General features: G+C 38.2%; 4 protein-coding genes across 15 annotated transcripts; 3 read left to right on the forward strand and 1 right to left on the reverse strand.

Moving 5' to 3' along the window:
• Nucleotides 1-16037: 16037 nt before the first annotated feature.
• Nucleotides 16038-61608, reverse strand: ATG2B (autophagy related 2B). 3 transcript variants are annotated; one of them, XM_041403227.1, is made up of 42 exons: nt 61437-61608; nt 57837-57999; nt 55927-56079; nt 54863-54965; nt 53816-53978; nt 53147-53326; nt 52146-52242; nt 50956-51138; nt 50141-50295; nt 49358-49469; nt 48957-49218; nt 47937-48087; nt 47315-47407; nt 46958-47146; nt 45452-45725; nt 44227-44332; nt 42978-43170; nt 42663-42805; nt 41418-41575; nt 40990-41162; nt 40550-40697; nt 39478-39677; nt 38599-38679; nt 36862-36968; nt 36511-36603; nt 35640-35710; nt 34584-34660; nt 34184-34354; nt 33576-33717; nt 32624-32826; nt 31497-31723; nt 30747-30855; nt 28829-29023; nt 28201-28302; nt 26523-26601; nt 25483-25687; nt 24473-24542; nt 23434-23516; nt 22830-22951; nt 22488-22642; nt 21321-21470; nt 16038-20518 (listed from the first exon to the last, which is right to left on the reverse strand). In XM_041403227.1, the coding sequence occupies exons 1-42, from the start codon at nt 61596-61598 to the stop codon at nt 20288-20290; spliced, it is 6234 nt and encodes a 2077-aa protein (XP_041259161.1). In that variant the 5' UTR covers nt 61599-61608; the 3' UTR covers nt 16038-20287. The 3 variants fall into 3 exon arrangements, with proteins under 3 accessions (XP_041259161.1, XP_041259153.1, XP_041259142.1); XM_041403219.1 differs by having other exon boundaries at nt 30747-30852; nt 40550-40700; XM_041403208.1 differs by having other exon boundaries at nt 40550-40700.
• Nucleotides 61609-62090: 482 nt separating this feature from the next.
• Nucleotides 62091-65983, forward strand: LOC121335289 (GSK3B interacting protein). Of its 3 annotated transcripts, none has more exons than XM_041403251.1 (3): nt 62091-62265; nt 63211-63469; nt 64092-65983. In XM_041403251.1, the coding sequence occupies exons 2-3, from the start codon at nt 63212-63214 to the stop codon at nt 64251-64253; spliced, it is 420 nt and encodes a 139-aa protein (XP_041259185.1). In that variant the 5' UTR covers nt 62091-62265; nt 63211; the 3' UTR covers nt 64254-65983. The 3 variants fall into 3 exon arrangements, with proteins under 3 accessions (XP_041259185.1, XP_041259175.1, XP_041259195.1); XM_041403241.1 differs by having other exon boundaries at nt 62185-62538; XM_041403261.1 differs by having other exon boundaries at nt 62185-62327.
• Nucleotides 65984-66839: 856 nt separating this feature from the next.
• AK7 (adenylate kinase 7) lies at nt 66840-94609 on the forward strand. Its single transcript, XM_041417978.1, has 18 exons — nt 66840-66914; nt 67462-67638; nt 68757-68865; nt 69840-69934; nt 70668-70778; nt 75473-75556; nt 76121-76209; nt 76719-76809; nt 79109-79186; nt 79929-80078; nt 81506-81634; nt 81932-82091; nt 84242-84370; nt 85405-85482; nt 86247-86444; nt 90401-90621; nt 92712-92870; nt 94559-94609. Exons 1-18 carry the CDS (start codon nt 66840-66842, stop codon nt 94607-94609), a joined length of 2184 nt encoding a protein of 727 aa, XP_041273912.1.
• A 1621-nt stretch (nt 94610-96230) lies between these two features.
• Nucleotides 96231-139909, forward strand: PAPOLA (poly(A) polymerase alpha). Of its 8 annotated transcripts, none has more exons than XM_041402144.1 (22): nt 96231-96536; nt 104825-104995; nt 105607-105673; nt 107016-107097; nt 107557-107666; nt 109589-109642; nt 112836-112947; nt 114199-114288; nt 114379-114517; nt 115984-116056; nt 117518-117638; nt 118551-118635; nt 123013-123066; nt 123843-123962; nt 125429-125538; nt 128277-128398; nt 129399-129541; nt 130860-130957; nt 133433-133653; nt 134027-134092; nt 135701-135775; nt 137729-139909. In XM_041402144.1, the coding sequence occupies exons 1-22, from the start codon at nt 96529-96531 to the stop codon at nt 137822-137824; spliced, it is 2217 nt and encodes a 738-aa protein (XP_041258078.1). In that variant the 5' UTR covers nt 96231-96528; the 3' UTR covers nt 137825-139909. The 8 variants fall into 8 exon arrangements, with proteins under 8 accessions (XP_041258078.1, XP_041258164.1, XP_041258248.1 ...); XM_041402230.1 differs by having other exon boundaries at nt 134030-134092; XM_041401974.1 differs by having other exon boundaries at nt 96232-96536; nt 130857-130957.
• Nucleotides 139910-221801: the final 81892 nt, after the last annotated feature.

The raw sequence follows: 221801 nt of genomic DNA on the forward strand, positions 1-221801 counted from the left end.
AGAATAAAATTAGATGTGTGATGTTAGACATGCATTGTTCTTCCTGCCCCTGCTCTGCTTCACTTCCAGGCATTCTACACAACCCATCCTGTTTACTCAGACGAGGTGTGAAGGGTCTGGAAGAGTTATTTTGGGATACTGTCCCAGACTTTTGGAATACTGATGTAAAATACAATTCCCTTTGGGCACTGGATTCTTTCACTGCTTTTTTGCCAAATTCTAACTACTCAGACTAATACCAGTGGAGTTGTCTTGTGTCCTGATTTTAGTCAGTAAACCCTTCCCTTTTCAGTGCAGTATGTTGTTTTCTGATGCACTGGGCAATGTCGTATCCACTCGTGTTGCGGAAGCCTTGCCTGGAGTCCCTGGCCACCAGTGGAAATCAGTAGATAATGGCAGATGTCCTCCAGCAGGGCCACACAGCCTCTCTCCATGAACCAGTTGTACCCAGAACAGGCTGGCCCAGAGCAGGAAAGCCCCTGCAACTCAGGGACAGAGTAAGGGACTACTCTGAGGGCAGAGAACCCCAGGAGCCAACAGCAGGAGACACAAGTGATGGACTAGTCAAGCCATCTTCCTTTTAGGAATCACCAGCAGCATCTTCCTAGATGTCCAAAATAATTTTTTTTCACACATGCTAATAGGGAAATTCCTTTGTTTTTCCAAGGCTGTTGCTGCGTGAAGTGATGCTTTCTGTACACCTTTCAGGAGTAAACAAAACAGCAAGGACACTCTCAGTTCTCTGAACTGAGACACATACAGTTCTGTGAATATTCTCCCAAGGTGTGAGGACAAAGACTGAACAGCTCTGATGGTATTACCTCAAATTAGAGTCATGAATATCAGTGCTAACCTCATTGCAAAGACAGTAAGACAGTTCATTGTTTGGGAAAAAATATGTGTGTCATGGAAGGGAAAGTTAAATGTCTCATAATTTGACTGTGAGAGCAGGGATGTTGTGGGAAGGCAAATGGGCTACTGCATCTGATATTGGATTTACAACTGTGTTTCCTTGTTGAAAGAAGCTAAAGAATAAACAGCAAGAGCCAGAAAACTAGAGGATTTGCCCCTTCTTATCAGTCCAAGCCGAGAGTGACAGCAGGAAATAGACTGTGTGGCAATAATTATTTAGTCATGTGAGCAGAGATTGTCTCACAGCACGAGAAGGTAAATGAAAGTCTGGGAGACAGTGGAGGCTGTTGCATTTGGTTGCTTTCTGCCATTTGTCTTGTCAGTGTTATTTGCATTATTTTGCTATGAATAGTTTCTGTATTTTTGTATACATATGGAACTAGGACTAAAATACCTTTCAGTGTTCAATAATCTATTTCTACTTCTACAGGAAAATAGGGAGAAGCTACAGTTCTCTATAAGGCAAATATTTTCTAATTCATGAGGTTTAAAACCCATCAATTTACCATTTGCAATATTCTAGGGCATTAGCTCTTCCTTCCTCCACATATGCACTACAATAAATACTCTAAATTTCCCTTTCAGCAAATTTGTTTTTAGTGTCTGCTAACATAACTGACTGTAATTACTGTCTGACACTGAGTTATATGAAGATAGATGGGTTTGATTAGAATTGGTGAACTGTTTCTAGACAAGCATTTTATTTGAAAAATACAGCCACTTTTTTCCTTACCAAATATCTAGAGAATGAACATGCTGTATTTTGTTTCAAATGCTCATTATTTGGAATTATGCAGTACATGGTATATATTGCAGCATACTGAAGAATGATTAACTCTTTAATCTTGCTGCTGGCAGTTTCACACTCTGATTTTTGGTGTGGACAGCCATCCAAAGCACCTACTTTCCTTTCTCTTCCATCAGCCAGGATTCTTTCAGACCCACTAAGCAGAGACTCTTTTGGCAGGAGCACCCTTCCACAGGAATAATCAAGTCACTTTATTCAGATTGGCACGTGACAGAAATGTTGGGGAAGTGGGGGGAGGAATTTGTGAATATGGGAAAGAAGAAAAGGGTGACTCTTTTGCTTTGCTGGATTAGTAGTAGCCCCCAAAACTGCTCTGCCTCCGTGGTTCAGCTTGGCACTCCTGCTGGAACCTATCTGGGTTTCTTCCACCCAACCTCTTTGAAGCAATTTCCATGTCTCCACTCAGTCTGCATACATGGAAATTAATTCAGAGTTTAGGTCTGTTTTTTGCAGCAGCACTTATCAAGCTGGAGGAGACCTTCCCAACAGACCAGCATAAACAGTGGCAAGCTGCACACACAGCACTGTGCTGTGTCCTAAAGGACCTTCAGCACAGTTTTACCAGCAGCTGTTAGCCTGAGCTATTGAAATATTCACAGGTATTAGGGGCTTTTGGTGAAATGCATCTCTTCAGTCTCAAGGAAAGGCCATGTTGTACATTCTGCTTGCTGCTCTATGCAGCTTACTGTGCTGCCTGCCAAGTTTGTCTCTGAAAGACTAATGATATTTACAGTGCTTCCTCCACATTTGAACACAATATTTTCATTGTAATCTCATCTAGAATTCAGACCACCCCATAAGATGGCCTTCTCAGAGAAAATTTTAAAAAAAAATCCTAGTGAATATGATTGGTAAAGCAATAGAGAGCTTCATGAATGCCTAATTTCTCTAAACCTTTTAAAATTGCAGTTGTAAGTTATGCAAATTTACAACTGCAATTTATAACACACAGACAGAATTTCAAAAGCTATCACAGCAGGTCTCTTGTGTTACAGCCTAGACCACTGCTGCAGAACTCTGTGCAAGGAGCATTGATCCACATCAGTGTTTGCCCCATGTGAACAGACAAGCCTGAAAGCACTGTGGGCATGCTCTTACTGGAAGTGTCTGTGAGCTCTGCTGTGCCTCCCACTCCTGCCCAGTGCTCCCAAGCACCAGCACTGCCCAGCATAGCCTGTGTCACCAAATCAAAGGGTGCAGCAATGCTGACATGGCCTCCTTATTCAATCCCAATTCTTCTGCACACTTCACATAAATCACAGAGCACACAGGCTGTCACTGCAGCAGCTCTGACAGCTTAGATTAGGTGCTACCAGTATGAGACATGACAATGCCACAGGGCAAGCTAGGTCCCCGCTATGTCCTCACTGATGGAACCATGACCTATGGTTCACTGCCTGTTTCAGCAGTGAAATCACCAACAGATTTTATATGGAACATACCATTAGAGTTAATACACCAGAAAGAAAAATGAAGGGTAATTGCACTTAAACAGCAAAGTAGAGGGACCAGAAATGTGATTCAGGAGCAGACAGATGAAGCTGGATCTCCCTGATCCATTCCAACACTTAAATTGCTTTGCTCACCTTGGTGGCCTGTATTAGAGGAAAACACTGGAGCATCAGGCAGCTCCCAGTGTCCCCTGCTTTGTTAGCTAGTCCTTGTGTTAGAGGTCCTCTGGCCTGCTTGCTCACCCATCTCTTTTTGCCTCAGAGGAGCATTGGAGGACAAGGTAAAGGAATTTTCCTGAAGGTGAGCAGAAGTGCAGAGGCAGTTGCTGAGGATGGGTATAGGTGTGTTGGGGAAGTACAACATTCATATTTTTCTTTAAGATTAGATGAAAACTCCTACTTCTCTTCTTCTCAGCTGTTGTAAATCCTTTTCTAATTACAATCTGTTTTGGGCTGATGTGACTGTTCTGAGGGATTTGACCTAGTAGTCAGGCAGCAGCCAAGCAGCCTGAGAAACTTCTGGCATTATTACTTAGGGCTGCAAATGGAGAGCAGAGCTCTGTTAACACACAAAAAATAAATTGAAAACAGAAGCTTATGATTCAAAGCAAGGTGTGCTCACGGAACAGGTACTCACTGAACAACCCCTGCTCTTGTCAAAGGCATGAGAAAGACCTACCCATCACATACTGTCTGTAGACAACCTCCTAAGACCTGTGAATTTTAGGAGATCCTCAGGGTGCCCATCTCTTTCCACCAATGCAGCTGTCAATGATATTGCTCTGTGCCAGTGAATTCTTGTGCCACATGGCCCTGAAATTCAAATAACTGGTGCAAGATGATTTGAGTGGATGCCAAGTAAATGAAGATATTATTGCCTTCCCAGGGGTGAAGTGACAATGTTGTCGCTCCTCAGAAAATAGGAACACATGTCACTCATCAGCCACATTTGAGCTGCTTCAGGGCCCACATCAGTGTACCACAGTGGAAACCTTGTCTCTTACAGGAGATGTGCATTTGAGTCCTCAAGAAATGGGACAGAGGGAAGCAGAAAGACTATATTCATGAGCATGCATGAGAGAGGAGCTGGGGGATTGAAAATTTCTAAGGATATGTGCTTAGCTCTCATGGTAACAGGTAACAGTTAATGTCCTTCCTGCAGAAACACAGTCAGAAATGCTGTTGCCAAGAAAAAGAGATGGGAAGGCCTCCAAACCACTAAAGAAGCCCAAAGAAGCTCCTAAGGATACTTATGCAGAATTTCATGGTAGCCTAAATTGTTTTGCATTACTTTGCTAAGTGCGTATTTTGTATTAAGCAAATCCTTAAAATTGTTTAGTTTAAATATTTTAAAGTATTTTCTCCCTGTTCACAGATTAAAGATGAAGAAAGAATACTGCCAAATGTAATGTTAGTAATCTCCTGAGATTTCAGCATCCTGCTTTACTCTGAAACCATAGACAGATTGTTCCAAGAAATGTGTACCTAGGACTAAAGTTCACATTATCAAGTCACAGAATTATTTATGTTAGAAGGGACCTCCTGACATCACCTAGTTTAGGTTTCCAGTCTGTCTTAGCTGAAGGAGAAAACATGAACCTGTGCCTAACCCAAGAGCTAGCAGGAAGAGCCCTTTCCGTGGGCTCTGAACACATGCCACACTGGGCAGGCTCCTGACCTCCTGCATGGGTTGGAAACTCCTGTCCTAAGGCTTCCAGCAGAATTTAGGATCAAGATATCCACCCAGAAGTTAGTCTCTGCCAAGGGTTGTGTTACTCTCTGAGTTCACTAACAAGAGTGACCAATTCCCGTGGGATTTTTAAGAGCAGAAGTTGAAAAACCTGTACAATTAGTCAGCAAAGCAATATCAGTGACAGTGGTGAATGTACATTGATGTAATGAACCTAAAGGCCAAATTATCCCTGTGGATGGTCTGGTTTCTCACCAATACAATCGCTTTATTCTTGTTTGCCTTTCCCTCTCAGCTGTAAATAATGCACAGCCAATTTAAGAATACTGAAACAGACCTAATGTGATGGCAAACATCTTGCTTAAGTCACTTTACTGGAATTTGGTTTGCACCCTCGCTCAGCTCTAGAAGACCCTGGGGCAGAATGCCATGGATTTTTAAAGTTCTTTTGGCAGAAACACAGGTTCCCCAGGCAACAGTGAAGTCTTGCAAAATCACTTCTTCCAAAGCACTGCTGCCCCTTAATTGCCTTCTCCAAGGGATGATCTCTTACAGACTCCTCTCTAACTAAAGGCAGTGCTAGGTGTGAGCACAGAAAATTTGAAGGCTACAGAAGGAGCCTCCAACAGCACAGATCCTTTGTCTGCAACAAGGCCAGTCTGGTTTACACCTCTGTGAGGACACAGAGAATCAATCATGTAACTTAGATGTTAGTAGAAGAACTCTTGCTGCCTTGTCCTTTTGAGTACTACATTTTTAATTCATATTACCTGTGTTGCTTAGTTACTTTCAAACATTCCAACGCAGTTTTAAAAAATACATTTATTGCCTTGCCATGCACTCTCTACTCAAAAAGAAGCACTCAGGGAAGCAGTTCTTGGCAACACAGAGCTGGACACTGATGGTTTCTAACACCATGCGGAACTCACTGACCTGCTTCCCAAGCCTTAGCTGCTGCGTCTCCTATGGAAGAACAGCAGTAGAGACTACCCTGTCCTGCCTGAACTGCCCCAAAATCATTCCAGAGCATATCTGGTGAGAAAAGAGAACTAAGAATTATGAACTCAGAATTGCCAGCGTCTACACCAGCGGACAAATAAGCTGTGAAGCAGGAGCTCTGGAATCAAACACTATGAAACGTTATCAGAACACTAATGACTGCATTTCCCTTCCCATTTTCACTCTTGCCAACAAGTCCTCCTTATGTAAATGGATATGCAAATACATGCAAAGGATTCTAAAATAACCGGTGCAAAACTCAGAACTGCAAATGGGCACTAAATGTGAGTTTGCATGGTGTGGAGCAGCCTGTGGAGAGCACAGCTCTGTGAGGTGAAGGATGATGGTAGCTATTTGACTGCTTTTCACCTGAATCAAGAGTGCTCAGGAGATGTTTCTGGACCAGCATCCAGGCTGATTTTCATATCCCCACAACATTGTATGGATTGCAAACCCTGAACTGAGCACTGACCCAGACTCTTGGATGGATGGTAACTGAGCACTAGATACGCATTTAAAGAGAGCTGGAAGCTTTTACAGGAGGCTTGGAGTTTAAGGCACCATTTGGAGTTGAAAAAAAAAAAGCTGTCATGTACACACAACTTTCACCTCACTTCTGCAGCTGAAGGGTAATAAAAGAGGTCTTGGAAAGGTGAAGATGGTCATCTTTATCACACTTACAAAGTGTGAATTTAAGACCAAAGCATTGGTTTTCTGTGAGAAACATCTGAGAATAAAAAATTGAAGCTTAGACTTCTGTATCCTGTGCTTAGTCTTGACTCAAGTGGAAGTGATCATGGAGGGCACTAAACTGAAGTCTTCCAGATGAAAAGCAAGGTGTCCTGAAAAGAAAAGGTCCCTGAGGCCCAAAAAAACCCCCCAAAACAACAAAACCCAAACATAAGTGGAACTGTAGCTCAAAAAGGGAATAAAAAAGGATGAAAGCTACATCATTTTTCTATGCCAGAGAGTAACGCACACTTTGTGCTCTGAAGTTTTGAAGCCAGTCAGGCCCAGATCCCTGGTGACACCAAGAGAATTCTTTTCACTACTGTGTTCCAGTTTGCATTCATTAAAGACAATGGATGAATGAACAGAACTCTTTATAACTCATGACGTGTGGACACACAAGACTGCTCTACCTTATATGTTTTGACAGTGTAAATCAAAATCATCTCCTCTCAAGAGCACATTCATAAATTGGCCAGTGGCCAGTCAAATTCCTTCCTGCTGTGTGTGGACAAACTGCAACCACTAAACCTGCACATACAAAGAGCTTTGGGGTGTTACAACCACCCTTTTTTCTAATGCTTTAGCACCTCTAGCTTTGCCAAGCAGGAACCAAAGCCCTGCTCAGTCACAAATCTTGTCTACAGATTTGGCAAGATGGTAATCCTCAAAGCTGGCTGTCATCACTGCCTCTGGCCCAGTCTGCTCACAGAGGGATCCCTCCTGTCCCCTCCTCCAGAGTCTAGGCACAGACACTTCCCACGGGCTCCTGTCACTGACACTTGATGAAGGTCTCCCCTGAGTGAACCTATGGCCCCAGGACAGACCCACAGACCTGAGAGTCCTCCAAGAATGCAGCAGAGGAAAGTGTGAGTGAGGTGTGGCTTGTGTTGGGTACAGCTGCACAGGGTAGGACAAAGTGCAGAGAGCTACTGCTCCCCTCTGTGCCACAAGCGAGAACACAGGTCACCAGGTGACACGGGCTGTGTTCAGCAGGTGCCAAATTCACCACTGACCTCCATCCCTTCCTGCCTGGCTCTCATACAAAAGCTCACCATCTCTGTCTTCCATTTGCCCCCTCTAATCCTTGATTAGAGAACAGATACCCATGGCCTGCAGAGGCACAACTTTGCCAGTCTGCATTCACCTCCAGAAGGCGGCTGCCTTTCTCCAGCTGACCAGACACACCACAGGGAGTCACCCTGGCTGCCCAGGGCCATACACCAAAGACAAGAAGCCACCATCCAAGGCAATTGTGCAAGAATAACAAATGTATTCTGTCTTGAAGAGGAGCACAGCTAGAAATCCTTTACCAAAGAAATTCTGGGACAGAGATGTCCACCCATACGTGAGGACATGTGCTCCTGGATGCTGAGGAAATGTGCCTGCCTTGCCAGGAGCTGGCTGCAGTCATGATCAACAACTTTGAAGGGCAAGTTGCCATGCAGGGAGCTTGGCTGGTCCAGGCTGGCAGATGAGGAGGCTCAAGTTGCTTTGGAGCACAACCAAAAATATCAGAGCAAACTTTGTGAACAAATCTAACAAAGTCAAGAAGACTGACAACATTTCAAAGACCACTTTTATGGATGTCTAAGGCAGCTTTTCCTTCAGTGTTTCCAGAGTAAGATTAACTCTGGTACATGGGTAGGGCAATGTGAAGCAAAAACTGCTGGGATTTTTTGGAAGTATTTCAATTATTTGAATTCTCACTTCCTCTTCTCTGCCAAAACTGTAAATTATTCAGTTAGTGTAATAAGAAAAGCCATAATGGTATGAAAGGGGGTTTTTAAAAATACTATTTTATTTATTATTATAATAATACTTCAAAAGATTAGTTAATTATTGTACTTTATTATTATTTAGATTAATGACAGCTGAGGCACAGAGGCATGAAGACCCAAATCAGAGCCATTGCTATTATTGAGAGAAAGACTCCACCCCATGACTGAAGTTTCAGAGCATCATACGAGGCTTGATGAGTGTATGTACATGCACACACACAGGTAAGGAACCTTTCCTATAAGCTGCCTGAAATTTGGGAGGCACATCTGTGAACATCATGTGTGAACATCTGACACACACGGATCTGGAGCACAGCCAGGCTTTTTTTCTTGGACTCGTTTTGCAATCAAGGAACAGTTGCTGAGCAGCCCCTCCTGGTAGAAATGAATTACTGCTTCTCCAGAAGAATTGGAATTCAAGGTGTTTAATTCCAGCTACAGTCACTGCAATTAAGTTGTTCTCTAACACTTTCCCATGCTGTCAGTGAAAATCTGAAGGGATTTAAAAACACACTCTAGAAAATAATCTGTTTAGCTGAATTTTGGTGAAGATCCAAAAGTGCTACTTCATAAAATCAGGTATCTGAGAAAATGAATCATCCATTGCTTTAAACAGTTCATGACCTTCAATGTGTCACACCCCACACACTGCTGTGAATTTCAGTTATTTGTGTAGAAACTGAAATCTGTTTTCAAGCAAACACTTAAGGACATTTTCCTTTATTACAAAAACCACTTAGATGTATTGCTAACTTCGACTGACTTCTGTTAACTGTTCTGGTAAATCTAAACATTACACAAGGTTACTCACAGTCAGGCTTTGTGGACACTTAAACATTTAGGGGTGTAACCACATGGAAAAAAATAATAAAACTTTATAAGTTACCTGTGGTGTAGACAAAGCAAGTTACATATTTTAATATTGATGAGTCTTTACCAGTCTCCACACTACCCTCTGAACTACTGGCAGAATCTGAGATTTTGACCAATTAGACTACTATCACAACTGGCATAAAAACTGCATTGGTGTCATCTCACTGAGATAGTAGAGTATTATTTATCCAAGCACAAAGGGAGATGCAGGCAGAATAAAAAGTATTATTGCAAGATGCTAAATATTAAGGCTTTTTCTACTAAATTAATGTAGCAAAATAAATACAAAGAAAAGAGATAATATCATGCAGATTTTTATCAAGGCCAATTCACATACTTAAATACAAATAAACACATGCATCTCAGTGTTGACTAGTGAACCTCACAATCAGAGAACAGCAAGATAATGAAAGCTCTTACATTTCATAAAAAGGGAAGAAAAGGAGGAAAAGTGAATTTTTCATTGTTCCTTGGTTAACTGAGAGAATGAATTTGATAAACAAGTGTCAGGCTATATTACCAAAAGCAGTAAAAAGTCATATCCTGCTGTGACAGAAAACAACAGATCCAAGTGCTCATAGGCAGTGTGCTTACAAGTTGGTAAATTCTCTTTCATTTCTCCCAGAGAGCAAATTAAGACATAAAGGTAACTGATCTTTGCTGAGGCCACAGTTTCCCATATATTTTTTCAAGGACTCTGTTGGTTTATCCTACCCCAGATTAACTTTTTCTCCACTCATTTGATCTTTCTTCTTTAGCTGAGGCAGGACAGAGGGATCTGTAGATGTGTGATGAACTGAATCAGGAAAGCGATCTGGATTAAAATCCATTAATTATCCAGTTCCAGTTCTAATGCACCAGGTAAGCACAAAACCAGGTATCCAGGCACAGCTCAGGAGGAAAAGCAGGACATGGATGGAGTAGCTACTGGAAAGAAGGGTGAAGGACAGCTTTAGCCACTCTGTGACCTAAATGTAATGCATAAAAAAACCCCACAGTACAATGCCACAGGAATTACATAGATATAACTTATTCTTCTTCTCAGGTAAAATCAGGGCTCCTGCCTCTTTCTTAAAGATGGTGTTTTTCTGGAAATAACTGTTTTATCATCAATTCAAGGTATTTCTGTGCATCATTATTAACACATTTTTGCCAATTATAGATGTGGACAATAACATTTATTTCTAGTAGAAAGCATCTCAACAAAAACTTCACATTTGTAAAACAACACCCCATTTCCTCAGTTGCTGGGTAAAAGTGAACTGCAATATTTTTCAAATTAAGAACTGAAAAGTATCCAGAGAAAGCACAAACTTGCTGTAATATTGTCTTTTCAGGGTAGGAACTTCAGTGCAGAACTCAACTTTGACATGCAGACCACAAAACAAGGTGGTTCTTTGAATAGACCAAAAGCTGGTGAGCAGGAAAAATATTTTCCCATATTTCCTCATATTTCTCCTGCTCACCCTCTTCTCCCTTTGACTGAGTTTCCTCTGGTGGAAAATACATTTACCAAGGGAAACCATGTCCTGAACTGTCCAAATGGCACACAAGCTTTTTAGCAGCAGCACACCATATGAGTGTGAGTCAGGGCACTAAACTGCATCATGAGGATGTGTTCCATTACTGGAAAGAATAACATCTCGCAAAGTTAATGTGGCACTGCACCATCATGATTTAAGTTATTTGACTGTAATAGAATTTTCAGTTCTCAAATATTCTTAGTGTAGTTTGCAGTCTCTTCATTCTAAAAACAATGCATTTAACTTTTTTAACATTGCAATACAAAGCAATTACCACTGTTCCTTGAGAGGCCATGCAGATACATATATATATTCTAAATAAGCCTTTAATCATTTTCTCTGTTGAAAGAGAAGCTAATTTATTGTCGGTAATTAATGCAGCTTTGGTTATATTAAGATACATCACTTAGTTGTGAATGGCTTGGGAGACCTCACTACTTAATTTGCTGTGACTTTCCCTGGTCTCTGTGAATGACTATGACTAAGACACTTAATTTTCTTCTGTAGCAGCCGCTTCCTTGTTAGTATTTTCTGTCACTGTGATCAGTTTCTTCTGAAGTCAACCTCAGCATTTCATTATGAGCAACTAAAAACTTCCCCTCTGAAAATGAGAAAATTTGGGGAAATTATTGATAAGCCTTATAAAACATTTCCTTTGTCATTGCATAAACTGTAATGTCTATTGCTTTTTCACACATATCTTGAATTCCTGGAATATTATTATCATAATCACAATTATAATCCATATAAGGATGTAAATTTTCCCAGCTAGATGTATACATAATACACCTAAAATTGACCTTAACATCTGCCATAGATCTCAGTGGTAATTATCCTGTACTTTGTGTCCAGAATGATTAGAGGTCGTGTTGTCCTCTACACAAGCAGTTTCTGTTCCACAGTAGATATATGGGATGAAGCTTAATTTATAAAAGACATTATTTGCCGATTCTGATGTAAACAAGAACTATTCTGAAAATACATTTCCCTTTTTTTTTCACCATAGAGAAAGCTGTTATTTATGGCAACATTCTGTAGACAAATTCAGGATTTTTATGTGTTGGAGGAATGTAAATTCTTGCTGCTTGGAACCTAACACCGTGGACTTGGTCTTAAGCAGAAAAGTGATGTGAAGAAGGAAACAGCTTTCAGCAAAGCAGACTCAGTCATGTGGAAGTTACCCTGGAGATTAACCAAACTCTATCAAAAAGCTCCCAGTTCTTTGCTTTACTCTAAGCAGGTCCTTCAATTTTCAAGCAGTAAAGAATTTGAAAGAGTCTTCTCTTTCTGTTCTCCTCAAGTTCTCATTTTAGCCTTGCTAAAAATAGGTAGGGACAGAGTTTCAGTTTTTCAGTTTTGCTGTGGGTTTCTAAAAGATTTTTCAGCACCTGAGAACACAGGAGGAGGTAGGAGCAGCCTGACACCTGCCTCCATGGACACTGGTGTAAACTCAGAGTCCCAGCATCACATTTATTTACTTGTGCAATGCAAGATCAAGACAGATATTTTTTTTTTTTTAACAAAAATAGGACGAAAAACAATTTGGATTTTGCAGTAAAAACAAGATGTACTGAGAAGCTGGTTTTGCTTAGCATTCTCTGACAGCTAAGACTTCCCCTGACACACACCACAAACTGGCTGAAACAGAAACTCCTTGGGAAAAGGGGGTGTTATCAGTATGTTACAGAGAGGAAGGAGAAAGCTGTGTGCCTCTCACTCCCTGCACTTGATGGCCCTGTCCCAGGTGCACTGCAGAGCACTCAGGGTAGGTTCCCTAAAACACAAGGAGCTCAGAAAGGCTCTGTTTTCCTACCAACAGGAACGGACACTGGCTGTGCTTTGGAAACCAGCACCTCTGTCCTTGCTCAGGATGGCTGGATGCTTACACCCAGCTTCCTCCTCAGCTAGCAGGCTCTGTTCAGCCAGCTGAACTCACCTCACTGTCCTTCTCCACATTAACTTTGCTGCAGCGATGAGTTTTGCAAAAGCAACAAGTATCAAGAGCTGTTACTCAGCAACACAAAGAGGACTTCAGTGAATGTGTTTGAATAGCTACCCCTAAAATATGTAGTGAGAAAAAAAAAAAACAAACAAACCCCAAATATTTTTCAGATATTCAATATTACTCAGAAAAATCTGTTGTGTTTCTTTATCCTGTCTGCGTGACAAGCTTAACTCCAAGTGATTGCCCCTGGAGTAGCTGGATTGATCAAGAAATTCAAACACAAGAGCACTTACCAGCAAATCTCAGGGGTGGCAGAAATAACAACATTGCTCAACTTTATTCATCAACCTTCCTTGCTTTTTCTGCATCTTCACAAATATCTGTTAAAACTATTCTTGGGGCTTCATGCTTAATAGGAAGCAGCATCAGTAAAAATTCAGGTCGAGGACAACAAGGCAGGATGGTTATGATGAAAATTGCATCTGAAAACCTTCTCTCTTAATGTCAGTGTGGATCTTCGCATTAAATTATACGAGAGGCTCAGGGCAACGATGCAGAGGCATTAATGGTTAATGCAGTGGGACATGCTCCCTTGTAATTGCCTCCTGTCATTGCTGCAGTGCCTGTGAGATACTGTGAAGAGACAGAGCCCAGTTTACAATCCCACGTCAATGGATCGTCTCAAACTCAGAGGTAATTTTTCTTTTTGGATGAATTGTCAAACTCCATTGTATTAACAAGTTTACCTGGAGGGGCATCACCTCTGGTTGGGAAAAGGAAAAAGGGCCTTCTTGCCAAAAAGTTATAATTCTCAGGAAAGAACAGTAGCAAAAACAAAAAGCCATGATCTGGGACAGTACTTTTGCCTGGTGTAAACAGAATTCAGCTATCAAGTAAGAGAGTTTTCCTCTAATGGAATCTATATAATTGCTCCCCTTCATTTACATTTGTTGCATTTGGCCTGTCAGCAGTTCTGAGGAAAATAAGCACTCAGATACAGAAAGGACACAGAAAGGAAGAAAAGGAGCAAACACTATTACAACAAAGTAATTGAAAGGCCAAGAGAGAATGGAACTTGAGCAACAATGGAAGCCTCATATCTAAAATACAGACATATTTTAAAATAAAATAAATACTTTTAGGGCTCTAAAAGACAGTTCTGGCACAGAGTACACAGAGACAGGCCCTAATGAAGGTGAAGCATTTTATTTTATTGAATAATTCCAGGAAATCTTTCAGATCTGTTAAATATTACTAAAGAGATAGATGATATCAGGAATTATAACTTAAAAACTTATATTGATATAAATAACCTGCTTATAAAACTAAGCACTACTTTTGCCATCCTCTCATGGCATACTCTGCTTTTCTATCACTTTTCCATCCACAGTAGTGTTATGCACATGTCTCTATTGATCACTGCAGGTCTCTGTGCTATCTTTCCATCAGCTGCAATGAACCCAGATCTGTACAGTACTCAGCATAGCAAAGATATACCCATGCTGTGGTCTTACCAGCACTCTCAGAGCACACCCTGTGCCATTTCACCTTCTGGTGTTCAGCTCTCCGTGCCTGCACCTGCCATTTGGCCAAGGATTGCCAGTGTTGCGATGACAGAGCAGAACTGTCAAACATCCTCAAACTCACAACCTGAAGTCTCCCTGAGACTGTTGTACACACAGTAGGAAGCACTTCAAACTCATCAGGGAGAAGAAGGGAAAAAAAGAAAGTCATCCTGGGAGATTCATGGAGTTGTTGGGGCCACCAACACATCTTCAGTACCAAACAACAACCAGGTGTTGAAGTCTAAAGGTGCAAGTTAAAGGTTTCAGTGGAAAAAGCTCCTACTTATTTTATCTTTGTGCTCATGAGCTACAGTGGACCAAGCTTCATCTTACTGAGTTCTGTGCCCTATCTCCAAAACTGAAGTAACCTTCCTCCTGCTCTAATGGTTTCACATCTCTTTTCCTCCTTGGAGGCTTCGTTCCTCAAACTTCAACCTGCAAGAGCCAAATACAATACTCGTGCACTTAACGAAAAAAGAAATCAACAAATGAGCAAGTAATTAGATACACAAATAAAAGCCTGGAAATAGAACTATACTACAGATAGCTCTCAAATCCTCATGACAAACACCTAAGAAGCTTGAACTGCTTACTTGCCTGTGGGGCTATGAATATTCACTGTTGCCCTTCAATAAGTTCTTCTTCCATCTAATCACTCTGTTGGATGAAATAGCTCTGAAACCTCAGTTATCTGTCACAAAAAGGTAGCTTTATTACTTTTATAATCTCTGTTAATAGAGATGGTTTTAAATACTATTTCCTACAAATACTAATTGGCAGAAAATACCTCACTATTTAATATCATGTTTCAAATGTTGCCAACAAAATTCACTAATGGGAAAATAAAAGAACACTTGAGCCTGGGTCATCCTCAACTAGGAATAGAGATCAAGGATACCAGCTCATGTTGCTGGGTTGGAATGACTTCCTGGTGGCTTTCCATAAATTCTCAGGTAGCTGGAGTGTCATTAGTCTCCTCTGCTCATCTGGGGGCTAACCTGAAAACATCAGGATTCTCCCTGGTATTCCCTAGTATTGCAAAGAGATAAAGAACTCAGATAATTTCCTTTGATCCACCATGAGGTCTTGTTTAAAAAAAAATGGTTGGGGGAAGAGAAGCTACACAGGCTGGGAGTCGGCTCCGCTCTTAAATGAAGGCTCACTGCCAGAATAGTGATCCAGCCTTATACAGTGACCACCCCTCACCCCGCCTAATTAAAACATCATGACAAAACACAGCAGCAAATTGTTTCCACCTGTCACATGGCTCATGGATCTCGCACTGGCACCAAAATTCAGTATTTGCGTATTCAGTACGCAGAATTCTATGATCTCTTTTCAGATGCTTGTAACTAAACACACGTGAAGTGGGCACGAGAGAAGGCTCCTGAAAGGAATTAATTATTTTGCATTCTTCACAGGGTTTGGAAGCTGATGAAGCTTTAAGAGCCTCCACTAAATGCAGAGATAAAAACTATATTCTTAAATACCTAAATGCAGCAACAGGCCTGTAGGGGACATAAAATCTGATTGTTCAGGTAAAGAGCTTTGTTGATGTAAAACAGAAGTGGTTTCAGGTTATATCAGCCAGCTTAATTAATTTCCTACCTTTTGACCTCTGTGTAGTTTTAAAACTTTCTCTTTTTGAATCAGTAATTTATTTTTTTTTTTTAGGTACAAGTCTTAGCTTTAACAGTTAATTCTGGTACTTTGAGAGACTGTTTTCTGTGTCAGTTATACTCAAAGGTAGAGAAAACCAACTCAAGGAACAAATTAAGATATTTATTTTTGCATTGTTACAAATTTGGGAGGGGATTTTCCATTAAATGTATTTAACAGACAACCTATTTGCACTCAGGCCTTTCAGCATTTTAATACGCTAAAATATATACTTTTGGTGCCATACAAATTATGGTTAAAAATAATTCTTAAGGACATACTGAGGGGACAAGAACTTTAAGCAAAATAACTCAAGTTGAAATAGTCAATTCCCTTCAACAGTGGTTTCTATTTCATGAGATTATATTCTTTACACTAGCAAACTATATACAAACAATACCACAAAACTACCATAAGTGCAAAAATGTAAAAAATATACACAAACATATACACAAATTGCCGTGTTTCTGTCTGAACTACCTTATAGTTAAGAAATCCAGTACAAATGCATGATTTGTATTTATGTATTTGACTTGTAAGTATCTAATATTTAATTGTAAACAAGATTCAGCATGTAGAGCAACTTAAAACAGTTGTCAGAAGCATAAATCATGAGGCCTGGAGACTGAAGAACTGTGCACACTAGGATCCAAATTGACATACATACCCACACATTTTCTGACTTACCCTGCAGGGGCATTTAGAGTACTTTAAAGATTTGGATGTATTCATATACTCCAAACAAATTCTTGGATTTCATTGTTTTACAAAATGCATATATTTCAATATTCAAAGAAAAATCAGTATAACATTTGCAGGTGTAGGTTTTCACGTTTGGTAAGAGTATCTTGTTCGTCACTGTTGAATAGCTTTTTGGTTTATTAAGAACCTTTTCTTGGCAACTCAATTAAGGAACAGTAAAAGAAAGCAAGCAATGGATGTTCACAATCAACCACTCAGTGAGCAAACAGAAGCAGACATGTCCCTTAAGCACAGATGAAGTCACAGGGGATTATCCAGTGAGTCACTGACAATGCTGTTCATTAGGCAAGTACACATTGGGCACACTGCACTGCTAAAAACCTGCAGGACTTAGGAGAGATAGTGGAAAGAAAATGGAAGCTGCCTTTGCATCGATGTGATGATTTGCTGCTCTCAGTCATTGCTAAGATTCTTAGCAAGAACGGTTTGTTTGTTTTAGAAAAGATGGCTGGCTGTCTTTCAGGTACTTCCAGGCCACTCATCGATGTATTATTTGAAACACCTGGATATTTAATAAAACCCAGGATGACAGTTCTGTCTATTAGGATGGTGCTGGGCTAAGTAACAATAGCAGTAGTAGAGTGTTTGGAGGGAATTAAAATATTGTCTATGCCAGTTTAAAGCCTCTACAAATATGAAAACTGCCCATAGCTATAGCAACTGATTTCACTGGAAAATTCAAGTACAAGAATATTCTTTACAATCTCCTTGTGCTAATGGAAAACACAGTAATGTTGTCCATAAGCTTCCATTTCTGAGGAATATGTCCAGAGTCAAATCTCATTTTGTGTACTTTTTAAGTGCTGAAAACTCTTACAGTATTGAGCAGAGCATTTGATGAATCCCTTCTCATACATGATATTTTTTGATTTAAAATACAAGCTGAGCCCTGTAAGACACATTCTGTAAACTAGTCTTAATGTAAAGACTAGTTTGATAAGTTTTGTGATTTTTTAGGTTTTTTTAAACATTTCAAACACTGCAACAATGCAGAATATACACCCAAAAATTAGAAAACCATTTCCAAAATAAAATGTTGGGAAAAAATTTAAAATCAATTTCACTGAAAAGCCTGAATAAAGTGCAAGCAGCAAATGAGAGGGTTTACATAGTGAAAAGTGAAGTTTAATAAATTGTACAATCTGTATTGCTGACAATGAAAGACACACTATAAAAATGTTTTACCTTGACATCATGCCCTCATATAAAAATATATTCTAGTTACCTTGCAGTACAATTAGATCTTGACAGAATTGAAAAAGAAAAGAACACTGAAATGCCACTTTTCAGCAGCGTCTGAAAGGCAGAAAATATGTAGATTTATGCTACAGCAGTGTATTTTAATTAAGTGGATGAACTGGATTAGCTATTTACTAGTACTAGCTACTTACTAGTACACTAATTCCCAATGAAAAAGGTGCATTGCTACTTACTTGCATTGATTCACCACCACTTCTCGAGAAGGCATTCAGGAGGTGCCACATTGCAAACATGGAACTCATTCCTGTGCAAAATGCTCATGCTTTGAGCTCTCACTAAAGCAGAGCTCTCTAATTACTGAACAGAAGTATGCACTACAGCAAGTATTTTTACATCAGAAAATATTTTAGGTTATTAAATCTGCAGATATTTTTCCTCTCAAAAGCACTTCCTCCTGCTCGCAGCAAGTCATTTAGCTGAAATAACCAGGTTTTCAATGCACCACAACTTCAATGATTCCAGTGAATTGAAACACAACTTTATAATATCACCTGTCACCTTATGCAGGAATTTGTTTTTACCTGGAGCTTTGTTTTATGAAAAATAAAGCAGACTGCAGAAGTCTTCCCAACAGAGGGGAGACTTTCAAATAATTTACTGTCCAGCCAGATTCTTTGGTATTCAGGAATACCTAGTATAGTATCGGTGTGAACAAGCAGCAAATTTTTTTCCTTCATATACTCCTGCTTGTCCATTAAGGCCCATCAGCAAAGTTTCTACTGGAGGCAGGTTAACTGAACAAAGAGTGAAAATGCTTCCTCATCACCCTTTGAGACTGAAGTCTGATCAATAGCATCTGATGTTCCCCTTTCAGTGGGGATTTTCCACATAGCATATGGGCAGGACTTCCACTTATGACTAGCACAGAACAATGAAAAACTTACATACTGGCTAGTAATTTAAAGTTTAATCTACTGAAATTCCAAATGAGTACTTTTCTATTCAAAAGAATCTTTACTTCTTATTCTCCAGTTTTTGCCAATAGAAGACAAAAAATAGTTCATTATTGCACATCTACCGCCAAGACTTTCAACTGCCCCAAAATGGTGCAATGTCAGGTGCTTAGTAAAGCTCTGTGGAGACACATGTCACCTACTGTGGTAAATGGTGAATGGTAAAATGGTAAATAATGTCAGTACCAACTTGGATTTTTGAAGTTTTGCTGTCCTTTTTAAAAACCTCTCACCAGTTCCCAGTTTCAGTTAAAGGACCCCAAATACTCACTATCAAATAACTGATGACACACAATCTAAATTAAGAATACCTTGTAAGAGCAGCAACTTTGCAACAATATGAACTTTAAACAGAAGCAGATTACTAAAATAAAGTCTGTATAGCCTTCTAACTATGAAATTATGAAATAATTTGTTTTACTTATGATTTTTCATTCTTACAAAGAACTGTTGGTGACAATTAGAATTAACTGTTTTCCTGAAGAGTAGGTATTTTTAGCATTGTAATTAGTGTAACAGCAGACGAAAAAAGTTTTTCCATATAATGAGTTTAAATAAATTTAAGACACTTTTCTGTAGGATCATCATCAAATGATGCTCTTTTCAATAATTTGTGTAAGCTTCTAAACCACGTAAAGATAATGCACATTACATTTTATTCACACTATAAAAAAAGCACAATATACAGGCCATATCCTTTAAAGTGCAACACAACAGAACATTTCTGCAACATTCAGGTTCTTCAAAAACCCACAAAAGTAGGTATTTAATATTTAGGAACAAATTCTGTTCATAGGTGTATTGACACTGAATCTAATCTCTGAATGGTTATCAAGCTTGTCCTTGCTGTAAGTGCCACGCTAAAAGCGATGCTTATGACCAATAAACAGTATTATCTTATCTGCTTCCATATTAGACAGCCTCATGTCTCATGTCCACAATGAAAGTTTTTATCCTTTAGTCAGTGAAGAGCATCTGCAGAGCCCTTCATTGAAGGCAGTTCTTTGACTATGCTCAGAAAACCTCTTTAAAGTCCCTTGGCTTCGCCACACAGGCTACTGCTTCAGATGACAAATCTACCAAGAAAAATATGGTAAATGAATAGAGCAAGCATGTCTCTGAGTTGGCAGCACATGCTTCACTATGTTTGGCACTATCTACCAAATGTATTGGTAACACACAGTATAAGCACGTACCAATTCGCTTTTCACTTCATAAATATTTTTGGTTGGATGTTTTGCTAGTAACAGTTGGAAAACCTCATTTGTTCCTGAGATGAGCATGACAAAACAAAGTGAGCTCCATCTAAAGCTGCCAACAGGACATTCTTCTGCATTTCCAGCCTTGCTACCTGCCTGCTGAGCCAGATTTAGAATCTCAATCCTCCCCAAGGCGCCACTTCTGAGATTCTTCTTGACGCACATCTGGCCTGATCTGGTTTCTCATTCCACCCAGAACATTTGAGGTTGCCTCTGTTGCAACAATGAAAGGTTTCACCACAGTTGGTGGGATTTGGCGGAGGACTCCGCCTACTGCTCCAGTGACTCCTCTGTTCTCATGCTCACGAGCAGCAGTCTCATAGATGGTTTGGGCTGTGTCCGTAATGCCCTTTAAGAAAATAAAGGGAATCAGTTACACTAAAAAAGAAAAAGCAACCTCTCCTAGTTTTAAGGGAAATTTTAAACTGCTCAGCATGTTTCTTCTTGGTGATTTGTATTATAACTGCAGTAAAACAATAATGATATAAATATGATTTAGTTCTTCTAATGAGGCTTAAAATAACACTCCTATGGACTGAAGAGACGTAAATATTTCATTTCATATGATGGCACATCTTGTGCATAGGGGAAGAAGCTTTGGAGTACTGTGAACTACTGAAAAAAATGACAAAATTCTCTGGAAACTCAGTTGACACCTTACTTCATAGACAGTACATAAGGTGCAACTAACAAAGTATAATATGAAATACAATAAAAACAGATCAGCATTCTTATGTATAATACACTGTCATAGTAGAAAAAGGTTTCACTTTTTCTAAATCCTGAATTAAGCTTAAACTCTACCTCCCTCAGAATTAACAGTAACTGTGAAGGAGGTTGAACAGAAAGGGAAGGAAAGGGAAGGATGGATGACACAGCACAGGAAATCAAGTTTACATGGCTCAGAATAACCGTAAACCATCCCAACCACAGAGCACTCAAATCTTATTCACACTCATCTGCCTGACATCTTAGGTTTTTTCCTTTTTCCATTCAAGATTTCCGTTGGTTTAAGATAATTGATGAAGACAGTCTTGTTCAAAGCTGAAATCTCCTTCTCATTCAGTCAGCCTAAACTAACATCTGTTATTTTATAATGCCATTTTAGGAAATAATTAACTTTGGTTCACAAAAATTGCTTCTGCACTCACCTCTTTCACAACACTGTAGGCTTTGGCTACACCCTCCCGCAGGTCGACCGGCTGAGGAGCCAAGCGATGGCGAGGGAACCGTTTGATCTTTTTTGCTTCAATGAAGGTAGGCCCTGGTGACACCATGTCATAAGCAGTTTCTGCAGCTGCCTGCACATCAGGTGCAAATGCAAAACACGTAAGTGTTACAGTACCTGATCCCAAATTTTAACTACTAATAGGGTGATGTCATTGAAAAGAATTCTTATTCCTCAAATAATATTCATTTGCATTTGATTACAGTTTGGTACAAGAACTTATGGAATGTGCAGCTCTAACTACACATGAATTCCATAATGAAAGAATGAATGTTGTAGGTTTGGGTGGGGTTTTCTCCCCTCCCCTCCTTATGCATCCTCTAAACTGCATAAAATGCTCAGGATAGAAACTGAACATTTGATCAATGGTGTTTCTTACAAACACACAAGCACACAAATAATCCCGTTTGTGATTAATAGCAATGTTTTTCTGACTATATATGTTCAAGCTAAGGCACATATATTATTTTTGCAAGATTAGGTGGTAAAAGTGTATTTTCATTGTATTTTTGATATTACAAAACATAAATTTATTAACACTTTAATCCAAGATTCCCTTAGTGTTAAATCCAGGAAGCTTTATAGACTTTCTGTAGATCTACAGAAATAGTACTGGTTTGGGGTTTTTTTTGTTTTTTTGGCTGGTTTGTGGGCTAGTTTTTTTTTTTTTTTAATAAGCACAGAGAAGCCAATCTTTTATAAAAAGGTAAGAATCTACTACTGGATAACACACATGCAATGAAGAACTCATCTTTCTCAGCATCAGTGATTTTTTTAGTGAAGCTGAACATTTTCATATTAAACTACACATTGTAATGCATTAAAGACATTAAGAAATAAGCAGCAGCTTGGGTGCTCAGCAGTATTTTAACACAGTTTTCTAACCATTGCATTTGATGCCACAGTTCTCACCTCACAGACTACTGCCAACTTTGCCCAGTCTCTGCTCTCCTATTTATACAGCTGCCTTTTCTTTATTAACAGATGCTCTCTACCTTAAATCTATAGCATTAAGACATTAGCTTAATACAGAGCACTTTCTAGCCACACCTCTCATTTTACATCTAACTTCAGGAGTAATACACTCTACCTGTATAGTCTGAACCATTCTGTTTGTTAGCTCCAGTGCTGCCATGGCAGTGGAAGTACCAAAAGAAGCTGCTCCTCTCTGAAAGCCTCTGACAATACGACCGTCCTTGCGGTACTGCTCTATTGGCAACCACACCAGGTCTTTCAGACCTTGCACTGAAAATGAAGACACAACACCAAAATCAGACACTTCTCTTAGATATGCAGAATGCCTTGAAAGGAAGTGAAAACAAAGAGTCAGCATTGTTTGTGTTGGTTTTTTTGAGCGGGGAGAGGTGTTGTCTGGTTTTTAAAGAAACAAACACACTCATATGTAGCTGAACAGAAGTAAGAATTAACTTACCTAACTGCACTAGCGAATGCATAGGCCCTACTCCTCCCAAAATTCCTGGTAGCTGGTTTTTCTTTATATCGTTAAGCCATTCACTGATAGCGTACGAGAACAATTTGTCCACACCTAATAAACTAAAGTAAATACAATTATTAATTGTATAATTAATACATTAACTACAATTAATTGTATTAATTGTATAATTTTTTAAAACAAACAATTCCTAATAAGATAAATGCATTTGTTATTCACTGATATAAAAGACGTCATTTAAACAACAGGAAAGCTTCTTCAAATGTCTTTGCTGCTGTTGGCTGAGCCAAGAATTTCAATTGTATATGCATCATAAAACAAACTCAAAACCATATAATTACATACAGTTCCATAGGAAGTGAACATGAGACTAAAAGAGTTTATCATTAAAAATAGCAGATATATTAAATTCTGTTCTGAGTTACAAGTTCTTGAATTACATACCTTTGAAAAAAAATCTAGAATCAAGAAATATTTGTAAAGTCAGAAATTTTGGAATTTAGAAGGGCATCTTAAGATAAAATTTGCTTTGCATTCGCAAATTTTGCAGTAGCTGTGTTGATCTAGATTTTGAGAAACTTACCCGTGTCTATAACAAAGCCTCTTCAGCTTTAATTCTGAGCAGTTCAACTGAGCAAGCCCAATAAGAATCCCAGCTAATGTTCCCTGTAAGTGAAATATTTTGTTATCACATACATTTACTCAACCCACACAACCTGTGAGAAATAATTTCATTATCTCAACTCTTACTTACAAGTATTCTGTCTAAACATTCTCTCCCAGTCCCCCAAATGTGACTCGTTACAGTGCTATGCATCATGTTACATGGAAAATTGCAAAAAGGAAACTTGGCTTAACCTGCTACTCAAAGAAAAACACCTGGATACAGGAGGGCTTCTTCAGAAATAATAACCTATAATAAATTATGCAAACACAGTTCTGGTTTTAGTGTGTTCCAGGCACTCTAAAGCTACCATATTTCATGTTTCATTTCTGATATCCAGGCAAATTCAAGAATTTGTTGCTTTCCATATTTTCTTACTGATTTGCCATGATAAAGTACAAGTCTTGTTGTGCAAATAGGATTTTTTTATGTCAGCTTCTAAACTCAGTGTGATAAAGAATGCCTATTTTAACAAGAACCATAGGCATTTTTTTCATCTGTAATAGATTCTGCCATTTCCACTGAGGCCCATATGCTACTAGACTGCAAGGAAAGAAAACAAGAAGAACAAACAACAGTATTTTGTTCTGGTATCCATGAGGAAAAAATAAAATGTACAATTTTGGCATCAGACAGTGAGGGGTATCATACTTTGAGGGGTACTGCAGCTATACAGTATGATTTCAAGCCAATCATGGAGCTCACAAATGTGACATTCAAGTTCAATCCTGGATTAATCACACTGCGGGATCCACTCCTAGTTTTCCAATTAAGAGTGAAACCAGGTTAAACTTTACTAAAACTAAGGGGGGGAAAAAGTGTTCTATATTTGTCATAATCACATGATTAATGAGTAGGGAAAATAAAAATATACCTCCCATTCATAGGGAGCAGGGAGGGGAGAGCAAAACAAACAACATCAAATTTTTATTCTATAGCATCAGCATTATACACAAACCTGGTCCATTGATACATGCTTCCCGTGGTAATCGAGCCGTATTGGAACTTCTGATGTAAAGCGAAATTCTCTGCGAATACACAAAGGAAATATTACAGTGAGAAACATGAAAAGGAAATAAAATTATCCTTCTGAAAAGAAACTCATGGTTTTCCATTCTCCTGGAATAGGATATCATACCCTTCTCTGTAAACCATAAATCCTTTTGTTACTGTGTTAGTACTTCAGAACAAATGTACAAAATACAATGGCAAACTCAGCTTTTCTTGGTTTATTTACATCTGTTTCAGGTTAGCATTTGTAATAAATTTAAAAGTCAGGCAAATGTGCTACTAGTCCTGCAAGTGACTATATGAAAAAAAAGAAACATGCAAACACTCACAAAGGATTCTGTTGGCAAAATTTAGTCCTGCAAGTCGAACTTGATTAAAAAATTCTGTTGATAATTGGTGAAATTGATTTGTTGGTAATTGGTATGTGGTAAAATAGAACCACAGTCATGCTATTACAATTTAACTCTGCACTGCTTACCACAGCACACATCTTTTGTTAGAGGCACTTATGATCTGAATGCACACGAAAAAACTTCTGCGTAACAAGCTACAATTTTAATATTCACTTCCCAGTCAGGGCTACATTAGAGTTTCTCTTGTGATATCTTAATTTCATACCTCTCATCCATTATATCCTTATATCCTCTTCCTTTATATACTCTCATCTTTGATCATATTAGATAATTTATAGTTAGGCATAAGAGTACAAACACTGCTCTTTTTATGTATTTGTAAAACATTACTGGTTCTCTATGGGGCAGAGATTTAATTTTTATCTCCTTTTGTACAGTGGTGTGCAAAAGTTATTAAAAATCATTGGTGACCTTCCAGTGATAGAAACAAACGTATTTGCTTTCTACAAGCAACCAATAAACAAACAAAAAAATGCACCTTGCCTGAAGTTCTGGAATAGTTTATCACCACACTTTCTTAAAACATTTTGAAACAAAAATTTACCTGAAAAACACTGGCTGATCGCTGTATGATGTCGTTTCTTGTGAGAACTGATCATCATCTCCATTAACCACATCCATGGAATCAATGCTGTCATTTTCATTTGCTTGCTTGTGTGATGCAAAAGAAATGACTGGACTTGGTTCCTTAAGGCTGCTGACATGCCTGGGCAAACTACATGTAACTTCAGCACCAGGAGACTTTTTTACTACAGAAAGAAGTTACACACAATAAAGTGAGTCATATTTTTCACAGTGATTACAGAGAAACTGTATTTACACAATTACTGCGTCCTTAGTAAGTTCTAATGCTTATTAGTAGGAATTACTAGCAGGGCAATATTTAGATTCTCTCAGTTTTTGATAAAAGTTATTACATGCAGCTGAAGTTGAGGTTAATGCACCGGTATAAATAATGTATCTGGTTCTGATGGCAGTACTGCAGAGTGCTTCATCAGCTATGCATTTCAGCACGACACCTCAACAGAAATAGGTAAAGAAAGTACAGTTGCTAAGAAATATCCAAATATACTTAATGATGGAAATGTGCTTTTCAATATGCACTGCTTTTGCATCAGATAATGTAATTGATAAGAAGTACTGCTTCAACAGCATATATATTTAATACCTCTTGCATAAAGTATTATGTTTGTCTAATATCCTGAAGTTGGCTAACATAGAATTCAATTTTATAAATATGCAGGACAATGCATTAGTTTTATCTAATATTAATTCCCAATAGCATATGCACAGCCTCAATTTTTTGAGAAGCTCTTATTAAATATGCTCCAATTTTGGTTAAACCTCCTTTTATACAATTAAGATTCCACGTGTTGAAGACCTTTGTTCATATATCTAAAATAAAAAGCTTAAATACCAAGGGCTTTTGAGTTTTAAAAAAATCAGTCATTAATGTTAGTGCTCAAACCCCAACACAAGTTTTTATACACACAAGCTTCACATGTGAATTTATAAACATGTACACAAATTAAAGAACAAAGAAGCAGCACTTTTACGTTAGTTTTTTTTTTTTTAGAAATATACCTTCAGGATCTGGAGTAACTAAGAGTTCTACTTCTGTAGAAAGGCTAGTGAAAAAGTCCTTCAGGAAAAACAAGGCATCCTAATGGCAAAAAGTAAGATACAATCAGGTTAAAAAAAAACACAAAGACCTAATTGTCTAAAAACACTACCTACTATTCCACATCTATTTCTATGCAGATATGAAACAATTTTTTTCCTTTTTGATCCTTTAACATATGCACAAACCACATAGAAATCTAGGACAGAAATGAGGAAGACCCTCTTAGCCACTGCCCCCTGCTCTGTAGAACAGGATTTCATGATCTATCTAGCCCGGTCTTAAAAATTCAGGGTTATTTTCATCATTTCCACTCTCATTTTGGAGACTGTTCCAGAACCCAGGTGTTTTAATGGCTATAAACTTTTCTCTGATTTGCAGGAGAAGGTACTTAAATATATGTTTATATTCTTCTCTAGCACTGTCAAAGTTAATCCAACCATTACGAATCAGGGCTCATCACTGCTCCATTAAAAGTCATTAATAGCTATGGTATTCATGCCTTAATAATATCATAAATCTATTATATCCCAGCTTTCTTTTCAGACAGATGCATTACACTGGTGCCTCATTCATCCTATCACTGATGACAACTGGACTCTCTTTTCCATTTTTACTTCCAGCTGGTAAGAATGACAGCTTCAGCAGTAATAACAAGTATTTCTAATGACTGCATGCAGCCCTGTGCTTCCAAAAAAGCTGTGGTTAATTTCAAAGAGGCTGTGAAGGTGAATTTTGTTCATGGTACAAAATATAAAAGACTTAAAAAGTAACCAAGAAGAACGTATTTCCTCCCTAGGTGGCAGTATTTACAGGCCATTTTTTCCTAGATTAAATTATTGCACACTAGACAGAGCTCAGTTTTGCTAAGAGTGAAATGAAAACCTGGTCTCTAATGTGCGTTGAAAGAAAAAAGGTATGGAAATCCTAATTATGCTACGAAAAACCCAAACCTCACGTAGCTCTCTGAAGATGACAAAGGAAGAAATGCCTCAACAGAGTAATAACTGCACTTCACATTTGCCAGCACAAACATATAGAGATCTTACTGCTTTAGAAAAACCCCAATGTTCCTTGAATATGTGAAAAATACCTTGCACAAAACCCTACTAAAGAAAGTAAAACAATTTCTGCTCTTCCTGCCACTGCAGTTGACAGCAAGACAAAGCCTTCAGGTTATAGAAGAATTTCTCGAGTGTCAAGTGCCCTTGACCAACATGTTGTGAACCACTTTGATTAATGATTAATCTTATTCAATTAAAAACAATGAAGTCACTTCATGAACAAACAAAACCAGATCATTCAAGAATAAGCAGTTATTTTAAAAAGCTATGATTCCAAATGCTTTGAGATTATCAGAAGTTCCAGGAGGAAAACTTACTGAGAAAATACTTTTGCCTGAAGATATCCTTAGGTTTTAAATAAAACATATTGTCTTTGTAATGGCTGGAGCAGAAGGCAAGTTCTAGCATGGATATAAATGAAACAACAGAGATCCAAAGATTAAATAAAATGGTATCACACCAAGAAAATGTAAAACGTAAAATATACATGATGGCCAAAAGTATCTCGTTAAAAGAAACCCAAGGTATCATTCAATAAAGAAAAAATGATTTTATTTTTCTCACTGGCACAACCAACCTGGTCAATGTTGAGGCGAAGTGGCATTAGTGAAACACGTAAACAACATTCCTGTGGGGATCTGCCAGACTCTGGACGGACATGTAAAGCTTTAACTGTTAACTGAAAAAAACCAACAAGATAAATAAAAGCACTAACATTCACAATTATTAAATCTCAGAACACCAGCTAGGAAAAACATTTACTGATAAATCTCTGTACTAGTACAATTCCACTTAGCAATTAAAATATTGAATAAAAACTTCCTCTGAATGTTATAAAAAAATGAAGTTAAAAGAAACCCCCCCAAAAAATTACTAAATCTTTTATAGAACCAGTAAGACTACTGTATACCATAAAAATACAAATCCGCATGTGAAATTGTGAAAGCTACCAAAGTAGTCCTGCACATCTGTTTTTGACTAAACATCTCAAACCCAATAATACCTGGCATCCTGACATTCAAACTGCCTCTTGAATTAGTCTCAATATCCACAAAGAGTCAAGCAAATAACTATCAACAAATTATATTACTTCAATGTTGCACGAGCCCATGTTTCTGCTTCTGCAAGATTAAGAAGTGCACATAGCCCCCACAATGATAATACTACCACTGTAAATGGAAGAAATTAACATTTCATAGCTATACCATGTTTGAATGTGCTTTTCTGGGCATCTCCTTACTGCAGTAGAGATAGAGAAATTTATTCATTTGTGATGTAGCTAAGCGATCTCTGATCTCCAGGTCTTGAACAATAAAAACTTGTCGTGACACTGGCTGCTCCAACAGACAGGAATCACCTTCTGCACCACCTGGAGGATACACCTCATGCTGGAATTTCACCTTTTAAAAAGGAAAGAAAACCAGCCTAATCAGCTTCATTGAAAAAAAAAAAAAAAAACCAACAACAGAATAGTTCTTTAAAAAAATAAAAATCAGGGAAGTATATCACATATAAGAACTTTTAAAGCTGTTTACTATTTTAAATGTACAGAAATACTATTAAGATTTCTGAACACTATTCAGGCAACAGATAACTTGCAATTTCTAGCTGCGTAAATGTTCGTATTTTAGCATGCAAATTCAAACCAAAACAAAGAATACTGACTCTTTGATAAGGAAATCTTACTGACATAAGATAAGGAATGAATTTCACTTTTTTAAACATTGACTCAGCTTTTTTCTCAAATCCTGACATCTTTCTTACTTCATGGTGAAGCCTGTACCAGACAATCTTGAAGTTCTTGAATCTTGCACCCTCTAATACTTAAAAAAATGTTTCTTCCCTACCACCTGACTTCTCAAGTGGCTTCTTGAGGTCTTGTTTCCTTTTTCTTACTCGCTTAACTTAGAATTGAAGAAAAATGCTGAATTAGATTTATATGGAGTAATCTCCGTTTGGCCATCCCTTGATGTAGCTCTCATTTCCAGCTGTGATGATCTACAAACCATTCCCTGCTCCCCAAACCCCGGCGCAATCCGGGCCGGCCGCGGAACGCGGCTGGGCGCGCACGGCGAGGGCAGCAGCGGCCCCTGCCGGCCCCGCGCTGAGCTCCAAGGCAACACCGCTTGGGACACCTTTTACTCTCCTGCGCTTCTTTAACGTACCAAGTTAGGAGTCCAAGCAGGGGAAAAAAACCTTTATACTGCTTCAGTGCTAACACCAACTCCCATTAAATGTCTGCAAATTGAGAAATGGCTATCATTCTACATATGAAGCTTTCCAGGTGGAATATTAAATGCTTTCGTTTTTCCTCTTGTTTATTGCAATGTCATGTTTTTTCTGGAAAAGGCTATCCTAAGTATCACATATTTCTGGCAAGCCTGAGGTGTGAATGAGACAAATTTTAAGTTTCAGAAATGCACATAAGACTATAAAAAGGCCTTTATTTTTACGTAGTGCCTTTCATGTTTATGGAAACGTTTGAAAACATCTTTTAAAAGGATTCTGTTATTGATCCATTTAACAAGAAATATGTTTAACTCCTTGCCAGTATTATTCACAGCACCAGAAAAAAGCATCTAGTTCCTATGTTAGAGCTAAGCACAGCCTAAAAACAATTGTAAGATATTTATGCCTGAAGGGTTCTAAATATGTTAGGGGAAATACAGAAACAATACTCTGATATAACTAGACGTTATTTCATATCCAGTTATCAAATTGACACACTGAATATTCTCAAAAGATCTGTGTCTTGCTTGTTTTCTTAGAACACCTAATTTCATAACAGGGGTACCTATTCAGAGTGGAACTAAAGAGAGGGAAGCAGAACAGCAGTTGTGAAACTTAGTTATAATAAACAACAACTTTTAAGAATATCGTGATAGATATCCTCCATCTTTAGAAACAAGCTTATTCATAGCAAGCATAGCAACAAAATACTATGCTAATTCTAACAGTTTTTGTTGAACAAATTTTGCATTCATCACCATCAAAGTGATTGCTTAGATGTAGATACTGTTGAAAGAAATAGTACTGAACTCTAATGGAAAGGTGTTATCAAAGGAGTATAACATGTAAAGATATCCACACAGAGACATGGCTGAAGCGGTTTCTGTTACTCACCTTGCTTAACTGTATTTCCATTAGGAAGTCTGGATTTCTTCCTCTTCCTCCACATGCTGTATTCCGTCCATGTCTTGTTGGTGTATGAGAAGGAGAACTATGGGGACTTCTGGGGAAATTAAAAGGAAAAATACACTTTTGCAGATTAAAGTTATCTCCCTGCTAATCTAAAACTAAATGCACCAGATGTAACTTCTTACTATTTTAATTATATTCAAAAAACCCATTGAAATTATTATGTTACTGTTAACCAAGTAATTTCTTTTTGTTCAAGTAACACACATCTAAGCAGAATGCCAGGTGCATGTATCCCACCAAATTAACATTCATAAAGCATTCCCTCAGTTTTGGCTGTAACAATTTTATTCTCTAGCTAACATGGGCATCCTGTAAGTCTGACATTTATGCTTCTTAAGTCCTGATCTCTTTAGGAAAATTTGACTACCAATATTAACTGAAGTAAAACCCATCCCTCCACTCCCCCCCAAAAATGAGCAAAATCAAACCCCTCTTGTCCAAGTTAAGACACAGGAAAAATACACTCTGACATGTGGAGTTGAACTGCGTGAGAATCTAGATGATTTTTAAGATTCCTTCCAACCCAAACCATTCTATGATTGACTCCTTGTGAGAATGGAGCCAAGAAGCAAGCAAAGGAGACTTGAGATTGAACAATAAGATTACTCCAAATCAAAAGAAAATAAAGTATTTCTAAATGTTCTAATCCACACAATTAGCTCAAACACTTACATGAAACTTTTAGCTGGAGAAGTTGGTGGTGCAGTCCCAAAATCCCTTCCACCATAAAGATGCCAAATAAGAGATATTTCCTTTACAACATAGCGTACCAGAGGAACAGGGAAATGAAGCGGAGCTTTGCTTGTATCCGTTTTTTTTATAGGTTGACTGAAATGATTTTCCTTTATGATAATTGCATCATCAACCATTATTTTTATAACTGGCTCTTCCTCTTTTTCCTAATTAAAAAAAAAAAAAAAACACATATCATTGAGAAGGTGAGATCTGTTTTCTTTATTGAGATGTCTAATTCCTTCCTACGAAAAAGAAAACTTTTCTGTATTGTCTTCTAAAGCTTACACAACATGTGATCAGTTTAGAAATGTTTCTTATAAAGTACAGACAAAAGCATATGAAAAAAGTAAAACCTGCAAAGTAGTTAAAAACAGCAATAAAAAACCCAAACCAAAACAAAAACCTTCCCCACCCAAACTATAAACAAAACTAAGTACTAGTTGAAAGCAAGCAGAAAACCACAGAAGAGCCCAGGCCACCCTATCAGCACTTCTGAAAACAAACAAGCTAAACTATAACTGGGAAAATGCAGCTTCTAATCAGGGACCCAAGAACTTATTCTGTCTACTAAGAAGAATACCACCACACAACATGCAGAGGACAGACATTGGTGTAAAGTGACACACAAGTTTTTCTCTGAGGTTTGGCAAGAATCTGAGGCCCCTAAAACACTGAGAGCTTAGAGTAAGAGAGAAATGCACAAAAGATTAGAAGACATGCGAAGGTGCTGTTTTGATAAATGCTGGTTTTTGCTTAACACATTTTCTTCCTAACTGTGCCATTATTTTAAAGCAATATCACAATGATTAAACATGACTACAATGTAGGAAAACTGCCAATGTTTAATGTAACACTCAGATGAGAGAACAATTACATAGTGCTGAGAAGCAGAAAAATCATATTTATTTGAAAATACTTGCACTCATTCCTAACAGCAACAATGCATGAATTCCTTCCAAACAGAAAAGCATCACTAAGCAATCTCAGAAATCTATGATATCTTATTTCTCTGATTCAGTTTATATATGGATTTTTTTTTTTTAGTAATTTTCAAAGGATCTTACAGCAACAGCAACTTTAGGAGCAAAAAGTATGCAGAAATCATCACTTTCTGCTGGAACATCTCCCATGGCCTCACTTAGCAGGTGATGAGTAAATGAAGGGTAAGTGGGACTTGGCTCTTGTGAGACATTTCCACTTTCATCTGGAAACAGGAAGAGGTCTGAGCAAGATGGTTCCTGAGTTTGAGATTTGTCATCTAAAACTCCTGGGAGTTGAAGAAGGGTGGAGAAAAAACATGTTTCAGTGGCAAAATCCTCGCAAAATATGAAAATTAAGTAAACTCATGTTTGTTACTTCAATTGTATCAAGGAAATTAGCTTATTATATCTTGAATCAATTCGTACTATAAATAATATACAATTCTCAAGTTTCTTATTATGGCAGTAAGACCACAGCATCAAAACCTTTCAGTACCACAGTAGTCACTGTGCTCACCCTCCACCACAGAAAAGAAGACCAGACATGATGGAAATAGTAATTGAAGAGAAATCTACTTGCAGTACAAAATCCTTATCAAATTTAAACTTGAATTACACTCTAGCCATGATACAGAAGCCATAATCATGTGATAAAATCAACTATCTTGTTCTATCTGCTAATTGAAAAAATTCTTTATAGCTAAAAAGTTCTTCCTGGACCTCTCTCACATAAAGAAGAGAGGTCTTTATTCCTTCATACTAACTTATACTCCTACAGAATTTGGTGTCTTGACAGAGTCTCAGAGACAGATTTCTTCCCTGCTACTTTCAGTAACTCAGTAATGTGTTTTTTACTAGAATCTCAAAGTTCTTCTGCATTACTATTATTAAAAGCAGGAATCTGTTCCATAGTTTGAAGACTTCAGACATCCTAAGTACCTGCTCCCATTCTTATTGCAGCATCTCCACATATACAAAATTTTCAATCCCACTTTCTTTCCAGAAAAGCTATACTTTATGTGTAGGGGATTCTCACCATTAGACTCTTGCTTGATGGCAGAAGCAGTCTGTTGAATCTCAATTTCTTCCATAGCATCACTCATCAAATCCCGTAAAATCTGCTGCTCAGATTCAGCAAGGCCTGCTCCGTGCGAAGATGGTTGGCTAAAGGTCTCTACCTGTAGGAGAGGAACTATACATAGTTACATCTCAAAAACAACTGTCAAAAAAGATTTTGCTAGAACAGCTTGCTTCACAGCTCTTAAACTGTGAGAAAAAACACCTTAACTTGTTATATAGTCAAGTGATCTGAAACATCAAGCTGGATGATTCATAAAGTAGGTTAGAATATTATGGTTCAGGGTATTTAGACCAGAATACCTGGACAGCTCATGTATGTCCTGGAATTTTCTTCTTTAGAGAAGAATAAACTACAAGAGATAAAAAGTGTAATGTTTTGAAATATTTAGTGACCAAAGCAGGAAAAAAAATACTATTTTAACTCTGAAATATATTTTAAATTACATACATTTTGTTAATTTCTTTGCAGAAAAGCTCATTATTTATAAATAGAATGGGGATTAAAATTAAAATATATTACTGACAAGCAGAAAATTAAGCTGCTATCATTTTGCCATTCTGTACCTTCATTTTTGGCTTGCTAACTCCACGTTTAACCTCTGTCTTAGCAGGTGGATGTAAATCACCATAACTTGCAATATATTGTATGAGATTCATTAGTGCAGCACATGAATCAGAGCAGGTACGAATATGGATTACATCACTGGAACAGTGCAGCTCAAAACGTGGTTTAGTCTAGATAGCAATAACGAAAAAACAAGAATAAAGTTGAAATTATCCCGAAGTTTCATAAAAATGGCATATACACAGCTGGTTTTAGATTATTTTACTTAACTAGTCAGAAAATGAGTGAAAAAATACAAGTAAAATGAAAAACCTGCTTTTATTTTAAGTACAATAATTTTCAAATCACAATTGCTCATGAAGATTTTACATTTTCTTTTGTTTGTAATTAGATACTTACTCTTTCTCCCTCAGAATCAGATTTTACTGCTGTAATGGTTAGCTCCAGCAGTCCCATATCCATAACACGAACATAATCTGAAATATGATAATCAAAAAAACTACTAAGAAAAAAACAAAACCCTATATACCTACAGTTATAAACCCATTAAAACCAGCATGAGCTGTAAAGGAATCAAAGCTTTTTATATCTCTGCATTTCCTTCTTTTACGAGGATTACTTTCAGAGTTCAAGTTTCAGCTACTCAAATGAAGAACCTCAACCTTTTCAGTTCCATGCATCACTCCCACTATCACCATCTGTGTGCAGTGTAATCTTTCAAGATATTTACCTCTATCCCATCTGTGTGAGTTAGAGAAACCAAGGCACACAGAAGCTGAATGACTAAACATTCTATCAATTTTTAGCAGAAGTGAGAGAGAACACATGTTCATACTGTACTAATCTTTCAGTGCCATGAATAACTTATTTGTCCTCTTTTGTTGCTTAAACAAAAGAGGCATAGCTTTACTGTGCCCCCTACTAGAGATCTCTCACCTAAGCTAAATACACATTTGTGAGCACAAGGTTTCATTATTTCTCCAGCTCATTTAGTAAACATTGATTCAAATTCCTCAGTCCTTAAAGGTTCTTACTATTTCAATGAGAGCAACCCAGCCGGTATGATTGTTTTCAGAACCAACAACTCTGTACCATATAGCACCTTTCAAGTTCAACTATTTAAAATATGTATCTCATGGGATCTCTTTTCCAAGAAAAATTTCTTTCTGTGAAACTCCAGATTTTTAAAAATATGCTTTCTCAAATACCCATTACTAAACTGTAACAAGATACTAGAGGAATTGCAAGATGTTTTTCTCTGACATACTTCTGGATTCACAAATCCAAGCTAGAGCACTCAGATTTTTATCAATATTGCACTATTCTCTCATACTCTACTTGCTGCTTCTTATCTCAGAAGTACTCTTCTTCAATAACCTTCATATATGCTGAATATGTTTGAATTTTGTTCCTTTAGGCTCTGCAATTGATTAGTCACATCTAAACCATCCTTACCTCTATGGAGGTTCACCATGACAGTGTTGCACTTGTCAGACAAATGCAAAGCAGCTTCATCTAAAATTATCCTAAGAAACAAAACCAAGATGAAATAAAAATGCTTACAAAAATGCTGCACAATTATTAAGTCAGAAAAAATCAGTATATAAAAATACTTTAAAACACAAATATACCAAGCATATCTTAAATTCAAACTCTTCACTTTAACCTTTCATAATTTTCAAATCTATTGACAATTAACCACTCTAAGATATTTTTCCTATTGCTAATTATATATTTTTTACATTTAAATTTATATATTTGATCCTTCCTAGAATAAGAAATAATGCCTTAATCCTTAACATTTATTTCTATTTTTGTCTTTTTTCTCTAAATAAAGTTAATAGAACATTTGTTTCAAAGATCACTTAAAAGGTTTTATCAATAAAAATAATCAACTCAGTAGATATTTCACAACAGAACAGGTAAAACAGTCAAATGAAGTTGCAAGAGAATTATTAGAAGTTACAGATATTTTCATTAGTCATTAAATATTCAATTAGTTAAAAAACTGTTGCCAAGTAGCAAATTATAAGAAATCTTAAGGTCTTACTAATTCATAAAATAGATGTAACTTCATTTCACGACATTGCAATCTTATTAAAAATGCAGAACTGCTTGTTATTAAAGGAAACAATCCAACTAAAAAGTATAAATAAAACTATTTAACCTAATAAAACAGAAGGATTACATGTGAGCAAAGTCTATTTCAAAAGATAGAAACCAGTGTGATCATTTATACAACATGAAAGCTTCTGAGGTCAAAAAAGCAGACGGGCATTACCAGTTTTACAGGAGCTTGCATGATTCATAATAATTTAAATCATACCTGAGAGTAGAAGAGGATTTATCTACTGCAACACTGCTGGAAATGCTGAAAGTTTCAACAGTAAGTAGAGATCTGACTGGCAAAAACAAGGGCCTAAAAACAAATTGGAAAAACAAATTAGTGCTCTGTACCTATTTGGAAGTTCACTCAAAGCCTTATAGATTACCTAACTCCATCTTCCCAGACCTAAACAAGTCATACCCTACTTTAAATTCCTTCTAGTTAAGGGATCGCTGTTAAGGATTTTTTCCAAAGTACCTAAATAACTATTATTTATAGTATGGAAACTTGAACATTCTTGAAGACTAAGTATACAGCTGCAGAGTCAAGTGACACTTCCATTTTACTTACCTGTAATCAAGAGCACAACTCCACAGATGTACATGAAAAGTTGTAATTGTAGCTGGAGGACTATATCCCAGAACAGGCTCATCAGAAATATTCAGAAAATACAAAATCTAAAAATCACAAACATATTAAACTTCAATATTGTTAAATTAACAAACAACTACACAGCACAAAAGAGCAAAAAAGAAAATCTGTAACAGGTATGACAATAAAATGTTAGATTAGTAGAAGGAAAAGGTGTGAACAGCCACAAATATTTAAAGATGCTTGCACAATATCTTATTAGAGAGAAGCATGGAATGTAAGCAACACAAAAAAAGCCCATAAAAACTGCAGCTTCAAAGGTATGGAAAAGACCAATTCACATATGCTCCAGTGGCTCCTTGTAACAAAGCTTCACAATGCATTTTTAAGACACTGCCCAAATACAGTCTTATTCATCCCTCTTTATAGCTGTTATTAGCGTTTGCATTTTCCTTGCTCTCTCTCTGAATAGTTAACTATTACTTAACTCTACATTGCTCAAGTTATCTTCAAGTCTTTCTTAAGGGTTGGATATGGGAAATACACTCAGAACCATGTGCACATCCATTGTATAAACAGCTTTTTCATGTACTACCACATAAACCTAGCTGCTATCCTCCTCCGTAAGATCCGTCATAGTTCCCTCTCACATATATTATACTATACAAGTTCTTAAAATATTCCAGGCCTGGGGCATACCATCACTGCTAGTCTTTTAATTTTTTCTTCTAACTACCTCTTTGGACAATTTTTTATTTGATCCCTCCCTCTCCAAAAAAGATTGCCTGTGATGCACTTGGAAATGCTACTTGAGAAACATTTCACAGAGCAAAAACAGCAACATGGTTAAAAGCAGGCTACACAAACCATGGGAATATTATGCTGAGGAGAAAATACTGGCACAGCAGAGTCTGAAGCCCAAAGTTCAGCTCCTCACAGTTATACAGTAACAATGCATGTAAAAATCAGCATATTATACAGATTGGAGGATGAACAGGATCAGACTGAGCGTCAAGGGTTACTGTCTGTAATCCAGCATGGGACATGCAATGACACTGCTCCTGTGATAATGGCATGTTTTACCTCATGCACACAAACACAGGTCAAGGGTTTCCAGCACTGTCTGCATGCTCTGCCTCTGCATCCACACCTATGACTACAGCCCTTCTCATTCAGAAGCATTTATGTAAACTGCTGCTCACTGCCTCTCCAAAGTCCTCCAGTATTGCTTTTCCAGCAATACAAAACAGGAAATAATCAACTGAGAAATGAGACTTGAGGGATAAAGTGAGCAGAAGGGAAAAATACAGAAATACTTTCAGTACTGCAAATAACACATTTGCTTGTTTTGAGGGTATTTTTAACTTAAGGATTATTTACGTACTTGAATAATATTGCACTACTGAGATTTTTTTATCTGAATTTTAAACCAACCCCAAAACCCAAACCCCAACAGAATGAAGTAAACCCCGCCAAGAACCTCCTTGACATGTTATAGGCAGAAAGTCAGGATGATGAGAGGAACACTACCAAGTGAATAGACAAGAAATAATTTAAAAGTAAGATTATCATCTGTCAATGGTCTCAAAGAGAAAGAGCAGAGTTTGATAATATGGCACAGCCTAACATCGAGATTTTCAATCATGATTTAGTTTGACAGTTAAGGCAATGAGACAGAAATTGAAGATGTAGTCAAGAAAATGGTAGCAACCTGACCTGTTCGTGCCAGCTTAAACCTGAAGGCAACACACGGTGCTGAAGGGTGGCTCCTCGTAGTCCAACAGCCACCAGAAATTCCTGCACAACAAAGTTGCATGACTTGGCTTACATGAAACATGTAACTATTTCACATCCAGATTATGAAACTGTGTCACCATTCTGCTCCCAAAAATCTCCTGCTGTCTAGAAAAATCCTGCTTTCCAATACAGAAACTCTAGATAACACAGGATCAAACTTTTTGCAAGAGAACAGCGCAGAAATGGCGGCTTGGTGGTGGTGGTAGGAAGGAAGGCTGCCTGCACATTCACTCTGGAATTCAGCAGAAATTATCAGGAGTACCAACCCAAAGTAGTTCACATGTGAGACAACTGAACCCCCAAAACATTTTGCTGGTCTGCAGAACCTTTCTTTAGATAACTCAACCAACCTGTTTGTCACCACTATGCCAGCTAAGAGGTCCTCTTTCAGCCGCACTAATGAATGCTACGGTCATTTACGAGTCCCATTCCAAATAGGTAAGCAAAGGCTGCCTATTAGATGACAACTGCTAGTTAACTCCAGTGTAATTCTATATTTGTTCTTGCCTGTTTTAACAGCACAGAAACTCAATAAAAACAAAAAATTTTCAAAACTTTTCAAAAAATGCATTTAGTAAAGAAATAGCATGATCGGCAAAGTGAAGCATTGGAAGAATTAGTAAATTAGACTGCTGCTTCCAATCCACCCAAGATTCCAACAGAAAATTGCCATTTGAAAATGAATGTCTGAGAACTATATGGCTTCTTCATCTATAACCCTTCTAACTTCATGTCTAGATGCTTCCATATAACTGAGATAACTCAATTTATAAAAGTTATATAACAAATAACACAAACCTTTGTATTGCTCTCTATTTTATCTGATTGGATTTTGACTGCAACAGTCAGCATACTTGGACTATCCACTCCTACACCATCTGAAGTAGTCCTACTAAGACCATCCTCTTCAGAAAAACAAATAGTAGGCTCTAACCAATGGGGACGTATTGTGCTGGGCAGTCGTACTTCAGAGGAAGGGACGACTCCATCTACCAAACCTGCAAAGAGATTTTGGAATTAATTACCAAAGCTGTTACTGATGAAGTGTGAAGGAAAATCCTTTTTATGCTTAATGCCTACAAAATTATTTTAATTACTAAAGCTAGTAATGCACAACCAAGAACTGTAAAGGGAAGGTTATGGATGATTCAATATTTAAAACCACTGTTCTAGCTATAATCTTCAACATGTCTATTAGGGATTGAGTTTTTTATTTGCCCAACAAAACAGCAAAGTTGAAATAAAGGACAGAAATCTCCTACAGGTTACATGGAAGAACATGTATTTCCTCTTCATTTTATGAGATAGTGCCATGCTAATGTCTAAACATACAATAACTAAGCCTTGCACTGAAACATGAGTACCACTGATTCATGGACATCTGATAGGGAAACCTTCAAAGGTTTCACTACATGGGGGTTACCAGACATAGACAAACGACACAGCCAAAATTCTTCACCTGCGGACAACAACTGAGGAAAAACGCAGCAGCCACTGGTAACCTGTAGCTTTTTCAGTTAAACAACCAGTAACATGAAGGAAGAGTACATTTTCATAATAAAGAATAGGCTGTACAGCTGATTTGCCAGAGGATCACAATATCTCTTAAGACCAGCAGTTATATGGAAAGTCGGAGCTAAACTGTAACTAAATACAGTTATAATGAAGTTGCTTACTAGTTAATTACTGTAGTTAGTTACTGAAGTTAATTACTGCAGCATTTAGAAACATTATTCATATATTCTATTCATTGTGCCCAAACGACACACTATGAGAGAAAAGAGAAAAAAAATACAGCCTTTTCCCTAAAAGGATTCAAGCTTAGTTAACTTAAAATTTGGCCCCAAAGCCACCTCAATCCCACCCCTACCTTGATGATATAAATTGAGGCTGCTAGAATGGAGACAAACATAGTGTCTGTCCTCAAAGCCTTCATATTTAGTCACACTGAAAAGGGAACCACCGTTGAACTCAAACCAAAATTCACCGTATTTTCCTTCCAGTGTACTTCCATCATCCTGCTGAAGGAAGAAGAGAAATGATAAAATTATTGTTTGCTGACAGTTTGCTGCATTTAGGCAGTCTAAACTAACACAACACTTGCTGCCAATACATGTCTTCCTGCTTGCATTTCAGTTATTCTCACACGAAGCAAAGTACATAGAATTTGCAAAATACAGTGTTGCATTACTGCCTAGTTATAGTAGCATAAAGATTACAGAATTACTGTTAAAACAGGTAAGTACATACAGCATGAAGGGGACCCATGGTCAAAAAAACACAAAACTTGCTCCAGCCCCAGTGCCTTACCTTTACATCTGTGAATATTGACACTAATCCATGTGTCACATTTAGTAGAACAGACAGAAAGCTTTGTGAGTTCTTATTCTGTGAGTCAAGCTTTTTCCTTCTGCGTGAACGATAGTTTGGATCAACAGTGGAATAATACTGTAGTGTTTCTTCCTCAGATCCACTTTCATCATCTAATAGATAAAATGAAGTACAACTCATTCTCTAGCTAGTACACATATTATGCCAATAACTCACTGTTTCTCCATTGGTAATGCAATTCAATTTCACACTTATTTTACCCAATTCAACAGTAATCTACTTTTTTTTTTTTTTTTGGTTTATGTTTTCCCCTAAGTTTACAAAATCTTTCCACTAACACCTTAATCACTTCAGCCAATTACACTTCTAAAGTACTATAGTTCTAGGTAATTTATTAAGTGTATTACCGTAATGAACTGCAGATTTAAACTGACTAAAGCTGTCTTTACTGAAAGTGTTGATGAGCTGGCTGGCCACAGATAGTCCAACACCATATGAAAGGTTTTCAAATGTTTCTACAGGAGATGGAGCTGTGGGTTCCCACAACAATAAATCATTGCTGATCCTGGAAAGAAATACATTATCATTACAAAAAATATATTACTATATTCCCATTTTGTATTAAGTCAGTCGAGCATAATTCCTTTGCAGATTTTATATAAGATTCCAGATTCCATGAGAAAATAGAGAAAAAGCTCACAAGCACAAGAAACAATAATATATTCATGAGTATAAGCAATAAAAAATGAAAGTAACTTTCATTCTGTAATTATGGTATGCACATAAAGTCTAACGTGATAGTGACACAAAATCCTCTATAAGTAGCTATCTATTAGCTCAGTAGGCTGGAGGGGGAGTTGAGAAACCCCTATTTTGATCTCATCAATTTTCAACTAAGTTGCAGGAGACATTCATTCTTTTGATTTCAAGTGAGTGTGTTTGTCAGGGTAAAGACATATGTGACATTCAGTACAGAAGTATTCCAACAGCATATTCAGTGGAAGGTTCTGCTTTGTCACTTTGGAAGTGAAAATACTCGAAGTACTATCTATCAGAGACTAAAATAGATCAGCATCTCTCTTGCATATTTTCACAGTACAGTAACAATCTAGTAGTATTTTGCTGGTTTTCAGACAGCAAACTAGCAGAAATAAATGAACACCCACCCATAAATTGGGCTCACTTTGTCTATATTTTCATAAACCTTTGTGAACCTTACAAAACTGGATTAGGGGTTTTTTTCTGACTGCCTTGAAAGCTCTAGATTTTTAGATTAAAAGAATAAAATTGAGCACAAGTTTCTGAAATATAATAATCTGTTTAAAGAAACAATCAGAAATATTAGAACAAAATGAAACATTGCACAGAGATCTGAACAAAGTGCTCACTGAGAGCCAGAGACTATTTAGCTTCACCCTTTGTTCACAAAATCTGCCAAACACTTTTTAGCAGTCAGCTGCCATAGCACTGATCAGGTGCATGACACAATGCTGTCATGTTAACTTGGAAAAATATTTACATAGCAATTTGTGTTTTTAAATAAACTATACAAATGAGTTCCTACTGTACCTGCTTAGACAATTGCTTTTATCAAAAGTGACACAGAACTGAGAGCACAGGTCATGATAACCAAGGAAAACAATTACACTTGCCTGTTGTAAAGTTTTTCATAAAAGCTTTTGTTTGGTAGTGTTAAGTGAATGTTTGGTAAAGTGAGTTCCAGTACATAATGAGAATTGCTAATTGTTTTATCCTGAAACTCAGTCATTTCAACTACATCTCCTGGCATCACCATCTGAAAGAAAAAAGAAAAAAATTCTTAAGGAAAAAAAAAAAAAAAAAACACAACCAAAAAAAAAACCCCAAAACAAAAAGAAGAGTGAAAGCCAGAAGCTGCATGTAAAGTAGTGAGACTGCATTCATTTTTTCTATTATAACCACAAAGCAGTAACAAAATTTCATAGTACCTCTTCATTTTCAAACATGACCCTACGAGAAGAAAATGGAGAAGGCTCTGGTCTTCTAATATCACAGACATCCTTCAAAGAATGAGAACCTCCTTCTTCTTCCTCTTGAAAGTTATTATCACCTTCTTCCTCCTCAGCTGCTATCCTTTCCAGAATAGAGTGCACAGCCAGAGGGTTTATTTTCAATACAATCCTGACATGGGAGAAGTTAAGCAGAATAAGCCATTAAGAGGTGCTTAAAATGTTTATATTTATGCTCTGTCACATGTCCACTAGTTCTACTGGCTTGCCATTAAATACACATAGACTAAATAACTCAAAATTCCAGGGACTTTTTTATTAGATAATAACATATTTTATTAACCAAAACAACACTACTAAGAAAAAAAACTAACTTACACACACAAAGGGACATGGGTGAAACATCGGGTGAAAGAAAATATTAAGTGTCTGCTTTTTTCAACTCCATCAGGTGATGATACGAGTGACCTAAGAAAAGTCTCTCCCAAAATAAAAAAAAAAAAAACACTCTCCCAAAATAGAACTTGTTTCACTAGACCATTAACAGCTATTAAAAATGCTCTACTGCATGGTGTAGCGTCTTACATGTAAACACTGTTATAGAAAATTTTATTTGTGGCATTATAAAAGGAAAAATGTCCACATAAACTTACTGTCAGAAAGCCACTGAATTTTGTGGCAAACAATGTACACAGCAAATTCTACAGCAAATCTAAAATTGCCTCTTTAAACATGTTATTACATGCTTCAGCTGCCAGGTCCTTCTCTTCAGTAAGTCTGAAGCACTGTATTGTCTTGCATGTGATATAAGATGCAGTCACAATATAATTATTCTTACCATTCTTATGGCTTATATTATTTTGAGGCAAAATTCAACTAGGATGGGTGGTTTGGTATTCAGTCATGAATGCAGGAGAAAAGGTAAAGTAAAAAAAAAAAAAGGGAAAATGTTTCAAGTCTCTAATCATTTACCTAACTTTCAGCAAAATTTACTCAAGTCCATGCAGAAGTCATCATACATTAAAAACCATATTGCATTATTATAAATGTAGAAGTTACAGGGGTTTTTTATAAATTCTTGGGAGTGTTTTTAATAGTTACATGCTCTTTCTTTGCAAATTATTTTCAATCATTTACCACACAGGTATTCTGGATTAAAATTAGAAAAACAACAGTGCTTAATAAAAATTTAATCAATCCACATTAAACACATGAAAATTTATTTTACCGAGGCCAGTCAAAATTGTCTGATGATGATGTTATATCTCCATCTGTGCCACCTGACACCTGAAAAAATTTCACTGGTGTTTCTGAATTATCTTCTTCAAATGAACCTGAATAGAAAGAGATTTTTTAGAAATTAATAGATGAATGACAACTGCTAACTTCAGGTTAGCCACTCCTCAGGCTGGAGTCAAACAAGACTAACTAGCCAATGCTACTTACTAAGCTACTTCGGCAAATTTTGTCATCCTTTCTTCCAAAAAAATTAATATTAACTTTTAGAAAGAAAAATTATTTCACATTATTTTTATCTAGCAGTAGTTAGAAAATCAGACACTTCTAATGCATAGATACCAGCATTTACATTTATAGCATCACTATATTTTGTCACAACCTTGATTAAGTACACAAAATGAGACAGCAGAGAAGATTGCAAAAATAAACCAGTCTCACAGATTTGTTACTTTGAAAGATACTAGAGGCATGAAATTATTAAACTTTTTCAATGATAGTAATTTAGGGAATCAATTTTGGCATCACAGCACTTTTAGGGTTGAAAAGGACCTCTGGATATTATCTAGCCCAACCCCTCTGCCAAGCAGGGTCACCTAGAGCAGGTTACACAGGAACTCATCCAAGGTGGATTCCCAATGTCTCCAGACAGGGAGAATCCACAACCCTCCTGGGCACCTGTTCCAGTGCTCAGCCACCCTCAATACACAGAAGTTCTTCCTCATGTTAATGTGAAACCTCTTGTGTTTCATTTTATGGCCATTGTTCCTCATCCTGCCTCTGGGCACCACTGAAGAGAGTCTGGCATCATCCTCCTGGCAGCTGTCTTTCAGGTATTTACATACTTATGAGATTTCCCTCTCAGTTTTCTCCAGACTGATCAGGCCCAGCTGCTGCAGCCTCTCATCATATTAAAGATGCTCCAGACCCCTCACTAGCTTCGTGGTCTCCACTGGACCCTCTGCAGGAGCTCCTTGTCTTTCTTTTAGTGAAGATCCCAGAACTGGACACACAGCCTCTCCTCCTAATAGTATTGTTTGGACTTACATTGGTATTTAGTACAGAACACAAAATTACAGTAGAGATATCGTATCTACTCCAAAATTCAGGAGGAAAGACACTCCCTGGGTTACTCGGTATCAGAGGACATTTCTCTCAACTACACAGTACCTAGAAAAATAAAAAAGGACTTCTGAATATAATATTAACATTCTTACCAGTTAGCTCTTTAAAGGTAAGCTCTAATTTAACTTGTTCTGGAGTCGACCCTCCTATAAATTCAGTTTTAAATTCCATATCTGTAAATTCAAGATGAAGAATCTCCTTCTGAAGTGATTTCTTAAACCATGGTCCTCTTTCCTGATCTGACCGTAGATCAGGTATTGGGAAGCGAACAGAGAGTTTTAATGCTGGGGCAGTGACTTGAACTGAAACTCTACAGTTTGCAGGAGTATGTGAATCATCCAGAAAAACTTCAGTAAATGCTTTATGCTAAAAGAACCAAAAAAACAAAAGACAAACCAGAGTGAATTAAAAAAAACTCTGAATTAGAGAAAATAGCATTAAAAGTGACTATGGGAAAAGCTTTTGATTATGTATTATCTGAAAACGAAAAATATTATTTATATATCACAGAAAAAACACATCAAGACCGACTGCAACTGTTCTTACAATATTTTTCTATTATTGCTGTCAAAGATGCTACTTAGAAGTCAAGTTTTTGCAGAGACAGCAATCTTTTAAAAAACCTGTTATTTTTGCAATTTTTTTCCTCTTAAATTAGATAGTGAGAGTACCAAACAATACTCAGCTGCAGTTACGAAATACCATGTCTCAGACACTTGTTTAAAAACTGCTGCTGTTGAAGAAGTAGCAATTACTATCATGTGTATTTGTCACTTCCAGGCAGTCAGGGTGTCCACCTCCTGTCACTGTCATGCCCTTCATACCCTCCCCCTTTTACTGATTATTGAAAGGAATCAAACTTGCAAGACAATTACATTTACAGAAATAACTGATGTCTTACAACTTTAGCAGTCTCTTAAATAGTTTTGAAAGCTGATTTTTCCGTAATCAGTAAATGCAGCAATAAAATTATATGAAGATTTTTGTTGCTGTGCAGAAAATCAGTTAAATGCATTAATCATTCCTCAAGTATTTTAAGAAAAGCCTTTAAGTTTAATGCTATTGTGATAACCCAAACCAAGACAAATAAGCTTCAATTTCTTTCTGCTGGTCCCAGATCACTAGAATGCAATGCATATACCCCCTATTCTGTCACCTACCCAAAAGCAGGAAATACACAGCAGAGGCAACCAGGCTGATTGTGACAACTAAAGATTTCAACACAGAAGTGGAATTGTTAGCAACTCTTTATATCAGCTGCTGGAGAGCATGATGGGACAGATTAGGGATGAGAAGTCAGTCAAGATTACTCTTTTTTGCCCAGTTCTCCTTGCTTCAAGAAGCTGAGAGCTTATGCAGCTTCTGAAGCGTCTACCACTGTCTTTTGGTCTGTTTTCAAGCACACAATCACAGAATGCAAAATGAAACTGTCAGAAGTTGGAAAAACCAAACAAACCCCAGTCAACCAACCAAATCAACCTCTCACACTAAAAAAAAGCACCTCAGCCACCAAAAATCAATCAGAACTAGCAGTCACCATGATTTCCATCTGCAAAAATCCCCAGCAAGTTTATTAATCAATTTCACTTTAAACTTACCAGACTTATGTGCTTATTGTAAGAAGCATACATGTGAGATGCCATCATCTCCACTGTAGTTAGTTTCTGGGGTTGAAGTAAGGAATTTAATCTGTCTACAATACTAATATCCAGCTCACAAAACACTGGACTTAACTTTATTTGTAACTCTGCTTTCTGTGGAACAGAGCTGAGTCTCCCTTGACTACCCTGAAAAGAAAGAGAAAAAGCACTAAAATCTTCAACACAACACAGTGAAACAAATTATATTAAGTAGGAGTTAAGAACTCTGTTTTACAGTCAATTTTCTGTTCCAATGAACCAAATTAGACAAAGGTTATTGCACAGAAACTCAGTCATTTTAATCTCCCACCTTACCTGAGGTCCTCTATTATCTAAATGCTTATAATGCAGCTGAAGGCATGGCATAGAAGGAGAATCATTTCTTTCTTCAGAATGAAATGTCAGCAGCTTCAGGAAAAAAGTAGTTCAAAATGTTTAATAAATAGGAAGGAGTTGCTACAGGAAAATGTATTTATGACATTTTACCTAGAACAGACAGGTAACCCCACACTGAAGTCAGTGAAGTCAGCCCCAGCTCAACTGTTTACTCAATCCACATGTTCAGCTACCTACTGGATATCTCTGACCATTAAAAGAGCTGCAAGAATAATCACCACCACAAGAAACATTTGCATTGCTCAACTCCATTGCTTAGAGTAAATGTTTTCCAAAAACTAATGCCCAAACCACGTTAAGCATGTTTAAGAAGTAACTAACCAAGTGTGGCTACTTGGTGCTGTTCCTGTCAGGTATGACAGAAGTTGGGTTCACTATGTGAGCTCAGAATTAAAACTAAGTTTTATCTTAAAACTGTACCATATTTAAAAAACTGAAAAACATTAAAAAACATTTAAATTACAACAATCTTAAAATCTAGCATTCTCAGTTATACAACTAACACCTCTTTTTTATGGAACTCCCTTTATTTTTAACATACCTCTGTATAGTGAGGCTGCATGGAATGAGAGTCAGTAGAAAAAAGGCATTCCAGGAACTCCATGTCACCAATGGATAAGTCAGTACTAAAACTTCGTGAGGCAGTCCTTTGTCTTTGCTCATAAGACACTTTGATGCCAGTACCTATAAACCTAGATTATTAAAATTAATAATTATTAAAAGTAGCATAAATCAATAAAAATTATAAAAAGTCAAGACTTAAGTAGGCAAAAAAGAATCACTATAATAACTTTAAAATCATTAAAACACCATAATTTCTCCAAATACATGAAAATATCTAATTATAACAGATTTAGCAACACAGAAAATGAGGCTCATGTTACATAATCAACAATGGTCAGCAGAGAGAAATTTGTAAATAACATTTTAGGCATCTAACTTGAGGTGCAGTTCATAAAAAAACTAACATCCTTAGGCAGACAATGAAGAAGTCAAATGTCTCACAAAGTCTAAATTGCATATATAAGGTAAGAAAAGATATATACCCTTAAATATTTTACTTCATACACTGTACTGGGATGGTAAAAGTTTCTGCAAAAGAAGACTGTCACCTGACTTTAGTATCTTGTTCTCACTTAGGTTTTATCCCTACTGATATCACATTTTGCACTAAGTAAAACCCTAAGCTCCTTCAAGCAGTAATCACTACATTGGAATAACAATAGTTCTGTAAAACACAGTTATTTCTAAAGAAGATATTTACTTAATTATTCTTGACTCTCTAGGCTTATGTCACAGAAACTGTACCTAATTTAATTAGTCTAATAAAAAGCTAGGTGATTTTAATATTTATTCTTGTTTCTTCTTCTGTTTCACCTTTTTTAAAAAAGACGTCTTGGACAACAGATGTCAAAATTCAAGACTATTTTGAAATTAATAAAGAAGTCTAAAGCAATTCAAATATCAAGTGACACAATTCCTATGGAAATAAACTTACTTTATTCAAATTTACTTAAAATATAATTTTGTTACTTATATTTATTAATAAGCAAAGTTATACCTAAGGTGATCATGAGAACAAGCTTCTGCAAATACTTCTCGGAAGGACAGAAAATCTTCTGTTGAAAACTTAACTGGCTCAATCTTTTCTATTCGGGCAAAGAAATCCCGAGCCATTGGTGTCAATGGGTTAAGGTTCAGTGAACTTTCAGGTGGGGGTAAAGGGTCAATATGAAGTACAGACACTGAGAAAGTTCCAACTGCCAGTCTAAAAAGTAGCTCAGGTCTGGATTCATCCACAGAAACAGATCTGGATGGAATAGCTGAAATACAAAATTAAGTTCACGTAATTTTTCAGCAATAACACAGTTATAAAATCATCTTACTTTTGATTTTCATTTCTTTTTACCAAGTTGCTGCATAACAATTCATTTTCATAATTATCTATCTGTTGTTACTTACATGTCCTTCTTAAGGAAGTCTGGTGAAGCATATTGGCTGTTAGCGAGGAACCTCTTGGAGGCTGTAATTCTTGTTTGTTACGATCAAGAAAATCACCCCAAGTTGGCTGTAGCTAAAACAAAAAATATATATAATCTTAAATTTGCAAAGAGTTGTTACACATTAGATCAAACATAAATAATGAGGTAAATCACCAAAAAACTCCAACACGCATAAACAAACAACAGCATGCCATTTCATGGAGAACTAGTGCTCAACTTTCAATGCAGGTATGCTTTATGTCGAGATATGCTTTTTAATTCCACAGGTTTTTAAGGCTAAAGTTGCACTCCTCATGAACATATATTTTCTAGTTCTACTCTCCACAGTTTTCATCAAGGGAAACATTAGGTACACCACAGATTTCGGAAAGATGGTGATAGCAACAGCATAGTTTTTGTACTGTTTGAGGAAAAATTTAGTACTATAATTTCATACAACGCTGCTTGTGTAGTCTATTTTAAAAGAAAACCAAGTGGCACACATGCAGTAATTAAAAAGAAAATAAATCATGAAGCATCCTATATAAGCTTCAAGGCATTTGAAAACACATTTCCTAGCTTAGCAAAATAAATAATTCCAATACCATTTCCATAGCAGAAAAGGAATACTATCAGCTCTAAACATTTCAACTGTTCTAGAATTTTGCAAGTTCCTGACATTGTAAAGAATGCAGCAATTATGCAACAGTTTCAGCCAGAATTATTAATTTCTACAAGATTCCAAATGCAATTAATACTATACCACTGTAGTGCTCAGTGGAGAGCCTGCTGGTGTAGTTGTGTATGTACTGGTTAAAGACAAGTCTAGATCCATGGTTGGAGGATCTCCAAGAGGTGGAAGGGAAGAAAGGCTGTGGGACATGTCCATTTCAGCCATTGAGAAGAAAACTTCTTCCTCTAGTAGAGAACCACAGATAATAAAGAGCTATTTACTAATTTTAAAAAACCCCTTTCTTTCTAACAGAAATGTATTCTTAAGTCTAGAAGTCATAACTGTTAGACAGAATAACCAGCTAAACACATCATTTACAGAAGTTCCAAGTTTTCTTGACATTAAACTAGTAGGGTCTATGGAGAGATATTTAAATAAAAATCAAGAGAGAAAAAACCTCATAAATATTAGAACAGTTAAATCTCTTATTTTGATATTCAAGCTGGTATAACTTCTATAAATTGATACATTCTTCTTTTGACAAATCAAAGTATTTCACATTAAAAATAATTAGCAAAAAAGTATTCACATAAAATCACATAAATACAACTATTATTCTAGATGTAACTTCCTCAACCACACATTTGAAAAGATGTCATGCTGTATGTGTTTTCAGCATGTTTCACACTAACATAAACAGAACAATTTTAAGGAAATACTGAATCAAGTCCAGCCTGATACCTAAACTACTTAATTTTTTACTGAACATTACAATTAATGGCATATAATTACTTCAGCTCAAACTTACTTTAATACATAAATTGCTAAGATGAAAAGATGAACAATCAATTTAAACAATCTTAACAACAGGTTATTTGCTATTTTGCATCATCTTTTATACTTGCCACGACTAGAAGGCGTTCTGGCACTCTCTGTCTCATAGAAGCTTTGTTCAGATGATGCTCCTGCAGACAAAGACTCTTTCCTTAAATATCGTTTTAACTCCATCTGAATCCGATACTCGTCCTCCTGCTGCATTGGCCGGTTCTTCCTATCTTTATTTGACAATTCTATCCTGCTCAGACTCTCTGAATTCAAAAAAAAGGACAGAAATCCTACTGTAATTTCCTTAACTGTAACCCTAACAAAATTCAAAAAGTAATCTGAAAATGAATCACTGGTGTATACATTTACATGTATAGTTATATACATGTCTACTATATATGAGATGTGTGTATTTGTGCATTTTGTTGGTTTGAAGGTTTTATTTGTTCAGATACAGATTACTCTCTCCTAGCATTTATTAGCTTCATACATGATGAAAACATTTCAAGTTTATATATGCAGTGTGTTGGCATATAATATGCATACATTTCTCTTCTCAGTCAGCTTTAGGGACTAAGGCCACAACTTCTTAAAGGTTTTATTATTAAGGAATTATTAAAGTTTCAGTTCTGAAGAAAACCTGGGAAATTGTATGTAATACTTCCCCAGTTGTCCAAAAACAATGAACATGTCCAATAACACAAGTATATCAATATTAGAAGAATATTAAGCACCCACCCAGGATATGACATATCTTTCAAACAGATTATTTACCCTAACAAGTGTTGTTACATAAAATAGTGAGGGGAACAAACAAAAACACCCTCATACTTCTACCGCAGTAATTGAAACACTGCTTTTACTTCTTCACAAACAGAGACAAACAAACTCAATTACGGTCTGTTCTATATTTTCTGTGCCTGTCACTATAATATAAGACAGAGAAGTGAAGTTCCTCTTGTGAAACAGAAGCTGCAAGAACCAGAATTTGCTTGGTCTCCTAGTTTTCTCCACCTAGAATTTCCTCATTTCTTGTATTATTATACAGTCACGTGTCAAGCCTTATTTGTTGGTTTTTTTTCCATTACTGGATGTACAATTTGCTACTGAAAACCAAAAATTAATCATAGTCCTAACTCACAGCACCTAAAAAGTATTTTACTAATATCGGATAAAAACTCATAATAATGCACCACCACAATTTTTTTTTTCAACTGAGGAAACATTTGTATCTTGCAAAAATTATTTTTTTGTTTCTTGTAATACTTACCTGGTCCAGCAATAGCTGCTACCATGTCCAATAGAAGATGAACCTGCCTTGGTGACAGAAACAGATGTACAGAATCTATTTGTCCATCTATATCCAACTAAAAAGAAAAGGAAATAAAACTGTCAAGAACACTCAAGGAATTTTTCTTTACATCACTTGAATAAGTTATTTGGATAATAGATTTTTATGGTGGAAAGAATACAGTCATTACACCAGTATCTTCTATAAAACAACCAGAAACATAATTTTGTGTTTCTTCCAACCTGTAGCTTGGCAGGGTAAATGCAGATGTGTCACTATCAGCTTAAAATAAATACACGATCTCATAACAGAAAAAAAAAATCAGTAATTCCACTAATCTGTTTTTTTTCCTTTAATAATTCCTGAAGTAATAAAAAATAAAGTCAGTTTTACTTATTAATTATGAGATATCCAAGTAAGCACCTTTTGAAATAGACCTTAAAACAATAAAAGGTCTTCTGTTTCGCATATTAGTACTTTTGAAATTGGAAGAATTTCTCTATTTCACACCAAGGAAATGTTATTTTACTTTTCAAGGTCTCTTAACTGAATAAACAAGAACAATTAAAGATTGACTAGAAATTGCTGGACATAAAAAAAAATCCTTCTCTACTGCAGTCGAAACTTTATGCTTGCTATAAAATATGGTATGCTATACAAAACAGATCAACAGCCAATTTAAAAACTGTAGAGAAGGGGAATGTATTATACAGCTTTACTTACATACACACTACCATGTCTACTTGTTACACTTAAATTCAGTCTAACACAGGAATTCTCATTTAACAGATTTCAGTGTGCCCTGACTCATCTCACTGCCATAAAGAGGTCTTTTTATATATATTTATTAGGTAAGAACACAAAGAATCAACATGAAAACTACTGCAATTCTGAGAATATTACACCTTTTTCACATGTACTTAAAAAAATAATTCTACAGAACTACTCATTTAGTTAGACACCAGGAAAGCATGACTAACCTTAGCTCCAGGAAGTACTTCATTTTGTTTTAATGTTAGGCTTAACTCCATTCTACCAATCAGCTTACAGATCTGTACAGGGTCAGAAGGAGTAATTTCTGGCAAGTTTCTTGTTAATTGTGGATGTGGCTCATAAATGATTTTTGGATTCCAGCTAGGTGAAAGCTTTGGTTCCATTGCCTTAAAAAGTTACAGATAAAGGAATAAGAATGTATGCCATTTCTTAGGGGAAAATAATGCAAAACAAGCATTTAAAATAAGCCTATCACACAAATAATCACTTCATAAATTTGATAAAGGCTTTAAAAACACGTATAGATAACTGTGAAAAAACAAGACACATAGAATGTGAAGCATTAGACCTTTGAAAAAAGAAGAGCAAGTTTCCACAGAACAGTGAATTGCAGGGTCCTTAAATTTCTAGTTCTTAAAGTTGCAACCAGATTCCAACACAGTATATCCTAATTTCTAGTCAGTCCTCAAGTCCATTTCCTCCATTTCCATTTTGAGGAGTGGCGACTCCTCAAAATCAATAGGAACTGATTATAAAACTTCCCAAACACAGATTTAAGTACAAGTTCAACTCCTGTATCCTTCAGAATTAATCTATTAGCATAACAATCTATTCTTTCATCAATTTACATCCTTATATAATGTATTTATTTTTACCAGCTGTGTAGCTGAACACACTGGGGAGGACTTTGCAGATGCAGGAAACTCATCCCAGAAGAAAGAGACACCTGAGAGCTGCAGTAATTTGTGAGCAAAAGCTGTGGGCTGATGAACATTAATTCCAGAGCACTCATCTGCAGTTTCATCACAGTACATAGTTCTGGGAGGCAAAAGAAAGGAATTTAAGACAGTGGGAGCATACAAATTGTTACGTCTCTTGTGCCTTTTAACCTTTAAGTTTGTACATGGTCTCTCTCTTCATACTTTTACAGTGCTGTTCACTGTCATGAAATGAAAATCCACCACTCTCTGGGAATGGGTGGAAATCTCAACTTCTCTTTCTGGACACCACCAGAAAACCAAGACATGCTTCCAATGTGAACATACCCCAGCGAACACAATAACCTGAAGCTTATAAACGTTTAAAACTAAATATATTTCATTAGCAATTCTCAGTAAGCATCAGTTTTATTTGATACTGATTTCAACACTTTGCAAGAAAGTATGATTACATTCTCCCATAGGTTGAAAAAAATCTACATTAAGAACATGTACAGTATTCATGTTCAAAGTAATTACAGAATTCACATGGGCTCTTTTGAAAGCTCACACAGAACCTAAATTCTTTCAGGGCTTTGGGGTTTTTTCAGGACTATTTTTTTTTCTAAAAATATTTAAAGTATCTTACTCAAAAGGGTCACTTCCCTTTCTAATTGTACACATGGCCTGACTGGCCAACAATATACACTGACTGCTGAATGTCTGAGAAATGTTATTCACTAACTGCAGAAGTTGATGAAAATGTATATTGGGAAAAAACAGAACTCTTTTAATTTGATGGTTAAATAATTTTAGCATAAACATGCTAAGTGGAATCTGAGTGCAGACAATGCTCACAAACATTATAAAAGAGGTGCTCAGGGGCAAATGTCTAACTATATAAGAAGAGCTTGTGTGTATGAGTAAAATGTACTTTACATGAAATGGCAAGAAGTCCCTTAGGGAAAAAAAATCCACAGATTTAGAAAAAAAAATAAAAATTACCTTTCAACTCTGATTTCAAGTGCAGTTCCACTTTTAGAGTTTTCCGGCACATGTTCTATTCGTAACACAGTATCCAAAAAGGTAACTTTCACTCTTCTTAGAACTTAAAAGGGAAAATGAAAAAAAAATACAGTGTAGACTATTAAGTCAAGTCACCAAATGACTATTTTTGCAACCATATTAAATGGTCTCTGATTTTAAGCTATCAATATTTATTTCAGTGGAAATTATCAATTGAGTTTAATAAGGTAACAAGAGTTCAACAGACAATATAAACTCCTATTAATATGTATATCCACAGCATACAACTGCTCTCTAAGGCTTAGACATTTGAGCAAGGGGCAGTTCAAATCAAGTTCTCCTGTAGCTCAGTGTGGATGATCCTCAAGGAAAGTAACATCTTCATTGTGCACCATAGCTGAACTATTAAGCATTGCAGCAGCAGCATGCTACCTGGACTGAGTAATTCCATCTCCAGATGGGACTTGAAACATTTCCCTTAGCTCAGACATTTCTGCACAAGGTTCTCCACCACATAATGCAGTCATAAGCCCCTAGTTTTGTGCACTTAGAAAAACCACCTCCAACAAAAAACAGTTTCTGAAGTGCTTCTATCAACATGGACATTCATACAACATAACAGGTCAGCTTTGCACAAACACAGCTGAAGAAACGTTTTCCATTTCTCCTTCAACAGTATCACTACTAGCAATTGATGAATTACACAGCCATCTCCAAAACTAAGACATGTCATCAATCCCTCAGACACAGATTTAGCTGGATTTATTCTGGTGAAAACAAACACCAACTTGCCCTGAAACAGAACTCAATCTGTCCACTGAGGGAAGTATACAAATACCTTAGGAAGTAAATGGGGCTTTTTTTCCCCACTTCAAAATCAAGATCGCTTGTCCTACTTTCCTCTTTAGATTTTACAAGCAATGCTAACAAGTGAAAATTAGTCATATAAGTTACGGCAGTTGAGATATTGTTTTGCAAAACTGACACAACATAAATCAATTAAATTTCAGATGTTAATTCAAATCTCAATAATTGATTCATACCTGTTTCAATAGTTTCTGCAAATTTCTCAAGTCCTTCAAAAGGCTGGGACCCTTCTCCTTGCTCATCTGTCAATTTTTGGCTAAGACACTCTTTTGCCAGCTGCATACTACTGGTCATAAAACTTGACCAATACATAGGCTCAGAACCAGATGCTGTGGAGTAAAGTAAATCTTAATAAATTAAACATGGACTTCATGAAACTATAAAGACAAAACACAGCAATATATTTGGCCCATCCACAAAAGAGTTTCAACAACTTAGTAAGAAGTTACACTTAAAAACAAATTTAGTTATAATCTCTTACTATAGACTTTACTACTTAATTAACATAATCTGTTTAGACTGCACTGGTAAGATTCTGGTATTTGAAAACAAGAAGAAATCAGGTAATACTATATTGGCATGTTTTTGCAGGTATAATTGGCAAAATGAACTAAGTCTAATTGTTAAGAATTATTTCAAAGTTTCTTATTCCTCTTGAAACATATCCTGCACGGAAATACACTAAGCAAGGTTTAAAATGTTATCACAGCACATTAAAATATGTTTTAAATGCCTAACACAGACTTGACATAGTAAGTAAAGCATAATAAAATCCAAGAGCACAGCAGGTATTAAGCTGAACAAGTTTTTCATCAGCCAGATTAACTTATTTGACAATGCATTCCTATCAGCTAATGCCAAGGCCATTGTAGCAAATGCTATAAAACTAAGGATTAGAAAAGTTAATCAAATTCAACTATCACATTCTAGTATAGACAAAAAGAAAACTAGCTCAAATACAAGTGTGTTAAACAGGCAAAACATTTCAGTTAAGCATTCAGGTCTGGAAACGTCCACGTGGCTATAGATGTGTGATAAAACTAGCACCATGGGGTTTTGTCTACACTATTTGGTCTATTATAAAGCACTGTACATCAAGGAGAACTAACTGGATGCAGGTGAAGAAATAAAAGTTTCTTCCTAATACTACCATTCCTTCAAAGCAATAATCTTACATCAGAAAGTAATATAGCTCAAAATGTAATTCCAGTTAAACAACTACAGATGAAGTGTAGAGTATGTGTAAGCAAGTAATTCATTTAAGGTAACTAGCAAAAGACGAGAAATAGGTTTTACGCATTCTTTTTTCTTCTTATGTTTAAAAAAAAATGTTTTCTTCCACTTTCTTTACACTACAAGAAGGAAGCCAAATTAAAATCCTTCAGACATTCAAACAATTTTCACAACTAAAAATTAACTAAGTGTTCCACAGAATTTATGGAAGCTTGATGACCAGTAAAAATTTATCACCATGACAATCTAAACTAGAGCAGTAACAAGCATCTGGATACAGACAAGCTAGAGGAACTCAGGCAACCCTCAGCATTATAACCAAAATTAGTATGTATTTAGAGTACTTAAAAGTCACTATTTCACACTGCAATAGCAATTAAATTGCATTTGTTGTTCTCTAAATATACAAGAAGATGCACCTTTTAGCCTGAAGTACGCAAAGACAGAATCTCCCACAACACCCCCCCAGTCTTACACCATGATGTCCTGCTGCCATCCAATAGCCAGCTACTAACACTGCCTCACAGAACTGCACAAACACCACCCAAAAACTGCACAAACTCCTTCCCACACTTCCATTTCTATAGGTCTGAAAGAAGCTTGGAAGACATACAACAGTAGAACTGTTATAAGCATTTTAAATTATTTAACAGAGCAACAACTAATTGAGCTGTCAACCAGCTGACAAACACCTCACAGTTTCTTTTTTTATTAATTCTCAATCATTAATGTATGGAAGCTAAATGACATTTTAAATAAGGCTAATAATTGACTAAAGCAAGGGCAGACTTTTGACTCTGACAAACTGTAAAATAATCTCCTTTTCTTAAGTTAAAAAAAAAAATAAGCCTACCAAGCCTTGGTCTTGGCCTGAAGACCATCTCTAATCCTTTTACTTCTAATGCACAGTTATCCTGCAGCAACGACCCCCACGGGACAGATAAAGAAATTGATTGGATAAATCCATCTGTGACTTCCAGAGGTGCATCAGCAGACTCCAGGATCTCATTAAGACACTACAAAACAATAAAATAAAAATTAAAAATCATAACTGTGTTTTTAATCACATCCATAATTTTCCATCTAACATATAAACATCTAACAAATAAAAACACTTTGATGCTACTAGAAAATTAATTATACTCACACAAAAAAATAGACACTTTTAACTATATCAATTCCATTGCAATATCACACTACCCAGCTTTCAGAATTGCTCTGTGGTGGCTGTATAATCTGTATTTTTGCACTATACAAAAAAAATGGCTGCTAACTTACTCTTATAGACATCAGAATACTAAATAAAGTTAATCTGTTCTTTCTTTGGCAGTACTTGAAGAAAACTGAAAACAGGCTGCCAGTAAAAGCACAGAAAGTACCTTGTTTCTATAATAGGAGTATTTCATAGCATGTAATTTCAATGTAAAGTTCATTTTTGATTTCTCTGTGACAGTGGAACAATGAACCCAAACAATCCCCTCTTGCTGTGTAACAAACTTGCCATTTGTAAATCATATTTTTATAGTGGCATTATAAACACTGCTACCATCAAGTTGCCCAAAGTATCATACCAGCTCTAACACAGTAATTTAGGATTTTCAAGTTTCCCACAATCCTCAGAAGACTCCCCTATTGCTCTATAGAGGTTTCATTACAACCATACACATTAAACATATTCTTCACACTTAGGCTAATAAAAAAATGAATTCCTGCCTGTGCTTTGATTTTAGAATGCAGTTAAAACTTAAGTTCTAAGACAAGAAGTGGTCAGGCTCTAATGAAGCAAATCCCACTCTTATTCACATACCAAATCCAGAGAGTGCAACTTTCTAATGTAAACGAGACTGCAGTTGTAATAATAGGACATAATCTTCAACAGGCAAGCGAAAGTGTGCTTTTGACCTTGCTGAGTTTCGAACACAGCCACTGATTTTACCTAAGAAAATGCTTAAATTCAACATCGTAAGTTTTGAAAAAAATAAGGATTTAAAAGTTGCTTGCCATTTTAATTGTATTTACTATTATATTCCAAGTATACAGAATCATCTTAAAAATTTAATTTTCTGAAAACATATTTCCTTTATTTTTATTCCTGTATCTCCAGATGCAACTTTCCCATCATATTAACTTGTTGCTCTCAATAACCTTGCTTTTAGAATTTTGTTTGCCTTGCATGTTCAGCTTGTCTTGTTTCTGTTCCAAAGTCCACTCAGGCAGCAGAAAAGTACATAAACTTTAAAGAAACAGAACCTGAACAGTCCTATTGGGAAATTATTTAGGAATCAAATAATCAATTAAAATTCAGTGACATTAAAATTTTATAAAATAAATAATATAAAAGCTCAAACATATTTGAACTTATATTTAAGAATTATACATTGGGCAATAGCATAAGATAAAAATAATTATTAGAGATGAAAACTGTATTTTAAAATACCACATGTTCATTTAAATTACTTGAATGAATTTACAAATAATTTGCTATAGCAGGAAATAAGCTAGCTACCACATTTTGAACAAACCTGACTTAGATGCCTTTTTGCTACCCTTGCCCATGGTAATAAAAAGTAAGTGTATTTTGGTGTACTGCTTATTATTTTAAAATAGAAATGTACTATCTAAAAGCAAAAAAACCTGAAGCATTCTTGAGCTAAATTGCTTCATAAAGAGGCCAGCTGTTCCTAGAAGGAAATAATTAGAGGATTCCAAATGAAATTTTAAAAATGAAGCACAGCCTTCACATCAGGACTTGTTTCCACATTATTGACCAACAGTCTGCAAAAGTAGTATTTGATGTATACTAAAATTCAACCACAAACATCATCCATTACACCTTAATTCTTCTGAACACCCCACACCCCAAAAGGCATAGGCATTACATTAATAGTCCTGGGAATTCCTACATATCTCTACAACCTATAAACACATACAATGGTGGCTAAAGTATCTACAGTGCTGAGATGAACAGAAGTGTCTGCAAAAATGGATGCCATGTAAAAATACAGTCATCCTGGTGATTCACTGAGAACAAGGTTACAATGACTAGGGGGAAAAAAGAGCTGTAGTACTTCCGTGACATCTGCTTTTGCAATCTGTCATACATGAGAGTCACGTGCAGAGAGCCTCAATCATGTAATTGTTTACAAGTGGAACAGAAAAATGCTGATCCACAAATGGGGAAGATCACCTAAGCATTACAGCATATTCATTTAATCACTGTGTATAGGTTATGCACACTTCATTCAGCACTGACCCGCAACTGCTTTGTTACTAAGTATTTTACATTTTAAATAATATAACTCTGACTCGCAAGGAGTGCTCGATACCCACTAGAGGGCATAATAATTCAATTAAAGCGAGGCAGCCTCACTGCAAGCCTGCCACAGAAAACAAGCTGCAGACACAGCCAGAAAAGAAAAGGAAACAAACAAGCAAACAACAAAAATAAAGTCCACACTCAAACACTGGCAATATTGAGCATTTCTGCAAGCGTCTGTCCCTTACCACTTTCAAACATATTTTCACACTAATAACATTAAAAACCATTTCCTGAAAATATCATATATTCTCAAGTATTTTAAAATGTATTCTGTGTGGCCTAATACTGCAATAAAAATGTTGTTTGGAAAACATTAACACAAAGGACCTAGCTCATCATCTACGCTGCCCTGGAAGTCAGTGACTGATTCACTGCAGTGCCTAAGTCTCCTCATGACAGACACTCGACTGACACGTCGAATTCAGTAACGTTGGCAATTAAACCAAGAACCTTCACAAAATATTACAAACACAATAATCCAAAGGTCTGTCTCTAGAGTGGGCTGGAAATATACGTATCTGTTTAGAGACAAACACATATAAAAAAACCATACAAGCCAGGACTGGAGTGTGACAGGCCACCTGCTGAGCAAACTCCAGCTAAAATCAGATTTCTTTTGTCAACAAGTTCTCTCACCACTACAGGACGAGGGGACAATCTTTAGAGAACTACACAGACTAAGTTCAGCATAACACTATCATTAAGAACCAAGATGTCTCCAAGACAAAGACAAAGCACAGATAACCCAGAGATTACTTTGTTTTCACCATCTCTAGCAGTCAGTAACATACTCCTCATTAACTACAGGGATTTCGAGAAGTTTGGGGTACACTAGCTCCTCCCTGAAATATCAGCATCTATTGCCTTCTTTCACTTTGTTTCCTTTCTCATAATTAAAAATTACACAATCGAAGTGTGGCTAGAAAAATGTATCTGTAACAAATGCCGAGATTTTTTTTTTCTTTAGTATTATCAGACAACAGTTCCCTAGATTAAATGCTAATTATGGCTCTAAGTTTTTGCACAGAAGAGGCTGGGTATTGAAAATAAAGTGGGTGGCAGCCGGGGGCAGAGAATCAGCTGGTCCCTCAGACGCCGCAGGAGCCGAGGGGGTGAAGCGCCAGCATCTCTTACCCACTTATCCAGAGGGACCTGCGTCAAGGAGCCGGTGCCCTGGTAGAGATCCAGGCTGAGCTGTTCCAGGCTGAGCTTCTCCTGCAAGAAGTGGCCCAGGTACCTCTGCAGCAGGTACCTGCAGGCTCTCTTCTTGATGGACTCCGAGAAAGGCCACGGCATGGCGGCTGCACGCCGGGGGCCGCGAGGCCGGGCGGCGGGACGGGGCCGGGCGGAGAGCGGAGGAGAGAAGCAGCTGAGTGGGGGCCGCCAGGCCAAGCCTCGCCCCTCGGCGCGGGCTGCGGCGGGGGCTCCCCGCTGCCGGGCGACACCGCCGCCGCCCCTCACGCCCCGGCGGGGCGGCACTGCCCGCCCTAGGGCGAAGAGGCGCTGACAGGCAGCTCCATCCTTACTCGGACACCGCCGCCATCTTCTCGGGCGCGGAGGGGCCGCCGCAGCCGCGCCGCGCGGGGAAGGGGCCGGGGTCCGGCGGGAGGGCAGCCCCTCCCCGTCAGCTCCGCGCCGCCGGCGAGGGCGGCCAGGCCGATCGCGGCAGCTCGTCCCCTTCCTCCCGGCACCCCCCCGCCGACCACCGGCACCGTGACGTGCGGGAAGTGGCGTCGCCGCGCGGAGGAGGCGGGGGCGGAAGCGGCCGCGGGAGGGGGCGGCGCGGCCGGAAAACGTCGTGCAGCCGGTGGCGCCGGGGCCGCCTCTCCGGGGAGCGGCCCGGGAAGCAGCCCGGGAAGCAGCGGGGTTTTTTTGTTCCGCCGAGCGGGGCGGGGCGGCGCGGCGGGCGCGTCCGGAGCCGTGCGGGGTCGGGCGGCGGGGCCTGGGCCGCCCATCTGTGCTGGTGGGTGCGCTCCGGGACGCGGCGGGGGCGCGGTCCCTGGGAGCGGGAGGCTGCGCAGCTCGGTATCCAGCTCCCCTGTTGCCTTCAGCGTGTTTTGAATTTGTTTGTATGTCGACGGTGGGATTTGGTAGGAGGCGGCGGATCCCGTGAAGTGAATGTCCCGCGTGTTGCGGATCGGTGATACGGAGCCCCCATTCCATCCCTGCAGCAGTGCTCGGCTACCGGAGCTCTCGGGGCAGTGTCCCGGGCGAGGGGCTTTTCCTGCTGCCCCAGGCAGGTTCCACAGGTGTCAGCTGAGGCCTCCTGGCCACACTGGGACCCGCGGGGCCACTGCCGGAGCCGCGGGGATAACCCCGCTGGGGCTGTCCGGTTTGGTACCAGTTGCTCGCAAAGACCAGCAGCCTGTGTCTCTGAAATGTGTCGATAGTTGTGCGTAAAAGATGAACAGGAGCTTTATTCTTTAGTATTGTAACAAACAGCTGCCTTTAATTCCTAAGGTTTCTGATAACCCATTTAGTTCACAGACTTTTCTAAGTCTTCGTTAAATGCATCAACAGTAGGTTTTTGTTTTCTGCAGCTATTGATTTTGCTTTTTCCGGACATGACTTGTCTTCCTCCTGCATTCTGGATCGGCAAAGGGCAGAACTAATGGCTGCTGAATCTTAACAGAGTCCTGTACCTCAGAATGCAAGTTAACTTGCCTGAGAAAAATTAGCCTCAGTGATACTGATAGCACTTCTAAATGTTCATGTTTCAGCACTTGTTTTGAATATCTTGTGTTTGGGTACTCTAGACCGTCATGAGTTATGGAAGTCACTGGGTCTCATAGTTTTCTTTTTTTGGACAATGTTAAATACGTCTGTTTAAAATATAACTTGTGTTTTATGGTGTTATATATTGAGTGCAGTGGTATAATAAGTCTAAAATAAATGTTTTTATATGCAGAATGGAGACTGATTGCAATCCTATGGAGTTGCCCAATAATACAGGGTTTGAAGAGGATTCTGATTATAGAGACTTCGAAGGAACGGATGTGAAAGATATGAGACTAGAAGCTGAAGCTGTTGTGAATGATGTTTTGTTTGCTGTCAGCAACATGTTTGTGTCAAAAACCCTTCCGTGTGCAGAGGATGTGGCATATATCAATGTGGAAACCAGGGAAAGGAACAGATACTGTCTGGAGCTCACTGAAGCAGGACTCAGGGTAAACTAATTTGTTTGTAATTTCTTAAACTTCTTTGTTTTGCACAATGACCATATTCAAAAGGTGCCTAGAAAAATACTTCACTGACAACCACACATATTCCTCTTGTACTTTTATGAAAGTCTGACCTACATGTTTTCTCCTAGAAGAGGGAACTTTAGCTAGTTACTTCCAACAAAGCAAGAAGGGAAGCTAATAAAAAAACAGGAATTTATTTAAGACAGAAAATGGTGAAGATAGAATCAGTAATTTGTTACAGGTATGTCAATCTTTGGGTTTCTCAGGTACCCAAAGAAGTCAGTAATACAACATCTATACAGTTTGGGTGTTTTTTTGCACCATTTGTAATTTTTACAAAGACTTGTAGATGTGAGACTTCTTTTCAAAGAATGTATTTTACTAACATTCTGGGTTTTGGACAAAAGGTATTTGAAATTGTCTTAAATACTGTATAACCAGTAAGCTCCATAGTAGAAAGCAGAGACTGCAATTTAAATTCAGTATTTTTTGTTATTCTAAAACATTGTTCTGTACTACCCTGATTGGTGAAGTTAAATGTTGTGCTACATGTACCAAGGTGATCATCACCACAGAAATTTAACCACCCAATTCTTTGTTGCAGGTAGTAGCTTATGATTTTGATCAGACTGATGATAGACTGCAAACTCCGTATCATGAAACTGTCTACTCCTTGTTGGACTCTCTCAGCCCTGCATATCGAGAGGTGTTTGGAAATGCATTACTACAAAGACTAGAAGCTTTGAAGAAAGAAAGTCAGTCATGATTTACCCAGATATGAGGAAGATTAGTGCCTGAAGGAATTCTTAGTATGAAGCACTGAGATCTTCCTTACAAACATCTTAAGCTTCATTTCTTGGATTAAAGTCTACTTCATGCTACTACATTATTATATAACATTTATATGTTATAACAAGTATATTATATAACATTTTGCTATCATGGTTTTGCATATATCACAATGTTATTAAAAGCCACTTTGATAAATAGCAGAAAAAAAATCTTAATTTTACTTTCTGTTGTAAAAGAGCATGTAAGTTGCTCCATACAATATTCAAAAACCTTGGTCTCTTTTCCAAGTCTTAGTATTCAAAACTAAAAAACTAGAGATTGAATGTTAGAGATATAAGTAGTAATTCTTTGTGTGTGTGCTTACTGATAATTTTCATGCCTTCTTTTTAAAATAGAAGGTAACTACTTGCTCTAGCCAATTAATGAAAAAATAACTGGAAAACTTCTGCAAAGAGTTCCTGCTTGATTTGCTATACATAAATCTGAAAGTTTTCAGCTTTGTAGCTAGAAAGGTGGTTCTTCAACAGTTGAGTATTGCTTATATAGTGGCAGTATCTGAGTTAAATGCACAGCTCAGCATTAATTGATCTGTCCTTGTCTATGGCAACCAGCAAGCTCCAAATAATACACAAGATGAACTGCTTATATATGAATGTATTGTCTGAAACACAAATGATTAAGCACAGAAATAATGGGCTACACATTTCCTAAAAATGATGTTATCTATGCTGTAAATATGTACGCTGTACTGCAACTGTTTGGGAGGCCTGGAAGGCCTGTTTACTATTTTGAATGTGTATTTACATGATGTACAGGATATACTCAAGAGTATTTTTGCTTCAGTCTTTACTTTCTATAATACAGTACTTTGGTACTCACAATTTTCTTGTTTTCTCCCTCAGTTGTACAGTGTCCTCTCCTAATGAATACTAAAGTAAGCACTGTAATGTTAATTGCATTGTACTGGTTTGAAACCAAAGGCTGTGTGAAATTTGCTAAGACTAATACAAGCTGGAAGATATAACTTGTATTTTCTACTTAAAAACTGGTACAACTCTCTTTATAAATCTATTGTTCTGTTATAACTTTTTAAGTATGTACTGAATAGTAAACTTTTTAAAAATTAGAGTTGGGTGGAAATGCTTGTACAGTTGAACTGACGCTCTGTGACATTCACACTTTTTTTATTCTTCTATTATTCCTGTATTTGTGTGTCTTTATTTAAACAATCCTGCCATTATTCTTCTATGCTTTTGTGACAAGTACATACAGTAGCTTTTTTGGAGCCACATTTAGGGATTTATTGGTTCTCACAGATTCCAGTGACTTCAATGGAGCTATGTTGGCTTCTACCTGCTGTGGTTAGTCATATGGATCAGACAAGCCTAGTAGAGCTTTTGTAATGGCTTTGAGTTAGCAATGTGCAACTATGACAGGACAACTGTAATTAGTGCTTCTGTTTTCAAGAGCCTAATTTCATGGTTATTATCTTTTTGGGTTGAAACTTCTGAAACTAGTCCACTGCCCTAGGGTATGCTTCCATGCTCCAAAAATTGTTCATAGGCTCTCTTTTGCACACAGGTCTGTGGCACGTGGTTAGTCCTCTGTGAGGAGAATGTACTTCAGCAAATTTATATTTGAATATTTTTCCTTGCAACTGATTTACTTGTTCAATTTCAATGACTAAAGAATTAAATAAGTGGACCAGTGTGTCGAAGTCTTCTTGTGGGGGTGGAGCTATTGCAAAGTGGGGAGTGAACAACTGAAATCGTCATGCCCTTAGACAAATATTAAATAGCTGTGGACTGTTTGGAAAATTGTTTGCAAATTTGTATCAGCTGAAACTTTGTCGTGAAACGGCAAGCTAAGGCATGATATGTGATTGTAAAGGACTTGGAGTGTTAGAAATCCAAGTGGAAAAATGCCAAAGTAATGTTTCATTACTAAGTTTTGGGGTTTGTTGTTTTTGTTTGTTTGGGTTTTTTTGTCTTAGAGGTCTTTAAGCCATCATTTATAGTGCTTATTATAAGCATACTTTCAAAACAGGTATTTTGTAGGTGTTAACAGAAGAAACTTGTGCTATTTCTCAAACTGTATTACAGTGTTAACCCAAAAGTGGGACAACAATATCATTCCACCACTTCTGGGTTACTGAGGATGAGCAAAATGCTGTCCCATGCCTGCCCTGCAATGCTGCCCCAATGGAGGGAACGTCTGCAGCACTGAGGAGCGAGAATTTCAGGTCTCCTTCAGCTGCCAGTTGTTTCCATTGTCCGGAGCTCTGAATAAGCGCTGCTAATGCAGCTGTTAGTCTCCGAATCGCCTAAGCAGCTCCACAGCCTACCTGCTGTCGGGAAGGACGGCGGATAACCTAGTTAACATCTATTTTTGTCTCGGCGGTACCCCACACGCGTTGTGCCGTTCCGAGCACAGTCCCAGACTGACGGCCTGCTGTCCCGGGCCGGGCCGGGCGCGCACGGCGGCTGCGCGCAGCGCGCGACCGGCCGGAAGTGCGGGCGGCGGCGGTCGCGCGGCAACGGGCCGCGTCCCGGGCTGGGCCATGGAGGAGGCGCCGCCGGGCCGCCGCGTCTTCATCAACCACCTCGACTCCTACTGCGGCCGCAGCATCGGCGAGGTGACCGCGGGGCGGGCCCGCAGCTGCTTCCTGCCGCGGCTTCCTCCTGCCCCAGGCACCTCCGCCCGCTGGGGAGCCGCGGCTGGACCCCAGGGGAGCTCGGCCGGGCGGACCGGAGAGTCAGCTGAAATAGCTGCTGAGGAGGGGCACCGGAGCAATTAAAGGGACAAGATGGGGTGGAAATGAGGAGTAAAAGTAAAGAGTTAGGAGCAGGAAGGGGGTGTAAAGCTGGTCGGGAAGGTTCAGGCAGCAGCTGCTCGCTGTGGATGTTCCCTGCGAGGTGCCCCCGGCCCGGGAGGAGTCAGGTGCGCCGCAGAGGCATCCAGGGACTCGCCGGCACCTTCGGCTGGGAGGCGTGCGACACAAGTCGAGCCAAAACATTCCAGCTGAGCCTGAGCAGTCCCTGCGGTTTTCCCTTCAATGGGAAGCATTGCCAACGACAGGAGCAGGGCTGGTCAGACGGTTCTGGTGCCTTCTGGAGATTATGACAAGTTGTGTAGGGCTCAATAGATATTTGTATGCAAATGCTGTGTCTTGTATATCGCAGTATTTATCCACCTGTGTTGTTGGGGCGACGCTTGAAAGCCGGGAAGAAGAAGAGGAGGGAGATGAAAATGATTCAGCTGTTGGTGTTCCCACAACCACAGGGGAAATCTACGAAGTAGTGGGTACTCTTTCTACACCAGAGAGTGCTAATCCACCTTTTGCAAAGGAAACGTATGCAGTAAGTATGAGTCTGAATTCAGATTGCCTCTAGACTACATTAGAAATATCACAGGTCATGTAAAATGACCTGCACTAATGAAATTTTGTTCCTGCTGGAAGCTGTATATATCTGTTTTACTCCTTCTGCTTCCTGCATGTGCTCTGCCTTCCTCTCTTCTAGGTCTGACACAGCAAATAGTAAAAGGAAGGAACTCAGACAGAAAATAGGTGATGTCCTCTTCATAACCTTTCTTAAAAAAATCAACCTTGATGATCTGCAGCTCTGCTTTCTTTTTCTCTCAAAGCTTACACTTCAAGTATCTCTCATCTTCTTTTTGTCTTTTATCACCATTTTGAAGGCAGTGATGCTGAACTTTAGTGTCCCTCTTAACTGTTCAGTGAAATCACAGCTTTCACTAGCAGCTAATTGTTCTGAATACCTCCATCTTTGGATAAAGATATGTATGTCTGGAGTTCAATTAACTAAAGGATGCTTTCTCTTGTGAAAGTCGTTGCTTATTGCTTAATTTAGTTTTCTGAAACTAGAAATTGCCTCTGTCTCAAACTGCTTGTTATAAACTGTTTATTATTCTTATTTTGAAGAATTTCTTCCAGCATTTGAAAATTTTGATTCAGTTTTCTATGCAGCTGGACTGTTCAATCAGGAAATTATGGCTGGTAGTGTTTAGTTTTAACCCCTGCTTCTGCCCAAAGTGTTTGCTGGATTTGCTCAAGTAATACAGATAATCTGCACTTGTTAAAAATTACAGGATGATATCTTGCAAGGAAACTTACATTTTTTTATGTCTTCTCCATTCTGCCAATGGATTGTTGTTTAAAATACCTGGATAAGTGGTAGATTTTTTTCAATACTCACAAATGGACTAAAAATATGGATCCTAAAATACCATTGAAAGTCTGTATTTTTGATCTATGTTAATGTGTACTCTAAATTAGAAATTCCAGCATTTAATTTCCATTCTATCAGCTTTCTTGAATCTGACAGATAAAAGTTTGATGACTATCTTATGACCAATTCCAACATCCTCATGTTAGGAAATCACATTCTATCCAGAAATTTAACTAGAAGAGGATTGTTTTTTCTCTAGTGACAAAATCTAACTGTTTTTCCCTCAGGTCTCTTCTCGAGAAGCACTCTTAAGCCACTTGCTTGAGTGTGAAATTGTTTTATATAATATCACTGAGGATGCAAGCCAAATTGAGGAAGCAACGTGGGCTGCTTCTGGTTAGTATAGCTTTACCTGAACAGAAATTTGTCTTCTATTTAGCCATCAAAAGTTGCCATAAATGTGTAATGAAATTATCATGGATTCACTTTAATATAAAATTGGGTTCCTTGATGGAGAAATGCTGCACACATTGTTTGGATAAATAGCAAAGAACCATTGAATGCACTGTCACATTCAGAAGGGAGAGAAGCTGACATGGAATGGTCCAACTCTTTAAATAGCACATCTGTGTAGGCAATAATTTCCCTAAATACCTGTCAACCATCATCTCATCTCTTTGCATTGGGAGGTGGGTAAAAAATTTGCTCCTATGAATTCAAAGAATGTTTCAATATTTTATATAATTAAGTTTATTTTTCTTTAAAGTCCAATAAAAGATATTGCTAACAGTCTTTTGAAAACTTTCTCCTTATTGTTACACCCAAATTCTAATAGGCAGCTGGAATCCTTTCAAGGTGAGTGTGCAATATGATTCTTTATATGACAGCTAAACTGAATTATCCTTTCCTCTTTATAATATGAACACTCAGACAACAGAATAATTTGTATAACAAAAAAATAATTGTTTAAAACAATTATCTTGTTTTATATTAAAATAAACTTTGTTTGCATTCAGTACCTTTTTTTTTCCTACCATGAAAACCCCACACTTTTTATTTTCTTTCAGTATTTCAGCAATCAGTGAAGATGAATAGTTTAGTATAGATTGTTTGGGGATTTTTTCTCCATAATATGTAGCTCTGTGGCAATTATGTCAATTCCTAATAATTTAATTCTTTATTACCGTTATTTCTCTATTTGTTCTCTTTCCTGATTTTTTTATCTTTAATTTATATTAACTCAAAGACCATTTGCTTAAAAAGACATCACATAGAACATTGCTATGACTGTCTATGGGATCTTTATATAAAAGCAAAAATATAATTTGAATAATACAGTTTAACATAAAATCCTTGCTTTCATTTAACAGCCCTACATAAGGAAATAGAGACTTTTGCAAAACAAAAGTTATTCATCCTCATTTCAACAATAATGACCTGGGCAAATACCAAACCCGCTGACCCTGTAAGTAATATCAAAACATTAATTTTTTTTAAACAGATGTTGCCATTTAATGAAAATGTTCATTACATTAAATTATACAATATATTTTGGATGTGTCCTTCAATGATGGCTGGTAAAGTGAGCGGGTCTTTAGGATTCTTTCACCCTTACCCACTACTTGCTACCAAAATTGCTGGATGAAATTCACTGAGAGGAAAGTTTAGGCATTGGGCTATAATGATACAGAAAGACATAAATAGTTGCTTGGTCAAGAGGCAAGAAAAATGCTAACCACAATATGCGTTGTGTTTCAGTCACTAAAAAAATCCCATGTTCACTGCATATTTGATGAAATACATAATTAAAATGGATACATCTTGATATCAATATATTTAAAGTATTTCCAGGAGCTATGTTGAGTGCTTTGTAGTATGCTATTGCAATTCTCAAATTCAGTGTTACAGAAATAGATCTTTTTCAACCTTGTGTCATGCTATATATAATAAAAATGAATGTTTTTTAAAATATAAAAAGAAGTTAAAAATCTTTTACTGTGAAATTTGAAATTGAACCAATGACATTTTCAAAATGTTGAACCTTAGGCATCAAATTCAGAACCCTGAAGAATTTCAAATGAAGACAAAGGTTAAAACAGATTTTAAAAGACTTTTAAAGAACTTCCTTTAACTATCTAGACCTTTAAAATTGTTCTGTTTTAGGAAATGTATATCAGTCACATTTTTTTTCTTCATAGGAAGAGCCTGAGGCTCCTTTTAATGAAGACGATTTTCGCAAAAGAAGGTCTCATCCTGGCTTTGTGGATCACATAGATGCTGAAAAACACATTGCAAAACTTGGGAAAACTGTACGTATATAACTTTTTTATAAAAATAAGCTGGTTTGTCTTCTTACTTAGAGCTTTATCATAGTAATGGAATTTATAAACTCTTTGAATATGTTTTAAGAATATAATATTGTTCTTATAAATATGGATGATACAAATTATTAATAAAATATAGTAGCATGGAGAATACTGTAATGTTCTTTGAAACCCAAGTGTATGCATAATATAAATCCCAATTTCTTTTTTTTGTCTTAGGTAGGGAGTAAATCATGCTCATCTTAAAAAAGTACTGTTTCTTTGGTTGTACCAGAGACAATCAAAGCTGGGATCTTTGCGGAAAGATTTGAGGAAGAAAGATTGTAGAGGAATGAGATATTAGTACAGCTCTAAAGAAAAGCAGCTTCTTTAAATATCAGCAAGCTATGTTAGTATAACAACTCATTTAAATTCTTAGATGTTCTGGCCACACCTAGCATGTCCCTGGATAGTTTGCGCTCTTGCAGCAGAGGCCTTATTGACTTCTGTTCCACCCTATAATTCACTTTAAAATCACACCCATAGAGCTGACACAGAATAGCTAAAATATATTATCAGTTTATATGTTTTTAAATCCCCTCCTTCAGCATTGCTTGCTTTGGTCTGGTTAGACCATTAATCTTACTAGAGAACAGACTATGTCTCTATTTGTATTTAAGAACTATCATTAAATAAATACCAATAGTGGCTCAGCTTTCAATTCAGGAAAATGGAAGATGTTGTCGTTAGTGGAGGAGTAGTGAGAAAGTTCAAAGACAACAAAAAATACCCTAATGATGTATGATGTACAATGCACACTGAAGGTGTCATTTGGTCATTCTTTTTCTGTGTTAGGAGTCTCCCATAATCAGTATAGTTCAATGTCCATTTCGGAAATTTATCCAGCTAATAACAGAATTTATTATGAAAAAAACTTTTCGCTGGTTTGAGCGCATATTTGCTGTCTTATGTACTGCTGAGAAAATAGCACTAGAAATTATATTCTGTTCTACTGTGGATCTCATAGTACAGAATACAAGTAAAAATTTGGTTTGCATCTTGAAAAAGCAGTGGTAAATTGGTTTTTCTTTTACTGTGCTAACATGGATTTGTAAGACCATGGGATGAGTGTCACACCTACAGTGTTAAAAACATGAAAATTTTAAACTACATCCATCAAACCTTGTGTTAACTTCTGCCACCACTTAATACCCAGATGAATTATTGACTGTTTTTCTGGCTAGTCCAAAGCACTGAGTCACTGCATACCAAAAGTATTTATATAATTAGCTTTTAAGTGTTTGCCAGCCTGAACATCTGTTGAGAAGACAGATATGTAGTACATGATAAAGTAGCTTGAATATTTTCAATACTTACCTGCTGTAACCCTTTCAAAAGGAGCCCCTTTCCTCCAGAGCTCCAGTGTCAGCACCAATGGGTATCACTGCCCCTGCATGGTTTCTGTCAGCATTTTGGAACAGGATGGCTCCAAAGCATCTGTTCTTCCCATGAAATCAGCTTTGGCTTCCTGTGATGGCTGGGGGCTTCTGTATTACAGTCTTTACTCATTCCTAAATTCAGTAGTATCTAGAGAATATGCCATCAGTGAAAGAAATTACAGTGTTATTGTTCCCTGCAAAGACCTCAGACACTAGGATTCATCAGTCTTGTCAGCCAGGTAAAAAACCTCTTGCACCAAGAATAGAAGCTTTCTAAGCCTTATTGCCTGTTTAGAGTGCAATTTAATGGAAGTTGTTTCTTAAAGCAAGATTTAACCTCTCTGCATTAGTGTACCTCTCACCTATTTTTTTATTAAAATTCAGTAACAGTCTGAGAGTTTAAAAGTCTTTGCTTTTTATCACTAGCAATTTTTTACCTTTACCTTTGTGGCATTCAGGGCATTCAGCTTGTGTCACTTTTCTTAGAAGTTGCAATCTCTGGGGTCCTGTCACATTCAGAATCCTTGGAGAAATATCTGCCTGCCAAAGGCAGAAAAGCTCTTCATCCCCCATCTCTGTTCTCAGTGACATCACAGTTCCCGAATCCATTTAGACCTGTTTCTCACTTCAAGCAATTTTTAAGAAAGCAAACAAGCATAAAGCAATCACAGCCCGGAACCGACGATCCCAGCTAGAAAGTGACACCTAGTGGTTTTAATGAACAACACACGGGAACGTGACATTCCTTACCCGGGACTAAACATGCCGCGAGGAACAGCAGCTTGCTTAATTAAGCATTGCCCTGTTTTTAAAATTACCTATAGCCAAGTAACGTCAAGTAGTACCTTCTCAATGGGTGGCTTGTGACACTAGGTATCTATAGTTAGAGGAATTGAACCTGTTTTAGAGGTATGCATTTCAGTGAAATACAGCACTCAGTGCAAAATTATGTTTTGTCTTCCCACAAGGCAGGAGTTAGCACAAGGTACATGGAAGAAAATCCTGTGTTACAATATTTTTAAGAGAATGAGAAATAGCACCTCCTGTGCATTCAGAAGAGGCAGGTTTTCCTGCTAGGAGACAGAAATTACTATGTGTCTTCTGGGACATGTCTGCAGTCTGTCCAAAGCAGCCCTGGGAGCTGCTGCTCTTAGGTGCAAATGCTGTCTGTCATGGAATTACCCAAGCAAACTCAGTGTGTTTTAAGATCTGAGTAGTAAGAGATACCTCTGCCCATATTAAGATGCAAACGAGACCACAAAATGAAGTAAATTATACAGATTTTATTTATTTGGTCACCATCCAAGGATCCAGTGGCATCATGTTGGTCCTTCTTCATACCAGGCTTCTCAGTGATGGGGGTCCCAAGATAGTTCAAAACTTTTTATATTTATACATTTTAGCAAACAAAGAAATTAATGTTCATTGGCAACAGAGTTCTCTTAATCTATTGGTTAAATTATTCCCTCACTTCTAATGCTAATTAGTTCCATGCTCAGTCTTTCTCCTCTTCGGAGCTGATGGGTTTCTTGAGTTGGAAGGCCATGAGTTAGTGGTCATGACCTCACCCTGCCAGGATTACGTTTTACTTAGTTGGAGCTGATTTCAGCACACTTGCTGAGCTGGCTTTCCTTATGGCCTGTAAATTCTGTGTTTTGGGATCATTATCAGCAAAACGTTCTTCTCCTGAAGTCTTGTTAATGTAAGCTTTGTAGTGTTTTGTAATGCATTGTCTCATCTCAAGTTGCCGCTGTGGTGGTTTATCTTACAGTCCAAGTTCCAGGTACCCACACAGGCATATTCAGGGGGGTTTCAGTGATAGCTTGTGGTTCCATCTGACCCATAACTAGGGGTGATCTTTGTTTGACCACTGATACACATATGAGCAGTTGCTTTATGATGCTGTTGGCCACAGTGGGAATTTCTATCCAGATGCATTAACCAGAACCAGATCACCTCCTGCCATGCCTGGGGTTAGTGATATTCTGCTGTAGTCCCCTTCTGTGCTTAACCCATGGCAAAGCCTTCTGTGGCCCTAGCAGTGTTTGAAAAAGGCAGCTGTCCTTACAGCTATGTGTAATGTCTTCTAATTTTAGTGTTTCTAGTTTGAAAAAGGCAGCTGTCCTTACAGTGTGGAAGCTCTTCTGCTATGTGTAATGTCTTCTAATTTTAGTGTTTCTCGTGATTAATAACAAGCTGTTAAATTCAGGTGAGTTGAGGTAATTTTTATAACAAAGTTTCACTTTCTAAGTATATGGATAAAGCTACATAGATACAACACACTGACTTTGCAACTTGTCATCCAGTTACATGGCGCTTTGCTTATATAATCAAAGATTGGCTAAGACATACCTTATTTTTCTGTTTCTAAAATATGATAAAGATGATAGCAAAAGGTCCTTTCCCCCTCCCCACCCCCCAAAAAATAATAGATCCCAAATCTGCACATGTACTCCCACTGTGATAAAGGCAGGTTCTTTTACATTTTATGATGAAGATATATAATGACTAGGATATTTATAACATGAAAATTATTTAATAATTTTGTTTCATCTTAAAAATTTAAAAGTTACTAATTCAAAAACTTTTTCAAAAGCTTTTTTCATTTACGATTTAAAAATATTTTTTCATTTTTTTAACCATCCTCACCATTGATACAAACAGTAACATGTATGTCCAAGCAGACAGGCAATTTTATGACATTACACAGATCAGCCAAAAATATGTGGGTTAATTATGATGTGTGGTTAGCAAACCATTTATATAGTTCAAAGATTTTTTGTAATAGTGCATCAAAATGAAAGTAAAGAAATTGTAAAATCATTAATCCAGCATTTTCTGCTCCTTTAGACAGCCAAATGCAAATAGAATACAGTGAGAAAATAGCTTCAATGAATTTCAGAGTTATTTCTTCGTGAAAATAGGAAGTAGAAGCATGAGTTATCCTGTTCACTCAATTGATTTACATAACTTCCAAATGTTACCTCTTAATTTTATTTTAATCTTATAATTTTTGTTCAAATGTAGACAGAGCATTTTTTTTTGAAGACCGCTGTTGACAGCTTTTTTGAAGGAAGTAATAATAATGTGACTCAGGAAGCTACGGGATATGCAACAATTGGTCTAGTTACAACTTGGAAAGGATACAGTTTGCACACTTTGTGTACTTAGTGTACATGTATTCAAGAGTCAGTGTAAACCTGCATCCCAATTGCAGTACCAGATTTTAATAAAAACTTTCTTGCTGCTTTCACTTTACAGAACAAAAAAAAGTTTTCAACATACGTTGTTGCCTCAGGACATCAATATGGAGCTGAGGAAGGACTCTTTCACTACTTTTTTAAGGTAGACATCCAACTACATTTGGAGGATCATTTAATTTCTAGGGGCAAACTGCACTGGAATTGAATCAATTTTTGGCAGCCTTGGCATCATAACCTCAATGCTTTCATGAGCAGAACTGTTTATTTGATCCTTTTGAAATATTTTAGCTACAGTGGAAGTGTTTTTCTCTTTTTTGGCTCTATTTTTTCTAAGATATTTCTCTAGTTTTTGAACAGTACTTTCCAGTGAGAACGTGTCTGTCAATGTAAATGGAATCCAGGGAAATGTCTTTTCAACATTTCAACAGTCTCTTTTTTTTTTTTTTTTTCCCCTTAGGGTGATAAAGGTGATAAATTGTAATATTTGCCAAGATTAAAGAATAGTCTTTAAAAAAAACCCTCTTGCTTTTAGTAGTCTGGCAATCAGTACTTCCCAAGAATGGTCTCCTTTACTGCAGTTCTAGTAATTATTCAATAAACTGAAATTTAAATCTTGAATATACAGATATGCCTAGTAATCAAGTGTTCCTTTTTTAGCTCTAGTTAAAACTAACCTTTTTTCTCACTTTATTATCTGTATTTTCAGATGTGTTGGCTTGGTGAGACTCCTGCAATACCTGTTTTTGGAGATGGCAAGAATATTGTTCCAACCATTCATATTCGTGATTTGGCAATGTAAGTAGAAAAAAAAAATTCTCTGAGCAATAATTGATACCTAGCTAGATAACAAATCACTAGTGAGTACTGAGGCTTTTAAATTGGGTGGATTGGTTTAAGGTCACTTTTGGGCCCTTTTAACTGAGTCAAACAAAGCCTTCAGTTTCTTTAGAAGTAGATGTACTTTCTGGAATCCTTATCTGACTGTTGCACTGGTGCTTTGCTTTTAATAAGTGACGAGTCATGCTCAGTCTGGAGAGTGATACCAGTTAACTGGCACAGAGCTGGAAATGGATTGTGGACTCTACAGCAGACTAAGATATAGCTTTTTATTCTTTTAACTACCTTCCAAATAAAATATGTAGCTGTGCTTCTTTATTAAGTGAAATATGTATGAAAATGTCATGCTCGGAAATGTTCTGCAAGAGTTTGCAGACTCTTGGTACTGTTTCATGAACTGCATTTAACAAGGTAAGCCCTGGATGCTTCTCCAAGTGCCAGTCAGGGCTGTACTTGCTATGTTTCAGAGTGTTGCAAAATGTAGCAGAACACAGGCCCGCCTTTCAGTATGTAATTGCAGTAGATGCCTCGATGCACACACTTGGACAATTAGTAAAGGTAAGAGAGTCAATAAAAGCATTATATTTGAATTTCTTTTTTTTTTTTTCTTTTTTTTTTTTTTTTAGTATATCTGTATGTAAGGTTTTAAAACTATGCATTTTACCAAGGTCTTCCTGAATTATCCTGAGTAGTAAATTACATGGAAGATTACTTTGAAATCCTCTAAAACTTCTGTCCTTTAAACAAAGTAGTTTACTTGATCTTACAGACTAATTTTTACATTATTGTCATTAACTTAAATAAAAATTTTACCTAAGAAAGTTATGGAGAATTGTTACGGGATTCACAGAACTGTGATTAGATACTGACTCTTTACCATGTGTTTCCCTTCATGTTGTGGAAGATACCTTGTTTTTCCAAGAGTTTTGAAATTAAGTATAGAAGTAGTCTGAATGACACTGGTAAACTATACACTGTGATAGTGAGAGTCAACTCATAGGACACTTGCTCATGTAGATTGAGCAAATGTTACATAAGGCCCTTTTTTTTTTCTTTGGTTGTTACAAAGAGAGTTTAATGAAACAGGGACCTCACTAGAAGATGAAACCTGTGCTTTGGTTCAGGTAGGCATCCCAAAGAGAGTGGCTGGTGTCCTTTCATAGGTATGAAGTTATTTAGAAATGAGAACTAGAGGACAGGAGTAAGTGGACAGTTCTTGGGGACAGGAAGTTGCCAGTGGAGAGAGTTCTACAGAGACTTGTCTTGGCAGGGAGCTGTACCAGCCATGGGGAAGACTGGAAAGGTGCATGGGAAAGAAACACCTTAAGAGTTCTAGTTGAAAATAGCTGAAGATTAGAAGAGAGTTTGGAATGAATATTACATATGCCTTTTCCATGCTTACCTTCAACTGGGTGTCCACTAAGTGACATCACTGAAGCCAGAATGCTTGATTATTTGATCTAATGTTGTTATGGTCCAGTTTAAACCCAGAAGAGCAAAGAAAAGTAAGTCTCTGTGTGTAAAATGGAAAGAGCTTTGAAGGTTGAAAATATACCCCAAAAACGTGATTAAAAGCAAATGAGGTTAGATGTTGGTGCCAAAAATAAGGAAGGAAATGACATGACAAGAGTTAGGTGGAAACATATCACCCATCCGAGGGTCGCAATGACATCTTGTTACTCCCCTCCATCTGGACTTCTGGTGGTGAGGGGCCGCCAGAAGAGTATAGAATCGGAAGAGTATACAATCCTGCGGGTTAATGCACGCTTTGGGCAGGTGGGAACGCCCACGTGTCTCCCTTGCCGGGGCCAGTTTGACACTGTCCCTTGCAACACTGTGGATCAGTTGCATCATGCTGCAGTGCTCTGCCGCAGGGTCTGGGGACCCCTTTGGGGGGCCTTTTCTGGGCCATGACACCCCTTCTGCTGTGGATAAGTTTTTCCCCGGGTGAAGGGCCCTTCAGCTGAGCTGCTGTGCAGAGCGGAGGATGGGCGGTCACTGCCGCTCTCCTCCCCCCCAGCACCTTTAGGTGCGAGGGTCTGTGAGCAGCCCGCCAGCTGATAGTCCTGGGGCTGGGTCTCCGCTCACAAGGTGTTAGGCTTGTGCTTTGTGAATGCATCCTTTCCCCGCAGCCCTCAATTGTTACTTTATCTTATCTTCATCAGCGAACAGCCCAGAGCCTCAGTGGGAGCCCCGTTCAGGGTGTGGTGGTCTTCTCCGCAGCCTTTGTAATACAGTTTTTGCTACAACAGGCAAAAGTCCTTCATGAAAATGTTTAAGTCATAAACTGCAGTATTTCAATCTCCGACAATGGTCTATATAAATGCTTATGATTTTATGGAATGTAGTGGGATTTAAATCTATTTTAAAGGGCTGTAGGAGTAACTAACAATTTCTGTCTAACGATGAAATGCAAATGATATGTGGAGAGTTATCAGTGGCGTTGATCTGAAAACCCTTCCCAATTGTTAATCGAATTGAATACCTTAGGAACCTAAAGTGAAAATGCTGGGAAAATAAATATCTCCAAATAGATCTGAAGCACTAGGAATTTATTCATATATTTAAGAGCTTTATAAAATTTTCTGTGGTTTTGGGTTGTTTTATTTTTTTTTTTTCAGGTACTAAGGTTACTTAGCAATCAAAAGCTATTCAATACTAACATTAAAGTTAATATATTGTTCTCAGATCTATTTCAAATCAGTATCCTGATTTTCCAGGCACGGTGTAACATAAAATTTAAAGCACATATTTTATCCACAGAAATCCTGTTCAATTTTTTCCTGAGAATCTGATTTGTTAAGTGGTTTTAGAGTGACATTTTGTTTATTTGTTTCTTTGTTTGTTTTTCTGATAGTGTATCAGTAAAAATATTGGACCAGGAAAAATTGAGAAGGTTCCTAAAGAAAATGCATTCCTGAGCAAAGAGCTAACAGTCAGTACTTTTCTTTCTTTTATTTCTTCAAGGAAGTATTTAAACTTAAAAGTATAACATAATGAAATATATAATTTATTTTTTCTTTATTTCTCCAGGAAAAATAGCCCCAAAATATTCCTAAAAATACTTAAGATGAGTTTAAATTTGGAAAATAAATAAAGTAAAATCTAGCCATCATAAAACACAGAATTTTAAAGAGTTACAGCCTCATTTAAAAGAATAAAACACTGAAGCTCTAATGTCATTCTTCCCCTTAGCATATGGAAGCACTCTAACAAAATTCTAACAAAATGATAAAAATTTTTAAAAAGTTAATAACGAAGTGCTACTATGGCTGATGAGCACATAATACAAAAATTACATTGCATTCATCTATTTATCTGGAATAAGTTCTTCATAGGAGAAATAAACAAAATACAACCCAGATAGTTTTAATATGGTACTTGATAAATGTATAAAAGATGGGATTCCTTGCAATTACATGAAAACTTTTCATTGTACAGAAAAATTGTTTAGTGTTGCGTGTTCTAATAGATCATGAGAACACTCAAATACAAATATACATTGAAAATTAATATTTTTAAAAAGCTTAAAATATCTGTTTTGTTTTGTATGCAAACCTTCTTCCTTAATGCTTTAATTCTTTCTATGCTCCCCATCCATTCCAGTGTCTTGCTCCAGCTGTACTGTTAACATGCATAGGTTAAGGCTGTAAATAAATGTAGCTTTGTTCCCTCAGCAAATGCAGTTGGATATGTTGTTTGTGAACCTGCGAATGGAACCTATTTATCTGAGAGAGAATTTCAACATTAACTGGTTTGCTGAGACAGGATTGATAGAGAACATTGCTCAAGTTATCATGGAATACAAGAAAGCTCGAGGATTACTGGTAATGTTTTGGTATATACTATTTTAAACTGCTCTTCTCTCTTTATCCCCAATAGAAATTATTATATAAACACAAGTCTTAAATTAATTCAGTAAAAATACATAGAAGATGGATACAGATGCAAAATAAGTGAACATAAAAACTTAAAATAAAATTGAATACATTAAATAAGAGGCAAAAAAAAAAAAAAAAGACTGAGTTTTATTTTCTTTATGCCTAAAACTGAAATTCTGTAAATGCAAATACGCTTAATGATGGAAAGCTGCTATCTGAAGCTAGTTTCTTTATGCAGTACATGGCAATCTTGGTATATTTTGCCTCAGGAATACTTTTTTTGTAATAGTTAATAGTTAGGTGAGTATTTTGTGCCCTTTATATATTCAGTGAATGTGGATATTCCAGTGCAATATAGCCTTCCTTTTACCCTGCTCTGTAGTGTAATTTACTGGCCAACTTCACTATTTCCTATGTTAGCTTGATATTTAGAACTTCTGTATTCAGGTGTATAGGTCACTGAAAGGTGCAGAAAAATGCTTGTTTACATCCAAGTATCAATAAAGCTGTTTAGCATGTCTATATCTGGTTCAAACTTTGAATAAGAGTTCAGGGTATGTAAAACAAGTTGAAGATATTATTGTTCAAAGTTATTTATTGAATGTTCCTTCATAGCTCTGAAGGGATTATCAAATCTGTGTTTAGGTTAAACTATTGCATGTAAGAACATATGCATCTAACTAAAAAATACCAGTACATACCAGGTAGCTAGGAGAAGGAAGGCTAGCTAGACTGTCTGTCACTACTCTGTTGCAGAGTTTGTACTGTCAGATTTGCTAAATTAAGATAGGCACTTAATTATGTATGATTTTGAGTTTATTGCATAACATATTTAATAAGTGTATACTGGGATCCTAATTGCACTTACTCATCCTCAGGCTAGGTAGGCTGAAATGAGACATCACTTAAGATTGTTATGGATCTGGAATTTTTGAGGTCAAAATAATAATTTTGATGACAGCAACTTTATCTCAATTGGAAAGTAGAACTATTGCATGCTTATAGTAGAATACCTGCTACCACATTCCAAAATTCACTGCATCCTATCTGTGGCATTGTGTTTCATCTCTTTGGATTATTCGAACATTAACTAGCCACCACAAATTGGTCTGTAAGTCTACTGAATAGAAGCATGCTTTTTCTCCAACAGTAAATTTCATCATTTAAGTAACTATGTTACTTGAGACCTGTGGGTGATAAAGAAGATATTCAACAAGAAATAAATAAAAAAAAATTAAATAAATAAAAAAAACCCAAAAGTATAATTTTAAGTACAATTGCTATTTCCTATTAGTAATATAAACATATTGTTGCTTTTACATAAAACCATCTCTGCTGTTTGAATAATGTCATATCTTTATTCTTTTTTCCAGCCTCTCAAAATTTGCATTCATGGTCCTCCCGGGTCTGGCAAATCTACCATTGCTAAGGAACTCTGCAAACACTACAAGCTACATTATGTCAGGATAAATGATGTGATTTCTGAAAAAATTGCACATCTGGTGTGTTGCTGTTTTCTAATATTCCTGTTATTTTAATTCTCAGATTTTAAGATGTGTGGCAGCATTTAAAAATTACTTATAATCCCATTATTTGTGAATAGAAATATCTTTCAACATTGTGGTCATCTCTGGCGGTTGCACTCAAATCTTTTTAGGGACTGGAAGTTGCTCAGTATCTCACTGTTCATGAGCACACATGAAAGTAATTACTAATTTTTTCTTTTATTACATCCGTGTATAAAGTAAATTTGGTTATGGAATTTCTGAGCCAACTTATATTTCTGTTCTTGTCATCAGGAGCAAATTGTGGCTAAAGAACCTGACAGGATGGAAAGAGAAGTAGGAGAAGGAGAAGACCTTGTAGAGGAGGAGGAGGAGGAGGAGGAGGAGGGTGAAAATGTAGAAGCAGCAAAGGAATTATTAGATGCAATAAAAGAAAACATGCAGCAGAATAAAGGTAGGAAATACAAAGTATGATGATGGGATTCAGGTAGCTAGTGCAACCCTAAATGGAAATCAGATAAACACAAATAAATTTGTGTTCTAGACTTTTAGTTCCTATTAAAATGAAGAATCAACTGGACAAGGGAGAGGAATTACAATGAAGGGTTTATGAGTTGAGATAAAGACAGGGAGAGTTCACAAACAGTGTACTGTCATGGGCAAAACAGACCTGACATGGGGAAATTACTTAAATGTATTGCCAATCAAAACCAGAGAATCCACCCCTCCCTTCTCTCCTGAATTTAACTTTATTAACAATTCTCTGCTTCCTCCCACCAGCAGCACATGGAGAATAGGGTTTATGGCCAGTTAATCACATCTTGTTTCTGCTGCTGCTTCCTCCTCAGTGAGAGAAGTCTTTTCCCTGTTCCAGTGTGGGGTCCTCACACAGGAGACAGTCCTCCACGAACTTCTCCAGTGTGAGTCCTTCCCATGGACTACAGTTTTTTATGCTCCATTGTGGGTCCATTCACAGGATCCGTCCTTCAGGCCCAGGCTGCTCCAGCATGGGTCCCCCCACGTGCTCACAAGTCCAGGCAGCAAACCTGCTCTAGAGTGGGCTCCTCTCTCCATGGCTCTGCAGGTCCTGCAAGGAGCCTGCTCCAGTGTGGGCTTCCCATGGGGTCACAGCCTTCGTTTGGACATCCACCTACTCCCGAGTGGGCCTCTCCATGGGCTGTACATGGATCTCAGCCTCCCCTGGACCTCCGTGGGCTGCATGGTGACAGCCTGCTCACCATGGGCTGCACCACAGCCTGCAGGTGGATCTTTGCTTTGGCACCTGCAGCACCTCCTTCCCTGCTTCTTTGCTGACCTGGGTGTCTGCAGAGATGTTTCTCTCACAGATTCTCACTTCTGTCTTCCCTGGCCACATTTTACTTCTGCACAATGACTTTTTCCCAACATAGACATTTGTTACAGAGGTATTACTACCATCCCTGATTGGCTTAAATTTGGTCAGCAGCAGATCCATCTTTCATCTTTCTACTTCAGAATTTTTTAATAATGTCATGTTTTCTTCTCAGAGCAGAGAGCATAAATTCCTATAACATAAAGTAAAAAGCTGGTGAAATATACCTTTGTCAAACTTGCAAAAATTAAAGTATTTTAGAAAAAACAAGTGCATGCTAATATGAATTAGTTGGGGTTATTTAAGAACCTCATATATTATTAGAAAATAAATACTGCTTGCGGAAGCCTGAAAGAATTTTTAAAAGATTGAAAAATGGTTCCTTGCTGAAAAGTATTAGTTACCATCTGTATATTAATAATGCCATATAATTTTCGTACTAGTGTTTAACATTTTCCATGTGGTATAAAGTCATCCCCCTTAAAAATGTGATCTGTTCCTAAGGGTGTAGCTGATTTAGATCTTGTGTATCTGCAAAGAAATAAATTTCTTACACACCTAGAAGCTTCAGTAATAAGATCTGTGGCAGCATCTCTTCTGCATGCTTTGATGTGTTTTTTAAAATAACAATGTCTTTTAAAATAGTTACATACTTTTATGATTAGAATGGTTTATAAATACCTAAGGCTTTTAATAGCCAAAGTAAAATAAAGTCTTGGAAACTTGAGTTAATGTTTGCAAAAGGACAAAATATCAGGTCAAACCTTTTTCCTCCTACATATTTTCTCAGCAATGTAGGACAGGTAAATAAACTAATTCTTATCAGAACCTGTCTGAAAATGAAACTTGTACAACCTATCTCATGTCTTTTTTGGAAGACTACCTTTAAGTCTTACTGTAGAATGAAAATAGAAAATTGTTGCTTTCTCGTGACTTTTTTTCTCTAAGTATTTCTTTGCTGCTTCTATTAAAATCTGATTGCAGCATTCAAAATAAAACTGACTTCCTGTTTATATCATTAAAGTACTAATGTTTATATCCTTGTAAACACAAAGGTAATTTTATTTTATATCTGCACTTTAATATTCCATAGATTGCTGACAATGCATAATATATAAATAGTAACGCAAAATATTTAACTTTTTAGGGTCTAAGTAGAAGAAAAATGTATTAAAATGTATTAAATGTTAGTAAAATAATTTGAGATCTCTTGTTTCTATAAACTAGCCAACTATTAACCTTCTTTGTCTTAGGCCATCTAGGTGAAGAGTATCTTATTAAACTTATGAAGGACAAGCTCATGTCTATGCCCTGTAGGAATCAGGGATATGTTTTAGATGGGTTCCCAGAGACCTATGAACAGGCAGTGGATCTTTTTAAAGGTGTGTACTTGCTTGGTTTGGCTTTGTTGCTGCTTTTGTTTTGATCGCTGCTGGTGTTGTCATTATCGTTCTCAGAGCCACACTACTTGAGTGCATCAGTGCTGTAATGACTGCAGTGCAAGATACAAACCCAACTTTTATGATGTGTGATTATTAGAATGTAAGAAGGACTGTAATGCAGCTTATTTAATTTATGCACAAGATAATTTTTAGACTATCTTTCCTGGTAATGTAAAAAGTAAATGCAGAAACACGGAGGATGCTCTCTTGTCCAGTGTTGGTCTACTCCACTTAAGCAAGCTCTACAGCAGAATTTCTTCATAATGTTTAAGAGCTACTGAATGAGGGGATCCAGCCAGTGCACCAGTACATATTTTGTGAGACAAATTATAGTGTATTTATTAGGTAAGCTACTGTAGATATTACTTCAGAGAAGCTCTGCAACACACATTTCAAATTGTGAGCAAGCACTGTCCATACATTAAGACCAAGAATCGTATTCATGTTTAAATTACAACTGAGGTTTGTAAGTACAGAAAAACAGTCTTGTTCAGCTTATTATGCTGTTCTGCAAATAGTCATGCTCAGCTGGTACTCTACAGGCAGTTTTACTGACTATTCATAACAGCAGACCCTTAGTGGCAAAAACCATTTTAACCATAGAATTGTAAAATATTTCTACTCACTGTTCTGAGCCTTGTCTCTATTTTTTTGCAGAATAATTTATTGGGCAGGAGGAGAGACCAAAGATAAGACAGCAGTTTTAAAACTGGACATATTTAAAAATTGTGTGTGCATGTAGATACATCTGTGGTATAGGCAAACAACTACTAGTGTCCCAAAATACAATTCTGTGGTGCCTGGCAACATGATTTACTGAATTCTCTAAACTGGTGTAAAGGTTAGAATAATTTCCAATTATGAGTATAATTTGGATATTGGCAAACCTGTGTTTTACTCAGCTCATTTTTAGCAAATAAAATGATATTGTTGCATCAAATGAAAATGTCAATAATTTCTTAATTTTGTTTTAGTAGAAGTTGATGAAGCAGAAGAAGAGGAGGAAGGAACAACGGGCAAAATGCCTAAATTTAATCAAATAATCATACCTGGTAAGTTTGATAGATTTCTTTTTAAATAAATTGGGGAGTTTTATTTTCTAATTAAATAAACTGAGGAAAAATTGCTGCCACCAACAAGAAGTCTAAAATATCACTCCATCTGCCCCTATTTAATTTCACTTTTTAAAAAACCAATTTCATGTAATGCTGCTGCCCACATATTTAAAAGTGAGCAATTAATTATAGAATCATTTAGGTTGGAAAAGACCACTAAAAGCATCAAGTCAAACCCTTAACCCAGTACTTCCAAGTCCACCACTAAACCAAGTCCTTAAGTGCCACATCTCCATATCTCTCAAATACCTCTGGGGATGGTGACTCAATCACTTCTCCAGACAGGTTGTTCCAATGTTTGGCCAACTTTTTGTTGAAGTTTTTTTTAATTAAAAGGAAGGGTTTGGTTCAGTTCCTGGGTTGTTTGTTTCTCCAGACAGGTTGTTCCAATGCTTGGCCAACTTTTTGTTGAAGAAGTTTTTTTTTAATTAAAAGGAAGGGTTTGGTTCAGTTCCTGGGTTGTTTGTTTGTTTGTTTGCGTTTTTTTTTGAAAATGCCATCAACTGTTGGCTGATAACAACAGTAGTGGCTGTCTTGATGTGATTACAGCACCTTAACGGAATAAAAATGTAATGCATTGGTTATGCTGAGAGTTAAAGTAGAGTGGATTTCATCTATGTAGAAATTGCTTTATCCTACTGTTTTTGCTTGATTCCTTTGGAAATTCTGTATATATTCAAAAAATATGTTCTTCTTCACAGAATTTGTTTTTTCTTTGATTGCATCTGATGAATTCCTTATAAACAGAATAATAAAACTGCCAGAGAGTGAAGTTTCTGGAACTGATTATTCTGAGAACCAGTTCGTGCACATTCTGAAACACTTCCGCAAGATAAATGCCGATGATGTGACGGTTCTCAACTATTTTGATGAACTTGAAATACATCCTCAGTTTATTGGTATGGAATAATAAAATTAGTAGATATAACATGACTAAAAAAACTTTGTTGTTACAAATTTAACACTTGCAAAAATCAAATAGCAAGTATTCATATACAAATAATATTTTTATTAACATTGCAAAATACTTATACAACAAGCATTTAACTATATGCCTGCAAAAATGTTCTTTTACAGTTAACCTGTTTGTAAAATGTGGGGTGTTAGTTGTTAATTTTTGTCATCTTAATTATTAAAATAATTTTATGACTTAGGTTACAGATCTCTGCACTGGCATCCTTTCAGATAGGTGTAAGAGTACATTTTCATGGACAAAAACATTATGGTTCCTTCTATTTTTTTTCTTTAGACTTATCCTCCAATGCTATTGTTGTCCACAAAAATTGGATTCCTTACCTGGTGGGCAACAAGCTGACAGTTACACCCTGAAGAGAGGCATTGATTGTTTATTTCAGAGTTGTGCTAACCTCTGTGCTTGGTGGTACTCCACAAATCAAACACCCCTACTATCAAACCATTTCACTATTTATACATTTTACCAAACAAAGGGTTTACTGTTTATTGGCTAAATATTACATAGTTCTCTTATTAATTAGTATTCAATCTTCTATTGGATAATTATTCTCTTCCTTCCCCATGCTCAGTGTTTCTCTTCTTTCGGGTCAGTGGATTTTTTTGTGTTGGTGGTCCTTGAATATGTGGTTGTGATTTCCTCACTGCTGGCATTAACTTTTACCCAGCTGGAGCTGATTTCTGCACAGTTTCTAAGTTTATTAGTTTCTTCCTTGGGCTTCTGCCAGATGTCCTTATGGCCTGTAAATGTTGCAGCCTTTGTGTCCACTATCAGTGGTACATCCTTCTTCCTGAGCTTTGCTAATGGCCCATTGGTCTGAGATCATTGAGTCTTGTTCAGGCCTACACCTTAACAAGGTAATTCTACCAACAAGTAATTTGTTTTTCTAACCCCTGGACATCATTTAGAGCTTGCTGTCTGTTTCATGGGTTAAATCTTCCTTCTTGTTGATCAAGCTTGAAAGTATACAAAAATGACACAACAAAGTACATAATTTCTTAAGAAAATTTTTACATTTTCCACATTTTGCAACATCATGACAATATGTGGGTAATCTGTAAACTAGGAAGCACTAAAAAAATTACTAGAAATCAAAAGTGGAAGGCTGAGACTGAATCTGTTTTGCACTACCCCTGTATGCGAGAAAATTTGTCTTCCCTACATACTATCTAGAAAATTGTGATTATCTTGAGAAGATAACTATAATTTGATTATTCATGCCAGTGAGATCAGAGTGACAACATTCTAAAGAAAAGGTGGGTTTTGGAGGGGAGAGGAGAGAAAACAAAGAAGAAGGGCAAGACCTCTGCAGCTAAAATCAAACCGCTGATATTTGGAATGTCTATTTGAGATGAATTATGAAAAGTTAATTGTTCAACCCCCTTAGCCACAACTGATTTTCCAAGATTTTTATTTATTGTCAGTCATGGAGATTATTTTGAAAATAATAAAATGTAAGTGTTGTTAGGAAGTATAGTAGTGGGAAATAATAGTGTAATTATTTAGAGTTAGTGTAATTATTTTAGAATTGAAGAAATTCTACTGTGGAAAGTAAATGTATGAAATGGTAAATATTAAGGTCTGGTGTCACCAATTGGTCATATTCTTAGTTTATACACTTCTAGATATGCAAATAGAGGCATTGTCAAACAACTATGCCTAAATATTATTCTTCAACTGTAGCCCATTCCAAATACAGAAACACATTTGCCTACTGATTTTAGTTATTGCAGAATCACAACTGTGATGTTCCAGATTATTTTCACATTGAGTGTATAGCATTGATTCTCATGTTCCAATGAGCATCATATTTAGGTCCTGTTTGTCTCAGAACTGTCTCCTTACCCATGTTCACATTCCTGGTGGTTACCCACAGAAGCATGCAGGTGTGTTGCTTCTGCTGTAAAATGGCAGGAGCAGATTACCAAGATAAACACTGAGGATCCTTCAGCTCACCCAATACCCCTCCATTCTAGTCAATGTTCCTGCTGGATTTTCAGATACATTGAATTAAGTAGCAATGGATTTTATCAGAGACCCAACTGCTTGCTCAGTTATATTCCAAAGAAGGGGTTAAAACTTGTGCCTGTGATTTGTTAAATATTGTTTCAAAATAATAAAAGTTTTCTTTCACCTTAAATTAAAAAAAATGTAACATATGGTTTTATGTATCATTTTTATGATTATTATTTTTCTGAGTCTGAAATATGATTAGTACAAAGGAGTGGGCTTCAAGATTCTGGAAACTCAACTTTGCTTTGATGACTCACTTCATGAAGACTGCAAGTTGGTTATCTTGTGTCTTGTTTTTCTCATTTGCAAACTGGGAATGGTGACAGGCATGTTAGATCTTATACAAAAAGCCATGTTAAAGTTACAACAACAATCCTTTTGAAGACCTTAATTTATGAACTCCTTTTCCAGATCTTTCCTCTCAGCTAGCATCAGTGCTAATTTCATTTCTCATTTAACAGGCATTAGTTTTTGTGGATAAATGTAGTTAATTCTGGTTGCTTTAAAATGAACACCATACTCTTCTGTGGCTATCTAAGAAAAAAATGCAGTCCTTGAGACCTCGAATTCAACATTGAAACTATTCTTAGCAATACTTTAAATGACAACAAAAGTGATTTTCATTGTAATTTGTATATCCATGTGCAGCTAAAATTGTAGGAATGATGGGCTGCTTGCCATAGCAAATGTATTGCTTTAATTTGGAATTCTTCAGGAATGTAATTCCTGATTTTGTGAAAGAAGAAACTATAAAATAAGTTTTATCACCTATAATTATGTTAGTTCCCTACTCAATTCATGATCAGAGTTTGGATTTGAGGTCCAAATCACAAATATTTTAACTCTTGGGAAAATGGTATCAGTATTTGAGAGTCTGATTGTGCCTGAATCTGTGATTAGAAAGAACTGGGAAAAATGCTTTGCCAATGACTTTCAAAATAACTTCCTAAAGAACTGTGGAGCAGGGGCTACTGGATTCTCATCTAAATCCTGTATTCTGATTCTTCTTTTTCCCTTCATCTGCATGCTCTCCTTACCCATTTCTGTGCTTTTATACCTTCCATTTCATGCCCCTGAACAAACCTTTTGCCTCAGTATTCTCTACTGCAAACACCCACTTTTCCTCTTTTCCATGTACATTCCTGTACTGTTTCTTCCTCCCCACATTAAATGCATACAGAAACTAGAGAGTCCTGGAGAAAGTCTTCATTCTTCTGTATTTTTTCTTTTTCTTCTCTCTTGTCAAGTTTATTGTGCAAGTAACTTCCAGCAATTAAAAAGAGAGAACGAATAAAATTTAAGAGAAGGTCTTGTTCAGTCCTTATGTTCCTACGTAAAGCTACAAATTTATTTTGTAAATATAACACAGTGAGAGATTGATTAGAGAAAGGTCTGTGTATTTGTAAATCTGCATGAGTAGAAACATTGGAGTTTGTGCCATGTCCTCACAACTATTGTGTAGCATTCAGTGGGAAGAGAAGGACCAAACTGATGGTTTTGTGCATCTGGATAAGTTGACATAAGATTGGTGCCAGGAACATCTCAGAGAAATGGTAGTTGACCTCTTTTTTGGGTTTCAAAACCTGGGCAAGCTGCAATTATTAAACAATAGTTGTAAAATTTATTTTAGCATGTTTCTTCCTTAGATCAGCTTAAAAGGCAAACTATTTTAGCTGAAACTGGTAAAGAAAATCAGATTTAGAAAACTTCATTCTATGTAACAAAAATTGACATTTATAAGCAATTGAAAACAACATATTTTACTTGAAAATTCAAACAACATGAACATCATATATTTTTAGGTCTTGCATAATACTTGAGGATAGTTGACAAAAGCTTGAAAAGGTTCTCTCTTGTATTTGTTAAAAGATATAGCTGTATATGAAGATTCTGAAAACAGACTTACTGTATCAAAGATCATCAAGGAAATTGGAGAACCTCGGAATTATGGTATGACAGATGAAGAAAAGGAGGCTCTGGAACGCCAGGCAGCTGAGGAACGCCTTGCCAAAGAAGCTAAAGAAAAAGCTGAAGAAAAGCGTAAAGAAGATAAGGAAAGGGAAGAAAGAAAGGCGAGATTGGAAGAGTGGGTAGGTTAATGCATATTTTTGGGAAAACATTATTATTTATGTGTTTTAGATTACTTCAAGTAATCTGTTATGTAAATAGACTTGGGAAACGTAGCAAAAATACTCTTGTTCTTATATTCTACTTTGGTCTGGGTTAGGCTATCTCCACAGTGCATTTTAAAGCCCATCTTACAGAATATAATGCCTTTTTTATTACAGACATAGCATTGTTTTGCATTTTGGTATCATCATGTCTTTAAAATACTTTTATCGTACTCTTGTTGCTGCTGTGCTGTAGCTCTTCTATTTTACCATTTATAAATATCTACTACAACCAATGGAGATTTTCCTTACCAAGTTGAACAGGACTTTTGCATTTTGCTCAGTTGACTTCTAAGCGCCTGAGTCTTAATTATCAAACTAGATTTTTAGCTCTACACTGACCCAATCTTCCAGCCTACACTGCAGAAAGGTTTCTGAGCCTGCAAGAGCGTGTGTAAGAGCCAAGTACTCTGCTCGGTAAGGATTACCTGATGCAGACTGAAGGATGGTTTTTGTTTGCTAATAATCTAGTAAGTATTAGGTATTTAGGTTAGCTGACCCCAGAAGATTTGCATGTGATGCTTTTTCCTTATTTACTTTCCCACACCCAAGGACAATTTAGTTAAATGACCTGAAATTCGTACTGTAAGAATGTTCCTGTTCACACCCAAAGTCAGGCTGATTCACCAAAAGGCAAGTCTATTGTCTTCTTTTAGAGCTATTTAAAAACAAACTGATCCTTCCACAGAGAAGTCCTTTTCTATTATTTGAATGCCTATACACATCTATGGGGTAATAATATGCTGAAATTACTGGCATTTAAAGAAGCACTTACATTCCTCTGATGTTGGCTTATATATAAGGGTTTTCTAATCTCTGATTATTTACAGCTTCATTCAACATTAAACAGTATTTTGTACCCTGTAAAATTCGTAAGAATAGCTAACACATTTTAGCTAGATTCAATCCAAAACATCTACCTTTAAAAATGCAAACTGCATTAATCAAAGCTGAAGTGGGTGTTAAATAAAACGTGTGTTTAAGGTTATCCTTTGAAATAGGCAGATGATGAGACCTAAGCAACTGTTCATTTGCCCTTGACACTGTACATTAGCTGCTGTAGCCAAAGACCACTTGCAAGATTTATTCAATAGCACTCCTGGATTGAATGAATAAGGTAAAAATTGGTGCATCTGTTTTATCTGAATATTGCTTTTGTGTTATGCCTTGAGTATAGAAAAGCAGTCTTCAGAGTATCATCTGTTTGCTGTATCTCTACATGACTCAGGCTACTGATGAATAAAACGAGTGAAGAGAGGACAATGAAAATGAGTTGGAGTAGTCTTCTGGCTAAAGCTGCTGCAAGTATGCATGCTACTAAGTGCTATTGAATGGAAGGAAGAAAAGCTTGCAGCAGTTTTATTTCCTCACCCCTCTTACTTTTTGAATGTAAAAATATAATTTGATTTAACTTGAATTCAGAAACAAATACAGCTGGTGGAAACAGATGTATTTCACTTGGTTTTAGTGTATCAACCCCCTCAAAAACATCAATGAAATATGAATAAAACAAATCAAGGGAACCAAAGAGAAATAAACCCAACACAAGTAACAAATTAAAAATTTAGAAAGCCAGGGTTCTCTACTGAGTAAAAATATTCTCCTTCCCTCCAGTTAAAATAAGCCTCAAGAAACCACCTTTGTTTTGCAATAGCACTAATTTTTGAAGTGTTACAGTGCATTTCAACCATTTTGCCAAATATCTTATAGAAAGAGGACCACTGGAAGACTTGAGAATAAACCTCCTTTTAGGTGCTAAAGAAAAAAAATCATTTTAGTAAGGAGATTATGTCAGTCCTTATTATGTTCAATTCTTTGTCCTCAGTATGTTGTGTGCTCTAAATTTAATAAGCACTTAATTTTTACTGTCAACTTGTTCTTTAAAGTTCTGTCCACAGTTTCTAACACTATTTTTCCCCTCTAGGCCAGCACTATTTAGCCAAATGTTATTTGATGGATTTTATAAACATAATTATTTATTATTTTATTTTTTTCTTTATTGATTGTAGAATAAACAGCAGGAGGAAGTGAAAAAACAGGAACAAGAGTTATTGGAGGCCCAGTCTGTTCCACTACGAAACTATTTAATGAAGAATGTCATGCCAACACTTATGCAAGGGATAAATGAATGTTGTAGGATCAGGCCAGATGATCCAGTCAATTTTCTGGTAAGGTGATTATGTTTTGTTTCTTAAATAATTTTGAATACTCATATAGATCCAAAGAATCTCTATTAATGCAAGGACTTAAATTTCCTCCCCACTTTCAGGATAGTAACTAATTAATTATTAGAATTTGCAGTTCTGGTGAACAGCAATTATAGTGAAAATTAAAACCCAGAAACTACTTATGGGATCAGTTGATACTGTGTATCAAGGGAAGGATCCAGTGTAGTTAAACAGTAATAGGACAAAAATCACTACCAGAATCTGTTTCCCCTTGGTATGTGCACTCTGCACATCTTATGTACACTGACAATTCTGCTGTGCCATAGAGGACTACAAGTTAAAGAACTTTTTTACATTAGGCTTTCATTTCCACTAGATTGATTTGTGCCAATGAACCTATTATGATATCTGATAGCTGCAGTTAGGTGCCTCAAAAGAGGGTCCCCAAGCAAAGAAATCCCTGGGCAATTACACCCTTACAATCTAGACCTCCCATCCCTCACAGGACATCCCTCATGGGACCAAGAGCTCTGTGAGCGTCTGAGACCTGGTTGCCCTTTATTAGTTTGCTGAAGGGTCACCTCCACACCCTCTTAGGTCGGTTTCAGTGGACTTTTGGTTGGTTCTGGTTGTTACAATAATGTGGTTGTTACGGTTCATATACCAAGATCTATGGGCTGGCTACCCCAGCTATTAATTTTTAAGTAATGTTTAAGCTGCAGCTTTGTCTATTCTATTATTAATGTTCCGATTGTTAGTGCCAGGTTTCACTGTAATCCATCTTTGACTTAAAAACATAACCATATGGTTCAGATAAAGTTCAACCTGCAGCCTAAAAACTCTAGCTACTTATGTCTACTTTCAAATGATTTTAAATTTTTAACTCTTCAGAAAGCAGGACATCACTCTCCCCCCGCTACCCCCACTCCCCTGGCACAACTGAACACACTGTCATAATGATAAATGCAAGCTCTTTGGTAATTCCCTTCACAATACACGCATAAATAAAGGAGAAAATCCTTTTTTTGTGAATGTCCTAGGACATTCACAGACTAATTCCAGGTGCAAATGACCTCAGGACTGTATCCAGCTCAACTTAGGGCTGCAAGCAGGGTCAGCATTGCATTCAGACAGGAATCCAGGTGCTCTAATGTTATTGCTGTGCTGCTGTGCCGCCTGCACATCCTAACCAAGCTGTTTACAAGCTGAAACTGAATATTTTATTAATCAAACAAAAGCTTGAAATGAAAGCAATGGTGTTACAATCCAGCTTCAGGCACTAAGGAATCTTTTCTTTTTGCCTACTGGTGAGTGACAGCTACCTGTAGCTGTAGGACTATGAGATCTTCCCTCATAACTTTTAAAGACCAGTATCAGTGGGTCCAGAAACCAGGTTGTAGGGTACTCCCTAGATGTTTCCTTGGAGTGACAAAAACTTATAAATGGCTACTTCCTTCTCTTGCCCATGATAGAAACAGTGACTGCTATGAACAGCATGAGTGAGGTTGATAGCATTTTGGGTAGTACGTGGGGGAAAGATTTCTCTGACATTTTCTGCCGTAAGTTACATTTAATACATTCTGCAGTTTTGTTTAAAGCAATGTTATCCAGTATATCTGTTATTTTGCATATAGTTTGAAGTTGGAGATGTGAAAATAATTGTAATTTTGAAACTCTTCTGTTTATAGGCAGAATATCTCTTCAAGAACAGTCCTGATATTGACTGGAATAAACGTTAAATCCTAGCAGCAACAGGAATTGTGAAACAAAAAGGGAGAAAATTGCTAATACATTTTAGATAAAAAATACTTAGTTTGTGATGTTATTTTTGTTTAGGCTTACTATGCAATCTTCATTTTTAATTATTATACTTTATTACTATTTTGTACTGGGCTTTTAATCCTCTTCTACAACACTTCAATTTGCTGCACATATTGATTGATACATTTACACATCTGTATATTATTGTCCTAGTCCTTAATGAATGTAGGCAGCTAGCCAGAGAAAAACTTTTATCAAAAAAAAAAAAAAAAAAAAAAAAAAAAAAGGAAAAGTATTTTTGTTGAAAAAGAAAATAAATAGAAGCAGAAAACTCTTATTTCCCTTCCCAACTACCAAGAGGCAAAAAGTCACACAATACAGTCTTCTTGTGCTGCACTGAAGACTGACTGGTAAACAGTTTCCCAGCACAGATATGTCATAAAACCTGTGTTTTACTTTGGTACCAAACACATGGCTGTAGAACTCATTTAAATCCTAAGCATTCAACACTAGATACATATTTTTTAGAGATTCTTGAAGAATGGCTGTGCTTCTCAATGTTGCTGACTTCATCCAGCTGTCCCAGGAACCGTATCTGTGCTGACTGAGCTGGAAGTGATTGCATACTTGGTGTAAAACAAATACATTGTCAAAACAGAAGGCAAGGGCCCTTTGTGCAAAAGGAGGGGGGAAAAGTGGAAGAGCAGGATGAATAGTGATACACTGAATAGTGAAACATTTGACAGCTATTTTGTCTATAACTTTTGAGTATCAGAATTTTAGAAATGTTAATGCCCGATGTTTCTATTCAGATATATTAGCGTTTTTGTAGAGTATCTTATTTCATCTGTTTTCATAGTTACACAGACAAGTTGGGAATAGAATTCGTCATCTCCTACTCTAAACAAACACAAATTTTTTGTGATCGATATGTCAGCCAAAGTCATCATTTGTCCTGTGAGGCAGTTGAAGATGAAATAATCGATAGCTTTTGACACTTTTTTAGTTTGAAAGTACTATTGTTCAGAATAAAGATGAAACCTGGACACTTAAAAAGAAGGGTAAACAAGGTTTTCTCTAGAGTTAGTGTAATGCTTTGATTTTTCTAAGAATAAAGTTTTGAGCTAATCTATAAAGAGTATGACTTATTTTATAATATTATGAAAGTTTATGCAGACTACTCCAGGCAGGTGTTTCAAGAACAACTCTTAGAGGAGGATCCGTTCGCTTTGCGCAGGGCACGAGTGCCCAGTGCGCCCGACGCGGGCAGCCAAAGCCACGCACGGGGCTGCCTTTGAGCGAGTCCCGCCGAGCCCAGAGCGCCGGAGCGGCTCCCGGAGACTCTGGGGCGCCGGCCGGGCCGGGCCGGGCCGAGCCGAGCCGAGCCGAGCCGGGCCGAGCCGAGCCCTTCCCGCCCGGCCCCGCGCACGCGCCGCCCCGCGGCCGTTGGCGCTTTGTTTTCAAACCTCGGCCGGCCCCGCTGCCGCCGCCGCCGCGACTACATTCCCCAGCGTGCCCGGCGGCCCCGCCTCCCTCTGCGCACGCGCGGCCGGACGAGCGTGCGCGCTGTGCGGGGGTGTCCGCCGCGCTGCGTCAGGCCCCCCCCGCCCCGGGACGTTGCTGTGGTAGCGTCCGGGCGCCATGTTAGAAGGCCGGAGGGGAAGAGGCGAGTGAAGCGGCGGCGGCGGCCGGGCCCGGCACAGCCGCTCCCTCCGCTCCCGGGGCCTGGCCCCGGCCTGTGCCATGGTCGCGGCTCCCGCCGCTCCGCGGGACGAGTGACCGGTCCTCAGGCGGCAGCGGTGGGGGAGGAGGAAGAAGAGGAGGAAGAAGGGGACGACGCGGCGGCGGCGGTGGTGGCGGCGGCGGCGGAGGAGGAGGAGGAGGGGCCGGAGAGACGATGCCGTTGTAAGTCCGGGAGCTCGCGGGGCGCGCTCGGGGCTCGCGTTTTGCCGGCCCCGGCCCGGCGCTCCCCACATGCCCGGGCCCTTCCTGCCGGGGCTCGGGCCCTTCCCCCTCGCGGTCCCCTCGGCCCGGGCGCTTCCGCTGCCGCAGTGTGCGGCCCTGGCGCTGCTGCCCGCGCCGCCCGGAGCTCCACGCTTTCTCGGCCCCTATCGTGTGAGCCCCGGAGGTGATCGTGATATGGTCTTTGCCTTGTTGTCGCCGCCTTTGCGATCTCGCGGCGGCAGCGTGCGGGACGGGGGGGGGACGCGTGCGGCGGCCTCCCCTCCCGCTGCTGGGTCAGGGCGCACGAAGGGGCGAGACCCGCGTGTTTGTCCCTTGCTCGCCCTGCCCGCTCAGGGTGCAGCGCTTTTCCCCCCAAGAGCCCCGGCGAAGTCTCTCCCGCTGTGACCACGCGGGCAGGTTTTTCCCGTTCCGGGGCAGGAGATCCTGGGCCGCTGGTTCCAGCGGGCTCCCCGAGCCCGGCGTGCTGCCCTTGGCACCCCCCGCTCCCGGCGGCCCCGGGCAGCGCCCCCGGCCGGCGGACGGGCCCGTACGTCCCGCCCGCCGCCGGCAGCCTTATGCACTGGACGTGCCGTGACCCTGCTGGCAGTCAGGAATAACGAAGTGTGACCTTACTCATTCCAGTTTGTTCGCTGATTTTTTTTCACCCCACCTCTGGCATTTTTTTTTTTCTCCGCTTCCTTTTTTTTTTTTTTTCCTTCATCGCTGATGTTTTTATGAATTCTGATTGAGACGACAAAACTTGCAGCTCCTCAGATCTGAAGTTTATAATATTAGTATTTTATTATATTATAGACATCGAGGGAAACAGTGGTGTGTAGGTAATCAAGTGATTTTTCAGAATAAGGCATGTTTATATATTTTGTTCAGTTGGTCTGTTTGTTTTTTTTGTTTGTGTGGTGGGGTTTCTTTTTCGTTGAAGGAGAAATAGAAATAATTTGTGATTCTACACCCTTGCTCTCACTGTTATAATTTGGGATTATTCACTGTGGTTAAAAATATGTCAACTTTTAAGTGGCGAATAGCCAGCGTTGTCTGTTGTGGTTGTTAATTCAGTCTGAAGTACTGCAAAGTTAGTCATGGGGTAGATGACTTGATAGACATTTATCTGAGAGGGTTTATGGCGGGGAAAGGACCGGTGGGTGAATGCAGGAAGGAAAATGGTTATGCTGAGTAGGTTCTAATGCTTGTATAACGAAGCGCTAATGTCTTTATAGATAAGTTTTGCATATGTTAATTATGGCAATGAAAAGTTACCAGAAGTCAGCTTTTGAAGTTAGTTAGGCTTTTCAGCCTCAGGAAAATGGGAGGGTGTTTATTCTGCTTGCTTTCATTCTTAGCTTATTGTGTTGTGACAACATGAATTCCAAAGGCGTTTAACAACACTTAAAAGTTTGGGCTACTTTTATGTGTCGTAATAGTAGCGATCTTTAACTTTGAAAAGTTTGGAATGATAATTTCTCTTGATGTAGGTGTCTGTGATACTTTAGCTAGAAATACTTTAATAGCAGTACATAGTTACAATGGCACCAAGTTATTGCTATTTTCATTATAAACATTACTTGGCAACTTAACTAGTATAGGAGATCTATTGTAGTTAGCAAAAATGAAGCTTTCTCAGTTTATGCATTTGTATGTTTGACATTGTTGACTTGGTATCATCCAGTCAAGACTTTAAAGTGAGTATTATAATGCCAGTAAGTAGAAATGCTGGAAATGCTAATTCTTGAGTTTACCTCAGAAGTGATACCTCTGACTTTAGAGAAAATAAAGAGGCAGCTTGGGAAGATTTTTCCTCTATAATTCTTTCCAGACAGTTGATTCTGTCTTCTGGACTATAATCTTTTTGAGTGAAAGTGGAACAACCCTATGTTGCTGCCAAACTTGCATGGTGACAAAATGTTCTGCTTGACCTTTCTATATGTTCAAATTTCGTTTTCAGCCCTGGTGTTTACAGTTGACAGGCCTTTTCAAAACTGATTTCTCATACAACCAGAGATTGTCATTATTCTTGACTTTGAGTTCCGGGTTCTCCAGAGTTCACCAGTACACCAGTGTTCCTATTGCCCTTATTAACAGTATGATACAAAATATGAAACCAATCAAATTCTTCCTGTTCATGGTACAGCATGCTGATGCTGATATCTGGCATTTACAGAAGCCTTTAGTATTTTTTTAAATATTAAAATTTATCCTAGAAACGTATGTGACTTTTTGTTAAAATTCTCATGTGTGAAGCGCTAGCAGCTGTATAAGGAAGAAGTCCTTAACAAAAAAGCTGATTAGAAACAAAGATGACTATGTCCCCTGTCATAAAGATATATTTTAGTGCATGGTTAGGTGTAGAAAGGTCCTGTGCGTTATCTGAAACATAAGGTGCCAGGGAAGAGTGAGCTCACTAAACTGTTCATGTATTTTGGTTGGATCTGGGGCTTATACAGAAAGGCTTCTGACTCAGTGGAGCTGGAGCTGTGTTTATAAGTGATGATTTAGTCTTGTCATGTAACCTGGGGCTTTCTAACTCTCCAAATAGAGAAAACATGAATCTGTTTCTTGGTATGCTGAACAAGGACACTGAATGTCTGTGTCTGCTGAATTCATGTCAAAACACTTTTGAAATATTTTGGTTTTTTCTGTAACCAGAAGTGGAAAAGTACTTTGAGTCATATACATGAACATTTAAAAGTGCCATAAGATTTATAAATTTTAAGTATTGTTAGTATTGGTAACTTCTATATTAGAGTTTTGTAATGTCATTAAGAGTTATTCTCTTCAGTGGACAGTCAAGCTGATTCTCACTTCTGAAGTAAGACTTCATTTTTTTTTTAACTGAACTTTGCTGTAGACATAGGCAAAGTCATTGTTTTCTTCACTTTTCATAAGAGACTGTCAGCTTACATGCCAGAAATATAGCACTGTATTTAAAATGGCTTGTGCTGACTGGGAATGGATAAGTAGTGTGTTTCTGAACAGAGGGAGTTGTTAATTCTACAGGCTGTTAGAGAAGGAATTAAATTATTCTTAACTTTGCAGAGCAATGGACTGACTTTTGAGGAATAGTTGCCATAACATAAAGTGATAGCTTTCTTAATTGAGAAGCAATTAATATAAAAATCTGTGCTGAGGATTACATGGCAAGGATATATAGTTTTGCAACAGCTTTCAGTCTTCCAGTATCACTCTAAAAACGGACTGAGTTTATACCTGTTAATGTAAAGGTACTTCACAGAACTTGGAAACCCAGTTACTTTGGGCTCAGCAGATTTCACCACTGAGACAAATTAATCTCTTAACAGTGAAATGCTTTGTGGGATTCCTAGTTCTTAGTTTATAGTCCCTGTTATCTTTTGATTCAGCCTTAGTGAATTTCTTAAATTGCTCTTGAGTTTTTTGTCTCCTGTATAGCAATAAAAATAGTTTTTGGTTGAACTGCTGTCTGTGCAGTTCATTAGCACTTTCTTTTCTTTAAACTTGGGAAACTTCTTCAATTGTGTTAATAAGACTAATGTGGATGGGTTTTTGTTTGCACATGCTGCCTTTCCTATTCTGCATGAGCAGAAGAGCCATAGAGCTCAGGAGAGTGTCCAAGGTTAGAGTGTGTGTGAATGACCTTCCTTTGGCCATAGGTGAGCCTCTTTTGTACCCCTGTTATGTGCAATTGCTCCGATGCCTGTGTTCAAATCGGTGTTTGTTTTGAACACCTCATACTGACAGTTGAAGAGTTCATTCATGGCCTGAATGCCAGTGATATTCTGCTAGGTATTGAAACTTTTATTCAGGAGGGACAGCTGTATTGTCTTAACCATTTGAAACATGTGTTCCCCAGTAACTGATTTGCACAGGCTTCACTGATGTTTCCTGCCTAGATTTTTGGAACTTCCTGTGGAGTGATGGTGTTAGCGTTAAGCTGGAATCTTCACTCTGAATCGCCAGTCACTCCTTGCAGAAGGGAACATGAAAAGAAGCAAAACCCCTCAACGGAGTTTCTCTGAATCTGGACACAGTGGAGCTTGAGCTCCATGGATTTAGCTCCACCTGGTTAACCAGATGGTGTGATGACCAGTATTGTTTCAGGAATCTGACTTGGGTGTCTTACATCAGCAAATAAAAAGGAATGCATTTTGCTGAGCTAATCAGTAGAGGCAAATAGAGAAGTGAAGGTATCATTGAGAATCCTTAAGTTGTGTGTTTTGTCTTAGTATCTGGATGAGTTTGAAACTTAGGGGGATTTAAATTGTTATGATTTGTGCAGTATTATATGCTATGTATTTTTAATATTTCAGGTATTTGTATTGTCTTTTATTTTTGTGAAGTTGCCCAAATTTCAGGAGCATGATATTTAGTTAGTGTGGTGCTGACAGCAACTGTATTTGTTTATGATAAGAAACGTAAAATCTTAACAGAAATAGCGCTAAAAATAGTACAGTTGAATGGATGTGGGATACAGGGAGAGAAGAACAAGTGTTAAGAAAGACAGGTTTTCTTTTTGGGGTAGAAGTTGGTTTAAATACAAAGCACATCTGAAAAAGTTCATGACAGGATTGTTCATTTTTCTGAGGATGGAGAAAGGTTCTAGTGTTGTAAAAGCGAACAATAGTACAGAACTTGGAATTACTATCCAAGTCTTAGTTATATACGGGACAGTGTTACATAGGTATAGCTGTATTTGTACTATGTTCAGTTTAAATGGATGTGTTGAGGCTGTCACCTGATCTTCAAAAGATGCATTGTAATCCCTCCTCTACCTTAGAACAACTTTTAGTCACTTCCATATAAAGGTGTTTAGAGGTGTATGCTGTGGAAACTGTAAAGCTTCTTACAAGCTTTATTTGGTTTTTTTTTTTCTTCCACTCCATTTAAAATGGATTTTAGCACTGACCATATAGGCAAAGTCTGTTCTTTTAGTTTGGTAGTTACTGGCAGCAGTATAAAAAGACACTGCCTACCAAAACTTGAAATTCTGAGGGAAAAGTTGTTTGGCTGCACTGCCTTCAGCTGAGCACAGACTAGAGCTTTGTGTCTGTGTTTTTATATGGGGGGGAAAAGGGTATGTATGTTTCTTGCTGATTAAATTAATATTTGAATATGAAATACCAAATTGTAACACTCTAGAATAAATCCACTGTAGCTCTTGCCCAATTTGCGCATGGTAAATTGTTAGTATATGTTCTTCAAAAATTCAGGTTAAACCAGAGGTGCAGCAATAGCATGTTAAATTTAACTGCATCTTTTTCTGTAACATTATTTTATATTTGTGCAATTGATAGTTAGCTCATGGTCTTCTCAGAGTGATAGGATGATCTTCATGTTTATATGTGGTTGACAAGAAACAAACACAAAAGCCTCAAACTGTATCTTAATTTTCTTTGTGACCTTAAAAAGAAAAGCTTAGCTTTTTTTTTTTTTTTTTTAATTAAAAACAAAAACAAACACAAAAAACCCAAAACAAATCAAAAAAATCCCACAATTCAATAAGCCCTAAACATGCTTTCAGTTGTGTCAGACCCAGAGATGATCTGCCAAATCTGTCTCTGCGGTAGTCAAGTGTGAGTAGCTGAGATAGAACTTCAGTTTCTGTTTAATACTCTGCTTTTTGTTAATGTGTAACTTTAGTGAGTACCAGAAGTGACGTACCATGAAGGTATTGACTCCCCAACAGTCTAATCTCTAATCTGTTTGGGTAGAAGGTTAGCATTGATACTTCCCTGGCTTTTCACCTTCTCTTTGAATAAAATTGGTAGTTTAAGCTCTTCTCTGGATATGTCACAAGTAAAAGGTAGAATGTCCATATGCCCATATGTGACTGAGGGAAGATACTGGAGTGTGAGTATGATCTCCATGGAAGGTAGGAGGCAGGGAGAGGATATACCTTTACTTGTTTGTTTATATTAACTTCACTAAAGCTGCCTTTTAAATGAATACATTAACAGAATAAGTTACTTTATTCTGTCCTTCATTAAGTTTAACAAAATTTCTAGCCATACAATCTTTTTTTTAATTTTCCAAAGGAATTTTTTTCATATTCTTTATTGTGCTACAGGAACCTTAGACTAGGGTTAACTTGGAAGGTATAAACAGCAAAGCTTCAATTTAAATGTTTTTATCTGGAAATTACCTATGTTCTCTCAGTGTTAATACAGGTTAACTGTCTTCTGCATCTCTAAAGTCTTGAAGGCAGTTGTGCTGAGAATTGTTACACACTAACTCACTGAAAGGGTACTTACTAACTCCTCAATGCTCAAAAATAGGTGAAGCACTTGTGTGGGGGAAGTCCAGTGCTGTTGATAACATCGTTATTTCATTATTACAAAAATAAATGTAAGAACTGTAGCTGGCTTTATGTAGCAGTTCCCAGAGATGTATATCTGGTGATGGATGTAATTGGTTGTTTGAAGCTGTTGTTTTAGTGAGCAGTTTCAAAGCTTGTTTGTGCCCTGTGGCCATGCTCTGGTGGTCCTGTAGGGGTTGGAGGAGCGCTGGTTTAGATCATTGCAGTGTGGTGGTTTGAAGGCAGAGCTGCACATTGCACTGCCTGGGCTGTGTGTAAGCCAGACTGGGGAAGAGAGATGATGTTTGGCTGGGGTTTATGGACTGTAATTTTATAGACAATATAAAGGATTATGTTTAAGTTGTTAGTTCTGGAATTTTTGAATCATGATCCTTACAAGTAGAGGGAATATAGAGGCCTCTGTCAGCATTGCTGATTTCAGAAATTAGTTCAGCAGAGTCTGGTTTTGAGTGGCATTGAGTCTTTTTTGAAGTCTAGTAACGGCATCTGTCAGACTGTGTTTTGCCAGCCCTTTTAATGAAGTCTAATATTTGCTGAATTGGATTCAGTTTCTTGCTATGAATGGGTGAAAATTAGAGTTAGACCATCAGGAAATTGTTACACAAAGCTAAAATATTGATTGTTTTGTATTACTGCTTTAAAAAAAGCTACAAAATTAAACTGAAAAATCTTAAATTAAAAAGCATATATTTTTTGTTTCAAATTAACAGTTGGCAAAAGGGGAGAAAATGTAGTTCAAACAACTTGCTTTGTGATATAAGTTAAAATATTCAAGGGATGTTTATATATTGACACTTTTTGTTTTCTGGCTGCTTTTTTTAGAGGCAGTTAAGTGGCTGAAGCTACTATTTGTGTTGACATTCCTAAAGTTTTTTTTTTTGAAGAGGAGAAAGTTTTAGAAGGAGCAAAAAGTTTTAGTGGCTTCCTTTGTCCTTAATTTGAATTACTGTTTTATGTAGAAAAGCTTTTCAAAAAAAGTGTTTTCATTGTCACCTGAAGTCCTAGGATGTATATGATTTATTCAAATCCTACCAGATTCTTTATTAGTTGATTGAAACCTCAGAGCTAAAGGATAAAGTATAAAATAATTTTCCCAGACAGTGCCCACTGCCCCAGTTCCCACAATTACTTGATGGTAAATTTTTTTAAATGTACACTTTTTAATGTATTTTTCCTGATGTGTTTTTTTTTTTTTGCTGATGAGCAAAGGGACAGATGTACTTAAACTTGCATTGTGACTAAATTCTTGGTTGCAAACAAATTATAGTACTTGGAATTGTTATTAAATGGGTTTAACTAGTGGAAAACTATATATTTTTTTTGTGGATTCTTGTCAGTTTTTAATTTGGGTTTTTTTTGTAATAGTCTTTATGGAAATGAGAAATGAAATCTTGAGATGATGATGACAAATAATGGAAGTAAAATTGAAGTATTGCTTTAGTTTTTCCACATGTATTAGGTAGTTAGCCTTGTGAAAATTTTTCTCATTTTGTATGATAGAAATAATATATAATAGGTGTAAACATGCAGGCCTGATATGCAGCAATATACCAAGGAACGTTACGCCTGCCTAGAGTGGGATTTTCACTTTTGCTATCAGCTTGACTTTTTATCAGCTTGACCCTTTTTGAAGGCTTCTCTTTTCTTTAGGCTTTACGAAAGTGAAGGAACCCAAACTGATGCAGCTTTTGCCCTAGTAGAATGAAAAGAAAAATACAAGGGAAAAAAATGAATGCATATTAAGAGTAGGTGAAAGGTAATTCTGTTGGCGTCCTGCTTAGCAGGACAGATTTAACACAGTGATTTGGGATGAAAATGTTCACACTAGGCTTAACTTTCTTTTTTTCTTAATATGTATCTCTTGTCTACTCTGATGAGAAAAAATAAATACTTTTTTTTTGTTTTGCTCCTGTCAGTAACTTTATCTAATTGCCTTTATTAGTCCCGTTACAACCCAGGGATCACAAACACAGCAACTACAGAAGCATTATGGCATTACCTCACCCATCAGTTTAGCTGCCCCCAAGGAGTTTGACTGCATGCTTACCCAGAAATTAATCGAAACCCTAAAACCTTACGGCGTATTTGAGGAAGAAGAAGAGCTGCAACGCAGGTGAGTGAACACTGTATTTTGTGTCCTGTCATGAGGTTCATGTGTGACTGTTGAAGACCAAGTGTGTGTATGTGTGTTCTTTCAAATGGTTTCTTAAAAGCCTAGTGGAATTGTAAGCTTAATTTTTCTCAATTAAGAGTAATACCTCAAACACAGAGAGGAATTAAAATGGCCTTTAAATTTAAGAGGCTGGTTTACATTTTCCCCCCTTCATCACTATTTCATTGTAATGGACCTTATACTTTTTTTCCTTATTAAGCTTTCTAGAGATTTTTTTTCCCCTCAGTACTGATTATCACTGTTCTTTTAGATGCATCTGTTATACAAATTAAAGTTTTATTTTGAAAATGAGTTGAATTCATGTGCATATGCCTTGCATGCTTTCATTTTTTTGGAGCTTAAATCTCTTGAATGATTCTAAGGGGTGAAAAATAGTGGGAATGTTGTAGGAGTAACTTTCAGTATATATATATGTGTATATAACAAGATTTTTAATTAGATCTGTAATGTTATTCAAGTTGACTTACTGTGTAATGATGATCACAGTCTTTAAAAAATTCTACTAGTTTTCTTTAAGTTTGTAACCTGTCATTCTGCTGTTTGATTAATAGGATTCTAATTTTGGGAAAATTAAATAACTTGGTAAAGGAATGGATACGGGAAATCAGTGAAAGCAAGGTATGGATGTATTTTACATGGGGTTGCCAATATTGTGTTTCTAAGATTGCTGTAGGAAGATTATTCCAAAACACATTCCTGTACTAAATGGGATGAACCTTAGATTTGAGTGTTAAGACAGGTACCATCCTTGTGTAATGTCTTGTTTACAAGCATCATTGCCCCTTCATAGTAGAACCTTGTTAAAGAAAGAAACTGATAGATGTAACTTGACTTTTTCTCAAAATTCATGCATATGGTACTGTACTAATCACAGGCTTAGAGTATTTGCCTTTGTGAAACAGTGCTTGATCTTAAAATGAACTTCCTGCATGTTTGTGCCTGTGATCTTTTTCTTTAGTGTTGTACCTGTAATGTTACTTTTGTAGACTGATAGTGCTGATACTGTTTTTGCCAGGTTATAGGAATCACTGCTCTCACACATTTTTTTGAATGGTTATTGACTTGTGTGATTATAGATTTTATTTTTTTTTTGTCTAGAGGAAACGCCTGATTTTTCAAGCTGTTTTGCTTTGTGTGTGTTTGGGTTCGTGTGTTTTCTGTATGCTTTCCTTATGCAATGAGAATTTATATATGAACAAGATTATGGGTAGGGACAGCCCTGCAATATGTGTCTTGATCCTTGAGAACAAAATAGTGAGAATATTGTGACCCATGTAAGATTAAAAGCTGCTTAAGTTAATATCATGTACATTGCAAAACAGAAGTTTTGATTTATTTTGTCTTCTTCTGTGTAAACAAACATTCATGTATGGTTTCAGATTATAGCGTAGCATCCTGTTATGAAAGGATAGTCCTCTTTGTCCACAGTACTGTGGATTCAACAGTTTTTAAAGACTATGAACTTTAGTAGATGTACCTAAACAATTTAAACATAAAATAATTACCTTTCCCAACCCCAAATTTTTATTTAAAGGCTGTGGTACAAATGTGTCTGAAAGTAATGTAATAAACACTGATACAGTAGGCTGTGTTTTGAGTTGCTCTAAATTGGAATCCATCTATTTCTGTGTCTGTCTAAAATGCTTGAATGGTAAGCAAAATGTTTGATCTCTGTAATATTATAAAGCTATTGCACCTGAAGTGTAGAATTGGTGCAACAATTACCAGGTTTGAGGTGGTAATGTGTAATGTAGTTGAAATACTATGAATGTTCCAAGTGGCAAAGGTATCTCAGTCTTTTCTGTAAATACTGAGATTATTTTAGTAGTTCAACAGCATAATCTTTGTGCAGTAGTTTTCCTCTTGTTTGAAAAGAAATGGTTTGTGTTGATTGTTAGTTGTTAAGGTAAAATAACCTTTTTTTTTTTTTTTTTTTTTTTTTTTTTTTTTCCCCGTTTAGAATCTTCCGCAATCGGTAATAGAAAATGTTGGAGGAAAAATTTTTACATTTGGATCCTATAGATTAGGGGTTCATACAAAAGGTAACATTTCCTTTTGTGATAAAAATCCATGTGTTTGAGCTAATGATTGATCTTATATTTTGAGGTGGTGTTAGATTTCTTAATTTTTTTGGTTAACCATCTCTAGTCTTCATTCTAAATAAAATAAATATATTCCTATGTTTTCATCATAGATTGGGAAACAGACAAAAAAGTTGAAAATTATTTAAAGACAGAGGAAGTTGTATACTTAAATTTTCATGTTTTGTTCTTTGAAAATGACAAGTGTTCCACAATTGAAGCAAGAGTGTATGTATGTCTTCTGTATGTTTAATGGCTATGAATTGTTTTTCATTTGGTTTGACTTAATGTGTCAAAAAAACACTATTCCACATGATAACTAAATTTTACTGCTTAATTATTAATAAAAGTGTACCTATTGCTGGCATTCTGTCCATGTGAAGTATTGAGTAATATAATTCTGCTGATTAACAATTTCAGGTGCTGATATTGATGCCCTGTGTGTTGCACCAAGACATGTTGAAAGAAGTGATTTTTTCACATCGTTTTATGAAAAGTTAAAACAACAAGAAGAAGTGAAAGATCTGAGGGTATGTGAAACACCTGATACAGCTTGCTGACCTGAGGATTAGGAGAATTCTGTAGTGAAAGATTTTACATTAAATAAGTAAATACAACTTTACTGTTAAGACTTTTTTAAAGACCTGCAGCAAAGCCTGTCATAAGAGTTGAAATAAATACAGGTTCTTCAGAATTTTCTCTCGTCTCACTTAATAGGTACACTCAAAAATTTGAATGGCAGAATGATCTCTTAGCATGTGTGTTAGTATGGCAAAACTTCTGCTTACTCTCTAGAAGCAGGCAGACACAAATGTAAATGTTAGTTTGACAGGGTTCAGGACCAAACTTGTTTGGTTTTAGTGAAGGTTTATGCTGCATTTTTATAACTTTGTACTTACATAAACAGTAATGGTGGTTGATGGTAACTAAACTTTTTATATTGGCTGTCAACTGTGCATTTGAAAAGGGAAGCTCTGTTTTTAATGTATCTTGTTACTAAATGCTTGTGCATGATTTTTAGCTTCTAAAGATGAAGATTTGCCTTATAGTAGTTTAAGACCGTACTGATGCAGTATTTTGTTTCTGTTATACCTCAGTGACACACCTCCCTGAGTCAGATGGTGGGAGCTTTAATCTTGATATTGGCTCAGAGTAAATTTTCTCTCCTCCAGGTTTTTTTTTTTTTTTTTAGATGGAGATAGCTGCTGGCAAATCTTTGGTTTAGTCCTACTTTCATAAAATAAATGGAACTGACTCTGTAGCATTCTTCCAATCTATGCACCCTGTAGCTGGTAACTACCAGGGTAGTGCAAACATCTAGTGGTGACACTATGTGCACTGAAATAACTGTTTTCAACACTTTATCTGAACATATTCAGTAGTCTTTAAATTGACATGCTATATTTGAGAGGATTCAGATTTTCAGTTTTTAATTCAACTTTACTGTAAACTCTTAACTCCAGGTAATGTAGTTGATTTAGCAGCAAGGTATGTATGGTATCCGTTGTAGCACTGTAGTGATGCAAATAACCTTTACGTCAGGGTGGCATAATACTTTTAAATCATTCCAGCTAGTATTCAAAGTTTGTAATCTCCATGTTTAGAGGAACATAAACTTAGTGATTGCTGTAGTGAGTATGAGACACTTTTAAATTTGATTTTTGCTTAGGATCAATCCATCCTGCCAACCAGTAATGTTAAGATAACCTTAACTAAGGTTTGAGCACAGACAGTAGTGTTGTCTCTTCCTTTTGGTAAGAACTGAAGTACTTTTGGAAGTTTATCCTCCAACAGTTCAGAGTATTTCTTATTTAGAGGTAGGCAGTGTTCTTTGCTTTTACTAAAACAATGTGCTGCAGATGTGCATTTAGTTCAGATGCTCAGTTCAGGAAAATTATACTCATAGCTGATTCCAGAATTGATGTGAAGTTCCATTGTGATATTGTTCATCAAAACACCATATTATTGACCACGTTTTAAAAACATGCTCAACCTCTGGAGACTGGTGACTTGCAACTGCTTTAGGTGATGTCAGGCTGCACAGTTACACAGTCTTCTCATTTCTTGTACCAGCTGTAGAAGCAGAAATAATAGGCCTTTTAGAGCAAGAATCTCCATAGTTTGGACTTGGAATACTTAAGAGATATTTGTGGAGAGTGAAAGATCATGTCTTGTGTGTAGGGAGAAAAGGGTTGAACATTGAGATAACACCATCAGAACTGGTTGGTACAAGTTTGGATCATTATTAATATCTAGAGAGCTGCAGCACATAGTAGGTAGTGCTTACTGTGTAAGTTCTCAGTGGTGGAGAATGATTTTTTTCAGCAATGTCTATCTGAAAGTAGAAAAGTATTGATATCAATAGCATTTCATTGTGATTGTCTAGACCTGGTAGCTATTGTTTATAAATGTTCTCTAGACTGAAAATAAAATGCACCTTTTTTTCCCCCAGGCTGTTGAAGAAGCTTTTGTCCCAGTTATTAAACTTTGTTTTGATGGAATAGAGGTAAAGATCCTATTTTAATTTGTTTTGGTAGAACGTGGTTAAAACAAAGTTTTTAAGATCTTAATAAATCATTATTCAATAATAGAAATGCTATTAGAGTGACTCTCCGAAGTTCATACCTAAGATTTAGTTAACAGTCCTCAGTTGTGTAATTTAAAGTGGAGATTTAAGACTGAAATAAGTTTTTCTTGATGGACTTAAAGCTGTGTGCAGAACATCTCCCTGTTCTTTTTTTTTTTTTTTTTGGCTCTTCTACCCACTTGTATTGATTAGTTTACTGACATGTAGAGTACCAGTACAGGCATTATTTATGCTTAACATTTAATAAATTTATATTTCTAAATAATGTGGCTTCAGAATTTTTTTGATTGCTAATGATTAACTGTCCAAACATGAAAGATTTGCTTGATTATCCTACATTATAGAAAGTTGTGGTCTTTAAGTAGCTACCAGAAGTGGGCTGCTGAAGGCAGGCTGGGTATTCTTTTTCTCCTGATCTCTTGGCATATCTGTAAACACGTGACCAGAACAATGCTTTTGGTGGCTGTAGCCTGATGGATCAGCTATCTTGGAGTACTGAATTTTGTTAATTTGATTTTTGCTAGGGAAATAGGAATGGTGATTTCAAAAGATACTCTGTTTATTCTTGTCAGACTGTTACATAGTCAAATGGTCATCTTTTGGTGACAAGACAAAAACATAGGAACTGTTTATACACATAGTTAATGAGACTTGTAGTTGGATTATCTCAACCAGTAACTGGTGGATACAAGAAGGTTAGTTTACAGAGGGGAAAGAATTCCCATGCTAATCTTCTGGCAAATTATATGGTGTAGTATTGTACACAAAATTGACAATTTCTTCTCTCCCAGTCTGTGAATTTGTATCTGTTAGCTATTTTATACTGTCCATAAGCAGTTGGGTGTTAAGGAACATTTTTCTGGACAATCTCTTTGCTGTTTACATAGCTTAGGTATTCATTCTAGATGTTGAAACTTGCCATTGCGGTCCTCTGGTCTGTTTGGTTTTTGTACGTTGGGTTTTTTTTCCCCTCCAGTCATTGAAACTGGAGTTGTCTCTCCTTTCTAAAAAATGAAATTTGAAATACAAGACCAAAGAGGGAGAAAAAAAGGAGGACTGTTTCCTCTTAAAGAAATAACATCTTGTTCCAATATAGTAATTTATTATGGGCTTTCATGGGCTTAGGTTTATTACTGAGGCAACTCATGTTGCTGACAGTGCACGAGAATTCTTCTTCTTATATCATAAGCACACTCTTTGTATATACCAGTGTTGTTGGGCCACAGTTTCTGATATGCCCAGCTGTGTCAGTATCAAAAGATTTTAATTTAATTTTCTTCTTGCTAACCCAGGCAAAACATGCCAGAAGGTATAACTGAAGAAAAGGACTTTAGTTTTATGGTGATCCTGTTATTAAAACTTAGAAAAATTCTGACAATAAGTTTTTTTGCAGGCCCATTTTATGTTCTTGTTTAAAATAAACAATTTTCTTAATTTTTTTGTTGTTCCTGTAGAGTACTTTGTATTTGATTGCCAGTACCTCTCCCCCAGTTACATAAGACACACTGTTAATTTCTTTATTTGAAAATAAATGTCAATGAGCTTTGAATCTTTAGAGGTGCTAGATCTTGTAGAGATCAGAGCAGAATTTCAAGCTGAAGTTAATTTTGAACTTGTTTTACACTGAGAAGTAGTACTTTTGACTCAAGTAGGAACTTCAGTGTGTAATACAGACTTGTTAAGATCAGCTATTAAGGGCTTTGAGATACAAAATGCACTGAATACTTTGGAAATACTTTTCTGTGGAGAAGGGCTTCATAGTTTAAAACAGATGGATGCAAAGTTTTAAGTACCTACAAAAAGTCTTTAAGGTGTCTTCAGCTTCACTTTATCTGGAATAATTTTAATGTAACTAAACCAGCTTAGTTCTTGGTGCAGTAGTACTCAGTATTTCATGGTCTTGTAGGTCAAGTGATAACCACTTTGGTTAAAAGCCTCATTTGGTGAAGTGCCTTTGTTGCTTTGCAGACAGTCTGCTGATAGGCACTTGACGTTCTCATCAACTGACTGATGGAAAGGGAAACTGACTTCTGCACTCTGCAGTGTCCTTGTGTGCAGGGCAATGTAAAACTAACTCAGTGCTGAATACTATTTTAGATGTTCTTGGCCTAGAAAAACTGTTATGTTTAAGTATTACAGAAGAAATAGCAAAGAAATTGAACGTACTTTGAAAATCTGTAAGCTTGCTAAGCATTTTGCTGAATTTTCAAAACTTTGTGTAATCAGGTATGTAGACTCTTCATAGATACTGGTCTTTATATATTGAGTCAACTAGTTGCACGTGTGCTTTACAGGGGATGGGGAAGTTATCCTACTCTTTCTGTAATTCCATGGTAATTTTCATGGACTCATAGAATATGTTGGATTGGAAGGAGCCCATCAGGATCATCAAAGTTCAACTCCTTGCCCTGTGTAAGACATCCCAAGAGTCACACCCTGAGCCTGAGAGGGTTTTCCAAATGTTTCCTGAACTCTGTCAGGCTTGGGGCTGTGATCACTGACCTGGGGAGCCTGTTTGAGCTCCCAACCACCTTCTGGGTGAAAAAACTTTCCCTGTTATGTCATCTAAGCCTCCTTTGGCTCAGCTTTATGCTGTATCCTTGAGTCCTGTCACTGGTTATGAGGGTGAAGAGATCCATACCTGCCACTTTTGTCATGCTCAACATCCTGATGAGGGGATGCAATGGGGACTCCCCTCAGTCTTCTCTAGAATTCTTCTATAGAATATTTGAGACTATGTAGTTTAAAACCAGGATTTATGTTTTCATGGCATGTTCTGATGTTGGTAGGATTTTGTATTCGTGACCTAGAAGTGATGCTTGTTCTCAAGTGATTTTATTTACATTGGCAGTCAGCATAGTTTTTTTGTGTGCTGGTTGCATATTAATCTAAATGGGTATTGTATCCTCTTGGAAAAGGAGCTGTAAGAGAGATTAAGCATATGAAAGTGTTTCTTTAAGAGTCTTTGAAGGATGTTAGTATGTATTTTTTAAAGGGATTCTTTGTATACTAGCAAGACTGCTATTAGTAAACTTGATGAAAATTATTTACAGAATCCTACAGAAGAAAGAACAGTTTTCTAATGTCTTACCTCTTTTTTTTTGTTCTTAAGATTGATATTTTGTTTGCAAGATTAGCACTGCAAACTATTCCTGAAGACTTAGATCTACGAGACGACAGCCTACTTAAAAATTTAGACATTAGATGCATACGAAGTCTTAATGGTATGTATGTACTGATTTGTATGTCAGCTTGTCTAATCTTTAAATAACGGTCCTAGGTTCTTTGATGTAGTAGTTGTGGATTTGACTGAAAATACAGCAACTTCGTATCTGAAAATAAAGTTATTGTCAGTTTTGTACACCTTTCTGGAGAGGATTGTTGCTTGTTGGCCAGACTGTTTATGATTTTTTTCTCTTGTTTGGTTGGTATATGGCTCTAGAAATTAATGAGACTTGTAAGACTTTTGTGTGGAGCATTACCTATTTTTATCAGTAAAGATGTGTGCTTGTTTTTTAATTTGTGTTTGCATAAACATACATGAAATTGATTCAGTGATAAATTGGAGATAACAAAACTGTGTCATTTTGAGGTCAGTTCTTTAGTAGCTTACTAGCTGGTGTAACCCTTCTCTGTAATACCTTTGTTTAAAAAATGGTTATCTTTGTACAGGATGGTAGGGGCTTCAGCCTGGCTGCAGCTTGATGGGGAAGAGGAGCATTTTTGCATGAGGAGCACTGATTTGTTGTTACAAGCTAAAAACTTCATAATTTGAGATCATCACATCCTCTTAATCTGTTTTGTGAAATTCCCATCTTGTGTAATCTCTAGAATTTGTAGTTGCCTCTTACTTTAAAAGTAGTCTTAGATAATACTATTTTCTTCCAAACAGCTCTCTGCAACTACTTAGCAACAATGAATTACTACTTTATTATAAACCCCCTAAAATCAATCAGTTGATATTGCTATCTATAATGTTACAGTCTGAAAATATGCCATCAAAGTAGCACTACAACTAGTATATTTAAAAAATATCCTTTTTAGCCTGATCTTTAAAATTGAAAGCTTTGACCTATGGCTGGCAGGTTTTCTGTAGGTTCACAAAGATTTACACCTTTTATAGTTTGCCTGCACATTCCATAATAGACTGCATCTATTCATATAACAGCAGAACTTGTTTGTTCCTTCAACAGCTTATATAGCTCATTAATAACAAAAAAATGAAGTAGCAGTCCAAATCTGTCCGTAGTCACGCACTCATGAATTGGCTACCTGAGTGTTGCCATAAAACACTAAAAATGAAAAAGGCACTTGAAAGTTACGTGAAGCTTTCTAATCCAAAACAAAAGTGATCAGAATATGAAATGAGTATCCAGCATGCTTGTCTAAACAGTTTGGTAGTGTTGACAGTGGGGGAGGATAAGCAAGCAAAAAACTTTGGAAACAGCAACTGTAATTAATTCTTTCTTTTGCAGGTTGCCGAGTAACCGATGAAATTCTGCATCTAGTACCAAACATTGACAACTTCAGGTTAACACTGAGAGCTATCAAATTGTGGGCAAAACGTAAGCAGTTATATTCCAAAATTTGTGAAGTTTTCACTATCTCTTCTGGTTGCTGACATCTCTTTTTGTCTTTTTCTTCTTGGTTCGCAGGCCACAACATCTATTCCAATATACTAGGTTTCCTTGGCGGTGTTTCCTGGGCTATGCTAGTAGCAAGAACTTGCCAGCTTTATCCAAATGCAATAGCATCAACTCTTGTACATAAATTTTTCTTGGTATTTTCTAAATGGTATGTTTTTTTTGGTTTTTTTTTTTGGTTTGTTTTTAATTTAGATTAAACTAAAATAAAATTGTTTGTAGACACTAAATTTTAGTCCTGTTTTTATGGTACCATTTTCAGCTGTTACCAAATTACGTTAGAAGCATTGTTCTTGCCACCAGAAATTGTCAGCTTAGTTTTTCAGTAAGTCATCCAACATATCCTGTTTTTAGAGCATCCAAACCAAAGCCACCCAGTTCTTAAATTTTCTCAAGTATTTTTTGTAATTCAACAGTACTCTTCAGATAAAATACTTATATAGTACAAAGTAATAGCATATGCCCCAAAATTTCAAGTCTTTTGACATTCAGGTACTGGGATAATGGGTAAAGGAGGTATACCAGTATCTGGTTTAGGCACATAGCTTAAGTGCAATTTAAGAGAGCCATTGGCAAAAATGTGGGGTTTAATCTTTTCAGTGTGGAGTGGTAGGTGTTTCAGAATTACATGCCATTTCATACTCTAGAGTTAGTTAGCTCAGAAACATGGTTTGAATAACTGATGGGAACATTCCAAGTAAATTTAGAACAAATGGGACAAAAGTCAACTTTGCAGATTACAAATGAATATGGTTTTTCTTGAAAGTCCATATTTGGATACCTGTATTCTTCACGAGACACTGACAGTCTAAGAATCACTTACCAAGGTATTGCTTTTCCTCCAAGTATAGTGTCTTTTCTTAATGTGAAGGTAATTTGCACACTTTCACTGTCTTGTATTCATAGGCTTTATAGCCTCCTTGAGGTACGTACTGTTTAGTAATATTGTGCCACACTAAGGTAATAGAGGGGAATTGGTTGCAATCTCTGTTTAATGTGTTTCTTGGAGTTCGCTCCAGTTTGTACATGCCTAGCATAGGAGCATAATGTACAAATTCCAAGAGATTAACTGACTTCTGCTCTTTATAGGAAGGTAATTGTTATTCATGGGGTAAGATGACTTGGAGAACAAGTGTTATGTTGTAGTGTTTAGTTCAACAAGGTTTCTTTCTCTCTTGATTATCAAGTTCTTTTAATACATATGGTTTGTAATAATGCTTTATGCCTGTAACTGTGCTGGCTGATTGTTCTGTAGTTTGTCCATGAAACAGCTGGCTTGAAGATGGACCCAATGTCAATCTTCACAGAGGACTTTATCTTTGATTAGTATATGTAGAAGAATATAGATATAGATAAATTATCTAAACCAATGGTTATAAACCTTCAGGACTACAGAAAATGCCTTGTTCTGATGCCCTGGAGAAGCTAATTGCAGTTGTGTTGCAGTTCAGCAATACAGCTTATTTAAACAGCCCCAATTACACCAGCCTAGTCATGAGGAAATGGTGCTTTATTTTGAGAGCAGATTTAAGATGGATCACATTCAAAAGTGTTGTTTGTGTATCATACATGGTTGTATCCAGTAGTCTTATTCAGTCCTACAATCTTTTTGAACAGGGAATGGCCAAATCCAGTGCTATTGAAACAGCCAGAAGAATGCAATCTTAATTTGCCTGTATGGGACCCAAGGGTTAGTGTGTTATTTTTTCCCCTCTAAGTCACACTGTACAATAAATTCGGTTGCTTAAAAAATTCTAGGTGAACTTTATTTTGGGTTTATTGAGCTTAATGTTGTGGTGTTATATCTTCATGAGTAACCTCTAATTCTCAGTATAGAACAAAGTTACCCTAATATTCTGAATTGACTGCTTGAAGCACACTTGCTAAACAATGTACTTTTTCTCCCAATTTTTGCAATAAGTGATCTTAATAAAAATTCAGCATAAATAGTTATATGTCTTAAAGTGATGCATTTTTGGAAAATTGCTTATCTTAAAATAGTTTGCTTATTATTTAAAGCCTGTTACTTTTCAAGTATCTTGAATTCACTTCAGTGAAAGTTACAGCTAGATAGGCTTGGTTCCATATAGTTGTAGTAAAGTGTCTTTTCATCTTGCACCAAAGAAGATCATAACTTGAAGTCTTTTAGTTTTTTTGTGTATTGTTTGTAATACTTGATCTCCATCTTTGTAGCATTTACATTAAGGATGTTGGACATGTTTGTCGTTCAGGTAGTCAGTGAAACAGCTTGCAGCAGATGCATGGCTCCCATTGTGAGCTTTCAGTAGGACATAATATGAGTGTGCTCAATGCTGTTTTGTCAGTCATAGTGTTGAGCTAATCTTTATTTTGATGAGTAGTGTAAGCATCAGAGGTTGAGTTGTATTCCCTGTTGTACTTCAAATCTGTTTTTTCTGATTGACAAAAGTTCACATTTAAATATGTGAAGCGGTTGAAAACATGTTCTTGAGTCTGTTATTCCTGAACAGGAGGTTTGAGGTCAGTGTGTGACAGGAACTGCTGTAGTAACTAATCAAAGTGGGCTAAGGTAATGGCAGGGGTTTATCTTTTATTTACCCTCTACAAGATTGTTACCCTAATAATATTTTAATGTACTTTGGTGTGTATGTTGTGTCCTTTCTTTTTTTGTTACTCTGTCTGCTGTTAAATAAAAGTATGTTAATGCAAGTGATGCTTCTGTCAGGTTCCATAGAGCCTCTTTTCTTAAAATGGCTCTTAGTTTTCAGTAGTGTTACAAAAATAAAGTATAAAATACCTTTCACAAGGTCCGAAGACAGTCATTCTGCAGAAGGTGCTCATATGGTGATGAGGTGTCCTTGGTTTCGTGTGATCACAAAATAATTCCTATTAAAGAGGCAAATTGTTCTGTTTGGTTGGCATTTCTGGATTTAGAAATGCCTGCAACTTGATCTTGATGTGCTGACAGGTTACAGCCCTCCCACATCACTGTTGCTCAGAAAGATGTCCTTTGTCAAAGCACTATTCTTGTTTTCTAAACTTTCTCTGTACTCTTGGTCTGCAAACGAAGGTCTCTTAGAACTTAAGACTTGGTTGTAGTAAAGGGAGAAATCCAAATTGGTTAACTGATGTGTATGCTTGAAGAAAACTGATTGGCTGTTGTTATATGTAGGTAAACCCCAGTGATAGGTACCATCTTATGCCTATAATTACACCAGCATACCCACAGCAGAACTCTACGTACAATGTGTCCGTTTCCACACGGATGGTCATGGTTGAGGAGTTTAAGCAAGGTAAGTATTATTTCATGCTCTCTATATAGATGTTTTCAGACAGATTTAAAATAGTTTCATTGTGGGTATGCTTTGAAAGGGGGAGGTGGGTGGGTGTTAAAAAGCTTATTGAGAGACTGAGGGAGGTTGAACTTGCCCTGTTACACTTAATGGTGCTTAACACGGCAAACTTAGTGGATCCTTCTGCAGGTCTGTCCATCACTCTTAGAAACTGAGGGTAATGAACGAGGATGCCTTGTGCTCTGAAAATTAGAACTAATGGTATAATAACTTCATTTTAGTGGCTTAGATTGTGTCATGTTGCATGAAGGATTAGCAATAGTTCCACTTGATGCCTGCTTCTAGACGCCTAATATGTCAGACTCTCTTGAAGATGAGTCCTCTGGATTCATCCAAGTAATGAATAATTATAGCAGAAAAGGGAAGATGTTATCAAAGCAAGAAGTAGATTTGGTGCAGGGAGCAACTACAACTAGCTTTCTCAGACAGAGCACTACCTTATTGACTGTTCTTTGCCTTGTAAAATGCCTTGCACAAGAGGTGATTCAATACTGTAAGGGAAAGATCTGTTGTCTTTGAACTGAATAGTTAGTGTGGCATATGCAAAAAAAACCGAAATGGAGCTGTGCTACACCACAGAGCAAAAATATGTGAAATAAGCAATCAAATCAATTAACATATGTTTCTACACAGATTGAGTTTTTTTAGTAATATGGTTTGTCTAACTAATGACCAATGAAAGTATGACTGAATTATAAATCTTGTTGGTAAATTGCTGTGAATTTGAAGGGAGGAAGTAATTCTTAGTAGATTTTGCTTAGTTAACAAACTGTCTTTACTCTGGATACTAAACTGTATTTTTTTTAAAAAAAAAGTTTCAATTTTTATTTTTTTTTTTTTTTTATAATTTAGGTCTTGCTATCACAGATGAAATTTTGCTGAGTAAGGCAGAGTGGTCCAAACTTTTTGAAGCTCCAAACTTCTTTCAGAAGTACAAGTATGTATTTTATGGCATGGCAGAATATTTTAAGTTTATCAGTTGAACTACCTCATAATGCTCTGTAGCACAGGATCATAAATATACATACATTAGATGTCCAAAAAGTTTTTGTTAGGATTTTTTTCTAGTGTGGGAGAGAGAATACACTACTGTCCTTTCTCTTGGAAGGTATATAGTATCCTCAGGTACTTTTTTGAGTCTTAAACCTGTATTTCAGAAACCAGTTAGTCCCTGAGCAGATATTTAGAATGTCACCAGTTAACTCTAGAATTGGCATGCCACCTACCAATAACATTGAAGAAGTGTCATCTGGTTTGACTAATAGAAATGTTCTTTAGTCCTGTCAGTAAGCATTCTAAAAATGGGTCTTCCCAAGAAAAAAGATGATAAAAGAACTTATTCAGAAGGTCAGTCCTTAAATGAATAAGTGCTTGAAACTGTGTGTTTTCTTCTGACAATATAGTCAACAGTTTACTCTGATAATAAAAGATATTTTGCAGTTGTGTTGACTAACTACCAGTTGTACTAGTTATTAATAGATTTTTTTCATTAAAGCTTAAGGCTCCTGGATGTTATATTAACTCACACCTAGCTTTTCTAATTTTGTAATGTCTCTGAGGGAAATATGGAAATTCTCACTTTACATTTTTAGGGTTTCTAGTAATATTCTTGTGGGGCAGAAGCTTGTTAAATGTATACGGACTTGCTGAAAGTTGTATTTTTATAATAAATATGGATTATTACAATATGGACTACATCTTCTTTGCCCTCAGTTGAAATTGGCGACCCATTTTTCTTGAATCAAGATCAAATATATTTTACACTTGTTTGTGTTGGGTGGTTGGTCGGTTTTGTACTAATCTAAACAAGATTGAAATATACAGTTCCCCCATTAAAAGAGACTGATGACCTTCATAATGTGTCTGTGTTTTGTTTCTATACCTTTTGCATGATAAAAGCTTTAAGACATTTGGATGGCTTTTATGTTGTTCCTTGGAACTTAAGATTGAAAACATTTAAAAAAACACTGTTATATTATTTATTGAAGTAAAAAATGGGCTGCAGACAAATCAGTTTCTGTTCAAGAGGTTGCTAATAAGTTCCCTAGCACATTTTCTTTGTTTCTTTCAAAAGTAGAAAAAAATAGGAAGCTTTTATTGTCATTTCAAATAATCTCCATTTTAATACAGGTTTTTTTTTGTGTACCAGCTTAAGCCATTTTACCAAGTGTTGCAATAAAATCTTCTCTTGCTCAACATTATATATCCAGGTTTTCTGTTTTGCACAAGATATCTTTGCTCTAATTTTTTTTAAAGTATGGAATGGTATTATGGAGCCTCCTTTAATTCAAATCACCCAGGATTTTCTCTGTTTTCCCTTAGGTTAATTTTATGATTTTGGTTAGTAAGATTTAAAAAGTAAATAATTGGATGCAGTCATCTGTATGCAGTGAAGTCAGATCTCTTGGTCAGTTCTGCATCTAAAAGATCTCTTGAATTTTTTTTCCCTCTTCACACTCTTCTCCTGTTTAAATCATAGATTGGCATTTTCTGCTGAAATTCATAGCAGTGTGTAATGCTCTGCCAGATAAGAGAACATCTGATCCTTGCTCTGAGACAAACGTTTCTTTTAATCTCTGAAAGCATAGCTTCTGAATAGCTCTAAATGGCAATTAGTTGCTGAATATCTGTTGTTCATAATAACTTTTGACTTGCTGTCTGTGTTTAAAATAAACCTCAGTGATGTGTGACTAAGGAAATCTATAGGCTACTGCATACTTGCATAGTAGGAGCAGATTAGAAATTAGGAAAATGAGGAAATCTGCTTTTAGTTGCTTACTTTTTTTCTTACTTTTTAAATGTCGGCAATTACTTGGAGTTAGGGAGTTGAAACATGTATTATCTGCCCCTTGTGTAGATTTAAATTTTTAGAAGGGGAAGGCAATGACAAAGAACGTTTAGATAGGGTGTTGTACAGGGAAGGGACAAGAATTTCAAATGGATATGAGTTTGAAGCGTTGCATGAGAAATGAAATCATTATAGCTTAAGACCAAGAGAGTAGGGTTTTGAGAGAAATAGCACTCACTTAATGAGCTCTAGCATATTCTATGTCATTAAGAGATAATTCTGCTAAATAAGTGGAATATAAATATATCTTTTAAAAAGGTGGTTTAAATTCTTGGCTTTATAGGACTGTAAAGTGCTTAATAAAAGTCTTATTTCCCAGACAAGTAGTAAAGAAAAACTGAAATTAACATGTTCAGGTGTTCTCAGTTGGTGTTTTTTGGGGTTTTTTTTTTTTAGTATTTTTTTTCCCCTCCAGAAAGTAGTATGACTCTAATTTGGGTATTTTTTTAGAAATACTTGTGTTAATGTGTTATAATTCCATACTATCGGCATTAGGTTATTTTTATGAAAATAATTATGAATGGAAGACAGTGAGAAAACATCCCAGCCCCCAAACAACACCCCAAGCTGATACAGTTCAGAATAGTACCCAAGTCTAAAAGTTACCATTGAGAGGCAGAAGCTTAAGCTAAGATCATTTTTTCTTTATAATGAAGTGATAGATACTTTGAATTATACATGAGCTTTGTGCTTAAACTGTGAATGAGGCACTGATAAAAAAATCTTGCCTTAGCAAAATTTAGCAGTGAGACCGTGGACTCTTAAAACTAAGGGTATCTTAATTGTTAACACAAATTATTTAATTTTATTGAAAATGGTACTAGGAAATTTCTAGAGAATAATTCCATCTCAGCACTAACAGCTGGTAGGTCAGTGAGGAGAAATTGTATCTTTTTTCTTTTTCAGCAAACACTACCTGAGCAAAAATAGTTAATCATCACTTACTTTTCATAAATAAGGCTTAGGGTTTTTTCCTAGGTGCTTACCAGCTAGTTTGAGTCTTTTAGAAATAGCCAAATTACTTTATTTTTATGTCCTTCTTCAGAAGCTTGTTTCACAGGGATGCTTTTAATAAGTAACTGGAAAATCGGTTTCTTCAAATATTTCCAGGTTTGAAATTTGTCTTTTTTCAGACATGGTTAAAAATATCAAAAATACTGAATGAAACATTCTGCAAGTGTGCAATGTGTGTGTAGGAATATTACTGAAAGTGTAGTGCTCCTTAGAATAAACCAATATTAATAATCAGTAGCTTCTCATACAGAATTAAAGGTCTCTTTTTCCGTAACATTTTCCCGTGAAGCAGTTAATACTGCCAAAATGCAAAATGAATAGGTTATTTTATCTCTACATTGTTCAGAACAGGGAAGAAATTTCTCCAAATTTCTCTCTTGCAGTTCTGTTGTTTCATTGGCTTCCTCTGACTGAAATCAGAGGATTGTAGCGTGTGGCAGGATTTTGGCTCTTGCCACCTAAAGATAACTAGAGAAACATGCAGCTGCGAATTTGATCTGTTGATTTGAAGGCCTGTGGCACCAGAGAACTCTGTACCAACATAGTTTTCCAGTGTCATTGACCTTGCTTTCCTCTCCATGAGCTATATGCTAGGGACTGGTCTCTTGTGTTACTACTGTTCTTTAAATCCTGCTTGAAGGTACCTAAACATGCCATATCTCTATAGAGTAGCGCAGCACTGCATGACTTAGGATGTTAAAGACTTCCCAGCTAAGCTTCTGAAAAACCTGTCTGTAAGAATGTGGGATTGCCTCAGTGCCCTCATTAGGAACTCAAGCTAAAAGTAATCCTTTCCATTCTGCTGTCCTTGGATTTCTTTGTTTAAAATACTGTTCTTGTTTTGTGTATTGTCTCTTTGAAATCTGCTTACAGTGGGTATACACTGAATATCCTGGAAAATAATTGAGAGTTTAAGAATTATCATCAGAGGAAACATTCCTTATGAAGTTTCAGATAAGTGTCTTCAGAGAACTCCAAAATGCAGATACAAATTTTTTAAACCACATTTCACAGTGTTATTTTGCATTTTGAGCAAATGTGTATGTGCTAACCACTCTTCTCACTATTCAGAAATAATGTTGCAACTAAGACAGCTGACATGTAAAGGTAGTTGTGAACAACTTTTCTCTTGATTTGTAGTCAGTTAAATCCCTGATCTCATAAGGTGTTGAAATATTTCAACTAGTGCTACATTCCTAACCTTTTGTTAAGGTATTACAGTGGAATTGCAAAAAATTCCTAAATGCCAAAATATTTTGAAGTCTGTTAGTCATACACTTGCGACATAGCCTCTTTTTCTACTTAACAAAGCTTAATTTAATGTAAGGTGTATACTTAAGTGAATAACCTGTATTTTACAATGTAGAGTTTACTGCAAACTTTTAATATTAAGGTTTGAATGTCTAGTTTTAGAAATATCTATAGAATAGCATATTGTCTTTATCTCCAAAGGCATTATATTGTACTTCTAGCAAGCGCACCGACAGAAAAACAGCGACTAGAATGGTGAGTACTCCTTGAGATTTAAACAAAAAATAAAAACACCACCCCCACCCCCCCCAAAACAAAAGCAGCACCTCCCTTCCCCTCCACGGTCAACCTTGGACAGGGAGTATCTAGTGTATCAGGTGTCTTCTTAATGAATGAAAGTGGAGCTTCAGTGTTTCAAAATTAAATGGATAAAGATTGTAGAGTTCTAAAAAAAAAAAAACCAGTAAAAATAAAAAACTGGGGAGTGAAGGCTGTTGCTTGAATTTTTCCTTAACAGGAGTGTCAGGCTTACTTTAAAATGCCATGTGCATTTTTTTTTTCAAAAGCATTGTCAGGAGGTATGGTTTCAGGCACTTGAAATGCTGTTTCTCAAAACAAAAATTCCCCTTTCCCATGTTTCTGCTCTTTTATTAGTGAAATTTTAAGACTGGCAAGTATTGGGAATTATTTAACCTCTTAAATTTATCATCTGAAGCCAAAAGAATATTGGATAAATATGTGGCAGCTCTTCCTAACTGCCTTTTACTTGATGTGTAATGTCTTGTATTTAATTCCATTTGTAAAATCAGGCTGCAGAGAGAGCTGCAGGGCATTCTTAAGCTTCCCTTGTCAGCTTTTGTAATGCCTTAACTGAAATTATTGATCTGAATTAATCTGACATGCACTAATTCATTAGTAGTCTCAAGTATTAGTATAAGGAGAATGTTGAGGATTTTATCCTGATACGTGATGTTAGAGACTTCTATTATTTTCTGTTAATGAGATCTTGTTAATAAATGACATTTATACAGGGTGGGCTTGGTGGAATCAAAAATCCGTATTCTAGTTGGAAACCTGGAGAAGAATGAATTCATTACACTGGCTCATGTGAATCCACAGTCATTCCCAGCACCCAAGGAGAATCCTGACAAGTAAGCAAACCCATTATCTTCAATTAGTATGGAGAAACTAACTTAACTAAAACACAATTTCATTAATAAATAAATGGACATTTTTATAGAATCTTAAAAGGATTAATTTTTAATGACAGCACCTAAAGGCAAACAAATGATGCTCAACTCTTCTTAAGTAATATTTAAAATAGTTACTATTGAAATTAGATACTCTTTAAATCTGTGTAAGAATGTCTCTAAATCAGAAAATGAAGGGAAATATATTTTTTGTTAATAACTGTATTAATTGCATAATTTCCTGCCAACCTGTAAACTTTACTGCTATTTCATTGATGCTGTTTTAATTGTGAGGAAGCACGGCGAATCTGAGAGAACATCAGGCACTGTAGAATAGACCTCTTGAGTAACTAAGTTCATTTCATGTTATAAAACTTAGCAATTGGGATGAATATCATTGAAATCACAATGGTTGTGGTTAAAATTTGTCAGGTTGTGGAAAGATTGGAGAGAGTATCAAGTGCTTCGGATTGTTGAGGATTTTAAATGTTTTTTTGACTCCTTCCTCCCCCACTCTAAACAGCTATTGCAGGTGTGTGGGGGCTGAAAACTCTTTTCAGACTTTATTTCAAGACAGCATTGTAATTAGTATGTTAGGAATCATATTTTTGTGTGAAGTACGAGAATGGGGGAGCAATTTGTTTTTACTGGGATACATGAATAGCGTTGTTACCCTTGCACAGGGCCTTTTCCACACGTGAACTGCTTCAAGTACAGTATGGGGCTACATTTTTTAAAAGAGGTTATAGAATTGTTACACGTGTGTTCCAAGTAAAATTGGACAAAAGCAGGCAGTGCTTCCTCAGCACCAGTTTAGTGGGTGGATATAGCTACAACTGCCTGCATAATCCGAGGCTCCAATTAGCTGTTATTTCAGGGGACTTGATTCAGGAAATACTTCCAGCAAAGGTTGTCTTCCCAGTGCATACAAAGGACATTCTTTCACCATCCCATGTGAAGGGGAGCTGTCAAAGGGAGGGTTTTAACTGAAACCTGCAGTTTATGTTCAGTTACAGCTAAGAAATTTGAGCATTGAAGACACGTTCAGGTTGCAAAATGGAAGTTGCTTAATTGTATAATAGGTTCTAATTACTTTCAATGCATTTATAGTTGCTATGTCTAGTTGAGAGTTGGTTATTCTCATGCTAGGAGCTACATGAGAGTATGTATATGGGAACAGAGTTGAATGGAGTAATCTGCTGATAATCTTAGTTCATTTGCTGGAGGTAGATGTGTAGTGCTTAATGACTTTTATATTGTGAATGAAAAAGGAGTATTGTTAGTCAACTTGGTTTTTGCCTTTCTATGTCCAGTTTCTTATTGCTGCTAGAGCTAGAAAGTACAACTGTTGTCTGTTGCAGCAAATAACTTATTAAGCTATTTAATTCTGTCAGTATTACATGGCTGTTTTGTATAAAATTTTCCAGGGAAGAGTACCGTACAATGTGGGTGATTGGATTGGTGTTTAAGAAAACTGAAAACTCTGAAAATCTAAGTGTTGATCTTACTTACGACATTCAGTCTTTTACGGACACAGGTGAGTTTTGCGTTCTAGGTGTTCTGGTATTAATAAACTTTTTGAAGTTACTGACTTTGCTCAAAATGTAGTCTGTATTCATAATGCTCATAGTAGTAGTAGAATTGTATCTACACAGAGGGTTTCAGCTGGGGAGGTAGGGGTTTTGTTTCATGAAACACATTTTCAATGAGTTTCAATGTTCCTAAATCTAGTTAGGATTTAGACTAATCACTTTAGACTAATCTCATTAAAAGTGAGAAAAATTATACATAAATCTGCAGATCTCACTAAAAGTGTGGTACACTATTTTGTAATCTTTATTAAATAGTTGAATTGGTTATCGTATACAAGCTAGCCCGCTTAACCTCAAAAATTTTGAGTATAGTTTAAATATTTTTGCTACTTGGTGAAACTAAATTTATCAGTGGAGTAACAACATATCTTTTATTCCATGGTGTTTCATACTAGATAATGGATTCAGTAATCTTTACTTTCATGTCTGACACTCAGTGGAAGAGAGCTTTTTGACTTTCTGATGTTTACTTTTTGATACACAGAAATAACTTAGTACACACAGGCAATTTTGTAAGCAAAGAATTGGTAGCAGCTGCAGAGTGTGACGCCAGAGTGTCAGGAACAGTAGCTTTGACAAATTTATCTAATAGATTTACAGGGTTTTTTTTTTTTGTTTTTTTTGGTTTTTTTGGGTTTTTTTTTTTTTTTTTTTTTTTTTTTTTTTTTTTTTTTTTTTTTTTTTAATTTTAAACAAGCAACAGTTGAGGCTCAAATATTCTGTGTTTACAGTGCTGAAGGAGTAGGTTCAAGTGTTACCTAATGCAGCCTTGGTCTCTGGATTTCTAAGACTCAGTCTGAGGAAGCAAGGGAATTGAACACCTTGGCCCTCCTTCCACCTCACACCCTTGAATGCAGTAAACATATAGGCATATTTATAAATCATGACAAGGTTTCAAAGTTGTTTATTGTCATATATATATATAGCTGCAGAGGGGCATCTCTTTCTTAAGAGCTGAAATATTTATTGTAATTATTAGTGATGAAGGTGAAATTGTAGCAACTGTAGGAACATCATTCTAATTTTTGAGAAGATAATACATTGGCTGCTGCTTTGAAAGAGGGAAGGAATTCAGAAGTTAGTTTCTCATGTCTTTCATTGTTTATAAACAGATATTTAAGTAGTATACTGGTCAGATTTTTGGTGTGAAAAGACTAAAACTTGCACTTACAATTTTTGATGTGCTTTATTTGCACTATATTCCTGAAGTTTGTCTAAATAGATGCACTTATAAGTGGAGTAGCATTTCGTCAAGATCCTTACAAACTGTGATGCACAGTTTTCGATTTGTGAACATCCTTCAGAAGTAACAATCTAGTAAACTATTTATGTTTGTGTGTTGTGGGTTTTTTGGTAATCTGAAACTAGTGTGAGCATGTCTTCATTGTTTGTAATTCAGCCTAAAGACTTCTTTGCCCTGTCTTTTGGAATAGATCCTAAGATTTTATTAAAAGTAACTAACTATTTTCCAGGATAAAGAACAGCTTGCTTTTTAGTGGGAGCAAGGGGAGGAAGAGAGACATGTAGAGTGATCTAGGTTTTCAGTGTATGGAAACCTTGATAAGTTCTAATGTCAGGAATATGGAATGCTTCAACAGTGTCTGGTTTCATTGAGCATGCTTCTACCTTAGCTGTAGCCAATATAGCTTTTTACAGAGAGGCCTTATGAGCTTCTTCAATACCAAGTAGTAGTGCAGTATTTGCTTTAATACTCAGTATTCATTGAGCTCTTTGTGTGCCTCTCTCTTAACACCTTTTTAATTACCTGTTCACAGCCTATTCAATGAGATTGCTTAATGTTTGTAGAATAGACAGTGAATCAGAGAGATACCTCTTGAGTTTTTGTATTTAAGAGCTACAGAACAATTTTTTTATTCATACATTTGTCCCAGCTTTTGTTCAGTGTTGAGGAGATAGTGTGAAAGAACAACCTTCTCATTTTTACCTGGCTTTACTTGAACCCAGCATGCTGGGCTCCAGCGCAGTTCTTGTACTAGCACTTGCCATGGTGACTTTCCAGAAGCAGGTGTTCCAAGGTGAAGAGAAATATCTTCTCATACTAGACAAAACTAAAAGAAGCAAATACCAACCAAACAAAACCACCAAGATGACCATACAAAATTAAAAAAACGCTAAAAAACAGAGCAACAAAAAAGCTCAAGAAAACAGAAAAAATCTAAACATAAATTACTTCTGTATAAAAATTCAGTGATGCGTTGAGTTGCCAGAGTAATTTTAATACATTAGGTGGCAAATGAGCACTTAACTCCTGAATTAAAACCCACTTGGTGAAGGAGCTGCATAAATAAAATCACCTGCAAAGAAAATAATTGTATGAAAATGCTGTAATTCTTATGAGGAAATTTTATTTCCATCTTTAGTCCTTTTGAGATGAAGTTTGCTTCAGAGCTCTTACAGTTAAAACTTGTTGAAAATACAGAGAACCGTGTGCTTGCAAGACATGTTTCTTGAAAACCAGGTCACCTGTTTCCAAACTATGTTCGTGTTTGTACTATCAGTGCTGGCATGGTAGGCAGTTCCCTTTCTTCCTCCAGAACAAGGAAACATTATTCTTGTTCTTGAGGATAATAAGTGCTCTGAAATGCAAATTCTTTCTGCCTGGGCAAGTAAGTGGACTTTGCAAAATGCTTCAGTATGTCTTAATGTTATTCTAATTGTGTAGTTTATAGGCAAGCAATAAACAGCAAGATGTTTGAGATGGATATGAAGATTGCTGCAAGGCATGTGAAACGTAAGCAACTTCACCAACTGCTACCAAATCATGTGCTTCAGAAAAAGAAAAAGGTAAACTTCTCTAATATATGAGAGCAATGAAAATGCTATTGCTCTCAAATTTTTGATTTTTTGGTTTACTGATTTAGGTTTACTTAGATTTTTAGGTTTACAAATCAAGGAATTAAAATCACATTTTGAGATCCTAATTTTACCTGCAAATGATCTCATTTGAGTGTAGCAGTATTACTAGATGCACTGAATATAATACTAGATTTCTCAGAGTATCAGCAGTGTGGGTGGTGTCGTCTTGTCTGGCTGGATAGTTTACCTGTGGTCATATATGAGAATGATAGCATTAGTTTTTAATTAAGATGTTGTGCTGAATTGTTGTTTAATTTTAGTCAAGTCAGTAAGAAGGGGTGAAACTTTGAATTGAACAATTCAGTCTGTTTCACAATCCCTACTGCTTTGTATTAGCATAATCTGAAGGTTTGCTTGGATTTTTTAATAGCTAAACCACTGCTACATATTCTAAGTATAGCTGAATAACATGCCTTATTTCTATGGCTGTTTTATATTGAATGCTGTTTTAAGGACTAGGAAGTCTTTATTGACACCAAGTGTAGATCTGTTTCAGAGAACAATGTAAGTATGAAGTAATATGTCACTTAAAGTAGTAGTACTATATCAGGAAAGGGTTTTTCTTTTCCACAGACTAAGTTCAAATCCTCTTTAAATTCTTTTTGTGTACATTAGTTTGTTTTGATGTACATCACTTACTTTGAAGTATTTCTAAGTCCACAAAACCAAAGAAATTTGAAATAAAGCTGAAAATATAATCATTAAGTACAGTAACTGTTTTTGAATGTGGTTGGTTCAGACAAATCTGTACCAGAGCTGTGAACATGAAAATGTCAGTGCTTGTAGTGAGAGGATAGTGGATTATTTACATGTAAAAGGATTTGAAAACTGTCCATTTAAGTTTGCATTTTTAAATAACTTGAATTTCTGATGATTTTCAAACTTGTATTTAGACTAACAGAATTTTCCTTTGCCTTGTGGGTTGCAGCACTCGACAGAAGGGATCAGGTTGACAGCTCTGAATGACAGCAGCCTAGACTTGTCTATGGACAGTGATAACAGCACGTCTGTGCCTTCGCCTACCAGTGCTATGAAGACAAGTCCGTTGAACAGTTCTGGAAGTTCTCAGGGGTAATGGAGACTTTGAGTCTTGTTGCTGCTCTGTCTTCCTGAATTACTTGTGTTAAACACATGGCAAATACTGCACACATGTGATACCACCGTTACCGTGGTGGGAATGTTCCAAATTGGATGGAGATTGTGAACACTCTTATTCCAGTTCGAGTACTGTAGCAAAATTTGGGGGATAGGGAGCATGGTGCTGGACTTGAGATGAGGAATTATAAAGTTGGGTAAAAATGCTTAGAAGAACATGATGATAGAAAAACTTGGGCCCTGCAGTAGGAGGCAGTGAGAAGTAGTGAGCAGATAGTTGTGAGGGTGAGGGAGTATTTTGTGAGTTTTGGATCCAAGTGTAAGACAGTAGAGAGGTTTAGATTTTCTGTCTGGGAAATCAGTAGTGCTCTTGCTGTTAGTGATGGTACCTATGCAAATTAAGCATAGGAACATAATTTCCCACTAGTTTCAAATTGTACATGTTAAAGTTTACTTAATACTAACTTTCTTTAAGTCTTTTCCTACCTTAACTCCAGTTTACTGTACTTAAGCGAGTGTACTCTCTTTTTTCAAGGGTCTCATGTTCATCTCTTTAATACACATAAGTTATCATCAATCTCCCACAGTTCAGCAGTATTGCACATCTGTTGTGGGATGTGTGTAGGATGAAATACTTAGTCCTTTTGACAAGAGTTCTTTTAGTTAGTCTTCCTTCGTAAATGGTTAACAGTAGTTGATACCACTATCTGCGCTATTGAAATATATCTGTCTTACCTAGGATGTCACAAGTGAAGTGGAAATTGCCCTTGGCTGATTTTAGACACACACTGCTTCCCAGTATCTTGATGATGGAAAAGGGATCATTTTTGTGATTGGTCACTTGAAGCCCCGGGCCGTTTTTCTGATGATTTTAGTCTGAAATTGTCATTGTAACAGTGTGTGTAAATTAAAACCAAACTTTTTATTCTGGTCCTGCTACAGTGATTTATTTTTCATCCTTCAGTAAACAGTTGCTGTGTTTTCCCATACTCATTATTTGGGTGGGCACTGCCTGAATTTTTGCCTGTCTTTTAAATACAGCCTTTTTCTGGTCTCAAAACTGTTATTGAGTGATTTAAATTCAATATTTGAAATAGCTTCCATTGCTTTTGTTCGATAGTAGATTGCCAATGCTCACTTTTACCTTTTTACTGGCATAAGTTCTGCTCTGTAATGTAGGTAAAATACCAGCTGTGTTTACTGGTCACACATACGATGTGATGAAAGGCAGATCATGTAACATCATAGCTTTACTAATGTCTTCAGCATTTCATAATTTTTCTCTTTTTAGCAGAAGCAGTCCTGCGCCAGCTGTAACAGCAGCATCTGTGACCAACACACAGGCTTCTGAAGTCACTGTGCCACAAATAAATTCCAGTGAAAGCTCAGGGGGTAAGGAAAATGGCGTAGCATATTGTTTCTGTTGAATTTTTGGTAATGTTTATAAGGCAGTTTTTCTTCCAGCTTGAGTCTTCTAGTCTTTGCATAACACATGCTCTAATGTGTTCTTCATACACATAGTTCAGTAATTTCTTAAAGATTCAGAAGATCACAGAGGAATATTTGCTGTGATATTTACTTGTTTTATTCTTAGAGGTTTATATTTGCCATTCACAATAGCAGTAGTGTTCCAATGACCTAATGCAGATCTGTAGTTTGGTTAGCTAAATGAGGAAAACATTATCTAAAGCTGGAAGAACAATTTTTATATTTATTTTTAATTCATTTTGTAGTTAAACTCAAGGTGGTTCTGTACTGTTTGTATGTAGTCTGTCCTCCCATGTTCCCGCTCCTTGTGCTTCATGAAATTGATTCTAGGAATGCAGAAGACTCAGATGTAAGCAGCAACACATGTTCCTTACTGATGTCTGTTCAGATATGTCCCACTGTATGTGCTGACTTTATCCTCCGTTTTCTGCAAGAAAAAGTACACTTTACTTAAAAATAATTTCAAAATTTCATTCTTAAGTCAAAGAATAAAAGCATCTGGTGAAAATACTTCCTTAGAATCAGCTACTCTTCTTTTTTGATGGAGCTTTAGTGTACAAGGAGCAAGTCAGAAATAGATGGAAAAGGGGAGTGACTGGTTAGTCTTTCAGAATGAAATCTCTCATTCACTCTTGACGTGTGGCATGGTTTAGTCTTACTTCTCTCTGATTTTTATCGTGTCACAGGTGCTTCACTGTGAGTAAGTTTGTCCATGAGCAGTAAATGGAGCTTAAATGGCGTGACTGGTTTTTGGATTTGGAAGCATATCAGAAGTTGTTCATTCTTATATTTTGGTTAATCAAAATGTTAATCACCTGATAGTTGTTAATGAAAAATTTCCTCAATGTATTTTTTCTCATCCTGGAGCATCTCCCTATGTGCGCTTATTGGTTTGAGGTAGGCAATTGATGAGATAGAGCTTTGTCATATGGAGCATTTTTCAAAAGGATGTATATAATATCAATTCTTTATCTGATGCTCTGTGATGACTTCATATTTGTCACTGGATAAGCTAAGGCTGAGAAATGATAAACTTAATTCCGGAGTGAAAAAGGGAGTATCAGATTGCTCTTGGATTTGATTTAATGCAGTCTTGGCAATGCATATATATAGCTGAGTACAGAAGCAGTAGAATTTCCTTAGGTACACAAATACTACAGCTGTATTATACAGAGCTCTGTCTGGGCTCATATAGCCTGCCTTAAGCAGGGTTAATTAGGCTAAGCAGAGTGTCATTGCCATGGCTACCCTATGTCTGGTACAGGAATTCTTTCTCAGAATCATGTGTTAAGGGCTTGGAATGGACCTAAAAGACGATCTAATCCCAACCCCTTCTGCAATGGGCAGGGACACTTCCCACTGGACCAGCTTGTTCAAGGTCTGAACTGACCTGGCTTTGAACACTCTCAGGGTCAGGGCATCCAAAACCTCCTTGGACAACCTGTTCCAGTGTCGCAGTACCTCACACTAAAGAATTTCTTCAAATACCTAACCCAGATTTCCCTTCCTTCAGTTTGTGCCCATTGCTCTTTGTCCTGTCACTACAGTTCCTGACAAAGAACCCCTCTTTGGCTTCACTGTAGGCCCCTTCTGGTGCTGGAAGGTTGCTGTGAGTTTTCCATGCAGCCTTCTCTTCTTCAGGCTGACCAGCCCAGTTTTCTCAGCCTGTCTTTGGAGGGGAGGTGCTCCAGTCCTCTTATCAACTTCATGGCCTCCTCTGGACTTGCTCCAACAGTTCCATGTCCTTCTTATGTTGGGGACACCAGAACTGTACACAGCACTCCAGGTGGGGTCTCACAAGAGCAGGGTAGAAGGGAAAAGTCCCCTCCCTCAACCTGCTGCCCACACTCCTTTGGCTGCAGCCCAGGGCACGTTTGGCTTTCTGGGCTGTGAGCACATTTGCCAGCTCACGTTGAGTTTTTCATCAACCACTGCCCCCAAGTCTTTGTCCTCAGGGCTGCTCTCAGTCACTTCTCTGCCCAGCCTGTGGGTGTGCCTGGGTTTGCCACAACCCAGCCATAGGACCTTGCACTTGCCCTATTGAACTTCAAGAGGTTTGCATTGACCCACCTGTCCAGCCTGTCCAGGTCCCTCTGGATGGCATCCTGTCCCTCCAGTGTGTCAGCTGCACCACACAGCCTGGTGTCACCAGTGAACTTGCTGAGGGTGCACTCAAGCTCAAGAATGAGCTTGAAATTAAACTGTGCATTGTATGCACGCTTGTTGTTCCAAACATGATGCTACACCATTAACTGTACCACTTCCTTGATGGCTGCTTGATGTCAGGGGTTTTGATTACAGACCAAAAATACCAGTGATTGAGCTAAAATGATTGTGTCGATTCATCTTGTTCAAGGTCTTTAAATTATTTGTCCATAGGTACTTCAAATGAAAGCATTCCTCAAACTGCCACACAACCAGCCATTTCTCCACCACCAAAGCCTACCATCTCTAGAATTGTTCCCTCAGCGTATCTATTAAATCCATCACCAAGAAGTTCAGGAAATGTTGCAACAAAAATGCCTAGCCCTGTCGCAGCAGTGAAAAGGACATCTTCTCCCCATAAAGAAGAATCTCCTAAGAAAATTAAAATTGAAGAGGTATTTGAGATTTTGAGATCATACCATAGCAATGTTCAAAACTTTGAATATTCATTTCACCCAGAGTGCTGATTCGCACATTCCAAGTTTCAGATATTTCCTACTCTGACTGCATTGCTGCTTGATGTTTTCAGCTTGCCAAGGTGTTAGTATTTTTATTTTGTTGATATTCATTATGTGACACATGTACTGCATTAGCACAAGTGCTTAGAATCTGGATTCTTATCTTAAAAATAATTATTTTGGTAAGCCTATAATATGCTAAGTCTTCCAACTAATTCTGTCCTTTTAAACACTTTGACCTTATTTTCTTGTTGATTTTTTTAAAAACATGATTTTATGATTTGTAATAGTTTCTGTGTTTGCTTTTCAGCAGGATGAAATAAGTGAAGATACTAGCTGTATAGATTTGAATGAACATGAAAAAATGGAAACTAAGGTATGTATCCCTAGACTGTATAATTTTGTATATATTATTTGGGAAAATTACTGTGCTTCTCTCTAGGAATGACTAAAAGTGTGTCTATATATAGATTCTCCAGTAAGGATATCAAAAGTATATCTTATTGTTTTAATGTTTGTCAGTATTGATGGAGTCAATGGCCTGCTGCCATGATAAGTTGAGCCCAAATCCATACTCTCATAGCACTGTCATTTCTTTGCTGGTCATTCATGTGGGATTAAGCATGGTAAAAAAAAATTAGTCATGATATTTATATTTCAGTTTGTTAAATTAGATTAAGGATGTGTCAATATGCCATGTTTTTCCTGCATCCCAAACCTGATGTATGTTAATTAGTGGAAGAACAATTGTCCTCAGTATTCCATTTGGACTTTGCATGTTGGGCTGAGCATCCTAAAGCAAGCCACCTTGTTCAGTTTTTAGATAGACCTTTCAAGTGATAGTAAGTACATCTTCTGTGCAAGTGAAATTATTGTGTGAAGTTACAGCATACTGTTTGGGGACTTAGGAGATTCATTGTGCCTCTCCAGTATCTTGTAATTAGCAGACAATTTTTCTGCCTTAGTAGTGAACAGAAAGGGTGACAGACTCTTTTGAGCCTTATGATAGCAGCTCTCCAGTTGGAGTTTTGCAGATTTTATGGGGCACATTCTGTTGTCTCTGGAATACTCTGGAAGTTATGCTTATGCATAAATGTAAGTTCTTTGGTTTATAGCTTCAATGGCCATAAGCAAGAAGTTGTATCTTGTTAGGCAGTCACCTTGCAATGTCTCTGAACTTAAGATAGGTGAAGGCAGAAATACATGTAAGCACTTAATCCTCACTTCAAAAATAGATCCACTGAATACAGATAATTATAAAAGACATAGGTAAGCCTGTTAGTTTTTATTGGCAGTCTCCTGTAAGTCTTTTTCCTTAATATTTAGGGAAGGAAATGGTGGAATTAAATTTCTTAAATTATCATAAACACAGGTTTTCATCTATTGGAATGCATTCCTTTTTTTAGGGTGTGTTGATGATACAATTTGAGCTAGCAGACAGTTTTTATTAAAATGAGAATGTGCCATTGTCCTGCTTTAGTCCTGTAGTCCCACTGTTTCACCTGCAAATCAGTCTCTGACACTCATCTATTCATTCAGAAAGCTGATTCAACCCGCTAAAGCAGCAGGAAAACTTTACTGGCAGAATGGCAAATGCTGTGGAAAAGCTGTTGAATTTTTAAACAAATTCTGTAGCTTTTCACATGATCTTCCTTGATAATACACTTTTTGTCTTTAGTGAGTTGAATGACATGCAATGTTTTGCCATAGGAGTCTGTATAAAAGGTGTTAATTGGTTAAACAAGTGACAGCTGATACGTTACATAGCTTGTGTTGATGTCAAATCCCTAATAAGTGAAACATTCTCCAGTGTGGTGATTCCTTCCTAAAAGGAAGAGTGTCAACGCAGCAAGCATCAATGCTTGCATTTTTCTTTTGCTATATATGCACAGTGGAAATAATTCTGGAGTGCTGGGTGTTCTATATAAGTAGCTCATTGGAAGTGTTGTAACTGTGGTTATGCTTTTCTTTTGTTTTTTTTCAGGAGCAAATTGAGACAGAAGTGAATGTTAATTCTCAAACAGAAACTCTTCAGACAACTTCTCTGCAAGCTCCTCAGGTACTGTTTTTAAAAGCAATACTGCCATGTAATGTGTTTATGTGCTAATCTGTGGTGAAAGAATTGAAACTGAAATGAGTCCAGATGTTAAAAATAAATGTATAATTTTAAATATAAATCAATTTTATGGTAAGCTACCTGTTGTTACTGTCAATTTTTGTGGTTTAGATGGTCATTGATCTTACTGAATGTGCATTGTAGCCAAACATGTATGGCTTGCCATATTAACTGACCGAAGCTGGATTCGCTCTTCTGAATTGTGCCTTCAAAGTAAAGGGCTCAGTTTATTCCTTTGTGCTTTGCACATCCCAGAATAATCCTTTCTAACAAGGAAACAAATGCTTTAAATAGCTGCTGCTCAAAGATATCCAGGTAGAGGTTGAGGATGTTTGAAATGTAACTTCAGATTCTAATATTTGGTACAAGAGACAAGTTGTAAGTTTGTCACTCCTTAGCCAGCTGGTGTTAGCAGTGTTAACACTGTTTTCAAAACAGTAAGAATTCTCTACCTTGCACTTAAGTTTTTGTTTCTAGTATTGTAACAACTTTCAGAGAGCACCTTTGTTTTTTACTAGCATTTTTAAACTTCTCTTAGTGCTCTTCTGATCAAAGTATCACTATCAAGCACTTTATGCACACTTGAATTATTAAAGTATGTGTAGTGAACGTGTTGTTTGAAAATAGAGATTGTTGCAATAGTAATAATGGTATTTCTTACTGGACATTTTGAACTGTATGAGCAGTACTGAATAAAGATAGCAAATTGTTGGCAAAAACTGTAGACGCTACATGGACTTCCTAAACTGCTTCGGGGAAGTTTTTAGATCATTTAGTAAGTACACCAATTTTATTTTGTCTGTTGTTGTGGGGGATTATGTAAAGCTTTGTAGCCTTTTTACAGATTGTATGGTTGTTACTTTAGCAAAAGTAATCCGGAAACTACAAAGGATGGTGAGCCTCCTCTGTCATTTTTCAGTGTTCTTGTTGGCTTTGTTTAAAACAGTGCCCATGTTGCAGAAAATAGAAACATGGCAAACTGCAGATGAGTACCAACTAGGGGGTTGGTTACTTGGGGCAGGGGTGATGCAAAGCCCAGAGCTATTTTGTCCTGGGTCCCTGCTACTTTGTGCAGTAACACATCAGTCAATGTTAACTTGACTGATTTATTTTTAATAAAGCAGCAATTAAGAGCAGTCATTTTAATGCAGTTTTCCCTGTGGATCAAAGATACCTTATATAAATTTTGAACATTTATAATGTAAGAAAACATTTTATGATAAATGGTGTGAAGTATTGCATAATAACTGGGTTATTGGGATGGCAAATAATGTGCCACAGTGGAAATGAAAATACTTAAAAAAAAAAAACCCACCCCAAATTTAGAGGCCTGTACAGCAAGTGAGAAATTCATGAACTTCATTGGATCTTGGGTGTTTGTAACTTTTTTTTCATGTAAATCTCAACCAATATGAAAAATTGGAAATTTGATTGTAGAGTTTTTTAACAGTCTGGAATGTATGAAGACACACACTTCGGGTTGGGAACTGTTTTTCATCACTCATCTGTAAGGAGAGAGACTTAACACTGAATTGTTAAGAGGTGTTTTTAAATACTGAACATGTAGACCAGATAGTTGATGTTACTGGTCAAGCATCCTTATTATATGGATGTTTTACTATAATACAGGTTATTAGTAGGTCCAGCTTTATCTGCAGCACTAGCTAATTTCTTGGCAGTTCTCAAAAAAAGAAAAGGACACAAACATTCTTCTAGAAATTTTCCTTATTAAGGACTCTGTAGGCAAAGGAAATACCTGCATCTCTCTTTATAATCTTCATGTATTCCTTAGAAGTCTTCTAAAGATGTTTGTTTTGAAAGTTAATGCCAATTACTACAATATTTTCTTCTTGTATTTACAAAGTTAAAATACAACCAAACTTCTTTTCTTTTCAGAAAACACCCAGTACAGACCTTTCAGATATCCCTGCTCTTCCTGCAAATCCTATTCCTGTTATCAAGAATTCAATAAAATTGAGATTGAACCGGTAAAAACCACCTCAGGGGTCCATAAACAGTATCTGCCAACTCAACCTGTTGTCTTCTAATGCTAGAAAAAAAAAGAGAACGGAGGGTGCAAGACTAGAAAATAATCGCAAATGGATTTAGGTATATGTTGTGCACTTCCCTTTCTGGACTAAAGTCGCCACTTGATTGGAAGTCCAGGTTAGTATGTGAAGCCAGGAGTACAATTAATGTGTTAGCAACAGTTACATTAAATATTTCGAAGGATTACTGCCTTTAAAAACATGAACACTATTTGTAGCCATATTTGACATTCTGATTGAATTTGTTTGATGCATTGTTTCAAAATTGAGATAAAACTGGCATAAGAATCCCTTAAATGCACTTTTATGTACTTTTCTATTGGAGTATGACTAATTTTAGATCTTTAGCTGATAAAATTTCATTTTATTGAAGAGTCTCTTCAATAGTAGTAATTTGCAAATTGGATGACATTCTATGATATACTATACATTGAAAACAAAGTGTATAGTATATTTAGTTCAACTGCCATCAAGCAGCAGTAAGTCTTTAAAATGTAATGTCAAATCTTGGGGTCATAAGACGTAAGTTGAGGAAGTAATTGGGAAGTTTTGGTATTGGTGGGACATGATTAAGGTGTGGTCTACTTTTATTTATAGGATTCTTTTAAGGTGCATACAGATCAGCAATCAAATAGTAAATAAACTTTCTTTTGAGCTAACTGAACTCCTTATTCCCTTTTTTTAATCCCTTTATTTCTTGGGAAAATATTTTGCATTTACTTTTGGGTTTTTTTTTTTTTTCCCCCCCCGAATTATTTTTTCCGCTTGTATGCACCATATAGAACAATAGTTATTTATACAAAATAAAAAGAAGCCATGTACTCATTTGGGTTCCCCCCCTGCCCCTTACCTAGTTGTAATACCTTGTGGGCCTCTAGGCACAAATTCAGAATTTGTCCCATGACTAAACTCTTAAGTAAATATTGTGTGCCTGTGAAATACACCACCTGTCTTGATGGCCTTTGAATCACTAAATATGATTTTTGTACACTCCATAAAGGTCCCGTATGCATTAAAAAGCTTAAAATTTTAAATAAAGGCAAAAAGATTTTTCCCTAAGAATTTTAACCTTTTTATTTTTAGATAGTTAATCACAAGTAGTTTTACATACTGAACAACACCAAATTTTTAAAAATCATATTTCTAGTAAGCACTTGACATCTAGTAAGCTCTCTTGCTCCTATTTTTTGTTCTTGTAGTCCTATCAAAAAAGTAACAGCTTTTTCTTTTGAAAGAACTGAAGCTCTCATGGCAAAGAACAGTATTTGAGGAACATGAGGGATACCAACAGTAATACCAGATGTAGATAACAAACTTCATGTTACTATTACTTAAGTCTGAAATATGTGGGATGTCAAATCATACTTCCCATACTTTGATTAGCATGTTTTATGAACTCCCTTCTCCCATTGTGCTCCATCCTATTACACATGCATCTTTCATGTTACAACTTAAATTACTTACACTCTTCCCCTTATCCTTCTAAATTAATTCTCCAAAGTCAGAGTGTAGCTTATCTTTTACTTAGGCTGTGCAGTAACTGAAGGTTTTTTTTTTTTTGCCATTTGTCTAAGATGTCTAGTATACAATATTTCTCTTTTCCTTGCCCTGTGCAGCCTGCTGTCGTCCACCCCCCAAAGAAGGTTATATCTTAACAGTTGAAGTGTACAAGCTGTCTGTGTATTTTGTGTAGCTATGGAGTTTAGATCGAAATTGCCAGGCACAAATTTAGTCTTGTCATTTTGTTTACACATCGGAAAATCTTTTTTGTTTTATTAAACGTTTCATGTAACTGCACCCAAGTTTTGCCAAGCTGGAAACTTGGAACCTTTCTGTATAGTGACTTTTTAATTCTAGTTTTCATAACCTGGAGATCAGACTGTTGCTTTCGCATGATGTACGTAGTGTCTCATGACTGGAGTTTGCTTTGTTTTATAGTATCTGTACTCCTTGTATTTTTCAAGAGCTATTTTGTAAACAGATGATGTATTTCTCCATTGAAAACACAATAAAAAACAGCACAATCCCATGGTTGTCTAATTTTTCTGACTGTACTAAATTGGTTTTACTTTTCTTAATTCTTACTTAGCTCTTAAATTTTCTGCTAAGGCAGAATATGGTATGGCCTAAAGGAAATAGAGTAGATAATGCTTATTTAGAGAGCATTCATTTATGTGTGCTATAAGAAGTGGAAATAACACTCAGAAGGATGTTGGGTTCTAGCTATTCAAGGGAAAGATTGTGAATTGTGCAGTGTTTTGGTGGGGGCAGAGTCAACAAAAACACACAAAACATTTAAGGGCATCCGTTCCATCTCTTCATCCTAAATTCTTAAAAGTGGACAAAACTAGAAGAAACACGTGCCTAAACAATTTGGGGCTACACTATTTTTGGCAATTGTTTGAGCTTCATTTTTTAAAAACATTGGCTGTAAGAGTTTTGGCACCTCAGGCTTTTCTTGCAAGTGCCTATTCCTTATGTCAGCAGATGGCACTATTTCTCTTCCTCTTAAGTAGTTTAAGCATGTCCTGAAATAAAAGTAAAAATTGCAGGTAGCTGTGCATCACTTGATTGATCTTTGTATCAGCATGAGCCTAATCCTCCAAATGCTTGATGTAACTTTAATAAGTAGTCTACTTTTGACTAAAATTTCTTTAACTGCTAAAACCACTGATGATTATGGTCTTCATATTATAATTGCCCTGCCTAAAACAATAAACCTTTCTGTTGTAGATATTTTTCACAGCATGAAATTGTCTTGTTTAAAACAGATTAATAATTTTTATATCCTGCCCACCACATCTCCCTTTCATCACAGCTGATAATGTTATTTATGGCTTTAATTCATTTTTATTTTCTCTGACCAATAAAAATCTGCTAGTAAATACACAAATTGCTGTTCAGTGTTTTTAGGCTACTAGCAATAGGTTTCAATAGCTTGTTTTTCTGAGTTACCCATCATCAACCTCCTGAATTAAGTTCACTGACTCATAAGGATCTGCAAACAAGAAGCTGAAAATTACTGTTGTAGCCAAAATAATTAACATTAATAAGCCATGGTTTAACAGATGGCTTTAGACATACTGATTGGAATCAGACATTCGAGTTGATGAGTTCTAGCTAAAGTTGTGCTTCCTTGTAGATATTATGTGTGCATGCCACTTCTTATTAAATGCACTTCTTAGTGCATTTCTTAGCTTTGGGGGGGATTTCTTTGTTTTGGGTTTTTCTTAAATGGCAAATTTTTTAAACTTGTAGCTACAAGTATATGGTAACTGAGTGGTAATGAATATCAATTGTTAGTAAATATACCTTAATGGGAGAATTAATTTTGTCAGCAGTAAAAGATGAAACAGTTCTTCAGCATCTAGAATGACCAAAAGTAATTCAGCATAGCAAGAACATACAATATTGACTCTGAGCCAGAACCTATGCTTAAATGCACTAAAAACTACTGCAATAGTTACTGAGGAAGGATATTATTTAGAAGTTGGGTGTATTTCTAGAAAAGGTATTTTGCATGTTGTAGTCATGCTGGCATCATTTATGTAAGTTCATGAAAATACTAGTCAAGTACTTTTGCTATGGTTAATCTCTCTGGCTGAATCATTGTGGCTGAGCAATACCAGATTTCATCACTTGTTATTCAGGTCTTGATGGTACAGTCAGAAATGCACATGTATTAGCTGAATATTTTGTGGGTTCACTTTCTTTTACAGATCCAGTATTCATATTGGAAAAATGTCAGTAATACAAATCAGGAAACTGATTTTAAATCAGTTAAGTGTCTGTTCAGTAGAAGCAAACCATCTTGGTTTTGTTGATAGAGGCAGATGCAGTTTGCTACATCTACAAAGTTCAAATTAAAATTTGAAATACCTACAAACATCACCTAATGCTGGCACCAAAAGAATGCAAACTTTAATATGAAACTTCAGAGGGCATGTTTTATGAAAAAGATAATATGGTGAACCAGTGTTGCATATTCCATCTGTGTTTTGGATATTTAAACAGGATTTTTAAAAATAAAGTTTAGGTATATTTTTATTTTTCTTAATTCTGGAATGCTGTCTTTAAGAAACTTTTTTTCTGCCTTCTACACTTAATTATTAATTACATTAATAAATTAACCAGATCACAGGTCCTATCAGCAAGTCTGGTTATCTTAATTACCTCAGTATTTTTATCATCTGTATTCTACTGCAATGTTCAAAATAAACTAAGAATGACAAATGTCCTATACACACTATATTAAAGTCAAATTTAAGGGTATAGTAATTGTTTGGAAAGAATATTTTGTGGTATATGTAGATATTATTAAGCTTTGGTTTTGTATTAAGTTACTGTCTCTAAATAAGAGCTAGAATCCATGAAAGTAATAGGAAAGGATAAAGAGTAAAATTCTTGTTGATGTAAGGTGATAAAAGCCCCAGCTTATTAGGTAAGAAAAGCTGCATTTATTTATTTAAGGAACTAGCCAATCATTTAAACTGCCCCACGATGGCTGTGGCCCACAGATTCTGGACAGCTTACAGGTGCAAATGCACCTTTTGCTCTGTCTACAGTCTAGCATTCCTATTTTCTGTTTGTATTTGTAGAAGCCAATCACCTGAATAAGGTTACTGAAGTAAATTTTTTGCATGCCTAAATTCTACACATGTAAAACTTTTCAGTTCATCTGAGGTTATTTCTGTGGCACTTGCTTCAGTTAGGGTAAAACACTGACCTAAAGCAGATAGAATTACTCAAGTCGAATGGAATGTTGGGTCAAGTACCCTCTATTGATTGGGCACTTCAAATGGCATGAAGATAAAACTGGAGGCAAGGTGTGCAATCCTTGATGTTTGAGAAACAACTTCCCCATCTCCCCATCTCTCCCCAAACAGAATTTTGATTCTAAGTAAACATAATAAATGTGATACTTCTTGAAAGAGCATGGAAGAGTTGTGCTACGTCATCTGCTCCAGCATTCCCCGCCGTGCGCCCTGAGCAGTGTCTCGTGCCGCGTGCTTCCAGAAATCTGGCATGCGCGCTGTCCTTGTTTGCGTTCTGAGTCTGCAGTGGAGCTGTTAATAAAGAGATTGATGATAAAGTTGTCGGAAAGAGACAGTTGGACAGGACTGCTCGCCATGAGTGACAGAGGGCACGCTCTGCCTTCACAGCCGAGAACGCTGCCCCCAGCAGAGAGCCGGCCGTGCCTGGACGCTGTGCCAAGCCTGTTCAGCGCGTGGGGAGAGGAGCTGCAGCTTGTACCAAGGATTTCAATTAGATTTTGAGCTTGTGCTCTTAAAGTGAGATTTCTCTTATTTAGAATCAGCATGCCATTTTTTAAAAACTTCATGTCCTCTTGAGAATAAACACAGTTTCAACAGCAATATAAAGGCAGGAATTTTTGAGAATAATCTAAGCCTTTTAAAATATTTCATTGTGATCTGGTTCAATTAAGTGAAATGAAGATTCTTCCAATTAACATATTTTGCTTTTATGGGGAATAAAGGAATTCTACATGTACTCAGTCTAGATACTAGCTTCTGTAGGAATCTCCTGCCAAGATATCATAAACTTGGTTTGACTCAGTCGCATGGTTGGAATAAGAGAAGCCCAGGATGATGGATGGAAGCATTCATTGTCTCAGCCACAGTTTATCATCTGTAAGTTTTATCCCTTAAAATATAAAAAACCAGTGAGACTGATAAAACGTTTGATAGTTTAGGCCATCTGCTCACACAGTATATTAGAGTTATTAGTGATTGTTCCTACTGTTTCTTACCATCACCCAGAACTGTGGATTTTCTGTTCACTATTGATTACTAAATGCGGCATCTCATCTGGGAGTATTTTTTTTTCTTGTAGCATCTAGTCCTTGTAGGTAGTGAGATAAAAAGATCCTCACAACCTGAGTCAAGAAAAATGCCTTAAAAAGCAGTTTCACTCTTTTGCTTTTCAGTGTCTTTATGGGAGGAAGATCAATATTTTCAGTCTGATTGCAGTTTAAGGGGTGGTAGATCATCTTTTGTGGACAGATTTTACAAATACTAGTACTTTTACCAGGATATTTCCCACAGGACATAATTTCATTTTTTTTTAATATAGTTTACTATTTAATAAATTCATTGTTTGTGTATTCTTTCTCAAACAACAAAACACTAAGAAAAGAGCTGCTTCTGTTCAATGAGCCTTTGACTTCAATAGGGATGAAATCATACATACAGTAATTGCTATGAATAAAAAGAGTTCAATTAATTTAGAAACATTTTTCTTGTAGTTGGTGTAGGCACAAAGCATTTTTTCCCACTTATAAGATTTTTTGACATTTCAACTTAGGCTATTTTCTAAAAAGGGGAAAATTTTGTTCCATGAAAATGCAGGCTTAATACTGGAGAATCTCAAGTCTGTAAGTTAATTTACCTAAGAAGACTCCTTTTTTTTTTTTTTCCCCTTTTTCCTAATGTAGGCATCTAAGCTAACACACTTGCATTTATGTTTGTTCGGAGACACAGAAATTGCTTGATAGCCTCAACAGTGGTTTCTCTGAATAGGAGCTGTCTAGCCAGAAGCACACCAGATGTTGTGTCTTTGCAGATAAAGTCAAAATGCAAGTTTGATCTAGCACTGTTAGGATTTTTTTTTTTTTTAAAGCTTAAAGAATGCTTCTATGTTTGGTTTACAATAAACTATGTTTTTAAAAATGCATGGAAGCCACACTTTCAGTTGTTACGATCACCATAGTGTGTTGATTTTTCCTTTCTGGCCTGTTAGATTTTCAAGGGTAATCTGAGCATTCATTAGGGAAATATGCTTCTAGGTCTGTTTAAAATAGATGTATTTAGCTTTTCTTACTATTTAGTGTTTCAGTATCGCAAACTTTTTTTTTTCAGCACCCACTGTTATGTGTCAAATTGAATGAAACATGCCTTACCTGACAACATCAAAATGTAACAAAGAATTGTGGGAATGAATTGTCCATTCTTGTGCATTTCATCAACATCATGTGTCATCAGTGTGTTTGTTCTTCTGCTGTAACACTTCATTTTGATGCTTCCACTTATAAAATAATATGTCGTTTATTTCCTTCAAAATTAAAAGGGACATGTGTATTATTTTAAAGGTGAAACAATTTTTACTGTGTAAGAGGTATTATATAATGTATCAGCAAACACACAAATCCCAACAATAACTCATCACTACGATAGTTCAAAACACTTTGTTTGAAAGGTTGGCTCACAGCAAAGCCAAACCTAAATTCTCATCCTGACTTGGGTATGTGTGACCTTGGCAGGGCTAGTGACTCCTTGCTTCAAACTTTTTATGTAAGAAATGAGATTAGAGGTTATCAGACATTTCACAAAGACTGACTTAGCATTTGACAATGTCTTGGGATTTTCATATAGTAGATACTTTGTTCCATTGGATTCTCCTGTAGGCATGAATCACACACAACTCATACACTAGTTTTCCAATCTTTGTTGTGTAATGGGTATATCATCTTTATATCCTACTGTAAATTAGTTCTAAGGAACATGAAGGAGGAGAGGTTCCTGTGCATGGTATTAGAGCAGTCTTCCAATAGAGGAAAACAACAAAATTGGGCAACTGGGTGCTGTTTTTATTTGATGACACACTGCATCCTATTTTGCCTTTCAAATAAATGTATTTTAATATAAACACACCTACATTTGATTTTTTTTCCCCACGAAAAATTGAGGTTTAGATCCTAAAAGCTCTATGTTTTCCATTCTGATCATCAGCTAGTTAATTCTGTCCTCTTCTTTCCGTTTGCTTGTACATAGTCTGAAGACTCTGGCTCACTGATACATTGGTGTGATGCATATTGAGTATATCTTATTTGAAAATAAATTTTAGCTACTCCCTTTTTCAGCTTCTGACAATACAAACTAAAGATGTTGCTAGGATATGATGTTAAAGTCCTCTGCCCAAATTAAGGTGCAAATGAGACCAAATACCAGCTTGACAATACCCACTTTATTTGTAATGGTAAGCATGTAGAGAAAAGAGAGAGAGAGCAAGCAGAAGATGGTCAGCTCTGTGGTCAGCAGTGTCCTGTTGGTCCTTCAGTGCCCTGGTCCCCTTTGTGCTGCTGGGTCCAGCCCGCTTCACTCCCCAGGTCGCTTTTCTACACTCCCTCATCAGCACAAGCTGAAGGTAAGATGGGGTTTCATCATGTCACATGTTCTGGTTTGTTGGTCATTGGGGTTCTGTCCTGGGGGTCATACAAGGCAAATAGCCTGAAGTCAAGTGCTCAGTTTGTGACACAGCTGGTGCAATTTGCACTTGTCCGATGACACAGCGCCGTGGAAGGTTGCTGCAAGAAGTATGAAGGCCAAAACTGAAACTTTGCTTCTTTGTTTTTGCAACAAGTTTCACCACAGAGGTCAATGTTTTCTGCAACAACTTTTCACCGCAGAGCGGGTGTTTTAAGGCACCTACTCCAGATGTTATTACCTCTTTCCGTACAGATTCAGATCTGTGATCTATTTCACCTTGTAAACCGAACCAGTGAGGTTGTTGTCTTTGGAAGACTGGCTTCTCGTGTTCAACTTTTGAATTTGTCTAGTTGTCCAAGCTCTGGTTTTTTTTCATATGGAAGTATATGTCTGAAATTTGGAGAAGGCATTATTGCATGAGTCTGTTCACTGTTTGCACTTAGGTACCTCACAATGGTAATGTAAGGTGTGGGTTGTTTGTTTTTTTGTTTTGTTTTGGTTTTGGTTTTTTGGGGTTTTTTTTGGGTTTTTTTTTGGGTTTTTTTTTTTTTTTTTTTTGAAGGAGCACTTAATTTTGAAATGTAGTTTACATAGGTAATAAAAAAAGAACCTACTATTTATATTTTCCTGTTGATTAAAAACAAGAGAAAGAAAACCCAAATCAGGTGTTTTCAGAGCAGCAGAAGGCAGTGCTGTGCTCCACCACTGCGCAGCAGCACTGCCTTAGTTCATATAGATGTTAGCCTAAGCAACTATTGGAAGTTCAAATCCACCACATTTTGAGGGTTAGCCTGTGCAACAACACGGAAGAAAATCTTGAAGTAACACAGGGATTCCTCTGTCATTTTGACAACTCGGTGTAGGCTGGCTGACTTGATCCAGAAACAAGTCAGTATAGGAGTCACTAGCAAACAGGGTGTGCCCTATGGTGATACCATTTTCCCTCAGATCTTCTGAACACCTTCCAATTTTTTGTTGTTTGCTTTCAGCACTTTTCTAAGTAGTCCTGGTATTTTGAAATAACTCCTCCTCCTTTATTCTACCTGGGGGACTGAACTGAGGCTGCAAAGACTAAACTTAATGGGAGCTCATGTTAATGTGTGCTATGCTGAACGATTGCCTGTAAGAGCAAGTCCATCTTCAGCTGGCCTGGTCCTGCCTGGAATATGACACTGTTGCAATATCTTGTATCTCTTCTGTGAGCAATTCTAAGCTAAAACTGCTTATCACCAGGTTAGGAGAAAAATTATGAAAACAGTGTAGTCTGATGGGAATGCAGTCAGCTGAGGAATAGAGTTTACTTGGGATCTTGGATTTATTCTAAATCCTTAGGGAAGAGGTTAATAGCAGTGACCTAGATGCTATAGCATTAGGATCCTTGGGGAAAGGGGAGTTTCTTATTTATTTAAGCACTGATTATATGCCTGCAGTTATTAAATTCAAGCTCTTCTTCATAAAACAGTCAAGCGATGATGCTTCTCAGTGTCCATTGATCAAAAAATTACAGTATATAAAAATATGAAATCAAACTCCATGTATGTGCTGCTAACTGCCACTGGGAATTTTTCTACAGAGTACAGAAACACTCTGGAGAAAGGACTTCTTTTGTGTTGGAGTGGAAATATAATATATGTCTTCCCAAGTGTTCTTTTACAGCTTTCTAACTGTTTTCAGATATCCAAACTGTGGTGGCTGGTTCTGTACATAGTGGAACATGTGTGAGACTTTATTTAAACAGGCGTGTATATTCCACTGATAAACTGGAAACTGAAATATGGACAATACTGATAGGAGAAGCCGTTTGTCCAATTGACTCTCTTGGCACCTATCCATTTTTTTCTCATTGACTTTAAAATATTTTGGACCTTTCATCTGATGATCTCAAAGCTTTTTGCAAACATTAATTAAGCCTGTTGATGCCCCTGTGAGCTAAATAAATACAATAGGTGTGGTTTAGATGGGTAAATGAAGATACAGAGTCGTTGTTTTGTGCAAGGTCGCCTGCTAATTCAGCAGTGGAACTGAGGGGTGGGAAGCTGTCTGCTTGACTCCCCTTTCCAATTGCTAGGGTTTAATCAGATTCTCCCAGATAAATGCAAACAACAACCAGACTTCCACACGGAGAAAGACAGATACACAACCCTAATGGCAATTCGTATTCTGACAATGACCAGAACTTTTCTACAATACTAAATTGTTCCTAATCTTTGCAAAAGCAATTATCTGCCTCGTGCAACTAGCCCAGTGAAAGAAATAGTAATAAAAAAAAAAGGTCATGACTCAAAACTGTAGTTCTCTGTGTTTAATATTTCCTGGTTTTACGTAATATCTCTTAAGGCATGTAAAATATGTCTCTTCATGACTTGCTCCTCTGCATCCGAGAGGCTATCCAATCCTTTAAAAACATTGCATATCAAGAATGGGACTAGCAGGAATATGAGAGAGGGATGAAGAAGTAAACAAAAATGGAGATAGATCTCAGAGGACCTTAAGCTTAGTACTTGCAATGAGTTTGTTTCTCATCAGAACTTTTTTTGGAACTACATTGTCACCTGAATACAGAAAACATGTACATACTTTTGCTGCTAGTTCAAAAAAGGCAGAAATATGATTTGCAGTTTACAGTATGTGCAAACACTGTATGTTCAAAATGGTACAGCACACGAGAGCATTGCCTTCACACAGGACGCTGCTCTTGCCTTGAGCAGGGTGACTTTATTTCTCGTAGTTCTTTTAGTGCATGAAATGTCCTTTTGGGATGTCTCAGACTTGTAGCCTCTGGTTTGATTCTTCTTCCTATTAGAAGAATAGTTAATACTGCTAGTTAATTCAGTGATAACTTAATTCATCAAAAATTTTTTTGCTTTCTGCATCAATAAGAACTAATGAAGAGTGTCCTACCTCTGCTGCTATTTCTGAAGAGATCATTGTAGATGCTGTGCTGCTAAACTCGCACCTTGCAGTGCAGACTGCAGAGGGAGATCTCCAAGCAGTTACAAATTAGCTGCTGCGGAAGGATTCATACTTTGTATGCAGTGTACTGGTTCTGGAATAAACACCTCCAATTGTTCTGATACTTGCTGAAAATGGCAAAACATTTGGCAACAAGCATTTTGTAGGCTGCTGCAGGGACTTGGGAGACAAAGGTAAATGTGTGAACACAGCCCAATTTAACAAGTTTTGTTCTCCAGTCAGTGATTCTCTTGCTTTTTGGTTCTGCCTATTCCTGGTGCAGGAATAGGGACATAGCTAAGTCTGGAGTTGGGAAGTGGAAGAAAAACTATTACTTCTTGAAGAACTGATCACAGATCTAGATCTGTCTTCATATAATTTTCTTGAATGTTTGATTAGAAAATTTGATATAATATTATGCATATTCTTGTTTTATTATAGCTGCATTGTGTCTGTTGTTACTTTTTAGTTTCTTCAAACACTTGGCAAAGTACATCGATTGGTATGTGGCGAAACACAGCTATTTCTGGTGTGGCAATCAAACAGTATATCAAGTGCAGTGCAGAAATGATGGAAAGCTATTAGGTCAATAACATCCTGTGCAAACTCAGGCTGATTTGACCTTGCAGTACCTTGCTTAACTCAGAAGTGCACATGAAAATTATTGGGGTGGCCTTGTTTAGTCAGGAGAAGGAATTAATCCTAATCAGACCCAGAAAGCACATGGTAGCAATAATCTTGCAGAGTGTAATAAAAGGAATAAAGATTTTAATATATTTTTACCAACTCTAGTTTGTAAGCTAGAATTTAATATCTGACTATTTTTTAACATGACCATATGAGTATACATCAGTCTAATTTTAAAAATTCTGATTTGAAGTTCTAATTATCTGCACAAATATCTGTGAAATTTGTCTAATGTTTGTTGTCAATATCTCATTTGAGAACATTTTTTTTCTTAAGTGCATGTTTAATCAACTGTACATTAAAAATCTCTGTCAAGCTGTCTCATGTATGTTATTCTGATTTGGGGGCAAAATCCTGAGAGATGAGTTTTGCATCTGAAGTTCAGAGCACACAGATTCTGTCAGATTTGGATGGCAGACAAAGCAGCTTCTTAAGATGAGGGGTAGTTTCAACAGGCTTCCTTCTAAGCCACTGAGACATGATGCATTTATGTGAAAAGAAAGGAATGCCAACACCTCCTACTGGCCAGGGTACATTGTATTAGTTTGCCGAATGCTCTGGCACTCACTGAGCTCTGAGAACCACCGGAATGGGAAGGTGTTTGCCTGCCGCGTCTGCAGCCCTGCTGCAAGGACTGGATGGTGCACATAAGATACTGGACCAGGATGCAGCACATGTGAGAGCTCATGGGCTTGTTTGTGAGAGCTCCCTGCGCAGCCAGGGCTGCTCCCTCCTTCAGTCCGTTGCATCTCATTAGCAGTCTCTTTCCGTGGAGTGTAAGGAACTCCTTTTGACCGGGGCATGTTGTTTACTTCCAAACCTGTGTACAGCTGGCATAAATCCCTCCAGGCTGTGGTCAGAGCTGGAAGCTGGCCATTTATACAGGCTGCTTCTTTGTCATGATATAGACTTAAAGAAAAGAAAGCAGGTGCCCTCCTGGCATTTTATAAAGAGTCATTCATGAATATAAGATACTGCATTTTGCATATTAGTGTGAGTGCCAATATAAACCCAGCTGTGTGCAAAATAAAGTGAAATATGTATTTCCAAAACTAGGCCACAGCTTTTCTATGGCGCAATCTGAAAGCATTTGAATCAACTTTGCATATGCATAGCCTTTTCTTTTAAAATTATATTTTTCCTTGGTTTTTTCCCCCTGTTTTTTTTCACCTCTTTCTTTCCTTCTTTCTTTCTTTCTTTCTTTCTTTCTTTCTTTCTTTCTTTCTTTCTTTCTTTCTTTCTTTCTTTCTTTCTTTCTTTCTTTCTTTCTCTTTCTTTTCTTTCTTTCTTTCTTCTTTTTCTTCTTCTCTTTTTTTTTTTCTTTTAAGATGTGGTGATTTTGTAACACTTCTCCCAAGGTAATAGGACAATAACATGAACAAAAGTGGAGGAAAACGTAGGCAGATGCCACAAAATGCATACTGAGTGTGCACCTCTGTGACAACTTTCCATCCATTTCTCTAATTCCAACCCAGAACTCTCCTCTTGTGCTGATGTGGAATTCTGTTCTTGCAGATCAGTCTCGTTCTGTTGCACCTGGAAAGGTGCAACTTTTTCAGGCAATGATTTTGCGTAGCATTTTGTTGTACTTTGGACCAAACTCTGCAAACCTTGAAGTTCTTGTGCTCCTTTTCAGTCCTAAAGGTTGAAAAAGTGGATTTTTAAGGTCTCTTGTATAGAGCTGGTACTGGGCACTCTTCATGCTGAGGGAAGGAGAAATAAGAGGGGTTGAGGTAGTGCAGGGAATGTAGAAGAGAACCCTGTGAACTGTCATGGAGTTACCCACCACAGCATATAACATCCAATAGGCAGAAAACATCAGGAGTCATCTCTTTTGTGGGCCTGAGTGTAACTTGCCCCTTCTTGCTTCTGGGGTAGTTTCTTGCTTTTGTTGCCTTCACAGTTAGTGAGCTATTTTAAGAAACCTTGTGTGGAATAAAATAGATTTGTCCAGGTTTTTTTTGGGGTCAGAAAATCATTAAATTAGGGGCGTCAGGGACATCAGAACTATAAATGGGCATTCTTCCCTCTTGTCCCAAGCATGCCCTGCCTTCCCCTCTGCCCAGTCCAGGGGCAGGAGGGGTTATTGCTGAGGAGTTGATGGGCCAAGCTGGAGTGTCTGGCTGTGAAGGTGAAAATGCTGCAGTTTCATCAATGAAGGTATCCAGGTGCTGTATCAACCTGTGTCCCACGGTCACATAGGGAATTGGTGTTGCAATGCTTCCAGGTGCTGTAATACAGCCAGCAGATGACACTTTTTTTTTTTTTTTTTTTTTTTTTTTTTTTTTTTGTGCTCTTCTCTTAAATCCCATAATGGATCCATCTGCATTCATATGCAGTTAAAAAGTCTGATCTGATGACAACTCATTTCTGTGCAGCAAATTGTGACTGACAGAGTGTGGTGGTAACAAAATGGGAGGCATTAAAAACTGGGTGTATGCACTTGTGAAATGAAGATGTGGGGGTTCAAGATGCCCTGATAGGAGAAATTAATCTATATCTGATTGATTTTGATCTATGGTTAGCCATGTTTTGTTTCAGGAGGATTTTTTTGGTTTTTGCTAACAGGCACTTGGCTTTGACAATATTCTTTCCCTCTTTGGTTCTGGTAGATTTAATAGCATAGTTGCTAAATTGAGTTTAGATAGCTTATCCTGTATATATTTAGAGATAAGAAGTTCATTTAGGGATTAGGGAATGCTTCTTGTATATGCACCATTAAACATAGCACATCTGGTACTGAACTAGCAATCAGCAGAATATTGACAAAAGTTATAAAGAAATCTTTTTTTTCAAGTGAACACATGTTTATATCTGAGGTCTAAAAGCTTACATGACAAAAGAAGTATCTCCAAGAGCTGTAAATTAAAACCAAATTCATATTGTGCTTGTATGAAATACCAGTACTGATCTTGGTTAAAAACTGTTGTAGTGGGTCAAAAGATTTGGTGATACAAAAAATCATCTTACAGCAAAGAAGGCCTTATAGTTGTATTTTCTGCTTTTAAGAGAGAAAGATGAGCTTGTTTCCTAGTATATTGAAGGAAGCTGAAGAAGCAGTAAATTGTGAGAATAGTGGAAATGAAAAAAAATGAAATATAGAACTTTATATATTATTTGTTTTAACTGGAGAGTCAGACCTCTCAAAGTAGCATTCAGAGTAGCAGTAAAAGTACAACATTGCTTCTCTTAAAGCAAACAAACAAACAGAACAAAACAAAAAGTGCTTTAAATAATGGTGAAACTGTGAAAGCTCATGGGTTGTCTGAGAGTGAAGGGAGACAGAATGACCATTTTACAGATGCTCACCAGCTGGTAACCAAAACCAAGGAGGGAGAAGTGGCGGTGAAGGGGATTCACCCAAAGTTCCGGGTTATCTGGTCTTTATTCATATAAAATGTAAAGTTTTATATTGCAATTAACAGAGAAGTGATTAAATCTTTGCAACATGGAGGTGAGCCTTTCAGACATACAGGTGGTTCTCCTGAAACACCTGCTTGTGGAGGAGATCTGTGTGTGTGTGTGTGTGTGTGTATATTCATGGGCAGCTCTACTCCCACCAAGCAGCTCAAGGAAGATTTTGTGGGCTATTTATATCCTTTATGGCAGGCTGCTTGTTTCGCAATGGAAAAGCTGATTCATGCTGGTGTGGAAGCTGATTGTGCTGCCAGTGGGAGAGGCAGATTTGAGGTACAGGAGGATAATTAAGCCGGGCTGGAAAGCAGGCTGTGTTTCTCTAAGGGAGGTGTTTGTGTCAGTGTGCGGGGCTCAGCTGCAGGTGTCACTGTTAGATCTCAAATAATGGGCTGCTCGGCGGCTGCGGCTGCAGCCACAATAGGCTGGCTTTTCTCACCGAAGTCACACTTGTGACAGCAATGTAAAAGCTAGGAAATGTGCACTGAGGTGTGCTGGGCTCCGGCTCCGTGCGAGTGTCGGTGCGAGCGGCCCTGGACGCGGCAGCGGGAGCGCATCGCTGCCCGGACAGCCCGGCAGCAGCGAGCTCAAACACCTCCACAAATCACACTCACTGCTCCCAATGCTTTCAATTCCTTCCGTGCTTTAGGATGGGCATTTAAGTGCTCTGTCCCTTTGCAAAGTGATGATGAAATCTTTAACACAGCTAGCAGCTGAAATTGTTTACTGTAATTTGCAGTAGCTCAGTAATTCCGTTCTCTGCAAATGAGTTTGCTTGGACTTCTTTGTGATTTTTTGGTCTGTTTATTTCTTTTTCTTTTTCTTTTTCTTTTTCTTTTTCTTTTTCTTTTTCTTTTTCTTTTTCTTTTTCTTTTTCTTTTTCTTTTTCTTTTCTTTTTTTTTTTTCTTTTTTTTGTTTTTGAGCGAATAGGCCTGATTCTTCCAGCATTTTCATTCAGATGATGAAAAAAAGTGCTACAAGTTTACTCTCTCTTTTTTAAATTAGTTTTCCTTTTTTTCCTTTGCTCTTCTCTGAAGAAAAAAACAGTGAGAAAGAACTGAAGAAAGGGAGTTGCAAACTCTTAGCAAAGTCTTCTTTGGTGCCTAATTTGAAGCTACTGTATTGTTTAGAAAGCAGCAAAAAACCCACAACAATTCTGAGTGTGTTTTGGAGCAGCTCCTCAATAGATTTTTAAACGAAATTTTAAGAGAAATGCAATATTCTCATTAAGTACCAATCTCCACAGCCTGTTCTTCCCCTCCTGGATGCCATGCCTTCAACCCTGGCAGCCTGGTGCATGACGTTGATTGCTCCCTGTATTAACATTTACGATGCTTTGTTGTTTCTTCCTTGGTGGTAGCTTTCCTGAAGTATTTATGCAATTTAGGAAGTATATCTCTTGTCTAGATCACTTTATTTCTATTACCTTATTCCCAATTTTCACTTTTTAAAATGTGTGTTACGCCCCTTTTTTTTTTTTTTTTTTGTTTCTTCTTGAATCCTGGCAAAATCTGTTGCTAAAGCAAACGTATTTGTGAGACTGAAAAATACTCCTTCCTCAAAGCAGACAATGGAGTTTTTCAGTTGCACAAATAAATGTATATATCACTGAGTAAGCTGACTCTAATTGAATCCTGACCATTCTGGAGGGATTTAGCCCTCCCTTTTTAATTTTTCTCTAAACAAAACCTAGAAATGAAAAAATATTTTGAGGTGGGCAGGAAAGGGAGGGGGAATAGAAAAATAAAGCAAATAAATTTTTGAATAAGAATGACCCATGTACTGTGACCAGAGGGCAAATGCAAATGTCTGTTTTCAAACACAGACTCGTGCATTCTTATTAGGGGTTCGTGACTGTGCCTCCAAGCACATCATTACATATTCATAAGTGTGAGGAAAATAGACTCCTTCCACATTCAGGTGTGTTCAACTAAATGGTACCCCTTTAATCTTAAAGAACAGCTCATTTGGTCTATTTTCTTCAGTTCACAAAGTGTTAAGGGAATATGAGATAAAAGATGCACACACACAAAAAGAAAAAGAAGCAGCAATATTCCACAAAGATCTTTTTAGTGTCAACTTAAATGCACACAAATAGCAGATGATGATCTCTTTTATTGGACTAACATTTATCCACTAATATCCACACACTTTTAAAACCATTGAGACCTCCTCTTCAGGTGTTCATTTGAATAGAAATAGCTGAATGAGTGTTTTTATAATTGATCCCCTGAGTACTGAATGTCTAGTGCTGCATAACCAACATTTTCCCATTGCTGATTTTTTTTTCCAAATTACTACTCTGCAAAATTAGGATTTTGTATAGTTTTGATAAGAAAATTAACCTTCCAAATGCCAGATCCCCTTAATGTTACTTAGGAGCTGGTGCTAAGGTACACTTGGAATGCTTGTTCTCAAATGGATTTTTTTATGTATGTGAAGAAAAAAAAATAGGTTTTTTTCCATGAAATTACACAGAAACTAGAGGTTCCCCCCCCCGCCCCCCCAAATAGTTTGAAAGTTGTTTGTTTGGGTTTGGCTTCTTATCACTGTCCCCTAGATTAGCAGTTGTCATCTTTACACTGTGCTTAATTAAATTCTTTTCTTTCAACAGCAATGCAGAAACTTCGGTGTTGCTATTGTTTCACTTTGAATGAAAAGTCCAATTTATTTTTAACTTTTTATTTTTAAAGTAACTTTAGATTTTTCTTGTAACATATATTGGGTGTCCTAATAACTAAATTTTCCAAAGAAAGTGTAATTTTTTTCTTTTTGCAAGGAAAAATACTCTGCTAATGCTTGCAGTTTGGAACACGGATTTTAAAAACACTGATCTTGATGTAAGGAAAGAGAGCACCTGAAGTCTAACAGCATGCATTACAGGTGGCTGTTCCTTCAGTAGCCCCTTGAAGGAAATGGAATTCCTAATTGATATGAAATCATTTTGTAGCAGCAACACCTGAAGAGTAGAGAGAAAGGGAAGAAGATATGATAATGACTGTGTGATAAAACCGGTTAGCATTTGTGTGCCATAGTAAACACTCGTGAATATAAAGAAAATACTAGCTAGCCACTAGAGATATCCACTTATGTTCATGATACAACCACTACAAACTCTAGTTCTATCAAACTAGCATCAAGCACAAGATCCATCTTTAATTAATTTAATCCTATAGAGCTGTGACTCATTTTATTTGTGACTGTGCAGAGAGAAATTACTTTCTATACTTGCCTTGAACTTCAACCTTATCCTTCTCTATCAGTCATATTGAATAACACAAAAGCACATGCTCTGAAATTCATGTCCTGGGGTTTTTTTTCCCTCCAAAGATTATTCAGATCTTTTTACATGTGGCTTACTCAATAAAAAGCATAGAAAATGCCTCCCCCCACTCCTCCTTCTTTAGGAGAAAGATTTCTGTCGCAGGGCAAAAGAGTTTATTAAATGAAAAGTCATTCTCATAATGAGTAAGAAACATGGAAATTCTAGAATAAGGCAGAAAGATTTCTTTGCCATCCTTGGTTCAGGAATAGAAAAACCATGTCCCGTAGAGGGCCAAAGCACACAGGACAGTGTATTTTTCCTTTTTTTCTCCCCCCTTTAAAAGCAGGCTTTGTGGAAATTACATATTCTGCGAGTTGTACAGCTCCTTGCTGTAGCAGAAACCTATTCCAGCTGCTCTGCAGGTGTCGTGGCACAGCAAGGCTGCCACTGTGCACGCTGCCGGCATCGGCCCTGTAGTGAGGGTGCCAAAGCGTTCCTAATGACAAATTCACTTCCACACCCTGGCTCTTGCAAGGGAAAACACAAACCTTCTTTAAAGCATTTTTATCTTTCAAAGAAACAAGGGCAGAACAATGACACCCCCGGGGGGAGCAGGCAGTGGTGAGAGTTCCATGAACCTTTAAAACAGCACAATTTCGAGGGCAGGAGTGCTGCTTCTCACCCTGGGTGACCAGGCTCGGTGTGAAGTTGTGATATTGCTGCGTAAGTCACATGTCAAGGTTTATAACATCTCTGACACAGCCATGAAAACACGTGGATTGAAAACACACTGTGGGCATCCTGGTGGCACACCTTGGAGGTGCAGAAGGCTCCAGCTTTCATGGAGCCTCTAATCGCTGGCCCCAGCTGGGATTCTTCTCCTGCACAGGGAACACTTCAAAACAAAACAGTATCTCCCTTTTTCCTTCATTAAAAAAAAAACCAAAAAAACCAAAAAAAACCACAAACAAACAAACAAACAAACAAAAAAAAACCCCAATAGAGTGCAAGAGCTACATTCTAACATCTAAAGGAAAAAATCTCTGGGTTTGCCTTTTCCAGCAGGCTGCTGCAAGGCCGTGTGTTATATGTGCCTCTGGTCCAAACCAGGCCTTTTGCTTTAGGATGTGTTTGCTTTCTAAAAATTCTTAGGTGGACCCTGTGTGCATGGAGTAGAGTGGCAAGAAATAAGTTTTGCATGTCAATTAAATATGCCTAAGATTTTCTCTGGAGAAAAAAAGTGCAAATTTTTTTTCTCTTTTTTGTTAACCACATTTTCAAAAAAAACAAATATAAGGCTTCAGCTAAGTTTAAAATGGAAAACCTATAAAAAGGATGTGGAAAAATCCAGTCCTGATGCCAATGTGAAGGAGAACCTACAGTGTCCCAGTCTCTTCCCTAGCTATCTCCATAAATAATTGTGGAATTCCTCATCACAGCCACACTCTTTTCCTGCTTTGATGGAAAACCTTAAGGAAGCACACAGTTTGTTTTGACCTACAGACTAAATACTGCCAAGCTTTGTAGAGAGCTGCCATTATCTCATTAGATTTCCTCTTAACATTACGGTAATTTGTTAGACTTCAGGCTCTCTGGTTTGTTCCTAACAGAAATCCTGGCCTCAGCAAATACCCATTTGCCAGTCAGAGAATCTCTGTGCTTTACAATAATATGACTGGTAATTTGTAGGCACACAGGAACACGGTAGTAACACATCAGGTTAAACTTCAAGTTGGATTTGGATCTATATCCGTTCTACTGACAAGAAAAGTGCAGAGGAATAATAGGAAGGACCCGTTCAAATTGGTCAAACAATTTAGCAATTTTTTCTTCTTTTGTTTTTTTTTTAACTGCCAAAATTGGGCAGATCTCAAGCAAAATTTCCATGCAATGCACATTTTTTGTTACTTCCGACTGTATCTGTGCTTGCTCTGACTTCTGAAATACAAGGCCCTCAACACACAAAAACCAGACAAGTCTCAAACAATTTGATCCAGGTCTCTTCCTATCTTCCCCACAAGCTCCTGCCTTCTTTGGAAGATTACTGTTAGGCCTTTTTCCTATTTTTTTCCTTCAATATTTCTATTTTCTCTCACACAGAAGAGGAGAGAATAAGAATTAAATGTCAAGAATTATCTCATTTTAATATGTGGGACTTCTGTGATGGGAGCCTGCTGCCAGCCTGCCATTCAGCACAGCCAAGTTCCTGTGTTTTATCACTAGCTTTATCAACAAGGCCTTTGCTAATTCTTCAGCGTCTACCAACACAGTCCTTGTTATTATTTTTCCTCCTCAAATACAGTCCAATAGCTCAGTTCCAGCATGAAATAGCACTGCTTTGGTGTTAGGTTTCAAGGTTTCTTGTTGCCTTTTGCCATTCTTAGCTTGCATTAACTCATTCTGCTGCCTTTGGACTCACCTTACTTTCCCCTTATGAATTTTACTTCACTGATTGAGTTCCTGCCTCATCTTTTGTGCCTTTTACTCTGGTGTGGAATAAAAGATGGATCTCCTATATGAATATTTCTTGTGCCAGGCCATCTTTGTCTGGTAATGGAATTGCCCCTTGCTGTGACTGAGCAAGGGAGTTATTTTCCACCCTCCCCCCCTTACAAAGTCACTTCTAGCTCTTAATTCCACTTTCCTCTGCTTCTGTTGTGGATTTATCTTTCTTATGGTCTAATAATAATAATACTTACCTGCCTCTCAGGGGTGTTGTGAAGATTAATTAGTTAATGAGCTCTAAAGATGAAAAGTGCTGCATCATTGCTAAATATTATTGTTGTTCTTATCCTGTGCAGATTGAACTCATCAATATCAGTATTTCAATTATAAATCTCACCCTACCATTTTTCAATTAATTTGACTAGATCATTTTATCCATCACTCACTCTACCCTCTTGTTCCTCTGGCTTATTTCTACCTTCCTGCTTTTGAGAATAGACACATAAACGCCATATATTCCCATAAATAAAGCATTCACTTTTTATTTCAGAATGCTTCCATCTTTTTCAATACTAAAATTTAGAGTACACAGCAGTCTCTGAGCAAGGTGATAGTTCCTGATACTTTAGCTGAAGTAAAGTCTTCTTTAAAGTCTGTGGCATTGCCTACTGAACACAGCAGAAGGCTCAGCAGAAGTCACTTGACCACTTGGCCTCCAATACCTCTCTCCTGCTGGATCACCATCATGAACTATATTTTTTGCCTTCTTTTAGCAGTTATTTCAATTCCATGAAACCTTCCTTTGCCTCTATGGACGGCAGTGGATTTGCTGAGTGAAACAAGAAGTAGGAATTCCCCAGAACATTTCAGCTCACCCAGAAACTCTTCCTGCAGTGCTGCTACTGTGAAAGTCAGGAAGTACCATGCCTTGTTATTCTTTTAAACTGAACTGATGATCTGTCTGACTGTACTCTTGGAGCAGTCTCCAGTCAGCCCCACTGCTTTTTTTCTTGTTTATCTTTTCCCCTTTCAGCCATGGTTCTCATTCTGGTTTTGGGTGCTGCTCAGTCTCATATGCTCTAAAATATACTGGGAGCATGTCTTGGATTTGTCTGTGACTCTGTGTCAGCCAGTTCATCATTTCACCTGTTCCTGACTCTTAATCTACACCATCCTGTGGCGGAAAACATGATGAGTGCTGAATAAAAACTGATCCTTAATCCTAACTCCTACAAGTTCCCTGGGTACATGTAGCAGAATCCTTAAAATGAGGGCTGCTGTGCCATAAGCATGACAGGGAGGCCAGCAAGGCTCTGGTCTGGGCTCGGGATTTCCATTTGCTGTGGTGGGTAGCTTCTGGTGCAGCAGGAAAGGATTGCTTGGGACCAACTCCAATATTTTAATTTCAGTGATGAGGCAAGTCTGCGACTCCCTTGAAAAAGCAAAATGATGCCCTGAAAACCCATGTGGGAGTGGACAAAAACGTGGAGCGGAGGCAAACTGCCCATTTACAACCCAGGCAGTGCCCTCGGCCCCAGACTAAAGTCAGGCTTTTCCGCCCTCTTGCTCTCCTCAGAGCTGTTCCACTTTGTACAAATAATTAAATAGTCATTGGGCCTGGGAGTGGGAGGGATCTACAGCCCTGCTTACAGGAAGGGAAGGACATGATCAGCCCAAACTGCTGGCAAAAGAGCTTCTAAGCTCATCAAACTCTGTCAGACATCTTAACTCTGCTGTCTCAAGGCTAGACCATGGGAAGCGTAATCTTCCTTTGGAGAGGCATTGTCAGATCAAGTAGAAATAACGCTGGCTGGGCTTAAACAACAACCATATTTGGTATTTTCTGCTGATTGAGCTGTCCAGTTGACTGGAAAGGGCTGACAGCAGAGAGAGCCCTGGTCTGAGCAGAGCAGCTCCCAGGCCAGCTGGCGAGGGAATGGGTCTGCGCCAGGTAATTATTGCCTAGTGCAGAGGTCGAAAGCCTCAGAGAGGCTGGTGTACTAATGAAACACAAATGGGACATCTGTGTTCAGGAGTTCAGCAAAGCACAGAAAATGCAGCTTTGCCAGGGATATCTGTACTACTGAAAGCAAACTCACTTTTTGGAGCTAAGGGAAACCCACTGAAGAGTAAAGACATCAGAAAGCTTTTGCATTGGACTCCTCTTTGTTTGCTCAACAGCTCAAAGGTTTCTAATGATTGCTCTGGACACTACAGCATTGCAGAGGGGAAATGGAGGCACTGAACAGCGTGGTGCCAGATCACTTGTGGACATGAAGAGGGGATGAGAGGAGTAGTAAAATAAATGTTGAGGTAAATGAGGTTACTGGGAGCCTTTGGTGACATGAAAGAACAGCATGGTATTTTGTGTGTGTGTTGTTACTTCTGACTGGCTGTAGTTACAGGTACAAAATGACAGGATATGAATTCAGGGTCTGTCTTTTAGGCCTCACATAGCCATGTTGTTAGAGCTGAGTTTCAATAGTTTCTCTTTTTAGCACTTCGAAAGAGTGGACATATTAGGAAATATACACACATATATACATTTATAAAAACATGAGAGTATTTTCTTCAAAATAACCACCAGAAGGCTCAGGGCACTGGCATTACTGAAGTAACACTCTCATAGTCACATTTAAGTGGAGATTTGGGTCAGGTATCAGGAAAAAGGATTTTGTCTTAAAGCCTGAACATCAAGAACAGCCTCTCAGACCAGCCAGGACTAATTTGAGCAGTTCCTGAGGGCCTCCCTTTCAATTTAATAGGGGATGTTTTTTGCCCATTCTGGAGGTGCAGGACAATTGAGTGAAGCAGAGAGACTGTGAGGTATGGAGCTGAAATTCACCTGCTCTGACTGAGAATCAAAATGTAATTATGATATCCTTCATGTCTCTGCAGGCTTCACCAAAGCTGGGTGTGGTGAAAGGAGACGTGCTGAGGTCTGTGCAGGCACATCTGTGGCCTTGGTGCAGCCAGAGGCATGCAGCAACTTATCCTGCTACTCCCAGCTGTGCACAGACTGGGTGGGAAGCAGCAGGGCCAAGGGCAGGTCTGTGCTGGACACCTTGAAACTTGAGAGACAAAAAGCCCCAGGGGCTGCTCAGCTCCAGGGAAGAGAACCAGCTGGGCATCAGAACTAGCCCAGAACTATGAGCAGCTGGTCAGCAGGGAGGGAAAGCCAGGCTGTCCTTGTCCTTTCCCAGTATTGTCCTCTTCCACTACGTTAACAGTAGGAAGGCAGAAGTTCGGCTTAGCTGGAGCTGCTGCACCCAGATCTCTCCCAGCCACAGAGGGCCCTGCTGTGCCCCCTTCCCAAAGTTATTGAGGTGCTCTCAGAGCAGCAGGACTTGGAGTTAGGTGTCCCTCTCTGCAGGGAAAAACACATTGTTTCTGATTTTTGGGAGAGGTTTAGTAAGGCTGCAGGTTGTGCCTGGGAAGGTAAAGTGCAGAATATTTCTAATATTTCACTGCAGTGTCAGTGCTAGGTCTGATACAAATCAACTCCTGGCTTGGAGGTGAGCATGTGAATGCCTGCACAGAGATCCTGACTATGAAATGTCATGAATGAACTTTGCTTAAAAGTGATCTCTAAAGATAAATAACAGCTAGAGTAGGATAGGGATTTCTTTTACACCTGTGTTACTGGCTCTAACATTTTTATTTTGGCCATAAACTATTTGATGACTCATTTTAGAATTAATGTCTCCAAATATGAAAAATATATGCATATTTCTGCCATTATATAAAGATGGTAATCAACAATGGCAGGGTTAGAGCATTTGTGGCACAGAAAATCTGAGCTGGAACTGACTGGTGCTGTGACAGCTCAGGTTGTGACCTGATCAAATCCCTGTGGCAAGACAAAAGAAGGCTCCCAGGGCAATATACACTGGCTTTGGTGCTTAACAAGGGCACTCTTCCCATTCAGAAGCTTCTAATTCTCCCTCATGTCAGAAAGGACTCGGTGTCTGGTGTCTGTGTGAGGCACAGCCAGGGTCTTTGGCACTGACAGCTTATGGCATTACTTGTAAGAGCAGGGACTTTTGCTGCATCCTCCTCCTGGCCACTGACTGAGAGAACCGTGTTGAGCATATATAAAACACACTCCTGTTTTCCTACCTGCATGCAGTATTTATATCCCTGCGTTCCATGGCACATTGCTGTGTCGTGGTGCTTTGCCCTGTTTGGACGTTGATCTTCATTGGCACTAACGACTTCATTTCAGTGATGGATGAATTGCAAGTGTTCAAAACTGAACTTCAGTTTACTGAGCATGGTTTGGCTAAAGATGAAATTTTTACGTCATCTGTTATTGTAAGAAAATCTAGCAACCTACACTTGAACAATGTAATGGGGTGCGTAACACGACACTGTGTTGTTCTGCCACCACTTTTAAGGCCTTTTTGGATACTTTTCCCCATGATTTTCATATTGGTAATTGTTATTCAAGACTTCAGCACCTGATCACTTACGCTTAGTGATGTGCTTTGATCAGCTGCCCTAGCCATGCTGTGTGTGCTGGCTGCTGCAGTGAGCTCTTGGTTACTTTATTTATGTCTCTTTGCAGAAAGGTCTGACTTCTTTGAGGAGGCAGCTGGATAGCAATGAGCCAGTGGGTACTGGATCTACTGGGACCTTATCCTAGTGAACACCAGATTAATTCCTAAATCTGAGAAAAAACATTTAGGGAGGTGAAAACTTATTTTTTGCTTAAGAGAAGCAGCCTTTTGTTGCTTCTGGCTCTAGAGTGAACTTGCAGGGGTAAATGCTTGAAATATACTTGGCTATTCCTGTGATTAAATCTTAACCCACTTGTTTGAACAGCCTGTGTAGAAAAGAAACAGTCTTGTGGGATTCACATTCTCTGAACCTGAGAAAAGCAGTGAGAGAAGCAGAGAAGAGAATGATCAAAACAATTCTTATCTCATTGGCTGTGGCTGTGTTGTGCCAAAGTAGAATGCAATATGGAGATTGTTTACCCAAAGCGATGGTGTTTTGTTTCCTTGGCCTGTCAGGGCCAAGCACGTGTCCAGACTGTTGGTCAGGAGACAGACACAAGATTTTGTTCAGTGGAGTTGAGTGCTTGTGCAAGTTCAGTTTAGATGCAGTGTAATATAGTATAGCATAATATAGTATAATAAAGTAATTAATTAGCCTTCTCATATCAGTGGAGTCCTCATAATTCTTCCCTTCGACAGGGGTTGCCTGCTTTTAAAATAGAGTGTCTTTTTAGACTTTTCCTAGTTTTGCCAAAGCATGCCTGCCCTTTGTGGTAGTAGAAAAGAAATTTAGGAGAGCCCTGAGTGATAAAACCCCAGGAGGAGGGAGGAACAATGGAGCAGCATTATGCATCAGAGCTCTGGAACCAGACATCACTGGAAATAAAAGCAAATTGATCTAGATAAACATGAAATAGTCATCATAGCTAGGAAAGAAGCCCAATGGCCTTTTGTTTCCCTGCTTTATTAATAGATTGAAAGGTGGGAAGCTGGAAATGAGCTGGGTTCAGCTTCCTTAGCGATATGTAGAAGTGCTGTCCTGTATCATGAGGAATGATATTGGATCATTTTGTTCATTCAGACAGTGTTCTCTTGTCCTGCCTTCTCACTGGTGAAGTTGGCTTCTGGTTGCTTGACTTTAGACCAAATTCCAGACACAGCCAGTGCAGTCTGTGCCAACACACATACAAACAGTTACTGTCTAGGTGTTAATTGCTCCCTGTTAGGATTTTTGGGGTTTAGTGGACACAAGTGAAAGGAGAGCAAGGTGTGCCCTGTAGTGAGGGACTGTGCTGGTCTTTTGTGTAGACTGTGCTGCCCAGATGTGTAGACCTGGGATGCGTACTGCAGCCCTGGAAAATGTGACTGCAGGTCTCACACAGGTATAATGAGAGACCTGCTGCTCAGGGATTGCTTGTGAGGTTTTTTCACACTGCTTCTGACCATTTCAAATGTGGGAATTGGAAATCTGCTACTTACCAAGCACTGTGGAGTGTATTGCCCTCTTAGCCAAGGTTTATGCTGCTAACTGTTCTCTCAGCTGAGTCTACATCTTGTGTGGAGACCAGTAGGCAGATGCTGAAATAGTAATTTTACCTGCCCTATCTGTTGCCTTTCTTCCTGTGTACTGTATCTAGAATTGTAGTTTTCATAACACTTTCTTTTTAACACTCTTTTTTTTGCCTTATACCTGAAAAGGAAACATCCCATAGAGCCCTTGGGAGCCAGAATTATCTTAATTCAGTGAGTCCAGATCTCAGTCCAAATCCTTTTGAATTATTTTTCCAGAAGAAATGGTTAGCCTGAAAAATCTGGAGTACTGCACCATATCTCCAGCTGGGTGGCTTTGTTTAATCTACTCAGTGAGTCTACAGTACACAAATTAGTTCATTTAATATGAGGCAATGTAGAGGAAGCTGGAATCATTTGTCCTAACAGCTTTGGGGAGATTATCAAAAAGAACTAGAAATGGAGCCTAGAGGGAAGAGAAGGAAAATCTGTCCAAATTCTCCAGACTATCACTGTCAGTGGAAATTACTGACTATGGTAACCACACAGGAGGTTTCCCTTTAGAAAAAAAAGGAAGTGGTGTCCCTTCTTTGGATGACTTTTCTAAGAACAGTTTCTGCTGTGCCAGAAAAATGAAGATCTGTTCAAGATGAAAATTTATTGCCTGGACAAAAAAAGATGCCTCTAATGCTACATGAAAAGGGCAGTTTGGAAGTGTAAGACATCAGCTTGAGGGAGGGGATGACTTTCCACAGGCTTTCAGGCAGCAGTTGCCCACTGGGTGAGGAGGATTCAGCCTAAGCTTGTCCTATCCTCATGACCCAAATCTTGAGATTTCCACAGAAAATCTCAATCTGCATTCCTTATAAATGAAGGAACACAGCTGAGTTTTCAAAGCCATCAAAGCCTACTTGTGCTCATGTCCTTAAAACCATTCTTGAAATGCCTTCTGTCATGGACTTACAGTCAGCTTGTCAAAGGCTTTCCTTTGTCTTCATTGTGCTATGGTGGAACTGCGGTCCATACCTCAGAAGACAAAATGCAGAGGACAACCGTGTTTTAAGGTCTGCTGCAAATTTTCAGAATGATTTTCTAGTGGGCCTCTTCCTCCATTATCTCCACATGTCTATTGGATGAGTAATTGCCCAGCTGTCTCTGCAAAGAGGCAGATCCTCACTATGAAGAGGTTCTTGCCCTCATTTGGTGACCATTTACCTCCCCTGTGTTTGCTTCTCTGAGCTTCTTCAGTCCTCCACCACTCACTAGCTCTACAATCTGACTGGGGTCCTTTGAACATGGTCTGAGCAGTACTAAATTAAATATTGTGCTGGTTTTGGCTGGAGTAATTTTCTTCACAGTGGCTGGTACAGGGCTGTGTTTCAGATTTATGCTGAACACAGGGTTGATAACAAAGAGATGTTTTTGTTGCTGCTGAGCAGGGCTTACACAGAGCCAAGACCTATTTTGCTTTTTGTACTGTGATGCTGGGGAGGAGGGTGCCTGCGAGGCTGGGAGGAGACACAGCCAGGACAGGTGACCCAAAGTGACTAAAGAGATTTTCCAAATGACAACATGCTCAATATAGAAAGTGGGGGAAGAAGGATGAAGGGAAGGACATTTGGAGTGATGGTTATTGTCTTCATCATTACACGTGATGGGGCTCTGCTCTCAGGGAGATGGCTGAACACCTGCCCAATGCCTTGTTTTGCTCTACTGTGTGCATGGCTTTTTCTGTCCTTATTAAACTGCCTTTGTCTCAACCCATGAGTTTCCTACCTTTTACCCTTCTGATTCTCTGCCCAGTGCCACTGGTGGGGCAATGAGCGAGTGGCTGTGTGGAGCTTGGCTGCTGGCTGGGCTTAAACCACGAAAAACAGCTGCACTGTTACCATCTTTGCAGGTACATAGGCACCCCTACTTCCCACTCTTGCCTGCAGGACTGTGGTCCCTGCTCTTAAGGACAGTCATCACGGGGGCAGGGACTGGCCTGTTCAGACCCTGAGTGACCTTGGGGTGTGCAATGAAAGAATGGGGTGTTCAATGGAAGTACCAGAAATGTTAACAACCACAGACCTGTTTCATATATGCCTGCAGATTTAGGCAGGAGTGGATCATTCAAAGTGTTCCACTAGCTTCAAGTCATCAAGGTAAAGTTCTCATTTTGGCAATAAGATGGGAGATGCTGAGCTCCTTTGAAATTCTGGCTGCAAATGTGGCTGTGGGAAGAGCAGGACTTCTGGAGCTCTCAAGAAACCTAAGTCTGAAATGTACGAATAGGACCCGAGTGCTGCTGGGAGAAAGTCTGGGATATGGCATTGGGTGCTGAGAAGTAGAAAATGTGACTCAGAGCTGTGAAAATGGGTATCAAAGGACACAGTTGTGTCTGAGCTGTCGTTCACATGCTCATCACGCTGGCACAAGTGATCATTTAATATGGAGCACAGCAGAGAGGTGGGTGATACCACGTGAAGACAGCCAGGGGCCAGGGTGAGAGCTGACAGAGATACTGAGAGTGCTGAGGATAAAGGGAATGCTGCCTGAGCCCAGTTTTGTGCTCTGAGTAGATAGTACTATACAGAAGAGGCAAAAAAAATTATGCTTGAGTCTTCTAATAAATTTTATACTTTTACTTAAAAGCAGAAAAACTAACCAACCAAACAAAAATCCCCAAATAGACTTTTAATCTTCATAAGTGCAGATGATCTGTACATTCTACAAAAGAGAGCTGTAGAAAACACACACACACACCTTTTAACTAGTGAGCAATTTAAAGACTAATAGGATTCATCCATAATTACATAGTTAAGTAAAATTTATGTATGAAGGAATTAACTGATTTCCCTGAGGGCAATATAAACCATAGAGACAGCGCTCTCATTTAAAAGTACCATCTCAATGTTAAAATACTTTGTCATTCTTCTGTAGCAATGGTTAGGTGCTGTGAGAGCCACATGGAAGTTTATTTACTGATCCACAGACAACTGATAACAGATCTCTGCTTTGTTTGGAATAGAAAACTTGAACAGCTTGTCTGCACCTCTCCACTCGGACATTAAATCAACATGGCTCTATTAGTGGCCCTAGGATGCCAGCTGAGCCATCTCTAAGCCTGTCACCGTGATGTCTTCATCTGTAACCAGAGCAGACGTGAGCTCCTGGCAGCTTTGGGAGGTGACAACAAATCCAATTAGCTCCTCTCCATGGCGCCACAATACTACTGTGAAACGGCCTGACAGGGAGGGTGGCTGCAATACCCTGCACAGTGGGCCATATCCTTCGTATTAAAAAAAAAAAATCTACCAACACTTAATTGCTGGAGTGACTTTCCAGGCGGTTGCTGGAACCTTGTGCACAATCTGGTCAGAAATGTGAGCTGTCCTGGAGGGTTGGATCATGAACAGCTTGGGGAGGACTTTGTGAAAGGATAAAATGCTCCAAGAGGATAACTGTGCCAGCACTGTCATCCCCCTCCCTCACAAGGAAATTTTGGTCTGGAAATCATGCAAAAGCCAACCCCTTTCTGCTCCAGTCCCATGTCACATAAAGAAGGGGACTTTTGGTGCCTGGAGGTGGTGTGTGCTCTGTACTCTCTCTTTTGGCTACTGTGTAAGCCAAATGACAGCAGCAAACTCCCCAGTCCAGACTTTGTCTGCTGGAAGGAAAGTGGGGACTGTTTGGAGGATGTAGGATTTGGAAGCAGCCAATTCAGCAAAACTCCTTGAGCATTGACTGGGAGGGGTTGGTAACACTGCTCAGAAGTTAAGGCTGGGCAGGCTGAACTTGGGCAGTTGTATTTAAATCCAGCTTCCTTCCTCCCAGCTAGTTAGCAAGTGCAAAGAAATATCTCACATGCTGATTAAAAGTTGCTGATGTCTCATGAGGCATAACGCATTAAGTAATTTCTTTTATGCTCTCACTAATGCAATATTCTTGCTTTTCCTGACCAATACTTCCATCTAAAAGTGCAAGGTGAAGGAGGCTAGGGAAAAATAGAGACTGAATTTAGTGTCCTCTTGAGCGAGAAACTAAATCTCATTTCCTCTATTTTGTTCTCAAGGTCAGAAAGGCGATGAGTAAAGCCTGTGCATCTCTGCTGCTGAAACATAGTGCACTTGAGATGCAAGGATGCTGCCCAGTGTTTGTGTTCTGGCATTCTTCAACGCTTTTCAGGTGGGTAGATTCTGTTTGTTTCAACGCTGGAGGCTATTAGGAATCATTGTAACCATAAGCTCCTTCTAGAGAAACAACTCAAATTAGTAACTAGCTTGGATTTCTCTATATCCAGTTGAGTGGTGAGCTTGCAGCTACATCAGGGTGTCTGTGCTACCCACAGCCTAATGAATGTGGTGACTAGACTAAATCAGACATCTCTAACACCATTAATTCCATGTTCCAAGTTAGAGAGGATGTGCCTGCTTGCACATCTTGGGTCTGTGTGGATGTGTAATGCTAACAGAACTGATTTACAGGTGACTGAACTTATGCGCAGGAGGCATCCAGCAAAGCAACAGTAAAAAGGTTGCATTGCCACATATCTGCAAGCTTGTTTGAGTGGAGGATCTTTATTCCTCCAAGGAGAGTATGTTTTAAATCCAAGCAGGAGACAGCGTTCACCTGGATTTATCTGTGCAGTTTCTGGTGATGGGGGATTCAATGCAGAGAAAAATAACTCAAAACCTGCAGAAATGCTGTTGGGAGGAAGCACAGTATAACTGTTTCCAACAACTGAAATGCACACGTTTTATCTGGTTCTTCTGGTGCTCAACTTCCATGCATTAAAAGCATAGTGAGATCTCTGAATATTTCAGCAAAAAGTCATGATTTTTGAGGATGGATTTCTCCAGGGAGAGCATATTGCAGCAGAGTTTGCCTCCCAGAGCCAAGCACACACTCCAGTCAATGGGTAGCAGTTGGCAAGCCACCTCTCCCTTGTCAAGAAGCCAGTTGTTCTGTTGTCTCCTGCCACATCCCTGAGGAATACCTGTGGGCACTGGCAGCCACACAGCTGAGAGAAAGGGAAAAAGGTGTAACTGGGATAAAACAAAGGATTTTTTTTTTTAACAGAAGCAGCTTGTTGCAAATACACATTGTTAAATCAAACTCATTCCAGATGAATTGGGCACAATATCTAGGCATGTGGCTGGTTTACAGAGCAACCAAACACTCAGTGAGCTTTGGAACTAATGGACTGGTTTTGGAAAACAATTAAGTGCTGCCAGGCCCAATTACTTTCAGCAACATCTTTCTGTTACCAAAATGTGTCAGTGTGGACTTTGGCCTGCTTGGTAAGAAATACACTGTGAGCTCACTGAGGAGCACAATCCAGACTGCAGGCCTTGAAACAGGCCTGCACAGCATGGATGGAGAGCAGGATACTTTCCCTGGTCATCACACAGGGCTCTGTCTTAGCAATTAGCAGTGGTAGCGGTGAAGCTCAAGTTTTATTTTAAGCAAATCCCACATATGCTGCGTGGAACTGCAGTAAGAAGTTGAAGGAAAGCCTTGCATTCTTCAGGATGAGGCTACGAACAGGTGATAGCATTTAAGGTCTTAGTTATCTCAGTTTTGGATGTACATGGATTTCCATTACAGCAACATGCACATGGATTTCCAACACAGCAAAGAGAAAATTTCATTGAGAAATAGTTCTGGAGATCTAAAGAAGGTTGTGAGACCATAGAGCTGATTTGTTGGGGAAATATTCCCAGCACAGTTCACATCACAGGATGCTCAGCTGGTCTTACTTAACCACAAACATCACAGTCAGGCCAGCCCTGCCAAGACAGTGGTGGCTGATGAGGATACTTTGCAGTAAGTCTCATTGATGCAGTTTGTGAGTCAGAATTTACACCATTGTGTTTTAAGGCAAGAATTTGTGTGGTTTTGATGGTGGCAGCTGAGTTTTGCTTTGTCAGTGTAGGGAAACTGAAAAGATGTCTATAAAATGGAACTTGATGATTTCGACTTCTCTACTGGGCATCACAAGAAGCACAGAAGCCTTTAATGAGCCTCTGTCCCCTACCCCTCTCAAAGTTACACACCCATAATGTGCTTACAGACAACAGTGCCCCAAGAATGATGACCTGGTGCACAGCACAAAAGGAGAGCCTGCTGTGACACCTTGGCAATGAGAAATAGAATGTGCTTTTCTGTTTGTTTTATTGTCTCCTAAAGTCCAGCTTTTATGAAGACTGAAAAGAAAAAAAAAAAGGCTGGGCATAAAATACTGAGTCTCACAAAGCATCTGGACACTGAAAATGAACAGTGAGATTGCAGACACTTGGAACAGAGAAACAAGAGTAAGTCCAGATATATTCTATGTGTGAAATCAGAGGGAAGAAGAGAAGATATTGGTAGAGTGACAGCAGAAAGATCTAAAGAGCAGGGAAGAAGTGGAGAAGTTATTTAAATGGGCTGTGAATGGAGGGGATATCTCATTTGACAGCTGAAGGTGATAAAAGCATGAGAGAAGGAGATTAAGGAGGAAGCATGAGACCATCATCTTCAAAGACAGGTGCATCAGAGAAGCACAAAGGTGCATTTTTTTAAAAACAGAAAGTTATTATTGGATGGGGCCCTGAGCCACGTGGTCTGTGGAAGGTGTCCTTGCCTGTGGAAGTGGGATTTGAACTGGATGATCTTTCAAGTCCCTTCCTACCCAAACCATTCTGTGATTCTGTAATTCTTCCTCCTGGAGTTTTTGCACCAGCAAATGGCATTGGCTACACAGAGCACTCCAACCTGCTAGTCCAGCAGCCCAATACACACTTGAATGCACGTACTAAAATCTCTTTCAGCTGTTCTCTAGTTAACAGTAAATATTGGTTATAATTTTGTTTCTTAAGAAATCTTTTCATTTGCTAGAACTTGCATCAAAGCAAAACATATGGCTTCAGTTATTGAGAAGTCTGAGAAAAATTAGTTGCCTGGATTATCAGAGGAGCTGATAAACAATTCTTGAAACACTCTTTAAAAGGAAATTTTAAGAAGAAACTATGTCCTTTGAGGACTGAAGGTCTTCCCTCCTCTAGAGGTCTCTGAGATACTGCTTTACAAAGATTTAACAGCAAAACTGTAGGTTTTTCTTGGAAAACCCTCATCAGCTCTCATCTATCCAAGATAATATTTGCTCTGTCCTGAAGAAAGAGTTCCTAAATACAGTCATTCTCTTCTTCTTTGTGGGCTATGGCCAGCTGTGACTGGGACTTTCTTACTGAAATCACTGAGACACACACTGTGGATGATGGCTTTGGCATAGTCAGTTGTAATTTCAAAGCTACTAATCAGAACAGTGTGTTTGTGAGCATTCCCAACCCATTTAAAGGTTGGAGAGGCATCTCACAAGAGCTGGCATTAGTCAAGCAGCTCCCTCCCCTCAGTAGACAGAGGGTCTGTTCTCATAGCCTCAGGGAGCCTATAGTTTAAATCAAATGGATTTTGTTGACTCGTTTTCTTTGCATGAAGTTTCTAAATATGTCAGAAGTATCTGCCTCTGCTGGAAGCAGGGGGTGGTTTACACAGTTGTGTCACCAGACCTACATCCCACTCTGTGATTTCCTATCTTTAACTTGAAGAGAAGTCAACAGTTTTAGAAGCTACAGTTTTACAGTCTCCTGGGCTCTCTTGCAACTTTGGCTCCTGCTAACTGTGGAATCCAAGCTTTTAAAAAAACCTGTTCTGAAATGGGAGTCTTGGAAAAGTATAGCGCTGTTATGGAGCAAAGAGTTAGCAAAGATGGTGGCACATCCAAGACAATTTGCCCTTGGTTTTTGGCCAAACCCTCTGGTACTTATGTAGATGCCATCTGCATCTTTTCTCTATGGTATTGCAACTCCTCCTAGGCTTTAGGTTCTTTGAGGCAAAGAAACATAATTGCACAAAAATCATTACTTGAATCACAGCCCTAAGTTTCATTCAGGACAACAACTTCAAGGAATACTCATTTTTCCTGTTCTCTTCTTCCCAGGCTTGTTTCCATCTACTTAAATGTGACCTTCCCCTGGCTTGTAACATTGTTGTGCTGAGGGTTTGTGTGGCTCTTGTGCCCAGGAGTCCCATTGACATTGACTTAACTGCTTTAGGGGCCACAACACTGATGCTGGTTTTCTTTGGTTAGCTAGCAAATAGAGCAAGGAGAATATTGTCCAGTAATCCCTTTCCTAGTTGGACTCAATGATCTTGGAGCTCTTTTACAACCTTAATGGTTCTATGTGTCTCGTTCAAACTGATGTTGAAGTGTTTCTTGCTCTGAAAACCATTTCCATGGTTTGCCTGGTGATGGAGTTAGGATACTCACATAAGATTATTTAAGATGCATGAGTGGAGCAATGGAGAGAATTTAATCTCCAGTTGAGCCCCTTGGCACTGGTTTAGGTGGCTCATTCTTGCTTCCTTCCTAGCTTTCGTTCAAAAATCCACTTTGATCCATGGCACAGCTTCTTCAGAAGAGGGGGAAATGCCCCTGCCTGGTGTCCAATTGCTCTGTTGCGCTTCCCAAAATAATTTACTGATGAAGCATGGTGCAAATATCCCTCCAAGGGGCCAGGTGCTACAAGGCAATGCAGTTCAGCACTGTGTGGTGATACCAGCTCCCAGTGCCCAAACAAGAAGCATCATGTTCATGTTGCAACATTGCATGTGAGGGAAAAAGCCCTGTACCTTTTCCAGAGTAATGGGACCTGCTGCATCTCCCAAAACATGGGGTACTTACAGTCATTGCTGGGGATGAGTGCTCATCTTGCCTTTACATGTTTCCAGGAAGAAGCTGAGTATCAAAACTCGGTTAGTTGGGTTTGGAGAGCCTTTCTTCCCACCCTGGAGGCTTCATAGCTTCTGGCAGCTTTGGAAACAAGCTCAATCAGGATTCAGTCTCAGGCCTCTCACCTGGGGCTATGCAACATTGCTTCCAGACCACTGAGCAATTTTGTAGGTGACTTCTAAACATGCAAAGAAAATTAAACGATTCCTTCAAATATCCTTAGCCAGAAGAATGGCTCAGAGGGTTATTGAATTTTTTTTCTTTTTGAATGCACAGTTCTTGTTTATTTGAATGCTGCATCTAAGCTGAGAGAAAAGGCCATTGTGCCTTTGATTGGATTGGAATTTTCTGCACCAGCATTGGCCAAAGGCGGTCTGTTCTCTTGCAGGCTCTCGCACATGACGCAACGGGGAATGGGGGAGGGGGAAAACCTGACAGACAAGCAGACAGATCAAACACAACACTTCAAAGAGAAGAAAAAATGCAAGAATGAAGCAATCCGGCACTACGGTCCCTCAATGCTATGAAACAAAGCAGACAACCCTCTACACATGGCCATTCCTGCCATCCAGAGACTGAGGCTGTATACATGAAATCTTACCAAAAGCACTAGGGAGTGGTCTCTAGTGACTACATGACCAGTTATTGCACTATCCGTGCTCAGACACTCTGAGGGGCTAATTAGTGCTTTTAATATGTAAATCAGAGCCTGAACAGATTAAATCTAGGGAAAAAATAACCCAGCTGCTGAATATGTTGTTTTAATTATTGCTCTAAAGAAAATATGGACATGGCTGAAGATGATGACGGAGAAGAATCTCTAATACCGCCTTGTAGAAGTTGTCCCTGAACATTGAAAACTAGTAGGAGAAGCTTGGTGCTGAGCTGGAGCAGAGGAGGAGCACATGCAGCAGGAGCACATGCAAGGCTAGCAGAGCCCTGCTGGCTGCATGCTCTGTCCCAACCCTGGGTCCATCAATATGCCCAAAGATTCAGTCGGGATTTCATCTTGCGGGGTGTTGTTGAACCATGGGGAAATAGCTATTCCCTGCCCCATAGAGATATTTAGGGGGAGGGAACAGAAGGATTAATACCAAATGTTACAATGCAGAGATGAAACTTTGTGGTCTGTTCACCTCCAGATGTATTGCATCCTTTACGTTACAAGGGGACATGTCTTGGAAAGGAAATATTTGATTTTCTCAGGCTGAGTTTGTGTGAAGGCAGAGTAGAGAAGGAGAATTTAGTTAGCATGGCCAGGAAACAGAGATTAAGAAGAATGGAAGGGGAGAAGGGGCAGGTTGGATGATTATTTGTGTTTGATATAAAAATTTCTAAGCAGGAAAGAGCTATTAACTTTTGTTGAGCTGTGTCCACCGATACTGGAAGGAAAGAATGTGCACAGCAAGTCTGGCCTGCAATCTTCTCTGCCAAGTCTGAGTTGAGAGGAGGAAGTTTGCTTTCCAAGAAAAACTTTTCAGAAAGGAGGGCATCTGTATGCCTCAAAGGCCTCTTGCGTTATTCAAGTCAGAGCTGCCTTCCAACCTGCCTGAAGGAATTCAGAACAACTTTCCTCTGTGTCAGTTGCTAAGGCTCTTTTTCAGCCTCTAGTGAAGTGAACATTTTTCTGTGGATCAATTTTTAGCTTCTGTCAGTATTGAAACACTGAACTTTTTTCCAGAGAGCAAGGGAATAGCAGGTAATTATGTTTCCTTTGAACATACATGGCCTTTTATCTGTGCCCTTCTGCCTGCTCGTCTGCCTGTCTCCTTATTTACCTGTGTATTGTAATTAAAGATTGGGAGTTGAGGGAGATAAAAATTTCTTTTCCCATTCTTTTCTTCTCTCGCTATTCATTTTGCTAGTGTCTAATACAGACACATTGCTTGAAACAGATGTTTAAAAATGTCTTTTATTATTCTCTCAGTAGAGATACATGCACACATATATCTCTAAATATTTAGATATAAGATTGTACATAACCAGATCTGTTAAATCATATAATAGACTTTTCAGTAGAATATTTCATCAAGTGATCCTGATCAGCTATATGAACTAAGTTGATTGCTCTGTTACCTGGAATATAGATATACCTTCCTGATAATTTTTGTAATGCTGTTTTAGTAGAGCACAATATACCTGTTTCTTAGTTTCTTAGTCATTCCTCCTGTTCCTTCTATCCTCTGTCCCTTTTATGCTGCCTTGTGGATGCCCTAGAAGGCAAGTGTGCATCTTCAGAACCATTTTTGCTTTAACCCATATAACACAGTGACTGTGGGATGTGATTTTCTCAGTGTCAACTCCTCCTTCGTAAATCAAGATTGTCTTCAATGGAGCAAATCTGCCCACATATCACCCCACAATAACCTGTCCAGTTAAATTCTCAAACTCCTCGAAGGGACAGAGGAATTAAACACAGGACCAGAATTTATGAAATCTGTGTTTCCCATCGTGGCTTTGTCACTTTTCTCCCCCATGACCTCTGATGAATCCTTTGAGTCAGGCTGATGCTGTGCAGTGGCACATGGTGCTGGTATCTCCAGGCGTGCTCCTGTATCCACCCTGTGAAGGGCAGCTCTTTGCAAAGGTTCCAGCTCTGTTAGCACTCTATCACTGAGAGCTAATTCGTTCAGGTGCTGGTGCCACTGAAGTGGATCTTCTGATCACTGAGTGCACAAGAGTCACAACTGGTGCAGGCACATCTGCAGTGTTAGTGTTGTCACTAACAACAAAGGTAAATGTACCTTTGGTTTCTGTGTGATATCTGTGGCTAAAAAGCCAGTCACTTTTGTTGATTTTAAGACCTGATGTCTTACTACACAGACACTTTCAGTTAGTGTGGGTAATTTTCCTCTTCTAGGAATAAAACGTGAGTACTATTTCAATTTAGTGTGTTAGTTTGGTAGTGCTGTCACTCTCCTTTTAACCCTGACACAGAGCTCTTCATGTGTGCCCAGTACTTCCTAGAGAGGCAAAAGACAGCCTGACTGTCTTAAGGAGCTTTTGCTCCAGGTGTCATACAGCTGACAAACTTAGTGACAAAACACCAGGAAAGCCAGGGATGTAAAACAAAGGCGGCTCCTTGTTTCCTCAATGAGTTTGCCATATTTTTTCATTATAAACATTTACTTTGTCATAAATACAGGTGCACTGCTGTGGGAGGAGGACCAAAGAATGGATATATCAGCCTTGAAAGAGGATTTTCTTTCTGATGCAGAAAGTGTGAATGCCAAGGAACTTGTCTTGAGCTGAAAGTTACCAAGGGAACTCAATGTCCATCTATATGTTTCACCAGCAGTGAAGTGTTATCCATAAAACCCATCCCTTCTTTGAGGAGATCTAGAAATAGTGGTGAAAATGTCTCCTTGTTTGGGGCTGAACTTGCTGGGACTTTGTGGTGAGATCTGCCAGGTCATGAGGCCAAAATGTAACTTTTGGGAGATCACTTGTTTTAAGCTCTCTGGCCAAAGCTGCAGCCTTGTAAATCACATCTCTTTGGTGCTGCTATTAGTAATAGTGATTGATTATCTCCACATGAGCCGGCTTTGAACTTTGGACAGTATGTTCCTTCTAGCAAAGTCAACATCTCTATTTGATCCTGCAGTTTTCCTTGCTAGGTCTTGCAGACTAGACAGTTCCTAATTATTAATTATTATATTAATTATTATAATTATAATCTAACTATTAAGTAAGACACAGATTTCCCATGAACTTGTTATTGTTCTGTATGTCCTTGCAATGGCACACCAGACCAGAATGCTGCAGAAGCATCCATTGCAGTGGATTTTTTGTCAGGTTTCTCAGGGACTACATCCAAGTGGAGAATTACTGACTAATTCTGCAGGATACTGTCCTGAGATTCACCATGCCATAAAAGAAATCTCAATTGTTTTAGTCATTTTTATGCATTATTGTAATTAATAAACAGATACAAGCTGCTGAAGCAGCCAGTCCTCTATCATTTACCTGTAGTTAAAAATAATTGCTAGAAATGATATTTTGCTGATATTTCAAATCCACAAATGCAAAAGAATTAATTTGCACTAGACATTTCCCATTTTAGTGTCTGTACACATATATATAAAATATAACCACATCCATATTTATAAGTATGAAAATGAATATATTTTGTACCTAGAAATATTCCCACGTACCTTTTGACTTGTCATTGAGAAATGCACACAGTACTCAACAGTAAGTAGTAAAAGCAGCAGAGGTGATATCCCAGGGTTTGCTCTCCCCACAGATCTGTTATGTGCTGAAGGGGAGCCCTGACAGGGTGAATGTCCTTGAACGAGTGTCCTGAACCTGCAGCTCAGGTTTTGGCTATGCTGAGAGGCAATCCTGCTACATCTCCTGAACTAATTCCCACCTGAGCACATGAGAATGATGTTCCCATCCCAAACGACAGAGGTGACCCACACGTAAGACCAGGCTGAGGGATCTGATAAGCTGTTCAGCTCTCAGGATCTGATGCCATAAAAATAATTAAGCACATGCTTAATTTTAAGCATGAAAGTCTAGTGTCTCAATACCCACATTACCTGCTCAGTTTCTGACCAAGCAGCCTATGCATGTTTGTCCCCTCAGCTCTTTATGGTGTCCATCCTTTTCTCCTTTAGGGGAAGGGTTCACTTCTCTGCTTGCCAGCCAGAATTATGCCCCAAATAATTAAGTATAAAAAAGTGTAGCCTGCTGAAAGCTATGACAAATAATACTACCATAGAAAAATTATGTATAAGCATTTACTTCCTTCCTCAAAATATTTTCTCTACAAAGCTAGTAATTTCATTATATAGAACCATAATTTTAATGAATGACCAAATGCATTCAGCTCTCTGGGGCAGTGTGATGTGTATCTATATGTTAGGATAAATCTATGCGCACACACACTCACTGATAAGATGTGTCTTTTCTCTTACACTGAGGGATGTATAATACTTCCTGGGAATTTTTTTCCCCCTGTATTACAAAAGTATAGAAAGCATTACTGTATCTCTGACTGAGAACTATTTCATGCTTTAGCATGGCCAAGTGTCTGCAGGCAGAGATAAGCTATGATTTCCCATTTTTCTCTACAAAATTAGTGATCTAAAAGCACAATAAAACCATCACCTCGTGTCACCAGCGGGAATAGTGGAAAGAATTAAGTTAAAAAAAAATATTAATATAACAAGTATTAATGGGGAAAAAAATTGAATAATATATGTGTGTGGGTCCTCCATGGTTTGTGGTTTTTTTTTTTAACTTGAAAATAGTTTTGAGAGAAAGATAAATTTCTGAGCTTGTGGAGAAGGATTCACAGAAAATTAATTCAGTAAAAAAAGGGATGGCCAGTAGCCAGCAAGAATTTGAAGCTTATATTTATGAAAAAAATGAGGAAAAAAAAAAGTAGTTTAGGGGATTCTCTCTGATCCTTTTAATTTCATATTTTTAGATTGCTCTTTACTGTCTGGAAAATGCCCCTGGTAACACATCTCGCAGGTAATAATTTACAGGGGTTATCTTGGTGCTATGTTTCTGTTAAACTGTTTTTAAGGCAAAATACTCAGTTAAATAGTTGTAGGGTTGTTTTATCGGATTTTTTTTTTCTTGTGAAATTTTAATACCTGTTTTTTAAAGATCAGAATCAAACTGGTTTTCTCCCCTGCTAGTGAGTTTTGTAGAATAAGTAAGGAAAAAAATACCTTCCACCAACACAGAACATTGGCTCTTAGGGGGTAAATGTGGGACTCTCCCCACTCCTGAGCTTTTGAGAGGCTGAATATGCTCCTAACTCTGCACAAAGCCCGGCCTGAGGAACAAAGCCTGTGGACCACCACTGGGAAGTGGTATTAGTCCTCTCCACAGCCTTCCCACTGTGGATGCATGCTCAATTCCCGGATAAATGCACCTTTTAAACTATATTAATGTAAAAGTTTTATTTGAAAGATGCCAGCTGTGGTCCTAGCCCAGGTTTATTCATGTGGGACATTTACTGGGTCAACTTAATACTTGACTACTGCTTATTATCCCATCAGTCTTCGGGGACAACCCATGATCTAATTGCCCGGCATTTATGTTGCCCTGGCAACTATAAATACAGAGTAATAATCCTTAAAGGGGCAGTGTAGAATTTCATGCCCCTGCAGTGAACTACACTTCATTTCCCAGAGCACCCTGTGTTTTTTAATTCAGTGAATAAAAATGTGTAATGAATAATTAATTATGTGCTTGGAGGCACAATAGCTGCCTACTTTTGAATATTCATCAGTGACATTATTAATTCACTAGAAATCCCAAGGAGCAGTGGGATAGGCTTTTAGCCTAGCTGGAGGACTTACAGATAATACTCTGCAACATGAACAAACTTTTTCAAGCAGACTTTTCTTTCTCAGAGTTTTTTAGATTTAATTTACATCTTAATAAAATGATAATAAAAAAGTGCTGTACTGGATGCAACCAGGCAGCAGTGAGTAATAGCTGAGTGCAGTATGAAAACCAGCAGTCTGTACCTCCTTCCACCCTGACCCATTGCCATGCCTGACCTCTGCTTTAGGTCCTGGCATGCACCAAAGCAGAGAAGACAAACCTTGGGAGCATTATGAGTGAAGAGAACAAGCAGATGGCCAATCATAATTCCTAATAATGTGTCAGGTTCTCTGATGAAAAACCATCTTATTTGCTTGTCAAGAAAGTAAACATTGAAAAACCTGCCTGCAGAACGTAACTTGTTTTCAGCCTACAAAGAGGATTTTTCTACTGTTGAATAAACCTGCAAGTCTTTTCTGGAGACAGGAGTGCAACTTTTCATATCATCACGTTAGTTTAATGATGTTATTCCATTTAAAGCAGTAATTTATGCCAGGTGAAAAGTGATCCTGAAGTGCAGAGACAAACCAAATAATTTTTATTTTTTTTTAGCAGAGAAGAAATGGATTAATTAGAAAGAAATCTGAGGTCTTTCTGTGAATTTTCCTTCTTCTCCATCTGATTTGCAATGCCAATGCAGTTGCAATGCAGTCTCTTTTTACTGCTTGTACCTAAGGCCAGATTCTGTGCTGACACAATTTCTTTGACTTGAGAGGGAATTTGATCTTCAGCGCTTTGGGCCAAACCTTGCAGAACCCTCTTTGCACAAATAGCCCACCTTAGGGTCTTGCTGGGAATTTTTCTTTTGAGGAATTTTCAGATGAATATCTTGTTTCTACAAGATCAAAATTCATGGTTATAGTCCCAAACTCCTGTAAAGCAATGTACTATCAGAACAAAATGTAGTTTAATTCTTCAGCCAGTCCAACAAACCTAGAATATCTATTAAAAAAAATCTTTATTTTTTTTTCTAGGGCTTGATAATCAATGGTAATTCCTATTGGAATATTTACAGGTCTGATTCTTCATTCATAAAGTAATAAAACTTTTAAATCCTTCAAAAAGCAATTGGATTGCAAAACCTCAGACACATTTTTAAAAATGAGACGTGTAATCCACTGAGGATCTTAATGGAAAGAAGTCATTATACCTAATTAAATTGAAAGTAGCAGGAAAATGGAGCTTACTTGGAGCATATGCTTGTAATAATTTATACCTGTTCTGTGACAGAATCTTCTCTATACAGGAGTGAAACCCAACACTTGGTTGGTTTTGGAGTCTCATTCTCCCTTTCCTTGACTTTGACCTTCTCTTGACATGAGAAGAGCTGTGCCTGCTCTGCTGCCCTGACCTTTGCTGATTCCCCCATCTCTCTGTCCTTTATCCCCACAGAGAACTCCAGCACCAGCACTCACGTTTGATCAGTTTTGATTCAGTGCTGCAGAATTTGTTAACCACAGAGTGATGGAAAACAGCAATTGCATACATCAGCTAATGCAATAGAAAACCAACCAGCAATTCACTTATTTTTATTTTTTTTATTTACCAGAAAACCCATTTGGCAACAACTTTGGATATCTGAAATATTTGGGTTTATTTCCTGTACAGTCACGGTGTGTACACCTTTAACAACAGAACTGATACCATCCAGCTTGGTCACAGGTTAAACAACAGTCATTTTGCTCAGCAATTCAAACTTTCATTACAATTTGTAATGCAGCAGAACACTTGGGCTATGTAGTCATTTATTGCAGTGATTTGCATTAAAGAGTGTCATTGTATTACCTCTTAGCTTTGGTTGAGATTAGAAGAAATATCTACATTTATCTTTCACTCCTAGGAGTATAAAATTGTGCTAATAATAACAATAATAAAGCTAGTTCCTAAAAGCAAGTGAACTCTACACAGCTTTTTTCCCCCTTTTTTTCCCTCTTTTTTATCTGCTCAAGTAGGGGAGTAGAAGAATCATGAATAATAAATATGGAGATAAGAGAACTGAAACTGGGAAATCAATTTACTGCAAAATATTTGCATATTTTATTAAAAGAAACTGTGCATAAACCCCACAACAGGGTGGAATGATTTATATTTTGATTTGATTTGTATACGTTATACCTCTGGGAGAAGTAATGCAACTTAGTCATCCCTGCAGGACTTTTTTTGGGTTGGGTTTTGTTGTTGTTGATGTTGTTGTTTAGTTATGGATATCTTAGACAAGGGAGCAGTAGGTTCCCAATGGAAATTTTAAGTCAGTTTGATGCTCTGTGATATTTTGGAACCACACAGTCAAGTGTCCAGGACTGTTCTAAGCAAACACCCAAGTGCTCTGGGGCTCTGCCTTATCCAAACTAATTCCAGAGCTGTGGTGCTGGAGTTCTGTTCAGTTCAGTTCTGTCAGAGCTGAAGGTTTTCAGTTTGAGTTTTGTTTAAAAGCTACATCAATACAGCCAGGCAGTACTCACTGTCTGTTATTAGAAATGCAAACTTTGAACATAAGGGAGAGGTGTTCACTCTCCTCTACATATTAGGAAATATATCCTGTACATACATTAGCAAAATCCTGTCTAATATCACATCTACCCTCTGAGCACATGTGCAGTGTCCTGCTAAGAGTGAGTTGGGTGAAAAAGGAAGCCATGGGTATCAGAGCAGCTGTGCAGCTCGGGGTGCTGTGGCTTCTGCTGTGCAGGAGGACAGGTGTCCTATCAATGACTTCAGGACCTAAAGTTGGCAAGCTCACAACTCATGAACAATTATAGCCTTTTTTACAACAATATAACTTTTTAACAATTTTGTTACAGTTCACAAAAGGGAATTGTGAAATTCAGGCTGCTTTTAGTGATGGTTTTGGCTGGGGTAGAGTTAATTTTCTTCACAGATGCTGGCACGGGGCTGTGCTATGGATTTGTGCTGGAAACTGTTGATAATATAGGGATGTTTTAGTTCTCACTGAGCAGAGCTTGCACAGGGCCAAGGACTTCTCTTCCTGTCATGCCCCCAGCAAGTGGGCTGAGGGTGCACAGGGATTTGGGAGGGGACACAGTCTGGGCATCAGCCTGTTGGTGATGACCAATTGTTTTCATTTGCATCACTTGTCTCTTTTCGGTTTTATTTCTCTCTGTCTTATTTTCCTTTTCATTACTATTGTTTTATTATTCATGATATTATTATTTTATTATATTGTATAATTAAATTTTATTATTATCGTTAATATTGTTATTATTGCTATTATAATAATTTATTTCTATTCTTTAATTGCTCTTATTTCAATCCCTGAGTTTTGTCACTTTTACTCTTCCTCCCAGCAGGATGAGGGTAGGTGAGCAAGCAGCTGTGTGATGCTTTTTTTTTTGCCAGGTGGGGTTAAACCACAACACTTTTCTAGGAATAAAGTATTGTCCAAATTATTTTACATATCACGTACATGCTACGTACATGCTTCGTACACACTAGTGCTCATCTGGTTATTTGGATCTTGAGGTCTTAAACTTTTGAAATTAGAGAACAGAAAACTTTTCCACTAAACATGGAAATCCTGTTACAGCTGTCTTTCCACCAACAATGCTGTCAGCACAGCACTCTTGGGGGATGAAATTTGACCTGAGGAGTAGCAAAGACTAGGCATGGCTGCTCTTCCACCCCATTTTCTGCCCAGGTAAAACACCTGCATAATGTCTTGGGAATGCCACATCCTGGCATAAACAGATGTATTTTATGTGGACATTTTAGCATTTGATAAAGGAGGCAGAAAAGTCTCACCATGCTGAACTTTGCCAAATGACAAATTTTTTCCATTACTAATTGAGATACATACCTGTATGTACATATGTGGATGTACTGTTTTCCAGACGTGTCTCGCACTTAGAAATGTTAAATGCAACTTAAACACACATGACCAAATTCCATTGCTGTCTGTGAAGTCAGGCAGTTCACATCAGGAAATCAGTAGTAATATTTCAAGAGCAGCTTGAGGTCTTCTCATGTTTCAGTACTGCCAGTGACAATATTTCTAGCAGCTTCCAGGGGGTCAGAATTGAGACCAGTGAGGACATGAAAATAATTCCAGGCTAATTTTTACTCTTTATTGCTCAGGCTTTGCTTTTTATGGAGCTGCCTAAAGTTTATATATGTGCTCTTAGAAGTTTCTGAACTGCTTATTGGACGTTTCACTCTCAGAGATCAGAGCAGATTCCATGTGCTTATTATATCTATGAAATGTGATGCATTCATTGTGAAATATCAAAAAATGCTTTGTCAGGCACCTTATGGGTGTGTGAGCAGTGCAATCCAGAACAGCTCTGTAACCAATCCTTGCCATATATCCAGTTTGCTCAGCTTACTTCAGCTGGCTCCTAAATGTGACTGGTATTGTCCGAAGGCTGTGAGGCACCTCTGCAAATAGGCATGGATGGTTTGGTGAGGGCCATTCCATAAGTGCCTAATGTAATTATCACCATCAGTGATTGCAAAATAAGTTACATGTATGTGTGTGTGCTAAAATATGCAATTCATAACTTTCTACATCCATGGAGCATTCTATAGGACCCCATGTTTCTGCAGGACTTTTAAGGGTTAATATATCCTTTCTGGGCTTATATGCAATAAGTATATAATATATACTTTTTGGACTTTTAAAGGTTAATATATCCTTTTCCCCTGTTTGGTAACAGGATCTCTACTTTCAGATCTTGATGTCTTTGCCTGCTTCATCCTGATCCCATGTATAAATTACAGGGAATTACCTAGAGCCCTGGGCAGTAGCAGGGGTCTGCTAAATGTGATAACGACCTAACCTGAGAATGGAGAGTGTTAGAGATTCCCACATGGCACCACAGCATAACCCAAACCAGCGAGGGGAGCCCACCCACTCATGGCAGTAGAAAACGTCTGTCCTTTGGTGGGAGGACTATCCTGTTATGTCCTTTGGGAATATGCAAGAGTGTTCCCCCCTCTGATCAACTGTTTCCACAGAACTCATTGAGAGTTAGTATAGTTGATTGTATCTTTTAAGTAATTTTTCTTGAAACTGACCACTAAGTTGCCATGTCATAAAGAGGAATGAGCCCACAAACACAAATTTGTAGAATATCTTAACTCAAATTTCCTGGGCAAATCAGACTAATATAAATCCTCCAATGCCATGACCTCAAAGCTGATGCTAAACTGGGATTCAATAACAGAACTTAGCACGTCAACAAGATAATTAAATAAATGTAGCCTTATCAGGCCTTTCCTGTGATTTCTAATACTTCCTACTCAGGCATTTGAGGCAGTCTTATGAGTTCCTTAAACTACATCAGCATTTCTATATCAAATTTGAAAGCAAATAGCACCTAAAGTCAGTAGGACCTACAAGTAAGGTACTGAACAGGTTTTTTCTTCTGGGTTGATTCATTTAAGAGCATCTGAAGGTTGGAAGGCAAAATTCTTTAATCCTGTTACCTCTGTTTTCAATGTAATACAGGCGAGGAAGCAGAACAGAAGAGAATTCACAACTTTAAATTAAGTAGGATCCACATCTACATAGACAAGATTTCCTTTACATTCTCAGCTGTATGAATGGAAGAAATTAGGTTTGGATACTAAGGATCAGTTGAGTTTGAATTTTCTTCCTATTAGGACAAAAATTTAATGGGACTGTGGATATTTGGAGAACTCTTACAGTCTTAACATGGGAATGGTCATTTCAGTCCTCACTACCCACAGATATTTAATGCAAAATTGCTTTTCCTTTGTGCCTATGCAGCTACTCTCTCCTGCAGAGAGTGTCAGGCCCTGCTCTGCTGGTTAAAGAACATTTTGCTGCCTCTGCTATTTGCTCCTTTCAGCAGCTATTGTGGACTGAACTCTCAGCTCCTTTCACAGAGAAGTCGTGCTGCCAGAGTACATGTCTCCCAGGATGGCATGGATGAGAGCAGCAGGTTTCTTTCTTGTGGCCTAAATTTGGCCAACATGCCCTTATTCCAGTAACAGTTATTTTTGATGCATCCAGCAAAATGTAGAATGTGAGTAACATGAGAAATCATAGTGAAATTGAGAGAAATTAGAGTCAGGAAACCGATCCTGAAAAGTCAGCTCTGAAAAATCAGTTCTGTTGCCAAAAAAGATTTGAACCCAATAGCTGTACCCATGAACACCTTAATCTACCCCAAAGACCAACAATTTTGGGTATAAGGGGTCTGAGTTTCAGCTTTAAGAATGAAGTTAGGGAAGTGGTAACAGCAGCTTGAAAGTATTCTAACATACATAATTTGTTCTTGAAATCACAGAAGTAAGTTCCGTATATTTACTTCTGATTTGGTGCCTTGCAGCAGCATGTCCATTTTCTGCTATAAATGACTTGATGGTTGGAGAACTTACTCTCAGTTGCAGTGCAGTCTTTGATTTCACAAAATTCCTCCAAATGCCTTCAGGTAATTGTGTTTTCAATAATAAATGGTTGAAGAAATCTTGGCTTAGCTGCATTTACTTCAATATGATTTAATTAATGTGTTTAAAAAACAGTATCCTGAGCAGCTTGGACTACTGGATTGCTTATGTTATTTGCAGGCCTCTACAGAGAGCAGTGACCCAGAATTTACAGCCTCCTTTCACACCCTCTATTACATTGCAATGCCATCATTTAAAATAATGGCATCCTCTCGCCTTCACACAAAATAATTTTTGCAGCTGTGGAGACTCTGACTAATAGGGACTTTTTTATTATATAGAAAGCAGAACTGAACATCAGTGACTTGTTTGCAAGCTTGACTGATGTACAGAGACCAGACTCTATTACAGAGAGGTGAATTACAAAGCTCCAGAGCCAGCTCCCCTTTTCCAGTTACAAGAATTTTGAGGGGATTTGTACCAATATTACTTATTCATTCTATTCACATGTTCTGCTTTGACTCATGTTTAGACTGCTGGAATTTATCCACTCTCCCTTTTATTACTGGAAAACCTGATGCCATCACAGACAATCTCTTCTCCCTTTCCCAACCTACTTACCCAGCCCTTCCACACCAAGTAATTCTGGTAAGATCTAAAATAGAAATTCAGTTTTTATGAACAGTGGTGTTTGGACTGTAATTCTCCACCAGAGCTGCAAGGCACAGAGATGTCATAACATGGAATTCACAGATTAGCATTACCCGATAATGGATGTGATCTGCTGGACAACGTGACATCACACTTTAGAGACAGCAAATTTACTTGCTAGGAGTAAAAAAGCCTTTGGTCTGGGGCAGGGAGCTGTTATTTATAGCTTATTTTAAACAGGGAAACACTGTTGTCAGTTTTCTGAATTACCAATAGTTGCAGAAATCTCAGCAAAACAGTTTTTCTAAGACTATATAGATGTTAGATATTAAATAAACATCTGTTTTGAATAGAAGGTATTTCACTCCCCTCTACACCTCCTTTTTAATATACCAGAGAATGCCTGGAAAGAACTGTCACAGCTATAGTTTTATTTAGTTCTCTGAACACTGCTGTCCATGGTGTCAAAACCACAACAAAAATAACCCTTGGAAAGGTTAATAGTGGCCTTTCCAGTGTCATATTCTGCACTTTATACATTGCAGTAATTATTATCATTATAGCTGTAAGGATGTCTAGTTATCTTTCTTAATCACATATTATAAAAAGTGCTTCTGAACACATATCTATTATTTAATCAAAATTTCACAGTTATTGGCATTTATGCTCTGGAAGGGCTGTGTTTATTTTCTGTTTGCAAAGAGGAACAGTGCCTCCCAGAAGAAAGGGAGATCTTCATCCATGCCCACTTTAATCACTGTCATATCATGTGACAATCTGTACTATTAATATCAGAGACTGCTAATACATGTTATTATGTCCTGTTGCCTTGTACTTTTTTGCACCCTAGGAAAGCACTTTCATTAACAGACTAAAAAAAAAAAAATGGTGTGAGAACTGAACTGTCTTCCCAAGGCAGAGCCAAGTACAAGAGTTCTCCTGCCTGGAGAGATGGTTTCAGGAGTGCCTGACAAGGCAGGGTCAGCTGTACACCTCAGATAACATTTATTCTCCCACCACAGCATTTTTATATTGATATTAGTGCCCTCTGTACTAGAGCACTGAACCAGCTCTCCAGTCCTTGTGTCAGGGCCCAACACCAAATCTGCTCAGAGAACTCAGATGCTGCTGGTGCTTCTATACTTCTCTGTTAGATCACTCCCAGTGATGGGCTTTTGCAAGACCATCCACAGTTTGGCCTGCACAAAAACGATCTGGAAAGCCGCCATTCTCCTACATCATTCATTCTACCACAAACCTCATCTCAGATTTCAGAACACTGTGTCCTGTTACACCCACTGTGCTTCAGTGGGGCATGGCTTCACAAGATGTTCCCCTACAGGAGCTTCCTGGTCTTCAGCCTGATTGCATGGGTCACCATGAACTTGCTCTCCTTTGTCACTCTCCATGATCTTGACACTCATGTCAGCCATGATAGATGTGTATGCATGAGACTTCTGTCTTCTGCAATGTCTCTTGAGATATTTTAACATCCTCTCAATGTTCCTTGAGATATGTTGACATCCTCCTCCCCCATGATATGACACTGACACCCACAGGCCAGACAAATTGCCAGCAGAACTTGCTTCCTGATGAATCCTGTATATCCAGCATTATCTCAGTAACCACAGTGCACAAAACTCCACAAGGAGTTGCATTCTCAACTCCCTTCCTATGTTCTTTTGAATGCTCTCAGTTCAAGGTCTTCTTGTGACACCTGGATCAGCTTGGCATCACTCACTACAGTAGAAAAAGTCATAGTAGTCATCATACGAGGCTGACAAGCAGAGTCTTTCTAGATGGAATGCCTTGAGGCTCTCAGGATGTGGTCCCTGAAATGGAAATGGTGCAAGTGACAACACTGTGCATGAACCTCAGCTCAAGGATCAACATGTCCTTGAGTTACATGTCCACAGACCTGGGATCATGGCCTGTGAGGTGAGATCTCATTGTGCTAGATGCTGTAAAAACACCAAAGAAAGACAACTATAATCTGCACAAGTAGGAAACACCTACAGAGAGTCCTGGAAGGGGTGTTCTTATGGGTTTTAGAGGTCCCATGAATAGCACTAATATAGATATCACATTATATCCTCCCCCCCACCCCAAAAAGACCCATCCCACATCCTACTACTTTGCTGCTGCTTTCCTGTTGTCACTTGCAAGCTGCAAAAGAGAGAGGTTGCTGTCAGAGAGTAGATTCTGAAGTCTAATCCACACTTCCTCAAAGTGAGGAAGAACTACTGTCTTGCAACAAAACTGGAGAATGAGGAATCTGATGTGTAGACCATCGATTGTTATTTGCATGCCTTCAGACACAGGTCTGACACACATCACAAAGTCATTGCTTACTAAGCTCAGTGAGAAACCTCCTGCCTATTCATGTGAAAATGTATCTGGGAGTTCTAGGATACTTCCTTGTCTTAGCTGCTGGAAGGGACCAGAAAGGACAAGTTCTTGTCTGGCCACCAAGGCAACTTTGACACCACTGTGAGGCTGTTAAATGGATCCATGGATCCTGGGACTGAGGTCTAGAGCTCTGCCTTGCCAGGGGTCCATGGGGTGAGGTAAGGCTGTATGCCTGTGCAGAGGGCTCAGCACAGCCAGCTGAAGGTCCACCTTCCACTGGCCTTTGGATATGACTGTTGGGAACCATGCTTAGGACAGTGCTGGCATGTGAGTCACAGTATCCAATTCCTGGACACAAGAGGCTTGGAAAGCTCACAGAAGGATGCTGTGCATAGCCAAGGGGGTTGCTGGAATGGGACAAGAGACACACTGGTGTGGCCATTCTTTATAAGCACTTCCTTGCAAGAGACTGGTAGAGTTTTTAAGCAGAATCTGATGAGAAACACATCTTCATTCAGTGTGTTACACTTCCATGGTAAACATTAGTCATTATTAACAGCAAACAATTGACAGGATTGTTTTATTCCTTAGCCTTTAATCTGAACAATTTCAATTAAGCCCTCAATTATTAAAGTGAACTTGCACATTTGTGCATATGGTAGAATATGTTGACTTAGTCACAATACATGTTTGTCTGTCAGGAATAGCACAAAATTCCTGATTTTCTGATTTAGTTGTGTATAGTTTATTTGCAAACACCCAAAGTCAAGAATTACATTGACTAGTAAAAATAAATTTTATCATTTATTAGGACTAGAAATTTATTAGGATTAGAAATGCATATGCTTGCCAGCCAATTTAGTGTGTTTAAAAAAATCTTAACCAACAGCAAAGAAATATACTTTCTAATGGAAAACCCAATATCAGTGTATGTGACACATTAGTGCCAATATCAATTCCATTCTGCTTAATATATCTCACCATGTGATTATTCTTAATTTGAAAATAGCCATCCAGTACATTTTTATATAATGAAAGTTCACTTGCACCTTGTAGATATGCTAATAAATTTAACACAGAGGTGCAGCCATTGATTATTCAACAACAAGATGAGCATAGCTGCTGTAAAATATATTTTAAAGGTAATCTCTAATAGCCATTTCATAGCAGCTAGGCTTTGCACTAATATGCTTGTCTAATGTCCCATTTGGATTCTGGTATCACAAATTAGTGATAAATCAAGGGTGGAAATCTATATTTTATAATCCTTAAGCATCAAAATAAAGTGTGACTTCAGCTGTGTGAATGACTACAAATGACTAGTGGTGGTTACAGGAAACACTTGTGCAGGTATCTCAGGGTAGGGTCTGTCTTTCACCATAAATCTTTAGCAGAAGTGCTCAGTTTTATGGGAGTTGGTAAAGGAATGTGAGCACTGTTTTGCTCAAGCCAAGACAAAAGTATGCTTAAAATTGGTTTACCTTAATGGACTAGAGTCAGCTCTGAGCAAGGCTGGCAGAGTGCTGAAACCCTCCTGAAGGCACTTAGAGAGCTTTGCCCCTGCTGTGAGCTGGGGACACGGCATGGGAGTTTGATATCTGCACCTAAAACAGCTGTTCTTGACAACAGGGCACTTCATTCTCTGACACAGAAGGTAATGTTATTTCAGGAGGCTTCATGGATGACATTTTGTTGATACATTTTGAGTACTAATTTTTTTTTTTTTTTTTTGTAGCTGGTACAGCTGTGAAGCCTGGGATTTTTGAAGCTGTTGATGTTGCTGTCCCTTGTCATGTGGAACGTTTTAATGGGAGGTGAGAGGTTCCTACTCACCAGCACAGACAGACACTTGGAACACAGATTGAAAAAAGAGATGCAGAAATTAAAAAAAAAAAAAAAAGAAAGAAAGAAAGAAAGAAAGAAAGAAAGAAAGAAAGAAAGAAAGAAAGAATGAAAGTCCATTCTGTATTACATGCCCCAAAAAACTATGAGAGCTGTTCATACTCCATCCATAAATTGTGTTTGGAACTTGGACATTCCTTCACATGTTTATTATAACATTCAAATATAATCACAGTCATGTTTGCCAAATAACTTCAGAATGAAAATATGAAACTTTCCTGCTGTACTTGACCTCTTTCAGGGTTTTCCTGGACAAACACTTAAGCTCCAGTATACTTTTCTAAAGTCAGTCTGTTACTAACAGCTATTTAGTTCTATAGGAAAAAAAAAAGCCAGGAAGGACAGGATATAGTAAAGGTATAACAGTGCAACACCATCTCCTCATTCAGCTCCTCTGGCTCTCATCCTGGCATTCCCCTATTTTCACCACAAAACCACTGGGAAAAGCAGAGTTTTGGAATGAGGGATCTAATGGGGATATATCTGAAAAGAAATCAGTAATTCTTTGGATCTGCTCACTTACAGTTTAGATGGAATGTATTTCTGAAAGCTGAGTTGCCTGTGTGAATTAGTGGCTGAGGAGAGATTTGATGGAGAGATGGCTTATTATAAATGACAGCTGGATATTCCTGACACTTATTAGCCCATATTATGCTGTGGCAAAGGGAATGGTGTAAATGGTCTGGTTAAAGGAGAGTTTAATGCATTAGTGGTCAGAATGAACACAACAACACCACTGCAAACATTCTGTGATTCAGAATAACCAAGTTCTAAAACACAAAACCATGTCCAGAGAAGCCAGACCTGGTTCCCCTGATGTGCATGTACATGTACATGTACAGCCAAGACACACATGTACTTCTAGCTTGTCTAAAATACAAACTAAGATAATCAGAAACCAGTTTCCAATGGACTTGTTGCCTTTCTTTTTTTTTTCTTTTTTTTTTTTTTAACTAAAAGTAAAGAGGAATAAGAAATATGGAAAACAGATTTTCCCCCTCTGTTTCAATGATCTGGGAAGAAACAGAAAAGACACTTGATATATCCATTCCATTGGTTTCCTCCATTGTTCCCTGTCCAGGTTTGGCACAACAGAAAGCACTCATGCCCCTGATTGCTTTGTACACTTCTGTCAAACCTGCCTCTTTCCTGTTCTTCTCCCAGTGTTTCAAGCTATGCTTCCCAACTGTCAACATTTAAAATTCTTAGTGATGCAACCTGAGGTTACTATGGCAACTAATGTCATTGCCTAGGTGGCAGTGATCATATAATGTGCATTGCCATTGAAATTTGAAATTATTTTCCATAGACCTATGAAGGCCATGCAGAGGTTTGCACTCTACCTCGTTCAATCCCCTGAAAAAACCCACCATCCCAGCAGGAATTGAAGAAGTCATGACAGTCTTTTGGAACAGAGATTTGTACCTCATTAATGCATGAAATTAAAATTTTGGCTCTGAAAAAGGCAGTATTTTAGATATTTGGTTAGTATGATCAATATACCTCTGAGCAGCATAATTTTTTTCTGTCTGATGTGACCACAAACTCGAACTACTTTCAGTGCAGGTCAGGCATATTTACTTTTGAAAGCAAACGATGCTCTACTCACATAAAAATAAAGTTTTTCTACATTAATCAGTAGGAGACATACCAAATTTGAATGACCTCGCCCAGGTTTTCCTCAGAAAATATCCTAATAAACTGCTGGCATCTTTTGGAGTGACAAGTCAAAGTCAGCATTTTTCATGATGATTTCTGTCTTGCAACTCAGTTACCAAAGTGTGCAGATACCTTGTGATGGGCACAGCATTTAAAGGTGGATACACAGGGATTAAAATAATTATGCTTCTAAAACTTCAATCCAATACATAATCTAATAAATCTGTGCATTTCAATAAAGAATATTCTAGGAGCAGTTTTCGCCCACAGACACAGTAGGTAAAAGAGAAGTAAAAGCACAGTGGCCTTTTTCTTTTTCCTAAGGGGACTTCTTTCTGGCTCACATCTCAGTAACAACAAAAATTCTGCAACTGCTGTTTGATAAAGGAAAGCAGATCTGAACCAGCCAACTTTTCAAGCCCTGGGTTGGCTCTGCTATCTGAGCAGAAACAAACCTAGTTGCAAATTAGGATACAGCACCAGAAGGGACCCTCCAGGTCATCCACAGGCCCCCAGTTACAAGCAGTGAAGCTGTATAATCCTGTTCTTGTATGTATCAAGCTTCATTAGAAAACTAATTGCCTGGAGGTTTTGTACATGATTCTTATACTGGAAAGTTATTCTAGAGCTGGCAGCTAGAAGTCACTATAAGCAACTTTTTTCGCATTCTCTATATATCCATTTGGGTATTTTAATCACTGCCAGTTGTAAATGTAGCTTTTTCTTGATGTAGTGGGGAGGGTGACCTTACATACAAAGCCAGAATGGGTATTTCTCTTACATCTAATACCGGTGTTATTTTCAGTCTTTTTCTCTCAACATCTGGTTTATATGGAAGCTAAAATATGGGAATGGTTATAATAGAAACTCAGCCATTATAGGAAGAGAGAGCTACAATGGCTGGTGAAAGAAACAGGTTCAAGGATTTTGTGTCACTCTGTATAAATATCTGATTTCTCCATAGCTGGAAAGTGATTCTATTTTAATGTACAGGTTATTTATTAAATATCCTGTAAAATTTTTCTGGTTGCTGGAAATAATGCAAACTCTCTTTCTAGGGCTTTTATGTCATTGTTCTCCCATAGATCTGTCTCATTTGCAAACAGTGCAGTACAAAAAAGGCTCTTACAGGCTTCATCAAGTCTCTGGCTGCAGTTGTGTGAATATATGCAAGTTTCAATGCTAGGAAAAAGTTCTTTCACCAAGAAAAGTTTTCAGACCTTTGTGGAAGGTGATGTGGCTATGTATTTGTCCGTTCTTTATTTTATTTCCTAGTTAGACACTCATGGTTACAAGCATTCTTTCTTCTGCTACCAGAGATTTTGTTTAGAGCTAAAGACACTGTATTCACAGATTAAAATTTGGTATTTAATGTATCTTGCAGTTTGATCCACTATTGTGTCATTTCTGTGGTGTGACTTCTGCTTATTTGTCTCTCTGCTCTGGTACTAGATGCCAAAATTCTAAATTACTGTTATATTTCAAATGTTTTTTGCAGGCTGTCTTGCCTAGCTTGAGACAGCAACTACCAAAAAATCATATGAGAGTGTAGTACAAGATGAGTAATCAGAGGGTTTCCTCTGCATGAGTGGATAATTAAACATCCACCCTGTACCTAAGAAGCTTTTGAAGTTCAGCACTGCTACCTCCATAATTCTTTGCCTCTCCTTCTTTTACTGAAGGACTGGTGAAGAAAAATAAGCTCTGAAAGTCTCAGTTTATGGGTTTTTTTTCCTTTCCCTTTCTGCCTTTTCAGTCCCAAAGCCCAAGATGATGTATCAAACATTCCTTGAGGTAGCAAATGAGCTTAAATAGAAAGAGAATGTATATCCATTCATTTTGAGTGTGAGCTCTCCAGTTCTTTCATATTAGGTTTCCATAATGCCTGCAGACAATAAACACAATTGCAGGAGTCTATGTAGTATCAAAGCGAGAGGCAAAGTTATTTACAGCATGTCAAGGTCTTTCTGTGACAGTGTAAGAACACTTCGATAATAATAATATAGCACTTAGAAGTAATGATGTACTCATAAGTATAGATGAAGCACCTTTAATTTATTTGATAAAGTGAAAACTGAAGAGGGCAGTTTCATAGAAGCATACACCTCTGGTCCTCACTTGCACTGAGTGTTTACACTAGAGTGTGTGAGCCCCTGCTAAAGCTTTTACATTAACAAAAGAACTGTATAAATTCAGAAAATACTGAGATAGATTTTTTTCCAAATAGGGAAAACCTGCTCATGGACAAATACAATATGAATGTTATTTGTGGTTGAAGTTTCTAGCATCCAAAGGTCAACTTTCACCTTCTGGCACAAAGGGTGAATCTTGTCTTAGAAAAATGTCTCATCATTTTCTCTTCTTTAAGAGACAACCAGCATACCATGATATCACATATAGAATAGACTCATAGAATCTTTTAGATTGGAAAAGAACTTTTTAGGACCATCAAGTGCAACGATTAACCCAGCACTGCCAAGTCCAGCACTAAACCATGTCTCTAAGCACCTTGTCCCTAAGACTCATGCATCTTTCAAACACTACTAGGGATGGGGATTCCACCATTTCCCTGGGCAGCCTGCTCTAATGTTTGACAACCCTTTCAGTTAAGATTTTTTCTTAATATGCAATTTAAACCTCCCCTGGTGCAATCTGAGGACATTTCCTCTTGTCCTATTGCTTGTTACTTGGGGGATGAGACTGATCCCCTCTGGCTACAGCCTCCTTTCAGGGGGTTGAGGACAGTGATAAGGTCCCCCCTGGGCCTCCTTTTCTCCCAGAAACACCCCCAGCTCCCTCAGCTGCTCCTCATAAGGAACTCCAGACCCTTCACCAGCTCCACTGCCCTTCTCTGGACACATTCCACTGCCCAGGGGGGACAGTAGAATGTGCCCAGAGGTTCAAGGTGTGGCCTCACCAGTACTGAGTACAGGGGCATAATCCCTGCCCTGGTCCTGCTGGCCACACTATGGCTGATCCAGGCCAGGGTGGCACTGGCCTGTTTGGCCACATGGGCACACACTGGCTCACGTTCAGCTGCTGCTGCCCAGCACCCCCAGACTCAAACCACACACAAATGTCTCATTAGATTGCTGTCATGCCAAAATCTATTTGGTTTACATGACAAGGTTTTGATAGCAGAGAGACAAGAGGGATGGCTTCTGTGCCAGAGAAGATGGACCTTGCCATTGGTCAAGTCTGAGCCTCTCAGTGACATCAGTAGTGTCTCTGGGATCATTTAGTTAAAAAGGAGGAAAAAACATTGCACAGCTGCAGCAGACGCAAGGAGTGAGAATCTGTTAGAGAAACATGCACACTCAGATCAGTGGAGAAGAAGAAGAAGCTCCTCCAGGCACTAGAGATGAGATTCCCCTGCAGCCCATGCTGCAGACCATGGTGAGACAGCTGTGCTTCTGCAGCCCATGGAGATCCACAGGATGCAGAGATCCACCTGCAGACTATGCAGGACCCCACACCAGAGCAGGTGGATATCTAGAGGAGGCTGTGGCCTCATGGGAAGCCCCACTGGAGCAGGCTCTTGGCAGAAGATGAAGAGAGGAGCCCACTCTAGAGCAGGTTTGCTGCCTGGACTTGTGAGCATGTGGGGGACCCGTGCTGGAGCAGCCTGGGTCTGAAGGATTGATCCTGTGGATGGACCCACAATGGAGCAGCCTGGGCCTGAAGGATGGATCCTGTGGATGGACCCACAATGGAGCAGGCTGGGCCTGAAGGACTGCATCCTATGGATGGACCCACAATGGAGCCGGCTGGGCCTGAAGGACTGATCCTGTGGAAGCAACCCATGCTTTTTTTGTGGAGGATTGTCTCCTGTAGGAGGGGTCCCATGCTGGAGCAGGACTGTCCCATTTAAGAGGAAGGAGCAGCACACAGAGCATGTGATGAACTGACCACAGCCCCCAGTCCTGGCTCCCCTGAGCCACTGGTGAAGAGGAAGGAGTGGATTTGGGAGGGAAGTTAAGCACAGGAAGAAGGAAGGGGTGGAAATAAGTTTTTATTCCTCCTTTTTAAAATTTGGTTTTCTCATTACCTTATCTAGATTTGATTGTTGATAAATTAGACTGATTTCCCTGAGTTGAGTCTGCTTTGCCTGTGACAGTAAGTGGTGAATGATCTCTCCCTGTTTTTATCTCGGCCATAATAATTTCCTTATATTTTCTCTTCCCTACCCAAATAAATAAGAAGCTTTCTAGCTGACAGAGTTGCTTTGGTGGGCATCTGGCATGCAGCCAGGGCCAATTCACCACAGAAATACACAAGGGCAGATGTGGTGGAAGGCACCTGTGGTGCAAGGTTCCTGTTAATAGAAACAGACCACATGTATTTCCAGAGACAATGAAGATATATCCAAGAATAATGATATTGAAAGTGGAATGAGAGAGAATGAACCCTCTGGTGAATTGAATGCCTTGTTGAGATCTGTAGAGGATGGGACTTGGCAAGGTCTGAGCTCTCAGCCATATGCTAAACCAGTTCATTTAGTCCTGCAGGCCCCTGTTGATAGTTCTTGGTTTCTCTGTCTAAGAATTTGCCATTGCAACAACAAAAAAAAAAAAAAAAAAAAAAAAAAAGGAAAATAAATTGTTTGGCCACTCAACACAGAGGGGCAAATGGCTGGAAGGACCACAGGACACATAAAAGTCTGAAATAGATGTATATAGTAATAATCCATTTTATACAAGGATGTAGAATAGGGAGGGGTATGACTGTCACAGAATACTAGGTCAGCCTTAAATGCATTGTTTTACATTCAGAGAATAAAAACAATAGCCTGAGCCTCTGACAGCCCAATTTAGAATTTAGAGTTGCAGATATCAAATGCTTCCTAACAGAGTGATCTCAGTGAAGTAAAATCAAGATTGAAATAGATTTGGAAAAAAGGAAAGCTTAACAAAAAATGGTATGAAGAGAAATGGCTTTCTGTGGGTTACTAATCCACAAAACTAAAGGATACATCTAATCAAGAATGATTTACTCAGAATGAACATTTAGTTCAACTTGTGCATTGTACAGTGTTTTTTCAAAGGGAGACCATTCAAAGATGCAACTTGTTTTTCCAGAGTGATTATTCCAAACCAATCTAATCTGCTGCACGTGAGTCAACCTCACAAAAGAGGCAAACTGCAGAGAAACCTTTAAATCACTTTTTTTTTATGCACCTAACTTATTCAGACCAAATCAAAGCATGCAATCTGCTGATAACTGTATTCCACTAGCTGCACTTCCTTAGAAGCCTAGTAATTTTCACAGTGTTTCTCTTCTCCTTATCAAAAAAAGAAAAAAAAAAGAAAAAAAAAAGAAAAAGAAACATCTGATCCTGGTAGCAGCAATGAAATCTTACAAACAGAACTCAGAACACACCCCTCTATCTCTCTATGTTTTCACATGTGCCAGCCAAACTAAGGATTGAATGTAAGCACAGCTAACAATAGTCCAACTTTGGTGAAAGGTACATTTCTCCCTTACCTGAATAATTTTTGTATTTAATTCAAATTTGTTCCCTTTAAACTATGCTAATAAAGTCATACTGATGTTTTCCTCCTCCTTTCCCACAAATCCTCCATCCTTCCGCACATATTCGCAGTGGACAAGGAGACCGGCATGTATATACTGTGCATGCTTCTACGGACAATGTCCTCAAGGCAAGCTAGGAAGTTTTCAGAAGACAGGTGCAATTAGAAATTCTCTCTTCTGGCTAACACTGCCCTGTGCAATGCCTCAGGATTTCAGTGCTCACCCCAAGTGTGCACAGGCACAGCAGGACTTGGCATTATCTTGCTCATGAAGTGAGGAGGTGGGCTGCTCAAAGGCAATGGAGGACAGGTCTCAGTGTGGCAGCACTCAGGAGGGCTGGATTGCCCAGCTCTCTGCGTGCCTCCAGCTATGGCCCAGCCCTCCTGCTCAGCACAGCCAGGCCTGCAGAGGAGCAAAGCCTCTCACAGCTGGAGATGGATGGAAACTCACAGCTGTTACTGTGCTCCCCCCTCCTGCCTTTTGCCCCCTCTCCCAGAACATCAAACAGGCCTGTATGGGGTGGTGGCTGAGCACCCCTCTGCCAGTAGTACAGGGTATGGCCATGCCAACCCACACTTGCTTTGGGACACTTGGGAAGTGCCATTTCCATCTTTTTTTCCCAATCCAATTTAGGTTTGTTGCTGTGCACTGGACTGTGGGTTTCTCTAGACTATTGGGTATTGCTCTGCTGGGAAGGAAATTGATATCAGAAGGTTAATTGATTACTTAATTATACTTTATTATTCTAGACTATATTACACTATATTACATTACATCTAAACTGAATCTGCCAAGCACTCTGCACCAACTGCACTGCACTGCACTCATCTCATGACTGTCAGCCGACAGTCCCGACTCACACACACACCCTGACAGGCCAAGGAAACAAAACACCATCACTTTGGGTGAACAATCTCCATATTGCACTCTACTTTGGTACAACACAATACAGCAAATGAGATAAGCATTGCTTTTCCTTTCTCTGAGGTTCAGATTTTCTCTGTGAAGAGAAATGTGGCTACAGTCGGGGACAGATGAATGTCTGGTTTCACAGAACAGAGTAAACTCCCTTCTTTGCCTCTCTCTGTGCCTCCTGCTAAGGTCAGACCAACACAGCACTGTAATAGAAGAAGGACTGAGAGAGACAGGGACAAAATCAGAATGCTGAAGGAGGCAGGATAGGAAGACTATTCCAAAACCAATAGTCTCCTGCTGCTTTGTTTCACCATGTTTTCAAACTGATGGAGGGTTTTTCCTATACCATGTGCTTGCATGTTGTCTTTTGTCACTAACACATCCCTTCTTAACAGTCCCAGCATCTCAGATGTTCCCCAACTTTTTTTTTTTTTTCTGCTGTTAATAGGTGTGGAGAAAAGGTATGCATTGCCCCCTACTTTCTGCTAAAGTTTAAGGCAACTGAAGAACCTAATCCTTAGTAAAAAATTTCAAACGTTGAGCCATTCTAAAATTGTGAGTTCTAACCACTTTTTGTCTAGTTCTAACCAGTATTCTATTTTTTTAAAATTAGAAATACTAAACAGTATGCATACTTATTCTACAAATCTCTCTTGAATCCCTCTTTCACATCCTGCTTCTACATTTATTTCCTTCCTTTTCCAGCCCCATGTGCCCAAGATTTTTGTGGACACTTTAAATAACGCTTGAAATCCCAAAGTTGTTAGTACCACTTTATTCCAAATTTTTTGATTGAGTCAACTAGGTCAGTACGGGTCACGCAGACTATCACCCACATGTACAAGAACGTGCTGAGTCGGTGACAGAAGGTTGCACCTCACAACATGACTCCATTGTTATTTTAATTTTCTCTTTCCACAAGTGGTCTCCCACAATTTCCCTCCCACTGCAAGAAGCTTTGCTACAAAATGAGCACAACTGACAGTGCCCAGGGCTGCCACAGAAAGGAAAAGAAAAGCTAGGGGAAATTGCTACAACCTCTCATGTCTGAGGCAACTTTATTATGGCACTTGACACAGCTTGAAGAAAAACTAGAGATTTCACAAAAGGCAACATTTAAAAATAACTTCTTTTTGTCAGTTAAATCTAAGTGTTTTGAAATCCTCAGTACTGATAAGGTTTATTTTTCCTCCCCCTTTCATTAAAGGGAACACTGAACAACATGCTTTCTTCTAAATCATGTACATTTCATGTGCTCTTGTATAGAAACACAAACCAGAAAATTACTTTGTCCAACTGCGTCCAAAATTGTCTGATTACTCTGAAAAGCATTCAGCTATAGCAGTACAAACCACTTGTGAGTGGGGAAATCCGAGGGACTAGAATAGGACTGGATAGAGTTCCAGAAGTTCCTTCCATCTGAGTAACTCAAGTGCAATTGATGCCCTACACCAAATAACTCTCCTTGGTTTGACTTTCTGTTCCTTTGTCCCTGCTCCTTCCAAGATGACATAGCGCTGCTCAGCCAAATGTCACCTAAAGTGAACTTAATCATTCAAGCCTCTTCAAAAGCAATGCCCTGAACAAGCACAACAATATTAAACCTGCAAATACAAGGACTGAACTTCAGGGATTGCCTAATCATGAACCAGCATGATTTTTTCCCACTTATTCCAAATAACCATCATCCAGAACACAGACCCACAGAACTCTCCTGCTTCATCTCATACAAGGACCATGAAAGTGTGTTCATATTTTAGTTGTTGTTGTGGCTTAAGCTGCTACTAGGAATTAACTTTTTATCCTTCAGAATGTCACTGGATGCAGCTACAGTGTGCACAGATATCTCAGCAGGTAATTTGGAAACTTGAAGCCTATCACTTCAAGATCCAGAATGGTCTAGAAAGCCCAATTAACACATATAGAAGAGGATAGAAAACTCCAGGTCAGTACAGGGTCTCTTTCTAGAAGAGGAGACTCAGGACCTGAGTACCAAATAAGCTTGCTCACAAATGGCATTTCCATTTCTTTTCTAAAGAAAGTTGTAAAGTCCTTCTCCAAATACTTTGGAAGAGGATATGGTAACAAAATGGCTTTCCATGCCCCAAGCAGTTCAAGGCATCCTCCTGCTGGGATTGTAAGAATATCAGGTAACATGAAACAAGCAGGCAGGTACTAGGAATCAAGTTCATGTGTGATTGTGATACTCTGGATTTGCAAAGTCAAGGTGTGGCCTCTGTCAACAGTGAGCTAAATGGCTGGTGGAGATCAGTGCCAGGTAGGAAGGCACTCGTTGATTGCAGAACCTAAAGAATGCACTACTTGACTTTCTAATATTAAAAATTTGAATTGGGCATTATCAGGGAATTTCCATGTATGACAGTGCTTTCTTTTTAGAACCAGAGCCAGGTTTGCTCTTTAGTTTAATTGTGATGCATGCATGAACTTAACTTTGCTTTTACAAAGCTTTTTTTCTGAGGATGTGATATCATTATTGCTGCCATTACATACTGTGTAAATAATCTGATATGTCTATGGTTGTATGTCATTCAGCATATTCAAAACACCCAAATTTTTATGGCACGCTGCAGGCTTGAATAAACTTAGATTTTTCATCTCTTTTTGCAATAGAACATGTTCAGAGTATTTTTTGTGCAATATATTATTCCTTTTAAATAAGAAACCAAGACAGAGTTGTTAGTTTATACAAAGCTTTACTCTAGTGATGACCTTTTCTGACCTTTTGTGAAAGTTAAGCATTCACTAGCAACCAATACAGATGATACCTAAAAATAAACATCTACATACAGAGAATTTTAACCCTGGGTACACATTTGGGTAAAAAAAAAAAGGCATTTTCAAGCGACACTTCATGACAGCCCAAGAGGAATCCACTACAGAGGAAAATGACAGATTTGTATTGCTTTAATGCTCCATTCATTGTATACAATAAATCGGTTATTCATCACAAATGGCAATGAGGTCATTTGCTTTATTTGAGAAGGTGGGAATTTTAGCATCAGAAAGACTTGAATTGTTATTCCCAGCTCTGCTGCTGGCCTTGAGGGTGAATTGGGACAAGTCATCTTGCCCTGAGATACCTTTGTTTCACCATCTAAAAAGCTGTGAGATGGATACTGCTCCTTGTAAAGCATTCAGAGATCTAATGTCCTAGGAGCCAGGTACTATTGCTAACACTGAAAGGATTTAAATTTGTGTATACAAGCGGTGCATGTGTTTAGCTGTAGGATTATTGTGGTTCTGTGTGCTAACTGGGTCATTGGGGAAGAGGTTTAGTCTGTCATTTCAAACTGCTTGGTTACCTGGAAAAACATGAGGACTGCTACTAGAAACGTGCATGTGCTAAGTCCTCCATATTTACATCAAGGATTTCTTGGGAATGAAATATGCCCATGCCACATCATTAGGTGCAGTGTTTCTAAGAGGTGTTGCACTTTTTCAGTGAACACACAACAACTATGCCTCTGCTGGCCCATGGGAATTCTTGAATAGGTGGAAAAAATCCTCAAACTCAAGATAAAAAAATCTCCCACATATCTGAAAATCCTTATTGACAAAGATGAAGAATTTGGGGTTTGTTTTTCCTGTGCCCTACATAGGAATGGAGTGACTTCATCACTGGACAAAGGAAGGGCTACTGATGTCATCTAATTGGGCTTCAGCAGGGCCTTTGATATGGTTCTCCACATTCTTGCCTCTAAATTACAGAGATACAGATTTGATGATGACTATCAGAAGGCTGGAACATCTTGTCTGTGGAGAAAAGGCTGAGAGAGCTGAGGTCTTCAATGCCTGGTGAAGTCCTGTGGAGCACTTATTGTGACCTTTCAAGGCTCAAAGAAGGCTTACAGGATTGATGGAGAGGGATTTTATACTACTGCCTGTAGGGCACCATGGACAGCAGTTTAAAAATGAGACTAGATTTACACTGGATTTAAGGAAGAAATTTTTTACAATGAGGATAGTTGGACACTGAAACAGGTCACCCAGAGAGTCTGTGGATGCCCCATAGCTGGAAATGTTCAAGGTCAGATTGGATGGGACTTTGAGAGACATGGTCTAGTTAAAGGTGTCCCAGCCCATATCAGGGGAGTTGGACAAGATGACCTTTGAAGGTTCCTTCCAGTCCAAACCATCCAGTGACTCTTTACAGGAGTTCTGCTGGGAACAGAGACCACATGCTTAATGCTTGTCCCTGTGTCTCTGTAACCCAGCAAAGACCCTCCTGCACACACATGACCAATTTACATGTGTTTGACTCCAGCTGCTTTCTCCCACCTCAGTGAACCATCTCCCCAGCTGTATGTGATTGAAAAATGAGTGTTTTCAACTCAAACCAGTTTACTGAGTTGCTGAAAGGGATAGATGGTGTAAACTCCAACACTATTATCTAGGAGGAGGTCCCGTAATATTGGATGTCTGTGTCAAAACATAAGATTATTAGTGAGGACTAAGAGTAAAAAGCCTCTTTTTATCTCCATGTGAGCTATCCAGATCATGATGTAAGGGAAATGTTTTGGAGGAGCCTTCCAGCTTTGGTAGAAAAAGTGTTTTGGAAAAGGTGTTTTCTGAGTGTGTGGTGTCACTTTCAACAAAGTTTTGCACCTAAGCTAATGTTTTCAATTTTTTTTTTCTCTCATAGGACTTAGTTTTATGGAAAAAAAAACCCACTAAAATTTATTGTCACTTTGTTAAGTCATAGTTGTTCCTTGCTAATTCTGATACAATATTAACTTGAAGATAGCTGAAACATTCTGCCGCTTTACATTATATTTTGCTCTATTTTATATTTAAAATAATTTAAGGGAACTTAAATTAAATAATACCTATATAAATATTTCTTTCCTACATCAAGTTTTGTGTTAAAAAAAACATTTTGCATTAACTTATTCTCCAAACTATTTAACTTCATTTAACTTCAATGTAAACAGAACACATCCAAAACAAAATATAAGCAAAGAGTTAGGCAATGTTATTGCCATCCAATAAGGCACATCTTCATCTGCAAATGACAGCATTTCAAACTGTACTATGCAGTAGTTAGACTTAATTATTCTTACAGTAAGCTAAAACCAAAAAACTATAAAGTAAACTATGTTAACATTTTAACAATTGTATCATGTCAGGACAGAATACAGCATAACAGCTTTGAACTGTATAAATCATATTATGCATTTCTACTTCTGGCATGTCCTAAAGTAATGCAAAAATAATCTTAAAATGAAACAAAATGTTACAGTAGTCTGAGCAGGTATGTTTCAGAACTTTTAGAAACATAAATGAACTCAAAATACTTTTATATAAAATAAGAACAAGTTAAAAACACAGAAAAGGAAAAGGAAAACTAAAAGGAAAAGGAAGGTTTCAGATAGGTCTGCAGTTGATCCCGCTTTTCTTCTGCACATGGTGGGGATGGGAAAAATAAAAGCCTGAGATCTGCTTCCCAACCTGCAGGGCAGCACAGATGAGGTGGCCAGGAAGCCACTGCTGTCCTGCCCATCCTTCCCTCAGCCACCACGGCAGAGGAGCAGAAGAAAGCCCCCACGGGCCTGCTGGGTGCTCGGATTTAAAGGCGCAAGCAGTGAAAGGGATGGGAATGAAGAATTTGTCTCTTAACTGGAATGTACCTCATCAAGATTTATGTTGATTGGAAGGTGTCTCAGGTAACTCATTTATGCCAGTGACAGTGAATGGTGATGATTTATTAATGTAAATTTGGCTTAACGGGGAGGCATTCAGCAGGTGCCAAGTAACTGCATGGTCAGTTGACTCTGTCAGGTCAAATTTGACTCAAATTATAGCTTTCATTAAAAAAAAAAGTATTTTCTGGTGCTAAGGCCAGGAGAAAACACTTTTAAAATATCAAAAATAAATAAACATAGAAACAATAAGCTTAAAACAGCCTTTGAAATAACAACATCGGCTTTGCTAAGATTAAGGTAATTTTGATTTACACTTGAAAAAGTCACCACGGTGGTGAGAATGCCATTGCCACACAATACCATGGCACAAATGTATTTCCTACAATGCCTACAGATAATGTGATATCACAACTTTCACTGCTGTTCCAGCTACCATGAATGGCTCCAGCAGGGACTGAAAGTCAAGCACCAGGCAAACAAATTACGCTGCCTGGTCTCAGTTGTTTTGGATCAGTTGCAAACCATGAAGCTAGAGCAGCCCAGAAATGCTGCACATCTTGAGCTCTCGCAGTGGTCTTTAGGAGCAGGCAGCAGGAGTGGCACACATAGCCATGGCCCCACCTCAGCCCCTTGGCTTCCTTCCAGCCTGGCTTTACCCCAGTGCACATGCAAGAGCACAACGAGAAATGGCTCTTCTGGTTATGAAAACCAGGTTTGACCATGTCCCAGGTGCTGCAATTCTGCGCCCACCTGAGTGTTGCTTGGACATGAGAAGGACACTGTCTATCCTCAGGTTGTCATGTCCACTGTCAGGCACTTTTAAACCAACGAGGAGGCTATTTAGTGGCTCAACTAAATAGGTAGCTCAATTTTCCTTATAAGAGGGTTTTTTTTTTTTGGTAGCTGAAGAGTACTTAATATTTTGCAACAGCTATTGCTTCATAGCAGACACACTGTTTGGAAGACATAGAATTTTTCCCCTAACTGGTTCACATAAAGGGATTCTCTTCATGCTCGTGTGAAATTGCTGACCCTTCCCAAACAATTCCAAGGCAGATGTGATGCAACCCAAAGCTGGCAGCAGCACTGTCATCACTGCTGGTGTTTCAGCAGCAAGGTAGGCACTGACAGAGCACAAGAGGGTCTCTGGCTTTAGTAACTCAGCAATTAGAATTGAAGTAGATTATAGCTGAGAGAGTCTCTTGTCAAGGGTATGAATGTTATCCTTGACCAGTATTGCAAACATGTAAGCTATTTCTGCTCATAGATGATAATCTAAAAAACAGAGTGAAGCTAATAGAGTGTGTTTGAAAATTAGAGCAGGGGAGAATTTAAGAGGAAGGAAAGGAAAGATGAAGTAACAGAAGAAGAAAATGAAACACAAAAAGGATAAATACTTTTTAATTCATTAGTTTTGTGTAAGAAAATAAGCCTTTCCAGCCACAGAATAGTTTTAACACTTATTTGCCTTTGTATACTTCATCAAAGAGTGGAGGAACTTCAATTTAATCTCTTTCAGTATAAAGTGAAACACTTATTAGTAAAGGTACCAGCATAAATAGCTGTTTTAAAGTAGTTCTAAAATCTGTGGACCATATTTTATGCTTACCTACCCTACATAGATTGAGTCCACCTGCTGAGATAAATTCTTCATGAAAAGATACTTGAAGGATAATAAATCCTCTTTCTTCTTCAGTGATACATTAGGTCTAAGATGACTATAATTTCTCTGTGTAAGGATTCTTGCTCAAAGAATTCCTTCTTCCAGAAGAGTATAAACAAAAGTGTAGGAAAAATTAGACCAAGGCAGGAAAAAAAGATGTAATCATAACAACATTGTATATTTTTCTATTATTCTGATTGTTCTTGGGAGAGAGAGAGTGAGAGAGCAACAAAGAAGCAAACACAACTACTAGCTTCCAAAACTTACAGGAAATTAATAACAGCATCTGTGGGGTTTTTCTATAATAGTGAAATTTTCCCTGCTGTTCTGAAAATAAGAAGAACATAAAGCAACAGAACATCAGTTGGTGTAAATCATCATAGCCCCAATAAAAGGCTGTTATTTTCCCAATAATTTTAATAGGGAAAAATATACTTACATTGATCCAGTGCCGGACAATATTTGGAATGCATGTGCAATACACGTTTTTATTTTTAATACAATTTTTGCAGCATCAATCACTGGGATATTTGAGGGGCTCAGAAATCTTGTCTCCTTCCCTTTCTGACAAAATCTGGCAGAAATGGGAGCAAAACTGGTGATGATGAAAAGAGGTACAGAGAAAAGGGCTGGGCAAACAGACAATTTAATGGGCATTGAGATTTGGGAGGCATCTAGGGGACTTGGGTGAAGCTGAAGGTGCCACATGCTGCCTGGATATTGTCATGCTGTACACAGCAAGACCTCTGGCAAACAAGCCAAGAAGGTGGCCTAAACTCCTGGTGGGTCCTTCAAGCTCCCAGCTCAGGGCAGGATGATGTGCAGGAAAGCAGAACCCTGCCTGATGCAGGTCTCCAGGCAGGTAAGGAGGCAGAGGGGGCACATCCAGGCCTCTCAGAGCAGTGCTTGCTGCTTGCTGCCCCTCTGAGCCAGAGGAATTCCTCTTGCTGATGACTGCCAGGGCTCCTGCCAGAAAGAAAACACTACAGAGAAACAGATTTGGCACAAATATATCTGCAAGAACTAGTTTTTCAACCTGCCTCATACAAATGACAGGGCAAGAAATAGCACTCTGTATCTCTGCCTCACTTCTCATTATTGGGATAATTGCCACTTGTGGTAGTGGGGACATCCCCACCTCTGACATGCTGAGCTGCTTTATCCATCTCTCCTCTCACACAGCAGATGCTTCCACCCACTGCCTTTGCACCTGGCTTTCCAACCTGTGGTCTTACGAGAGGCCGTCTAGCATTGCCCCAGATTTTAATTTCCCCAGCCTTTTTCTGCCATTGAGATAAATCCAGACTGAAAGATGCAAAGAAAGAATGAGCAACCATTGCTAAAGGCTTGTTAGAAAAATCATAGCTAGAAAGGCCATAAATTCCATATTTACAATGCCAGCTATTCACAGCATGGCTCTATTGAATCACTGCACGTGTGCTTTTAAAGTCCATAGACTTCTAGAAGGATGCTATTTGCATGAATCACAGGTTTCAGTGTGAGCTGGTTGGTACCTCTTGTTCACTTGTAATTGTTTTCACAGTATAGTGGGGGGGAATTGCTGGAAATATCATCAGCAAACCTTCAATTGTCCACCTGACCTAAAGAAAGCAGAGGGTGTGCTTTTGGAGGGCGTTTTTTTTTTTTTTTTTTTTTTTAATGCTGAGATAAGGGAGGGAGAGTATGTCCAGTTACAGTAGTTGGACAGGAACTTCATGCTAGGGATGAAGTCAGGATGGTGCTGGACTGGAGTGACTGTGGATGTGGATTTGCTGAGAAGTAAGATGGAAAATAAGGGGCCTTTTGTGGGAATGCAAGGACCTACAGAGAGAGGTGAGCCAAAGGAAAATGATCTTACCTTTCTGCTTCCATATCATCTGTTTGGGTGTGAGTGGATTATTTTCATGTGTAAAAACTTTTGTGCAATGTTCCTGAATTGAAAAGTATCTTAAGAAAAGGAGGAGAAAAAGGCTGATGTGCTCCTTGCAATAGCTGTTCTTGTCAGAATGTTGTATTTAAAAAAAAATATTTGGATGCAAATTTTTGCATTCACAGGGACATATGGAAACCTCTGAAGTTAACTGTATAATTTCTTACTTCTTGACTCTTGCCTTGAATCTCTACCCTGTTTTATGATCTTTCTTTTACCAGTGGTAGTGTTATTTCATTTCATATCCAAAATATTTTTGAGAGGATTTTTAAAAAAATCATAATTTTCCTGAATCCATTGTATGAGTGATGGCTCTGTGTATGTGTGTGTAATTTCAACATACAAGAGCTATACTTGAGAAGCTGTTCTCTATCTGATAACATAAATCCAGGAAATTTTGAAGCACAGAGAGGGAATAGGACTTGCTGGGCTTCACAGTGCCCCCAATATTACAAACAGCAGTGCACAGGAAAATTCTTCATTTGAAAACTGGTCTTCAGTGAGCTTTCATGAAGATTAAGGAGCCTGCCTAAGTGGTTGCAGGATTGTGGTTACAACTTGGAAGGAGGGTGACCTGGCATAAGTCACGAAAGACACTGCACCAAATGGTTCCCTCAGCCACTCCTCTAAGTGAATTCAATAGGGTCTGAATCTGTGGCTTACAGCTTATAGTCAAGGAAATCAGTATTGCAAACATAATTGAGAAAGATGACTGTCAGCACAGCACAAAATTATTTTCTTCTTAGACTGCAGCTCCAAAAATTAAAGTAAAATAACCTCAATTTACTTACAGTAATAGATGGAGAGATTAAGAATGTTTTATTTGATTTTTAAAGACTTCATTGTTTATTTGTCCAGGACAGCTTAGTTATTTCAAATTTATTTAGGATTAGAAATAAATAGAACATTTCTGTTAAGAAAGAAGAGGCAATAGAAAGTGTACAAGACCAGGAATTGTACTGAGCAGAGTGAGCTGTCACTGAGGGCGATGAATCAAGAGTGATAATGCTCCATGAGAGGAGGAAATGCTGAGGAGAGAGATATAACCAGAAAATGGTGTCACAGGGTCAGGGTTAGGCAACAAAATCAGAAAGCTTCTGTATGCCATAATAGCACAAATATGTAAATATTTCTATATATTCACACAGTTTTAAACTTCCTGGAATTGTAACTTAAGTGCCCAGTAAAACCTTATTATACTATGATTGCCCAAATGAAAATTCTGGCAATACAGTGACAAAACAGTTCAAGTAAATCTCATTTGCATACATTAACCTTCTTCCCTAAGGCACAAAGCCTTGAGCTGGTCCCTACATTTACACATCTGAGTTACAGAAAGAGCCTAATTGCCAAAGGCACCCTAAGTAACCAAGTGGAAACAGACACACACTTCTATAGAGCACCTGAGATCTCAAGGGATAAATTACTTTTGGGAGGGTTTCTCTCCTCCCTCGACAACCCAGAGTGAGCCAGGAGTAGGCTCTAGTCTTATTTCAGGCTTCTGCCTAATCCTCCCTGGAATCTCTCCTTCAGGATATTGGAAGCCACAATGCACATGGCTGGTCACAGCACCTCAAAAAGAGTTGCAAGTGCAAATAGAGTCTCACCTCAGAGGAAACTTGTTGGACTGATAGAAAAACATGCACATTAAAAATAAACTTCATTTTGTTTTTTTCCAATCTTGGATTAATGCCTACTCAGAAAAACTATTTAAGATGGAGCTTAGAGAAAGTGGGCAGAATTGGATAATTCTCATTCAGACAGGAACTCCTTAAATTTATACAATTTTCTATCTCTGAATTCTGACCTTATTAACACTGTTATTAACCTGACTGGGAAAAGGTGGTGGTGGTGCTTCTGAGTCCAAATCAGCATCAGCTGCTTCCTTTGCCTCATGGTATGGCTTCATGGCATTGTCCCAATAAGAACTGAGACTTCAGCCAGTCCTGATTATTGTTGCATTATTTTAAAAGATAGTAAGGCTTGCATAGGGTAGGATAAGTTGTCAGGTTTTTGGGGAGGCCTATGCTCGAGACAGGAGACAAGTCTAATCCTGAAATATTCATGTTTGTCTCTGCTGCCTTGGCTAAACTGTAAGTGGTAAACAGTCTACAGGAGACATCCCAAATTCAAATGTCCACCACATAAGAAACCTTTGCCTGTAGAAAACAAAGAAACAGTCCTCTTACAAAGAGCAGTCACCATCTGGACTATTAGTGGGAAAACAAGAAACTGGTTGCAATGTGTGAAGAAAACGTTACTGAATATTTTTGGTAAATGGTGGCACCAATCTCATAGCTCTCAGATGGACAGGACAGAGATGCAGACTTTTTACCAAACAAGCTCTTTTAGAAATGAGTGAACAGAGGCAAATATCTGACTTCTCCCACAATGTCTAAGAGGTGGTGTGGACAGGGCTAAATTAATTTCAGAGAGGAAGTGCCATTGCTTTTTTAGGGGAATGCTGATGAGCCAAAGGCTTAGTTTCATCTCCTGACCTCGTTGCATTACTCTGTTCAGCAGTATCTAATCCCTTAATGATTTATCTCCTTATCCCAGTCCTACAGAATTTTGCTTTTAAATTTGCAATAATTAAATGTTTGTTCTTTTCTAACTCAGTGAATAATGTGCTGCAACTTAATACTTTTGCCTAGAAGACATTCCCATAGTGTCTGGGGTTTATACTATCAAATTCAACCATTCAACTGGCAGGTGGAGTTTTGAATGGATTTCTCTGAGGATTGTATTTCTCAGGCCAGAGATGCAGATACACTCCCATGCCTTGTGAAAGAATTCCAGGACCACTTTTTTAGGTAAAGCAACTTGTCATTCCCCTACAGAACACATTTTCAGAAGGCTGTAAAACCTCATTAGAGTTTAATGAAATTTCATTGTTCTAAACCAAGGATTATTGTTATATGGTTTTCTGTGTTTTGTGGAAAACATTAAATGGACTACCATAAATGTCTTTTACTAAGTAATGTGGGCCAGCAGAAGACTAATCTGCTAAGATGCCTCTTTCACTGCATGCCAGTACATTTAGTAAAACTGCTAAAATCCACTTTTTTCCTGGCAAAAGATTTTCTCCTTGGCAAAATGCAGAAGAGATGGGTGATCACCCAGGCTCTAGATGGCACTTTTAGGGCTAGAAGGCACTAGAAGGCTGTTAGAAGTGAGAAAGGTTCTACTTTAACCAGAAAGCTGATTCCAGGTGTTGGTGTTTTGCCTGTTGCATTTATTTCTGCAGTGAAGTCAGCATCCATGTGAATGGAAGATCAGACACTGTACTGCCTGCTTTGGAAGCACGCTCCATGGTCAGCAAAGGACATCTCAAACCTGGGTAAACATTCTCTTTGGAATGATGTCCAGTTTAATGTAGACCCTGAATTAAATAAGCTCTCAAGATAAGTCATCACAACTCTAGCTGCATGTGTTGTGACCTCAGTATTCCCTGGTTTCCATTTTACTGGAATTGTCAGAGGTTTGTATCTGGAATGTTAGCATGAATATTCATTGCTTTTTTTTTTTTTTTCTCCCTAACTAATAATGTGTTCCACAGCAAGAGCTTATAATAGGGCATGATAACCAGAGAGCTTCGTATTGAGAATAAATGAATTATCCATACAGAAAAGCATTCTGCCTAGCCATATATAGACCTTATGTTTGCTATTTTGTGGTTTTGGTGTTAAATCTTATTTGTGGGCTTGAAGCAACTTTTCTTTTTATATGTCTTTAGGTTTCTGCTATTTAAGCCTTGAGTGATTGCTCCTAACTGATTCTCTCCCTTCCCCCTCCTTTTTCCTTTATACAACAAAAACAAGGTCTTTGCATTAAGAATAAGATTGACCACAGGCTATTTTAACATGCCTCAGCAGCCACTGTCTCTCCCCTTTACTTCCTGTCACGTATCCATTTCTACTCATGTGAATCAATCATACTCCTCATTTATAAAATATGGCAGCAATAGATACAAAATTAATATAATAATTAAAGGAAATATTATTGAAATGTCTAAAGAAAAATAATTCTTAAAAATCAAATGTTCAGTCCAGTTAAAGCATTGTGCATGCTCCTTGGAGAGGGTCTTCAGTACTATGTATCTCATGGGTGTCATTGGATGTAATTGTTGCCATGCTAAATATTCATGTATGAATAGTCTGGAATAAATTCTCTTGTAAATTGACAGAGGGCAAGTTAGAACTGTCCTTGAGTCTCTCATCTGCATCCTCATTTTTGAAAAACTGTCTCGTTTGCATGTGTGTGTGTGTACTTGGTTAAATTAAACAGGGAAAGCTGCTTTCTTTCTGAAACACTCTGCTGCTTCTATCACCTGTTACTAGCACTGGTTATTTATATCAGCTCAGTTCTGTAGGGTAGAAATTGGTATAAAACAATTTATGACTGGCAATAGTTCTTTGAGTTGTTGTGCTTGCTGGCTCCACCTGAGAGCAGAGTGAGCTCTGCCAGGAGGACTGTGAACACATGCAGCAAGGCAACCTCTGTGGTGTGGTACTCAGCACCCGAGCCAGAGAGAGAATGTGGCCAGGCTCACACAGGAAGGTTGCAGGAGACTGAAGCTGAACCCATATCTTCTACCCAGGGGTTTCATCACGAGTCATCCAGTTCTCTTTCCATCTAATACTCTGGCACAAATACTTTGAATATGAATGTTGATAGTCATGGCAGAGTATTATCCTTTCTGGTGTCCAACCCTCTCTACCAGGTGTTGTCAGTCTTTGTCTATGGGTTATGGGCTCTGGATCCATATCTTTCCCTGTTTTGGTGCCACATAACCTGGAACTCTCGTCACCTCATCTTTGTTTTTTCTTTCTCCTGAATACCTGCATAATTACGTTTGGTTTGGTTTTTTTTTTTTCCTTCTGTATGCGTATTGTTAGCTTTGATATTTTATTAAATGGACAGAAAAAGTGAGAGTGTTCTCACTCCTCTGTGTACTGAACATGACACAACTAAGGCTTCTTCGTTTCAATTTTTCCCAGGTCTCATAACTTGCCCACAGCTCTTCCTCAGATTTGAACTGTGCTCTGAGCACCTCAGCTCCCTCCTCTGGCCCCTGCTCCCTGTGTCTGCAAGCACAGGGTCACTAGATGTCTGCGTGCTAGATGTCTTTGTTGGGGCAAGGTGGCCCCTGGGTGCAAGGACCTGTGTGGGGCTGCCTGATCCTAATCCTTTCTGTGTCAGTTTGGTGCTTTTAGGATTGTATCTGTGGTGGTTGGACTCTGGCTGCAGACCAGCTGCCCACAAAAGCTGCTCTACCACTCTCCTCCTCATCTGGAGAAAATTTCATGAGTGGTTCATGGGCTGAGATAAAGATAAGGAGGAATCACTCAGTGATTACCACCACGGAGAAAACAGACTTGACTTAATTGAATTTATTACCAATCAAATCAGAGCACGATAATGAGAAGTAAAATGGTTATTAAAAACACCTTCCCCCTGCCCCTCCCTCCTTCTCAGAGTTAACTTTATTCCCAATTCTCTATCTTCTCCCCTCTCAGTGGTGCAGGGGAATAGAAGTTACGGTCAGTTCATCACATGTTTTTTCTGCAGCTGCTTCCTCCTCAGGAGTCTTTCCCCTGCTCCAGTGTGGGGTCCCTCACAGTCCTTCCCACAGGCTACAGTTCTGCAGGAACTTCTACAGCATGGTCTCTTTTTCCCCTCCTCTGTGCAGTCCTTCAGGAACAGGCTGCTCTGGCATGGCTTCCCCTCGGGGTCACAGCCTTCTTTTGAACATTCACCTGCTCTGGAGTGGGGCTCCTCCAGGGGCTGTGGGTGGATCTCTGTGGACAGCCCTCCAGGAGCTGCAGGTATCCCTGCGGACCTTCATAAGCTGCAGGGACACAGCTGCTTCACCATGGTCTTCACCACAGACTGCAGGAGAAACACACTCCAGCGCCTGGGGCCCTTCCTCCCCCTCCTTCTTCACTGACCTGAGTGCCTGCAGAGCTGTTCCTCTCATACATTCTTCTCTCTTCTCTGGTAAAAATTAATTCTGTGCAATAACTTGTCTTTTTTTCTCCCCTTCCTAAATATGTTGTCACAGAGCTTCACAATGCCTCGAATCACTCTCAGCAGCAGTCAGACACAATCCTCTGCAGACATTGAATTATTGTTGCCTTTTTAGCCAAAACCAACACTTGCTTGTGCTGCTGCAGAGAACCACAATCAAACAATCCCCAATATTTATCTTCCTGTCCAGTGGACAAGCTGGTTTAAGGGCAGGACCTCTACCAGCCAAGGAACTGGTAGAGACCTTTTGTGGTGGCATTTTGCAGACCCAGTACTGAAACCAAAGGGTTTCTGTGCAAGCGGTTTCTGTGCCATGTGGTTTGGCTGGCATCCATGAGAAGGAAGATAGAAAATAATAATGTGCTCTTCTTATATGTGTGTGTTTGGACAGGTCATAGTTTAGCTTGAAAACCCGAACCAGGCAAAAAGTACTTAATCAAATTAACAACCACAGTTGTGCAGCAAGGCCATGATATCTCAAGGGATATGGCTGTAAACTTTTGAAAGTGAACTTCTAGGCTATTTGGAGGAGTGACAAGCTCCTCATCATGAGCTGGCAGGAGAATCAGCAGTGCTGCAGGACACCCAGGCTAACATTGGGCAGCTGGAGCTGGATGTAGGACATGCTGATTGCCCTGTCAGGAGAGAGAAATCACCTCTTCTTTTCAGTCCCTCCTGTTGCCCAGTGATGGCTTGTACTGGCAGGAACTTGCTTTGTTGGTGAGGGAAATGGCTTCTGCTGCTGCTGAGGTGAAATCCTATATGGGGCTGAGCCTGGGGCAGACAGGCAGCCCTGTGCCCATGGGGCTCCATCCTCGGAAATGAAGGGGACATGCCAGACAACCACATATTAGGTCTAAAATTCTGAAAACTCTAAAATTCTGCAAAACTTCCCTCTGGTCCCAAAGAGAAAGAACAAAATGGTGCTGCATTTCTCAGGGTGGGGTGAGGGCTGTGTCCTGACAGTGGGACTGGCAAGGCTTTTGGGGCCAGGAACAAAGGGACTGGCAGACAGTGTGGGACTGGTGCTGGCCAGAATATGCAGTTAGCAGCACAAACACACTTGGCTCTGGAGGTGAGGTGGTAAGATATATTTTTTTAATTATTGAGCTGTGTACACATTATGAAACCATTATAGAACCAAAGTATATAAAATTCCAAATTGCAAATGCCAACTTATACAAAGGGGTAATAAAATAAATAATGCATTAACTAGCTCCAGTACTCTGAATTCATAGACAGTAATGGAACCATATACATCAGAGGCCATAAAAATGCATACATTAAACAGGGTGCACAGTGGTAACTGAGGGTTCATCTTGATGCTTCCTGACTGCATGAGAGTCTATTAGTGCTGGGGGATGGGAACTCTATTTGCTACTTAAGCAATTATTGATTGAGAGAGGGAAATACAAACCTCACAGATCAGGCTGGTAGGAAAAAGGGTGAGAACTTAGCTTGCCATGACACATTAACACTGTAAACAAAGTGGACTTTGAAGGTTATTGTAGTACCACTCTGTGCTGTAGTGCAGGATCTGTCTTGGTGCAGGACACCAACAGAGAGGACTGCACTGTGTGGGCACAGGTGGAACACCAGCACACCCTGCATGTGCAAGAAGGAGGTGTCCTCATCAATGGACATTCTGCAGATTTTGACGGGGGAAAAATTTTGCTCTAGAAATAAACATCCTCTAATGCAGGAAAAAAATATGGGGCAAGATCCTTCTCTGGCTCCTGTACAGTGTGGCAGCACTGGTGTAGCTCATGTAGCTTTGTCAGAGAGGGCTGTGTGGTACCTTTGCATGCGCCAGAATTAGGTCTGGCTGGGTTTAGACTGGAGTGCTCTTCTCCCATGGCTGTGAATATGTTCATTCATGTCACTGCATTACAGCAGATTTTCCTGGAAACTGCAGGATGCAGGGAACATTTAAGTTTCTGCATCTACAAAGGAGAACAGAACATTGGCTAAAGACATAAGATCCAGGTCCACCTCACTTCAGGCAAGAATTCTTTCCACTCCCTCTTGTTCTGTCTCCTGAAGTCCCTTCATTTTTATTTCTGTGGATATGATGTTGTGACCCCGAGAAATAGCAGTCTGCAAGTGTTCTGCTGCAGAATAGAGCAAAGAACTATTGCTCTTTGAATAGTCCCTCAGTGGGGGAGTTTGGTCAAATGGCTTACAGGAGTGGCCTACTTGGAAATTCTGGGGAATCTTATGAATGGAAAGAAACTAAAGAAAATAAAAATCAGACTGTCTACAAGGGTAAAAAAGCATGTATATATATATTTGTATATAATATTACTATGCTAGCCATCTGATAACATCACATTAAATCAGATAAAAGTAAAGCTTGTTTCTTGGCAGGGTTCTATTACTTCTTTCCCTCCAATAGCCAGACAGATTCACTGTTTTCACTGGGTTTAGGAAGCATTCTAAAGCAGGATTTTTTTATCTGTTTGACTTGAGTGATATGAATGTCATTATCCACTTGCTGGCACTGAAAATTCGTTGTGGGGCTCTATTAACTCTCCTTTTATTTAAAAAATTCTAATATATTGAGAAAGGAAAAGGGAATTGGAAAGAGAAGTGGAAGGGGAAGAGAGGTTCAGAGACTTCCCTATACTATGTTTGCTTTCTCTTTGATAAGGTTTTCATCTGATGCAAGTAAACATTATTCCATTGATTTTACTGACTTCTAGTAAGATAAAGATAGAGCACTGTAATCATAAAATGGCATATGAGGCACAGCTTACATCCTAATTTCTGTTCTGTCTACAGACAAAACCCATGTTTGATTCTTGAACTGAACCTGTACTTCTGTCCCTTGCTCTGTTTCTGGGTCAGGCTCTGATCTCTGTCTCCCTGATACACAGCTGACATGTTGGTGTGGAAACTGTGCTCTGTTTACACTGATGGAGCAGAGACCAGGGTTCCTGGCTTCCTCTTCTTCACTTGCACAAACCCAAATGATCCATACAGGAATCCATTACATCTTAATAATTAATTTAATGGGGGGAATCAAAAATTAGGAACAATTTGTTTTGAAATATATGTATACTGAGCAGATGCCATGCCATCTCAGGTACACTGAGCTGACATGCATTCTGTTTAAAAATGCTGCATGATTTCAACTATCAGAAGGGTTTGGAAAGTGTTATACCCTTGACAATGACCTGTATTACAATTAAAGCTCATGATTATTTACCCAAGAAGACAACAAGATTTGCTATGTAATTTGAGAAGCATTTATAATACTGCTACCCATGTTGTAAGCTGATTATAAATAAAGTTCAGCAGAATTGCTTCCATCAGAAAATCAGAATTCACAGTCAAATAAAGTGTACAACCCTGATGTGTAGATGCTTCTAACTGCTACTGTACATAAATCAGATTCTGCTTAGCAACTGCTGCATATCATGTTTATTAAACACCTTCTGCTTATTACAGCAGAGGGTACTAAAAATTCTTCATGAAAATTTCTCAAATATCTTTTCACATCTTGGATATTTTTTAAAGGTCTCATTGCAGTGAACAGAATCCTTCTGCGGAAATGGTACTTGGGGGCTCTCAACATGTGCTTCCTGTTCCAGTCAGTCACATGGAAAATGTTCTCAGTTTACAAACCAGACAAATTGTTTTGTGTTGTTGCTTTAGTCCTAAGGCTCAACCCAGCATAAGGAGAATCAGGCTTCCTACTTTCAATATCATTGAGCATTTTGTTAAAAGTAATGCTCTTTATGAGTTCTGGGAAGTATTTGAAAAAAATGCTATTTCATAAGGAGGTAAACTTGCCTCTGTGCCCCAGAAGCATGCTGGAGCAAGTGACAGTTCAAAAAGAAAACAACCCTTTATTCATCAGTGATTCTTTGGCACTCTGCTATGAAATAATTTCTCAGGGCTACTCCACCATTTCATAAGTGACACACATTCATTACAATGTCCCACATTTACACAGCACAACGGGCCTTTTAAGCTAGTCACAGATGCTACAGGGGTCTGATAGATTGAGAATAGTCAGCTGCATACTCTGACAGCTATTACTGCCACAGTGTATTCTAAAATGCCAGGCTCCATTTATATCTCACAAAAATAAAACAGCACTAGAAATATCAGCTTTGAAATAACTTTCAGTCCACCTCTTGCAGTTCCTTCTCTGCTCTGCTGTTGTCCCAAGCTTTTCTTGACTGTTGCATGTTTGTCACTTCTTGATCTTTGTCTTCTAGTTGTAGTACAAATGTCAACTCTCAGACAATTGTACTACACTGCTCCATCTTTGCAACTTCTGCCAAGCTGGCCACAAAATGTTGCTAACCTGTTTATGCAGCTAGCTGGGGTGGAAGAACTGTGGAGGGTTAACCAACAACTTTTCAGGTCTAGTCTTCCTGTTAAAGGCATTACAGTGTTCAGGCTGTATGCCTGCTTTTTTCCTAACAAGAAAGGTTATTTCTTAAGCCACGTACATATATTTTTTTTCTGTGACATTATACAAGTAATAATATTCTTTTGTACTTGTACAACAATCATGGGAACAAAGACCAGACCCTCCGTGCAGGGTGTCTGGCCAAATGCTTCTGTGGACTCCTGTGATTACAGCTCTGAACTATTCCTGGCATACATATATATATATATATATATATACATATTATACTGCATTCTTTGCTGTAGTCCCTTGGTTCATGTGCAGGACTATGCTGATGTGAGTGCCCACTAGCACATGTGCCACACAGACATACCCAAAACATTGCCAAAAGGCTGCACCTCTTCCACCATGGATGAGGATATGGCCACTGAAATTAGTCTGTCAAATCTGAAGTGGATTACTTTGATTCATTGCATGCAAAGCTAAATGAAGTAGCAGCGCAGAGATTGTGGCACTGCAGAATACAGTGGCCGGGTCTCCACCAGAACAAGTGTGGAACATGTAGCAGGGCTCTGTACAGCCACTCTTTTCTCTAGTACTGTGGCTGGCATCAGCTCAGTCTTTGATCTGTAACTCCTCAACTGATTAAGTCTCCTCCATATGAAGAACTACCACTTGGGTTGTGAGAGCCATGCACCTCTTCAGTCATACAGCCAACTGCTCCCTGGATGAACTGCGTGGGAAATGGACATAACCATTCAGGGTTATAATGAAGAACCTCCATCCCAGGTCAGGACAGTCTTCCTCAGCAGAAAGTCTCACTCTGATCATTCTGCAGCATGCTTTGTGGCTTTGTTACAGATCAATTATTGCTTGATTAACTATTTAGGTAGCGAGAAACTAGGAGAAACACTGGGAGGTTTTGTGACACGGTAAATCTTAGATGCTCTTTATCATAATTTATAAACTTTTTTTCCCTACTAATTGTGCACATTTCTTAGCTGCAGAGCTCCTGTCTGCAATACAAGCAGTGAAAAATGTTACCTGGATAAGAATATATTTACATAATCATGAGCTAATTACTGTTTGTCATAAGTAAAATCAAGGAATTATTACCATCCACAACTTGTTTAGTTGTACATGGATACAGCTGAACTGCTGCCTTGTTCTACCCTAGAACTGGTTATATTTGCAAACAGTGTGCAAAAAATCACTCTGCTAACAGCCGGATGCACTTTCTGTTTCAAGATGCACTGCTCCCTCTCTTCACTCTGCTTTTTTTTGGTGGCATTCCTCCTGATTTAATCTAGTTTTCCTGTGGGTGGAATCTGGCATAAAAAATATGTAAAGAGCTTTATGCCCATCTGCATCAAAGGTGTTGTATAGATACCAATTAGCAATAATGACATTCAGGCACTTCAGGTGTATTTGAAAACAGTTGGCAGTGCTTGATGCTAGAAATACAGAATAACTATATCCTCACTAAGGTAAACTGGGATAGCCCTATTAATTCCAGCTGAGCCTTACCAGTTTATCTCAGCTGAGGATCTTACTCCTAAACTCAAGTCTCCCTCCAGCAGAAACTCAGGACCCAGCCAAATGCACACTGTAGCTCCTGGTTTTAATTAAAGAAGTGGAAATTATTTTCTATTTTGGAAAGTTGTTGGGAATGATGTATGGATAACAGCTTGAGAATTCAAATTATGCCACAGATCAGCATGACCTGCAAGAAGCAAAAATGTTTTGACTACTACTCTAAGCAAAATCAGGATGGATGTCATAGATTATCCTTGCATGCACAAATCCATAGCTGCATGTTTTATGCTGTTTATAAGTAGCTTTATTAACTGAAGTTGACTGCTAAATTTTCATGCTTGTTTGGGAAAACTTCAAAAGTAAACAGTGGCAAAGAGCACTTGCTATTTTTCCACAGTTATAGTTTTGCACAGTTTTGTGCATTTCAGAATTTTTTGTACCTATGATCAAGGTAAAAGAACAAATCTAAAAGAATTACAGTTAGTCTTTGATTTTTGGAAGCATTGTGTTATGTACAATGCACTGAAGCATCAATCATGCTGATATGATAAGAACAAGACATATAAAAGGATGATGTTCTCTGAGATTTTCTTAAATCACAGTGCTCTTAAATTCACTACATGCTTCATGTACATTTTGAAAAGTCCCTATTAGCTGTATCCAAGTAACTGATATGTGTTAACACAACTCTCTTTTCTTCCCTTTCTCTTCTTCCTTTTCCCCCCTTCCTTATTAAGGGCAATTTCTTTCCAGCTATCTCCTGTTTGTTATTAGAATCTTACCTTTAGCAGATTATGATTGCTAGAATCTGATGGGTTTTGATGGTCCTGGTTGTTTTCATGTAATGTCAGTGTAATTTGAAATTAAAAATATTGGGACTGTTTCAAAGTTACCTTGATTGCTCCAAATGGACAAATTGGCAGTGCTTTACTTATCCTAGTGTAGATATAAGGAAAGAGAGCAACACAAATCCAAGAATTGTACTAACACAGTTGAAGATCTGATTATGCAGCTGACACATCTAGAGGGAATAATACTTCATTGCTGTTATTTCCCCCAGTGTTCTGTGTGTGGTAGAACTACGGAGATTTCTTTAATACTTGTCAAGCAACCAAAACCACAAGTTCTGTTTAAAATTCTCTAATGCAGGTGATATGCTACTGGAAATCTAATCAAAGCTACTTTAGTGAATATGGTTGGAAGAGCATACCCTTTTACTTTTTAATCTAGAAAGGAAAAGGGATTCAGGTTAG

Source organism: Onychostruthus taczanowskii, unplaced genomic scaffold (genome assembly GCF_017590055.1).
Source record: "Onychostruthus taczanowskii isolate IOZ18803 unplaced genomic scaffold, ASM1759005v1 scaffold1, whole genome shotgun sequence".
Classification (NCBI taxonomy): Eukaryota; Metazoa; Chordata; class Aves; order Passeriformes; family Passeridae; genus Onychostruthus; species Onychostruthus taczanowskii.

Bases quoted from the DNA above. Each gene is read 5' to 3' on its own strand.
- AK7 (XM_041417978.1), top strand. From the start codon at position 66,840: ATGGAGGAGGCGCCGCCGGGCCGCCGCGTCTTCATCAACCACCTCGAC. The intron at 76,210-76,718 runs GTAAGTAGAAAA...GCTATGTTTCAG, and splicing joins CATATTCGTGATTTGGCAAT to AGTGTTGCAAAATGTAGCAG. The intron at 81,635-81,931 runs GTGTGTTGCTGT...TCTTGTCATCAG, and splicing joins CTGAAAAAATTGCACATCTG to GAGCAAATTGTGGCTAAAGA.
- LOC121335289 (XM_041403251.1), top strand. From the start codon at position 63,212: ATGGAGACTGATTGCAATCCTATGGAGTTGCCCAATAATACAGGGTTT. The intron at 63,470-64,091 runs GTAAACTAATTT...TCTTTGTTGCAG, and splicing joins TCACTGAAGCAGGACTCAGG to GTAGTAGCTTATGATTTTGA.
- ATG2B (XM_041403208.1), bottom strand. From the start codon at position 61,598: ATGCCGTGGCCTTTCTCGGAGTCCATCAAGAAGAGAGCCTGCAGGTAC. The intron at 40,701-40,989 runs GTAAGGCACTGG...TTCTTCCTTCAG, and splicing joins CAATATTCACAGATGTAAAG to CAGGATGATGGAAGTACACT. The intron at 34,661-35,639 runs GTAAGGATGGTT...ATCATATTTCAG, and splicing joins CATGGTGAACCTCCATAGAG to ATTATGTTCGTGTTATGGAT.
- PAPOLA (XM_041401974.1), top strand. The intron at 114,518-115,983 runs GTATGTTTTTTT...CTTTTTGAACAG, and splicing joins TTCTTGGTATTTTCTAAATG to GGAATGGCCAAATCCAGTGC. The intron at 133,654-134,026 runs GTATTTGAGATT...TTTGCTTTTCAG, and splicing joins AGAAAATTAAAATTGAAGAG to CAGGATGAAATAAGTGAAGA.